The 279,916-nt window shown below is 42.8% G+C and overlaps 6 protein-coding genes and 2 pseudogenes across 11 annotated transcripts; 3 read left to right on the forward strand and 5 right to left on the reverse strand.

Moving 5' to 3' along the window:
- Positions 1–6,839: 6,839 nt before the first annotated feature.
- ETV7 (ETS variant transcription factor 7) lies at positions 6,840–33,901 on the reverse strand (the record flags this gene model as incomplete). Its single annotated transcript, XM_082847429.1, is given in 10 exon segments — positions 6,840–7,218; positions 26,091–26,157; positions 26,160–26,203; positions 26,316–26,416; positions 29,020–29,064; positions 29,068–29,162; positions 30,939–31,144; positions 32,575–32,674; positions 32,913–33,069; positions 33,704–33,901. Coding segments are annotated over 10 exon segments (1,392 nt in total).
- Positions 33,902–38,733: 4,832 nt separating this feature from the next.
- Positions 38,734–133,623, forward strand: KCTD20 (potassium channel tetramerization domain containing 20). Of its 3 annotated transcripts, none has more exons than XM_082848719.1 (9): positions 38,734–38,749; positions 118,832–118,945; positions 119,760–119,965; positions 122,573–122,846; positions 125,226–125,328; positions 125,689–125,809; positions 126,878–127,075; positions 128,459–128,569; positions 129,907–133,623. In XM_082848719.1, the coding sequence occupies exons 3-9, from the start codon at positions 119,806–119,808 to the stop codon at positions 130,197–130,199; spliced, it is 1,260 nt and encodes a 419-aa protein (XP_082704845.1). In that variant the 5' UTR covers positions 38,734–38,749; positions 118,832–118,945; positions 119,760–119,805; the 3' UTR covers positions 130,200–133,623. The 3 variants fall into 3 exon arrangements, with proteins under 3 accessions (XP_082704845.1, XP_082704844.1, XP_082704846.1); XM_082848718.1 differs by lacking the exon at positions 38,734–38,749 and adding an exon at positions 104,159–104,301; XM_082848720.1 differs by lacking the exons at positions 38,734–38,749; positions 118,832–118,945 and adding an exon at positions 104,174–104,301.
- PXT1 (peroxisomal testis enriched protein 1) lies at positions 66,748–87,427 on the reverse strand (the record flags this gene model as incomplete). The annotated part of the gene is made up of 3 exons (XM_082847926.1): positions 66,748–66,852; positions 73,250–73,380; positions 87,256–87,427. The coding sequence occupies 3 exons, from the start codon at positions 87,425–87,427 to the stop codon at positions 66,748–66,750; spliced, it is 408 nt and encodes a 135-aa protein (XP_082704052.1).
- A 3,202-nt stretch (positions 133,624–136,825) lies between the features above and the next one.
- On the reverse strand, positions 136,826–178,923 carry STK38 (serine/threonine kinase 38). 2 transcript variants are annotated; one of them, XM_082848292.1, is made up of 14 exons: positions 178,695–178,923; positions 174,140–174,275; positions 161,598–161,649; positions 160,535–160,657; positions 158,531–158,614; positions 154,531–154,654; positions 152,153–152,307; positions 147,713–147,815; positions 146,801–146,862; positions 141,880–141,997; positions 140,725–140,848; positions 140,460–140,555; positions 139,392–139,486; positions 136,826–138,902 (listed from the first exon to the last, which is right to left on the reverse strand). In XM_082848292.1, exons 2-14 carry the CDS (start codon positions 174,268–174,270, stop codon positions 138,772–138,774), a joined length of 1,398 nt encoding a protein of 465 aa, XP_082704418.1. In that variant the 5' UTR covers positions 174,271–174,275; positions 178,695–178,923; the 3' UTR covers positions 136,826–138,771. The 2 variants fall into 2 exon arrangements, with proteins under 2 accessions (XP_082704418.1, XP_082704417.1); XM_082848291.1 differs by having other exon boundaries at positions 174,140–174,272; positions 178,695–178,820.
- Positions 178,924–192,613: 13,690 nt separating this feature from the next.
- On the reverse strand, positions 192,614–192,769 carry LOC309967432 (large ribosomal subunit protein eL39-like; the record flags this gene model as incomplete). Its single annotated transcript, XM_082848080.1, has 1 exon — positions 192,614–192,769. One exon carries the CDS (start codon positions 192,767–192,769, stop codon positions 192,614–192,616), a length of 156 nt encoding a protein of 51 aa, XP_082704206.1.
- Positions 192,770–215,590: 22,821 nt separating this feature from the next.
- Positions 215,591–222,528, forward strand: SRSF3 (serine and arginine rich splicing factor 3). The gene is made up of 6 exons (XM_082848772.1): positions 215,591–215,700; positions 217,423–217,630; positions 218,929–219,063; positions 221,225–221,263; positions 221,476–221,562; positions 221,746–222,528. The coding sequence occupies exons 2-6, from the start codon at positions 217,425–217,427 to the stop codon at positions 221,771–221,773; spliced, it is 495 nt and encodes a 164-aa protein (XP_082704898.1). The 5' UTR covers positions 215,591–215,700; positions 217,423–217,424; the 3' UTR covers positions 221,774–222,528.
- Positions 222,529–231,032: 8,504 nt separating this feature from the next.
- On the forward strand, positions 231,033–231,732 carry LOC309966796 (large ribosomal subunit protein uL22-like; annotated as a pseudogene). Its single transcript has one exon. The product of its transcript is annotated as a large ribosomal subunit protein uL22-like (transcript).
- Positions 231,733–252,608: 20,876 nt separating this feature from the next.
- LOC309966834 (small ribosomal subunit protein eS4-like) lies at positions 252,609–253,665 on the reverse strand (annotated as a pseudogene). The gene has a single exon. The product of its transcript is annotated as a small ribosomal subunit protein eS4-like (transcript).
- Between the last annotated feature and the right edge of the window lie 26,251 nt (positions 253,666–279,916).

The following is a 279,916-nucleotide window of genomic DNA, read 5'->3' on the forward strand; positions in this document are numbered from 1 at the left end:
CACAAGGTGGCTGCCACAGAACCCACTGTGCCATCATCACAATTCTATTCAAAGGCAGAGTGGTGGTATCTTTTGTGGCTTCACCTTTAATCTGAAGAGTTTTCCCAGACACTTCTCAGCAGATCTCTCTTACGTTTTATTGGCCCAAACCGGTTATATGCCCACCCCTAGCTGCACAGGAGGCTGGGAAAATGACTAGGTGGCCAGAGAGAAGGGGGGTTGGAAATGTGGTGGGCTCTCCATGATACGGCAGTATGGGCAGTCCTCGCACCTGCGGAAATTGTTTTTTTGTCTGCTTTCCTCAATAAACTGTGAGCACCTTTAGGACGGAGCCCTCCTCAGGTTTTCCTCTGCGTCCTCAGGACTTAGCCCAGTGCTCAGCACTACAAAGGTGCTCAATCAATTCTTATTGAAAGAATGAATGAATGAATGAATGAGTGGATGAGTGAATCAATCAATCAGTGATAACACTTCCTTCCTTCCTTGCTTCCATCACTAAGAGGCCTATATATCAGTTATTTATTCATATGCAAACTAAACTTGGTTTAACTAGAAATAAGCCTATCATGCAAATGATAATGCAAACATCTCCCTGTTCCTCCAGCAACAAGGTCTGATCCCTCTGGCCATTGGACTTGCTGTTCTCTTACCCAGAACATTCTTCCTGCCACCTCCCCTCATCCATCTTCACATGGCCAGCTCCCTCTCACTCTGTAGGTCTCTGCTTGGACAGAAACACCTGTGAGAAGCTTTCCCTGAACTCCCCAGTTTGGCTTAGAGGCCTCTACTCTATCCCCCTGGACCTCCTCTTGCGTCCCATCCTAGCACTTGTCACCCTGGGTTGTGGCTGTCTCTCTAGCAGGACAGTAAACACCCATGGGGACCAGGACAGCACGTCCTTCACTAGTAGGTTTGCCATAAACTTTTGTTGATTGAATCATTTATACCAGGGGCTAGCAAAAGTCTTATGTAAAGGAACAGATGGTAAATAATTTCAGCTTTGTGGGCCATATTATCTCTGTTGCCACTATTCAACTCTATGGCTGGAGCAAGAAAGTAGCCATAGGTAACATGAAAACAAATAAGCCTAGCTGTGTTCCAATAAAATTTTATTTATGGGCATTGAATTTGAATTTCATATTAGTTTCACGTCATGAAATATTATTTTTAAAATTTTATTTTATTTAGTTATTTATTTTTATGTAGCACATTCTTATTAGTTATCTATTTTATGCATATTAGTGTATACATGTCAATCCCAGTCTCCCAATTTATCACACCACCACCACCACCCCCACTTTCCCGGCTTGGTATCCACACGTTTGTTCTCTACATCTGCGTCTCTATTTCTGCCTTGCAAACTGGTTCATCTGTACCATTTTTCTAGATTTCACATATATGCATTAATATACGATATTTGTTTTTCTCTTTCTGACTTACTTCACTCTGTATGACAGTCTTTAGGTCCATCCACATCTCTACAAATGACCCAATGAAATACTATTCTTAAAAAAGGTTTTTTCAACCATCTGAAAAATGTAACAACCATTCTCAAAGACTCTCAGGCCATACAAAAACAGGTGACAAAACATAGTTTACTGACCCTGATTAATACTGAGGGTCACATGCTTTGGGTTTTCCAAATCATTCTAGGGATGCAGCAGGATCACTTAGAGCAATAAATATAACAGTATTTCTTAATATCAAGAAGTAAATTAAACTTGAAAGTACACTAAATGACTTAGCCATCCCATACTTAGACTGTATTTAAGAAATCCAAGATGATTTAAGATTAAGGAATTGTTACTATCAAGGCACCATGTCAATAGGTTTAAACAACTGCTTGACAATTTCTATATGCAATCCTAATGGGAATTTTTAAAACTAGGCATGGAAAGGTATTTCTTTTTTTGTGATAAAAATTAATTATCTTAAAAAATATCCAAAATATTATTTAGATAAATGAAAGTAACCACTGGAAAAAACTGAAAACAAACATTGAGACCAGTTGCTCCAGGGATTGGAAGTGAGGGTAGTTTTCCTGCAACGCTAGACTTCTTCAACTGGGTTTCATGTATTACTATGATGTGTTGAATGTTAGTGAGGCTGTAGGGATACAGGAATTCCATGCTCTGCTGGGGGTGGGGGAGCATGTGGACTGGTGCAGCCATTCTGGACAACAATCAGGCAGTATTAGTGAAAACTGGTGTCCACATTCCCCAGGGACTAGCAATTGCACTCCTAGCCATTCTCACACAGCTATTTAAGGGCACCTGAATAAGGGTGTCCATGGCAGCACTATTTGTGTTAGCAGGGAGCTGAAAGATCCTGGGAGAAGGACAGATAAAATGTAGTAGATGTACACCCTGGGGAATTATTTACATATTAGAGGCAACTGATTGGATGAACACATAGCAATGCAGAAGTATCCTAGAGATGTAGTGTTTACTGCAAAAAAGTAAGAAACAGAATGAGACGTACCAAATAACATTATGTAAATTAAAAATACAAACAGGCAAAACAACAATGCCAGGTTTGTAAGGACACGTGCAAAAAGATACACATTCAACAATAAACAGGGTTCTTTAGGAAGAGAAAGACATACATGGGATAAACACATATAGGCGTCCCAAAGAGAGTGCAAAAGGGATTGCCTTCCCAGGATCCAGAGCCATTCCCAAAGATAACCAAATAAAAAAAGACTTAGACAGTTGCCCTGAGGGCTGGCCATAGACCCTAACTGCAAATGCAGTGGAATCCACATTTCTGTCTAGCTACATCTAGTCATAAATGGGGTGCAACTGACATTTCTATCTGGCCATAGTTTGGGATCCCCAACCTGATGATTGTCAAGCCAAGTTCTAAGGACACAAAATGAGACAAACAGAAGATAAAAGCTATCCCAGGAGAGAAAGGACCAATAACCAATGGATCTGGGTTTGGAAAGGCAGGGACAATATGAAATTTTATTTTTCTCCCTCGACTGGGTACTATAGACAGAGATTCAGGAGAGCTGACGCTGGTAAGAATTCTCACCCTTCATTTGGCTTCTGCCAGTTTTTCTAGGATCCAATCTGCAGGCTCCAAAGTGAGTGGGGTTTAAAATACAGTGTAGCTCTGGTATTTACTAAAATTTGGCAAGGTTTTCCATTACTTCTAAATTTAGTTTCTCGTTGGCTATTTAAGGGAATAACTGGTAGTGAAACAGGAGGGAAGGGGGCAGGGCACAACCTCTAAAATAATGACATAGCCATAGTACATGACAAAAACTAGTGAGAACCAACTAGGTCCAAGATGGCGGAAGATCCGACTTCCAGTAGACCTTGAGCCTCATTATACGCTCATTGTACTATATTAGCATGCTAAATGGCACACCCACCAGCACCATGACAGACCTGAGTCTAACCATAAAAGGCCAAAAGTGGGTGGTGGCCCAACTCCTGGAAATCCCCACCACTTCCCCCAAATAATTGGAATAATCTTCCCATTAGCCTATGAAATTACCAGCCCATAAAAAGTAACCATGCCATATTTTGAGGCTCTCTCTCACCTTCTGAGATGGCCCACACTCTGTCTGTGGAGTGTGTTACTCTCTTCAAAACATCCACTTTTTATGTATCACTTGTCTGAATTCTCTCGCGATGAAAAAAGAACCTCAAATTCACTGGGAACAGTAGCAGTTTACCAGAATATCCCTCAGAGTCCTGTCAGCTATGGGACAGACCAATATGGGGGCCATTCCTTTGAGGGTAGATATGAGGATAACTAACTTGGTGAATTTGTGTTTGCAGTCATGCAGTCTCTTCAGAGTAGAAAGGCAATTCAGACAGAGGATTAGTATCAATAGAATGAGTACCAAGTAAAGGAGGATAGAGGGGAGCAGTAGGTGCTACATCAGCCTCATAGTCTTTTGTTATATGTACCTTTTATATTTTTAATTTTTCATTAGCCTTTTGCAATGAATCTTTCAATGAAGTCTTCAAATTTTTGGAATTTTGAAGCTTCTTGAGGGTTTCTGCATGCCAATTAAAATAGCTATCCCATTCTGTTTGTTTGATTTGGGAACCCTTGTCTTCAAGTGCACCTCTTAAATGAACGATCTTGTCTAATTGGAACATTCCTCATAATGGCCATTGTAATTCTAGGTTGTCTTCAGTAAGATTGGTCCATGGACATGTGGAGAAACCATAATTTTTTAAACATAAAACTGGCTGGGGTCCCTAAAGAGGGGGCCACCCTTAAAGCACTTAAATGACTGGGATCCCATTTTTGGAGTTTTCCCGAGAGTGAAGCAAAACAGTCCTAGAGAGCCAAAGGGATGTGCTCAGGGTTGGAACTTGTGTTTTGTTCCACAGTGTGCCTTTCATGGGATACCTCTTTTTTCTGGCAGATGGCCTTTGCCCTATTTGCCCAACCTATGACCAGGTGTCCCTTGTTGCATGGAATTTTCTTGTGAGTGGTAAGAGGAAAACTGGAAAACTTGCTCACCTGTGACCATTTTATCCTTACACAGGAATCTTGTGCTTGGAGGATGGTTGTCTCTCATATACAGGTGGCGAGCACTCTGGCAGCATTTAGGTGCTCAATCTGTGTTCACCAATTTTTGTTTTTGGTTTGCTCTCAGGAAAATCCACTAGTTTAAATCTAAACCAAGTATATTCTAATTTAGAAACAAAAAGAGCACTCACCAGAAGGACAATCTGTCCTTATCCAAATCCCGAATAAAGTTGGAGAGTTTGACCAAAAGGAGGGAGGTTGAAAGCCAAGAGGAGACTCACCAAGCCAGAAGAAGAAGGTGACTCTAAGGTGCATTGAGCTTAAGGGGCTCAGTGCAGGTACCTCGCTCAGTTCTGAGAGTCACTGTTCCTTCAGGGGTCATCTCCTTTGGAACCCACTTCTGACACCATTGAATGTCAACCTAAATAAGGAGGTAAACCGAGGCAAGCTCAAATTACCAGAAACTTGAGTTTATTTGGGAGTAGCAGAAGAATTGCAATTTGGGAAATGCATGTTGTAGCAAGCTACAGTCAATTGAGGGTTTGGGAAGGACTCTATTTATGGGCAAGGAGTACAAAGAGTGGGGAAGTCCAGCTAGAGTCCAAGCAGTAAGTTCATTGGCTTAAGGATGGGGAGAGATTCTTGGCAAATGTTCTTTGGTAAGGAGATAAGCCTCAGTCTTCTGTAAATCAGACATTTAATGGAAATCAGTCTCGCTGTTCTTAAGTACTGTTCTTCTGAGGGCGCACGTGTGAGATTCTCCATTTCATATTTTCATTCATATTAGATTGAAATCCTTTATAGATATGGATATGGATTATACAGATATAGAAAGGCAATATTGTTATCACTTGTAAAAATATAATTATACAGCCAGAAAATTGGAACCTACTGAAAACTTTAAGAATAACACAAAAGAGCCTCTGTGCAAAATAAATACACAAAAAAGTCAAATCTTTCTATTTACTGTTATTTACTGTATTTTCTATTTACTATCTACTGTATTTCTATATAACCACTTAGAAGGTATGATGGCAGAAAATATTCCAGCCACAATAAGCAATTTTAAAATGTTCTAATTACCTCTAAGAAGAAATGCATGAGATCCATAAACGATATGAAAGATGTGAGAAAACACAGAAACATCCATATTCTTGAATGGAAAGCAGATGAAAAAAATGTCAACTCTCTGTTAATTCCTAGTTCATCACATTTCCAATTAAAATTCAAAAGAATTTGACACAGTTAGAATTTAGAAATTGAGGACTTCCCTGGTGGCGCAGTGGTTAAGAATCTGCCTGCCAATGCAGGGCACACGGGCTCGATCCCTGGTCCAGGAAGATTCCACAGGCGGTGGAGCAACTAAGCCTATGCGCCATAACTACTGAGCCTGCGCTGTAGAGCCTGCGAGCCACAACTACTGAGCCTGCGAGCCACATCTACTGAGCCCACGTGCCACAACTACTGAAGGCCACTCGCCTAGAGCCTGTGCTCTGCCAACAACAGAAGCCACCACAGTGAGAAGCCTGCACACACACACCTCCTCCCCCACCAACTTAGAGAAAGCCCCCATGCAGCTACGAAGACTCATCGCAGCCAAAAATAAATTTATTTTAAAAATAAATAGAAATTGACAAAATTTCCCTGGCTATATATTTCACTGGAGAATTAACAGATGAGTTTACTATAAAAATTTTGGAAAACAAAAATAATTGAAACGAGGAAGGGACATTTTCTCTGCTGGATAGTAAATGTATTATAAACAAAGAAGTAAAACAAGGCTGCATCCACAAGAGTTAATGGGCAAATCAATCAGGAAAAAAAAAAACAAAGCTCTGAAGCCATTCAAAATACCATACGAATTTATTGAGAAAGAAAGCTCACAAAGCAAAAAGAAGAGGGAATTTATTATGCAGCAAATGATGTTGGAGAAAGTGGCTGAAAATCAGAGGATCAGTTTAGATCTACACTTTATGCTGTAGTATAAAACACTACTTTCCAGACGAATTAAAGCATTACATATAACAATAACGTCACCTTAAAAAAAACTTAAAAAAAAAGGTAGATAACTAAATTTGGATGAAGGGCTTTGTAAGAATAAAAACAATAATGAGAGGCTCGCCCCGCGCCCCGCACTCAGCGGGCTGGGCTGTGGCGGCGGCAGCGCTGAAGCTGCGCGCGGGAAGAGGGTCCGGACGCGTCCGCGCTCGGGCCCCGCCGCCCTCACCCGAGTCTCCGGGCGCTGAGAAGGGAGCGGTTCGAGCCCCCGGATGCCCAAGCACACCCATGGCTGCTTCCGACACCGCCCTGCTTCGCTTCTCAGGCGCGGGCCTCGCTCGGCGCTAGACTACTCCGAGGGCTGCTGCTCTGTATAGAGAATCCCTGCCGTCAGCCTCGCTCGCCGCCGGGCCCTGCAGGAGCCGCAGGAGCTCGGCGCTCGCCCTTCCTCGAAAATCTCTTGTCAGCGGGTGGGAGCTGCGTCGGCGCGAGAGGCCCCTGGGCTGAGGCGGCAGTAGCTCCTCCGGCTCCCTCACGTCCGCGGGCGGAGACCTCTGGACCCCGCTGAGGAAATTCCGGTCCGCGTTCTTGGGGTCGCAGAGCAGTGAGTGCGCGGCTCCCCAGCGTCGCCCCCACTGCGGCCCTGCAGTCCGTGCCCAGCTCCACCCTCCAGCCCTTGCCCGCGATCGCCGACCCCTCTTGGCCAGCGGTTCCTCTTCGCCGCTGTCGAGGGTCAGGTTTTCACCTCCCGTCCCCTACTCCGCCGGCTCCTTTCCCGCAGCCCGGCCCTCTCCCGTCCACCTGCCTCCCCGGCCCTCACCCCGCCCAGCCCCAGACTCCAGTGCATCCCTTTCTTCCCGCCGTCGCGTGGTCTCACCAACCCCAGCTCACTTCTTGAGCCCCATCCTGTTCCCTGCTCTCGTCCCAGTAGGTCAGCTCCGTGAGCCTGGCCCCCGACCCCGGGAAGCCCCACTCGAGGGACCGGGCCTCTTCCACCTTGAAAGGAGGGTGGGATCTGGCCGCTGTTTTCCCCAGAGGCCTGGCCCCCAGAAGTGCAGATGTTATGGAAAGTGGGAAGTGGAGGTTCTAGAAGATTCTTGGATTGTTGTCACCTGGATGGGGAATTGGTGTGGGTTGTAGAGCATGTCTGGCTCAGAGGCAGCTTGAGGATGGAGTGGTTGGGGAGTGAGGGAGTGGCGGGGGCAGGGGCGATTTTTGTCCCTTGGGTTGGGCTGTGGTTTATTGGAAAACCTCGTTTTCTTCTCTTGACTTCCACCGCTGACAGTTCTTGTGGCAATGTTGATACTTTTCCAATCTGCCAGATGCAACGTCACTGATCGATTTACTTGGAAGTTTTCACACTTCACCTCTCCTTTTTCTCGTTTCAGCAGGAAGCAGTGTGTGATTCTCCTCACAGTGGGGCAAACAGGAGTTGCTGGGGAAATGCTAATTATTGCATTTCTTCTTGAATATTTTCCAATTATATATTTTAGATTCCTGTGAGAGAAGGCTTTAGAATAACAAACATCTCTGTTTTGTAGGATTTCCTTTGGGGTTGGGGAGTAATAGAGAAGGAATAGACTTCATCATCTAATTATCTCAATTAGATTTAAGTATATAATACCATCTTGGCTAAATGATTCTTCTGTGGTTAATATTCCATAGTATCTGATGAGTGAAATTGTTATCTCATTTACCTGATCAGGCTTCTGCTGTGGCTGTACTTTGTATTAGATATAAGGTTCTAATTTTGCGATGGCTGTCTCTAAAATTACTTCTTGTGGTAACTCCAATTTTATGCTGTTATGCAAACTTCACACTCTACAATTTAGAGATTATCATCCTCCGTTGTTTTCCTCACACTTTTTCTGACTATCTTTCAAACTGAGACATTGAGAGATTAGTTCCTCCCAAGTCATCAGACATTGAGTTACCTGCTAGGTGTTTTAAGTTAGGCTGTAGAAAACACTTATTTCTTTTGATTGGAAAGAAGATAACTGATATAAATTCAGAGCTTTTATTACTACCTTGAACTATTTATACTAATTTGTATGGCATTAAAGTAGGTTAATAATAGTGGCAAAATTGCTTCCAGTTAGACCAGGAAATCATTTTTCTCCTTTCATACATAATCCTTTCTCCCTGTCCCCCTTACCAAGTCTCCTCTTTGCTTATTTTTCTTGAAGTAAGTATAAACTTGTTTCTTGAAGTAAGCAAAATTTAGTAAGACCTATGAGGTTGATCCTTGTCCAGGCATTTTATGACAATTTCAGGACAGTGCCATACATAAAGCATAGCCTATTGGTCATTATTGTGAAATAGGATCTAAAGTGCTTATTGTGCACTCCAGGGATGTTACTGCCTGCTTATGTTGTGATGCAGAGTTATTTAGTTTGCATGAAAAACCCATTGATCTCTGTCCTAGGAAGATTGTAGTATGAATAGAGATCATAACTTAAGTATCTGCAGGTTTTCTTTGAATTTCTTGAGTTATATTTTAATTTCACATTGCAGAGTTTTATGGCTTCTCATTTCTTAATTTCTTTAAGTCTTTACTAACTCCCCTCCCTTCCACTGTAATTCCTGAAGCCATCTTATATATGTTTTTTTAAGTATACTTGATGTTTTTAGAACAGTTTAAGATTTACAGAAAAATTAAGATTATGCAGATAGCCCCACCCAGTTTCCCATTATTAACATCTTACATTAGTATGGTACATTTGTTATAATTAGTGAACCAATATTGATACTTTATTAACTGAAATCTGTAGTTTATTCAGACTTCCTTAGTTTTTGTTTTTTTCTGCTTCAGCATTCCCTTCAGGATACCACATTACATTTGGTTGTCCTGTCTCCTTAAGCGCCTCTTAAATTTTTTTTTTTTTTTAGTATCATGTTTACATGCTTTTTAACTCTGTGGAACTGTGAGGTTAATTATCTTCTGAGGATACTATATTGCCAAGTAATGCCATCCAATAGCTTTGACAATGAAAGATTGATCTCTGTTTTCACTGGCAGTGTCTGTAGTTTTCTTATACATTAGCAAAGCTCTGTAGAATCTAGGTCATCTTTTTCTTCCTTCCTTTCTTCCTTCCTTCCTTCCTCCCTCCCTCCCTCCCTCCCTCCCTTCCTTCCTTCCCTTTGGCTGCGTTGGGTCTTTGTTGATGCATGCCGGCTTTCTCTAATTGCTGTGAGCGGGGCTACTCTTCGTTGTGGTGCTTGGCTTCTCATCGCGGTGGCTTCTCTTGTTGCGGATCATGGGCTCTAGGCACGCAGGCTTCAGTAATTGTGGCACGTGGGCTCAGTAGTTGTGGCATATGGCCTTGGTTGCTCAACGGCATGTGAGATCTTACCGGACCAGGGCTCGAACCCATGTCCCCTGCATTGGCAGGCGAATTCTTAACCACTGCATCACCAGGGAAGTCCCAGAATCTATGTCATCCTGATGTAACTCTTCATGAATTTTTTATTTTTAGGTTTTAGGATTCCACAATTCAGCTTTCAAAGACTATAGCAAAGCCTTGTTTGTCTCCTTAATAGCATTTACCACACTTACAATTCTTATTTTTTTGTGTTTGTTTTTCTCTATTTCCCACAGCAGAATGCAAGTCCCATGATGATTAAAAACTATTATTGTTTTTGTTCATTGTATCCCCAGTGCCTAGAATAGTGCCAGGCTTGTAGTGGGTACTCAGAAAATTTGGTGAATGAATGATGGTTGAATCTAATAGTAACCAAAGCTAGTAGTCATCTTTGCTATAGTGAAGTCTATGTTTTTTCCTTATGCAATTAATAGTTTAACAATAACATTTTATACTTACATTGTTTGATTGCATACAGGGATACTCCAGATCCTCAGGGGGCAGGGAACTCAATAATTTATAGCCTTTACCACATCACTAAAAAAAAATACGACTGACCAGAATTTTATACTGTTTTTTTTTTGGCTAAAATTGTTTTGTTAAAGTTATTGTTAAATTATTTGCTGTTAGTATAGCACCTAAAATTATGTCAGATGATTATGCAAGACGTGTTCATGGAACAGATTTGAAGTTAGGGAGACTGCTTTATTTAGCTTTTCAAAAATTTAAGGTTCTATGCTCTATAATGAAGATGAATTGTTTTCAGTATATGAAGCCTCATGTTGAATTAATGACATCAGTCTTGGTAATCTTCCTGTAAACTCTTATGGTTTCTTTATATTACACTAGTATACATGGTTCAATAAAAGAATGTTGAAATAAAAACAAAAACAAACAATAATGAGAGTAATCACATAAGAACAGAATGGTAGAATTTACAAGTCAAAGTTATAAACTTTTGCCCATCAAAAACACCATAAAAGGTTAAAAGACAAATAACCAAACTAGAAAAAATTATTTGCAATGAATAATACAGGCAATACTCTCCTTATTTTATAAAGGATGCAAAAATAAATACAAATTTAAAAGTAATCAACAAGCACATAATAAACATTTAACTTCATTGTCAGTGTTTAACACCACCTCATAAACACAGTTTACTTTCATTTATATATGTTATGACACAACATTAAGTAAAAAAATCAGGATATAAAACTGCATATGCAGAGTAATACAAATGATGTTAAAACATACACATGAGTTTTTTAGTTTTTGTTTGTTTGTTTGTTTTTAAGCCCCATGACAAGGGGCCTCTTAATTTCTTTTTTTTTTTTTTTTTGACTTGTGGGATCTTAATTCCCTGACCAGGGAGGGATTGAACCCAGGGCCATGGCAGTGAAAGCGCCGAGTCCTAACCACTGGACCATCAGGGAACACCCTACACGTGTGTTTTTTTGGGTTTTTTTTGCGGTACGCGGGCCTCTCACTGTTGTGGCCTCTCCCGTTGTGGAGCACAGGCTCCAGACGTGCAGGCTCAGTGGCCATGGCTCGCGGGCCTAGCCGCTCCGCGGCATGTGGGATCTTCCCGGACCGGGGCACGAACCCGTGTCCCCTGCATCGGCAGGCGGGCTCTCAACCGCTGCGCCACCAGGGAAGCCCGTGTGTGTGTGTGTGTGTGTGTGTGTGTGTGTGTGTGTGTGAGAGTGTGTGTGTGTGTGTGTGTGTGTGTGTGTGTGTTTTAATGGAAATACAACCACCTAAATATTTTAGATACCTTTCCTTTGGAATTATAGATTTTTTTTTTTATTCTTTGCCACTTTTCTATAGTAAATGTGTATTATTTATGTATCCTGTTATTGACATTTTTTATATTAATTTATTTTTGGCTGCGTTGGATCTTCATCACTGTGCACGCGCTTTCTCTAGTTGCGGTGAGCGGGGGCTACTCTTTGTTACAGTGTGTGGGTTTCTCATTGCTGTGGCTTGTCTTGTTGCGGAGCACAGGCTCTAGGTGCGCAGGCTTCAGTAGTTGTGGCACACGGGCTCAGTAGTTGTGGCTCACAGGTTCTAGAGCGCAGGCTCAGTAGTTGTGGTGCACGGGCTTAGGTGCTCCGCGACACGTGGGATCTTCCAGGACCAGGGATCGAACGAGTGTCCCCTGCATTGGCAGGCGGATTCCTAACCACTGCACCACCAGGGAAATCCCCTGTTACTGAAAATTAGTTAACAGTATTTCCCTGGCCGGTCCCCACCGGGCAAATTATAGAAATGGCTTGCCCCTTTAGCAAAGAGGGTTTGAAGGGAGGATTCCTGGAGTATCTCCCCCAGTGACAGCTTCCAGTTTGCTATGTCTCACAGGAAGCTTCCTTCCTATCCACATGGGGTCTCAAACATGTCACCCTGAGAAACTCTGGCTGTGAGCTGGGCCCTGTCTGTCACAACCTCCCTCCCAAAGAGAATGCCAAGCAGTGGCTCTGGCTTTCTGGCCACTGAACAAACCCAAATCAAATCTTCCCATCTGGGAGGGTTCATGGGGAGGACAAGGCCTGGGAGTGACAATAAGCAGAGGGGAAGAGAGGAGTTTCAAGATGGCCCTGTTCCTCAGGAGCTGGCCGCTTGACCCCAGATGCCTGTCTATTTCTCCTTCCATTCAGCATCCCAGTTTCCTTTGCAAATGGGCTTCATTACACCCATCTTCCTGCCAGGTCTAGACTGAAATGATGCAGTTTAGTCCCCAGGAGCTGGGACCTCTTTTACAGATAGGAGGTTATGCAAATTATTAGGCAAAGAGAGATTTGCAACATGCCAGGAATAATTGCAGCAGCTCGAAGGGCAATGAGAGCAGCAACTGTCCTCAGTCCCAGTGGATCCCTCTCTTTAGTGGGTTGAGCAATGACCCCCAAAAGGATATGTCCAAGTCCTAACCCCTGGAATCTGTGAATGTGACCCTATGGGAAAAAGTGTTTGTGGATGTCATTAAGTTAAGGACCTCAAGATGAGAGATCCTGGATTGAGAGTGGGCCCTAAATCCAATGACAGGTGTTCTTACAAGAGAAAAGCAGAAGGCTATTTTAGATACACAGAGGGAAGAGGGCCACGTAAAGATGGAGGCAGAAATTGGCATGAAGCATCTACAAACCAACGGATGCCAAGGATTACCATTAGAAGCTAGGAGAAAGGCACGGAATGGAGTTTCTCTCAGAGCCTCCAGAGGGAACCAACCCTGTTGAAACCTTGATTTTGGACCTCTGGTCTCCTGTGAAAGAATAAATTGGTTATTTTAAGCCCCCACATTTGTGGCAATTTGTTACGGTAGCTACAGGGAACTAATATACAGTCTTTCGCAGACGGCTGTTCAGCAGTCTCCAGGGTCTCCAGGTGCCGGCACCCCTACCCAGCTAACTCTGATCCAGGTTCACGATTCAGCTGCCCATCTCCTTTGAGTCAGGAACCCACTGGGACAGTCCTCTTCCTGCTGGAGGAAGCACTTAGGGGCACTCACTTTAATTGCCTGTCCAGCAGAAGGGGTGCGTGACAGACGGATGACAGTGCCATCCTGCTACTTTCAAAGTGTTCCCTTTATGGGCTCTAAAAAATAAGCAAATAAAATGAAATAAAAGAGAAAATAATTCATCTTGAAATAAAAAATGTGAAACCAGTACTGAGGAAACTAAAGCCAAATTTGATCCCTAGAGTGTTACTGACAGCTTTTTTCTGCCCTTAGTGACTTTCATTCTTAGTCAGCGCTGACCTTCCACTTAAGTATGGTGTAGGACCAGGTTTCCACCTGCAGAGGTTGCCCACAAGGTGAGACTTGAGGGCCAGTCTCTTCTGACTGTCCTGAAATTCCCTGGGGAAACTTATCAGATGGTGGGATTTCAGGCACTAGGATCCAACCCAGAAGGAGCTGTGTTTCAAGGAATAGGTGGACCTTCGCATTAGCAGGTGACTGTGCTCTCAATTGATAAGATCACTCTACTTCCACCAGGGAACCAGAAAATGAGCTATCCAGGACAGACTTTGAAAGCAGAGCTGTTGCACTGCTATAATAATGCATATCTGTGTATGAGACTTAAAACACCAGGGACCCCATAACACCCCGACACGTGGGAGAGAGTCGCTGTTTTGAATATGCTCTTCTGGGATACTTTTAATAGAAAATAGCATAGTCTCATTTATTATTATTATCATCATCATCTTCACAGATGGGCGCATTCAATATATACTGTTCCACAACTTGCTTTTTTTCCCCCTAGATGTTCTTGTGGTGGTGGTTCCACAATAAACATTGTCTTAAGGGAGTTTTTGGCCAAAGAGCAGGGAAGACCCCCTTCTCCCTTCCAAGCCCCAGTTAGTTTCTTTTTTTAACTCAGTGTGTGAAAGGGTTCAGAACTCCAAGAAACAGTCAATACTCGGGAGGGGTGTTCAGCAATGTCCCTGTATTTCCCACGCAAGGTGACATGAAGAAAATTTCATTTTACACACACTGGCTCCTCAGCCTTCTGCAGATTAACTTTTCTCCTTGAAATTTTCAAAAGCTGGAGTGGAACTCCCAGCCCCCACTCCCAACTCAACTTAGGCAAGCACGGGGGAGGGGGGGGGACAAGGGGGTGGGCCCGAATCGGCTTGTCCACAGCTAGGTCACCCCTTCCTCTTTTAAACCCAAGGTGGTTGACAATTCGGACATCCAAGTTCAACTTTTCCTTTTTCACTTGAGGCACTGAGAGGTAAGTAAAATTCTCATGACTTAGTGGAAGACATGAAGACTAGCGAATATCCCATGCTTTTAGTTTAATTCCTTGATACAGTTTATAAAAATTATATAACCAAACCTAAGCCTCGCTGTGCCATGTTCTCTGAATCACGGTTTTACCAATTTCAAACATTCGTAGACAAGGATAGCATCAACATTTGGCAAATGACCAAGAGACCCCCAGCCCTGCACCTGGGGTCCACATGTCCATTCCACGTCACTACTTACAGATCTGCTTTTCTTTACATTAGCTGCATAGTATTTCATTGTATTTATTTATCCAAATCCCATTGCTAGTCATTTGGATTTTTCCAAGCTTTTGTGATTGTAACCCAGTGCTTCGGAGAATCTCTCTTTAGATATATTTTTGTGTTATGTGAGAACATTTCTGAAAGGTATATTCTTAGAAATAGAATGGCTGGGTTAAAAGGGAGACACGTTTAAATCTTTAGTAGACTCTACCGAATTCCCTTCCAAAACTTTGCACCTCTTCACACCTCCAGCTGTGGTTTGTGAATGTGGCTGCTTCTTCCCACTTACGACACCACTGAGCCTGTTCATTGCTGTCAATCCATCAGTCACTCACTCTTGTTTGAATTATTCGATTATTAGTGAAGCTAGGCATCTTCTCAGATGCTTCTTGGACTCTGAGTTTATGCTTGAGTAGCTGGTTCTTTAATTGAAAAAAAATATGCAACTTATCAAGTTATATTGTTTCCTCCAGGAAGTGCTCATTATTCTCAAGAGAATGCAAGGAAGCTCTTGCTTCCCATAACGCACAAGAGTTTCTCACTTCCTGTAGAGAAAGCAATTATTCACTTCAGTGTCAGCCAAATGCAAAGCACTTAGAGTTAGATATGAGCACTTCTCAAAGGAAACCACTTCTCCACATTTCAAGGGCTTGTGTCACAGATAGGGCTTCAGGGGTAAATTTATAGACTTCACAGATGGGAAAAAGTCATTTCACGCTGCAGATACAAATTTTACACAGATACACAAAAAAAGGACCATCAGTTGTTTACCTCAAGTAAGTACTGAGCAAAGTTAAATGTACTTTAATGTATTAAATGTTAAATTTATTTAAATTTTATTAAATATTAAAATCTTGTTTGTCCTGATGATTGACCCCATTCACATTCATCCCAACCTCCTCCAAGGGTCTCTTCCTCTACTGCATAGGCTGGAAAACTGAAAAGTACATTTCCCAGATCTTTCTGTGGATTTAGCTGCTGCTGGAACAAGCAAGATTAAGAGAAGCTGTGTACTTTTTAGCAGCAGGATTCCAGCATGTTGCTTTCTGGTGGTGGTGTTCTGGAACATTGCTGGAGGTTCTACCCGGAACCCACCCCTCCAGCCCTTCCAATGACATTGTAAACCTCTGATTCATTTTCTGCTAAAATTAGCTGACATAGTTTCTGTTTTCCTCCAATTGAACCCTGACTGATACTGCTCACAAATACTTGTCTTGATAGAGCCACGTGAGATATGAGAAAGAAAAGTCTAGACAAATGGCAGTGCAGGCATGAATCACGCTTATTATGATTTTCCTAATAGCACTTTAATCAGATACCTCGTCCCTGTAGGAAATTTGAAAAGTACCTAAAGCGTGCAAAGAATGAGATAACCATCTGTTATTCCACACGAATCAAATATTGATGAGAAGAAAACATTCAGCCCCTCTGAAATGCTGGTCCTAATCATCAGCTGCTGCTGTTTATCTGAATGTGGAATGACCAGCTCAGCCAAGGGGAACCTGGGCTGATTTTGGTGTTCACGTCTAATTTGAGAATGCAGAGCAGCTCCCAGCCACTTCCCAATAATAAGGGAGAAAAGTTGTGGCAACAGAATGTGATAATAACTTATCCAATTTGTCTCCTAGTTCTAACCCAGAGACCTGGCAGTAGTAGTGGGAGGCTGAGTATCTGTACTCTTTCTCTCTTCAATCATCCTCCTGGACCCACACTGACCACTCACCATGCCTGGAGAGGGCCCTTCATATGCCTTTAGCCCAAGCTAACCTGAAGTCTGTTTGTCTATTTATTGAAACTGGGCCTCTTCTTCCCATTTTTCATCCAAGGCCAGAGTTTCCTTCCAGAGACCTCCTTCCTCTGTGTCCAAGAGAAAATAATAATAAAAATAACTATCATTTATTGAATACTATAAGCTACCATGAAGTTAATCCTTATAAGAACCCTACAAAGTAGAGATTATTTTCATTTTACAGATGAGAGACTCACAGTCAATTTCCTAACATTTCACAGTTCACAAGAGGTGGAAGCAGGATTCAAACTCACAACAATCAGGATTCAAAGTCTGGGTTTTAACCTTTATGCTGTGTCCCACTCCTGTATCCCTAGGAAAGTGCCCCTGACCTGCTGCTCTCTTAGAGGAAACTGACACTCTACACAGGGGCTCTATTTGCTCATAAACTCTTTTTCTCTTTAGTAACACCTTTATTGAGCTCTAATTCAGATGCCATAAAGTTCACCATTTTAAAGTGTACAATTCAGCAGTTTTTAGTATATTCATACAGTTGTGTGTCAATTGCCACTGTCAAATTCCAGAATGTTTTCATCACTCTGAAAAGAAATTCCATACCCATTAGCTGTCACTTGCCATTTCCTCCTCCCTCCTGCCCCTGGCAGGTACCAATCTACTGTCTATTTCTATGAATTTGCCTCTTCTGGACATTTCATATAAATGGAATCATACAATAGGTAGCCTTTTGTATTTGCCTTCTTTCACTTAGCATAATGTTTTCAAGGTCATCCATGTTATAGCATGTATCAGAACTTTGTTCCTTTTCGTGGCCAAATAATATTCCATTGTGTGGATATGCCATGTTTGTTTATCCATTATTCAGTTGTTTGTTTCTTTGGGTTGGGGTTTTTTTGGGGGGAGGGGCTTTATGAATAATGCTGCTATGAACATTTGTGTGTGTGTATATATATATATTCATAAATGTTCAATTCTCTTGGTTATATGCTTAGGAATGAGATTCCTGGACCATATGGTAAATCTACTTTAGCTTTTTGAGAAAATGTTAAACTGTTTTTTCATAGTAGCTGCATATCTGCAATATATGAGGGTTCCAACTTCTCCACATCCTCTCCAACACTTGTTATTGTCTGTCTTTTTTTTTTTTTTTTTTTTTTGCGGTACGCGGGCCTCCCACTGCTGTGGCCTCTCTTGTTGCGGAGCACAGGATCCAGACACGCAGGCTCAGTAGTTGTGGCACACAGGCCTAGTTGCTCCACAGCATGTGGGATCTCCCCAGACCAGGACTCGAACCCATGTACCCTGCATTGGCAGGCAGATTCTCAACTGCTGCACCACCAGGGAAGCTCCTCATTGTGGTTTGATTACATTTTCCTTATGATTAATGATGTTGAGCATCTTTTCATGTGCTTATTGGCCATTTTTATATCTTCTTTGGAGAAACATCTATTTAAGTCTTTTGCCCAATTTTTAATTGGGCTATTTGCCTTTTTTTTTATTAGGTTGTAAGAATTCTTCCTTTATCCTGGATACAAGTCCCTTGTCAGATTCATGATTTGGAGATGTTTTCTCCAATTTTTGTGTTGCCTTTTTAGTTTCTTGGTGGTATCCTTTGAAGCACAAAAGTTTTAAATTTTAATGAAGTCTAATGTGTCAATTTTTTTTCTTGTGTTGCTTGTGCTTTTACTGTCATATTTAAGGAACTCTTACTTAATCCAAGGTAATGAAGATTTACTCCTAATTTTTTTCTGAGTATTATGGTTTTAGCTCTTATATTTATGTCTTTGATACATTCTGAGTTAATTTTTGTATATGGTGTGAAGTAAGGGTACAACTTCATTCTTTTGCATGTGGATATCCATTTCTCTCAACACCATTTGTTGAAGAGACTATTCTTTCCCCACTGAATACTTTTGGCATGCTTATTGAAAATCAGTTGCCATAGATGTATGGGTTTATTTCAGGACTCTCAATTCTTTTATTTATTTATTTTTTCAGGACTCTCAATTCTATTCCATTGATCTTCATGTCTATCAGTATGCCAGTACCACACTGTTTTGATTACTGTAGCTTTGCAGTAAGTTTTGAAATCAGGAAATGTGGGTCCTCCAACTTTGTTTTTCTTTTCAAGATTGTTTTGGCTATTGGGGGGTCACTTGCAATTCCATATGACTATTAGTATCAGCATCTCCATTTCTCTAAAAAATGGTTGGAATTTTGATAGGGATTGTACTGGATCTATAGGTCAATTTGAGGAGTTCTGCCACCTTAACAATATTAAATCTTCCCATCCATGAAAATGGGATGTTTGCCCATTTTAAAAAATTCATTTTATTTATTTATTTATTTTGGCTGCAACAGATCTTAGTTGTGGCATGTAGGATCTTTTTTAGTTGTGGCATGTGGACTTCTTAGTTGCAGTATGCAGACTTCTTAGTTGCGGCATGCATGCAGGATCTAGTTCCCCGACCTGGAATCCAACCCTGGCCCCTTGCATTGGGAGTGCAGAGTCTTAACTATTGGACACCAGGGAAGTCCCTGCCCATTTATTTTGGTCTTCCTTAATTTCTTTCAACAATGCTTTGTAGTTTTCAGAGTATATCTCTAGCACTTTGTTTAAGTTTATTCCTAAATATTTTATTCTTCTTGATACTACTGTAAATAGAATTGCTTTTAAATTTCATTTTCAGATGTTCATTATTAGTTTATAAAAATACAGTTAACTTTTGTAGATTGATCTTGTATCCTGCAACCTTGCTGAGAACCTGATATGCACCCCACCCCCATCCCATGCCACAGGTTGAGAACCTAAGCATGTCACTGGCTGGAGTGGGCAATCATCTGACTGAGGGGAAATCCCTTCCTGATCAGAATTACTGGGATTTCAAGGGCCATATTTAGAACCCTAGGGCTTTCCAGCCAGAGCACTGTGAACAATACACAGGGCTTCCTTGAGTTGGGGTGTTTAGAGTAACCTGGAACGTTAAGGTCTGTTCAGGAGACTTTATGATCTCATTGGTCTTATCTTGTGGCTCCCCCATGGGCAAAGGAGGGGGATAGAGAGGGATAGTCCTGGGCCATGTTGGTCTTCTCCTCCCGGCCTTCCCGTCTGCATGATTCATACCTATTAGGATTGAGTTTTGTTGCACATAACAGAAACTAACAACATTGACTATATCAGGCGTGACTTTTATGGTGGGAACCATAGGCCAAATACAAGGGATCAGGCAGGGATTTCCCGGGTGGTGCAGTGGTTAAGAATCCGCCTGCCACTGCAGGGGACACGGGTTCGAGCCCTGGTCCGGGAGGATCCCACATGCCACAGAGCAACTAAGCCCGTGCGCCACAACTACTTAGCATGTGCACCTAGAGCCCGTGCTCTGCAACAAGAGAAGCCACCACAATGAGAAGCCCGCGCACCACAACGAAGAGTAGCCCCCGCTCACCACAACTAGAAAAAGCCCATGCACAGCAATGAAGACCCAACACAGCCAAAAATAAATAAATAGCAGACTGCAGGGGGAAAGTTGATGTACTACGTGACGATGACTTGCTTCTACTTTCACAAGCGTTTCACATCTCTGGCAGCTCAATTTAAAACTGGCCCCTTCACTTAACTCTGTCTTACTTTCTTTCATGGTGCTTATCACCACCTGACACCATATGCTGTGTTTATCACTTACTCATCTGTCTTGGTTACCACTGTATTCCCCAGTTTCTAGAACAGTGCCTAGTGTATCGTAGGTGCTTAATAAATATTTGTGAAGTAAATGAATACATTATTTCATTTGAAGTTTCTCAAGAATATGTGGCAAGTAGGGCAGAAGATGCTGTTACTCATTTTACAGATGTAGAAACAGGCCCAGGAGGCTGACTTCACTAAAAGCCACCAGGGAACTGAGGGAGCCTCAGGCCTTTTGATTCCAAATCAGTGGCTGAGTGTGTGGGTGAGGGTAGATAGACTTTTGACACACCTCTGGCCTCTGCTCAGAAAGTTGGTAAACTACTCAGAGAAAAGGTGATAAGAAAAGCAGATAAGTTACTCCCAACAAAGAGACTGGGAATCTAGGAATTTCAGAAACCATTGCCCTGCTGGTTGGGAAAGGGTGGGTGACATCACTGAACAAGTAGCTTTTTGGTACCTTCAATTCCACCCTCACTCCTGCTACTAACTCTGCCCAGAGAGGTGGTGAGCTCCCCGTCCCTGTATTCAAGCAGGGGCTGGATGTCTCCTTACCGAGCATGCCTGAGCTGGAGAGTTGTACTCACATCTTAGTAGGAGAGGGCGGGCATGCTCTGTCACAGAACAGACACTCAGCAGAAAGTGGCCCGAACACCAACACAAGAGGCTTTGCGCCACCTGGTGAACATGGTTTTAAACTGCAGGCTCTTCCACGGAGAGAAGCCTGCAGCCTGAGTGTCCCTAGAATCCTAACCAGTGAAACCAGACTAGACCACAGGGTTTGTGAGAAATCAGGGGGGCGCTCTGCACTGGGCCAGGCACCAGCAGGCGTCAGAGAGGTCACTAGTACAGGGAGGACTTATTAACAGGACTCAGGAGTTGCTGAGGCATATCCCTGGATTTGGAGGGAACGCGTCCTTCCCACACTTTATTCCGGATTCCTGGGATGACAAACTGGGAAGCTACCTGAGGGCGGGGGAAGGGTGCAGGAGGAGGCTCATTTGTTCATTCCACTCATCTTTGTATTTGGGAGTGACCTTGAATTGTCTTTGCCTAGAAGTAAAAAAACAAAACAAAAAAACCTCCATGTTTTTGCTACATGGGTTTCAGATTCTGATTTTGTCTGCCAAAGTGCATATTTTCATTATGTTTGTCACACTATTATTTGTTTATTATCTTACTGTATCATTTATTATCATCAAAGGCCTCTGTAACTGCCGGTAGAAGCCATGATGAGCTCCATGCATTAGCCTTACCACACGAAGTTCATTTAATGTGAACAGACGTGAAAACATCTGAGCGTCAGTGGGCCAGTGCAGCTCCATCTGAGGTGAGTGCTGGATTCTGCTCATCCCTCCTAAAACCCTGAAATGGGCCCCAGCTCCCACCTCAGACTCTGCTCTGGGCAGTGAACCACAGGGCTCAGCTGCCCCTACGGAGAACGTGCCGCCATCCCCGGCCAGCTGCTCCTGTCACCATTTCTCCTTCCAGTTTCACTTCATTCCTGAGAAAAGAGCACAGTTTTAATAAACTGTCCATCCCAAGCCTAGATCTGGGTGTCAGAGGCCAGTCGGGCTCCTGTGACATGGTGCACAGGGCCAGCACAGGGCCTGGGACCGCGCTTCCCAGTAAAGTCTGTTGGGTGAACAACTGAATTCTCCCTGTGGACGGGCTTCAAGCAATGTATTATATCCTCATAGCATCAGCTGCCGCATGAAATAAGTTATGCGCAGGTGGTGCTGTTGGGAGTTTCCCCCTGCATGCCTCATGGGTCAGACACAGGATGGCCCCCTCCCTCTTCCTAAAGGCTCTCTCCTCACCCTCTCAGGGTCTCAGCCCCCATCCTGGTCTGCTTCCCTGTCTGAGTGAGCCAGGCTGACCCCAGCATGAACTTCAGGGACCCCCCCTGCCCTCCCGCAGGGATGGGCCTCTGCAGTCTGCCCTGCTCCCATTTGCCCTGCACTCCACATTCTCCCTGACCCCTCATGATCAGAAGGCCCTCCTCCACACTGCACCTCCAGATTTCACCCCTCCAAAAGGGAAGGAGAAAAACAGAGCAGAAGCCTGTGTGATCTCCTTAGGACACTCTCCCTGCCCCTGCCCCCCAAGCAGAATTCACCAGAGCCACTGCTTTCTCCACATTCACCTCTCAGTGACCTCCCCCTGGGGACTGCAACAAAGTCCGCTCATCAGCTACTTCTGCTTCCCCCACTGATGTGTGAACTTCCCAAGGGCAGGGCCCAACTCTCCTTTGTATACCACCCCCAGCCCTCCCCATAGGAGCAGTTAATTTACAAGCATTAGGGACTTTAAAAAATTAAGATCACGATTCACATATTTTGAGGACTTCTCCAGCAGTCAGGTGATTAGGCTCCAAGCTGCCACTGCAGGGGGCAGAGGTTCGATCCCTGGTCAGGGAACTAAGATCCCGCATGCTGAGTGGTGCAGCCTAAATAAATAAATAAAATTTTAAAAACTAAAAATATTTTTTAAACATGCACATTCTGATTTCAGGCCAACCCACTTCAAAACTCCCCACCCAAATCTTGGGGCTGTCCCAGGAGTGGCTTAGTTCAGAGGTCATCAAACTGAGTGGTCAAACCAGTGTGGAGGAGGGGACCAAGGGGACCTGACACCAGCATTGCGCAGGGCTCCTCCTGAGCCTGGGCCACCTTCACGTTCACCACCAGACCCCGGACGGCTTGGAGGCATCAGGACCTTGCTCTGTAAGTGTGTGTGTTTTCTGTGTGTCTCTATAAAACTTAAGAGAGCACTTGACTAGAAAATGTAGATTAACACTATAGGGAGGAACCAGAGGAAGAAGCCAAGAAAGGCTGTCACAACTAGGATCCTGCATGAGAAAGACGTTGGGTCACCAGCATCAGCCCAGGCTTCCTGCAGTAAGAGCCTTGAGACGTGGCAGGGCCACTAGGATGGGAGAAAGTGCTGGACATTGTACACCTTAAACTTGCACAACATTATACGTCAATCATGTCTCAGTAAAGCTGTGGGGTGGGGGGAAGTGCTAGATCTGGAGCTTTCTTTCAAGAGAAAAAGACTTTGTTGGCAAGAATCCACATAAGGAGGGACTTCCCTGGTGGTCCAGTGGTTAAGACTTTGCCTTCCAATGCAGGGGGTGCGGGTTTGATCCCTGGTTGGGGAGCTAAGATCCCACGTTCCCTGTGGCCAAAAAACCAAAACATAAAACAGAAGCAGTATTGTAACAAATTCAATAAAGACTTTAAAAATGGTCCACATCAAAAAAAATCTTAAAAAAAAAAAAAGAATCCACATAAGGAGAAGGTGGACATGATGGAGCCCATGCTCCTGGGTTAGTGCTGTAAATGGCTTGACTGGATGGAGACAGGGACTTGTATCATGACCTTCTTAATACACTCACTTTTTTTTCATAAACTCTTTATTTCCTGTTGACATTAATGTAATCTGGCAAAAAAGGACGTGGCTGGCTACTTTTTCAAACCATGGGACTCTACTTCCTGCTTGTTAAGATGATTTGTGAGGAAGTCCATCTTGATATATGTTGTTTTCAGTGACACCCCCCCCCCCCCACTTTTCAGGAATTTAATTGTGTAAAAAATGGATAGAAACCCAGAGCTTCCTTTCGTGCCAGGTACACAGGAGGTGCTCAATTAATGTTCATGGAAGGAAAGGCTGAATGAATCCCTTTATTCCTGGCACCCAGGCATCCATCCCAGACCAGGGCCTAAAGTTCCTGGAGAAACGGGGTGCAGCTCAGTCCAGAGCTGAGTGGAGAGTCCAGGGATCTGGGGTCTGGGGTGGTGGACTCTGCTCAAGCCCACTTCTCACTCCTGGCCCCAACGGTCCCAGCGTTGGGGGAGATTTAACACTCCCCCTCCCCCCACCGCCGTAAAGACATAGTCTTTGGGATATGCAGCTGTTGACAACCATTAACACAACAGCAGGCAGATGCCAACATCATAACTGGAAGAAGTGACTTATGACTCCATCCTCTCATTTAAACCTCTACGTCTTGGACCCATGAGATGCGAGACAATTAGAAATGAGGCACCGTGAGGAGGCAGCATGCTGAGCTGGGCTGTATGTCCTTGGGCATGTCACTCCCCCTCTCTGGCCTCAGCTGCCTTGTCTGTAAGAGGAGAGGCTGGACAAGTTGATTTCGATGGTCCCTCCCAGTCCACTTATGTAGTTCTGGGCTGGGGATGATGAGAAAAGCTATGGGGCATGGGTTCATCCTGGAGCAAAGTCAAGGAGATGGAACAGTCTCAGGAAGACTAAAGGGGCCTAGGATTTTCCTGCTAAACCTTTTGGCCAAGGCCCCTGCCTGGCCTCTTCTAGTGTGGAATTGTCCAGGGCCCAAGACGGGACTAAGCCAGGATTTTCCCTGCTTATGAGCAGTCACAGCTTTGAATCCCAAATCAGCTTCTCGGCTACAGTGACCCAAGGCCAGATCAGGTCCAGCCAGATGGGGGTGGCCGGTGGGGGTGTTTTCCTGACCTGCTGGAGGCAAGAGGCAAAGGTGGTTTCCTCCTTCCAGAAAAGAAGATGCGAATCCAGGAAGTTCTGTTTTCAATGAACTGAAAACACTCCCTTCCCTTTCTCCGCCAGCTTCCCCGGGGTTGCAAGGGCAGAGGCTCTGACCCCATCAGGAGGTACCTGGGGGGCTGGGGAGCATCGAGGAGAAGCTGAACCAATAGCAGAGGCATTTTCATGCTTTAGAGCAGCTTTGCGTTTGCAGAGTTTTCTTAACTCCTTATACGGACGGCAGTCACGTACTTCACAACTACGGTCTTATTCAAGTTTTCTGGGAATCCTGTGATGTCAGGTTAGGAATAGCATCCCCATTTTGCAGATGAGAAACATGAGGCTCCAAAGAGATAGAATAACTTGCCCAAGGTCAATTGGCAGATACGGGTATAGGAGCATAGGAAGCCAGGATGTGGGCGGCGTGGGCGATCTTTACTGGGTCATGATCAGAGTCGCCAAGGACTGAAAACTGAGGACAAGGGAGTTGGGCCAGGTGAAATAAACTGTTTATGAAGATGCTGAGGGCAGAGAGGTAGGGCTATGGCCTCTGCTTGAGAAGTGCCCATCACATTTAGAGGCACTAAAAGAAAACAGGTCACAGCACTGGGTTCGAGAGAAGCATCCCAGCTCTGCAAGCCTTTGCCTCCATTTCCCCATCTTTAAACCTCCGGTGGTTGGTATGTGAATTGAATGAGATAAAATATAGGTAGAACCCTTGGCACAAGGCCTGGCACATGGTAAGCACTTAACTGTCAGGCATCATCATTGTTATCATTACTAAGGTTGACAAAGCAGTAATTCTTTTTTCCATTTCATGCACCAGCCCCCTGAGGGTGGTTTTCATGAGCATGCCCATTTTGCAGATGAGGAAAACTGAGGCTCAGTGAGGGACTTCTGCTTCCTTCTTCCGTAAATTGAAGGAATTGGGCTGGATGTTCGCTCAGCGACTGGCTTCCTCTCCTGAGCTGGGCAGGTACTAAGGGGCAGGGTAGGGAGAAAGTTCACTCCCTGTGCTCCCACTTAGCAACCAGGGCTGCCCTATCCAAAGAATGCCCCCACAGTGTCCTGGAGGTGAGGCCTGCCGGTTCTCAGCTGTTCCAGGTCCCCAGGCGGCAGCTTTGAGGTCTGAGACACCAGCTCTGATCCGAGAGTGCAAAACCCAGCTGGGGTTCCCTGCTGCCCTGGGAGGAGGGAGGAACAGCTAGCTGCCTTCGTGGGAGACTCAGTCTCTGACCTGTTGGTGCCCGGTGTCTGGAGTCCACATGTCCTTCACAGAGAGACTTCCAGCATCTCCTCCTTAAAGTCCACTCTGTCCTGCTCCTGGCTCTCCAGAAGCTCCTGCTGTTGCCCTTGTCCTGATTGATCTTCCTGGGTGTCTTCAGAAATCTGGAATTCAGGCCCCAGCTGCAAATCAGCCCGTGCCCCAGCTGCAGAGGTCTTCCAGGCCACCCCACCCCAGCTCCACTCCACCTGGCATCTTGGCCCCTAGGCCACTCACCTGAACAGGAGTTTCTGCCTGGGTTCCTTCTTAATGATGTTCAGATTATGGTAGGGGCACAAGGCATGTGACATCTTCTCATAGGTCACATTCACCTGCTTCTGGAAGGAAAAGCAGCCCCACATCACCCCCTACTCCCCACCCTGCTCCTTCCAGGCCTGGGAGGGAGCAGGTTGGACTGGATGGTTTCTTAAGCCCCTCAGCCCAGGGGTCTGTTAGGGAATAGGAAAGTTCTCATGCATTGGGAAGGAGAAAGGCAGGGGAAGGCCGGGGTGGGGGGGGTGTGTGGGAAGAAACAATGGGATGGTTCTGTCACCTACTTGACTGAGACCCATGGGCCAGGAGTGAATCGCATGTTGCTTTTAAATGGCAAATGGCACGAGTAGTAACAAATAAATATATAGTTAGTAGGAGAGACAGCATGGTGGGGTAGCATGAGGGCCTTGCCACCTAGCTGTGTGACTTTGACCAAGTCAGGTTTTCCTCTCCCTGGGGAGTGGACTGTGCAGAGTAGGGACAAAGAGGCTGGGCTTTGGTGTCAATTTAAGCTCCAGCTCCACCATTTGGCAGCTGTGTGACCTTGGATAAGTTTGTTTACCTCTCTGCATCTGTTGCCCCAGCTATAAAATGAAAATAAAAACATCAATCTCACAGATTTGTTGTGAGCATTAAATTAGTTAATCCATGAGAGCACTTAGCACAGTGCTTAACACGTGGTCTGTGCTCACTAAATGGGATTGCTGCCCCCGGGGCCTCAGTTGCCCTCCCTCCAGATAAGCACACCCAAACTTTAGTCATTTGCATCCTTCCAGCCACCAGCACTACCCAGAGGCCACAAAACAGGGTGGCGCCCAGAGCTACATGGTCTGGATTCAGGTCTCTGCTCTGCCACCTACTGGCTGCAAACACTGGGACAAGTTGATACGCCTCTCTCTGCCTCAGTTTCCCCATCTGATAATATCCACCCCATGAGGTTGTTGTGAGGATTAAATGAGTTAATACAGGCAAAGCCCTCTGAGCAATGCTTGGCAATCAAATGCTGTGCCATTTTAGGAGATGCTATATATTGCAGATGATCATTATTGGTTTTTTGTTTGTTTGTTTTAATTTATTTAACTTATTTATTTATTTTTGGCCGTGTTGGGTCTTTGTTGCTGTGCATGGGCTTTCTCTAATGGTGGTGAGCGGGGGCTACTCTTCGCTGTGGTGCGCGGGGCTTCTCATTGTGGTGGCTTCTCTTGTTGCAGAGCACGGGCTCTAGGCACAAGGGCTTCAGTAGTTGCAGCATGCGGACTTAGTAGTTGTGGCTTGCGGGCTCTAGAGCACAGGCTCAGTAGTTGTGGCGCATTGGCTTAGTTGCTCCACAGCAGGTGGGATCTTTCCGGACCAGGGCTCGAACCCATGTCCCCCGCATTGGCAGGCAGATTCTCAACCACTGCGCCACCAGGGAAGCCTGATCATTATTGTTAATAGTTTTCTTTAAAGACTCTTTTTAACCTAAATGAATTTATTTATAGACTAGCACACTGGTTTTATATCACCACTGTCAATCATGAGATTGACAAAGTAGTTAAATTTTGTAATCCTAATGCTTACTAAAATAAATAATTATTAGAATTTGGAGTAAACCACCTAAAGTCCCCTGGCAGACACCCATTTAGGTATGGGCACTCCTCACGTTAGGAATGCTGGCCTCGGTCATCCCCAGGCCTTTCCAGCCCTGACAGCTGATGATTCTGCAGGGCCTGAGACCTGGGTTTCTGTCCCAGCTTCCTCCAGGGTACCAGCTTCCTCACCTGGCTTAACAGCAAATGATGCACAATTCATGTAAGCGTGCTTTGAAAGCCTCAAATGCTAAGGAAAGGTGGAATTAAGCAATTAGAAGGCAAGATTCCTGAGTTCCAGGGACAGTCCCCATCCTCAAGAAGTAACTACCTGTCCCTCGGAATCTCCCAAAATAAAATGATCCCAACAACAGCCACTATGGAGAATATATGGAGGTTCCTTAAAAAACTAAAAATAGAACTACCATATGACCCAGCAATCCCACTACTGGGCATATACCCAGAGAAAACCATAATTCAAAAAGACACATGCACCCCAATGTTCATTGCAGCACTATTTACAATAGCCACGTCGCGGAAGCAACCTAAATGCCCATCAACAGACGAATGGCTAAAGAAGATGTGGTACATATATACAATGGAATATTACTCAGCCATAAAAGGGAACGAAACTGGGTCATTTATAGAGACGTGGATGAACCGAGAGACTGTTATACAGAGTGAAGTAAGTCAGAAAAGGAAAAACAAATATCGTATATTAACGCATATATGTGGAACCTAGAAAAATGGTACAGATGAACCAGTTTGCAAGGCTTCTGAGACATAGATGTAGAGAACAAACGTATGGACACCAAGGGGGGAAAATGAGGGTGGGGAGTGAGGGGATGAATTGGGAGATTGGGATTGACATATATACACTAATATGTATAAAATAGATAACTAATAAGAACCTGCTGTATAAAAACTAAATAAATAAAATTCAAAAAAAAAAATTTAAGAAAAAAAATGATCCCAACACTTCTGGGGCTGCTGGTGAAGCTCCCATCAGTTGAGGCCTGTCCCCTAGTGCTGAGGGGTCCACTGTGACCCCTGCCCTGTCATGTGTGTTGAGACCATCCTGCCCGCTGGCTGAGGTTCACCTTGTGGTTTCCCCAGAATCTGGCAAGCCCATTTGGATCCACAACTCAGAAGATCTTGGCATTATTGTCTTCCCACTTGATGTAGGGCTCGTACCAGGTGTCAGAGAGCAGCTGATACTTGTAATCCCACAGCAGCTGGCAGTCTGCAGTTGAGCACAGAGGGTGCAGACGGGGCGCCTTCATGGAGCTGTGAGGACGAGCATGAGAAAGGTGCTCTGGGGCTCTCGAAGCCGGGGCCCAGGCGTGCAGCGGGATGGTGAAGATGACGGTACTAACAGAAACAGCCACACGTGGGGCCTCATTACTCATCTCATTCAATCATCCTGACTCTAACAGGTGGAGACCTTTACCCCCAGGAAGGGATGAGGAAATGGGCTCAGAGAGGTATGGACATAACCCAGTCACCAGGCTCCTAAGGAGCAGGCGGAATGGGGAGCCTACCCCAGCTCTTCAGACACCAAAGCCAACACCCTTCGCCCGGGGGCAGGTGGCAGGGGCACTGGCCAGTGGCTGGCGGCTGGAACCCTGTCTCCAGGTCCCTCTCTGCCCCTGGCCCAGTCACTCAACCTCCCAGATCTCTATTAAATCAGGATTGTAACATCCATCCTATCCAGCCAGCACCCTAGCAGGAGGTTCTGGAAAATCGAATGTGCTATCATGAAGGGCAAGTGGCAGAGGGAGCCTGGGCGCAAGCTCTTAAGTCCCACCTGGGCCACCTGGCTCGGGCGTGGGGGGCAGGTTACCGGACTTCTTCTGAGCCATAGTTTCCTCGTGTTGGGTGATGTGAGGATTAAGTAACATAATCGACCAAAAGACCCTTAGCACAGTGCCTTTTACAGAGTAAGTGCTCTAAGAATGTTAAGCATTATATTAAAATCAAATAACTGTGTTTCAGTGACTCCCAGTCACTTTCAACCCAGGAGCTAAGTTTCTGCCCCCTCTGTGGTGTCTTAGGATAAATGTAGTGGCCCCGCCATGACTAGAAAACACACTTTGGGAAGGCAGTCAGCTTACCTGTCAGTCCATCTGGTTACCTGTCTGTTAGTCAGCCCTTTAACAATGAATGTGGAGAAGTATATCACCTGATTAGAGCTCAGGCCCTAGAGTCAGACTGCCTGGATTCACACTTCAATTCTGCCACTTACTGCTGTGTGCCCATGGGAAGATCACTTAACCTCTCTGTGCCTCATGTTCCTTATCTGTAAAATGGGGCTAATAATAATACCAACCTCAGAGGGCTGTTGTGGGGTTAAATAAAAGCCTTAGAACCATGCCTGGCACATAGTAAACACTCAACTATTTAAAAATAAATAAAGTTTTGGGGCTTCCCTGGTGATGCAGTGGTTAAGAATCCGCCTGCCAATGCAGGGGACACTGGTTCGATCCCTGGTCTGGGAAGATCCCACATGCCGCAGAGCAACTAAGCCCGCGAGTCACAACTACTGAAGCCCACATGCCTAGAGCCCGTGCTCCATAATAAGAGAAGCCACCGCAAAGAGAAGCCCACGCACTGCAACAAAGAGTAGCTCCTGCTCACCACAACTAGAGAAAGCCCACACGCAGCAACAAAGACCCAAAGCAGCCAAAAGAAATTAATTTTTAAAAATTAATTATAAAAATAAAGGTTTAAAGGGAGAGGGGGCATACTCTAGGCCAGTCTGACTGTCTGAACTATGACTGGTAAATCGTCCCTGGCCTGGACATAGGGTGGGCTTGGCGATCCCGGGCAGCACTTTCTGCCTGCTGTGACCAGACTGTGACCAGCACACAGGAGAATTACTCCACACACCACTGCCAAGCACAGACCCTCTCATTCCCCAGATCAAAATAACCCTCCTCCTTGTCACCCACCCCCCTCTGGGACTTAGCCTCAGCACACCTCCCTCCTGTGTGCCAGGGGAGCACAGCCTCCTACTCACCAGTGATCCTGCCATCAATGGGGGCCTGTGGCATCGTGGGGAAGGAGGAGACTCCCTCAGCCCTGCAGCTGAGCTCCACACAGTGAGATAAACTGAGGGACTCCGGCCTGCTGAGGGGCCAGCTGGCCAGGCCATGGGCATCCACATGGCTCAAGGAGCTGGCAAGCCCCAGGGCTGGTGGCTGCTGCAGGAGGCCCCAATCCCCTCTGCAAGCAGAGGAGCACCATCGATTCTTTGGGCCCAGAGCCTCCCCCAACCCAGACCCCCTCAGTGACATGCGCGGGAACCCGTGGGGCTGCACTCCTAGTGCTCTCCCCACACCCAGCCCCTGGTTAGAAGGTCAGGGAAGCACTGGAGGGTGTGGGTGAGGGCCAGACAGCCCAGGTGCTAACCCTAGCTCCCAGACAAGTAACTTAGTTTCTCAAACCTGCTCCCTCATCTGTAAAATTGTTCACAATGCCAAGAGGTGACAGAGCCAGGTCCAGAACCCAGGTGCCCTCTTCATCTACCCAATAACTATTGATGGAGGACCTTCAATGAGACAGGCATTGTTCTAAGAATGTTGGGGACACATCACTAAACTGAAAAGAGCTTCTGCCCTTATGGAGCTTTATATTCTAGTGGGGTAGGGAGGGGGAGGAAGACAGATGATTAAAATAAAAAAGGAAATAGAAGTAGTATACAATATGGGGGGAAGGGATAAAGTACTACTGTACAAGGCAAATAGGGAATTCTTGGAAATGCCTCACAGATATGATAACATTTGAACAGACACCTAAGGAGGTAGATGAGTGAGCTATGTGGGCATGTAAAGAAGAGATTGCAAGGCAGAGGGAACAGTAAGTGCAAAGGCCCTGAGGCAGGGGTGTCTCTGGCTTGTTCAATGAGCAGGGAGGCTGGTGTGGCTGGAGAAGCATGAGCAAGAGGGAGAGGAGTGGGAGAGGACAGCAGAGGGCAGGGAGGTCGTTGTATGGACTGGGGCTTTGACGAGTGAGATGAGAGCCACTGCAAGATTTTGAGCAAAGAAGTAACATGACCTGACTTATGAATCTCTGGCTACTCTGTTGAGAATAGATCATAGGAGATCAAGGGCAGAAGCCAGGAGACCAGTGAGGAGGTTCTCCAGAGGAGGCAGGGGCTGGACCCTGGGCAGCACTACAGGTGTGTGAAATGGTTGGATTCTGGGTAGATCTTGAAGGTAGAGCCAGCAGGAGTTGTTGACAGTTGGGATGAGGATGAGAGAGAAAGAAAGTAATCAAAAATGATATCCAGCGTTTTGGCCCGAGCAACTGGAAGGTTGTAGCAGTGAGTAAGGACTGGGAGTGACATGAACAGCCCTGTGTGCAGGTCCCTGGAGACCCTGAGGAGAGCAATTTCCATGGAGAGATCAGGAGAAGAGAGGGATGCCACATAAACAACCCTCTGCTGGAGAGGAGAGCAGAGAAAGGGGGAGATGAGAGGCAAGGCCCCTCGACTAGAGGACAGTCACAGAGGGCAGGGGTGAGAGTTGGGGAGGCAGGGCAGGGGGAGATGGGGAGCCTGGCCCACAATGCTGCCTCTTTCATCATTTTGCCTGGAAGAAGCTCTGCCCTCTGATGAGGCCAATCTGGGGGAGGGTCTCAGAGAGCCTCCTCACCTTCCAGGCAGCAGGGGAAGGGCTGAGTGGGCACCCTCTGCCTGAAAGCTCTTCCGAAAAAGGGCCCACATGCCACAGCTTGCCGCTGGGTCTTGATGTACTGGAGCAACTCATACAGAACGTCAGCTGAAGCGGGGGGGGGGGGGGGGGGCGCGGGAGGGCAGGCTGCTGACCAGGTGTCAGCTGGCATGTCCGTCACAAGATTCGTGCTGATGGAGATGCTACGCAGAGGCCTTAGGATGGATATGGGGAAGGGAGAGGGAGGGAGCAAGACAGCTCCCCACCCCCACCCCCGCTTCCCCCGGTTTGCATCAGAGAAGCCAGTGAGTGACCCTGACCTGAACCCGGGGAGCGGAGTGGGAAGTCGTCCTTGGTGAGGATGCAAAGGGCTCGGCCGTTCATCTTAAAGTCCTGCTCCCTGGTGTGCTGCAGAGAATACTCCTGCCCAGCCACGCGCAGCCAGTGCAGCTCGTCCTTGTTGCTGGAGAGCATGGGCTGGATGGGGTTGACGGAACCCCAAGGAGGTGCCCAGAGAGGAGGGCTTGGCTACGGGGTGCCTGACTCTCTGGCTCAAATCGCCTCACCTCACAGATGCGACAGAGTTCAGCCTTCAGCCTCCGACAAGGCACTTCCAGCCTGGTCGGGTGGCCCAGTGGCCACACAGCCTCACAGGCTGTCTGCAGTCTGACTGCCCTTTGTTTCTCCAGAGGCAGAACTACCTGGCTTGACTCTTGGGCTTGCAGTTTGCAAGCCGCAGGCCTGCGTGGGTGTTGGCATCTGGAAAACGGGGCTGGTGGTCGAGAACAGTGGAGCGTGTAAAAGCGGCAGTATTTGGGTGAGCGCGCTGTGTTCATCCCTGCCCTTTCTCTTGAGTTCTCTCCAAACTGCCTTCTTCCATTTCCATCTGAGCCTCTTCCTCCTGTCCCCACACCCCTCCTCCAAGAGAAGGGTCTCACTTATCCGAGCGTTGAACAATCACTGATCTCAGCCTTTCTGCCAGAAGCTATGTTAGGCGCTGGGGTCAACGGGGAAGTTACAACTTTTAAAGTTGCAGGCTGGTGGGGCAAACAGTGACCTGGAGCCCTTTCAGAGACGAAGAGCCGGTTTACATGATTTGAAGGCTGGGCACCTGCCCTAAAGCCAGGGCGCCTGAAATAGGGCCGGGCACGTGACAGCGGGCCAAGCGGCCCCGACCCCGCCGTCCAGAATGGAGCCCGGGTCTCGGGTCTCGCGGAGCTTGAATTCCCGGCTCGGTGTCTCTTCCCTCCACCCTGGCAGAGTGCCCAGCGCCCGAGGGGAGGGCGGCACGAAGCCCGGCCGCGCCCATGGCCGAACTGCCGCCGCGGGCTGGACTGGCCCCGCCAGCTAAGCCCCGTCCGCCCTCCGGGCCGCGCGCCAGGTAAGTTGGGCCCGGGCCCGGCGCCGCGTCCCCGGGCCTCCCCTCCCGGCGAGACCAACTTTTGAGGCACAGGGGTTCGCTTCGAGCCGCCCCTGCTCTTTAGGAAGAGCTGCGCGCAGCATCTTCGTCCAGGGGAACTTCGGCCCCTCATCTCGCCCCTGCCCACCGCCCGGCTTGCTCGGGCCGGCTGGGGTGCGCAAGGGGCCCGACTTGTGCGTCCTGAGGGGACTCGGGGAGGGGGAGGCGCAGAGTCCGGGCTGGAGTCGCAGGGCTCCTACTCCTGGCTGCTGGGAATCGAGGGGGCGGGGTGGGGGTGGTTCGTCTGCGCTGGGTCCCGGGGCTGGACCCGCTGCGTTGGGACTCAGCCTCTCAGCCTCCTAACCTCCCCTCCCCGCCCCCCTTACAGTAGGTTCCAATAATATTTAATTGCGTCTCGGGCTTAAAACTCATCCATAGTCTCGCAGGTCCCTTGATTCAGCCAAGTCCCTCCGTGCTCCTTCCTCTATTAGATAAAGTACCAGGGAGGAGGGGGCGGGGGAGGGGACTGGAGGGACCCCTGAAGCTCTGGCCTCGGCCGAAAAGGTGCTTCTGATGTTTTCATTTCCCTTGCTGAGCTGCTGCTTCTGGGTTAAATTCATTTTATTGCCTGTTCATTTTTAAAGAAAGACTGACAGAGTTACTCTAATAGATCAAGGGTCTGAGCTCAGAGTAGGTCAAAGGCACTCACAGGTAGGTAGGTGAATAAAAATAGAAGGAGGGTTGGCAAGTACAGCCAGGACACCTGTGTTCATAGCATACTAATAAAGGCCAGAATCTCCTCATTTATCTCTGGTGGGAAATGCTGATGGTGTCACAGGATCAAACTCAAACCGCATCCAAACCAGGTGATTTCCCCTGAGCATTCAGTGAAAGGAAGTATCTGTCCATGGTAGGAGTGGCTGGGCAGTTTTGAATGGTCGGATGAGAGGAGCTTGCCTAGAATGGAACTAAAGATCTGCTCACGTGTTCCCGTGTGAAGACGCACATGGACATCAAACCTATACCGTTCCTATGAACGCTCAGTCTCATGTTTATTCTTCCAGACACACTCCCGGCATCATTTATTGGGAGCAGGAGCCGTTGGGGTCCAGCGAGCTTGCCAGCATGAGACAGGCACTTTCCTAGAGCTTCCAAACAGTTCTTTAAAAATCGTTACTCTGAGGTTTGTGAGTTGTATTTTCATTGCACTTCAGAGACTTCCTGTTTATCTCCCGGTCTCTGGTAACAACGTAGCATTTTGTTTGAACCCTTGGTTTGTCTTAAGGAGACCCTGGTTTTGGAGGTTTTGATTAAAAAGTGCCTTGTACTGGACTTCCCTGGTGGTGCAGTGGTTAAGAATCTGCCTGCTAATGTAGGGGACACGGGTTCGAGCCCTGGTCTGGGAAGATCCCACAGGCCGCGGAGCAACTAAGCCCTTGAGGCACAACTACTGAGCCTGCGCGTCTAGAGCCTGTGCTCTGCAACAAGAGAAGCCACGACAATAAGAAGCCCGCGCACCGCGTTGAAGAGTAGCCCGCACCACGTTAAAGAGTAGCCCCCGCTCGCCGCAACTAGAGAAAGCCCACACACAGAAACGAAAACCCAACACAGCCAAAATTAAATAAATTTATTTTTTAAAAAAAAGTGCCTTGTACTACAGGGTTTCTTGATCTGCAGTTGGACTTCTGATTTTAAAATACCACATTCCAGTTAGTAGGAAGCAAAGATGTTATCTGTTTCTACAGAAGTTTTATGTAGTATTCCAGGAAATAGAGGCTTTGATTCTTCCCATCATCAGATGATTTGAACCCATCTTCGTGACCAAACACTTTTACATTATACTGACTAGAAGGAATAATCACAGAGAAAAAAAAATGGGTTGGTGGTGGGATCTTTATTCTCATCTGCATTTGAATCTTTTGGAACCCAACTGAATGTATTTGTATGGTTTGCACCATGCGTTTCTCTGTCTTCTCTTCATGAGTTCCCTCAAAGAGAACACTCTGGACCTCGATGGCCACCTTTATTCACATAAAGGATTTTTCCATTTGGAGGTAAACATGTTGGGAGGTGAGGAGTTAATATTGTGTAGAATCAATGTCCCATATTTTCAGAGGGGTCTCAATCCAGAACAAAGAATGAGAAGAGGACTCTGATGGTACCAGCTCTACCGACTGGGAGAAAGTCTCTCTGCCAGTTGGGAAAATCACTTCATGAGTCTTTGTATTTTTTAATCAGAGATATAACCAGAGGATCTGTATTTTATGCATTTTGAAGAGAAAAGAGGCTGAATTTGGCTTCTATATTTACTTTTTCCATTTTTCTCATGTTAATATTTTTTTAAAAAACCAACAAAAACCCCTTTGGATCCCTGCAATAGCCCAAAGTCATACTGCCTTGGCAACAGTAGCTAGTCCACTGGAGTCTCCAAATATCAAGACAGAAAATTTTAAATGCACTTCCAGGGACTTCCCTGGCTGTCCAGTGGTTAAGACTTTGTGCTTCCACCACAGGGGGCACGGGTTCCATTCCATCTTAGGAAACTAAGATCCCACATGCTGCATGGCTCGGCCAAAAAAACAAAAACATAAAATGCACTTCCAATAAAATGTCACATTTTTAAAGACATTAGAACTGACCTTCCAGGCTTCCCTGCTGGCACAGTGGTTAAGAATCCACCTGCCAAGGCAGGGGACACGGGTTCGAGCCCTGGCCTGGGAAGATCCCACATGCCGCAGAGCAACTAAGCCCGTGTGCCACAACTACTGAAGCCCGTGCACCTAGAGCCTATGCTCCACAACAAGAGAAGCCACAGCAGTGAGAAGCCCATGCACCGCAACAAAGAGTAGCCCCCACTCACCACAACTAGAGAAAGCCTGCACACAGGCACGAAGACCCAATGCAGCCAAAAATAAATTTAATTAATTATTTTAAAAAAAGATCCTTTGGCTTACAGGATCTTAGTTCTCCGACCAGGGATTGAACCCAGGCCCTCGGCGGTGAAAGTGCCTAGTCCTAACCCCTGGACCACCAGGGAATTCCCTAGTAACTAGTTTTTAAAGCTAATGAATTTGTTCTTTAACCCTACTTATCACTTATCAGCAGTGTGTATAACGTGCTGCTTTCCCTCCACCCCCTCAGGCCATGTCTCTCTCAGGGCTGATTGCAATTCCTACAAGATGCGTTCACTTTATTTTTTTAACTTTTAATTTTATATTGGGGTATAGCCACTTAACACTGTTGTGATAATTTCAGGTGCACAGCAAAGCAACTCAGCCATACATATACATGTGTCCATTCTCCCCCAAACTCCCCTCCCATCCAGGTTGCCACATAACATTGAGCAGAGTTCTGTGTGCTATACATTAGGTCCTTGTTGGTTATCCATCTTAAATATAGCAGTGTGTACATGTCGATCCCAAACTCCCTGACTATCCCTTCCCCCCTGGTAACCATAAATTCGTTCTCTAAGTTTATGAGGCTGTTTCTGTTTTGTAAATGAGTTCCTTTGTATTATTTCTTTTTAGATTCCGCGTAGAAGGGATATTGTGATATTTCTCTTTCTCTGTCTGACTTACTTCACTCAGTATGACAGTCTCTAGGTCCATCCATGTTGCTGCAAATGGCATTATTTCATTCTTTTTAATGGCTGAGTAATATTCCATTATGTACATGTACCACATCTTCCTTTAACCATTCCTCTGTTGCATGGACGTTTAGGTTGCTTCCATGTCTTGGCTATTGTAAACAGTGCTGCAGTGAACATTGGGGTGCATGTATCCTTTCAGACCATGTTTTTCTCTGGATATATGCCCAGGAGCGGGATTGCAGGGTCATATGGTAGCTCTATTTTTAGTTTTTTAAGGCACCTCCATACTGTTCTCCATAGTGGCTGTACTACTTTACATTCCCACCAACAGTGCAAGAGGGTTCCCTTTTCTCCACACCCTCTCCAGCATTTATTATTTGTGGATTTTTTGATGATGGCCATTCTGACTGGTGTGAGGTGATATCTCATTGTGGTTTTGATTTGCATTTCTCTAATAATTAGCGATGTTGAACATCTTCTCATCTGTCTTCTTTGGAGAAATGTCTATTTAGGTTTTCTGCCCATTTTTTGATTGGGTTGTTTGTTTTGATGTTATTAAGCCTCATGAGCTGTTTGTAAATTTTGGAGACTAATCCCTTATTGGTCACATCATTTACAAATATTTTCTCCCAATCTGTGTGTTGTCTTTTCATTTTGTTTATGGTTTCCTTTGCTGTGCAAAAGCTTTTGAGTTTAATTAGGTCCCATTTGTTTATTTTTGTTTTTATTTCCATTATTCTCGGAGATGGACCGAAAAAGATATTCCTGTGATTTATGTCAGAGAGTATTCTGCCTGTGTTTTTCTCTAGGAGTTTTATAGTGTCCAGTCTCACATTTAGGTCTTTAATCCATTTTGAGCGTATTTTTGTGTATGGTGTTAAAGAATGATCTAATTTCATTTTTTTACATGTAGCTGACCAGTTTCCCCAGCTCCGTTTGTTGAAAAGACTGTCTTTCCACCATTGTAGTCTTGCCTCCTTTGTCGTACAGATGCGTTCACTTTAAATCCACCCATTCGCCTGTCTTCTCTTCCAGGTAGCTATAGAGTCCACTGCCTCAAATGGGGACCCCAGGAACAGCTGTTCCCTGCACTACATCTACGCCTAGCAGCCCAGCGAGTACCTGAAGGCTGTGGTGGCCGTGGGGGAGATTTGCCAGGACTATGACAGGTATGAGACTCCCCATCTCTGTGGGTTCGCATGGCCCCTGACTGACCCTGGGCAGAAGAATGGAAATTAAGTCATTGCTGAGGCTCATGAGGGGATAGAATAAAGCCTGGCCCCAGACGTGTCATCTTCTCCACACCTAGAGAAACTGAGTTTACACCAAGCTCACACTGGGCACCAAAAAAATCCTCTTAGCCTTCTTCTCTTACTTGGCTGGCAGGACCACTGGATAGCAATTTTGGTTTCCCTTTTGTAAGGTTTCAGTATGTGCTTTGCTATGCCAAGTTTGGTGCATGGACCAGCAGTGTAAGGTCACCTAGGAACTTAGAGCATCAAGCCCCACTTGAGAATCGGAATCAGCATCTCCAATGTAACATGATTCCCAGATGATTCATGTGCACCGTGGAGTTGGAGAAGCACCAGTTTAGTGGGCACTGTTCTGTCTGATCCTTATATTAACCCTTCTGTCATGGGTGTTGTTTACCAGCAGAGGAAAACCATGTAGGGAGGTAAAGTGCCCTGTTGCACAGCCAGAAGCAGGATTTAAACCCAGATCCAGCTCATTCCACAGCGTAAGCTCGTAATCATGGATTTCACTGACCTTAAAAGCTATTGGTAACTTTAGCAGAGGGTGTGTGTCTGCCCATGTGCATATGTGTGTGCCCATACCAGTGTGTGTGTGTTTGTATGTGTGCCTATAGAAAACATGATTTTGAGATCAGATGAGATCAGATCAGTATTATATTTATTTTTACTTGGTGGAAAACATTGACCTTTCCCACTAAGAGAATTCCCTGTAAGAAATGATTTACATAAGTCACATTAAACTGGATTTATTCTGCCTTTCCAGTATTTCCAGACTGAGGTGATGTTGTGCACACTTTTGATCCAGAAGGCTCTTTGAGGGAGAACTAGTGTAAATATAAATATGAGTAAATCTCAGTTGACTGCCTGGCATGATGGTAAAAGAGGGCTAGTTAGTAATGAGCAACAACTAACTGACCTGTTAAACCAGGAAAATAAAGTGACTCTGTCCTCTAGTTTCAGAGAGATTTCATGGGATAGCCTGAATTTCTGTTCTTTCTAGTCTCATGATTGGTGATAATCGTATTAAAAACTTGATACCCCAGCACCATAGGGAGTGACACAACCTAGTGACCAGAAGGTGCAGAGAAACCAACAGGATAGGTAATAGGAAAGTTTCCATCAGTGTCCTTCCCGCTGGTGAGTCTCTGGATTCGGCTTGGTCATTGCCAGTAATTCAGATGGGTCTGAAGCCAGTTGGGGATGAATGAACAGGTCCAATCAAATCAGACAGCTCTAAACACTAGGCTCGTAGTGTTTAGAATGGAATGTGCATGGAACCACACTTCCCCTCTTACACATTTGGAATAAAGGGCAATAATAACATTTTGTGTGTGTGTGTGTGTGTGTGTGTGTGTGTGTGTGTGGCCATGCCATGTGGCTTGTGGGATCTTAGTTCTCTGACCAGGGATTGAACCCACGCCTGCAGCAGTGAAAGCGTGGAGTCCTAACCACTGGACTGCCAGGGAATTCCCAATAATAGCATTTTTAATTATCTTGTTGAAGTAATAGTTATACTTGCGATATTGTCTGTAAAGACAATTGGAATCTCAGCTCTGATTTCTTCAGGCCCCAATTCGGGGAGGATTCTTAGAGAGGCCCATGTCATGGAGATTTCTGCCAAGGAGGGAAAAGATGGACAGATTGCGTCCTCACTGTCAGAAACTCCTCCAAATGTCCCCAAGACACCAACACAGTAATTCTCTCCTTCTGTCTATCACGCACACAGTTCATTGAGGGGACAGTCCTTTCCCTGATGTATATCCCTGGCAGCTTTGTCATAAATTAACTGACCTCATATGTGTGTTTTTTTCCTGGGCTCTCTATTCTATTCCTCTGGCCCGTGTGGTTCTTTTTGTGCCATTTCTACACTGTTTGGTTACTGTACCTTTGTAATATGGTTTCAAGTCAGTGAGTGAGTTTCCTCCAGCTGCTGTTCTTCTTTCTCTGGATCCCCTTGGCTGTTCGGGGTCCTTTGTGGTTCCATGCAAATGTCAGGATTGTTTGTTCAGCCTCTGTGAAAAATTCCATTGGAATTTTGATAGGAATTGCATTGAATGTGCACACTGTTTTGGGTAGAATGGACATTTTAGCACTACTAATTCTTTCCATTCATGAGCACAGGATATCTTTCCATTTATTTGTGTCTTCAGTTTCTTCATCAAATGTCTTAAGGTTTTCAGTGTGCAGCTCTTTCATGTCCTGGGTTAAATTTATTCCTAGGTAGTTGGTTCTTTTGATGTTATTGTAAATGGGATTGTTTTCTTGATTTCTCTCTCTCTGATGGTTCATTATGAGTGTAGAAAAACACAACTGATTTTTGTGTATTGATTTTGTATCCTGCAACTTTACTGAATTCATTTATTGGTTCTAACAGTTTTTTGGTGATTTAATACAGAAAACTGGAATTAGAAATCCCACTGTTTCTACCACATCCAGGTCATACACAACACCCAAGACATAGTGGCTACTAATATAATCTTCCCACAGTGTCCCTTAAAAACGTGTGAAGTCCTACAAGGGTGAATTGCATCATCATTTTGGGTGAGCAGGATCTGGGTAGGGCTTGGTCTCTATAGCAAAGGTTGTTGTCTTCTCTACATTTCTTTCCTTTTATTGACATGACTGTTTTGAAAAGTAATTTATTTACCAGTAATTTCAAACGTATAGAAAATTTAAAATAGCAGTACAAAGTACTCACATTTGCCACTGTACACAAAACACTTCAGTGTCCCAAAATAGGGACACTTTTCCAGGGAACCAGCACGAAACCTCCACATGAGGAAATATCATGGTTTCCACATTATGATGCAATTCACAGGCCCACTTCAACTTTCACCAGCTGCCCCAACTCTAGGGAAATGTCTCTTTTCATTCTGATCCTGTTTTGTTCTTCTGAAATGATGAGTGATACTTTCCCTCATTATCACAACCTTGATGGATTGAAAATGCATAGAATGAGTAAGATCTGGGTGACCTTTTCTGTATTGGAACATGTATCAGTACTTCATTCTTTTTTTTTTTTTTTTTTTTTGCGGTATGTGGGGCTCTCACTGTTGTGGCCTCTCCCGTTGCGGAGCACAGGCTCTGGATGCGCAGGCTCAGCAGCCATGGCTCACGGGCCCAACCGCTCCGCAGCATGTGGGATCCTCCCGGATCGGGACACGAACCCATGTCCCCTGCATCGGCAGGCGGACTCTCAACCACTGCGCCCTTCATTCATTTTTTATTGTGATTAAATGTACATAACATTTACCATTTAAACCATTTTAAGTACACAGTTCTATGGCATTAACCACACTCATATTGTTGTACAAATATCCTCACCATCCACATTCAGATCTTTTCCATTTTCACCAATGAAACTCTGTAGCCATTAAACACTAATTCCCCTCAGCAACTGCATTCTATTTTCTGCCTTTGAACTTGACTTCTCTGGATACCTCATATAAGTGGAATCATATCATTTTTGTTCTTTTGTGACAGGGCTATTTCACTTATCATAATGGATCAAGGTTAATATATGTTGTAGCACGTGTCAGAATTTCCTTAGTTTTTAAGGATGAATTTTCAATGCTTTTTGTGTATACCACATTTAGTTTATCCATTCATCCATTGACACTTGGGTTGCTTCCACCTTTTGCCACTGTGATTAATATTGCTATGAAGATGAGCGTACCCGTATCTGTTCCAGTCCCTGCTTTCAATCTTTTGGGTATACCCTGATGTGGAATTGATGGATCATATGTTAATTCTATGTTGAAGTTTTTGAGGAACCGCCATACTGTTTTCAACAGAGACCATATCATTTCACTTGATTCCTTTTAAGACAGAATAATATGGATCAGCCTCCATGTCACTTATCCATTTACCCATCGGTAGACATTAGCATTGTTTCTACCTTTTGGCTGTTGTGAACAGTGCTGCTGTCAATAGATGTGTACACCTGTTTTCAATTCTTTGGGTTCTATATCTAGGGGTGGAGTTGTTGAACCATAGATAATTGTATATTCATAGAGTAAACAGAGGTTGCACCATTTTCCATTTCCACAATAAGGTTTAAAAGTTTCAGTGTCTCTGCATTGTTGCCAACATTTGTTATTTTAAATGTTTTTGATTATACCCATTTTAGCATGTGTGAAGGCATTATTATTGCATTGTGGTTTTAAGTTGCATTTCCATCATATCTTTTCAGCTGCTTGTTGACCATCTGCATGACTTGTTTGGGGAAGGGTCTATTTAAGTCCTTTGTCCACATTTAAAATTGGGTTATTTGTCTTTGTTGATGAGTTGTAAAAGTTCTTGATACACCTGGATAAACACTTATCAGATATAAATATAATGTGAAATTCTTCCATTCTGTGGGCTGTCATTTCACTTTCTAAATTGCATTTTTTTGATGCACAAAGCTTTTTAATTTAAGGAAATCTAATTTTTTTCTTCTGGTTGCTGGTTATGAAGGTTTATCCCTATGTTTTATTGGAGATTTTACAGAGTCGTCCCTCAGTATCCATGAGGGACTGGTTCCAGGACACCCCACAGATACCCAAATCCATGGATGCTCAAATCTCTTATATAAAATGATATAGTATTTGCAAATAACCTAGGTACATCTTCCTGTATACTTCAGATCATTCCTAGATTGTGTATAAGAACTAATGCAATATAAATGCTATATAAATGTTGTAAAAACAATGTGAATGTTATGTAAATAGTTGCTGGAATGTGGTAAATTCAAGTTTTTCCTTTTGAAACTTTTTGGCATTTTTTTTCTAATAGTTTTTGATCTGGCATTGGTTGAATCCATTGATGTGGAACCCGTGGATTCAAGGAGCTGAGTAAAATTTTACTTTTTACATTTAAGCCTTTTATGTATTTTGAGATGCTTTTTGTACGTGGTATGAGGTAAGGGTCCAGTTTCATTCCTCTGCATGTGGTTAGCCAGTCACCTAGCACCATTTGTTGAAAACACCATTTCCCCCCATTTTAATGCTGTTGACTGTAGTCTGAAATCCGTTCATCATAGATGAATGGGTTTATTTCTGGGATCTCCATTCAGTTGCATTCATCTGTATGTATATCTTCATGCCAGTATCACAGCATTTTATTTAATGTTGCTGTGTGCTGTGTTGATTTTCTTTCTAAAAATTGTTTTAGCTCTTTAGGTTCTCTTGAAATTCCACATTTCAGGGTGTCATATTCTGCTCCCTTTCACATGGATGTACCCCAGTTTGCTTATGCATCATTTACTGAACACATCTTAATTCCTGTAAGGTTTAGACATTATGAGTAGAGGTTCTGTGCATAATAGCATCCTTGTTTTTGTGTGGATACAGTTTTCCAAAGCAGTTGTGTGAATACTGGAGGCATGATGGATGGATCTCAAGATGTGAGACCTCTTTGGCTTTGGAAAATACTGCCAACCTGTATCTCAAGAGGCCGTCTGTGCGTTCCATCAGCAATGAAGAAGAGTTGCTGTTGTTCCCCTTCCTCCAGTAATCGGTATTGTCATTTTGGGAGGAGGTTAGCAGCTCTAATAGGTGTGTGGTGCTGTCTTGTTGTTTTTGTTGTTTTTTTTTTTTTTTTTTTTTTTTTTTTTTTTTTTTTTTTGCGGTACGCGGGCCTTTCACTGTTGTGGCCTCTCCCGTTGCGGAGCACAGGCTCCGGACGGGCAGGCTCAGCGGCCATGGCTCACGGGCCCAGCCGCTCCGCGGCATGTGGGATCCTCCCGGACCGGGTGCACGAACCCGTGTCCCCTGCATCGGCAGGCGGACTCTCAACCACTACACCACCAGGGAAGCCCTGTCTTGTTGTTTTGTTTATTTATTTTTTAAATTTATTTTTTTATTTTTGGCTGTGTTGGGTCTTTGTTGCTGCGTGGGCTTTCTCTCTAGTTGCGGCGAGCGGGGACTACTCTTCGTTGCGGTGCGCGGGCTTCTCATTGCAGTGGCTTCTCTTGTTGAAGAGCACGGGCTCTAGGCACACGGGCTTCAGTAGTTGTGGCATGCGGGCTCAGTAGTTGTGGCTTGTGGGCTCTAGAGCACAGGCTCAGTAGTTGTGGCTTACCGGCTTAGTTGCTCCACAGCATGTGGGATCTTCCCGGACCAGGGCTCAAACCCATGTCCCCTGCATTGGCAGGTCGATTCTTAACCACTGCACCACCAGGGAAGTCCCTGTCCTGTTGTTTTAATTTGTAATTCCCTAATGATATATGACATTGATCATATTTTTGTCCACTTATTTATTATCTGTATATCTTCTTTGGTCAGGTGTCTGTTCAGATCTTTACCCATCTGTAATGAAGGTGTTTGCTTTATAGTTGTACAAATTCTTATCAGATATGCATATTGCAAATATTTTTTCTCCCAATTTGTGGCTTGTCTTTTGGTTTTCTGAGAATTTAAAGTTTAAAATTTTTAAAGTCCATGTTCAAAATTTTATTTCTTTTGTGGATAAGCTTTTGAGGTTTTGTGTTAAAATTTACCAAGTCCAAGGTTATGTAGATTTCCTTCTATGTTTTCATCTACAATTTTTATAGTTTTGTATTTTAAATTTGTCTATGGACAATTTTGAGTGAATATTGGTGTAAGTTGTAAAGTTTGTGCCTACAGCCTTTTGATTGAATATGGTTTCCAATTAACTATTCTATAACTATTTTTGGAGAAGTCATGGGATATGTGGCTCCATTTCAGTTTGAATTTCCAAATTTAGTGGTTTCTGCAGGCTTGCCAGCTGGGAGCATGGGCTTCACAGAACTGAGAGGTTGCGGCCTGCACTTCCCAGCTGGCCAGCAGGTGGCGCCAAGCCTGCCTCTCTGACCCTTGAGGTGCATACACATTCCCTCCCTCCTGTCACAGCCCAGGGTCTGAGTGTCCCCTCCCTCCTGTCACAGCCCATTGCCTTTTGACAATGTTGAAGGTGACCTGAAGGTCCAGAAATCCCCTTACCCTCTGTGTCTGGGAAACCTTCCCTCAAACACCCTTCCCCACAAAGACTCTCCTGAGACTCAGTATCCCCCCTTTCCTGACCAGGCCACACAGACCCAGTCCCTCCCCCGACTCATCAGCCAGGAAATGACACGCTCCTTCCCAGGATCAGTCAGAACAATAGCTGGTGACCCACGCATTCCCCTCCTCCCCGGCCCAAACCGTAGCCACTGCCCTCCACCTTGTGCAGAAGCCCCGCTCAGGGCATCTCCCCAGTCAGGGCCTCTGATCCATGTGCTGTTGGGCCACCTTTCATGCCAGCCCCACACCCAGACCTTTATACTTGTGTTTACACCTCTCCATGGAGAAACCTCCTTTACCCCAACTATCCAGATGTTTACAGACCTTGTCTCTTTTCCTCCAGCTTTTCAATCTCAGAATTACCTGACTGTCACCACTCACAGTCCCTGCAGAGCCCAGCGATTTCTCCTTGAAGGAAAGGTTCTGGAGAAATCAGAGGGATAAATAAAGATGCCCAAGAGGGTGAAGAGTGAGTGTTTTCTGGTTAGAATTTTAAAGTGCTCCAACTAATAGATCATTTGCATTCTAATAACATGTTGTTCCTGAATTTTAATGGGGGAAATTATTTATCTCATAAATATGCCAAGTGGGAAGTCCATTTAAAAAAATGTTATCGAGGTAACTCTGAGGGTTTACAAAGAATGAGGACACAACGTCCTCTGTTCAGACACTGGCTGAGAGCTTCCCGCCAGGAGCCTCAGCCCCTTGGAGGGCGGGGCGGCCACGACCCTCCTCCCACAGGTGGGCCTCCTCAAGTGCATCCTGCACACAGGCCCAGCACCATCACAGAATCCTGAATTGGCCAATGGCAGGCAGCTGGCTAGAGATGCGGACAAGAGAAAACTGCCCAACAGCCTGGGACCACCCTGTGGCATGGCCTCAGGACCCTGGTCCAGCCCAACAGCACCTCTGCGTAGCCACACACCAGGCCAAGAGCTCTTCTGGTCTGGGATAAGGCAGGAAACTGTGAGTTGAAAGGAGGAGGAGATAGCCTCATCCACCAGAGGGCAGAGAGCAGAAACAAGAAGAACTTCAGTTCTGCAGCCTGGGGAAGGAAAACCACATTCACAGAAAGATAGACAAAATGAAAAGGCAGAGGACTTTGTACCAGATGAAGGAACAAGATAAAACCCCAGAAAAATAACTAAATGAAGTGGAGCTAGGCAACCTTCCAGAAAAAGAATTCAGAATAATAATAGTGAAGATGATCCATGACCTTGGAAAAAGAATGGAGGCAAAGATCGAGAAGATGCAAGAAATGTTTAGCAAAGTCCTAGAAGAATTAAAGAACAAACACCTAGAAGAATTAAAGAACAAACAAACAGAGATGAACAATACAATAACTGAAATGAAAAATACACTAGAAGGAGTCAATAGCAGAATAACTGAGGCAGAAGAACTGATAAGTGACCTGGAAGACAGAATGGTGGAATTCACTGCCATGGAACAGAAAGAAAAAAGAATAAAAAGAAATGAGGGACAGCCTAAGAAACCTCTGGGACAACATTAAACACACCAACATTCACATTATAGTGGTCCCAGAAGGAGAAGAGAGAGAGAAAGGACCAGAGAAAATATTTGAAGAGATTATGGTCGAAAAATTCCCTAACATGGGAAAGGAAATAGCCACCCAAATCCAGGAAGCTCAGAGAGTCCCAAGCAGGATAAACCCAAGGAGAAACACACCGAGACACATAGTAATCAAATTGACAAAAATTAAAGACAAAGAAAAATTATTGAAAGCAACAAGGGAAAAACGACAAATAACATACAAGGGAACTCCCATAACGTTAATAGCTGATTTCTCAGCAGAAACACTGCAAGCCAGAAGGGAGTGGCACAATATATTTAAAGTGATGAAAGGGAAGAACCTACAACCAAGATTACTCTACCCAGCAAGGATCTCATTCAGGTTCAATGGAGAAATCAAAAGTTTTACAGACAAGCAAAAGCTAACAGAATTCAGCACCACCAAAGCAGCTCTACACCAAATGCTAAAAGAACTTTTGTAAGTGGGAAACACAAGAGAAGAAAAGGACCTACAAAAACAAACCCATAACAATTAAGAAAATGGTAATAGGAACATACATATTAATAATTACCTTAAACATGAATGGATTAAATGCTCCAACCAGAAGACACAGGCTCACTGAATGGATACAAAAACAAGACCCATATATATGCTGTCTACAAGACACCCACTTCAGACCTAGGGACACATACAGACTGAAAGTGAGGGGATGGAAAAAGATATTCCATGCAAATGGAAATAAAAGAAAGCTGGAGTAGCAATACTCAGATAAAATAGACTTTAAAATAAAGAATGTTACAAAAGAGAATGAAGGACACTACATAATGATCAAGGGATTGATCCAAGAAGAAGATATAACAATTATAACTATATATGCACCCAACATAGGAACACCTCAGTACATAAGGCAACTGCTAACAGCTATAAAAGAGGAAACCGACAGTAACACAATAATAGTGGGAGACTTTAACACCTCACTTACACCAATGGACAGATCATCCAGACAGAAAATTAATAAGGAAACACAAGCTTTAAATGACACATTAGACCAGATAGATTTCATTGATATTTATAGGACATTCCATCCAAAAACAGCAGATTACACTTTCTTCTCAAGTGCGCACGGAACGTTCTCCAGGATAGATCACATCTTGGGTCACAAATCAAGCCTTAGTAAATTTAAGAAAATTGAAATCATATCAAGCATCTTTTCTGACCACAATGCTATGAGATTAGAAATCAATTACAGGGGGAAGAAACGTAAAAAACACAAACACATGGAGGCTAAACAATATGTTAGTAAATAAGCAAGAGATCACTGAAGAAATCAAAGAGGAAATAAAAAAATACCTAGAGACAAATTACAATGAAAACACGACGATCCAAAACCAGATGCAGCAAAAGCAGTTCTAAGAGGGAAGTTTATGGCAATACAAGCCTACCTCAAGAAACAAGAAAAATCTCAAATAAACAATCTAACTTTCCACCTAAAGGAGCTAGAGAAAGAACAAACAAAACCCAAAGTTAACAGAAGGAAAGAAATCATAAAGATCAGAGCAGAAATAAATGAAATAGAAACAAAGAAAACAATAGCAAAGATCAATAAAACTGAAAGCTGGTTCTTTGAGAAGATAAACAAAATTGATAAACCTTTAGCCAGACTCATCAAGAAAAAGAGGGAGAGGACTCAAATCAATAAAATTAGAAATGAAAAAGGAGAGGTTACAACAGTCACCACAGAATTACAAAGCATCATAAGAGACTACTACAGGCAACTCTATGGCAATAAAATGGACAACCTGGTAGAAATGGACAAATTCTTAGAAAGGTATAACCTTCCAAGACTGAACCAGGAAGAAAGAAAATATGAACAGACCAATCACAAGTAATGAATTTGAAACTGTGATTAACAATCTTCCAACAAACAAAAGTCCAGGACCAGATGGCTTCACAGGTGAATTCTATTAAACATTTAGAGAGGAGTTAACACCCATCCTTCTCAAGCTCTTCCAAAAAATTGCAGAGGAAGGAACACTCCCAAACTCATTCTATGAGGCCACCATCACCCTGATACCAAAACCAGACAAAGATACTACAAAAAAAGAAAATTACAGACCAATATCACTGATGAATATAGATGCAAAAATCCTCAACAGAATACTAGCAAACAGAATCCAACAACACATTAAAAGGATCATACACCATGATCAAGTGGGATTTATCCCAGGGATGCAAGGATTCTTCAATATATGCAAATCAATCAATGTGATACACCATATTAACAAATTGAAGAAGAAAAACCATATGATCATCTCAATAGATGCAGAAAAAGCTTTTGACAAAATTCAACACCCATTTATGATAAAACTCTCCAGAAAGTGGGCATAGAGGGAACGTACCTCAACATAATAAAGGCCATATGCAACAAACCCACAGCAAACATCATTCTCAATGATGAAAAACTGAAAGCATTTCCTCTAAGATCAGGAACAAGACAAGGATGTCCACTCTCGCCACTATTATTCAACATAGTTTTGGAAGTCCTAGACACAGCAATCAGAGAAGCAAAAGAAATAAAAGGAATACAAATTGGAAAAGAAGAAGTAAAACTGTCACTGTTTGCAGATGACATGATACTATACATAGAGAATCCTAAAGATGCCACCAGAAAACTTCTAGAGCTAATCAATGAATTTGGTAAAGTTGCAGGATACAAAATTAATGCACAGAAATCTCTTGCATTCCTGTATACTAACAACAAAAGATCAGAAAGAGAAATTAAGGAAACAATCCCATTCACCATTGCAACAAAAAGAATAAAATACCTAGGAATAAACCTATCTAGGGAGACAAAAGACCTGTATGCAGAAAACTGTAAGACACTGATGAAAGAAATTAAAGATGATACCAACAGATGGAGAGATATACCATTTTCTTGGATTGGAAGAATCAATATTGTGAAAATGACTGTACTGCCCAAAGCAATCTACAGATTCAATGCAATCCCTATCAAATTACCAGTGGCATTTTTTAACATATTATTATTTTTATTGATATTAGTATAGTATTTTTTATAAATTTATTTTTATTTATTATTTTTGGCTGTGTTGGGTCTTTGTTGCTGCACACAGGCTTTCTCTAGTTGCAGCGAGCAGGGGCTACTCTTCGTTGCGGTGTGTGAGCTTCTCTTGTTGCTGAGCACAGGCTCTAGAGCGCGTGGGCTTCAGTAGATGTGGCACGTCGGCTAAGTAGTTGTGACTCGTGGGCTCTAGAGCGCAGGCTCAGTAGTTGTGGTGCACAGGCTTAGTTGCTCCACGGCATGTGGGATCTTCCCAGAGCAGGGCTCGAACCCATGTCTCCTGCATTGGCCAGCAGATTCTTAACCACTGTGCCACCAGAGAGGCCCACCAGTGGCATTTTTTACAGAACTAGAACAAAAAATCTTAAAATTTGTATGGAGACACAAAAGACCCTGAATAGCCAAAGCAGTCTTGAGGGAAAAAAACGGAGCTGGAGGAATCAGACTCCCTGACTTCAGACTATACTACAAAACTACAGAAATCAAGACAATATGGTACTGGCACAAAAACAGGAATATAGATCAATGGAACAGGATAGAAATCCCAGAGATTAAACCCATGCACCTATGGTCAACTAATCTATGACAAAGAAGGCAAGGATATACAATGGAGAAAAGATAGTGTCTTCAATAAGTGGTGCTGGGAAAACTTGACAGCTACATGTAAAAGAATGAAATTAGAACACTCCCTAACACCATACACAAAAATAAACTCAAAATGGATTAGAGGGCTTCCCTGGTGGTGCGGTGGTTGAGAGTCTGCCTGCCGATGCAGGGGACACGGGTTCGTGCCCCGGTCCGGGAGGATCCCAAATGCCGCGGAGCGGCTGGGCCCGTGAGCCATGGCCGCTGAGCCTGCGCGTCCAGAGCCTGTGCTCTGCAACGGGAGAGGCCACAGCAGTGAGAGGCCAGCATATCACAAAAAAAAAAAAAAAAAGGATTAGAGACCTAAACGTAAGACCGGACACTATAAAACTCTTAGAGGAAAACATAGGAAGAACTCTTTGACATATATCACAGCAAGATCTTTTTTGATCTACCTCCTAGAGTAATGGAAATAAAACCAAAAATAAACAAATGGGACCTAATGAAATTTAAAAGCTTTTGCAAAGCAAAGGAAACTACAAACAAGACGAAAAGACAACCCTCAGAATGGGAGGAAATATTTGCAAACAAATCAACGGACAAAGGATTAATCTCCAAAATATATAAACAGCTCATATAGCTCAATATTAAAAAAACAAACAACCCAATCAAAAAATGGGCAGAAGACCTAAATAGACATTTCTCCAAAGAAGACATACAGATGGCCAAGAAACACATGAAAAGCTGCTCAACATCACTAATTATTAGAGAAATGCAAATCAAAACTGTAATGAGGTGTCACCTCACACCAGTTAGAATGGGCATCGTCAGAAAATCTACAAACAGCAAATGCTGGAGAGGGTGTGGAGAAAAGGGTACCCTCTTGCACTGTTGGTGGGAATGTAAATTGGTACAGCCACTATGGAGAACAGTATGGAGGGTCCTTAAAAAACTAAAAATAGAATTACCATATGACCCAGCACCACTACTGGGCATATACCCAGAGAAAACCATAATTCAAAAAGACACATGCACCCCAATGTTCATTGCAGCACTATTTACAATAGCCAGGTCATGGAAGCAACCTAAATGCCCATCGACAGAGGAATGGATAAAGAAGATGTGGTACATATATACAATGGAATATTACTCAGCCATAAAAAGGAATGAAATTGGGTCATTTGTAGAGTGAATGGATCTAGAGACTGTCATACAGAGTGAAATAAGTCAGAAAGAGAAAAATATCATATATTAATGCATATATGTGGAATCTAGAAAAATGGTACTGATGAACTGGTTTGCAGGGCAGAAATAGAGACACAGATGTAGAGAACAGACGTATGGACACCAAGGGGGGAAATCGGCGGGGGTGGAGGGTGATGGTGTGATGAATTGGGAGATTGGGATTGACATGTATACACTAATATGCATAAAATAGATAACTAATAAGAACCTGCTGTATAAAAAAAATAAATAAAATTCAAAAATAAATAAAATAAAGAAAGGAGAGGTGTTTGTGGGGGTGGGGGGAGCTTTCAGCTGAAAATCGTTTCTGTTCCCACCCCTGCCACTGGCTTGGTGTTTGGCCTCCAACAAGCCTCTTGCCTGCTTGGCCTCGTTTTTCTCCCCTGTGGAGAAAGGAGTTGGATGACAGCTTACTGAGTTTCCTCTGAGTTTGTGGTGCCTCTGCGAGACCCCAGCCCCACAGGCACCTCCCTCCCACTCAGGCACCTAGTGATTTGGGGTCCTCAGCTGATACAATTTTAATAGGTTTCCATCATTTCTTGAGGGAAAAGTGGGAAGGAGGGTAGTTTGTTGCCGAGACGGATCTCTCAGCACCTGGGAAGGCAGGACGCTCATTTCCCCTTTAGCTCCGCTGATAACCCTCCACTTTCATCAGCAGGTGAGTGAGTGTGGCTTCTTCTTTCCAAGTATGGTGCAAAATGTAGAATTTCTCCCGAAGAAATTTGACTTTAATGAGAGACTAGATCATAGGAGAGAGTAATTATTTGGATGGTGTGCACCTGCCAGGTTAATTTTAAATCAGCTTTTAGGTCAGTCTGTCTTAATTATTCCATTAACTGTTTTCAACTAGCAATTTCAATAATTGTATTAGCACAATGCCTGTGTAGTATAATTGCTTTTTGGATCCTGTTCATTGTGATCTCAGAGTCAATGCCTGGGCTGTCTCCCTGGGCCGGTGTTAGTGTGAGTGTGTGTGTGAGTATGAGTGTGTGCACACGCACGCGGGTGGGGAGGAGAGCTTTCTCCTTATTTTATTTCTACTGTAGGACCTTGTGTGTTTATCTATTTTATATATAGTAGTTTGTACCTGCTAATTCCAAACTCCTAATTTATCCCTCTCCACCTTTCCCCTTTGGTAACTGTAAGTTTGTTCTTTATGTCTCTGAGTCTGTTTCTTTTTATGTAGGTAAGTTCATTGTATCATATTTTAGATTCCACGTATAAGTTATATCATATGGTATTTGTCTTTCTCTTTCTGACTGCCCTTAGTATGATAATCTCTAGGTTCACCCATGTTGCTGCAAATGGCATTATTTCATTCTTTTTTATGGCTGAGTAATATTCCTTAGTAGGTATGTACCACATCTTCTTTCTCCATTCATCTGTCGCTGGACGTTTAGGTTGCTTCCATGTCTTGGCTATTGTTACTAGTGCTGCTGTGAACATTGGAGTACATGTGTCTTTTCGAATTAGAGTTTTCTCTGGATATATGCCCAGGAGTGGGATTGCTGGATCCTACGGCAACTCTATTTTTAGTTTTTTGAGGAACCTCCATATTGTTCTCCATAGTCACTGATTGATTTAAAGCCAGCTCACCTGACTTAAAGGGCAGGGCTGACTGATTTATTTAAAGTAGTGGGATAGTCTAGGGAGGGGTGATTGCCCTGGGAGACTTTGAGAGAGAAATGCCCCCTCTGTAGGGCACTTCATTGCACTTAGCGGGAGAGGAGGTACGAAATCAGGCTGCAGGTGCCCAAGTCGAGTGCAGCCCCCATGGCTGGGGAGGGAGGTAGGAGGAAGGGCTGAAAGTTGTCATTAGAGCAGATGGCCACTAGAGGGCGCCAGAGCACCGTCAGAGCCACCCGCAGCTCCCCGACTGGACCTCCAGGCTGGGCAATAAGGTTGGAGATGGGGTTGGCGGAACCCCAAGGACGTGCCCAGAGAGGAGGGGTTGGTTACCGGGAGCTTCTGACTCTCCGGCCCAAATTGCCTCACCTCGCAGAGGGAAGAGAGGTCTGCCTTCAGCATCCGATGGGGGCACTTCCAGCCTGGTCAGGTGGCCCAGTGGTTGGACAGCCTGAAAGGCTGTCTGCGGTCTGACTGCCCTTTGTTTCTCCAGAGGCGGAACTCTGGACCCAGAAATACCTGGCTTGACTCTTAGGCTTGCAGTTTTCAAGCTGCAGGCCTGTGTGGGTGTTGGCATCTGAAAAGCAGGGCTGGTGGTTGTGAACATGGAGCATGTAAGAGCGGCATTTGGGTGGGTGGGCTGTGCTCATCCCTATGCCCTTTCTCTCAAGAGTTCTCCCCAAACTTCCTTCTTCCCTTTCCACCTGAGCCTCTTCCTCCTGTCCCCACACCCCTGCTGGGGAGACCTGACCTAAAGCTGGGTCACGTGACTTAAAGGTGTCTGATTGAGTTAAAGCCAAATCATGTGACTTAAAGGGTGTGACTTTGTTTTCTTCTGATTTGAAAAGAAACTGGACCATTTTCATGGGCCCCTAAAAGTATCAGGGGCCCTGACACTGTGCCTGCTGCGATGAGTCAACCTGGCGTTTCAGTTTGTGTGGTGCCTCTCCTCCCCAGAGCTCTTTATCCCTCACAGGCCCCCAGCTGTGTAAGGGTGGAAGGAGCTCAGGGCTCATCAGGTCCAGCCTGACAGGTACGAAAACTGAAGCAGAGGAGGGAAGCAACTGTCCGAGGCCACACCTTGACAGTGACAAGGACTAAGCCAACCTCTGACTGCCAGGTCCCAAAACAACACAAGAAAGAAAACTAGTTTTCATGTTAAAAAAAAAAAAACATGCATTATCACTCCCTCACTCATTCCACCACTGTCTGTTGCGCATCAGCCCTGTGCCAGGCACCATGCCACTGCTGGGGACACGGCACAGAGTGAAGCTGGCAGGAGGGAGGGACCCCAGTAACCAATGACTATCTAATGACCATCCTGATCAGCGGCACAGAGGGAAAGTGCACGGTGTTACAAACACAGAAAGCAGAGCAACGTAACCCGGCGTAGGAGGAAGGAGAGGCTTCCGCTGTTTATTTGGGGACCTAGGAAAGAATAATAAAAAAAAAGATCTCTGAATTGACCCAAAAATTATTAAAGGGGGAAAAAAAGGAATAGAAGTGACAGTTGGCCTTTGTGATGCTACAAAGCCGCATAATCAAGATCTGACGATATTAACAAGTATCACTGGAAAAGAGAAGGGACCCCATGTGTGTGTATTTGACATTAATTCAGTGGGAAAGGATAGCTAATTTAAGATATGATAAAACCACAACTGGCTCTCTACCTGGGAAAATCTATATTTGGACCCTCACCTCCCACCAGTCACAGAAATCACTTCCAGATGTATTAAGGCCTAATGAATTGAACAATAGAAACCCAAATAGAAGTGGAAGTAAGAAACCATATGATTGAACAAGGGTAACAGAGACTCAACCATGACAGGAAATGCAGAGACTGTAATAAAAGTGAAGCACACATTTGACTACATTAATTTTTGCATATGTGTCAAAAGATACCATAAACAAAACTAAAAGAGGATGGATTTTGGGGAGATACTTGCGATGCAGGTGATAGATAAAATGTCTGTGATCGGTCAAGAGCATCTCTAAATTGATTTTTTTTAAGACAGAAACACCTTACCAGCAATTCACAGTGCAGCAGAATTTCTCAGCCTCAGCACTATAGACACTTTGGACCTGACAGTCCCTTGCTGTGGGCGCTTTGTAAGATGTTTAACAGCATCCCTGGCGTCTACCCCCTAGACGCCAGCAGCACCCCTCCCCCATTCACGAGTTGTGACGACCAAAAATGTCTGCAGACATTGCCACATGTCCCTGGGGAAGGAGAGAAAAACCGCTCAGTTGAGAAGCTCTGCAGTAGAGCAAATCCACTAATAAACATGTGGCAGGATGCCTCAATAGTCAGGGACAGGCACAGAGAAGAATGAGATGTCATTTTAATGATAATATCTACACCTGGCACTAATGCAAGGAAAAGGATGCATGGAGGATGGAAATAGAAATTTAGAGCCTCCAAGGGAGATCAGTCTGGTGATACACAAAGCTGTATGGTGTGAAACTCGGAGACTGCTTGATGGCGTCATGCAGGTGTCAGGGGCAAGCCTGCACGGCCAGCCAGGATTTCCAGGGAGTCTGGAGACCAACTGCCAATTTCATTTTGTACATGGTTCCCTAATCCATGGTATTTGAGACTATCAGCCTGAAAATTCAAAACTACGATTCCTGAGTCAGAGGGGTCTGTTTTCCTGTGTTTGGCCAGAGGATGACGATGGATTCCACATCCCTCTGGCTGTTCTACCTCCATGAAAACACAAAAACTATACTGAGAGGGAAAAACCTTGAATTTTGAAGACATGATCAACCACAGATGAGGTCCTGCTCCCAGGTCCAGAGAGATGGGCAGGGGACTTCCCAAGCTGTCTCTGAAGGACCCTGAGGTCACACAACCCACAGTAGCACCTGAAACTTTGAAGCCTGTCATCTTTCTGGAGTGTAATTTGGTTTTTCTTTCATTTCTTCGTGCTCACTCCTGCCCTCACCTTTCATCCCCTTGCAGTCAGCTCCTCCAGTCCAGTGGTAAATAAAAGGGACTTCTTTAGTCTGCAAATAATAAATGCTGGAGAGCATGTGGAGAAAAGGGAACCCTCTTACACTGTTGGTGGGAATGTAAATTGGTGCAGCCACTATGGAGAACAGTATGGAGGTTCCTCAAAAAACTAAAAATAGAGTTGCCATATGATTCAGCAATCCCACTCCTGGGCGTATACGCAGACAAAACTATAATTCAAAAAGATATATGCACCCCAATGTTCATAGCAGCACTAGTTACAATAGCAAAGACATGGAAGCAAACTAAATGTCCATTGACAGATGAGTGGATAAAGAAGATGTGATACACAGGCGCGCGCACACACACACACACACACACACACACACACACAATGGAATATTACCCAGAATGAAATTTGCCGAGAGATTATCATACTAAGTGAAGAAGTAAGTCAGAAAGAGAAAGACGAATACTATATGATATCACTTATATGTGGAATCTAAAATATGACACAGATGAACATATCTATGAAACAGAAACAGAGTCACAGACATAGAGAACAGATTTGTGGTTACAAGGGTTGGGGCTGGGGGAGAAATGGATTGGGAGTGTGGGATGAGCAGATATAAACTATTATATATAGGATGGATAAACAACACTGCCCTACCTTATAGCACAGAGAACTACATTCAATATCCTGTGATAAACCATAATGGAAAAGAATATGAAAAAGAATAGATACATGTATATGTATAACTGAATCACTCTGCTGTACACCTGAAACTAATACAACATTGGTAATCAACTATACTTCAATATAAAATAAAAAGTTTAAAAAAATATGAAAAAGAATATATACATGTACAACTGAGTCACTTTGCTGTACAGCAGAAATTAAACACAACATTGTAAATCAACTATACTTCAATAAAATTTTTTTTTTTAAAAAAGAGACTTTTTTTGTTCCTTGCATCTTCAAAGAATATTAAGGTGAAAAGGCTTTTCCCATAGGACTTGAACCCCAGGATGGGCCAGGTTCCAAGCACTGGGTCAGCCACCAAAGTCTCCACCAAACCCAGAAGTGGGTCGAAGCCCATCACACCAAATTGCTGTTCACTGGATCAGCCACCTAGCTCGGGGCCAAATCCCCAAGCTGGGGGTCTGGGTTCCAGCTCATCCCCTTACCAGCCAAGTCACCTCATTTAAGCCACTCATTCTCTCTGAGCCTCAATTTCCCACTCTGTGAAATGGGATAATAACTCTCCCCCACTGGGCTGTTTGGAGGGCAGTGTGCTGCAGAGGTTAGGCACCCAGGCCACATACTGTACAACCCAGCATTCCCATCCCCAAGTAAAGACCTAAGAGACATGGTGAGTGAGTGCATCCACTGAAAGACATGCATGTGAATGTCCACAGTGACTCTGTTCACAATAGAAAAGAACTGGAAACATCCCAACTCTCCATCAGCCAGAGAATGGACAGTCGAATCGTGATGTTTTCATGCAATGGAATGCTGCCTGGCAATGAACCAGAATGCACAAATGACTTCAACTCATGACACATGAATGAAGCTCAAAGATACTGCATTGGAGAAAGAAGGCAGACATAGAAATACCATCAAGGGCTTCCCTGGTGGCGCAGTGGTTGAGAGTCCGCCTGCCGAGAAAGGGGACACGGGTTCGTGCCCCTGTCCGGGAAGATCCCACATGCCGTGGAGCGGCTGGGCCCGTGAGCCATGGCCGCTAAGCCTGCGCGTCCAGAGACTGTGCTCCGCAACGGGAGAGGCCCCAACAGGGAGAGGCCCGCGTACCGCAAAAAAAAAAAAAAAAAAAAAGGTGGTCTGTCTTCTCAGCCTGCTTCATGTTAGAATACATTTTTTTAAAAAAAGAAATACCATCAAGAATAGACAGTGCTGGTACTTCCCTGGTGGTCCAGTGGTTAAGACTCCACGCTTCCACTGCAGTGGGGACACGAGTTCAATCCCTGGTCAGGGAACTAAGATCCCGTTAAGCCACGTGGCGCAGCTAAAGGAAAAAAAATCAGAATAGTGGTGGCCCTTGCAAGCAGAATTGACTGGAAAGAAGCACAAGGGAACTTTCTGGGGTGTTGGAAATGGTCTAAATCTTGATCTACATCATGGCTACCTGGGTGTATACATACATAAAAATTAGTGGAGCTGTACACTTAAAATCTGTCCACTTGACTGTATATAAGTTACACGTCAAAAAAAAAAAAAGTAAAAGTGTAAACATACAACAACAACAAAAACTACCAATGATGGTGCCAGGCCAGCTGTAAACATTGAGACCTAAATGACTCTGTCTCAATTTCCACATCTCCAAAACGAGGACAATGACAAAAATAGTACCAGCCACACAGGACCATCATGAGGACCCTACGAGTTAGTCAGTTTAAAGACCAGCGTCTGGCATGCGGTGTGTACTTTCTGAGGCAGACGGAGCTCTTGTTGGTTGAGGGGAATGCATATAAAATGCTTGGCACTGCCCAGCACACCAAGGAGCTCAACCAATGCTGGCAAGTGTTATCTAAGACTCCCCCAAGAAGTCTCCCTGACCTAGTGATGGATGGGCCTAACCAGGTCTCCCCTTCCCAATCTAACCAAACCTCTGGGACCAGCAGAACAGCCCGTGGCTGCTTCTCTTGGCAACAATCCACTGTATTTTCAGTTCCTTCACATCAACCGTCTTTGTCTCTCAAGACTCCAGGCAGATATCACCTTACTCTCCCTGCCCCGGGGGCCTGCTCACTGGGGATTTCCAGCTTGGCTGGCTCCCAGCTTCTGGACAGATATAAACAGAGGTCCTGGCTGCTTGCCCAGGACCCAGTGCGGGGGCTCGAGTGTCTCCCTGAAGAGTCAGCACTCCATCCCCCTGGCTTCCAAAGCAGGGCTGGCTCGGGGGGGCTCCCCCTGCCCGCCCCTGCCCCCCCCCACCCCACCACCACCAGGTGGCTCATTGCTGGGCTTCGCGCTTCCTTCTGTACTCACTGCATCCACCACTAGGAGGGCAGCTAGCTCCACAAGGCACACACTTCGCCAGTCTCGGTCACTGCTGTTTCTCCAGCACCTGGAGCAATGCCTGCCACGTAGTGTAACAGATGCTCAGTAAATATAAATTGTCCAAATGAGTGAGATGAGCAGATCAGTGTGGGGCTGGAAAGGCCTCTAGGCATCCTGACCAACCCCCTCTGTGGACCCCCAGATGGCCCTGACCAGGTCTCTCTTCCCACAGCATCCCTTTACTCTCTTGCTCAAGAAACTAACATAACTTCTAACTATCAACTCCATCAAGTCACAACCCCTCTGTCTTGGTTTCAAGACTCCCTCAAGCTGCCCCTCACCCAATCAAAACTACTACTCACTACTCTTCACCACATCTCTGCAGTTTACTAGGTCGAGTGACCTCCAGGAGCAAAAAGAGCTGGACTCATCTTTAGCAACCAAATCAGAACGAACAGCTGGCTCGTACCTACCTATCAGGGTCCCCAGGAGGAATGCGGATGACAATGTAAAGTGCTCGGCTGGCCCCCTAAAAATGGGAGCGGTCATCATCTGATGCTGGAGGCTCTTGGTCCGATTGAGTGACAACTGTAGGGTCTGTGGAACATAGGTTCAAATCCCAGCTCCACCGTTTTTACTGGTGGGTGACTATGGACGAGATAATTCACCTCACAGGCCAGTTTTCACATCTGTAAGGTGGGGATAATAAAAGAGCCTACATCCCAGACCTATGGAGGAATTTAATTAGCATATACAATATGCCCGGCACGATACCTGGTCAAGAGTAAAAACTCAACCAACAGCCTTTGTGATGATTATCAGCATCGCCTTTGGGGAGCCTACCTGGAAACAGACTAGCTTGTTTCTCTGCCACGATGACTGTTGTAGCACTACCGTTGTCCTCAGTTTCTTGCAGGTCACTGCCTATTCAGAGTCCCCTCCAGTCCGTCACCTCATTGCTTACCCTGGTTGTCTAGGCAGATACTGCTTTTCTTGGTCATCACACTCAGTTTTATGGTCGTCACCAGCAGGGCCAGCACACACAGTTGTGTAGTGACCTGCACAAGGGCACCATCTGTGGGGAGGCCGGGGACAGTGGGGAGGCTTGCCTTGGCTTCTTCCCAAAGGAGAGGTCATTTCCATTTGCACAGAAATGCACACGGTCTAGCCCAGCCCCTGAGTTTAGGGAGGAGGAAGCTCTTTGTCCTCAAATGGTTAGTTTGGGGAATCTTCCTTCTGTTTGTTGCTTGATATGTTCCTTTCATTTTCAGGTGATGACAGCACTGTCAATACTCACAGCGTCCAGAACATTCACTCCTCGTCCCCATTCCTCCCCACTCCACCCCGCCTCTCTCACCTCGCCTGCATCCATCTAACGTACTATTTCTAACATGCCATGATCTAGGACAGTGATTCTCAAACCATTCTGACCTCAACCCGCAGTAAAAATTACATTTTGTGTCATGAACCACACAGCTATATATACATAAAGAGCCAAAACAAAGTATTCATGAAATCACTGCTACCTTGACTCTTTATGATGTGCTCTGATATATTCTATTTCTTTTCTTTTCTTTCTTTTTTTTTTTTTGGCTGTGCCACATGGCTTGTGGGATCTTAGTTCCCCCACCAGGGATTGAACCCAGGCCCTTGGCAGTGAGAGTACGGATTCCTAACCACTGAACCCTCATTTTTTGTTATTATTATTTTTTAAATGGTATTTTAAAAATTATTTATTTATTCATTTATTTATTTATTTGGCTACATCAGGTCTTAGCTATGGCATGCGAGATCTTCATTGTGGCATGAAGGATTTTTCATTGCGGCACACGGGCTCTTCATTGCAGCACGCGGGCTTCTCTCTAGTTCTGGCGTGCGTGGGCTCTAGAGGGCCCATGGGCTCAGTAGTTACGGCACGCAGGCTCTCTAGTTGTGGTGCACGGGCTCCGGAGCATGTGGGCTCAGGAGTTGCGGTGCGCGGGGCTCTCTAGTTATGGAGCTTAGGCTCTAGGCGCGCAGGCTTAGTTGCCCTGCAGCATGTGGGATCTTACTTCCCTGACCAGGGATCGAACCTGTGTCCCCTGCATCCTACTGGACCACCAGGGAAGTCCCTCCCTCATTTTTAAAAAATACATATCTTGACCCACCAAACTGATTTCACCTCCACAGAGAGACTGAAAATCGCTGTTGGGACAACTGCATAAAGTGAGATCCTCGGATGCATTTCCAGCAGCCACAGCATCACCCAGGAGTTTATTAGAGATGCAGAATCTCAGGCCCCACCCAGACCTACTGAACCAGAATCTGCATTTCCACATAGCTCCCAGGGGATTCATGTGCACGTGAAAATTTGAGATGCCCTGGTCTAAGATAAAGGGAAGCCACGCTTGCCAGAATGGTATCTATTAAAATAAGTACCTGGGGATTCTGTTATCTGTGAAGGATGTGAACTTGAGCAGGGGCACAAAAAATCTGCTGGAGCTCCCCAAGGGCCCTTTCCCCTATTGTACACCACCAGGGAGTTGCCGAGAGGTGCCTTTCCCCTGCCTGTGACATCTGAAAGTCAGAGGTGGCTCTGTATGTCTTTTCCTGTGGTTTAGTCACGACTAGGAGCTTCAAAAGCCAAATTCAAGACACAAAGATGTCTCAGTCCCTCTACATCCAACAGTGGGAAGTTCACAGATTTTTCCAGGAATAAGCTCCTGGAAAATGAAGAGACTCAGGACCAAGAATTAAGAGTCCTCTAAGGTTCTCCTCAGCAGCAACACTCAGGGTCTTCAGGTCTGACCCGAAGTCCTGTTTTCCTCATCACCACAGCTTGAGCCAGGAATGGAGCCCAAACCGTACCCTCTGTGTAAGTGTTGCCAGACATCTCCTTAGAGCGTTCCTGAGCCCCAAGCTACTGGTCAGTCTTGGCATTTGGACGAAATGAAGCCACAGAGTTTCCTTACGGAGCTCCCTGCCCCTCTCCCCAAATCACACTGCCGCTTCCCTCTGCTGCTCTGAGGTACCAGGGCATCCTCCACGCTCTGGGGTTCTCTCATGTCTGTGAGTCCCCACTTCCCTCTAACCCTGAAAAGATAGGCTCTGTTCCCCATTAAAAGAATGTCAGTCATTTGGGGGCAACAGTGTCATCCCAAGGCCTGTGAAGTCATACACCACATTCTGCTCAATCCTGTCAGCAGCTCAAAAAGCAGGTTGTGTCCAGGAAATCAGAAGGGTGTGAAAATATAAAACAGTGTTCCAGCCCCTGGGGCAACCAAGCAGAAAGTGACTTGGGTGCTTCACAACCCAGGTCAGACGTGCCTGCTCCTAGACCCCCACCCAGATTAAAGACCCAACTGGTGGTCAGCTAGCTGCCTGTCCTATGATTTCCACAGCTTAGGAAGTGCATGTGAAAATCTCTTAGAAGAAAGATTATCCGCAGAACCAAGGTTTGACCTTAGCGTGGAAACCTGTGTGATCTTGAGCTTGTCATTTAGCTTTTCCGCCTCTCAGCTCTACCACATAAATACATTAATCTACAGCCTGCTCCATAGTTATGAGTTTCCTTGGGCAAGAGCATTACTTAGGAAAATGAAATGAAAGGTTATAGCCAATATGTTTCCTGTGGTTGTCTTTGAGTGTATTTGATTGTTCTATGTATTCTTATGCTTCTCTGTCATTTCCCTATTCTTGACAATAAGCTGAGCCATGGCCGTGAGCCATGGCCGCTGAGCCTGTGCGTCCGGAGCCTGTGCTCCACAGCGGGAGAGGCCACAACAGTGAGAGGCCCGCGTGCCGCAAAAAAAACCAAAAAACAAGAAGGTTCCACACGAAGGCAAGGAAAACGTCTGATTTAAAAAAAAAAAGTGGATGTGGATATGGATCTTGGAGAGAGAGAAGTGGAGAAGGGCCTTGGAGGTGGGAAGGGGGCCCAGCTCTGGGGGCTTCTGAGGCTCCTAGGGAAATATGTCCAATGGAGAGGGACTGCTAAGGAGAGGAGCCCCTGCGTAGTTGCCTCTGCCAGCTGTGAGGGTGTGGCTTGTGCAGGAACTGCATCTGATTGGTGTAGAGGTGAGAAGGAGGGAGGAGGAGCAGTATATGACACGTAGGGGTTTCGAAGGGATCGAATGAGAGGCTGGAGGTGAGTGAGGTGGAGGAGAGTGAGAGGCGGTGAGGGATGGGTGAGGTTTGGGAATGTGCTGGAAAGTGAGATTTCAGCCAGGCAGAAGGTCTGATAAAATGCGTGTGGAAAGTGAGGTGGTAGAGAAGAGGCAGAGGGCAGGTGGCTCTGTGTGCACGCTGCGTGGTTCAGCTGCCAGGCTCTTACCTGCATTACAGGTGGAGGTGAGGGAGCCACCCGGCTGTCCATCGTGAGTGCACCGGTGGCTGCAGCTGCTGGACCCTAGGCCAGCGCTCTCAGGCCCTCCTTCCCCAAACTCCTAACTTGGCCCCCAAAACTGGAAGGTCTCATGGGATGGAATCTCAAATAGCACTGGGTGCTGTGTGCTCAGGTTCCCCGGGCGAGCAGGTGTGCAGGGTGCTCTGGTAGTTGCTGTCCTTCCAAGAAATGAAAACGAAAGAGCGGGATCCAGCTTCCACTCGCATCCTGGTCGGCTCGGGGGAGCACAGGGGCTGGCCCCTGCAGGAGGGGAGACCAGGGTGCCGTGGGCTCGCCCACTGGGAGGCATCGGTCCTGCTCGCATCCTTTCGCAGATGGACAGCCCCTCGGGCATCCTGGCACTGGCTCCCAGGGGAACAGAGGTGGGATTCTGGGGGATCTAGAGAGCTGAGGGAATCCCTGGTCCTGGGCTCATGACAGCAACAGACCAACTTCATGGCACCAACTTCCTGTTCATCTCTGCAGATGGATAGGAGGGGGCCTCCCATGCTGTCCGCCTGGACCAGGTGTCTCTCTCCTTACGGGTGAGTGACATTCCCAGCTCCGACCCGGCCACGGCCTGCCCTTTGGCCAGGTGGAGGCCCCACCACCCCATGCCCGAATGCCAGCGTCAGTGAGGCTATGATGCTCTTCTGACCTAGACCCAAGTACTCAGTGGATCCCAGCTGCCACCTCTTCCCAGGCCTCTGGCTGCTCCAAGTGTAATACCCACCCACCCATCACCCGTGTGTACCTGCCTTAGCTCCCTCTGCCTTGAGGGGAAGCCCAGAAAGGTTGTAAGCACTAAAGCAAACCCATACACGCGGAAGAAAAGGAGGCAAAAAGCCTTAATAACCTGCCAAAAATCTGAAGGTGTAGATGCTGTTGGCTTAGCATTGATAAATCATGAGCTCCTAGAAACCAGTAAGAACAAGACCAGAAACCCAATAGAAAAATGAGCAATAGGAATATGTATGTATTTGTACATATCTAAAAGGTACATGGTTATTTATTGCAGCATTGCTTATTATACCGAATGATTAGAAACAACCCAGGCATCCGTTAAGAAGGCGCTGATGAAATAAATGATGCTACATCCATTTAACAGAATTCTGTGCATCCTGTCTGACAGAGTTCTCTATGGACCGTGGCAAACTCTCCAAGAGGTAGTACAGCACGTGGTTAAGAGCCCAGACTCTGAGAACAGCCTGCCTGGCTTGGTAACCCAGCTATGTCACTTACTGGCTGTGTGCGCTTGAGCAACTTAGTTACCTTCTGTACTGCCTCTCTCTACTTACTTCTGCCTCAGTTTCCTTAACAGTAAAATAGAGCTAATAATATTGATGATACCTGTATCATGATGTTCTTATGAAGAGTAAATGAGTTAACATTTGTAAGACAAGTAGAATAGCGCGTGACCACCATGCTAAGCAAAAAAATCAAGGCACATAACAGTGTATATTACATGCTACCTTTTGTGTGTATATATATATTTACTGGTATTTGTACAAAGAAACTCTGGAAGGATATGTAACAAATTTACAAACATAATTGGGATTCAGTATAGAAAATAAGAGCAAGGGTTTTCATTGTAAACCTTTTTATATGGTTTTGACTTTTTTAACCATATGAATAAATAAATGCCTACTCAAAAGAGTTAAAAAAAATAATTAAGAAAGACATTTTAGGATCTGTTCCCTGCCAGGAAGCCAAAACCTAGGTGATGATAGGCATTGCCTGAGACAGACCTAAAAAATGAGGACATTTCCCGATGCTATATATGATCAAACTACAAAATTATGACCCCATATGAGCAGGAACAAGCGGAATCCCTCCTTCACAAAAGAAATATGCACAGGTGTTTCATGCTCAATAAAATAACCATATTTATTAAAATTATATTAATTTTTTAAATAACACTTTTCCTACAAAGAACTCAAAACGCATATACAGAACTTATAATTTATAACAACAAATTTTCTTAACACTTGCCATACTTCTCAAAGGGAGGGAGGAATATGAGGTAGACAGAAAGGTAAAAAGAGGACGGGGCACTGCAGGTCTGGACGTGGGCAACGAGAGTGGGGTCAACAGGCTGCTGGAGGGCCTGGTACCCAGGGGAGGGGGCCAGGAGAAAGCCCCCATTCCTGCGACCTCTGGTTTGGGGATGAGGTTCAATTTCCCTCATAAGAGGAAATGTTCAAGGTTTCCTTACAAGGAGCACTGGGACTATCCACAGCGCTGGTATTTCCTAAGCAGCAAGGCCTCCTGGGTTTCTAAGTTCCTTGGGCTCTACCATGGGGCAGTCATAGACATCTCATCTCTGGTTGACCAGTGAACAGACAAATGGCCAGTGAGTCCGCAGTTCTCCAACAATCAGGCACAAAGCAACAATGGTGGGTGAAAACAGAGGAGGTAGAGACGGGTCTTCTTCCCATCTGCCCCAGTGGGATGCATATTTTCTCAGAGGGTAGAAGGAAAGCAGAACCTGACATTTACATTCCTTTTACATCACATGGTTATTCCAGAGAAAGCGCAACAACATGTGAACTCCTCCAAAGAAAACTAAGACAATATGAGCCAGGATAGCTCTGTCTTCTTGTTGAAAATCCTGTTTAAAAAGAGAGAGAGCAAGAAAGAGGTTAAATTTGTTTTTTAAGTGATAAAATAATCCAAAGTTAGAAATTCGGTATTGATATTAATTCAATCAATGCCACGGACAAGCATCTAGGGCTGCTTCATGAAGTGTATGAGTGGAAGAATATCTTAGTCTGTTCCATAATGTCCATACCCTCCACAGCACCTTGGGAAGTTTTCCTCTGGACGTTTTCCCATCTTCACCATCAGCAAATAGGGGCACTCTTTTCAGGGTTGATTAACCTCTTTCTCTGGCTTCCCAGAGCACTTTCTTAGTCCTTTCAAAGAAGTAAGGGAGTCTGCTTTGGGGTTGGAAGAACAGACTTAGATGGTGAAGAGGGGTGAATATGAGCAAAGTTGGAAGTGACGACCACAGCAGATTTCTGGAGCTGTAAGTAAATGCCACTGTTTTTATGGGAGTATCAGGAGAAGAAGGCTGGGGGCCAGACAGAAAGGGCTCTCCCTGGCCCTGCCCTCCTCCTGCAGTCTGTTCTCAACCCAGCAGCCTCGGGGACTGTTGCAATGCGGCCCCTCTGCTCAGTGCTCTCCAGTGGTTCGGCCGCACTCAAAAGAGCCCTTACAGTGACCTCAAGGCCCTGCCACCCACCTCTCTGACCGTATCTTTACAGCTTTCTGCATTACTCAGCTTCAGCCACTTGCTATTCTTCAAATATGCCAGACATGCCCCTGCCTCAGTCTTTGCTATTCACCTGCCTCCACTGCTCTCTCCCCAGGTCCACGGACCCTCCCCTACCTCTGTCAAGGTTTTGCTCAGAAGGCACCTTCAGTGAGGCCTTCCCTTAAAACTGCAAATCCCCCAACACTCCTCATGACTATCTGATAAACTATATTCTTTGTTTGTTTGTTTATTGTTTGTCTCCACGAGATTAGGGAAGTTTTCTCTTTTGATCACTGCCATATCTCCAGCACTTAGATGGAGCCTGACACATAGTAGGTGCTCAATAAATATTACTTGACTGAATGAATGAATGCATGATAAACCATTAACATCAGGCTAAGGAATTTAGACTTTGTCCTATCAATAACTGGAAATCATGAAAGAACTTTTTTTCTCCCTTTTATAGTTGATATCAGTTACAAGAATTGAATGAATTTCCTTCCAGCAAGGCAGACAAGAAAATGTGTAGAGCACTGAGTCAGATGCTCGTATATTTAAATTCCAGTTTTGCCACTTAGTTGCTGAGTAACCTTGGATAGGATATCTAATCTCTCTGAACCTCAAATACCTCTCCTGAAATACCTATTCCACTAATTCATAGAGTTATTTGGAAAATTAAATGAAACACATAAGAGTATCTCAGAGTACGTGGAAGAAAATGTTTAATAAATGTTCGTTTCCCTCTTGTCTTTCTAACAAACTAAGAAATTCCTCATACGTTACTGTCAGGGTCCCAGAGAAAACAGATGGCATACTCAAATTAGGAATAATTCAGGGAAGATCAGATAAAGACACTGTCTACAAAAGTTGGGGGAGGAGGCATAAGGGTAGGCTGGCAACAGCAGAGTTGTTGCCACTCCTAGGCCTGTAGGGACAGGGAGGGGGAAGTTTCTAGAACCCAGGAGCGAGTCCTGTGGAGAAAAATTTCAAAGACACATTTAAGATCGTAAAAGCAACAGGAAGACTATATTTTTTATATTATTTATTTGGTTGCACCAGGTCTTAGTTGCGGCTCGCAGGCTCCTTAGTTGCGGCTCGTGGGCTCCTTAGTTGCAACACGTGGGCTCCTTACTCGTGGCATGCGAACTCTTAGTTGAGGCATGCGTGTGGGATCTAGTTCCCTGGCCAGGGATCGAACCGAGCCCCCTGCATTGGGAGCACGGAGTCTTAACCACTGCACCACCAGGGAAGTCCCAAGACTATTTTTAAACACACTTTGGGCTTCCCTGGTGGCGCAGTGGTTGAGAGTCCACCTGCCGATGCAGGGGACACGGGTTCGTGCCCCGGTCCGGGAAGATCCCACATGCCGCGGAGCGTCTGGGCCCGTGAGCCACGGCCGCTGAGCCTGCGCGTCCAGAGCCTGTGCTCCGCAACAAGAGAGGCCACAACAGTGAGAGGCCCGCGTACCAAAAAAAAAAAAACAAAAAAAAACCCCAAGAAAGACCAGGTCCTCGAACCAGAACCCCTCAAAACTAGATGGTAAAATAGAAGATGTTATTTTGAGAATCAAGGCCTATTTGAAAACACAGAACACTTGCTTAAGTGAAAAGAATAAGAAGTCAAGCTATGTGATAGCTCAAGGACAATCAATTTGGTAGACAAAAATACACCTTGGTGAGCTCCTTGTCGGGGAGTTCCAAGAGCAAGAATAAAAGTTTCTTTAAATACATCAAAAGCAGGAAGATATCTGGAGAATCAATGTGACCACTTGATTAAACAAAGTACAAAAGGTGAATAAATGACTATATGAAAGAAATATACCATGCCGGATTTGAAATTCTGTTATAGTTGCTTGAGGTAAGCCTTAAAGTAGCAGAGTAAATCATGCATTTGACTGTTTAGCATTTTAGAGGCAAACTTAGGAGGAATTTTAAAAATTATTTTAAAAATATTCTGTGGTCTATTTAAAGTGTTCTAAAATGCAATTTTGCAGTACAAGACAAGATTACTTTAAAAGTCTAGGTCAAAGCTAGCTTTGTAAAATGTTGCAAGAAAAGCTAGGGCAGGTATACAGATAGACATATAGATCAATGGAATAGAATTGAGAGTCCAGAAATAAACCCCAAAATTTACAGTTAGTTGATTTTCAACAAGGGTGCCAAGGCAATTCAGTAGGAAAAAAGTAGTCTTTTCAACAGAGGGTGCTGTGACAACTGAATACCCATGTGCTTTCGAATGAAGGTGAACTTTTAATTCATACCATATACAAAAAATTAACTCTAAATGGGTCAAAGACCTAAATTTAAGAGCTAAAAGTCAATCTTTTGAAAGAAAACATAGGTATAAATCTTCATGACTTTGGATTAGGCAATGGTTTCTTAGATATGACCCCAAAAGCACTAGCAACAAAAGAAAAATAGATAAATTGAAATTCATCAAAATTTAAAACTTTTGCACTTCCATGAACATCAAGAAGGTGAAAGACATAAAACGAGGTGAAAGACGAACTTCAGAATGGGAGAAAATATTTGCAAATAATATATCTGATAAGGAACTTACATCTAGAATATATAAAGAACTCCAACAACCCAATTTAAAAATGGGCCAAGGATCTGAATAGACATTTCTCCAAAGAGTTACACAGATGACCAATAAGCACATGAAAAGATGCACAACATTAACCATCAGGGAAGTGCAAATCAAACCCACAACGAGATTCTACTTCACACCCACTAGGCTGACTATAATCAAAAAGACAGTTAACAATAAATTTTGACAAGAATGTGGAGAAACGGGAACCCTTGTATCCTGCTGGTGGGCCACAATGTAAATAGTGCAGCCACTTCGGAAAATGGTCTGGAAGTTCCTCAAAAAGTTAAATATAAAGTTGTCATATGACCCAGCAATTCCACTCCTAGGTATGTACTCAAAAGAACTGAAAACATGCCTACACAAAAACTGAAAACATGCCTACACATTCTTGTTTTGTCTCTACACACATGTTCACAGCATCATTATTTATAATAGTCAAAAAGTGGAAACAACCCAAACGTTCATCAAGTGATGAATGGATAAACAAAATGTGATATATAAATATAAAGTTGTCATATGACCCAGCAATTCCACTCCTAGGTATGTACTCAAAAGAACTGAAAACATGCCTACACAAAAACTGAAAACATGCCTACACATTCTTGTTTTGTCTCTACACACATGTTCACAGCATCATTATTTATAATAGTCAAAAAGTGGAAACAACCCAAACGTTCATCAAGTGATGAATGGATAAACAAAATGTGATATATACATACAGAAGAATATTATTCAGCAATAAAAAGAGATGAAGTACTGATTCATGCTACAACATGGATGAACCTTGAAAAAAATATTGTGTTAAGTGAAAGAAGCCAAACGTAAAGACAACATATTATATTAGTCCCCTTTTATGAAATTCCAGAATAGGCAAATCCAGAGAGACAGAACATAGATTGGTGGGGCCAGGGGGGAAAATGGGAGGAAACGAGAAGGGACTACTATTGGATTTGAGGTGTCTTTCTGGAGTGATGAAAATGTTCTAAAATTGATTGTGATGACTGGCTGTACAACTCTATGAATATACTACAAACCATTTATTATACTGTTGAAATGGGTGAATTGTATGTTATGTGAATTTTATTTCTCAAAGTTATTATTTTTTTAAAAAAGAAAAGTGTCAGTTTATTAAGTTGCAGAGGTAAATTTAAAACATAAGTAAATTACAACTTAAAAGGTAAGGGAAATAAATCATTACCAAAAAAAAGGTAAGGGAGAGAAAGAAAAGAAAAATGGAAGAATGGAAGAGGTGGTTACATGGAGAAGTGACTTCCTGATTGGGTTGAGGTAAACTTAGAAAATAGGTGGTTGTGATTTGTCCTACTCTGTTCTCCTCTTCAGAGGAAAAATTAGAAGGAACCAGGAGTATTCAGAATGTTAGCTAACAAAGAAGCAGAAAAGTTGAACTACGGACTTGCCCAGAATTCATAAAGCACGGTCATCAGTGAAAACTATAGAAGAAGCTGGAGCATGGAAGGGAGGTGGAGAGTATCATGAATGACCTGTAATAAATGATACACAGCAAAGCAGTGTTCAACTCCAAATAGTGCAAGGGCAAAGGCCAGAAACAAATTAATATTTTGGCTTCAATAACATCTATTGATCATTTTCTGTGGGTCAGTCTCTATTCCAAGTGATTTACATAGATTCTCTCTCTTAATGTTCACAACAGCCTATTCTCTGCACCGTGCAGCCAGGCTTCATTCTAAACGTAAATCAGCACATGGCACTCTCCTGCTCTCCCTCCCCAGAAGCTTCCTTTATACTTGGTGCAAAACCCAAACACCTTACCCCTGTCTCTAGGATGGAGGCCAACTCCTGGACTTCAACACCCCCGACTCCAGCCAATCTGGCCTCCTTGTTGTTCCTATCCCAAGGACTTTGCCCTCCCAGTTTCCTCTGTCTGGAACACTTCCCTCCCAGGTATTCCCATGGCTCACTCCCTCACTTCCAGTCTCTGCTCAAATATCGCCTCCCCAGAGAGGGCCTTCCCTGATGGCCCATCCAAAGTCACTCTCCATCACTCGGTATCCCCTAGAGTCTAGTCATCTGCTTTACTGTTTGTCTCTCCTACATTATGAGTCCTATGACAGCAGGCTCATCTTCCATTCCTGCTCTCTGCCTGGAACTGAGTCTGGCACATAGTAGGCACTCAATAAATATTTGTTGGAGTGAAATTGGTCTATCAGTATTTTATTTGTGTTTGTTTCCTTCTTACTTTCAGTAACATTATTGCTGGGACCTTCCATTCTTGTTTTGTCTCAGGGAATGTTTTATTTGAGGGCATGGCTGAGTACTGCCACATTTGGACCAGAGCATAGAAGAGGGCCTGGCACTCCCTGAAGTCAGCATGATGGTAGCAGCAGTGATAAACAAGAAGTCACCACAGGTACCTGTCCTGTGATGCATTTAAGGGGAGGAAGTTGGGCTCTGAGGGGCAGCCACCCCTCTACCACAGAGCCCCACGTGATCATTCTCTAGCTGCTGCCAACTGCAGGTTGTTCTGGAGGAAAACTAAGTGGGCTGTGGATTTCATCACCCCTAAGATTTGAAACAGTAATGATTATTCTTTCCTGTTCCCCTTATATCTCTTACAATAATCAGGAGAAACAAAGAAATCAGGGGGAGTTGGGCTTAGATCATAACCTGGTTTGGTTCAAGGAGGATGACCACCATCTAAGGCAAAGGTTCTCCTCCCTGATGGAGTGTTAGATTCACCTGGACTAACCTCTCAAGGTGGGGCCCAGCATCTGTAATTCTTAAAACTTCACAGGTGAATCTAACATGCATCCTAGTTTGAGGGTGTGGAGCAAAGTTTCTCACACTTTAATGTGCACTCAAATCTCCTAGGGTGTGTGTAAAACGGTAAATTCTGATTCCAGAGTTGTGGGCTGGGGCCCGAGATTGTGCACATCTGACCAGCTGCCAAATGATGCTGATGCTGCTGGTCCCTGGACCACACAGTTTGAGTAGCAAGTGTGAGATCTAATACTGGCTTTGACCCAGGTTCACAATTTTCAGATCTAATGTTTGGTAATCCAGTCATCATTAATCTGTGTCTTCTGCTAATTCCTGGGCATCCCAGCCACTTGACAGCCATTGTTCTGTTTGTTCTTTCCTCCTCCCTGACAGGCCCTTACTGGTGAAACTGAATTCTCACCTCTTGAACCATTCTATGATCGATGTTGTCCCCGATGTTTCTCAGCTGCCTGGCCAACTTGTGGATTATTTCCTCCTGGTGATGGTTCTGGCCAATGCTATTCTCCTTGGGCTGAGAAGGTGGGTGGTGATCTGCATAAGAACTCAAAGAGAAAACTCCATCAACTCTGTAAATCACTCACCACTAGTCACTTAAAACTGTCTTAGACAAGGAGAGGGATGAAATCCCAGCATCATAATGACTATCGAAAAGCAAAGCCTTGCACTGGAATAGGTCAACTCTGTCCAGTAGAAATATAATTCAAGCTATGTATGAATTTTAAATGTTCTACTGGTAAAATCAGGTAAAAATAATTTTAGTAATATATTTTACTTAGGACAATATATCCAAAGTATTATCACTGTAACACAAAATCAATATAAAATTATTAATGATATGTTTTACACTCTTTATTATATTTAAGTTTTCAAAATCCAGTGTTTATTTTATACTTAGAGCACATCTCAATCCAGATATCAACTGATTTCATTGGAAAACCTTGTATTTTGATTTCATGACGTTTACAGTTAAAAAGTAAATTCGTATATCCAAGTTGTTCCAAACGTACCTAAAACTTCTCCAACAATTAAGTATCAGTTTTTTAAACTTAAATTAACTAAAATTAAATAAAACTTAAAATTCAGTTCCTCAATTGCACTGGCCACATTTCAAGTGCTCTATTATTTTCCAAGTATTGAATTTTTAATATCCAGAAGGAAAAAGTATTTCACTTTATGCTGAAAAGTTGTGTGGATATATACATATCTGCACAGAGTTCTGAAAATAAAATTGTAGTCTAAATGACCTAGTGGGGAATTTGGAAAAATCTCATGGTTAATCTTTTTGAAAGAATAATTCCTTCATAAAGCAAATAATAAGCCTCAATGTATTGGAACTCTTAAAAATATTGTTGTATGTTGAGAATCCTTCAGTTGCATTTAGGAAAACTTTTAAGCAAATATGCCTCTAAGGTTTTATAAGTGCTTTTCCACTGCCAGCTATAATGTGAATATTTTCTTTTCTCAAATGATGGTCATCCTTTTATAATCTTGATTTTGTTCACTAAAACTAGAGGTCTAGGGCCTTCTGGTTCAAGACTGAGCACAAGCACTGACCTCTCCCATTTCTACTAGTCCTAGTCTTCTCCCAAGACCCCACCAAAATGAAAGTATAAAAAAGAGTAAAACCACAACAGTGAAGAGAGTGGGAAGCAGGATCAAGAGCAGATGAGAGATCTGTGTACGTTTCTAGAAGGCAGAAAGCAGAGAAGACAAATATGGACAAGTGAGCCAGACAGAGAAAGTGCCAAGAACCCACGACAGGAAACCCATTTACTCCACCAAGACCCTGAAGCTGGGAAAGGGAGACATGCCATTGACTGTAATTCTGATGAGGATCAACTGTACCACTTGGTACCCTTGACAGCCCCAGCCCACTAGACCCATCAGATTTCAGGTAAAAAATCCAGATCACTCTTCTCTAATAGAGGAGAACAAATCTTGTGGAGAAAACTAAAACGTCTTTATGAATGTTGGTGCCTTGGGTTAAAGGTCTCCTTGTTCTGGCATTTGAGGGACCTGGGGCCAGAAAGCCAGCTGCCCTAACTCATCACCCTAAAGCTCCCCCAACTCAGAGCCCCCATTTGAGTCCCCACTCAGTGAGGAGCCCTGGAGAAGCAGTTAGGCATAGTGGTAAGATTCTGAAGCCAGATCATTTGGGTTCAAATGTAAAATCCACTACAGATAAAACTATGTAACCTGGGAAAGTTATTTAATCTCTCGATGCCTCAGTTTCTTCAACTGTAAAATGGGAATGATAATGTATTATTTTATCAATTCTAAGATTTTTTAATGCCTCCAAAACAGAATTGTTTTATAGTCTATGGCATGTCATAGTCCAACAGCATTGTTTACCTTCTTAGCAGGAAACAAAATTATAGTACATTTTACAATTGATGGAATATTAAACTTAATGAGATACCACAGTAACTACCTTGTAGAGGTGTTATTGAGATGATTAAATGAATTAATATATTTGACTTGTGCAGGACAGCACCTGGAACATGGTGGCTACTGCTACCACCTGGGGAAACAGTCCTACTCACATAACAACAGAAAAAACCCACACCAGCTAACCGGTCAGTATTTCTTTAATATAACAAAAGATCACCAGGCAACTGAGAAGAACCACAGAATGAAAGAGAAATGCCAGATAAACAACCAAAACGGTAACACTGAAGAAAACAGATATAATTCAAGGAACAGAAGGGAATGTTTGCAAATTCTAATGTATATGTTTAGAGAGAGTTAAGAAAATATTACATTTAGGAAACAAAAGAGAATACTATCAAAAAAGAATAAACCTACAACAAAATCTTTCAGATTTAATAATATGATTGCTAAAATTAAAAATACAACTGATGGTCTGAAAAAACAAAGTCGAGGAAATCACTCAGAAAAAAATCAGAAATTTTAAAATATGAGAGAAAAGATAGGTGATACAGAGAACCAATATGGAAAGACCAGCATCTGATTAATGGGTCACAGAGGGACTTCCCTGGTGGTCCAGTGGTTAAGAATCCGCCTTCCAATGCAGGGGACACAGGTTCGATCCCTGGTTGGGGAACTAAGATCCCACATGCCATGGGGCAACTAAGCCCACGTGCCACAACTACTGAGCCCGTGCACTCTAGAGCCCACACGCCACAAGTACTGAGCCCGTGCTCTCTGGAGCCTGCGCACCACAACTAAAGAGAAGCCCGCATGCCACAAAAGAGCCCTCACGCCACAACTAAAGATCCCATATGCCGCAATGAAGATCCTGTGTGCTGCAACTAAGACCCGACGCAGCCACATAAATAAATATTAAAAAAAAAAAATGAGAGTCACAGAAAGAGAGAAATAGAGGGGGGAAATTGTCATAAGACAACTTCCCAGAGCTAAAGGACACCAAACTTCAGATTAGAAAGTCCCACCAAAAAACAGAAAACCCCACCAAGTTCTCAGGACAACAAATGGGGAAATAAAATCCTCACCTCTGGAGCATATCGATATTTCAAAATACCAAGCATAAGGAGATGCTAAAATTCTCCAAAGAGAAACATGGATTAGTTTGATGACTGATTTCCCATCAATATTGGGTACTAGAATATAGTAGAACAATTAATGCCCTCAAGGATTTTATAAAAAATTATTTTCAACCTAGAAGTCTCTGCCTATCTAATTCTCAATAATTTGTGAGAGGTGAAGAAAGACATTTGCAGACATGCAAGGACTCAAGAAGTTGTTCTCCCATGCACAATTTCTTAGGAAGCCTCTTGAGAAAGTTTTCCAGTAAAGCAGAGTATGACTAAACCAAGAAAAAGAAGATTTAGCAAAAGGTGGATCCAACGGTGTACCATACCTAGAGAGTGATGAGATTAGAGCAAAAGAACGGCTCTAAAAGGGAAGTCCCTGAGGAAAGGGAGATTTGGTAGAAGAGATAGCATGGTTGAAAATTTGGGGAAACTTGAAGATATCATAACTACAAATCATGTGAGGAGGGGCAGAGAGGCAATGAGAAAGTCCAGAAAACAATAAAAGGTCATACAGGAAGTTTATGGTCCAAAGTGAAGTCAATTAAAATGTGGCTTAGTTTAAACTGAAGGAATTGTTTTATAGTTTCTTCCAAAAGGGATTCCTCTGTGTTAAACTTTACAGTACTTTACCTGCATCACTAGTGATGAAATAAAATTCATATTTTATGGCAGACAAGAAAAATTTAAACATAAAACTTTTCTTTGCCTCTTTCCGCCTCCTCCTTCCCTTTTAGTGTGTATTGTGAATCTGCAGTAATCAGACCTCCCTAGGAGATAACCTTCCTTGTTACTCTTATAAGGGGCCACCATAACCCATGACCCACTACTTGTAGATCTGGGTTATGTAAATTGTCAACAATATGTCATTTAATGTACAGCCTCCTGTCTCAAAAACTTATATAACTGTGCTTTGACCTTTAACAGGCAGAACAGTTCTCAGAGCTTTCTGAGAGGCTGTTCCCGGGTTATAATCCTCAATTTGGCTCAAATAAAATTTTCCATTTCTTTCTTAGATCGACCAATTAATTTTTTTTTCAACACTAGGCATAATTTTAAGCAATCACAGCTTTAATCCCCTATTTCATTACTGGGAGGTGATTATTCTCAGGGAAAGTCATTTAAGTACATATGGACTCTATTGCTGGTAGTGACCACTCCTGAATCCCAGAGCGTTAAGAGAGTATGAAGAGTATTTGCACAACCTTTTTTTGTTTTTCTTGTTTCTTGAGGTAGGCTTGTATTGCTATAAACTTCCCTCTTAGAACTGCTTTTGCTGCATCCCCATAGTTTTTGGATCGTCATGTTTTCATTTTCATTTATCTCTAGGTATTTTTTAATTTCCTCTTTGATTTCTTCAGTGATCTCTTGGTTATTTAGTAACATAGTTTAGTCTCCATGTGTTTGTGTTTTTAACGTTTTTTTCCCTGTAATTGATATCTAATTTCATAGCGTTGTGGTCAGAAAAGATGCTTGATATAATTTCAATTTTCTTAAATTTACTGAGGCTTGATTTGTGACCCAAGATGTGATCTTTCCTGGAGAACGTTCCGTGCGCACTTGAGAAGAAAGTGTAATCTGCTGTTTTTGGATGGAATGTCCTATAAATATCAATTAAATCTATCTGGTCTATTGTGTCATTTAAAGCTTGTGTTTCCTTATTAATTTTCTGTTTGGATGATCTGTCCATTGGTGTAAGTGAGGTGTTAAAGTCCCCCACTCTTATTGTGTTACTTTCGATTTCCTCTTTTAGCTGTTAGCAGTTGCCTTATGTACTGAGGTGCTCCTATGTTAGGTGCATATATATTTATAATTGTTATATCTTCTCCTTGGATTGTTCCCTTGATCATTATGTAGTGTTCTTCCTTGTCTCTTGTAACATTCTTTATTTTAAAGTCTATTTTATCTGATATGAGTATTGCTACTCCAGCTTTCTTTTGATTTCCATTTGCATGGAATATCTTTTTCCAACCCCTCACTTTCAGTCTGTATGTGTCCCTAGGTCTGAAGTGGGTGTCTTGTAGACAGCATATATATGGGTCTTGTTTTTGTATCCATTCAGTGAGCCTGTGTCTTCTGGTTGGAGCATTTAATCCATTCATGTTTAAGGTAATTATTAATATGTATGTTCCTATTACCATTTTCTTAATTGTTATGGGTTTGTTTTTGTAGGTCCTTTTCTTCTCTTGTGTTTCCCACTTACAGAAGTTCCTTTAGCATTTGTTGTAGAGCTGGTTTGGTGGTGAATTCTCTTAGCTTTTGCTTGTCTGTAAAGCTTTTGATTTCTCCATCGAATCTGAATGAGATCTTCGCAGGATAGAGTAATCTTGGCTGTAGGTTCTTCCCTTTCATCACTTTAAATATGTCATGCCACTCCCTTCTGGCTTGTAGAGTTTCTGCTGAGAAATCAGCTGTTAACCTTATGGGAGTTCCCTTGTATGTTATTTGTCATTTTTCCCTTGTTGCTTTCAATAATTTTTCTTTGTCTTTCATTTTTGCCAATTTGATTACTATGTCTCTTGGCGTGTTTCTCCTTGGGTTTATCCTGCCTGGAACTCTCTGTGCTTCCTGGACTTGGGTGGCTATTTCCTTTCCCATGTCAGGGAAGTTTTTTTTTTTTTTTAACATCTTTATTGGGGTATAATTGCTTTACAATGGTGTGTTAGTTTCTGCTTTATAAGTCAGGGAGGTTTTTGACTATAATCTCTTCAAATATTTTCTCAGGACCTTTCTCTCTCTCTTCTCCTTCTGGGACCCCTATAATGTGAATGTTTTTGCATTTTATGTTGTCCCAGAGGTCTCTTAGGCTGTCTTCATTTCTTTTCACTCTTTTTTCTTTATTCTGTTCCACGGCAGTGAATTCCACCATTCTGTCTTCCAGGTCACTTATCCGTTCTTCTGCCTCAGTTATTCTGCTATTGATTCCTTCTAGTGTATTTTTCGTTTCAGTTATTGTATTGTTCATCTTTGTTTGTTTGTTCTTTAATTCTCCTAGGTCTTTGTTAAACATTTCTTGCAACTTCTCAATCTTTGCCTCCATTCTTTTTCCGAGGTCCTGGATCATCTTCACTATCATTATTCTGAATTCTTTTTCTGGAAGGGTGCCTATCTCCACTTCATTTAGTTGTTTTTCTGGGTTTTATCTTGTTCCTTCATCTGGTACATAGCCCTCTGCCTCTTCATCTTGTCTATCTTTCTGTGAATGTGGTTTTTGTTCCACAGGCTGCAGGATTGTAGTTCTTCTTTGCACAACCTTTTACCTTTGTGAAATAACAAGTGGACAAGAGGGTATTGGAAGTCTTGGCCTCTCCACATGCTGGACCATCTGCTTCCAGATTGGAAAACACATGCCTCCCTTTTTCAGAAACACACCACCTCCATGGAACTCAAGGCTTTGTCTCAAACTCAATGTGACCTCTTCTTCAAGTAAGGAAAGTGGCTTCTTTTAGGAGAGCGTGAAGCCATTAGCTAGTGCTTAAGAGTCAGTCATTTTGAACATTTTAATCTTTCAAGTATAAAATCAACAGTAATTGCCCCATCTCAAAGGACACATCCTCTCAGAATCAATTAAACATATTATAGTTGAATGTCCGATTGTTAACAGTACCTAATCTGAATAATAATTTCCAAAAAATGTGCTTACATTTAGCAGGACTGCTAGTCAATCTCAGGAAGGCTCAAAGTCTCTTACCAAGGACACGCTGCTCCTTTAAAAAAGGATTACCAAAAAAAAAAAAAAAAAAAAAAAAAGGATTACCAGTATCACCCAGGATTGAAGAACAGCAAAAGGGAATTAGTCACACAATGAGAATGAAAGGAAGTTTGCACAACTGAAGCGTGAATTCGAGCTACCAGACTAGGCTTGGCATCAGTAAGTGTAGACTACTCTTCCAAGAGGTGCCCTGACGAAGGAATGAGAGAGAATGGACAGTAGCGAGAGGAAGAGGTGTATTGAAGGAATTCTCTAAGTTGGGAGTCTTGAGCAGGTTTGTAGGTTGAGGAGAGGAATTAGCACAGGAGTGATGGAAAATGGAAGGTAGAGTAGGGCAAATTGTTGAGGTGGAGTCCCAGAGGTTTCGGAGAAATGAGAATGAAAACGTGAGGAAGGATAAATTTTGAATGGGGTGGGGGGGTTCTTCCCTTCCTTTGAGATAGGATAGAAAGAGAGAAGATGTGATGCTCATGTAAGGAAGACTGCAATAAGGGCTAAGGAGATTAAGGTGTTTACCCCCAATGACGTCAGTTTTGTCCATGAAGCAGAGAACTCAACCATCTGCTGAGGAAGAGGGGAATCCTGAAGTGGCTAAAATTAGTCACCAACAGAAATGGAAAAAAAGAAAACTGACCAGAGCTAAAGACCACCATCACCACCCCCCAAAAAAGAAAGAAAAAATACGTATATATGATCTTGATGTGCATTCTCTTTCCAGCTGGCAAGAGTTCTAAACTTGGATCTAAAGAAAAGAAAATTGTATCCTATCCTCACATAGGAGAAAGTCTTGACTCAGTTCCTTTCTAATTTCCTGTTCTTAGATTCTCTGTGCCTCAGTTTCCTCATTTGTCAAAAGGGACTTTAAGATTATTCTTAATATGAAACAATAATGTTCATGAAGTACCTGGTATGCAATAAGTCATATGTCATATGTCTTAGCTACTACCACTGGACTTGGTGTTAGACTATATTTACATAGATACAATAACGTAAACCAAGATTGTTGGTTTTTAAATTTTAGAATCAACTGATGGAAAAAACATGGAAGAGTTGGTTGTGGCTGGAAGACAGAATGTATATGTTAAAACTCCAGCTAATAAAAATTAAAAAGTACAGTTGTGCCTTGGTATCGAGGGGCATTGTTTCCAGAACACTCTCCTCTCCCCTGGCAGATACCAAAATCCGAGGATGCTCAAGTCCTTTATATGAAGTGATGAACCTGGCTGGGTTCACAAGTAAAGAGCTCTGAGGGCAAGGGTCCCCAGAGCTCCAGGACGCTACACAGAATAGAGTGGGAGGGATGAGATGGGGGCAGGGGGAGCCAGGGTCTCAGTGCATGAATTCGCCTCAGCCAAGGGTAAGCTCCTAAGGAGGTGGCTTAGATAGTAGGTGAAATATATGGCCCTTTGATCAAAATTGCAACCATATTTCCTGTCATTTCAGTTTCTACTTTGTTTCAAGAGTATCTCATCTCAAGCCATTTTGAAATGACACCCTAACAATTAACTGACACCCCAGCAAGGATAATTTGACAATTACCTGAGAAAAGATGAAGGCACCAGTGAGGGCTGAGAGTCCACGCAAGAGGGAAGGTGCCCAGAGAGAAGAAAGGGCAACCGAGTGGGGACACCCTCCAAACGAATATCATCTACTTCAAAATGGCTTTAGGGCCAGCCCTACCTGTGCCAATCAAAAGCATAATGATTTGCAACTATTATTTTACCTGATTAATTGTCACCTGGGGAATACAAAATCTAGTATCTGCAGTAGAAAGATGGAATACAAGTTGGATAAGTTTCAGTGATGGACGTTGGGAGAAATGAAGGAGCTGTAAGGATGCCAACAAGCCTTGGGTATCCCAGTTGGGTAGGCAAAGGGGCAGAGAAGGAAGGACCTAGAGATAGGATGCAGCAAAAGATTGTGCCCAAAGCAAGAGGTGTGTTTTCCATTCTGGAACTCAACATAATAACTATTTGTATTTTGTGTATGTCTGACCAACTAAGTGGCAAAACCCTTGAGCACATGTATCTATTTCATAACTGGAACCTAGCTCAGTGCCCTACACAGATATTGTTGATTATGATTATAAAGTTGCATAAGGGGGTGGAGAGAATGGGACAGAAAAGGGTTGGAGGAAAAATGTTGGCTACTTTGTAAGTTGATCTAAGGACAGCCCTACCTTTTCCTTTGTCGTGAAGGCAGCTCTCCTTTCATTTAAAGTTGCAAAATAGCAATAATAATGCACATTCACATATTTTAAACTCTTGGTATAGAACCTTATCAAAATCCTGGAGACCCTCTCACAATTGGTGGTGGAAGTGTAAATTGGTACAACCTCTGTGGGGGGCAATGTATCTATCAAATTTTACAAATGCAAATGTGCTTGAGGTTATCTATTGCAGCATTGGTTTCAATATTAAGTGTTTGGAAACAACCCAAATGTATATCAGTAGGAAACTACTTAAATAAATGATGGTGTATCCACACTATGGAATATTATGCCACTATAAATAAGAATTAGGAAGCTCTGTAAGTATTAATGCAGAGAGAGCTCCAGATCATAGTGTTAAGTGAGAAAACAAGTAAAAACAGTGTGTTTAATGTGCTACCTTTGTCTAAAAAGGGAGGGGTATATAAATTTATATTCACAATTGTTCATATTTGCAAAAAGAACCTCTGGAAGAATACCCAAGAATCTAAAACAGTGGCTACCTATGATAGGAATTGAGCAGATGGGGGACAAGAATGCAGGAGAGACTTTTCACTATATGCCTTTTCTTATTCTTTAGTTTCCCAACCTTGAAAGTGTATTTTTTTTTAAAGAAAACACTTATATAGCACTTATAATGTGTCAGCCACTGTTGCAAGCCATTTAAAATAAGTAATGCATTACTATTATTATTAACATAAATACTTATTCACATTTTAATTTTAAAACTATCCCAGAATTGTCATCATTGTACTGAGATTATGCAGAAAAATACCTTTGTTCGTAGGAGACAATATGTGGAATTACTTGGAGATCAAGTTAGTTATGTCTGAAACTTTATCTCAGATGGTTTAGCAAAGCAAAACATCTGTGTATGCATTCATGAGTATGTGCCTTTGTGTGTGTGTATGTGTGTGGAGAGACACAGAGACAGAAAGCAAATGTGGCCAAAAAAATGGTAAATCCATGTGAAGAGTATATGCATAACCGTAGACTTATCTGTGCAACTTTTGTGTAGATTTTAAATTTTCCAAGGTCAACATTGGAGGGGAAAAGTATCTTAGAAAAGTCCTTAAAACTTAAATAAAACATTTCCATTTAGCTTCTACAGAGTCTTTGGACTGGTTTTCAGTGCCCTTAGAATAATCTCAATTTACCTGTCCGTCCTCCTCACTATTCTCCTTGAACCTTATGCTCTAACTAAACTGTATCTCCATTCGACCAAATCTTACCTGTGAAGCATATCTCAAAAATTACTTTCTCTAAGTTACCTTTTTTGAGTCTTCCAAAATAATGTAATCTCTCACCACTTCGAATATCTATAGCACTTTCAGTTCTATTGGATACATCGTAGTCTAGATTTTGTTATGATCATTGCATGTTTTCATTACGTAAAATGACAGAGATGATTATGCACATTAGATGTGTATATTAGCATACTTACCTATTGGATACACATTGTCTATAACAATAATTATGGGTTACCATTACTCCCTAAGGACTTGGAATTGAAAGAAAAAATTGTCTTCTGACAACTAAAAGGCAAGATCAATGTGTGTTTAGTGGAAATAGGTGAGATGGACAGTCATTGGAAGGGGAGAGGCTACTAGCTCTCCCTCGAACAAGCCATTCCCTCTGCCTGCAACTTGCACCCTCCTTAACCCCCTCAGGTCTCAGTCTTGGGTTATGTCTCAAGGGAAGCCGCCTCTAACCTCCCTAGTAGGTCAAGCCCCATTACAGCATCTGGACCTCTTCTTAGCACCTATCACATTATATTTAACATTGGTGTGTGTAATTGACTGCTATCTGCCTCCTTTACCAGACTGTCTGCTCCAGGAAGGAAGGGGCTGTTACTGTTTTTGTTCACCATTGTCACCCCAGAACCTAGCACAGTGCCTAGAATATAGTAAGCCCTAGTATTTTTTTTTTATGAATAAAAAAAGTAAATGTGTCCATCTAGAGGAGGAAAGGGAGAGGTGGTGAGCCTTAGAAGCACCAAAAAAAAAAAAAAAAAAAAAGGCAAAATGAGCATCCAGGCACTCTCAAAGGGAGAAAGAAGCTGAATAACTGGACCCTCTACTGACTTCTACAATTAATATATCCCATTTACACTAGCTATACATATGTGTATGCATACGTATACATGTGTGTGTTTATATATATTTATTTTAATTTTTTGGCCATGCCACGCGGCTTGTGGGATCTTAGTTCTCCAACCAGGGATTGAACCCGGGCCCCTTGCAGTGGCAGCACAGAGCCCTAACCACTGGACCACCAGGGAATTCCCCTATGTGTGTGTAAATATTTTTAATTCTGCCCTTTCCTATCAATACTTATTACATTTTTAGAGGTGGGCAGGGTCTCTTTCCACTTTTAATCATTTTTGTTTTCCCAAGAGTGTCTAATTTATCTTAAATGATGTATCAGGATGGTTGCTCTGGACTTCCCAAAATCCTACCCACCACCTCAACTTTTCTAAGAAGTGTCTTTAATTCCCCATACAAATACTATGGGTTGTTTTTTTCCCCAAAGAGTTATGTTCATACGTGTAGTGTAGATGTCCCCAAAGTAACAGATAAATTTGGGCTTCAGTGAGTCAGTTTCCAGCCTCCCCAAAGTAACAGATAAATTTGGGCTTCAGTGAGGACAAAAGCCACTAAGGGGAGAAAGGGACCTTCTCGATCAGCTTCTTCATTAAGAGTTTTACTTTGGGCAGTACTTGCGCTATCTATCTTAAGTAACCTATCTATCTAATCTATCTCTATCATCTATCTATCTCATCCATCGTCCATCCATCCAATCAGGTTCCCAGCAGGAGAACTTCGCAGGGTCGTCTGCGCGACCTCCCACACCTGGGCGGACTCCGCGCCCAGCTGCGCTGCTCAGACCCGTTCTCCGGCTGGCAAAGCGCTTGGGGCAGGGCTGGCGGTAGAAGTCACGTGGGCGGCTGTGACCAATGGGAAGCGCAGACGGCGCACGTTGGCCGTAGGCGGTCTCCCGCGCCAGAGGTGGTGCGTCTGGCTGGTTCCCTGCCTCAGAGTACAGTGAGACGGAGGGAGGCGGGGCACCCGGAATATTCCGCCCGGCACCTCCGATGACCCTGGCGTTAGCGTTCTCGACGCCGGAATAACAATTCTATGTCCCTCTCACACCGCACCTCTTAGTCTGCACATCCCCCATTCCTTTAGTGATACCGTAAAATACAAGGGGAGAAAAGCACTGCTTCCTCCTGAGCCTGTCAGGGAAGGAAATTGGGCGGGGGTGGCGGTGGTGGAGGTGGATTGTGTCTGCTACCACCTCTAATCGGGGCTTCCCTCATTCCTGTTCGGCAGTCGTTGAATGCACACTGATGATGCACCAGTCGAAAATGCCAGGCGCAATTAAGATTTTACATACATAGTAAAACGAGAGCTCTAAGCGAGAAAACAAACAGGTAGATTAGGTTGTTGGCTGTCACTCCCTAACTCGAAGGTAGTAGCATTATTAATTCTTCACCCTGCTTCTGCTTTTGAGGTGAAGCTGTAATTAGGAAAGCTTTTGGGGTAAATGTGGCAACCGCGCACAGTGCACCTCAGTTTCGTGAGGGTCCTGTGAGGCTTAAGTAGTATAGTGGGTGTGAAAACATTGGAAAGGTTTACAATAAAATACAAGCTCTAGAAGAGTGCACAACTTTATGAATATACTAAAAATCACTGAATTGTGTGCTTTAAAAGTTTGAACTTTATGGTGTATGAATTACATCTCAATTTAAAAAAGCAAAATATACGTTCTAGAAGGTATTCATAGATGACACAGTCTCAGGCTTTGAGAAATCATTGTTGACACCTGCCCAGATGAAAATTCGAAATTTTAGTCGATTGAGTTCTTTCTAGAAAATGGATACTATATTTGATATGGTGGCAAGCATCTATCAGGATGCTTGAAATTTCCACTTTCTCAGTGGCATGTAATTCTTTTAAATTGGAGAATAGTTTGAGATTAATCTGAATAATTCCTTTCAGGTGTCTAGCATATTTTTAATCTAAAATCTTTTTTAAAAGTCTAAAACCTCACACATATAACCCTAACACCCTTTAATGCTTTTCAAAACATAACATTTTAATTTTCCGACATTTTGGGGCATTTAGGAATCACACCTTTATTTTATTTTATTTTGTGGTACGCGGGCCTCTCACTGTTGTGGCCTCTCCCGTTGTGGAGCACAGGCTCCGGACACGCAGGCTCAGCAGCCATGGCTCACGGGCCCAGCCGCTCTGCGACATGTGGGATCTTCCCAGACCGGGGCACGAACCCGTGTCCCCTCCATCAGCAGGCGGACTCTCAACCACTGCGCCACCAGGGAAGCCCATCACACCTTTTTGAAAAACAAAATTTCACGTTTATCCTTCCCTCATGTTCTTCCTATACTGACAAAATCAAGAAGGAACCTAAACTGAATTTTCCCTACCTTAACAATGCAGACATTTTCAGGTCAAGTTTAAACATTAACTTTTTTTTTTTTTTTTTGCGGTACGCGGGCCTCTCACTGTTGTGGCCTCTCCCGTTGCGGAGCACAGGCTCCGGACGCGCAGGCTCAGCGGCCATGGCTCACGGGCCCAGCCGCTCCGCGGCATGTGGGATCTTCCCGGACCGGGGCATGAACCCACGTCCCCTGCATCGGCAGGCGGACTCTCAACCACTGCGCCACCAGGGAAGCCCTAAACATTAACTTTTATTAAAAGATAAATTTGATCTATTTCAGTCAATTTGGAATCATCTTACTTATTTGTCACATCAATGATTCAGGGCTTATAGAAACTAAGAGATTTATACCATGAAGCAAAGTCAGTTTTAGATTTTTCTATGTAAGAACTTTGATGAATAGATTTATGACTCACTACTTATAGTTAATGTTTAATTTTATATCCTCAATATCAAGAAAAATACAAGCTAAGTAGAGTATTTAACTTAGTTTAATACAAATAATATCTTACCTGGGTTCCTTGACATGGCTGAAACTGGCTGCGAGCTGACAAGTCCGGTCATGTAAGCCTTCTGAAAATTGTATTTCAACCACAGTGATTTGCAACAATTTGTTACTTTGGGAGAGAGATTCAGAAGTTGTTTACGTTCACAAACAATGGCATCATGTTTTTTCTTCTTCATGTTTTTTCCCTGTTGAAAAAATATATTTTCAGAGGATTTCCCCCATTTCTCAGTATATATTTGGTATGTTAGATGAATAGTGATGTTGTAACACAGGCAGCCTTTATTCCGTATATGAAAGGGTTTTGGATTTGGGTGGAAAATGGAACAGGGTGATCTCTAAGTTCTTTTTCAACTTAAGTAAACATCTTTCCATGTTGTTTGGTCTTTAGATCTGCTACACCACTCTGCAGCCTCATCTCCCAGCAGTTTTTCGTCATCTTTTTTTTTTTTTTTTTTTTTTTTGCGGTACGCGGGCCTCTCACTGTTGTGGCCTCTCCCGTTGCGGAGCACAGGCTCCGGACGCGCAGGCTCAGCGGCCATGGCTCACGGGCCCAGCCGCTCCGCGGCATGTGGGATCTTCCCGGACCGGGGCACAAACCCGTGTCCCCTGCATCGGCAGGCGGACTCTCAACCACTGCGCCACCAGGGAAGCCCCGTCATCTTTTTAATAGCTACATTCCGTCAAGGGAACAGTCTAAATTAGTACACATAGAAGAAAAGAGACAAATTAGAAGCCAAAAGAAAAATAGATTAAAAAAAAATAATAAAAAACCTAGGGACTTCCCTGGTGGTGCAGTGGTTAAGAATCTGCCTGCCAATGCAGGGGACACGGGTTCGAGCCCTGGTCCAGAAAGATCCCACATGCTGCGGAGCAACTGGGCCCGTGCACCACAGCTACTGAGCCTGCTCTCTAGAGTCCGCAAGCCACAACTACTGAGCCTGTGAGCCACAACTACTGAAGCCTGTGTGCCTAGAGCCTATGCTTCGCAACAAGAGAAGCCACCACAATGAGAAGCCTGCGCACCACAACGAAGAGCAGCGCCTGCTCACCGCAACTAGAGAAAAGCCTGGGTACAGCAATGAAGATCCAATGCAGCCAATAAATAAATAAATTTATTAAAAAAAAAAAAACCTAGACAGGTGGGGAAGGTTGGTGATGGAATACATTCTTCGTCCTATTTTGGTGTATCTGTGCGTGCATGAGTTTCCTCCCCAGAATGATTCTTGTATTCCCTCTTTAATCCTCCATAAACACACAGTCCATCTCTACAGACACTAATGAAGGCTATTCTGTGCTCAATCCTCCCCCTTTTTTCTAATATTGAAGCGCCAATCCAATAATTTGAAGAATTGAAGATTTTCATTGTCTATTAGTGCACTTAATTATCTTATTCTAAAGGTTGGCCACAGAGTTTCACTTGCTATTTTACCTTGTAAATCTAAGCAGTTACCAGAAAGTAAAGGAATGGATGAGAGGTCAGACCATAAAAAACAACTAAAGAGGTAGCAGGATAGGTCTTCAGGAGCCTCAGATAAGTACTATCCAATAAAAATTTGTGAACCACATACGTAATGTTAAGTTTTCTAGTGGCTACATTAAAAAAGTGAAAAGTAACAGGTAAAATTAATTTTAATAATATACTTTATTTAACCAAATGTATCCCTAAATAAATCCCAATGTTAGCATTTCAACAGGTAGTCAATATAATTATTAATGAAATATTTTATATTCTCATTAATGTAAGTCTTCAAAATCTGGTATGTATTTTATACTTGCAGCACATCTCAATTCAGACTAGCCACATTTCTGGTGCTCAGTAGCTACATTTGGCCAGTGGCTACTGTACTGGACAGTAAATGCAATAAAGCGGTATTGCAGCTTTAGAGGAAGAAGCAAGAATTGAAAAGAAATGGCTTTTAGAGAAAGACAATAAGCAGCTATCTCAGCTAGAAAAACCAAGGTAGGGGAAATCATCAAGTAAAATTCTGATTCATCATTTTTCAAATGTACCACATTTTCCAGTGTAGAATGCTATTACAAATTTTGATTATTGTAATTTGGGCCAGATTAGGAGAGAGGGAGTTGTGGGATGAAGGGTAGTGTGTGCCTGGGCATTTTTAGTGCCTTAGGCTGCCTGACATTTTAATTATACTCATCAGGCAATCTTCTAACCTTAATTTGATTTCTCAAGTAAACTTTTCAATGGGAAAAGGATATCCTCTACAGCAAATGCATCAGAACCAGATCAGCCCTGGATAAAATTATTAAATTACTAAATGGGCAAAGTTGACAATCAAGATGTAGTTTCGGGGCAAGAGTCTTACTTGAAAGAGCTTGCTGACAGCCTTACCCATCAGCACATTGTGAAACTGTCATTTTGTACTGGGTGTTCACATGACATTGCTAGATAACTGAGAATAAAATATATAACCATGGTCTTTTTTTTATTAATTAATTTATTTTTAAATTTTGGCTGTGTTGGGTCTTCGTTGCTGTGCGCGGGCTTTCTCTAGTTGCAGCAAGTGAAGGCTACTCTTCGTTGCAGTGCGCGGGCTTCTCATTTCAGTGGCTTCTCTTGTTGCAGAGCACGGGCTCTAGGTGTGAAGGCTTCAGTAGTTGTGGCACGCAGGCTCAGTGGTTATGGCTTGAGGGCTGTAGAGTGCAGGCTCAGTTGTTGTGATGCACGGGCTTAGTTGCTCCGCGGCATGTGGGATCTTCCTGGACCAGGGCTCCAACCAGTGTCCCCTGCATTGGCAGGCGGATTCTTCACCACTGCACCACCAGGGAAGTCCCTAACTGTGGTCTTTTTTTTTAGAAATTGACATTTTAAAAAATAAATTTATTTATTTTATTTACTTATTTTTGCGCTGGGTCTTCGTTGTAGCACTCGGGCTTTTCATTGCAGTGGCTTGTTGCGGAGCACGGGCTCTAGGCGGACGGGGTTCAGTAGTTGTGGCACGTGGGCTCAGTAGTTGTGGCTTGTGGACTCTAGAGTGCAGGCTCAGTAGTTGTGGCACACGGGCTTAGTTGCTCCGCAGCATGTGGGATCTTCCCAAATCAGGGCTCGAACCTGTGTCCCCTGAATTGGCAGGTGGACTCCCAGCCACTGTGCCACCAGGGAAGTCCTTAACCATGGTCTTTTAATATAAACAATCGAGAATGTTGGACTTTATTTTCCCCAAATAGGTTTGTATTTTAATACAATTATTACCAAACAGTTCTACAGGATGTTATGAGATATTTATTGAAAAATAATCAATGCTAATTATACAGCCATCTTTCAGTATCCATGGAGGATTGATTCCAGGATCCCCCCTTGGATATCAAATCCACAGATGCTCAAGTACCTTATATAACATGGCACAGTATTTACATATAACCTATGCACATCCTCCCATATACTTTAAATCATCTCTAGACTACTTATAATACCTAATACAATGTAAATGCCATGTAAATAGTTATAAATATAATGTAAATGCTATGTAAATAGTTGACAGTCCACAGCAAATTCAAAGTGTTGCTTGTTGAAACTTTCTGGTATTTTTTTTTCCCGAATATTTTCCATCTACAATTGGTTGAATCCAAGGATGCAGAACCAGTGGATACAGAGAGCCAACTATATTTTTCATCTAAAATTTATTTTTAAATATATCTAAGAAAAACACTATGCTCTTTTATATAGTTGGTAGTATAACTGCCTTTAGAAAATGCTGTGCCTACCTGAAAACTTTAGGAAATCCCAGGATTCTCGAAAGCATAATAATGGGAGACACATGGAAGCCTAAGCAATCATTGAGCTGATATATGTTGTCTATTTAATAATCATTGGTTTATGTTATTAGGTATCTTATTTCAAAATATATTTATGATATTTTTCACTTAATAAAGTTGTTTTATCTACTTTGTTTGGAGGTTGTTCTAATATAACGTTTTAAATATATGTGAGTGAAGTTTTTATCATTTCTTGCAGCAACTAATTCATCTATGGATTCATATTTTGCTGTCTATGTGTGGTAAGCTGAATAATGGTTCCCCCAAAGATGCCCACATCCTAATTCCCAGAACCTGCGAATATTTTCCTTTACGTGGCAAAATGGACTTAGCATATGTGGTTAAATTAAGGCTGTTGAGAAGCAGAGATTATCCTGGGTTATCTGGGCCTGGCCTAGTCATATAGGTCTTTATAAGAGGGAGGCAGGAGAGTCAGAGTCAGAGAATGAGATGGAAGCAGAGGTCAGAGTAATCTGAGAAAGGGTCTATCATCAATTCTCGGCCTTTTGGCTAAGATCAAGTGTAGAAAGGGTCTATGAGCCAAGGAATGCAGGCAGCCTCTAGAAGCTAAAAAAGGCATGGAAACTGATTCTCTCCTAAAGCCTCCAGAAGGAATGCAGCCCTGCCAACTCATTTTAGACTTTCAACCTCCAGAACCATAAGATAATAAATTTGTGTTGTTTTAGGCCACTCAGTCTATGGTAATTTGAAACAGAAGGAATAGAAAACTTATAAAATATGTTATTTGAGCACAATATTGTATTATTGCCAGTACATGATAATTTAAAAAGTGTTCATTATAAAATAAATTTGCGAGATGGACAAGAGCCCATATTATAGTGTTTTCATATCAATAATTAGACAATTATAATAACTAGGATTGTTGAACTCTAAATAACTACTTATTGGTGGCAGCAATACATTAATTATTAAATTATTTAATTTATTTAACATTAATTTATAAATTAAGCTACAAATCTTTATAGCGAGCAATGTATGTTATCAACAATGAAAAACATATATGGACCCCCTACTGAATACCAGGCATTACCCTAGAAGCTAGCAGTTAACAGGACAGAAATGGTGCCTTGCCTTGTGGAGGTGACAGTCTAGCAGAGGAGATAGGCATATATACTAATTAGAGTCATGGCAGGTATTATGAGAATCTACCATGGGTAGTGTACCTAACCTAGTCTGGGTGGTCAGGAAGGATTTATCTATGAATGATGTTTAAACAGGGACCTAAAAGATGACTTGGAATTGGCCAGGAGGGAAGATGAGGGAGGGGAAAAGGTCTCAGAAAGCTGGGATGTAAAAGCCCAGCAGCAGTAAAGAATTCAAGGCATTTGAAGAACTAAAAATAAAAACAGTGAAGGCTTTTCAATTCAGGGTAGTTGAGATCTTCCCCACACCACTTCCCTCAAAAATAAGAAGGAGGGAAAAAAACCCAGAAACACAAATTTCATCTTTATTGAACTGGTAATCATCCCAAACTACAATGCATGAAAATGGAAAATGGATGGAGGGTGATAAAGGACTTAGCAGACCCAAGCAAGTTCACGTCTAAGTGGTGGGGAAGACAAAACCAAGGAGAAGCAAGGCAGGTCACCAGAAGGGACCCTGGAAAGACTCAGGAATTGGAAGCAGGTAAGACACAGGAGGAAATTAGAGGAGCGGAGATGGAAGGAGTGTAGTGTTGAAAAGAGAGATTTGTTTGAAAATGTGTTTAAGAAGTGGTCAGATCCCCAGGTCCCGACTCCACCTGATATAATCAGGCTACTACTTTTACCTGCATGTGAAACAAGAAATGCCACCTCTGGAGAAAGTAAGTCTGAGGAGTTCTAGATGTGGGGACATCGGCATACATCAGAGTGGGAGTGAGATGTCTTACTGAATAGAGAGGAATTAAGTCTGAATCTGAAAATGAGACACCCAGGCCTCTTCTCTTGCTCACATACAGAACTTCACAGCCAAGTTCTACTCTCAAGCAGAAAATAAAGTGTGCTTCTCAGGAAAAATTAACCATGCCAGAGAAAAGAGCCCTGACATTTAGGGGACCCATAGGAAAAGCCTACAGTGAATCCCTTCAATTGACAAAACTCAAACACACACTCGGAGCATCCAATCAGCTTTTAGGACTTTACTCTTAAAATATAAGTGGACAAAAATCATCAGATACTTCAACATAAAAAAATTTAAAACCTTCAACATGTGAGAATCAGGGGGGAGAGGAATCACAGGAAATAGAGACAATGCAAGGAGCATAAAAATACTTCAAAGAAAGCATAGTATCAGAAAAATATATCCATGGAACAAGAACAGGATGCTAAAAGAAGAAATAACCTAAGAGCAAGAAAGAGCAACTGGAAATAAAAATACTGTAATAATTAAAATTCAGTAAAAATTTATATACTGAAAGATAAAGACAAAGAAATCCTCAAAGTAGAATGGTCTTGGAAATTGTTACAGGTCTGAAGGAATCATGAGAACATTTTGCAAGCTAACTGATCTCTGTTTTACAATTGGTATTATAGGGAGATAAAATGGTGGGCAGATGGGGAGCACTACCATAGATTAAAAGAGGCTAAAGAAATAAAACAACCAAATGCGATATGTGAACTTTGGATCCTAGTTTTAAAAAAAAAAAAATGGCTATAAAAAAGTGTTCTAAGGTCCTTGCATTGTCCAAGGAGAGGTAAAAATATAAATTTAAATTTGTTATACTTAGAGAGTTATACTTTTTATATGATATAAAATTAGATATATGTGATTATTGGCCTCATTTCTTTACCCTGCATCCACATCTCTGCCATGGCTTCATGAGACTGGGGCAGGAGTGACAGTGTGCTAGTTTTAAACCTAGGCCCGAAGAAGCCTGATGTGTTTCTGCTTGCCCTTTCGCACCTCTGCCATCTCCATGGGAAGAGTTTTCCCTGGGTAACTGCTGCCCTTCAGACTGAGCATCAGAAAGAGTGCAAAACAAAAGACAGCAAAACATCAACAGGCTAGAATTAGATTCTTTTTTTACCCTGCCCTTCTCCCAGAGAAAGAGAATTAGCACTTCTTTATTCCACTCCCTATTTTCCAAATTTACTAAAGGAGCATAAATTAGTATCATTCTCAGAAAGAAAAAAGTTACTAAAGAAATGAAATCATGAATTCTTTTTGCAGAGTAATGCATATTTGTTTCTCCCAAGAAATGAATTTATCAGAGTGCCTTGCACACAGTGGATGGGCAATAAATATTTGTAGAATGAAAAAAGGAACTCCCTTAACTCACCTCTCCTGGCTTCTGCTGCGATTCTCTTTGTTCATAGCCTTTCTCTCCCTTCTAAGACTAGCTTCCTCCCTCTCCCACTCCCAGTTTCTCTCTCCCTTTCTGATTCTTCCTTCTCCTTCCCTACCTCTTTGTCATTCTCTCTTTTCCTTCTCCCTAACTCTAATTTTCTCCTCCTATACTTCTCTCCTTTCCTTTTTCCTTCCCCCTTTTTCCTTTTTAGTTTGATATTGCCTCCCCCTTTCCTTTTTCTCTCCTTTCCCCTTCTCCTTAATTGGGATTTCTCCTTCTTAGTTAGACATAATAAATAGTTATTTATTATGTTTATTGAAAGTGTATTATTTATAGAAATTTATCCTGTTTTTAGCATTTAAATAATTTTAAAATATAAAAATATATCTGTATGTGTACTTAATTTTTAGGAGCTATTTTAATAACACATTAAAAACTAAATTAAGTTGCTTTTTAATTATGTGTGACTCTCCTTTGACTTTTCAGTGCTTCAGTGGCTCTGGGTAGAAGAGTTTCACCACCCTTATTTTTATTTTTTTTTTAATTCTTTTTTTTTTCCTTTTTTGGCTGCATTGGGTCTTCATTGCTGTGCGCCATATTTCTGTAGTTGCGGCGAGCAGGGGCTACTCTTCATTGCGGCGTGCGGGCTTCTCACTGCGATGGCTTCTCTTGTTGCAGAGCACAGGCTCTAGGCAGCAGGCTTCAGTAGTTGCGGCTCGTGGGCTCTAGAGTGCAGGCTCAGTAGTTGTGGCGCACGGGCTTAGTTGCTTTGTGGCGCGTGGGATCTTCCCAGACCAGGGCTTGAACCCGTGTCCCCTGCATTGGCAGGTGGATTCTTAACTACTGTGCCACCAGGGAAGCCCCAACCACCCTTATTTTATACCTTTTCAAAAAAGGAAATGTTCGGGATTTCCCTGGCAGTCCAGTGGTTAGGACTCTGCACTCTCACTGCCGAGGGTCTGGGAACAAAAATCCTGCAAGCCACGCAGAGCGGCCCCCCAAAATAAACCTTAAAAAAAAAAAAGAAATGTCCTCCAGTGACCTTCAAATCTTCAAAAGTCTCCTTACTTGGAGAGACAATATTTTCACATGTAACCAAGGTCATCTTTCGGAACTTTTGGAGCCTAGGCCAAATTCCACTTCCTGATCCACCTTCCCATATATATTTCTCTCCAAGTAGAATCAGTTTACAATGAGCATTTTGGACAAACTTGAAAGAAAATAAGTCACAATCATGCGTTGGTCACTGATCCTCTTAAGACCTTAGATTCCTTCTCATCAAGTGAAAACCTTGGCACTGATGATTTCTAAGGCCCCTTTCACATTTGGCATTTCATGACTGAATCCTAAAGAATGGAATTTCTAAAAGGGAAACATGAGGCCCGAAGGGTGGGTTTTCTAAGGAATCCTAGAATTTCAAAGCTTGAAATTGCTCTCTTCAACCTTGTTTATATATTACCATCATGTGATTAAAAATCAAAGAGCAGCTAAGGAAGGACTCAGTAATTCCTAATAATTCCTTCCAGATCCAGCCTAGGAGTGTGTGTGTGTGTGTGTGTGTGTGTGTGTGTGTGTGTGTGTGTGTGTGTGTGTGTGTGTGTGTGTGTGTGTGTGTGTGTGTGTGTGTGTGTGTGTGTTTGCAACCTCTTAAGAATTAGAATCTATGAGGGTACTTACTGTACCGTTAAAAAAAAAAGCGCTAAGAGGGGCTTCCCTGGTGGCGCAGTGGTTGAGAGTCCGCCTGCCGATGCAGGGCACACGGGTTCGTGCCCCGTTCCGGGAGGATCCCACATGCCGTGGAGCGGCTGGGCCCGTGAGCCATGGCCGCTGAGCATGCGCGTCAGCCTGTGCTCCGCAACTGGAGAGGCCACAACAGTGAGAGGCCCGCGTACCGCAAAAAAAAAAAAAAAAAAAGCGCTAAGAAAAGGACATATTTGACAGAGAACCAAATGTCCCCTTAAGAAAAGATGTTAAATTCTCTTTAAAATAATAACTATTGTTGTCAATTATTATGAATAAAAGGAGGAAATGTTGAAAATATCTTGTCACTATAAAATATTTTTATTTTCATTCAAACTGCATCATAAATGCTAAGGAGGGCTTCCCTGGTGACGCAGTGGTTGAGAGTCCGCCTGCTGATGCGGGGGACGCGGGCTCGTGCCCTGGTCCGGGAAGATCCCACATGCTGTGGAGCGGCTGGGCCCGTGAGACATGGCCGCTGAGCTTGTGCGTCCGGAGCCTGTGCTCCACAACAGGAGAGGCCACAACAGTGACAGGCCCGCATACCGCAAAAAAAAAAAAAAAAGTCATAAATGCTAAGGAAACCTATATAGGAGCTATATATATATATATATATATATATATATATATATATGGGAGTATATATATATATATATATATATATATATATATAGGAGTATATATTGGAGTATAATTTTGGAGTATAATTGGAGTATAATTGCTCTACAATGTTGTGTTAGTTTCTGCTGTACAGTGAATTGAATCAGCTATATGTATACCTATACCTCCTCCCTCTTGGACCTCCCTCCCACCCCCGCCATCCCACCCATCTAGGTCATCACAGAGCACCAAGCTGAGCTTCCTGTGCTTTATAGCATGTTCCTGCTAGCTATCTATTTTACGCATGGTAGTGTATAAACCAGTATATTTTGATATACAAACAATTTACAATTGACATTAAGGAGGTCAATTTTATCTCACAAAAAAGTCTTTCGGTGTTCCTTTTAAAGATAATGTTGGTTTGGATGGAGTGTGTATATAACAATACTAATAGAGCCTTAAAATTTTCTAGTGCTTTGAGGTTATAAAATACTTTCGTATACACTTTGATTATGTTTTCTTCCTTCCACAACCTCATGGCAGAGGTAGGTCAGTTATCTTACAGACTGGGAAACCCAAGCTTATGGGTGACTTGCTCAGTTAGTAACTGGTGGAATGACCTCAAACTGAGGTCATCTGGCTCTTTTCCAATGTTTTGTTCTTTGTTTTTTCACCACGTCATACTGCCTTATGAATCTGATGCCACTTCATGTTTCTGTACTTCCTTTTCATGTACCTTGTACATTCACAAACATTGACTTATTTCCAGGTAGGCGTCACAACTCCAAATAAGCAAGGAGAACAGTTTGGGCTCCTTGTCGACAAGCAGAAGAAACCTTTCCGAATTTGCCTAGTTCCTATTATTTATCTTATTGTTTATCTGTTTGTTTTTCATTACAAAGTTTCTCAGAGAGCAAAGGTAAGGGGCCAGCACACATGCTTTGGTAAACAGATTTTGTCTTTTTTTCAGTTATTGAAAGTTTGGCGAAAGGAGGAAGTGTGATTTGAGCAAAGTAAAAGAACCTGGAGGTTTTATGTGTTGGCTCAGTGGGTGACTGGAATCTGTTTTGTGAGCCTAAATGTCACTGGTTCAAATCCTAGTTTGAAGAATGTATATTTTGGGGCTTGTCTTTTTGTTTGCTTTTTCAAATGCAGTTGTTGGGTTTTTTAAATATTTATTTATTTATTTATTTGGTTGTGCTGGGTCTTTTAGTTGTGGCAGGTGGGCTCCTTAGTTGTGGAATGCAAAAACTCTTAGTTGCAGCATGCATGTGGGATCTAGTTCCCCTACCAGGGATCCAACTCAGGCCCCCTGCATTAGGATTGCAGAGTCTTAACCACTGCACCACCAGGAAAGTCCCTCAAATGCAGTTTATTTAAAACACATGTAAGGGTAACAAAAAAAAAGAAAACTTCCCAGCATTCTCAGTATTGGGTTCAAGAATGAGACTTGTGGGGACTTCCCTGGTGGTCCAGTGGTTAAGAATCCACCTTCCAATGAAGGGGACGTGGGTTTGACCCCTGGTAGGGGAACTAAAATCCCACATGCTGCCGGGCAACTAAGCCCGCGGGCCTCAAATACTGAACCCTCTGAAGCCCACACACTGCAACAAAGAGGCTACGTGCCACAACGAAAGACCCCGCATGTCACAACTAAGACCTGACACAGCCAAATAAATAAATTTAAAAAGAAAAAGAATGAGACTTGTGTGTTCGTAAACAGGGGCACTGTGAGTGGTCAGAGCTGGTGCACCAGATTGGAAGGTCAGAGTCTGTTTGTAAACTGATAACAAGAGTAATGAGAGATGAACGTATCATCAGTTTACACACGGCCTCTGCCAAAGCCCGGGCTAACATGTACATTTTCTGACTCCCCATTCTGAACCCCACAGGACTTCTATTTACAGAGGTTTATTTGATTCTTGAATCTCAAGTTGAGCATTCTATTCTATGTACTTTTAAAAAGTCATAGAGGGACTTCCCTGGTGGCACAGTGGTTAAGAATCTGCCTGCCAATGCAGGGGACATGGGTTCGAGCCCTAGTCCGGGAAGATCCCACATGCCGTGGAGCAACTAAGCCCATGAGCCACAACTACTGAGCCTGTGCTCTAGAGCCCATGTGCCGCAACTACTGAAGCCCACGCGCCTAGAGCCCGTGCTCCGCAACAACTGAAGCCCACGCGCCTAGAGCCTGTGCTCCGCAACAAGAGAAGCCACTGCAATGAGAAGCCCGTGCACCGCAACCAAGAGTAGTCCCCACTCTCTGCAACTAGAGAAAGCCCACGCAGCAACGAAGACCCAATGCAGCCAAAAATAAATAAATAAATAATAAAATTAAAAAAAAAATTCATAGAATTCTGAGATGAATTGTCTTGGCGTGTGGGTGGGAAAGGAGGGAGTTCATGCCCCCAACAAAATCTCAATGGGAAATGTTAATAGATTACTCTCCTGACAGTTATTGGAATTTAACAATTAAGCTTCAAGAAATTGTTTTAGTATCCTTACCTTTCATCATTCCATTTTACCCCTTTTCTCTAACACTCAAAATACACTCTACTACCGACATGTCCATTACCTTCTAAAAAAAGGACAATATCTAAATAAAATTCCCCAATTATATTACAATGTGGAATATCTTTCAAAAGTTTTTTAAAGCATTTATTTTTCTTTTTAAAGTAATTTAACCTTAATATTGATATTTTCCCAGGAAACCAAATGGATACATTTGCAAATAGCTCAGTGTGAAGAAAATATATTTCAGCTCTTGGGTAGGACTGGCCTCTAGCTCCAAACTTTTTCTTTAAAAAAATTTTTTAGCACAAAAAAACCCACAGACACAGGAGACAACACAAAGAAAATGTTTGCCTTAATCACTTATTCTAAGGCAAACACCCTTGTAACTACCACCAGGTCAGAAACAACTTCCCTACCTACCCTTGGAAGCCCCTTCTGTAGTCACTTCCCAGTCACAACTGTTTCACCACCAACAACGGCAGCGAATAAGTAACCATTATCCTAACCTTTACAGTAAACATTTCACTTCCTTTCTCTTACATGGTTTTACCACCCAAATGTTCTCCCATAGACAGAATAGTTTCCTCCCTACACACATATATACACTTTTTAAAAACTTGAGATATCTTTTGTCTTTTTTTTTAACTTTACAATTTTTCTCCTGAAGAAAAGAGGCCTTTTGACCTGTAGAGTCTCCCGCAGTCAGGACTTTGCAGATTGCGTGATCACGGTGCAGTTCAACATGTCCCTCTGTTCGCTGTTTCCTACGAATTGGCAGCTGGATCTCAAGCCTAGACCCGATTTAGGTTCGATCCCTGTAGCAGCATTTTAGGTGGTAGTGTGGTCTTCCCTCAGGAGGCACATAATGTCTAGTTATCTCTCTTTTTATGATCTTAGGAGCTGTTGATGCATAATGCCTATATCTATTAATTCACAGGGGTTTGCAAAAGTGCGATATTCTATCATTTCTTTTTTACTTAATAGTGGAATATTTTGATGTAGATTCTCTTCCCCTTATCTCCTATTTGGTTACCCAAATAACCAAACTTAACATTTTTAAGTTCCCTTAGAGGAGAGATCCTGCAATCATCATCTATGTAACTCTCTTGGGGTCCTACACCTTTGGACTGTGGCTATATGTTTGTTGAATTTGCAGATGAAACAATCCCCATAAATGAGACTAAAAGGCATAGTGAAGTTTTATGTAAAGCAGATGTACATTAATAAAGATTTAGTAGAAAATTCCAGCCACTAGAAACTTAAAATTCTTGCTTCTCTGGTTGATTATGCACTCAAGGTCCAGTCTGTTTCCTGCTGGTCATAAAGCTTTGTGACTTTCATGAAGAGATTGTTGATGAAGGTGAACTGATGAAAGTGAAGTGAAAAAGATTCTTGTGAATCTACTTTGGGTCAATATACGGAGTTCTGGCCCCCCTCTAAAAAGTCAAAAATTAAATAATTTACATCTGTATTTATATTTCATCTATATTTGAGCACAATTTTGGACTTCCAAACAAAAGTGATTATTCTTTCAAAAAGTCTCATTTGGTATGTCTGCAGTGATCTAGAGATTATACAACCTAAAGCATTTAAAAAATTGTTTTTGCAAATGTAATTATTTTGAGAGAGTTCAAAAATCTTGGGATTTTGGGGTTGTTTTTATATTTACTACATATGAAGTAGTACGCAGAAAGGATAATTCATTTTTTATATGATAATGATAATAGCTATTACTTTTAAAATATTTTCATTCTAAGTCAACCTTAAATTAGTTGGTTTGTGTTAACAGTTGATGACATTTAAGGTGCCACCTGGAAGTGCTCAGTTCACCTGGAAGCAATTAGGTGGAGCTGGCGGGCAAGAACTTTGGGGTCAGTTGGTCTGAGTTCTCAGCCCACCAGAACCACTTAGTAGTTTAATGACCTTAGTTACTTTACTTGTTTATGTCTTGTTTTCCTCATTTGTGAATCTGAGTAGTAAAATCTATCTCCCAGGTGTCAACCAAAAAATAATGCAGGAGGCTGCAGATAAGAAAAGTTTATTTGGGGTCTTAAGAATTGCAGCTGGGGAGACACAGATTTGGGTAACCCTAAAGGAGTGTTCCTGGGAAGAAAAAGAATCAGGGGCTTACAAAGACAAAAAGCCACGAGGTTGTTAAAAGTTGCCTTGCGAGAATTGTGATTGACTCCGACTCAAGTCATACAATATTTGTCCTTAAGGAATCATGAGGTTTTTTTTTGTTTTTGGCGGTACGCGGACCCCTCACTGTTTTGGCCTTTCCCGTTGCAGAGCACAGGCTCCAGACGCGCAGGCTCAACGGCCATGGCTCACGGGCCCAGCGGGATCCTCCCGGACCAGGGCACGAACCCGTGTCCCCTGCATTGGCAGGCAGACTCTCAACCACTGCGCCACCAGGGCAAGCCCCCAACTTCATTTTGATTTTCCTTTCACACAGGGCTGTTGAGAAATTTAAGTCACGTGAAATATTGGGAAAAGTGCTTTGTAATATTTACTGGTAGTAGATGTTATATTTAAGGAACTTAAATAACACAGTTAATCAAATAAACTGAATTGGCCATTATGACAATTGAAAATTTCAGGCCTCCCAATTTGACATTAGAGAGGTTTCAGCTCCAGGGACTTCCCTGGTGGTTTGGTGGGTAAGACTCCACACTCCCAATGCAGGGGGCCCAAGTTTGATCCCTGGTTAGGGAATTAGATCCTACATGCATGCTGCAACTAAGAGTTTGCATGCTACAACACGTATGATCATCATCCCACATGCCACAGCTAAGACCTGGCACAGACAAAATAAATAAATATTTTAAAAAATAATAATAAAGAAAGGTTTCAGCTCCAGATACATCTGAGAGATTCAGATTTTGGAGATGCATTAAATTAGAAATAAAATGGTAAAAATCAGCATACACCTCTGCTTTCTGTGACTCTACATTTTTCATACTCCATCTGCTTGATGTCTACCCAAAAAAAGTACCAGGACTGATATGCTATTCATTATATGAGATTAGAGACAAGAATAGAACCATTTAGTCTTAACGACTGATTAAAAGACACAGTAGTTAGCCTAATTCTCCAACGTTGGGGCCAGATTTTTATATATTACAAATCTGCAGAGAGAAACCCTTCCAGAAAGGAAGAATTTGTTTCAAGAACTGTCTTGCATGAACATCAGAAAAGTTTTTTCTTCCTTTTGACTCAGAGGACGTAACGTTGTACTTTATAGAAATGGAAATAAAGGCATTAGTTTGAATAATTATATTACTTTGGTTGTAAAGTTTGGATCCTATAACACATTCAAATTGGTTTATATTTAGTTTTACTATTGAACACTGTGACAGAGACGATGCTGTGTTCATCAAATCTTTTTTCTTGTTCATTTTCCCTCAGCACACAGGAAGTTATACCTCCTAGCCTTCTTAGAGTCAAGTCAGGTTTGGCCGGGTGACTAGTTCAGGCCAATGAAACATCAGCAGAAATGAAAGGTCCACATCCGGAAGAGGCAAAGAAAAGCCCTTGCAGGATTCTCCAGTCTAGCTCTTCTGGCATCCCTGATGTGAAACCTCGTGTTGGGTTGGCAGAGCCAGAAATGGAAGCAGCTGGGAATGCTGTGTCACCACGTGAAGGTGAGCTGCCCTGTAGAGTCACCTGACCTATTAGTGACCTACAGGTGACTAGTGCAGCACCTAGCCCATCCTGATTCAAACACAGTACTGGATGTTTTAGTCATTGTAAGTGAAGTGAAAGAATAGAAATGGGGACTGATCCTCTACACCTCTAAGATAAAATTACAATGAACAAATTTATAGCTTCAGTTTTTTAAAGTTGTTGCCCTTAATGAGGCAATTTTACTATACAAGTATCTGGCAACCATTTGCAACCTTACTGGAATGAGATATTTTCTTATATTCCTTCCATTTCAAACCTAATCATAATCATTAGCCCCAAATTAGTTTTTAGACTCTTAATGAAAAAGAAGTTGACTCAAAATTTAAGAAATCGTGCTATTATTAACTTAATTGGTTTTCAACAATTTTAAAACCAAATAGTTTGCATAACCAGTATAACTTTTTATTTAACTAGTATAACTTTTAAAAGTACAAAAACCAGTAGAAATCATGACAGAAAAGACTGATGCTATTTTTACGCTTTATAGGTCATGGACTATACATAGATACTTTTTTTTTTTTTTTTTTTTTTTTTGCGGTACGCGGGCCTCTCACTGCTGTGGCCTCTCCCGTTGCGGTGCACAGGCTTTGGACGCGCAGGCTCAGCGGCCATGGCTCACGGGCCTAGCCGCTCCGCGGCATGTGGGATCCTCCCGGGCCGGGGCACGAGCCCGCGTCCCCTGCATCGGCAGGCGGACTCTCAACCACTGTGCCACCAGGGAAGCCCCATAGATACTTTTTTGAGTGTTGAAGTATTTTACTAGTAACACAACCAATTTTCCAATAATTTGCTTCAGTGATTAAAAATGTGTAATTCAGCTTTGTTTGCTATACTATGTAGTTTCCTTAAACTCAAGGTTTGAGAAAAACGTGGAGTTTCCCTCCCTCCTCTAGGTCAGAATGCATATCCGGGAGAGGGATTTCCAAGCAAAAGGTGTTTAAGGAACTCCATTATTCTCACTACCTCCTCCCCCCAAACGTATGTAAAGATCCGGGCTCCACAATTTTCTAAAAGCATTGGCTGTCCCGGGGTTGCGCGAGCTTGTTTCACAATTCAGATAACTACTATCTTTTCCGTTTCAGACTTTTAATAATTGAAAGAGGGTATCCGCAGCTCAGAAATCGATCTACCGTGGCTGTGCAGCGGTGAGAGCGTCCTGCGTGGGACGCGGGGGCGTGTCGGGAAGGAAAAGGGACACCCTGCGGCGCGCTGCCCAGGGGGTTGGCCGGAGCCCGGCCTTCCCGGCGTGCCCCGCGCGCCGAAGGGGGACTCTTAACGTGAAGCGCCGGGTGACTCAGCCGTGTGGCCGCTCGGGCCGGGGCGGGGGCTGGGGGGCGCGCACCGCTGCGGCCCGGGCGGTCCGAGGGGCGGCTGCTTGCGGCGCCGTGTGCGCGCGCCTCCCGGGCGGATTCGGCCCCCGAGCGCGAGCGCGGCGGGGAGCTTCAGGTAAGTGGCGGCACGAGACCGTTCGCCTCGAAGACCCGGCGGGCCGAGTGCGGCAGCGGGCCTGGTCCCGGAAGGTACCTTTGTGTCGTGGGTAGGGGGCCGACTCCTCAGGACGCCGCTCGGGCGGCAGCCCGCCGGGTCGGACCCCCAGTTTGAAAGCCCGCGGGGCTACAGTCATCTCGAGGCACAACGTTGGCAAATGGGTTCCAGGCGCCAGTTTCCGTGCTGAGGGTAAAGCTTGGTAATCCGGGGAAGAAGGGGGGTCGCCTTGTGTGGAAATCGTCAACACAGTCGTGGGGACAACTAAAGTATAACTTGACTTTCCTGCAGGCCTTTGGTGTTTTGAATCCCAACAGAAGAGGAATGATGAGAGCCCCGGAGTGTTTATTGATAAAACATTTGCAGACGTGTTTTTTCTGGCAGTTAATTGAATCATTAAAAATTAGGTAGTTGGTCGGACTTCTCGCTCTTTGCACCCCTGCTTCAGTCTTCCTTCTCTGCCACCCACAAATTACTAGCTTTCATCAGTGCCTCTGAGTGTAGAAGAGCTGGGGGAGCCTCAACTGGTAATTTTCTTTTAAATAAAACCTTACTTTTTATAGCGTTCAGTGTTTTCGGGTTTAAAAGCCTAGTTCTGCACTATCAAAAAAAAAACAACCTTCTATTTTGGAGTTTGTGATTCTTTCTGAAAATTCCTGGATTGATCCGATTTATTTTTAAAGGAGAAAGCAGTGAACAAACTAACAGGATAAACAGACTGAGGAACTGTTTAACCAGTTTATGAAAATGAATTTTCCAGGCCCTTTGATTGTGCCCCTTGTTAGCTGTTAAACAACTAGCTGCAGCTGTTACCTGAGAAATTAAGGTTCTTTTTTTAATGGTCCTCCAAACAGTGTTGTAGTTATAGCAGTTGAATTTGAAGAATCCGGTTGAAGAACTCCACCCTTAACTCCTCTTCCCCACCCCGCGACCCAAATTCTGGGACAGTAGTTCTCAAACATAAGTTTGCTCCTTAAAAGTACCAATGCCCCTCCCAGAATTTTTTTTTATAATTTTTAAAATTGTTTATACAATTTTTAAAGGTTACTTTCCATTTACAGTTATTACCAAATATTGGCTCTACTCCCCGTGTTGTACAGTACATCCTTGAGCCTTACACCCAATAGTTTGTACCTCCCACTGCCCCAGCCCTATATTATTCCACCCCCACCTGCTAACCACTTGTTTTTTCTCTGTATCTGTGAGTCTGCTTCTTTTTTGTTATATTCACTGGTGTGTTGTATTTTTTTTAGATAACACATGTAAGTGATATCATACAGTATTCGTCTTTCTCTGACTTTTCACTTAGCATAATGCCCTCCAGGTCCATCCATGTTGCTGCAAATGGCAAAATTTCATTCTTTTTTTATGATTGAGTAGTAGTCCATTGTGTGTGTGTATTCTACATCTTCTTTATCCATTCATCTGTTGATGGACACTTAGGTTGCTTCCATATCTTGGTAATTGTAAATAATGCTGCTGTGAACATTAGGGTACATATATCTTTTCCAATTAGTGATTTTGTTTTTTTCAGATATATAGCCAGTAGTGGAATTGCTGGGTCATATGGTAGTTCTGTTTTAGTTTTTTGAGAAACCTCCGTACTGTTTTCCACAGTGGCTGCACCAATTTACATTCCCACCAACAGTGTACAAGGGTTCCTTTTTCTCCACATCCTTGCCAACATGTTTTATTTGTATTCTTTTTGATGATAGGTGTTCTGACAGGTGTGAGGTGATATCTCATGTGGTTTTGATTTGTACCTCTCCCAGAAATTTGATTCTGGAGATCAGTGATGGGTTTCCGAGTCTGCATTTTAAGCAAGCACCCCCTCCCTTGGTCTGTTATTGGTGATCCAGGGACCACACTTTGAGAAACACCAAAATAGGTTTGCCCTGAGAATTTTTGGAACTGCCCAACTTCCTTATCCCTTTATTGATTTACTCTCCCCTGCCCCCTAACCAATCATAAGCCAAGAAGATCTGACTCTTTGGAAGGAAACTTTAGAAAAGATAGTGCTTTCTTGGACTCTGACACCAGGGTAGGAAGTACTTTCATACATATTATAATATTGCCTTAGAGATGGTCTGTGCCTGGTAATCTGTCCTTTTACCTTCTGGGAGCTGCTTCCAGTAGCATCAGCTCATAAGTTATGCCATTAGGCCAAATCTTCCCCCCTCCCAACTAATTTAGTCTCCTTCCCCTTAGAACCAGGACAGCCAGTGCCTTGTATTTCCCATTGCCTTGAGCTCTCAGATATCCTGGTATGTAGCAGTACCAGTAGCATTTATGAGGGCTTTCAGGTCATCTGAACATTAATTCAGTCATCAGATACCCCAGTAACGCCTGTTTTGTGCAAAGCACTGTAGTAGGCCATTTTAGCAACAACGTTGCAAAGATGTCATAGAGTTGCCTTGCTCCCTTGAGGTAGATATGAGGGCTGGATAACCTCTGCTCCCAAAGCTTTTTGTTTCTTAGTTCTTCTTCAAATAGATGTGTAGGGATGAGATTAGAGTTAGACTGTGTGTTTCTGACTTTTTTCCTGTCTTTGGTTTCTTCTTGGCATCTCATTTTTCTTACTAATCTTTTTCTGTTGATTCACAAAATACCATGTCTTTCCTTCTATAGCCCTGGGCTTTCCGATTATTGTGTCTTACTCTGCCCCTGAATCTGAACATGCCTACTCCTCCTTGGCTAACTGGAGTAAAGTTTAGGGAAATTGTTGGCATACTGAATGATTTCTAGTTGGAAGACCCAGAGTCATGGAAATATGAGGCTTAGAGCTATAAGGGAACCTATTACAAATTTATCTATTGCAATCCTCTTGCCTTTTAAGATGAGGAATCTGAGAGATGAGACGGCAGAGTGAGGACTCCTGGCTCCTAGCCCAGTGTTCTTTCCACTAAATCATCTCAAGAAAAATGCTTCAAAAATGGAAAAGGCGGGCTTCCCTGGTGGCGCAGTGGTTGAGAGTCCGCCTGCCAATGCAGGGGACACGGGTTCGTGGCCCGGTTTGGGAAGATCCCACATGCCGCGGAGCGGCTGGGCCCGTGAGCCATAGCCGCTGAGCCTGCGCGTCTGGAGCCTGTGCTCCGCAACGGGAGAGGCCATAACAGTGAGAGGCCTGCGTACCGCAAAAAAAAAAAAAAAGGAAAAGGCTTAGAGAAGTTCAGTTATAAGTAGATAAAGAAAACTGAGAGACTTTCACATGAGTACAGAAGCAGTATTTGGAAAAATGGAGATTGAAGGAGAGTATTTTCTACCACATAAATCAGGAAGATTGGGAACACTAAAATAAGGAACTCTGAAGCTTGGAATAAGTAGTAATAGAACAAATAAGAGCAATTAGTTATCTTGTAATCCCAAGAAATGTTATGAACTCGGTATTTTTTTTTAAATTTGGTAAAGGTTAAAGTAAGTACCTTGGTGAATTTTTTTTTTTTTTTTTTGCGGTACGCAAGCATGTGGGATCTTCCTGGACCGGGGCACGAACCCGTGTCCCTGCATCGGCAGGCGGACGCTCAATCACTGCGCCACCAGGGAAGCCCCGGTGAATTTTTATTAAATGTTAGATGTTTGAGCAATGTCCAGAATCTTTTGAAGTTGTCGCATAACTGTACTGTTGTCCTTACCCAAGTTATTAGGTATCTCTGTGGGAGACAGAATATAAGACTGATCTAACTGCTAATCTGATTCAATATACTTCTTATGAGAAATGAGATTATTGGAATAGTATACGCATTTCTGGAATCATAGGAAGGAAAGAAGTATGGATGAAAGAAGAGAACCCTTTGCTGTTTTTGCTTAGAGTCCCCAAAGTAGACATTGTTTTTTGTTTTTTGAAATACATTTATTTTTGGTGGCATTTGGGTCTTTGTTGTTGCGCCCGGGCGTTCTCTAGTTGCGGCGAGCAGGGGCTACTCTTCGTTGCTGTGCGTGGGCTTCTCTTTGTTGCGGAGCACAGGCTCTAGGCGTGTGGGCTTCAGTAGTTGTGTGGCACGCAGCTCTAGACCGCAGACTCAGTAGTTGTGGCTCATGGGCTTAGTTGCTGCGCAGCATGTGGGATCTTCCCAGACCAGGGCTCGAACCCGTGTCGCCTGCATTGGCAGGTGGATTCTTTTTTTTTTTTTAATTTAAAATTTTTATTTTATTTATGTTTTTGGCTGTGTTGGGTCTTTGTTGCTATGAGCGGGCTTTCTCTAGTTGCGGTGAGTGGGGGCTATTCTTTGTTGAGGGGTGCAGGCTTCTCATTGTGGTGGCTTCTCTTGTTGTGGAGCACAGGCTCTAGGCGCGCGGGCTCAGTAGGTGTGGCTAGGGGGCTCAGTCGTTGTGGCTCATGGGCTCTAGAACGCAGGCTCAGTAGTTGTGGCGCACGGGCTTAGTTGCTCCATGGCACTGGGATCTTCCTGGGCCAGGGTTCGAACCCGTGTCCCCTGCATTGGCAGGCAGATTCTTAACCACTGCACCACCAGGGAAGTCCATCCCAAAATAGACATTGTTGGATTGTTCTTGTATATTCATGAAAGTAGAATTAGAAATAGTAAGGACTTAGTAATTAGTAGACATCGTTATGTTCCAGACACTGTGCTAAATGTTTTTACATCCATTGCCTCATTTAATTATCTCCATTTTATAGCCAAGGAATCTAAGACACAAAGAGCTTAAGTTTGCCCAAAGTCATACACTGTGTAAGTGGCAGAGCCAGCATTCAAATTTAAACTGACTCCAAAGCCATTACAATTTATGCTCAATAGTGCCCTCATTATACTTCATTGGGCAGTGGTTAAGAATGTGGGCTTTGGAGCCAATTTTAACTGGGTTTAAGTCTTAGTACCTTCATTTACTAGCTTGGATATTCATCAGTTTCTATGTCTCCGAAAAAGAGGTTGTAATAGTACCTACCTCAGAGGGTTATTAGGATTGGGTTAATTCATGTAAAATGCTTTGATTTGCACCTGACTATTGTGAGTTCCCAGGAGATGCTGGCTGTTAACTGGTTTTTTTTAAATATTTTAATTTAAGAAGATATTTTCTTTAGATTCAGATTGTCCTTTCCAGCATTGAAATATTAAGGCTTTTATGATAAGTATAGATAATTAAACTATCTCTGTTCTTATTATAACATGGAGGCGGGGCTTACTAACATTTTGGAAAGCACTGGGGTGTAGTAGAAAGATCTGTGACATGATTTGGTTAAGAAGATTATTAAAGAAAGTTCACCTTCCTTAGAATAAAACAGCTAATGATCTACACTTCTATATGAAGATCACAGTCCATACCTTAAAACCATGTAAGATGCCTTCAGTGTGTTTGCCCTAAATCTCTTTTTTTGTGGGAGAGGGTAAAATTTAATTTTTGCAGTTGTATCTGTGTATTAGTTTGCTAGGACTGCCCTAACAAAGTACCACAAACTGTGTGACTTAAACAACAGAAATTTATTTTCCCACAATCCTGGAGGCTGGAAGCCCAAGGTCAAGGTGTTGGCGGGGTTGGTTTCTTCTGAGGCCTCTCTCCTTGGCTTGGAGGTGGCTGCCTTCTCCTCCCTGTGTCTTCACATGGTCAGTCTTCCCTCTGTGCCTGTATGTGTCCTCATCTCCTCTACTTAAAAGGACACCGTTTGTATTGGATTAGGGCCCACCCTAATGACTTCATTTAATCTTAATCACCTCTTTAAGGCCCTATTTCCAGTCACATTCTGAGGATTTAGGGTAATGGACTTCAACATATGAATTTTGAGGGAAACACAATTTAATTTAGCTCATAACAATCTGTTTAGGGAATTAAATGTCAGGTAATCTGAATGTTCCATTGCTCTAATTGTTGAGCACCCTCTGACTTGGGATTCTAGCATCATCCTTTATCCTGTGCCTACCCACCTGTCCTACCTTCTGCCTGTTCCTTAGAACCATGCTTGCTGTTGAGTACCCTAGGAAGCACACCATGCCTCCACATTAAGCCCTTGTGTTGGATTTAAAGCTACCAAGATTATTCTGTCATCCTATTGAATAATCTGCTTGAGAAACTATTTCATGTTTTTAACCTGAATTCCTAATTTGTCTTATATTCCTAATATTTCTTCTTTAATCTAGATGGAAAAATGTCCAAATCTCTTTAGTAATATATCATTTTCTTCTGAAACTTTAAAAAATTTCTTTTAAACTGTTCTAAGCTTTAAAAATACTCCAAAAAAAAATACTCCAAGATTTTCTTGAAGAGTTCCCTGTTTTTACAGATACATTTTCCTTTCTCATTTTAAAAGTAATAACACATTCATTTTAGAGACTTTGGCATACTCAATAAAACAATTTTTAAAAATCACATATGATAAGCCTACAATTAAGGGAGAATAGTTGTTTATATTTTTAATCTTTTTTTCTGTGACTATACTTATTGTTTCAACCTGCCCTTTTTAAGTCTAGTTTATCAGTACTGTTTCATGCTATTTTAGTTATTATTCTAAAACTTTTTTAGCCTTTCAGCATATGAATTATATTGATTTTAGAATGTTAAGTCAACCTTTGCCATATGTATTATCCTTTTTGATGTATCTGGGTTTGATTTTTTAATAATTTGTATAGGATTTTGTGCTTATGAGAAAAAGTCATCTGTAATGCTTTTTGGTAATGTTCTTGTCAGGTTTTGGGTCAGTATTATGCTGGCCTCAGAAAATGAATTGGGATATAGGTTCTCTTTTTCTGTTCTCTGGAAGCGTTTGTATAAGATTGATGTAATTTCTTCCTTAAAGGCGTGGAAGAATTTGCTAGTCAGGACACTTGGTCCTGAAGTTTTCTTTGAAGGACGGTTTTAATTATGGAATATGGTTCTGTGTAGTATTTATATATCATCAAAATAATCTATGTCATCTATCTATTTGTATATAAATATACACACGTATATATTAAGCTGCTTATTGAAGGGAGTTGGTGTATACATTGTGGAGACTGGACTAGGCCATCAGGAACGCAGGCTGGGACTCTAGGGCAGGAGTTGAAGCTGCATTCCAGTCAAATTTCTTCTTCCTCAGAGAAACCTCAGTTCTGCCCTTAAAGCCTTTCAATTGTTGGATCAGGCCCACCCACATTATCTAGGATAATCTTCCTTACTTAAACTAAAATGATTAAAGACTTTAATCACATCTACCAAATACCTTCACAGTAACATGTAGATTAGTGTTTGATTGAATAACTAGGACTGTAGCCTCAAGGGTTGCCGTATAAAACTGACCATCACAGCTTCTCTGCAGTCTTCTCTGCACTAGTTGTCTAATGCCTTCAAACAAATGGGGTTTATTTTGGTTTTTGTTTTCTGTTTTACCCATCCCATTCTGATAATTGCATTATTCCAGGGCATAGGACTTGCCAATGCGTGGAAGTCACGGTGGGTGTGGGGAGGAAGGCAGACTTCAACTTGGCACAAGGAAAAAAAAATTTTTTTTCCCTTGAGGATTGCTGGCCACCAATAGGGTGAGCTAAGCAAGAGATTCCTTATTTTGGGATTTTTTAGGTAGGATGGACTGAACTAATAGAAGTGTTTTTGTAGTCCTAGATGGAAGGTGATTTGGGACCCAGATTTTTTTTGAGATTTATGATTGGTAAAATTGTGGGGGGAAATTGGGAGCCCATCATCAGGTTGCCAGCCTTTTAGGACATTAAAAAAAAAATCTGACTATCATTTTCTGTCACCATTATGTTCTAAAAGAAAAGACATTTAATATCAGAAAAGAAGTAAAGATTTAATTTAGGTACCAAGAAAGCATTACACTAATATATACCATAATTTTCAATTCACATTTTAATATTTTTGAAATCAGGCTGTATCTTAAAGTCATGTATATATTTAATATAATAGTGCTTTCCTGAAACGCTGTTATTATATTGATGTCTTAGGCAATGTCACGTGTCTTAGAACTGGGATAATAATTGTGTGTGTGTGTGCCAGCCCCCATGTGTTACATCATCTCCACTGTCCTCATTTTTGCTAAGAGTCGGTGAAAACTTTTGATGCTAATACTTAATACTTTTGATGCTGATACTGGTCCTTGAACCATCTTCTGACACAGTGATTTTGGATTGTCTCCAGAATTTTCAATGTTTGTTCTATTGCTACAGTACTGATCCATGGATCTGTCCCCTAAGACCTTCCGATCTTTTCTTACTGTACAAAAACTTAGCTCTTTCTTATAAAATGGCCTACTGTATTGAGTAATACATTTAAAAAATTTTAATTGCACTCCCTTGTACTGTTTAAAGACATTATTGCTAATAGTATATCTCTTGGATATTTCCTGGAAGTTTGCCATTAAGTAATCTTTAACAGCTTGTGTATCTCTTCCTATAGAGAGTTTTAGATAATAGCAGCAGAAGAGCGCCCTGGACATTAGGGACCTCATATGTTGACTGGCTTTTTCTTAGGAGTCATGAGCTTTGCCTGGTCTGTTACGTACCTTGGATTGTTCCTAGCTTAAAGGTGTCATTAGAATGACCATAACTAGTTGAATCCATCAAAAGATAGAAGCACCTGTGTAGAAATTACAGAATTTGATCTACCCTGTTTTTAGGTAATAAAGTTGAAAGTTACAGCAGAATTAGGTAAGGTCTTAATTTGAACTTGGGGAACTCAGATTGTAAAATCAACCCCTATCTGGAGTTAATTGATTTAGAGGTCATCTCAAAGCAACTATTTAAACAGAAAAGGTGCTAGGTGTGCCTGTTACTGGCACAGAAAGGTCATATGTCCTGGCTCCAGACCTTGGGCTTGAAATCATATCTCCAAACCTGTGAAACTTACATAGAATTCATGAAGTAAATCAGACCTATAACGAGAGGTAACACAGCTTAAGGGTAACATGCATTTGACTCGAGCCAGAAGCCTGGATTTTGAAGCCTGGCTCTACTATTTATTAGCTATGTGACTGTGGGAACTTAACCTCTTTCTTCCTCAGTTTCCTCATCTGTAAATAGGGGTAACAATAGTACCTACTTCATAAAAGTTTTTTTTTTGAGTATTAAGTTAAATTATATAAAGTACTTAGAATAATATGTAGCACATGATATATGTTAAATCAGTGAAGTTTAAGTCCATCTGGACTTAAGATGGAATGTTTGTGGTTATTCGGCATATTGAAGAATCTCAACTGATTGATTTGGTTCCAGTGTAAAATGTGTTCTTGAGTAACTGGGTTTAGATTTGATTATTAGTTTAAGGATATAAGAAAACTGCATTTTGAAAGGGTGTTGCAATATTTAAGAACTTCTTGAGATATACTAGATTCAAAAGTTTACTTTTTTAGGATTTACTAAAGGTTTTTTGAGTACTTAAAGATTTGCTTGGGAGGCAATTAAAGTGCTAAAACAAGAAAAGAACATATTAAGATGATAAGTATAGTTTAAAATGTTTGGCAATATCAAACTTAGGATTGTGGTTTTAGGGGATTAAACTATATTTGTCTTATTTTATCTTTTAAACTGAGTAGTGAGTAAAAATGTTATTGTTATTTAAGTCTTTTTTTAATAGGTAATTTGATAAAGTTGTAAAGGAAACTGTTTAAAGGCAGTTATAAATTGAATGTAAGGTCTTAAGTCTTAATTTAAATCCAAGTAACTGTAATATAGTCTCTTCTGGCACAAAAGCTGTTCTTGGGCATAAGTTATATTGACAAAAAGGTACTAAGGGCGGTAAGTTAGGGATGTCAAGTAGAGAAGAGGAAAATATATCCAAGCGGTTATAATCTTGTCACTGCTGTCCTTGTGCCTTTTTTTTTTTTTGCGGTACGCGGGTCTCTCACTGATGTGGCCTCTCCCGTTGCGGAGCACAGGCTCAGTGGCCATGGCTCACGGGCCTAGCCGCTCCGCGTCATGCGGGATCCTCCCAGACCGGGGCACGAACCCGTGTCCCCCGCATCAGCAGGTGGACTCTCAACCACTGCACCACCAGGGAAGCCCTGTCCTTGTGCTTTTATCTGCCAGCTTGCTAGCCTGGCCTCAGCAATTCATAGAGGAAAATGAAGGAGAAGGGATGTGGAATCAGAGGCGTTCCTGCCTTTCTGTGGAATTGGAATGCCCTCTTCTCTCCTTTATCTCTTCTCTTGTTACGGCTTTCTTCCAAGGTAGAAATGAGGAAGAGAAATGGTTCTGGCAACAGATATCTTCAAATGTTATGCCTTGCCCAACTTGTCTAGTTTTTTTGCCTTAAATTCTATTTCCTAGCCTATTAATGTAGTTTCACCAAGTTCTTGGGTATTTCCCTTTTCTCCCCATCCTTTGCACATTTTCCTGTTGGGTTAGTTTCATGCATTTTCGTAAGCCCTTGAATATTGTGATAATAACTCTTTGTAAAAGTCTGTTTCAAATACAGTTTTTCAAGTATTTTTTTTCCTTTATAGGATTCCTTGCCATACAAAAGTTTAAAAAAAATTTTGTAGTTAGATTTGTCTTTCTCTTCTTTTTTAGCTTTTGGGTTTTTTGGTCTTGATTAAAAAGGCCTCCCTACTCTAAGTTTGTAATCTCCTAGAATATTCTTTAAAAAGAATATTGTTGTGATTCAGTCTCATTCATGAGATGAAAGGGTATACCAGATGAGTTGTTCCCAAGCATAGCTAGCCCACAGGATCAGCTGAGGAGTTTGTTAAAAATTCACATTCTTGGGACTTCCCCGGCAGTCCACTGGTTAAGACTCCGTGCTTCCACTGCAGGGGCATGGGTTCGATCCCTGGTCGGGAAACTAAGATCCCACATGAAGAAAAAAAATTCACATTCTCAGATCCACCCTAGACCTACTAAATCAGAATCTCTGGGGAATAGGGCCAAAGAATGTTTTTAACAAGTTCTGCTAGGTGATTCTGATTATCAGCTAGACTTGAGAACCACTGGACAAAATAATCACTAAGGTCTCTTCTGATCCTGAAATATCACTTTTCTGTATTTTGTAACTCTTGTGTTTCACATTCTCAACAACTAGGATTGTAAGCTCTTTGAAAGTAGGCAGGACTGTGTCTTAGGTACTACCCTTCTTGCTGTCCACCCACAGAGATCCTTTCATGCCTAGACAATTCCAATAACCTCTTACTCTTCTAGTCCATCTGTGGTTGTATTTATCTTAAAGCAACATGTTGAACATGACACTTCTCTGTGTAAAAACTTTGGCTACAAGACAAAGTCCTAACTCTATTTTACTTTATAACTCAAGGCCTCCGTAAGCTAGCTCCAGCTTGGTTTTCAACCTTATCTTCTAGGGCTGTTGTATACAGCCATCTAAGTCGTGCGTTGTACAGCTCCTTAAATGATGGTGTGCATGGGGTTCCCTGAAGTCGTATGGTATGGTGATTCTGATTTCTCCCACCCTTCACTCTAACCTGGTTGTTCTCCCCACAGCCTGCACTCCTTCATATAGTATAAAGCCTGTTCACACTTACTCTCCTGCTTATTATACACCATTCACCCTGTCTAAAATGCTCTTTCCTTTTTTCTCTATCAAAGTTCTACCTATTAACATCTAAGAGTGGAGTATTAAACAGCCATTAAAAAGAATGAGGAAGACTTCTAATCACTCCTATGGAGTGAATTTGAGATACATTGTTAAGTACAAATAGCAAAGTACAGAACTGGATACGGTATTCCATCTTTATAAGAAAAAGAAGAATTAAGAATTTATATGTATATACACACATTATGCTTATTTCTATAAATAGAAACATGAAAGATAAACAAATTAATAAAACTAGTTATCTGTAGGGAATAGATAGGAAAATATTGGAGGGAAAGGGGAAGGGAGAGACACTTCTCTGAGCATTCCTTTTTTGTAACGCTTTAACTTTTGAAGAATGTAAATGTTTTACATATTCAAAAATTAAATTTAAAAATAATGAAAAATAAGCTATAATTGAGTGTTTAAAAATGAACCTAAATTACAGGACATACAGAGAAAAAATAAAAATAAAATAACTTGACGTAGCACACTGACTACATCCCTAGTGGGGTATACTTTAAGGACAAAAAGAATTGACCCCCAAAAGACTTAAACTCAGTAGGTTTATTGTTAGTAATATTAATGTTATAATTTAAAAACTAGTTTATGAACCAAGATTTTCATTGTGAGAGAAAAGATATAGTACTAATATAAAGTAAGTAAAAAAACCATAATGTTGAATTTGAGTTGAAAATATCAATATAAACTCTTTTTTTTTTCTTTTTTTTAATCCCCAACTTTGCTTCTAGACCATTTCAGGAGACAATGACATCTCAATAGCTATGAAGACACCTAGTGCTCAGATCCTGATTTATAAATGCTTTCGTCCACTAAAAGGAACAAAGGCTCCAGGGAGGAATAGCTGATTCTAGGTCTGGGTCAGAGATGGTAAAAGGTGAGCTTAGACAAATCTTGTACAAAATAAAGTAGAATAGAATAAAATAAAATAAAATTCCTCTCATGCAAATAAAAAATAAAGCTGCTATGAACTTTCATTAAAAAAAGAAAAATCTTGTACAGGAAGTAGCCTTATCAGCCAGTAGAATTGGGGTTAAATGACACAGATGAAGGCTTGAAGGGAACCATATTAGCCATAACTGGGACTATTTATTTTATTTGGTTGTGCTGGGTCTATTTGGTTGTGGCAGGCGGGCTCCTTAGTTGTGGCATGTGGGCTCCTTAGTTTTGGCTCGCAGGCTCCTTAGTTGTGTCATGTGAGTTAGTTGCGGCATGCATGTGGGATCTAGTTCTCTGACCAGGGATCGAACCCAGGCCCCCTGCATTGGGAGCAAAGAGTCTTAACCACTGTGCCACCAGGGAAGTCCCACCTGGGACAATTTGAACCAAAAATTGGACAATTTGAAAAAAAATGATGGTAATGGATTGTTATAATACATTAGATTAAAACAGATCTTTGAGTTCATAATAATACTTAAAAGGAAGATAAAGGGAGAGTGAAGAAATAGTTCTACTTAACAGAAGAATGCTAGACAATAAATGTAGGAGGAATGATAAAATTAGAAAGTCATCATTTTGTAGTCCCAAATGTAATAATTGATTCAGGCAAGAATCATCAATAGATGCTAAAACCACTGGGTGAAAAGTTATTGGGAGATAGGGTATTAGATCTCTCTTTACAATGGATAGACCTATAGTCACCACTTTAACCACATGATCAAACTTATCCCCTGTAGTGGGATAGCCTGGCATTATGTGCCTCTGATGTGATGGCATTTGGAAGACTCACCTGTCACCTATACATGTACATATTCTTGTTTAAGAAAATTAAATTTGTATCTAATCACGTGGAAACAATCAGATGGATGTTAGAACTGACCTAGACTTTAAATTTTTTAAAAAATTTATTTTTATTTTATTTTTTTATTGAAGTATAGTCTATTTACAATATTGTGTTAGTTTCAGGTGTATAGCAAAGTGATTCAATTATGTTTTTTCAGATTATTTTCCATTACAGTTATTATAAGATACTGAATATAGTTCTGTGTTATATAGTGAATCCTTGTTGCTTATCTGTTTTATGTATAGTAGTTTGTATCTGTTAATCCCATACTCCTAATTTATCCTCCCCCCTTTCCCCTTTGATAGCCTTAAGTTTGTTTTCCATGTCTGTGAGTCTGTCTCTGTTTTGTATATAGGTTCATTTGTATTATTTTTCAAATTCCACATATAAGTGGTATTATAATATTTGTCTTTGGCTTACTTAGCATGATACTCTCTAGGTCTAACCATGTTGCTGCAAATGGCAATATTTCATTCTTTTTTATGGCTGAATAATATTCCATTGTGTGTGTGTAGATATCTACCAGTCATCTGTTGATGGGCCCTTGGGTAGTTTCCATGTCTTGGGTATTGTAAATAGTGCTGCTGTAAACATTTGGGTGCATGTATCTTTTTGAATTAGAGTTTTTGTCTTTTCTGAATATATGCCCAGGAGTGGATCATATGGTAGCTCTATTTTTAGCGTGGAACCTCCATACTGCTTTCCATAGTAGCTGCACTAATTTACATTCCTACCAACAGTGTAGGAGGGTTCCCTTTTTGGACCTAGGCTTTTTTAAAAAGTCAATTTCATGTAAAACAAAACAATCCCCCCCAAATTGCGGGGGGTGGTGGTGGTATAGAATATGCAAGATTAAAAAACTGAGAAAAACCAAATGTAAGGAATGAGCCTTGATTGAATTATGGATCCAAAAAAAAAGGTTCTGAAAGAAAATATGAGGCCAGTTGTGTAAATTTGATTATGGGTTATATATTAGTATTATGGAATTGTTCATTTTCTTAGATGTGAAAACAGTACTGTTGTGTTTTTTAAGAGAATGTTCTCAGAATATGCTTGCTAAAGTAACTGGGTGAAGTGTTGTGATGTCTGTAACTTTAAAGTGATTCAGAAAAATGTGTGTGGTGGGAGAGCACAGGCTCACACACAAATGAGGCAGATAATCATTGGTAAGTCTGGCGGATATATAAGATTTTACTGATTGTAATGATTTTTTCCATTTTCCTGTAGATTTGAAAAGTTTCAAAATAAAAAGTTGAGGAGAAAATCTTATCTTTACTTCAGAGCCCAGCTCAGATTTTGTCTCATATGAAGACTTCCTTTTCCCAACCATACAATCTAGAGGTGATTTTCTCTAACTTTTATGTTTATCTTAAAACCTGAATGCCACATGAGAGCTACCTGAGAAGTTGACTTTTTTAAAAATTATAAATTCCGAGACCCCACTGTAAAGACAGGCCCGAGAATCTGGAACCACTGGTTTGAATCACTTATTCTGTATTTATTACATAAATTTGCTTATCTTTTTCATATATCCCCACCTAACCAGTCGGAGCTTAGGGCTAACCCTTGAAAATGTTGCTCATTGTGTCCCGCAGTGCTGGCACAAAGTGCCATGTGCCTTCCACACAGTAGGTGTTTGGAAAATATATGCTGGCTGTATATGTTGACTGTTGATAATCTGAAGAGACTACCAGAAACTTCTCTATAATTTTGAGAGATTTTAAAAAAAGAAACCTAGCTGATAAAAGTGCTTTTAGTCAGTACAAAAGGTCCATTAGAAAACTGTACAGTTTTTAGTTCTAAAACTACAGGTTTGGTTTACAGAAATAACATGTTTGTTATCAGCAAATGTTTGGAATTAAGACTTAACAGTGGTGGGCTTCCTGGTGGCGCAGTGGTTGAGAGTCCACCTGCCGATGCAGGGGACACGGGTTCGTGCCCCGGTCTGGGAAGATCCCACATACCGCGGAGCAGCTGGGCCCGTGAGCCATGGCCAGTGAGGCTGCGTGTCCGGAGCCTGTGCTCCACAACGGGAGAGGCCACAACAGTGAGAGGCCCGCGTACTGCAAAAAAAAAAAAAAAAAAAAAAAGAGAGCTGTCTGTCAGTCCTCTAGTTAGGAGAGAGTTCTAAATCATGCATATTCCTGTCTTCCAGGATTTCTCCCTGATCAAGCAGACAGTTCAGGATACACAGTCCAAGGATGAATGTTCACCGTGGCACTGAGAGCGACAGGTTACTGTGGCAGGAGGCCAGCTGCCTGATGGATGAAGCCTCAGCTGCAGCCCAAGAAAGAGAAGCAAATAGCCCGGCTTCTTCTGGTCTTCAAAATCTTACTTATCCTCTAGGTCCCAGGAATGATGGTACGATGATTAGATCTTGACTTAATGTGGAGGGCTTTCTGACACCTCAGCACCTATTCTGCCCAGAAGGCATAAATGTTCTTAATAAATAAAATATCCAGTTAATTAGCTTCGCTTATATACCACAGTTATATAAATCTATCACAAAAAACCTCCACTTATTTAATCAGTTTAGTACATCTAACTTGGTAATGGTATAAGAAAAATAGTCTCAGGCTTGGAGTCAGAAGACAGATTCACATTCTAGCTCTGCTGCTTATCAGCTGTAACCATGGATGAGATCCTTAATCTTTCTGAGCCCTGCTTTCTTAATCTAGAAAACAAGGTTGTTAATAATTCTTCTTACCTCACAAGGCTAGAAGACTGTTGAGTTAATGGATGTGAAGGCTCTTGGTAAATTGTCAGGTTCTTTTTAACTTTTATGGAAAACAATAGCAACAATAATAATAGCAATTACCATTTATTGAGCACTCACTGTGCTAGAAACTTTACTGTTTTTAGATCAAGGGAGGCAAACTGTGGTCAAATCTGAACCACTGCCTGTTTTTGTAAATAAAATTTTGAAACACAGCCATCATGCCCATTTGTTTACATACTGTCTGTATGGCTGCTTTCCTTCTATAGTGGCAGAGACTGTGACCCACAAAGCTCAAAATATTTACTTTTTAGCCCTTCACAGAAAGTTTGCTGATCCCTGCTTAGATTAATCCTGTTACAGATGAGGAAACTGAAGCTTCAAAAGCTTAGGCATAACTTGCTCAGGTTCACACTGCCAGGAGGTAGGGGACTGGGTGGGATTTAAACCTGTCTTTCCGGCCAGCGTTCGCTGTTATTTTATATATATCAACGGACAAAAAAGCAGTGTGACTGCCACCCTAGAGTGCCCCATTACGGAGAATTTATGCAATGAGTCTCTTTTCCTACTGACCCATTTAAGCAGGGTGGAATCTGAGGCATCCTTCAGGAATCAACCCAATTTTATTGCGTCATAGCTGGGGGGAAATCAAGTACTCTAAAGAGCTGAATAAGTTAGGTGCCTACTTTCATTTTTAAGAATAGCACTTCGAGTGTTGAAAGCCTGTCTTGGTGATTAAAGCGTTTCTTGCTACAAGCTTGCCCATGGATTGTGTGGAAACTTAGCTCTTTGTAAGTTGAAAATTTATCAGAAGCTCTAGGATATGATCCCTAAACAGGATTTTGGTCTAGATTTTGGTTTCCTTTTCTCTAGAAGCAAATGGGGAAAAAATTGAGTGTACTCTAGCTAACAATGAATTATTGTATACAAACTTAAAATACATGAAGGGCGGGAGTGAGACATTAAGTTGTATCTATAACATTTTATTTCTTTCCAATGTAGGAAAATGTTAGCTAGCCAAATCTAGGTGATGTATACATATTGTATTAACTCTGCTTTGGTATATTTGAAATTTTTCATTAAATAAAAAAAATTTTAATATTTCAGGAGAACTCCCTATTTAAAAGAATCTTCTAAAAAAAAGTACAGCTATATAATAAAAGCAGCAAACATCAATTAAAAAAAAGAATCTTCTGGTAATCCTTTTGAAAATACTTTCCCCTGATTCTCTTCTATATACATCCAGATTTCATATATTTAGTTTTGAGCCTGTTTACATGATGTGGTAATAATACATTTTTAAGTGCTCTCACATACTTTATTTCAGTTGATAGTCAAACCAATCCTGTGAGGTAGGTGGAGTGAACATTATTTTCATTTTACAGATGATTAATCAGGTTTAGAAAAATCAAATAAATTACTTAAAGAAAATGGCTCTTTGGTGATACTAGGACAAAAACTCAGGTTCCATGAATGAATTCTAATCCAAGACCATCTGCACTGGAACTTTTCTGTTGAGAGCAAGACCTGCCTGTTCAAAAAACGGTGTTGGTAATGTTAGGATTCTCCTACGTGTAGTGAAAATGCATTTTTCAGTGAATTTCTAGGAAAAGTGACAATTAGAGACTATCACTATCCTTTCTGGAAAATAACATTTAGAAACATTTTTTAAGAATGTGGAAAACAAATAGTTTTGGCTAACAGAGTTATCAAGTTCCTTAAATAAAACACAGGAAATATGAGTGTTATTTAGAGATAGAAGTGAAAGCGGAAATAAAAAAGCGATGCCTCTGTGAAACAAGACTAGGGAAGGTTAAGCAGTATGGCAGAGGATTGCTTGTTTTCCACAGAAATGGTTCTCTAGTGTTTAATTATTTTTAACCATGTGTGTAGTTTACTTTAAAATTGTTTAATCGTTCTATTTTAAAGTGTAGGCATTACTGCCTTGATTCTCTCCTCCCCGGCACACACGCGCGCGGGCGCGCGCGCACACACACACACACACACACACACACACACACACACACACACACACAGAAGAAAAAGTTCAGGGGGATCCAGTATGAGTCTCTAGTTTGTGTTTTTTCTTTACGTGTTTTAGGCAAGAGTTTTTGCGTAAGGATACTTAAAGTTTGGGTTTTTTTGTTTGTGTAATGGTTTTTGTTCTTGTTTTCTTTAAAGAGGACAAGGTTTATTTTTCCCCAGGGCTTTTTGCTGTCAAGTTATTTTGGTTTGTTTGTATGATCTTTTAGACCTTCCACTTGACTCTGCCTCTCAGCCAGCAAATCTTCAGTTCCCTCACATGATGCCACTTCCTGAAGACATCAAAGGCTCTTGCTTCCAAAGTGGGAATAAACGGAACCATGAACCCTTCATCGCTCCAGAACGATTTGGAAACAGCACTGTGGGCTTTGGCAGTAACGTTCATTCTCAGGCACCAGAGAAAGTGACACTTCTCGTAGATGGCACACGTTTTGTTGTCAATCCACAAATTTTCACTGCTCATCCGGATACCATGTTGGGAAGGTAATTGATAATAATTTCCTTCCACATTCACTCTGTCCTCTGTGAATAGAAATACTTGCTATTTGCCTTGCATTAGATTTGAGCATAAAAATATTTCATTGCTTATTTTTCTACCTTCATACTTTTGCGAGACAGAGGACATAAAAACCTTATATGTGTTGGTGATTTTGGGGGGTGGGTACATTCATTTACAAAGCCAGTATAGTGAAATAAGCCCCCCTACAAAAGGGAGTGCAAAAGGTCCAAATGGTGTCAATTTCTAATGCCTCCACTACTATTCAAGTTTTCTGAAACTGGATCCTTGTATCTGGCTGTTTTGTTTGACGATTGCTCTCTTTATTCTTCGTGTTCCTTCGTCTGTGTTGCTTCATTCAGACTATAGTCTTACCCTCCCCTCACCATCTCCTACCTCCAGCTTTTTAGGGTTAGAGTTTAGGAATGGAAGGAGTCTACTGACGAGGGGCGCTGTCCAGGAAGTACTTTTAGAGCCTGGGCTGGGAGTTAGGAGATCTCTTTCTGGCCAACTGTAGACCTTAACATGAAGAGCAGACTGGGGTAAGAGTAAAATAATTTGAGTGTATACACACACAAACATTTGGCTTTTGAGGATTTCATCTAGTACTTGAAAGTGGATCTAACCTCACTCTGACTTTGAACTAATTTGAACTGAATTAGAAATCAGAATGGACCACACTAACTTGCTGAATTTTAGGCTAAGTGGAATCTAGCTGTTCAAATATGTGTGTACTTAAACATATACATACAAATTCATGATGAACCATTTTTAACCAGAGCCAAACGTATATATTTCTTAAACATCTGAATTAAGATAGAACATTAAAACATTTTCTAAATTGGCCCTATATCAGACTTGACTTCATGTCCTCAGTCTTGGTATCGCCACCATTTCCCCCCAGGCCCTTCCAGAAGGCATTCCTCAGGGTAGGCTGTCTGTCTGAAGTAGGTTGCCTCCAAAAGTAGCGCTCAAGAAAAGAAAAGCAAGCATTTTCTGGGTAATAGACCCCTTTATCTACATGGTTCATCAGCTGAGTCAGCCGAGGTCATGAATTCTGAGTTTCTTAGGTTCTGTCCTGTGGCTACGTAAAGTATTCATAAGCCTAGCCAGTGAGCTTGCAGATGTGGGCCACTGGTCACAAGGGGGACAAACTAAGAAGCTGAGAATGGATTAATGCAGATCCGTGCCACTACTGGATGAATGACTCTAAGGGGGGATTATATTTATGGCATGTTCACTATTTTGATTCATAGCTGTCTCAGCTACACTTCAACTGGAACATTCCAGAAAAATGTCAGCATCCTTTGAAGACTACTTTTATCTAAATGGATTTCTTATGTATGGTGATTTGGAAAGCATGTGAGTCTTTTTCAGACCTTGGAAAACAGCCAGTTCAGGGTGGAGGATAACAGTTTCGAACAGTTGGACAGCAGGGCTTCCCAACAGGTTAAGGAAGGAAAAGGCAGTGAGTCCCCAGTGGGCCAGCTGAAGGTACCAGCACCTGCCTGTCCTGGCTTCTCCTTCCACAGCTCCTACACAGATGTGCAGCAGGAGTAGTAGAAGTCATGGGGCCAGTTTTACTGGAGGGGATCTGAGAGAGAGAGGAAGGATGGGAAAAGATGAATATAAAAGCAAGACTTCCTCCCTGTGCCCTCATGAGCTCTGAATTCATGCCCAGAGCAGGCCTGCCTCTCTGAAATATGTCGAATTGCTGATGATCCTAATACCTACCCTCCTTTTCTACTTGACCTGAAATTCCCGTCATTAGTTACTCCTTGGATTGAAGAACGGCATTTTCCCCAGAGTTACGCCATTAAAATCTACCAGGAAAGGGAAAGCAGTAACATCTGCACCTACTAATACAGATTCATCTATCAGATTAGATATTGAAAAGCAAAACTCAGAAATATCAAGGATGGTGTGCTGGATAGGTACATGCTGATGGGTGAGGAGGAGGAGACGCTGTCTTCCTGAGCTGCCGGTGCGTGGGCAGGTTCCTGGGTGCTGCGGAGGGCGTGAGAGGCGACTGTCACACCCTCCAGACACTTTCCAAGGGCCACCTCTGCAGGTGCTGTTCTACTTTCTTTGCTGTCGCAGAAGCTCACTACAGTGGACTATGAGGGATTGCTGCTTTGTTCCTCTTGCACTCAAACACTGAAAGCAATTGCTGCCCTCTTTTCCTATCTGAAGAGAGTTTCGTAAGACTTGAGTGTGTCGTATAGGGGTTGAGTCCTAGTGCTGTGTTTTTAACTTACACTGAAAGAGTGGAACGGAGTCTTCCAGAATGAGGTGAAGAAGGGAGAAGTCTCATCTGTGAAGAATCCTGCTGCAGCGGGTAACATTGTTGCCTGGGTATTTTTCAGGATGTTTGGACCAGGAAGAGAGTACAACTTCACACGGCCCAATGAGAAGGGCGAGTATGAGATTGCCGAAGGAATCAGTGCAACTGTATTTCGAACGGTGCTGGTGTGTAGTGGCCTTGTTACATCATCTTCCCTGGGGGCGTGCATGGTCAGAAGCCTTGAGAGTTCCATCAGACTGTGTTCTGACTTTAGGGTTTCTCATTTCTAGTTATTGCCTTTCCCACTTTATTTTCTGTTTCTATAATTCTTAAGTCCTTCTTGCTTGTGTGAGCTCAGTCAGGTATCAAGTTGTGATTAAACATGTCAAGATGGCCAGGAGCCACTTTGCTATCTAATGAATCACCAACTTGGTGATAGTTCTAGTAACCCACCACTTTAATAGAACCAGGAATGAGTAGGGGGTTGAAGAGGGAATTTTTCATGTTGTTCTTTGCCTAATTTCTTCTTCCTAATTTATTTATAGGATTATTACAAAACTGGTATCATCAATTGTCCTGATGGCATCTCTATCCCAGACCTTAGAGATACGTGCGATTATCTCTGCATTAACTTTGACTTCAACACTATCCGATGTCAAGATCTGAGTAAGTGCAGGAGAAGCTGCCAGCTGCGTTTGAGCAGCTGAACTTTGAGTGTGCTTGGAATTGACATTTTTTATTACTAAACGGAAAGCGTTTCAAGTGTGGGTTGAAAATCATCTGTAGAGGCAGAGACGTGGTACTAACCATTCCCTGTCTTGTTTCAAAGCTCTGTGAGAAGTGGAGTAAACAAGAGAACATGTAGTGGGTTCTAAGTCTAGCTTGACCCCGTGAGTCACCAAGCTAATTGCTTCCCCTCTTGGGACCTTGGTGTCCCAACTCTTTAACAAATAAGGATACTGATCCTCAGATATGAGGGAAGGTTCACTAATAAAGTCACACAACATAAATCGGCTGGGTTCTTCTTACAGTTTATCATTAACTTAGTGTTTAAGTGCTTTATATATGTAAACTTGCATAAGTTTCACAATTAACCCGTGAAAGATAGGTGATAATCTCACTTACCAAATGAGAAGATGGAGAAATTAGCTTGTTCAAAGCTCTAAACATTAAAGCTGGGATTAGAACTGATTGTCTGAATATAAACTCCATGCACTTATCATTACCTAGGCTTCCTGAAATGATTTTAAAATTCTTTGAAGTTCATGGTACATTTCCCTGCATATTCCATGAAGTTCTCTAGATGTGTGGTGTCTCTACTGAGTCTAGTACACACTTAGAGCAAGTCCCTTGGTGTTGCCAAACTTGATATCATTCCTCTTCTGTGGTACTCTATGAAGTTGCAGTCCAGAGCATCTTCAGAAGAGGTACTATAAAGAGTCATCCCCAAATGATGGTTCTGTCTCTTGTAGAATTAATGTTTATGTTCTGACATTGCATGTCAAGAAAACCACAGTTGATCAGAATGCTCAGGGTTTATTAAACAGGAGGAGATTGGTAGAATGTGAAAAGTATCTAACATAATAGCCTTGGAGTAGGAGACATACCCTGCCTTTAAATGGGCCACTTCTCTGGGCCTTATCAATGATAACAGCTGTTACCTCATAGTCTTTTCACTCCAGTAATTACCTGCATTTGAGCAGAGAGGATGTTCACTTGCCTTTTGTCTCCCAGGTGCTTTACTGCATGAACTGTCTAACGACGGCGCTCACAAGCAGTTTGATCACTACCTCGAAGAGCTGATCCTGCCCATCATGGTGGGCTGTGCCAAGAAAGGGGAGCGAGAATGCCACATCGTCGTGCTGACGGACGAGGATTCTGTGGACTGGGACGAAGACCACCCCCCACCCATGGGGGAGGAGTATTCCCAAAGTAGGAGCCCCTTGCATGATGTACCTGTTTCCAGCAAGAAATGTGCTGCCCAGAGTGGCAGCTAAATCCTAGAACCAGTGTGACTGTCGCTGTTGAGCTGGTGATGAGCACACTCACCTGGATGAGGGTCTTTCCTGCTGGGGAGCACAGGGAACATCGTTATACTTCCCATGCCTACCGCTGGTGTCTGGTACTGTGTCAGTACTGCGGCAGCACATTAAGTGGTGGTGTCATTCTTCTCTCCATTTGTTTCACTTTAAATCCTTTTGAATTGGTAGTAATTCAAAATTCAGAAAATACAAAAGGAAAAGTCTTATTCCCACCCCGCCTCATCTACCCAGTTTTCCTCCTCAGTTTCTTTTATATTCTTCAGATTTATTCAGTGCACATACATAAGCAATTGCATGTTCTTTTCCTAAATGATACCATATTATAGAGACTGTTCTATATCATGTCTTACATTAAAAGCTTCCACAATCTTTTTTATGGCTGAATAGTATTCCATTGCATGACTGTGCTATAATTGATTTAACCAGCCCTTTTGATGACCATTTAAGCTATAAATTATAAATAATGCTGCAGTGAATATCTTTTTAAACAAAGTCTTTCACACATGTATATCTCTACAGAATAATATTCCTAGAAATGAAATTTCTGTCTCAAAAGCTTTGTGCTTTTATGATTTTGATAAAATTTGCCAAATTCTCTTTCATAAAGGTTGAGCCAGTTTATACTCACAAGACAATATATGATGGGTTTGTTTCCCATATGCTCACCAAGACAGAGTTTCACTGAACTTTTATCCTTGCCACTCTGATAGGTGAAAAACAGCATCTCACTTGAGTTTTAATTTGCATTTCTCACTTCATGAATGAGATTGAACATCTTTTTAAGAGTCATTTTCATTTCCTTTTCTGTTAACTGTAATCATGCCTTTTGCCCATTACAAAATTGGATTGTTAGTCTTTTCCTTAATGATTTGTAAAATCTCTCTATTTGTGACCACTGTCTTTATAGACAAGGAAATTAGCCCTTTGTAATATGAGTTGCAAATATTTTTCCCAGTTGGTTGTCTTCTTAGTTTTGTTTGGTGTTTTTGGATAAGCAGAGATTTTTTTTTATGTAATCAAGTGTATCAGTTTTTCTTTTATGACTTCTCGGTTTTATGTCATATCCAGAAAGGTCTTTCCTACCCTGAGACTATAAAAATTTCTTGTATGGTTTCTTTCTTAAGGTTGATTTATTATTTAACATTTAATCTGTGATCCATATGGATTTTTTGGCATCAGGGCTCAGGTCATTAGTCTGAATATGTTAGCTCATCTCCTTCCTCTTACAGAGGTATTCACTCCGTGACTAACCCCAGATTTTTTTTTCCCCCAGTTCTTTATAGCTCTAAGCTCTATAGATTTTTCAAATATATTGAGAATCGGGATGTCGCTAAAACAGTGTTAAAGGAACGGGGCCTGAAAAACATTCGCATTGGAATTGAAGGTAAGAACATCCCAGTCAATATTCAGCTTGCATGGCTCATGGAGTAGGTTGGATCTGTGGCCACAGCTTTTGTCCTTAAAACCTGGCTTCCAAGGGCCTAGAGAATAGACACACATGGAAACTACATTCCTACCCAAGTTTGAAGATTCCTATTTTTGTTTTAGTTTGCCCTTACATTTCCTTGTCATTTTATTTCCAGTTGAAAATGCTTTAAAGCAGCTGTAGGAATAAGTTCCAGTTTACTGCCTCAAGATAAAGAGCAGTGAGGACTAGGCACTGGGCGGGTAAATGTAGCAGAGCTCGTGGGCTCACCAAGTGGGAGGGCCAGCCGTTTAGCCAACAATCTTGGTGAGGATCTTTCTGCGATCTGGAAGGGTCCTTCTGAAAACTATAACTGGGAGACTCATTTTATTCCACTACTACCTTTGGGGAGTGTCTGGATATATTGACAAAACTGCTTTAAATGATTTGAGCAATGGCTCCCAACCTGTGGTCTCCGTGGAAGGGTATTGGAGACTGATTCCCGGAGAGTGCTGAAGCCATTCTGGTCTCCCCTCCATGGGTCTTTGACTCTTGTGTTTTGCTACTCTAGCTGTCTTAATATTGCTCACAGAACCCGTCGTTGTATCCAGCTTAAGTTGGAACTTAACATTGGAAGAGATTTTTGAGATCATGTATTAAACCTCTTTCTACTGTGTCCTCCTTTGTCTCTTTGGAAACCACAGGGACAGAGTGACAGGGATCACTCCATTTCCCACAGCAGCCCATCAAACTGTCCTATCACGAGAATATTCTTCCACATATATAATAGATAACCTCCTCCCTCTTCTGTCGTCCTTCCAGTTCTAGCCTGTGAAGATATATACTCTGCATAAGATTTCTCCCATATCCCTGTAACTGACTTTCAGATATTTTAGGCAGCATCCCAGTTTTTTCTTTAGGCTTAAACATTTTGCATTTCCTTAACTACTTCTCATACAGGTTGCCCTCTAAGCAATAGAATTAGAGGACTAGAGTAACCATGCCCCAGTAGGATTTTTGTTCTATAGTATTGAAGCCAGTAAAATAAAGACTTCTGAAATTAGTAGGAGGCTTCTCCCCCTTCCATTAGAAGGGATAAAATTTTTGTTACTTCCCTTCTAAGGACAAGACCTACTAACCTGAGCAGGAGAGAAGCAAGCATGTAGGTGGCTGGGCCTCAGAGAACGTGGTCACTTCCCTGTAGTTTTCACATAGTCTTGGGATTTGGGAGGAAATTCATGTGGTTAGGAAGAAGGAAGTATGGAAACCAGAGTGAGCAATTTGCTGGGGTCATGATGGCTTTTTTCCCATTTCAGGTTATCCTACCTGTAAAGAAAAAATTAAGAGGAGACCTGGTGGCCGGTCTGAAGTGATCTATAATTACGTGCAGCGCCCCTTTATCCAGATGTCATGGGAAAAAGAAGAAGGAAAGAGTCGCCATGTGGATTTCCAGTGTGTTCGAAGCAAATCCCTCACTAACCTGGTAGCTGCTGGAGAAGATGTCTTGGAGGACCAAGAGATATTAATGCACCACCCACCTCAGGTGGATGAACTTGACCGGCTAAATGCCCCACTTTCTCAGATGGCTTCTAATGACTTTCAGGATTAGGGGCAGCTGTGGGCCCCTCTGCCGGCCTTTTCTCTGACTGGGATGCCCATAGCCAATCCTCCCCATGGTTTGTCTCACACTAAGTAGGAGACATGCTTCTCCCCCCTCCTCTCCTTTTCTACCATAATTAATGTGTGTCCTTTTCAGTAAGTCTGTGCCTCCGGCAGGAGATTAAAAAGGACTCACTGGTAATTAAGCTACCAGCTTTGCAGCAGCCCTGGTAACTTGAAAATTTTGGGTCTGGTGCTGTTCACCGAGTCTTTGCATAACTGCAAAAGCAGGAAAGGAGGTCAAGACTCCTGTTGCCTCATATTCAGCGAAGCAGTTCTCATCCTTTACACTCTGTTCTTGGCTTTTGTTTGTTTTATTTGGTTTTATACTAGGCAAATTACTTAGCAGCAAAGGGACCAAACTTAGGAGACAATCTCTATGTTCTACAAGCAGGCACTAATTGGATGCCCATTAGAGGTTAGTGGAGATACCATCCTGGTAGCCTCTGTGCCCAGGTTGCATCTGGGAAGAAATAGGCTCTCATTCAAAATGTCCAAAGGAAATTCTTAGGAGCTTCAGTTCAGTTTTTTTTTTTTTATTATTGCAATGAACAATCCAAAACTTCACAGATTCTTTGACAGGAAGGATAATGTATGACAATGTTTATGAAACCTTTTTAGCTTCAAGGTTTTTGACCCTAAACAAATTGATTATTCATTTGGAGTGAAATTCACACTTTGATTATCCTGGCTTGGAATCTGGTGTGAAGCCATAGGTCTTCACCCTAGGCCAGCATGCTGTAGGTGTGGCTAGGAGACCTTAGATATGGCTTAAAAGGCTTTCAAGATGAAGGCAATGATTTCTCAGAAGTGCTCAGTTTCTCAGTAGAAAGACTAGTAAGAGCTCGGTGGGTAGGACTGGGGGTGAATCTGGGTGGGAAAACGTCACCTGCCTAGACTTTGTCTCAGTGCAGGGATTTTCGTTGTATATTCTTTTCATACTATGGAATGTTTTTAGGTATCAGGATATTTTAATTTTTGAAATAGCCTATCAGCTGCTCACACTGGGTAAAAAAACCATACTAATGTCATCTCCAAAGGAAGAATGAGTTGAAGGGAAATCAGGCCTAGTCATTTTGATTGATCTGTCAGCTCTGGGTTAACAGTACATGGTGTGTGACGACCCAGATCACTCCTCTGGGTACTGTAACCACCTCCTCTGATGTATCCATGGCTGTTAACAGTAGAGCTAAATTTAGATTCTAGAGTCAGATGTGTCTTGAGATCTTTCCCATTTTATGGTAGAGGTTGGCCTTCCAATCACCTACCCTGAGCATGTACAAAGAGACACATAGTTTCCTTCAAGTTCTCTAAGAACAGGACTGGTTTTCTTAAATTCCATTTCCACAAGATACTATAGGGCAAGCTACTTGATGCCATTTTATGACCTCCCTAGTCAGAATTCTCCAAAGGTGAAGTCAGATTGGGTGTTGACAGCTACTCTTTCCAGGCTTGAAGAACAAGAATGTGTGACCAGGGCCAGTGTCACAGGGGACATCAATGCTGTGTTCCTTATTCAGAAAAATCAGTAGTAAGGGGTTAAACCGAGCCATCCCCCAGCTACAGAGTTATTCTGATTATCATTGGCATCCATTTGTAAGGCTGATGGCCAGGGTTAATGTTTAGGGTTAACGTTATTTTGTAGCCAGGGGTAGTTTTATTCCTGTGAAAAGAATTGGCTGTTTGAGGTCAGGTTTGGCTTTGACCTTACTGGTACTACATTCATACCCACGACCAGCCAGGATAATTGTTTAATGGTGCTTCCTTTACGCTTTGTGGTTGACTTCCATGCTATCACAAAGGAAATTTAACTTTTGTGTAGACTATAGTAAGTATGTATAATTTCTGTTTTATAGCTTAATATAACATTTAAGGGTAGACATGTCTCAGCTAACACTCTAAAACTTATTAGTCATTGCTTAGGTAAAAAGCTAGGTATGAAAGTGTGGCATGTACTTAACACTTTGTTCTACGTAAATGATTAATTTCCTCCGGCTTTCAAAAACCAGGTCTTTTTTTCCCCCAAAATTGGGTTAACGTGCTTTCAGCCCCAACCCTTAGGGTTCGAGTGAGCTGGAGATCTGTGGAGGTAAATCTGCCAGTGTTGCCAGGTGGTGGTGACGGAGGGAAAAGCTGGGCCCACAGGTTCCCTCTGGTGGAGAGGACATTTCTTCTGTACCCCACGCCCTTCCAGCCTGGAGCGCAGCATCACTGTAATTTGGTGGCTCCTTTCAGCCACAGCAGCTCTGTTCCCAGGGCCAGGACATCCCGTGGCGACAGGACCTCGCAGTTCTCGCAGGAACAAGAGCTGGGTTGCAGTCATTCCCTTCAGAGTCAGTTACTGGCCAGCTGGGCAACAGGTTATTTCTAATTAAAAAGGTGAAACTCAGGTTTGGTGGTTTTTTCCTAAGTGCCTAAATAAGTAAGCCAGGCTGTTTATACAGAAACATTTTCATAAGAAAATGTTTTTACCCAGACTGTCTTATTCAGAGGTATCTATCTCAGCAGGCCAAGATAAACCTGAATTTGAGGTTTAGGATCTGAGTTTGTGTCTGCATCAAATCATGTATTGTTGATTAGGAAACATTTGCCATTAAGGAATTGGGAGCAGGCAAGGAGACAGTGTTAAAATGTGTCTGATGAGATTACTTAATGGTTTCTCCAAAGTGGAGAAAAGGTATTAAAAGAATGACAGTAAAAAAAAAAGGTAAGGAAGCTAGAAAGTAGCTGGATTTATTGCATGATATGCAGTAGCCAGTATTAATAACTAAATTCCGTGTGATACCTAAGGTATACAGGTCTATGAAAATACTGTGGCATAAGCCCAGAAAGGATGGATAGTGTTCCAGCAGGTCCTTCTGTTAAGTAAAAACAATCAGAGCAGAGGCTTTAAATTGTCAAAGAGTGATGGGAGCCTTTATCGAGTAACAGTCAATAGAAAGTTAAGAATCAGTGATTTATTCAATGCCACTTCTTGCCATCATTTTGAAATGGTTAAACTGGGCATAGTTCAGAAAGCAAACCTGATACCTTTATGGGAGATGGAGCCACATCCGTGCTCTGGGTGGGATCACCTCTGCAAGAGAACATTACATTTTCTCTTAAAGGCAAAATGCTTGTAGGTTTTGCCTCTTTACTTTGTATTTAAAGTTGCACTTGTTCACCTACCAGTGTTTACGAAATCCTATATTTGGGATGCTTTTTCTATAATAAAATGTTATCATTTGTGTCCATGTTGTTGTTTTTTAGCAGAAAATAATATTGGAACTCAAGATGTTAAAGGGGACGGAGAGTAGCAGCACGTGGACTGCCCAGGAGAGGCTCTTTCCTACAGCAGCCGGCGGGGGCACGGCTGGCCTGGAGCCTGTATGTGCTTTTCCCACCCTGCTATTTCTTATAATTCACAGGTTCCAGAGCCATAATGGTCTGCTCTCTTTTGAGTTTCTGGTTAACTTGCATACAAGACCCCTTGAACCCTCAAATCCAACCAAGTAGTACCCCACAAAACCAAATGTAAATTTGAAAGGTAAGATGACTCACAAACTTCTGTGTTGTACTTTTGGTTTCAAGCAAGTGAAGAAGCATGGCAGGCATGAAAGGCAGCTTCAGAAGGTAGGGCAGGGTCCAGGCAGGTCCCTGGGAAACACTGCTTTGGGGCATCTTGCTCATCCGCTGCTAATTCGGCCCTCTTCTAGTCAGGTGCCTCCTGAGCTCCCCTCAGCACACTTGGCCTGAGCAGCTTACTGGTGACACTGACAACTTGAAGGGGTGCTGAAGCAAGCCAGGGCCTCCCTGGCAGGCCTGCCTTTGTCAGCACAGAGGTTAAGAACATGCTCTGAAGGCATGGCCCATTGAGTATGTTCAGTGCCAAGTGCTGCTTGGTCACAGGGACATGCTGACTAGGACACAGTTCCTCCCTTCAGAGGGCTCTTATAATTGCACAAAGACAGATCCATAAATAGTCCAGGTCACTCAGGAAGCGCATAAGGATGGAGTAGCCAGTTTTTACTATGAAAATTAGAGGAGAGTTCACAGGAGGGTTCTATACATGACACATGAACCAAACTGTGAAAGACAAATACTAGTCGTTTTGGATTCATGAATCCAAAAGGAAGTATTCCAGGCCAACGCAACTGTATAAGCAAAGATGCGAAGGTGAACTAGTTGCTTACTGTCATCAGGGAAGAGGATGGTGGGGGCAGGGGGAGGATAGTAATGCAGAGATAGGCCAGAGTAAGGAAGGGCCCTTGTACCTCAGACAAAGGTGTTTGGTCTCATTATATAAGCTCTCAGGAACCTGAAGGATTTTATGCAGGAGAATAACATGATCAGACTTGAAATTTAAGAGTTTCTTTGGCAGCAGAGAGGACGACAGACTTGGAAGGGGAAGGACCAGGGACAAAGGTCAGCTAAGAGACCACAACAATGGACTCAGCAAGGAATGATGAAGACACTAGTAGGATGGACAATCATGCCCCAGAATTACATACGTTTACTGATGGGAATCATGTAAGAAATTTCTGGCTTGGACAGCAGGTAGAATGAGCTAGAAAAAAGGCTGTGGAGGCAAGAGGAGCTCCATAAGGACAGTTGGCACCTGTAAGAGGCCTTCCAGGTGGCAATTTCTAATAGGCACTCAGCTACATGGGATCTAGAGTTCTGGGGAGAGATCCAGGCAGGATGGTCATTTTGCAGATCTCACCACAAAAACGGCAGCTGAAGCCACAGTATGGGGGAGATCACACGAGTGAAAAAAAGGCAAAGGCATTGCTCTGAGGAGCACCAGCATTTGGGTAGTGGCAGAGGAACTACCAAGAAGGAAGTCAGAGAGGTGGGAGCAGAGTTTTTTGTTTTAACTCAACAGTGTGAGTGCAGCAGGGTGGTCAGGTAGATGAGGGCTGAAGACAAGCCAGTGGATGTGGCAGTTAGGACGCCAGTGAACAGAGGAGTGATTATTAAAATTAGTTAGTACTAGCACGTTTTGCACATGGGATAATTAATACTAATGTGTTTCACACAAGGGGAAGAAACCAGACTGAAGTGAGAGGGAAATGAAGTAATGAAAGTGACTGGAGAGTGTTTTTCAGGAAGCAATACTTACTCATAGCTCCACGCCTCTGTCACAGCATGGGACCATACCTACCAGCCTCCCAAATCCTGCACTACTCACCTTCCCCTCTGCCAAATCACTGCTACTTACTAACACCTCTGGGAAGCTTCCTCAACCTTCCCAACAACTCAGGGTTGGCTTAACAGTACTGTTACAGCAACACTAACATACTAACAACTTTATAGTTGATGCTGCAATTCTGTTAAGCCAACTCTGTGGCTGGGAATTCTCCCCTCAAACTGATCTGTGGTTCAGAACCACAGTGGGCTTCCCTATTGCATCCCCAGTGTACCTGGGATTGAGCGCTGTATTTTATGAATGCTTAAGTATTATGTGGGCAAGATGTTTTTCTCTGAAAATATGCCTAAAGAGCAGCGTGGAGGCTTGTTTTTAAGTCAGTGTTGGTTTTGACAGATCATTCCAGGGAAATGGTTGCTAACTAGGAAAGGAAAATACCATTCACTGAATCCTTTTGCATTCAATTCAAAACACCGTTTGGGTTACACACAGAGGCCCAGGAGAGAGTAACAGGAGAAGGTGATCCAGGAAATATGCTTTCCAAGGAAATGATTCAGAGAAACAGTAGTAGCAATCAGCGGCAGAGGATTCCTACACTACACAGATGAGCATTAAAATTAGCAATCTGCTATTTCACAGCCTGACCATTAATCCCAAAGGATTCCCCTCACTTTTGAAATTCTTAAATAGGTACTGAAGAAAATTCTGATGTACTCCTGAATCAAGGAGTCTGAATGACATCAGCATTCAGTTTCATTTTAGTATGCAGTACAGTTCAAGTTCTATTATTTTCTAACTTCTCCTAAGAGACAGGACACAGAATTAGCTGTGAATAGGACCAACACTGAGCCAGTGGTTCCCGACATGTTTCTTGAAACTCACGAGCCTTGGAACGACAATACATTGTTAGGCTGCATTTAACTAACCTCTGCCTGCAGTTCCCACCCTGGTTGGTCTTTGCCCCTTCCTCTTTGCCTGAGGGTCCTTTTCCTGACCCAGAGAAGGAGGTAAGAAGTGGGACCCATAAGACTCCTTAAATCTACATCCAGAGACAAAGCCCTGCTCTGGTGGACACAGGGAGCTGAGAAGTCCATCCTGGGAGCTTGTGAGATTCCTGGTCAACCCCAGGATGAAAAAAAATGGGGCTGAGCTACAAACAAACAGTTGTATAAAGGGTCCACCAGTTTACAGAACTTTCGTCGGCAGGTCTCCCCTTGGCCTAACTGCACTTACTGCAAGAGTGCCCACTGCCCAGTAACACTGAGCCAGGTGAAAAGAGCATAGACGTGAGGCCAACAGAAGACAGTCTCTTTACATGAACTCCAGTTCAGAAGACTTGTTCTCAGGGAACAAAAAAGCAGGTCCCATCTTCCTTGAGATGGTAAAGCATTTTGCCTAAAGGTGGTCTTCAGCGTTTAACGGTTTGCAGACAAAAGGGTCAGAGGAAGCCATCAGCACTCTGGCTCTTTGAATTATGAGCCAGACTTACACTGTTGTTTTCACACAGTTTATTCAGACATTTAAAAGTTAAAATGTGGGCATTCCCCCCCAAAAACAAATTATCCCCTGCCACTCCCCAACACACAGACTACCTACCACCCTCCCATTACCTCTCATTGTCCATGCTTACCACATACTCTTGCAAAACACATAGGGGTCAAGACCCCAACTATTTGGTAATCCAAAGAAGCTACAAAGTTACACAAAAGAATCTCACTTCCTTTTCACTAGCAAACCATGAATGAAAGAATAAGGGGAAACACATTACCTTCATCCAGAGTTAATATTTCCCTAATATTCTTTTTTCTTCCTCTAAGACATTAAAACCCAAAGCAGTTTCACTTACTACTGTAACTCTGATAGTCCATTTTTCTTTTTCTTTTCTGAATGGCTAAGCTAGGACATACTTTCCTTTCATAGCTGATGTTAACAACCTCAAGACTGGCAGAAAGCAGTCTCCCAGCTGTGGCTTGGCTATGACACTCTGCAACAGGCAAAGTTACCACATAGGTGCAAATGATGCTTTAAGAGTTATCAAAATTTTTAAAAGTAATAATGCATTAATATGGAGCCTCCACATTTTTCTGATGCAGCAAAAGTCCTCTAAAGGCGGTGGCAGCTGTGAAAGAAAAGGCACTTTGTGCTAAAATTCAGAGGGTCTCTCTAGAGAACACCACAGCAGAGAGGCCTGGTCAGCCCAGGCCTGCACGTGACCCTTTAGGGTGAAGAGGACCATCCCCCAGGAAGGCATCTGCAAAGGAAAAATTTGTAATCATGATTCCAAGGCAAAATGGTTACTTAAAGTTGGGAGAGGAGAAATACTAAGAGGATACAAATACAGTTGCACCAAAGATTGAGGCGTGAACTTCGCACGGATTTGCAGGCTGGCTCTGCGCTTTGTATTGGGCTCGTTCCTTCACCACTTGCAGGGAGGTCTGGACACGGAGCAGGAGCAGCACCTTAGCCAAGAGGGTTCGAGGCCTCCTGCTTCTGCCTGGGCTCTCCTTGCTGTGTTCCCAGGAATAAACCGAGGTTCTTTTGGCAGCACTTGTGGGTATTGCTAGTCCACGGCAACATCCAAAGGGATTTTCTAATACAGCCGTGAAGAGAAAGTGAGGATTTTCCACGTGATCCAGGACTCCTTGGCAATCAATGCCCAGTGGCTTTTTGGGCCTTCTAAGAGCAACAAAGGATCAAGCTGGTATCTTCCCATCAACACTCAGAAAAGCAGCGTGAGTATTTCAAATGGGTAGAAGGAAATCAAAATGGACTGAGGGTCTTTATCCTAGTACCATAAATAAAGTGCACCATGAATGGAGGCTATAAAAAGCTACTTGCCCGAGGCTGAGGTTTGGGGAGAAACTACCACCATCACCCACTCAGAATGGTGGATCATTTCCTTCAGCCAGAATGCTGGCTACTGAAGCTTTCTTTATTGCTTTATTTCCTTAGTACTATGGAACTTTTAGCTGTAAAGAAAAGAAATACTTGGTGGGCTTGGTAGCAAGCATATGTCACAAAATCACAGGAATTGGCTGATACTCAGTAAGTATATGTTACAATCTCAATGTTGGATGATGGCTGTTTTTCCCCCTACATTCTGATGAACTTAGGAAAACTCAAGTTTTTTTAAAACATCAAATTGGCTCATGATGCTTCTAAAGAAGCAGGACAGCCGTTAATGGCTGATGTAGTAAAAATGGTTGTCTTTGTTCTACAGGTCATCAGATGCATCATGGAAGAGAATCCACTTACTATCACATTTCAGGAGTTTACCATGACACGTTGGTAGGTTCCATAAACTTCTTCGAAGCTCTTTCAGAACAGTTATGTGAGAAGAAAACCATGATGTTGTACAAAGAACTGCTCGATTTAGGATCCCATTTCAAGGAAACTACTTTGCTGCTTTCATGTAGGAAGGTATTGCCCCCCGCGCAGTCAGACCCTCAAAGCGCTTGTATGTGTAATTGATGAAGACCCAGTCTTTGTTCTTGTAGTCAGTGTCAGGGTGATTACTTGTTGCCACTGGGAAAGAAACAGATGTGAGAGTTGATTCACTGCCTTACCTTGATGGACTACTCAGTACTGACACTCAGTACATGACATTCTGAAGAACATATCACAGCTTCTATCTGGGAAAAGTTATTTTTCACTCTGCGAAATTTCTACATTTGCCTGCCTATGTTCTCTGAACCTCATGTTTTTCACAATATTTTAAAAGTTTTATTTTCTCATTTCTGTCATTTCAGATTACCTAACCTTTAATTTAATAAATAACAAGAGAACAAATCTTTGTGGTTCACCCATCCAGCTGAGCAGGCTAAATATCGGTGTTTGTATTCACTACTTTCCATTCAACAAGGTCTCACTGTTGCCCTGCATTAACACTGGAAAAATACTTACAAAGAGCCTGCAGTTCCTCTCCATGTTCTCTACCCTGATTTGTAAACATCACCCCAAAATTTGGGGGAAATAATGCACTTATAAGGCAGCCTGAGGCAGTGGTAGAATTACCTGTTGGCTTAAGAATATCAGATTCTGGAAACTCATCGAAGTTTGAGGTATCATCAATGCTTTTGATTTCAATAGATATTGCAGCAGGCCTCTCTCTGCCAAGGACAGACATGCCAAAAATTACTACGGTTAGTAAACATATGGATCACAAGTAATCAAGTCTTTCTCCAAAAAAGACCCCTGGTCTGACAAGGGAAGACTGTCCACTGGCAGGCAGCATTAATTTCCTTTGAAAAGCTTATGACCACTGACCAACCACACCAGCTGACTACAACCAAACAAAACTATGATGAAAAAAATGTAACAATTATTCATAGCTAGGAAGAAAGACAAGAAAAATAAGGAGAAATTAAAATCCAAAGTTAGCACACTCTCCCTGACAGCCTGCCCTGTCTGCTGAAAAGGGAAACTGAACCTCTAAATGCCCCTTCGTGCAGGGCTCTGCCCCTCTTCTACCAGAAGTGCCAACGAAGTAGAGTGGCTAAAAGGCAAAGGTAGAAATCACAAGCATGCGAATTAGAACACTACTATGAAATGGATGACAACTTCATCTTCTGCTCAACCAATGAATGCTGAGGAGGGAGGTCTGTGCAGCGCTGGCAGCTCTCTGCGCGCCCTGTCCGCAAGTTTCACGCTTCCCCTCCACTCCCCCTCTGCGCCCTTCCCCACTCCATCCTTCTTCCACTCCTCTCTTCCTTCTCTGTCTCCCAGTGATAGCCTCCACCCTAGGGGCAGGGACAGTCCTGCTGGTGGCTCCTAACACTAGAGAAGTTGGTGTGTTCTTGGTAAAAGCAAGTGCAACACAATGCTTAGGTGGTCCTTTCACCGTGGAATCCAAAGTTCACTTCACTTTGGAAATGACTGCTGGCTTCAACGTGTCCCATGGCACATGGGTGACAGGAAACCCCAACTCCCAATCCTCACCTTGAATGAAAATCAGGAAAAGACCCTGAATTTCTAAGAAGCTCTCTTCCCATACTTGGCTTGCCAGTAGTGGTGCTTCTAAATTAGTATTAAGCAAACTACAGACTTTCTGAAATTATCCTGAAACTTTGTATATGGATATACCTGATATGTTCCCAGTCAACACCTTCAAAAAAAGAGTTACTTTTGATTTCCTCAACTCCAGGGGCTCCAATTCTATGTTCCCATTCACAGCAGAATCTGGAAAAGACAGAGGCCTTTCAGCATACCTCAAGTAGTCTCTTCAGAAAAAGAAAAGGAGAAATGGGAGGAAGGGGGGACCAACCCAGGAAATGATGAAAATTTTTAAAAATAGATTCACTCATGTCAAAAAGCCTGGCTGGGGGACAGGGGGAATGTTCTCTGATACCTCAAAATTAGATCCTTGGCTTTCTCAGAAATAGGAACTTCTGGAGGAAAAGTCAAAGTTTCTTTCCAGTTCATCACCTTCTTATATGTCTCTTGAGGGGTCTCAGAACAGAAAGGTGGGTAGCCTGTAATAAAAAGGGAACTTCGGAGCTCTCACATCCCAGAACTTTGAATCTGAGATTATTCCCCTTAATCTGATTTTAATATATCTTTAATGATCCTATATGTCCTTCCCTACATGACATGAACAGGATTTCCACTCACCCCAGGAAACATCTAAACCAATTGTTCATTTTCCCCCAAACTCCTAAACCCAAAGTGAAGTTGTGCTTCTGGTACCACTAGGGAGCCAGCTACTAGCTGGAGCTGGAAAAAGGAAGGAGGACAGAAGCAGAGTTGCAGAGGCGGGGCTCACTGTGCCCAAAGAGGAAAACGAAAGGATGAAACAACATCATTAAGAAATGACTCCATTCTAGGAATATCCTTATTTGGGAAAAGTGACCACCATGCCTCTCTTTGAGAACTACAGGTGAGAAGGATAGTCACCGTAATACTCCACCTGCCCTCTACACAGACCACATCCGCCTCCACAGGCATGCGTCCAGTGTTCCCAAAGACAACACAGCTAGACGATGCCACACCAGTCATTTACACAGATTCACTCAGGGCCACCACGGACAGATGGGCTCTCCTAGTGCTCAGGCATATGGCCAGCCCCACAGATGTGTCCCCTAAATACACAGACATACCAATCAACAGGGAGAGAGGTATGAGGGGTCCATGCTCTGAAGGCTTTGAGAGAGAAGGGGGGACAGCAACTAAGAAGTAGAGTGCTCGAGACACAGCCCAGTGAAGGCTCTCTGTATACAATGGGTGTTTAATAAATGCCAGTGAATGAAAGAGTTGCTAGATGGAGAGGATGGAAAAGTCGAAGAAAACCATGATAAATGATCAACAAAGCCACGAGAGGGTGCCAGGGAGCCATAATATAGTGGGATACATTTGATGGCCCAGCGTTTTCTACCTAGGAAACTTCACTTTAAAAGACGCGGGGGGAAAAGTGCTCTTAGATGACCCCCACCTGAAACAGTCTATTATCAACATAGGACTCTTTCCTGACTGCACAGAAAAAGTCCTCTGAAAGCACGCAACTTACCAATGAGCATTTCATACATGATCACCCCCAGCGACCACCAATCACAGAGCTTGTTGTACCCGGTCTGCATGAACACCTCAGGAGCAATGTAGTCAGGAGTGCCTACTGTAGAGAAGGCCTGAAACATGTACACACATCAGGAAGCCCAGCAGGAAGATGGGTGTCCAGAGTTCTGTTCTAGAGACCAAAGGCTACAAGTATCACCTAGAGCTACCCACAAACTAAATAAGCAGGATGGCCCAGCAGCTTAATGGCAAGTCTGGCTTGCCAGAGAACTTCCAAAATGAAAATAAAGCTTTGTCAGTGAGGTGAGAGACCATTCACTAGGTCAAAGGTATCTGTCGTAGCAACTAGTACCATAACTGAGCACCCAGTAAGTGCCAGGCCCTGTATTCCTTTTATGCTTATGAGCCTATGACAAAACTCAGCAAAGAGGACCTTATTCGCCCAACTTTGCAGATAAAACTCTGACGCCCAAAACGGCTTTGCCCAAGGCCTCAGAACTAGTTAACTGGCAGAGCCTGGTTTGGAAATTAAATATCTTGCTCAAAACCATCCCTCTTTCCACCTCTTTAATTTGGAAAATCATAAAGGGAAACTTTATTATCAAAAGCTAAAGTTATAACCTATTGGTCAAAGGTTTATAAATATCTGCTTATCAAACTGAAACATTTATGTAACTAGTTCTTAGAAGAGTATTTTCTAAATTCAAGTAATCTACTCTCATATACCAGGACTACAATACTAGGGGAATTACAGTCAAAAAGCCTTCCTGTGCTCAGCATTTGAGGGCTTACCACATGGAAGGCCCTAATCTAAGTGCTTTCCATATTATACAACTTCTAAAGTTAAAAGCTACAGCTGTATGGACTTTTAAAAATACTTATTATGAAATACTGCAAATATACAGAAAAAAAAGCAGACAATACAACATCCATGTATACATTACCCATGTTAAAGAGAGGTTAATAATCTGTGATATTTGTCTCAGATCATTCCTTTTTAAAAGAAACAAAACTACAGAAATGATTAAAGTCAGAATCCTTCTCTCCCCACTGAAGTCATAACTATCCTGAAATCATAACTACCCCTGTGCTATGCTTGTATGGATATTTGTATAAATGACATATAATTTCTTGTATATTTCAACTTTTAATAAAGGGTTTCATACCGTACTGCATTATTCTATAGTGCTAAAACTTGTTTTTACTCCATATTATGATTTTGAGATTTATTCATGTAGCTCTAGTTCACCAATTTCACTGCTGTACACTATTCCATTATACAAATGTCACAATGTTTTTTATACATTCTTCTCTAAATAAACACTTACATTGCTTCCAATGTTTCACTATAACAAGTAACACCTGAATAAACATTCTTGTAACACGTCCTGGGCACTGGGTAGTATTGCTGGGTCTTGCATCATGAGCATCTTCAACTTAATCAGACATCATCCAGTTGTCCTCCAAGGTGGTTACATCTATTTAACATGCCCAGTGGGATGAGCTCCTAGTGCTCCACTTTCACCAACACTTGTCTTTGTCAGACTCTTAAATTTTTACCAATCTGATGAACATGAAATAGGATCTTGCTGTTTTAATTTGCATTTCCCTTATTTCTAGTAAGGTTGAGTGCATATTCATATGTTAATTAGCCATTTAGTTCTTTTTTCTGTGAATTACTACTGTTCGGATCCTTTGACCATTAGTTGTTTTTTTCAGTTGCATCATCTTTTTTCTTACTGATTCCTTGGAATTCTTTCTTTTTTAGCTTTTCTTTTTGGCCTCACGGCTTGTGGGATCTTAGTTCCCCGACCAGGGATCGAACCCTGGCCCTGGCAGTGAAAATGTGGAGTCCTAACCACTGGACCACCAGGGAATTCCCTCGTAGTAATTCTTTATGAATCCAAGGCATTAATCCTGATTCATCAGAACATTAATGCTTTATAGTTTTATATATTGCAAATATCTTCTCCCAGACTGAGGCTTATCATTTTTATTATGATTTTTTAAATTTGTTACATACCAAAAAATTACCAAATTATGAAGCACAATAAAATGAATACCCATGAGTCCAAATGAAGAACCAAAATATGTATCACTGATATTATTCAAGCTAACAGTGTACCCACCAGCCCATCCTCCTGCCTCTCCTCCTAACCCCCATGCTCAATTTTATGTTTATCATTCCTCTGCCTTTATCTTTTTTATTTTTATTTTTTGGCCACACCACACGGCATGCAGGATCTTAGTTCCCCGACCAGGGAATTGAACCCATGCTCCCTGCAGTGGAAGTATGGAATCCTAACCACTGGACAGACAGGGAATTCCACTCCTCTGCTTTTAAAAAGTAATTTTGGGGCTTCCCTGGTGCCGCAGTGGTTGAGAGTCCACCTGCCGACGCAGAGGACACGGGTTCGTGCCCCGATCCGGGAAGATCCCACATGCCGCAGAGCGGCTGGGCCTGTGAGCCATGGCCGCTGAGCCTGCATGTCCGGAGCCTGTGCTCCGCAACAGGAGAGGCCACAACAGTGAGAGGCCCGCGTACCGCAAAAAAAAAAAAAAAAAAAAATAGCAGGCAGGGTGAACAATTATATACGTTAGGCTTAACCTAGAGCAATAAATTTATATTAAGCATTAACTAATATTAACCTTCAACTTGGTACTAGCTGAATGGGATCACTTACGACAGGTCAAAAGCACAGGGCTAACTGACCTTTTTTTGTGTGTGTGTGTGTGGTTCGCGGGCCTCTCACTGTTGTGGCCTCTCCCATTGCGGAGCACAGGCTCCAGACGCGCAGGCTCCGCAGCATGTGGGATCTTCCCGGACTGGGGCACGAACCCGTGTCCCCTGCATCAGCAGGCAGACTCTCAACCACTGCACCACCAGGGAAGCCCTAACTGACCTTTTGAAGACTGAAAGTTAGCTTTATTTTCTTCAAGTTATCAGAGGAGGTCATATGAGGATGACCACTTCTACTATAGACAGAGTAAAAAGGCAAGAACCTTAACCACAGCATGAGAACCTAAGTTTATTCAGATTAAAAAACATTAACTATTAAAGAACACTTAACTCCAAATATGGAACTTGGGACATTTCCTTCCTTATAGACCTATAAGGGGTTCCTAGTAAGTCTGACATGACCCTTTGGCATATGTCAAAGGGCATAAAGCTTCTCAGAGTACAAGAATAATTTAAGGTATTTAAGCTTAATTACCCCCAAAATTACAGTCGCCAAAGGTTAAATCTTAGTTTGCTTTAAAAAAAAATTTTTTTAATCACAGAAGATTCCTTACCTTTTGTTACCCTCCAAAACATAATTATCAGTCTCCCAATAATGCAGGAGCTACTGTTTAAGAAACAGTCTCTTAGACAGAGGGTCTCAACTTTCACTGCACAGTAGAATCACCCAGAGCCCTTTTAAAAATCAGATAAGATACCGAGACTGTATACCCCAAACCAACTGCACCAGAATCTCTTGGGGTGGGACCCAGCATCAGTAAGTTCTGAAGTTCCCTAGGTGATTCTGGTATGTAGCCAAGGCTAAGATCTACTGCTCTATGAGAGACATAATAGAAGCGCCTGACCAAATCTGCTCCTGACATTCCCTAATCCTTAACAAACTATGAAAAGAAGGCTATGATGTGACTAGCTATACCAAACTTAAGTATCCCCAAGTTAATGTTAGAAAAGATATCACAGATTAATTTCATTTTCTACATTTCCAAAACCCAGGTTTAACATAAAAATCATAATATTCAAAGCATGGTCTTGAGACCCACTGATGGGCCTTAAATGAATCCAAAAAATGCAAGCCTGCCTTTTGATTCTTTCTTAATCCTAAGGCTTCCACTTTCACATATGACTAACAGGTACTTAGTAGCAACCTACTAAATGAGTTATTAAAGATACTATAGTGAACTCTAATTCACTATTTTAGTAAGAAGTCTGGCCAAAACACTGTATTTGGCAAACCTGCCAAGTTACAACTATATACACCAACAAGCAGAAGTGCCACTATTTCTAGCGAATACACATGCATGATCATCATTCCAAGTTAGTCATAGTTTTCCATCCCTGCTATTCTTGCTTTCTAATGACCAACTGCTATAGTTTAGCTTTACTATTTTCAATTTGCTATTGGGTTTCTAGGAAAGCCTAAGTATGTAGTGATACACATTTCTATTATATCTGGTCAATAATTCTCCAATAACTAGACACTGGGATATGTGCATTGCATTTTATGAACCAATGAGTCAGAATAAAAGTTTGCCTAGACAGCAGTATTTCACTGGTGAATTTGTACTATTTAAATAAATTCCAACATGCTATTGATATCAAGGTAAATGCAATAATGTTACTTATTTTTAAGCTTGTGGGGCATAATTTTATGTGTATATACTCAAATACTAGTAAAGTAAGCATTTCCCTTAAATTTCTCTCCAGTTTTTATCACCAAGTTCCTTTTTCCACCATAAAGTAGGAAAGGGTGGGGCAGGTGAACTGATTTGACTCAGTGAATCAAACTTTTTAAAGTTTGAGAACCACAGCCTTAAAGCTCTGGGTAGGTATTTGTACTTAGTTTCATTTTGCGAGAACTCCATCTTAAATATAACCCCTTTACCACCATAAACATAGGGAAAAGGTAAAACAGGAAGGAAAGGGGTTGTCACCAATGTAAAAGGTCAGAATGAGGTCATCCACTGAAAATGTCACAACCAGAACAACCTCATATTATCTGCCCTCCTTCAAAAGATTACTTTTGGCGCTACCAACATAATGACAGTGCTCTATTAAGGTAATTTAAAACAAGGAATAGGTAAGCTGCAAACATTTATCAAATGCAAATTTATGTGCATACTTTTAAACTGATTCATACTTGGTTTGTAGCATTTAAGAAGCCACAAATATTACTTACTAGCTGACGTCTGTTTCTTTTCCAGGTTTCTGCTTTCCTTTTGGAATTCATGTTCTGAAAAGCTAAAAGCAGAGAAAACAAGTTCTAATCAAAGTTCAGGAATAAAGTTTACTACTTTTTTAGGCTCTGGTTCAAGCCACATGAGACCCTCGGGTCTTGCTTTTCTGCCCATACATCAATAACTCTGGATGACACATTTCCCAGCAAATTCATAAGCCCAAATCAGAGGCTCTAAAGCATTAACTCAAAGAATCACACAATAAGAGTTGTAAGCCACACTTCTATGTGGATCAGGTGGCCAGAGAGGACACGGACAGACCTTAAACAAAATTACAGGGAATTTAATCAGAATCACAGGGAATTCAGTCTCATCAGAAGCAAAGGTCCCAAAGTGGACCTAAAACATTCACAACTTCTCAAAATTACTATCAAATTTCCAACAGTAGTAACTTACATAATCAGAGACTTCTGAATATATAATACACTATGGACATAAGCTTCTCAAGGATGAACTGCAATTTTACTACAGAGTTTCAATGGTTTGATAGAGTGAAAGTAACTCATAAACTTCTTTCTGCCATGACAGAAAGAAGCACCAAGGATAAATATAATCTGGACTTGTTCCCAGGACTCTTTCCTCTACTACTTTTGCTTGCCTGCTCCTTATTCATCCCTTGTAACCTTCTCAAGAGCTCCAAAGAATGCTCTTTTGGACATCTGCCTTTAACACATTTGGTAGCCTTCATCTTGCCTCACCATATAGTACAAATCACAGGCAAACCTGGGAAGGTATTTTTACTCTCTAAAGACTCAAACTGTGAGAATCTCCTAATCCATCCCGCATATTTTGGTTACCAGGGGAACAGCTCCCAGTTAAGGGATAAAAAGGCTAACATCACTGTTAACACTTACTGAAATCACTGGGGAGGCTGTGGTTCAGATTCCTATAAAATTCTGTCCTATGTGCTTTTTTCAGTCCTGTGCAAAGGCCAAAGTCAGAAAGTTTCACGTGGCCCTATGGGGAGGAAACAAGGTAATGAATGGATGAACATTCATGGATGTGGAACAGAACATTATCTTCTCCAGCTCTGTGCAGTATCCATTGCAGCTCCACAGCCAAAGGATGCTGCTTTTTCTTTTACTACAGGGAGAAATATATAATAGCAAACAAATTCTTTAAAGATCACCCCAAATCCTATTATACAAATAAAAGTATTTTCATTTTTGCACATTACCTTTGTTTTTGTCCAAATATAAACTTTAAAACTAGTTGAAGCCTCCATCGCATCTAACTTTTTTTCCACTTTTTTAAAATATTGACATATAGTTGGCATACAATATTATATTAGTTTCAGGTGTATCCACAGCATCTAATTTTACTTCTTAAACTAACTCAATCAAATATTCTTCTGTTTCTTCAAAATCATCTTTAATGTCTACATAATATTCAAATGACTTAGTACATCACTGTCTACCTATCCCCCGATACTGGATGTTTAATCCACTCTCAAAGCACCCCTGTGCCAGAGAGGGCCTGTGTTCCCAACCCTAATCACGCATGGTACAGAAGATGGTCTTAATAAATGGCTGTTAAATGATGAGTAAATAAACAAATCTTTGTTCATATAGCTTTTTCCCCACATGAATTATTTCATCAGAATAAATGCCAAGGAGTAAACTATTCCAAAGACAAAGGGAATAAACTTTATTGCACAGTTATTGACAAATATTGCCACACTGTATTCCAATCATAAGTCTCTGACTTTATCATTCTCTTCAAAGAAAACTCACACCTCCTGTGAGCCAGGCACCATGCCTTTAAGTGTGCTGTCTCATTCTTAAGCCACACTTCAGACTCAAGAGTCATTAAATGACTTTGGGGTGAAATGGCAGAACCAAAGCCAGAAATCAATGCTCTCTCTCTCCAGACCAGGATTACTTAACCTCTCCAACCCCCTGATCTCATCTGGAAAATGGGAATAATGATATCTTCCTGGCAAGAATGATGGGAATTAATGCATGTAAGGCTCCTAACCTGGTACCTGGCACATGCCTAGCCCTAAGGAAGAGGAAGGTGTTCTTGGGGTGGTGAGATTTTCCTTGTAGGACATTTGGTCCACGCCAAAAGGTCCTTGATACTTGGCTCTGTCCAAAACCATTTGGCATGGACACTTTGGATTGGACCAAATTGCAAGGAACTTTTTGCATGGACCAAACGTCTTATGAACATTTTAGACAGGACCAAGTGTCCACTAACCAAAATTTTAAGTAGATAAGGAGGTAAAACCAAAAACAGGGGAGGGACTCCTGATGCTCAGGGATCTATACTGCTTGCTCAAGGTCACACAATTAAAAGTGATGTGGCCAAGGTCTGAGCTCCAATGACTCATCTGATACCACCTTCCTTCAGTCCGTAGGGTCAGGTTTTTTAATCCCATTAGGGTGTGTGTGTGTGTGTGTGTGTGTGTGTGTGTGTGTGTGTGTGTGTGTGTGTGTGTGTGTGTGTGTGTGTGTGTGTGTGTGTGTGTGTGTGTGTGTCTTTTATCCCATTAGGGTGTGTGTGTGTGTGTGTGTGTGTGTGTGTGTGTGTGTCTTTTATCCCATTAGGGTGTGTGTGTGTGTGTGTGTGTGTGTGTGTGTGTGTGTGTCTTTTATCCCATTAGGGTGTGTGTGTGTGTGTGTGTGTGTGTGTGTGTCTTTTATCCCATTAGGGTGTGTGTGTGTGTGTGTGTGTGTGTGTGTCTTTTATCCCATTAGGGTGTGTGTGTGTGTGTATGTGTGTGTGTGTGTCTTTTATCCCATTAGGGTGTGTGTGTGTGTGTGTGTGGGTGTGTGTCTTTATAGTTCTCATAATTACATGATTTACCTTGACACCTCCAAGAAAAAGTGTCTTAAAAAGAAGTGCCAGGGCTTCCCTGGTGGCGCAGAGGTTATGAATCTGCCTGCCAATGCCGGGGACATGGGTTCGAGCCCTGGTCCGGGAAGATCCCACATGCTGCGGAGCAACTAAGCCCGTGCGCCACAGCTACTGAGCCTGTGCTCTAGAGCCCGCAAGCCACAACTACTGAGCCCATGCACCACATCTACTGAAGCCCATGCTCCACAATAAGAGAAGCCACCACAATGAGAAACCCACGCACCGCAACAGAGTAGCCCCTGCTTGCCACAACTAGAGAAAGCCTGCGCACAGCAACGAAGACCCAACGCAGTCAAAAATAAATAAATAAATTTATTTTAAAAAAAAGGCAGTGCCTGGAGCAAGTGCTATTCAAACCTAAATTTTCAGGGAACTCTGTAGCTCTTCTGAGTATACAGGAGGAACTCAAAATGTCTACATTTTCCCTTCTATAATCTATATGGCTAAACACATATATGAGCTCTCCTCTACAAGTCTGGGCTAGCATATGGTAGAGAGCATGTCTGCACCAAACAGGGTTCCCAAATCCACCTCAGCTAGACTGAGTCCCCAGGCTCTTGGCCTTCAGTATGTTTGCTGACCTTGAACACAGACTACAGCCTACAACTAAGCGAGAACTAAGGCACCTGGGGTACAGGACCAAGGCATCTGAACCCAAGACCACACAAAGTAGGGCTACGGCTTTATTAAAAATATATCTGGGACTTCCCTGATGGTGCAGTGGTTAAGAATCCGCCTACCAATGCAGGGGAAACGGGTTTGAGCCGTTCGGTCCGGGAAGATCCCACATGCGGTGGAGCAACTAAGTCCGAGAGCCACAACTACTGAGCCCACACGCCGCAACTACTGAAGCCCGCGCGCCTAGAGCCCATGCTCCACAACAAGAGAAGCCACCGCAATGAGAAGCCCACGCACCGCAACGAAGAATAGCCCCCACTCACTGCAACTAGAAGAAAGCTCACGTGCAGCAATGAAGACTCCAGGGAGCCAAAAATAAATTAATTAAAAAAAAATAAAACCCTTCTATCAGGCACAGTTTAAAATATATATATATATATATATATGTATCTGAACTTAAGGACGGAAAAATAATTTCATATACATTAACATTTTAAAAGCAGAATACCAAGCTATTTACTTTTACGATGCTAACTGTACATAAACTGACACAAACAGAAAAGGTATTGAAGCTATTTTACTAGAACAGTGGTGATCTTCGAACGATAACATTGTAGGTATTTTTCTTCTTTATAGCTCTCTGTATTGTTCAAACTTTCCACTACGTATATACATTATTCTTAAAATAAAGAAAAAAACTATTAACTAGAAGAAATTATTTGACAAACCTCCTACCCTCTTTAAACAGAAAGATTAAGGTTTTCAAAGAAAGTAGACCAAAACTTCAGATTTTTCAAAGACTGTTATCAAAAGACAGTAAGAGAGGGCTTCCCTGGTGGCGCAGTGGTTGAGAGTCCGCCTGCCGATGCAGGGGACACGGGTTTGTGTCCCGGTCCGGGAAGATCCCACATGCCGGAGAGCAGCTGGGCCCACGAGCCATGGCCGCTGAGCCTGCGCGTCCGGAGCTGTGCTCCGCAACGGGCGAGGCCACAACAGTGAGAGGCCCGCGTAACGCAAAAAAAAAGGAAAAAAAGACAGTAAGAAAGAAAAATACCCTAGGAGTTAAATTTACTTTCCTACTTTAAAGAAAAATTCAGTCTAGACAACAATTCTATGTACCAGAACACAACAACCTAGAATTTTAGAGCTGGAAGAGACTTTGGAGCTTCTCTGGATCAATATATTCACTTTATAGATAAGTGAGATCCAGACAGTGGAAGAACTTGCCAAGGAGCATCCAACAATTTAGCAGCACAGGGATTCTCTTCTGATTTGCTGTGAGTTTAAGAATCAGGCAACTAACCTCATTTGCATGTCTAAAGATGACTAAAAAGATGCCATCACAGAGACTGAGTAGGACTCTGCCTTAAGCAAAGGGCACAGGATTTGGAACCTGAACTTTGTAGCAGATTATTGTTGCTGTCGCCTCACTTCCTGGTTCTTGGCTGGGATCCTCAACAGATGAGGTTGCCCAACAAAAGGGTTCTCAATAGGTGATGTATTAGTATAGTTAATTATATGCTAAGAGAAGATGACTATCTTTGGCTTAATTACAAAATAACTTAAATCAATTTTATTCTTCATCATTTTCCAAAATGTTCTTTATCTTTACGAGGAACTGTTCAGTCAAATTATGGAATTCATAAGCCTTTCAGAGAAAGTAAGTAACAGCAAACTTACCTGTAAGAAAAAGAAAAAAATGTACCGGGTAGCTCACAGCTCCCCTACTGTGATTACTGCAAGCCACGCAGGTGTTAAAGCAGAGGCTGCTCAGACAGGTAAAGACACGCTGATCAGGCTGCTACTCCCCACAGTACCTTGCTGTCCAGGAGAAGGTTGTCTGGTTTGATGTCTCTGTGGATGAATCCGAGTTGGTGGATGGAGTCTATGGCTAATACTGTCTCTGCTGCATAAAACTGAGTCTCCTCTTCTGTCAGTGTGTCTTTCTTCATCAGCAGGGTCATCATGTCCCCTGGAAACAAGATACAAAGTACACACACACACACAAAACAACACACGAATAAATGCCAGTTTTCAATGTGTCTCCCCTATCTGCCAATGTAAGGCGGTGCTAAACAGGCCTCTGCTCTGTCCCAGAGATTACCCACTACGGGCGGAAATGCCCAATATGAGCAGAAATGGTAAGCAGTTTCTAACACTTACATGGTAAAATTCACAGCCAGGGATTGCACAACACTTTCACCTAAGCTAACTGATGCTGACCCCTGAGTTGTGATTTCCCTTTTACTTTGGAGAAAGAAAGGAAATTCCTTTCACACTAAAATAAATAAATAAGTAGACAGATAAATAAATTTGCTTAAGATAATTTTTTGGACTGGGGAAAAAGCTACTTTACTTTATACTTTGCACAAATATCTGCAAACTTCTCTCTACCTAGAACCAAATGGCATTTCCACATAGGCTGCACTGCCAATATCAGAGAGAGGCTGAAATGCCAAACAACAAAAACGTAAAAATTCTGGGAGGCTGAGAACAAGCTCTCCAATGTTTATTCACAAAACACTAGAACATAAATAAAAAGGTGGGATTTAGGTAGCAAAGTGTTACTCAACAAAAGCTAAATATGAACTGAAAATGCTACAGACTAGGATATGTAATAGCTGCCTCCCAAAAGTACACAGTGAACACATCCCTAGATCAGTTGGGTTTTTTCTCCAGTGTTTTATTGTAGGTACTTAAATATATACCAAAATGCTTTATGTAACTTTTACAACACAACATCAGTATTTTAGCAGTTAAAAGGTAACCTTAGTTTTCTGCAAAGTCAAAATTTAATTATTTCTGCTTAATACCATCAACATAAAATGGTGAAAAAAAGATTCTGATCCTAACTCAACAGTCAGACAAAAGGAAAGCAAAGGAAATATGAATAAGCAGTTTAAAGCTAAAAGAAACAGGAAATATTCAGTTTAGATCACATAGGAAGACATTTATATTAGAAAACAGGGAAAAGAGATAGAAACCTCTGATTTTAATAGAGCGCCGTGCTGCTTTTTAAATTTAATTTATAACTTTGAGGGAAGTTTTGTATTCTTGGAGAAAAGTGGATATTTTACCCTTGGGCAAAAATTAAGCCATTTATTAAAATGCTCCTTTTTGCCCCAAAACTTGAAAAACATGAATGCCTTATTACTCCTGGCAGCCAGGCATTCAATCTGGAGGCACATCAGAGACTCAGGCTAGCTCTAAGTTATCTGTGAGGCCTTAGTGCTGTGGCCCCACCTGTGTGGGCCTTGCCCAGATGATCAGAGCGCTCAGGCCAGGCAGTCTATGGCTCTGCAGGCCAGCTCCACCAGGTGCAAAGGGCAGGGTCCAGGAGACAAGAGAGTCTATGGAAGATGGTGCAGGTAAGGTTTGAGGAGACACATGTCAAGGGGCTGGCTGGTTGCTGAACTGGTTCTTACTCCCGTTTAACGACTGGCATCTAATGTTAAAAAGTTTCTCCTCATTCTATCAGATAGATTCTTTTCTAGCCTTCATCAGTTGTTAATAAAAAGTTACTGATGACCCTAAATCTAAACTAAAGGTTGTCACGAGATCAAATATTACACCACAATTATATTAGTTTTGCTACAGAAGCAAAAAAGAAAAAGTTTTCTTTCTTTCCTACCAGTGTGCTCACAGTTTGTCTGCTCACTGGGAAACAGACTGTGTTCCCCAGAACAGATGCATGCTCTGTTCTGGGTGTACTTTGGAGCTGTCTCAGAAGATGCACATGCCGAGTTACATAAAACTTGAAATCTCAGAAATGAGAAACTGATTGTGGCTACTAATATAGGTAATGAGAAATTCACTTCTTATAAGTTATAGAAAAAAAGTTGAAGCAAAGAATGTAATAGCTTCAATTCTGTCACTGGGGTAACTAATTATACATGATTCCACTGACAGGAGGGCAGGCAAAGCCCCTAGTTTATTCCTATATATTTAGAAAGAAAAAGAAAAGAAAGAAATATCCATCTGAAATTATGAGAATGAAGGAGAAGGTTACTTTTACGGCCCTAAAGCTGTAGAAAGGCACCCCAGCACAGACAGGTTACTGACCTCCTTACAGACCTAAAAAGATACAGAAAGCAACTTTGTGAGCACGATTAAAAGTAGAAAGGAGGGTTAATTGATGTGATAGAGAAACCACAAAACAAAAAGGAAAAATGACCTTTCATCGTCAAGTAATTACCTCCAGGCAGGAACTCCATGATTAGGTAGAGGTTTAGCTTATCCTGAAAACTATAGAACATTTTCACAACCCACAAACTGTCTGCCTCCACTAGAATGTCACGCTCCGCACGAATGTGGCCAACCTGGAGGTACACGCATTTGATTAATGACAAGCCTTGCTCTGCTTTATTAGACTGTATATTTGTTTAAACAATTTAAATACTGTTTTGAGTATTAAACTGTGAAGATACAAAAGATCTAATTTATGCTTAGGCAAACCTACTAACTCAAAATTGACAACATTTGACTTGAAGGTATTCAGTGATGAAAACTTGAATGATGAAAGGCTTAAAAAATGGCAAAATCAATGGCTTGAATGCAAAGGGAACCTTTAACAGTGCTATAAATGGAACCTTTGATTAGTTAAAATTACCATCCTTTTGCATATCTTTTTGTCCTAATAATCCTTTTTGATAGAAACAAGTCCCCAAGATGAGACTCTCTAAACACATCCTCCCTCAGGTCTTCAATGACATCTGCAAAGACAATGCCCTGGTTGACAATCCCAGAATACTCTGATGCCATAGCATTCAGTTCACTGCTGTGCGCACAGGATGTGCTCGATCAGTTCTTACTGAACTTAAATAAAAGAACACCTAAGAAAAGTTGTAGATTCAAATTTATGACCTTGCCGTTTTCTATTTTTACTGAAATATCTAGCTAGGAAGACCAAGTTGCCAAACGTTCGGGAGAATTAATTTATTATTATCAAGTTTACCTTATCTACTTTAAGCATATAATAGTAATCAAAACACTGCTGCATATTATCAAGTCCCACCCCCTCTCCTCTTATATAAAGCGTCACAAGATGCAAAACTGGGTTGAATCAGGTCTAAATTTATTAAGACCCAGTCCAATCCTTGAATAGAGGTTTTGACCTTAACATATGTTCCAGGGCTGGACCTCCTAGAATATGTTCAGAGGTAAAGATATACCAAGTTCACAAGCCGGCACTTCTATTGGCAAACTCAGCCCATGGTTTTTGTTTTGAGACAATGTGCTGTATGCTTGTTTGTTTTACTGGGATGTCTTTACCAAAGACACAGATCCCAGCCCTCTCTCCTGTCTTACACCTAACCTGCCTCATTCTTCCATGCTAACTCCCACAGGCCTAAAAGTATTTGAGTTTTCAGTTTCTACCAAAATTGTTCTTTAGGAAATTTTTAAATAAATTCAATGTCTTAAGACAGGGGTCCCCAGTACCCATCTGCAGCCTGTTAGGAACCGGGCCGCACAGCAGTAGGCGAGCAAGCGAAGCTTCATCTGCTGCTCCCCATCACTCCCCATCGCTTGCATTACCACCTGAAACATCCCACCTCCCCCCGCCAGTCCGTGGAAAGACTGTCTGCCATGAAACCGGTCCCTGGTGCCAAAAAGGGTGGGGACCACTGTCTTAGAAAATTTACATTTTTACATCTCTACTTATGGTATGAGGGTGGGAAAAATGGAAGAGGATAAGGGTGATAAGGAACAGTGCTATAAAATCATGAAGAAGCCAAGTAATGCTTTGAGGAAATGCTCATGCCAAAAATGCATTGCTAAAATGCAGACCTGGCTATGACCCAGTCAATTACTACACGAAGACCATACACAGCAGCATTCACCCACCTCTGCTTCCCTTGTCTCCTGTTAAGGCCTCTACCTACTGTAGGGATGTACAGAAAAGAACAGACGCTACCACTGCCACTTGCCACTCGCCTTAGAGGGCAGGATGGTGACTGCAACATTCTCAGTTTGTCACAGGGAAAGCTACAGGTACTGTGACCACACCTTGCCCTTCTCTTCTGGAGCTGAGACAGCAGCTAAGAACCTCAAGATCTAGGGGTGGAGTCAGGTGATTTTAGGGTAGGGGTGGGAAGAGCCAGAGGTGCAACTCACACCAGAGGTTCCCTTTCCCCTGTTCCATAAATATTGAATGGGGTGGGGGAATCACATGCTAGCTGCTACCCTGGGCACTAGGGAAGCAGAGATGAAAGTCAGTCTTTGGTTCCATCCTGACACTATACTGGCATCACAACTGGAGGTTTTCCTTTTGCACTGGAAGAGAAACATGAAGAGACTAGCTACATGCTGGTCTCTTATCCTTTAAAATTTATTTTCCAGGTAGCAGAAATTTCCATCTTGTGGGACAGAATAACAACCTGAACTCTCAGTGGGTAGCTGTAATTCCTGCCCAGTTTTGTAAGAGCAAGCAAAAACTTTTCCTCTGGATAAGCCACCTATACCTACAAAAAGTTAGGCTCTGAATCTATACTTTGTCAGCCCCACCCAGAAGTGATGGATTTGCCCCACAAAGCTGCTGCATGCTTCCTCAAGACGGCTGACCCAGGTAGAGTCTGTGGCCAGAAACTTTAATTGGACCACACTGAGATCAAACTTAAAGAGCTGAGTCCATCAGCAAGGTGAGCTACTAATTTAAGTTAATGCATCATTTAAAATCTTACTTTTAAACATTAAAATTTTTAACAGAACAGACATGTCCTTTATTTTCATGTAGAAAATTTTTAGAAACTGATTTTGAAGAAGGTACAGTACTTGAGCAAATGTTTTTACACAGTATGTTTGGATCATCCTGTTACCACTTCTGTTACCTCTGGCACATGCTATGAAGGATTAATAAGTCAAACTCATGATGTGTACTTCTCTTTACAATTTTATTCTGAACGATAATCATTTGATAAAGGAAGATTTTGAGTCTTGCTTAAAACTATAGGAAATATATCTTGTAAAAATAGAATTTACTTGTGAAATACAAAATATACTGACTAATCAATACAGCCTTACATTTTCCTTTTCAAGATTAACTGAAACTCTTTCAGTGCCTACACCCATATCACACACTAATTTTTAGATATAAATTAATAGGGCTAGTGTGCATTTTGAATAAGGTTGGTGTTAGCATAAACTATACTGTCTGAAGATATACTGCCAGGGTATTTGATACTCTCGACCAAAATTCCTGGGAGTCTGAAGCTTCTGGGTAATATCGGAAAATTAAAGAGAAAATTAAAATCCCAAATTTTGAGCTGGCGCCTAAATGAAGGGCAGAGAAGTCTTGGTGATTACACCTCCTCTCGAGCAGCAGGAAGGACTGGGTGTAGGGCTGGTCTCCATCCCGGCTCTTAGGCTCTGTATCCAGAGGTCTCATTTCCATGGGGTCTCTCTGCCCTCCTGTAGCAACTGGTATTCTACAGGATATTTGCAGGTGTCACCCATTACAATCTGTTCTTAAGCAACCTGCTAAATTAAATTAGATTTACAGAAAGTCTGCATTTTCATTTTTAATGTATTGTCCAATATTTAAAAATCTTAGTTATTCTACATGAAGTACTTAATGCATCTTATAAATCTATTTGCAAAGTAGGTTTGAGGTTTTAGAAAGTATCCTTAATCATTAAAGGAGAATCTGCATTGCTCTGCCTTTTGCATTATATTTTTTCAAATGCATTCCAAAAGAAGACTGGTCTTAGGTAGTGATGAGCCACTGAGAAGACCCAACTTTGGTTTGCATGTACAGAATGAAGCAAAGTAAGACACATTTTAGATCGCAAATTCTAAATTCTAATTGCTAAGCCTCAGTTCCAAGGTGTATATACAACTTCTATCTCTCAGCATTCAGTAAGGAACATGCTACCACAGTAAGAAACACCTCAAAAAAAGCCTCCTGATGACAAGGACAGCTCGTGATCAACTGGGAGACACAAATATCAGATATTTCTCTAGTAGGTTTTCAACTTTAAAAAGTCTGCACATGATGTAGAGGCATTATTTGTACTTTTAAAATACATGTAACTCCTTCTTTTGGGGAGAAAGAAAAGTAATATTACATGTATATTCATACATGACAGGGCTAAAGAAAACTATAATAGGAATATACACTTCAATTAAGCAAAAAGAACAGTTCTAGGAGACAGAAATTCACAAGCTGACTAAAATCGCTCCTTCAATTGTGCTCTTACCTGTTCTTTTTCAAGCATATCTGCTTTACGGAGTATTTTCATTGCATACACATGCCCTGTATCTTTCTTCTGAACAAGCCGCACCTAAAAGTTATAAAGAAATGCCAAAAGTTCACAATGCCAAGCTAATGCTTTCATGTGTTATAGGAAGTAATATTTAAACTGGAAAAGTACTGTAATTTTTATATAAGCAACTAGCAATAACAAAGCAGAAGAAAATGCTTTTCAATGTTCCAAAATGGATATATTACACACAGTGAAGTCAGTGCTGGAAACATACTCAAATATCTCCACATCTGAACAGCTCTGGCTCCCTAGCTGAACAAATCAATCTAATTTTAAACCCTCACTGTGGGAATTCCCTGGCAATCCAGTGGTTAAGACTCGGGGCTTTCATTGCAAAGGGCTTTCACTTGCAAAGGGCCCGGGTTCAAACCCTGGTCGGGGAACTAAGATCCCGAAAGCCACGTGGCATGGCCAAAAAGAAAAAAAACAAACCCTCACTCTGGAACTTAAGGACTCATTAAACCCATGGCACATGTCAAGCAGTCAGCTCAGAAAACCTAAGGAAATGATTACAACAATGTTTAAAACAATAGCAAAAGCTCAGGTATAGAAAAAAAATGCCTGGAAGCATTATTAATAGGATAATAGCATAATTAGGGAAATAATAGCATTAACAGCATAATCAGGGAAGTAGGGTTTTCTGCAGTTCTCCTTTCTCTTTTCTATTTTCAGTTTTTTTTTTAGAGAGAACAGATAATTCATGATGAAAAGAAAATAAATGGTCTGCAAACCTAAACAAAACTTCTTGGAAATTTCCTGCACATCCTCCCCCTCTTCCCCCAAGATATGTATGTTTTCTTCTCCCTGCACCATTCTTTATGTTCTCCTCGAGTCCCACGTCCCCTCCTCACTGAACAGAAAGCTCTTTTAGAGGTGGTCCTGTACCTTTCCCTCTCTCAAGGGGCCAACAGGGATTCTGAACAATGAGGGATCAATTTATCTTTCACCTGTGCCTTTGAATATGTACTCACATTTCCCCTAGGTACTGGTTTTTTTTGTTTTTTTTTTTAAGGCAAATTTTTTTTTTAACATCTTTATTGGGGTATAATTGCTTTACAATGGTGTGTTAGTTTCTGCTTTATAACAAAGTGAATCAGTTATACATATACATATGTTCCCATATCTCTTCCCTCTTGCGTCTCCCTCACTCCCACCCTCCCTATCCCTAGGTACTGGTTTTTAATACTATGCTGCTCCTTTTATACAATGATAATGAAACTAACACATCAGTAGGTCATCCACTTTGGGCATTTTCCATGAATGGAGATGATCTTGCATGGGCTCATTCAAACCCTCCCCAACAGACTGCTCTTGTGACCAAGCAGGATGCACATGCAAGACCAGCTGGGACGAAGTTGCAAATGCTTTCACTCTATACCACCACTTACATAACTTATTTCTATAAATTCTGTCACCTAGGGCCATCTTTTTAGAGCTGTACCAATCTGGCGGGAAGAAATAAAGGGTGGAGATATGCTGTGAGTTTGCTCCTGGAGAGGCAGTGTAATGCGAAAAGCAAGACCTTCAAGATCAGGAAGACCTAGGCCCTGCTTCTGGTACCACTGCTCAATGGTTATGTGATGCTGGAACATTACATATCCCCTCGGAGTCTTAATCTCATCGTGTATAAAATGAGTTACTGTCATGATTACAGGAGAAAAGCACTCAGTAAATAATAAATATTGATTTCTTTCAACTCTCCCTTTAGATCAATACTTAAAGCATCAACATCATCTCTGGAAAAGCAGAGAACAACCAGATCCCTGGGACAGTGGAGAGGGGAAGAAAAAGAAGACAGAACACTTAAGATGTGGGGCTGGCATGCTTGACCCACGCACTCCATACTTCCGTTATATCAAGAATCATGAGCTCATGGTGTTAGAAGCTTTGAAGTTCTGTGGTATTTCTGTATTTGACAAGTCGCTGTGGTTTTTTTACCTCACCAAATGCTCCTCTGCCTATTACTTTTAAGGACTCAAAATCTTCCAATCCAAGTCTTGTTCTCTTCAAACGAAGAAACTCTGTTTCCTTCCGAGCATGTGCTGATCTCCTGAGTCGTTTCTAATGTTTAAATAAAGAGGGAGAGAGGTGGGAAGGGGAGGAGTTGGAACTCTGAAACTCTGCAACAAAGTCGTATTTGTGGTTTAACCACCTGCAAAGCAGGGCCACACCAGACTAAGCATCATCTGTTCATACATGAAAGCACCACAGAATGACCCTTACGAGATCACTCCTCCCTTCCCAGGCCTTCAGATACAATAACCAAGCCATACTGAACAGACGGTGCCTCCTCTGAGGGCTGACTAACCTACATCAACAATCGACTTTTCTAAAGCTTCTAAAGAAGGAAGGATAAACAACCAACATTTTCCTTTAACCCTCCTTATATAAAAGTGTGGTTTTTAAATTTCCCTCTGGATTTTCTTTACAGATTGTGGTTCATTTTATGTATTAACTTTCTACTGTTCCTACAAGTCTTGGGTATTTTTCACCATTTTCCTGGGTTCTATGATTCATTCCTCTTTTTGAAAGCATTTCCACTGTCATTTCAGTTCCTTACATGGTTTCGAGTTAACTATATTTTCTGCCACATCTGTGGGCATTGGAGGGAAGGGCTGATTTGAGAGAGATTTTGCCTTGACAAAGATTTTAGAAATTTGCCCCACTTCTATGGAGCCTTTTCAGTGAATTAAAAATGCTATAATTTGCTTTTTTTTAATTTTATTTCATCTCTTCCTTTTCTTGGAGTTCTAAAGCTAATTAATTTATTACAACAGAGCCTAGAGAAGTCATCCTCTCCTGGTACTTAATAATTAACTTCTCCCTCTGCATGAGTACCTAAATCCAGAAGCACACCAGCCCTCATAATTTCCTGTTATTGAGTCAAAACCACTCCCCTGTGCACCAAGGCTAACAACTTGCTGGATAAGATATGATCTGCCAGGATAAGATATGATCTGCCATGCTGGGTTTCAAGGAAAATTTTTTCAATATTAATTACCTCTTCATCTTTTAGGCCTTCTTCTTCCATCACTTTTTCTAACTTCTTTTGTCTAAAAATAAATAAAGACATATGAAATAACATTTGAATGATAACTTTCCATTATCTATATGCAAACAATTTTTTTACTGATAAAAACAGGTAAATCTCAAAATGCTTCATTAAAACAACAAATTACAATTATTAAGACAAATAAAAAGATTCTCACCCTTTGTCAGTTCTACATTTTGACAAAAATTATATGTTAATGCAACAAAGAATCTTATTTCAAAATGAAAAGTTCTCTTTTTTTGGGTAACATTTCCTCCTTAACAAACCACAAACAGCTGGTGTTTGACAACCTCTTCTATCAGGGTGTTTCTCTCCTTGTCCCTGACTGAAATCTACTTCCTTTACTTTCACATCTTCCTCCTCCTCCCTGCCACAAGCAAAGAGTAATAACAACAAAGGTAAACACAGAATTTGGAGATGGGGGGGGGGGGGGAATGTTCAAAAAAGGTGACTGGCACTACTGTTAAATTTTAAGACTCTAAATCCTTGGAGTACTAAACTTTAGAAACTGCATCCAAGAATGTTTTTGATCTGTATTCTCATACTGATTTGATAAAACTAAAAGAAACAAGTAAAACTTCCTTACAACCAATTCCACACAACTTTTATTTATTCGGCATAATAAATGAAAGCACATGGGCTGGAATCTCCTCTATCACTTATCAGCAATCCAGACAACAGGCAAGCTGAGCAGAGCAGGGAAGAAGTACAAGGTACACGAAGCAACAGCCTGTGGTCTAGCGCAGCTGAGGCACACACAACTTGCAATGCCACACTAAGAAGGTTGGCTCTTAGTCTGTAGACCTCAGAGCTATCAGAGGCTTGTGCACAAAGGAGTGGTATGATGAGGTTTCTATTTCAGAATGGCAGCCCCAAGTAATGAGCTGATGGACTAGCAGGGAAAGCAACTGACAAAGACGGAGGCAAACTGGAAGCTATCGTTAGTCCGACGGACAATAAATACCTGGAACTAGGGCTGGAAACCTAGAATGAAGTGAACAGAGCTACTGCAAAGATAACCAACTGGCAGGAGTCAAGGGAACAGTCTTAGAATTTCTTGCGTGGGAGGATAATGATGCCACTAACCAAGACAGGAAGCACAGAGAGAGGAACATGGGAAGATAATGAGTTTTATTTTAGTCAATGAGTATTTATTGCTATAATAGTATTTAGTTAAAATGAATATTTTTATTTAATTATATTTAATTACTGTTAGAAATCATATTACAGTACAAATCCACAGGCTGAGATGATAAACAAGAATTTGTGTCCAAACTCCCAGGAAGTGAAAAGATCTACTCTGACCTTGACGGGAAGAAGAAAGCATCTGCATGGCTCCCAGTCTGCTCACTTTTCTTCTAGTTCCCAGAATATTTTGGGATATGCATCTTTGTGTGCATATGTATTGGAGGGAGAAGGCTGTACTATTGGAAATTTCAGGAGTGAAAATTATTCCATTTCCATGGTTAAATAGTTGAAGTAGAGAAGAATAAGAAGAGTCAATGCATGGCAAGAACTATAAGAACTCAACCATCGTCAGCTCCTTTTGTGCCTTAAGTATCAAACACCATCATACTTTCTGACTATATATTCTTTGAATGACCACACCAGACTGTGACAGCAGTCCAATGTGCTATCACACAATGTGTGTCACAGAGGCAGCCCAAATTTTAAAACTAAACTGGACAGTATTCTACAGCTCTGTTGCAAGTGTAATTAAACTGGTCTCAGTAGATAACCTGCCTGAGAGTAAAGTTAACAGAATCAACACCTTTAACACAATCAGATTCTTTTCTTCTTTTTGGCCGCGCCACGCGACTTACGAGATGTGAGATCTTAGTCCCCTGACCAGGGATTGAACCCAGGGCCTCAGGCAGTGAGAGCTCGGAGTCCTAACCACTGGACTGCCAGGGAATTCCCCTCAGATTCTTTCATTAGAGAAAGTATCCAGAAAAAGCCTCTATCATGCAAAATTATCCATGGTAATGATTTATTGGGACCAAGCAACAAAGATCTTGAAGACGCAAAAATGGCAAACACGGTGACGTCTTACAAAAGGCTTACAAATGACATCCTCTGTAAGACAATACCAAGGAATTACTAACTTGGTTAGACTCACGTTGGCATTGTGATGACAAGAAAATGGCCATATTTTTGGAGATGCATACTGAAGTACGTAGGATTGAAATGACAGATGTTTGAAATTTGCTTTAAAACACAATAGCAAGAAAGAATAAAATGGAATAAATGAAACAAATTTAGCAAAGTCTTGATAATTACTGAATCTGAGGGATGACTATATGGGGGCTCATTGTATTAGTCTTTCTACGTGTGTGTTTAAAAATGCCCACAATGATTAAGAAAGGCAGGTCCCTCCACCACATGTCTCTCTGGTCGCAGGGCCCCGCAAGCTAACACTCCAGCCTTTGATGAGGCCTCTTCAGCTCAACTCCAGTGTTCCAAAGCAGAACCCTGGGAGGGAGAGGCACTTTCACACACAGAGGCCACACCCAACCCCACCCAGCAAGGCTTCCGGGAATGAGCTCCATTTATTATCATGTGAGACCATTTCCCACGTGAGATGGTAAGTTCTTTTGAAGGCAGGGACCACATCTGAATCCTCCTTCTCCACTAAGAATAATGCTTTGTACACAGCAACTTTTTAAAATGTATGTTGCTAAATTAAAAAAAAAAAAGAAAGAAAAAAGGTCGGAACATGTCACAATGTACACACACACTCATGACTACTTCTTTTAATTAGCCCCCTTCACTACACCTAATTTAGACTCGCCTCCAAGCACAGCTTGATTCAGAGGCAGCAGGGATGGGAGGAAAAGGCTAGTCCACTCTACAAGCAAGTTGAGTAGACAATATTTCTAATTTCTGCTGATGACACACTTAAAATAATCAGGAAAAATGGTATAGAAATAAACAGTGGGCATCTCCATGATCAAAACTGAATTCTCAAGAAATACCCTAATAATGATTACACAAAATTTTAAAAATCTCAACAAATTACTTTTGTTCGACTGATATCTAGTCAGTGAATATCATTAGATAAGTCTAGACTTAACCATTTCTGGGGCCCAAATAAAACTGACACTTGCTCACTAGTAATAATCACACATTGCAACTCAGTATCAGATCAGACTAAAAGCAAACAGTTAGGAAAACCTGGGTAAGAATATGGAAGAGAAGTAGCAGAAAATGCTGGTTCTCAGAGGGTAAAATGCAGGATAGTTCTTATTTGATTTAGAGGGAGAGCATACAATTATTGCCTATTAAAGTAGGCTTTTATGGCTTTAATTAATCCACCAAAATAGTATTCATAAAGAACAGAAACAACACAGAATATTGTAAAAAGAAATGCCAGCTGCCTCAGTTTTGATTTCAAACTGCTCAAACTATCCAAACCATTAATTTTCTATGAACAACTAGGCAATTATCAACACCTATCTCTCTTATGTGTACCTAGGATCACATAAGAGAACAGGAGAATTGCTGTTCCTGGAGAAGCTTACCACAGAGGCCACTATTGAAGGCAAAACACAGATTAAAAAAAGAATATAAACTTGCACTACTGAAGGGATTCAGTTTACCATCTATAAGTAGCTTTAATAAGCATTCTGCAACACTGTACAATGGGCACTAGACTCAAGGAATTTAACTGTGTTGAAACCAATATACAGAACTTACTGTAGTGTTTCTATGAAACAGCCCAATGTTCTCATATTCTACCTTTATACAGAAAACAATTTGCAAATGATTTTTTTCTTCTGCCTTTAGGCTTTGGTCTCATTTCCCCTGCAGTAAATCCTTTGTTCAAATATAACCCAGTGTTCTACTATAAATGGAACAGCACAAAAGTTGCATATAAGTGGGAGAAATACTAGAGATTTTAAAGGCAACAAGACAAGGCATATACAAACAAAATAAAATTTTGTATTACAACATGATCTCTTTTATTAGCCCTCAAATTTATTAGCCTAATACCTATTATTTCAAACTGCTCATCATATATTAGCCATATACCCATAATAAAATGTTTCTTTACCATCAATTGTCTCATATCATTAAAACTCTGCTTATTTATCAAGGTTCTGTGACTTTTCCCCCATAACATCAAAACACTTGAAACTCCATTTCTGACAGTTCTAATTTTAGTTTACTTACTACTGTGGAAGCACCTGACAATCACTGTTTTTCTTTCTTTTTTTGTTAATTTTTAATTTTTGATACAATTTTGAAAGCTTAAAATCCATTTACAGTTATTATAAAATATTGGCTGTATTCCCCATGTTGTACGATATATCCTTGTAGCCTATCTTACACCCAATAGTTCATACCTCCCACTCCCCTCCCCAAACTGCCCCCCCTTACTGGTAACCACTGGTTTGTTCTCTATATGTGAGTCTGTTTTTTTTTTTTTTTTGTAATTTTATTTATTTTGGGCTGCATTGGGTCTTCGTTGCGGCACGCGGGCTTTCTCTAGTTGTGGCGAGTGGGGGCTACTCTTTGTTGTGGTGCGCGGGCTTCTCATTGCGGTGGCTTCTCCTTGTTGTGGAGCATGGGCTCTAGGCACATGGGCTTCAGTAGTTGTGGCACGTGGGCTCAGTAGTTGTGGTGCACAGGCTTAGTTGCTCTGTGGCATGTGGGATCTTCTCGGACCAGGGATCGAACCTGGGTCCCCTGCATTGGCAGGTGGATTCTTAACCACTGCGCCAGGGAAGTCCTCTTTTTTTGTTATATTCACTGGTTTGTGGTAGTTTTTAGATTCCACATATAAATGATATCATATAGTATTTTTCTTTCTCTGACATTTCATTTAGCATAATGCCTTCCAAGTCCATTCATGTTGCTGCAAATGGCAAAATTTCATACCTGTTTATGCCTGAGTAGTATTCCATTCTGTGTGTATGTATATATGTACATAAACAGCATCTTCTTCATCCATTCATCTGTTGATGGACAATTAGGTTGCTTCCCTATCTTGACAATTGTAAATAATGCTGCCATGAACACTGGGGTGCATTTATCTTCTCAAATTAGTGACTTTGGGTTTTTTTGCAGATATATACCCAGGAGTAGAACTGCTGGGTCATATGGTAGCTCTATTTTTAGCTTTTTGAGAAACCTGCATACTGTTTTCCACAGTGGCTGCATCAATTTACATTCCCACAGACAGCGTATGAGGGTTCCCTTTGCTCCACATCTTCACCAACATTTGTTACTTGTATTCTTTTTTTTTTTACTTGTATTCTTTTTGATGATAGCCATTCTGACAGGTGTGAGGTGATATCTCATTGTGTTTTTTTTTTTAACATCTTTATTGGAGTATAATTGCTTTACAACGGTTTGTTAGTTTCTGCTTTATAACAAAGTGAATCAGTTATACATATACATATGTTCCCATATCTCTTCTGTCTTGCATCTCCCTCCCTCCCATCCTCCCTATCCCACCCCTCTAGGTGGTCACAAAGCACCGAGCTGATCTCCCTGTGCTATGCGGCTGCTTCCCACTAGCTATCTATTTTACGTTAGTAGTGTATATATGTCCATGCCACTCTCTCACTTTGTCACAGCTTACCCTTCCCCCTCCCCATATCCTCCAGTCCATTCTCTAGTAGGTCTGTGTCTTTATTCCCATCTTACCCCTAGGTTCTTCATGACCTTTTTTTTTTCTTTTTTTTTCTCTTAGATTCCATATATATGTGTTAGCATACGGTATTTCAGAAAGAGAAAAACAAATACCGTATACCAACACATATATAGGGAACCTCACTGTGGTTTTGATTTCCATTTCTCTGATGATTAGCTATGCTGAGCATCTTTTCATGTGCCTGTTGGCCATCTGCATTTCCTCTTTCAGGTGTCTGTTCAGTTCTTCTGCCCATTTTCTTTTTGTTTTGTTTTTTTTTGCGGTATGCGGGCCTCTCACTGTTGTGGCCTCTCCCGTTGCAGAGCACAGGCTCCGGACGCGCAGGCTCAGTGGCCATGGCTCACGGGCCCAGCCGCTCCGCGGCATGTGGGATCTTCCCAGACCGGGGCACGAACCCGTGTCCCCTGCATCGGCAGGCGGACTCTCAACCACTGTGCCACCAAGGAAACCCTTCTGCCCATTTTTTAATTGTGTTGTTTGATTTTTTGATGTTGAATTATATGAGTTGTTTATATACTGTTTTTCTTTTTTAATTTTCTAGGGGTGATAAAACCTGAAGTAAAATAGTCTTATCAAATTGTATCACCAAACTCAAGAACAAGTATCAACTCATGTCCAAAAAAGAGGGCACTAGAGAAATGCAAAAAATACAATGAGATACCACCTCACAACGGTCAGAATGGCCATCATCAAAAAATCTACAAACAATAAATGCTGGAGAGGTTGTGGAGAAAAGAGAACCCTCCTACACCGCTGGTGGGAATGTAAATTGGTACAAACATTATGGAGAACGGTATGGAGGTTCCTTAAAAAACTAAATATAGAACTACCATATGATCCAGCAATCCCACTCCTAGGCATATATCCAGAGAAAACCATAATTCGAAAAGATACATGCACCCCAATGTTCACTGCAGCACTATTTACAATAGCCAAGACACAGAAGCAACCTAAATGTCCATTGATAGAGGAATGGATAAAGAAGATGTGGTATATAAATATACAATGGAATATTACTCAGCCATAAAAAAAATAATGCCATTTGCAGCAACAAGGATGGACCTAGAGATTATCATGCTAAGTAAAGTCAGTCAGAGAAAGACAAACATCATATGGTTATCACTTACATGTGGTATCTAATTTAAAAAATGATACAAATGAACTTATTTACAAAAACAGAAATGGACTCACAGATCTTGAAATCAAACTTATGGTTACCAAAGGGGATACGTGGGGGGAAGTGAAAAATCAGGAGATTGGGATTAACATATACACACTACTATACATAAAATAGATAACTAACAAGCACCTACTGTATAGCATAGGGAACTCTACTCAATATTCTGTAATAACTTATATGGGAAAAGAATCAGAAAAAGAATGGAGATATATATATATGTATAACTAATTCACTCTGCTGTACACCTGAAACTAACATAGCATTGTAAATCAACTATACTCCAATAAAAATTTTTAAAAATAAAAAACAGAACAGCAACAAAAAAAGAGGGCGCTAGGGCTTCCCTGGTGGCGCAGTTGTTGAGAGTCCGCCTGCTAATGCAGGGTACACGGGTTCGTGCCCCGGTCCGGGAAGATTCCACATGCCGCGGAGCGGCTGGGCCCGTGAGCCTATGGCCGCTGAGCCTGCGCGTCCGGAGCCTGTGCTCCGCAACGGGAGAGGCCACAACAGTGAGAGGCCCACCTACCGCAAAAATAAATAAATAAAAATTTTTAAAAAAGAGGGCGCTAAAAAGATTAACAAGGAAATACTAATTCTGAAAAGTTCAAAGTATCTGTTTTTTTAAATGAAAAATAATAGTGATTTGATAACAAAAATTACAAAATCATTCTAATCCTCTTAAATGTCTAACATTCTCTTTTTACTGTGCTTTGATTAATCTGGTCTTCAAGAAAAGAAAAACCATGAAAGCTTTTGAAAGGTCTTTCCATCTTGAGAATCCAAAACAAAAAAAGCACTGATTTCAACCAATTTTTGGGGTGCAATCTTAGTGTAAATCAAAATATAACACTTACTAACGAAGTAAATAAAACCATGTATCATCTTGTTCCTGGAGAATGTGATACATATCAATGATGCACCACAGGGCAGAGCCAGTAGGATTAAAAACCAACTGACTAGGCTTCCCTGGTGGCACAGTGGTTAGAATCCGCCTGCCAATGCAGGGGACGCGGGTTCAAGCCCTGGTACAGAAGATCCCACACGCCGCAGAGCAACGAAGCCCATGAGCCACAACTACTGAGCCTACGCTCTAGAGCCCATGTGCCACAACTACTGAGCCTGCGAGCCACAACTACTGAAGCCCACGCGCCTAGAGCCTGTGCTCTGCAACAAGAGAACCCACTGCAATAAGAAGCCCGCGCACCACAAAGAAGAGTAGCCCCTGCTCGCCACGACTAGAGAAAGCCCGCACGCAGCAACGAAGACCTAACGCAGCCAAAAATAAATTAATTAATTAATTAAAAAACAAAAAAACCCGGGCTTCCCTGGTGGCACAGTGGTTGGGAATCCGCCTGCCGATGCAGGGGACACGGGTTCGTGCCCTGGTCCGGAAGGATCCCACATGCCGCGGAGCCGCTGGGCCCGTGAGCCATGGCCGCTGAGCCTGCGCGTCCAGAGCCTGTGCTCCGCGGCGGGAGAGGCCACAAGCAGTGAGAGGCCCGCGTACCGCAAAAAAAAAAAAAAAAAAACAACTGACTATTATCAAATAAGACAAGTAACTTAATGAGCACTCATAAGCATTTGCTTTGTAACTACAATTCCAGAAGCTCTGATTTCAAGAGAGTGGCTGTATTTGAAAATAACCATCTCCAACAGGTTTCACATGCCTAGAGATAGAGTGTGCAAATTTATTTTTGAATTCCCCATGATCCTAACAAAGAGCACTGTACAGGCTCTTGTTTGTCCCAGTGAACAACAGCTAGCCACCACCAGGTATAAAGTATCTTGCTATTCCGCATACAGAGCTGCATATTTAAGGTCAAGTCATATATCCCATTTAAATTATGATCTACACCCTCCTGCAGAAAGCTGTTGCAAATAAATCCTTATCCAAACGTTAGCACACTGAATCCAGCAACACAGAAAGAGAATAATGCATTATGACCAAGAGAGTTTACCCCGGGAACGGAAGGTTAGTTTAACATTCAAAAATCAGTCCATGTAATTCACCACAGTGAGAGAATAAAGGAGAAAAAACAGTATGATCATTTCAAAGATGCAGAAAAAGCATTTGACAAAATTCAAAATCCACTCATGATAAAAACTCTCAGTTTCATAGGAACAGAAGGAAACTTCCCCAACCTATGAAGAGCATCTTTGAAAAAGCTACATTAACATCACAACAGTGAAATAGTGCTTTCCCACTTAAATCAGGAACAAAAGATGTCTACTCCCACCACTTACATTCAACATTGTACCTGAAATCCTAGCCAATGTAAAAAGGCAAGAAAAAGAAAGAAAAGTTGTACAGATTGGAAAGGAAGACACAAAACTCCCTATTTGGCTAAGACATGATTGTTCACATAGAAAATCCTAAGGAATCTACAAAAAAGCTACTAGAATAAGTAAATTAGCAAGTCACAGGGTATAAGGTCAAAACACAAAATTCAGTTATAGTTCTATATGCTAGCAGCAAACAAGTGGAACATGTAATTTTAAATATCCACTTACAATAGCATCAAAAAACTCCAAAAATACTAGGAATAGACAAACAAAAGACATGAAAGACCTCCACCCTAAAACTACAAAATACTGCTGAGAAAAATTAAAGACCTAACAAAATGGAGAGATAAGCCTCAGAAGATTCAATATTAAGATGTCAACTCTCCCTCAAACTGATCTACAGATTCAATACAATTATAACCATAATTCCATCAGGCTTTTCTGTAGAAACTGACAAGCTGATTCTAAAATTTATATGGAAATTCAAAGAAACTAGAATATCCAAAGCAATCTCGAAAAAAAACAGGAACAACAAAGTTGAGGACTTACAGTTTCTGACTTCAAAACTTACCACAAAGCTACCGTAATAAAAAAATCTGATACTGGCATAGGGACAGACAAATAAATCAATGAAACAGAATAAAGAGCCCAGACACAGGTACACAATTACACAGTACTTGATTTTCAAAAGTGCCAGAGCAACCTAATGGGGAAAAGAAAATCTTTGCAACAAATAGTGCTTAAATAACTGGATATCCATAAGGAAAATAAATAAATAAATCTCAAACCCCACCTCATACCATACACACTTATTAACTCAAGATGGGTCATATAAATGTAAAAACTAAATCTATAAAACTTCCAGAAGAAAACATAAGAGAATATCTTCATGACTTAGGGGTAGGCAAAGGTTTCTTAGAGGTCACAGAATGCAATAACTACAAAAGAAAAAAATGCCAAATTAGATGAACAGGAAAGCACAGACTGGGAAACCTTGCAAAACACAGCTATGACAAAGGACCAGTATCTAAGATATAAAAGGAACTCCTAAAACTCAATGGTCAAAAAATTTGAACACTTCACAAAGGAAAATACACAAATGGCCAAAAAAAGCACATAAAGAAAAATTGTCAGAGAAATGCAAATTAAAACAATGAGGGACTCCCCTGGTGGCACAGTGGTTAAGAATCCGCCTGCCAATGCAGGGGACCCAAGTCCCACATGCCGCGGAGCAACTAAGCCCCTGCAACACAGCTGCTGAGCCTGCGCTCTGGAGCCCGCACGCCTCAACAAGAGAAGCCACCGCACTAAGAGGCCCATGCACCGCAACGAAGGGTAGCCCCCGCTCGCCGCAACTGGAGAAAGCCAGTGCCCAGCAATGAAGACCCAACACAGCCAAAAGTAAATAAATTTATTGAAAAAAAAAAAAGAGGAAGAGTTTAAAAATAAAACAACAATGAAATGCCACTAAGCATCCACAAGAATAGCTAAAGTTAAAAGACTGACAACACAAATGTTAAAAAATATATATAAAGCAACTAGAACTCTCATACACTGTTGGTAATATTTTAGAAAAAGGTCTAGCAGTTTCTTATAAAACTAAACATATACCTATGTATGTTTACAAACCAGCCATTCCACGCCTAAATATTAACCTAAGAACTGAAAACAAACGTTCACAAAAAGATCTGTACACAAATGTTCAGAGAAACTTATTCAAAACAGCCCAAAACTTTAAAATGCCCAGATTTTTATCAACAAAAGAATATATAAACAAACTATGGTAGTCATAAAAGAGAATGGTACTCAGCAAACTATGCACACAAAAGCAACATGGATGAACCTTGAAAACATTAGGCTGAGTGCAAGATGCCTTATTCAAAAGAATCCATTATACATGTCCCATTTGTATGGAATAGACAATATTAATCTATGGTAGAAACAAAATCACAACAGTGGCCTGGGGTTGAAGGAGAATCTCCAGGGATGAACTTTCTGGGATGATGGTAATATTCTATGTCTTGATAGGGGTTTAAGTTATACAGGTGTATGTATTTGTCAAAACTCCGAAACGTACCCTTAAGGTGGTGCATTTCATTGTATGCAGATTTTCCACTCTCTTAAAATATATATAGAAAACTCCATTTGTTATACAAGCAGAAATATTCAAAAGTAAAACATATAGACATCTGCAGCATACTATGAAGTACAAGCAAAAAGTTAAGATGAATTAATGAATGGATAAAGGAATGGATAGATCGGTATGTGATAAAACAACAGATAATAGTAGAATCTATATGATGTCTAGGCATTCACTGTATAATTCTTTCAACTTTTCTGTACTTTTGAATATTTTCATAATAAAATATTGGGAAAAAAATTTTAATTATGAGTTACTACATGGATAGTGCACACTAGATCAGTAACAATAGTTGCTACTGTAATAGGGAAGAACTTTTTGTATTCTATTACAAGTTAATCACTAAAGGGATGTTGCCTATAAGCTTAAATTATACATAAATGCCCATCTCTGGGAACCCAGGTAATGAGCATTAAGCTAAAATACCTTTGTTTAGTTCACAGGAAACATCCTGACCAGGCCCACCTGTGAATGAATGACTGCAGGGAGGAAGAAATGAACACAACGCCTCTGGAGAATGATTGGAACCAGGAAATGTTTGACTTTACTCCCTTCCCTTTTAATACAAAAGGAGCCTCAGGCAAGATGGTTCTTTAGGGGCAAACCACCTTCTCGGTTTGCTGGCTTTCTGAATAAAGCCGCTATTTCTTGCCCTCAACAACTCATCTCTCAATTTATTGGCCTGTTGTGCAGCGAGCAGTACGAGATTGGACTCGGTAATGCTACAACCCCATTAACTATGTGATTACTGTGTGAAGCACTTTGGTGGGTACTCATATATGTTTTATCTAATCCCCACAGCAATCCTGCAAGGCAAGTAGTAGTACCCCCATTTTCCAGATGGGACAGCTGATACGCAGGAAGACTAAGAACTCGTTCCAACCTCATACAGCTACTAAATGGTAACAGCAGGATTCTAAACCCAGATCTGGCTCCATAAGGTTTGCTCTTTCCATTACATCACACTGCCTTCACAATGAACTCTAAGGTTTTGGCCCAATTAATTTTTTTATACTACCATGAAATTTTATGTTATTGACTAGTATCAGAAATAAGTGGGTTAATAGCAAGGGCTTTGGAAATCAGTGACACTGTCACTCCACTGTACTCGAATAGGCTGTAACACAGCTACTGCTATTCTTGTCTCCTTTCAACCATATTATGAATGTGATTTATGATACTAGATATGGATGCCAAAACCATGACACAATTTTCTCAAAATTCTTTACCTCATTTCTCGTTCTTCATGTTGAGCGATAAGGTTGCTATAAAAATTCTCCAGTGTCACTTTGGTCATTGTCACCCTTTCCTTTGTGTGATTACTCATGGCCGAGCAAGGTGTTGAGCCTGTCATTGCCATGGCTGCTAGAAACAAAAAAAAAAAAAAGAGGTATTAGTTTTGGAGTTAGAATCCACCAATTATGCACTCTCTTACCCTATTGGTAGGAATGTAAATTGACCCAAGTTTTCTGGAGGACAAACAATATATAACAAAAAACAGACAAACATAATACTTGGTGAAAGTAAGTATACATTAATGTTTTTTGACCCGGAAATATCATCCCTAGGTATAAGGCCTACAGAAACTGTCACACAGGCGCTTAAGGGAACATGCACAAGGATGTGCATTACAGAGGATGTTCACTATGCCATCACCTGTGTTATGCGAAGTTGGAGGCAATTCAGTAAGCAAATCATAAATAAAATGTTGTGGATGCATACAAAGAAATACCATACAACAGTCAGAAGCCAATCTACCTGTATCTAAAAGCAACATGAATATATCTTTAAAGCATAGTGTTGCATTTTTTAAAAAGAAGAGAACAAGGTTACCATACCAGATACATATATTAAGAATATATAACATAGACAGTACAATTCTTTGCCATCCAGGAATCTACCTTGAAGAAATCAAAGACCCATAAGGATTCACACATAAGGGGATTCAATGCAGCATTGTAATGACAAAGAAAAACTAGAAGTAACTTGAATAACCAACAACAGAACTGATTAAATTATGGGAAAGTCCTACAATGAAATTAATATGCAGACAATTAAAATATGCTCAGGGATTCCCTGGTGGCGCAGTGGTTGAGAGTCCGCCTGCTGACGCAGGGGACAGGGGTTTGTGCCCCGGTCCAGGAGGATCCCACATGCCGCGGAGCAGCTCGGCCCGTGAGCCATGGCCGCTGAGCCTGCACTCTGCAACAGGAGAGGCCACAACAGTGAGAGGCCCACGTACAGCAAAAAAAAAAAAAAAAAAAAAAAAAAAAAATGCTCAAACGTTTAATGTCAGGGAAAATATTTCCAGTCTAAGTGAAAAAGAATAGGTTAAAAAGCAGAATGTATACCATTTTACGTGTTTACTGTATACGCACAGAATTATTAGAAATATATATCAAAATGTTATTAGTGGCCTAACTCTAGGCAGTGAGAATACAATAGATTTTATTCTTGTTTTCCACATTTTCTACATTTTCTTCAATGAGTGTGTACTATTACCATTAAGTTACCAAGAACTTTTAAATTTACAATTTCTATAGTTTAAAAAAATCTATGACTAAAATCTTCATCCATAGGTATATATGTACTGTGACATGGCTTATGGTTATTTGATAGACGTTTACCGTCTAGTTGAATTGACAAGTTAAAACAAAGACCTATGATGGAAACAATATTACAAAAGAAAAAACCTGAATCATAATTTCAGTGATGGAAGATATCTCAAAAACAAGAGACCCTAACCTCCTAGTTTTACATATTTGAAAACTGATACCAACAAGGTTTAAATAGCTTACAGAACTTTTTTCCCCACCTAAATTTAAATCTCATTTGCCCTAAATATTTTTTGCCAACCTACATTGTCACATCTCGCCAAACTGTTCACCAACCTTGACTTGCTCCAGAATTGGCAATAATGCTCAATATTTTATCCTTATCATGCCTTCCTTCTACAGGACCTGCCTCTAAGTCTATCTTTTCATCCCAATATGAAGCTGAGTAAAAATCAGGAGGGGCCAAGGGCCATTTTCAAGGACTTTTAAATTGTTTTGTAGATTAAACTTAGGCTTTTAAGGAATGTGCAAACACTTATTATTACTAAGAAAATAGACTTAACACTAAGCAATTTTATAAAAAGATACTCAGGGAAAATCACAAAGAATACTGTCATCAAAGAAAAAAGATTCAAAATCAAGGCTCTACTTCAAAGTCAAACATTTTGATTCATGATGAGCCAATATGATCAGTAATCACAAATTCAAGATATTGAACTCATCCCTACCTTACTATAAAATGTTACTTTTTATGGGAAAGTTTCTGCTAACACCAAAGCAAACTCAAATGTTTTTAGGCTATCAGTGGAATTTTTTTTAAAACCTCTGTTTGGTTTATGAAGCTCGGGTGTGGTTCCTTATTTGTCAGCCTGTACCCCCTCCACCCACAATGAAAACCACATGTACTTTAAGTTTGGTGAAGAAATTTTAAAAGCAGATTTAAAAACAAGTCTGAAGCGAGAGAGCCCTTAGTACTCCTCCTTCGTCAGAAAATTTCTGGAGAATGTCTCTGTTTCTTTCTTTCTCTCTCTCTCTCTCTCTATATATATATATTTACATTTTAACAAATGAAATTATTTCCACATAAAAATACAACTAGAGAGTGTTTAAGACAAACAGCGCCTTCCATATAATAGGCAATTAGTAAACGTAAGTTGAGCAAGTTAATGATTTTCAGGTGTCAACAAAGGTAAAGAACAAAATTACATGTACATTGACGGGTATATAAAATCTGGGGCACAAACATTTTGACCCATTTAAGTCACTACCATGACTTCCTAACCTTTGTAAAAGATCAACAGATTAAGTGCACTCAAAGAAACTCATATAGCAGGCCAACAATGTTCTAGCTGAATGGTTTCCAACCTTCATACAGTCTCTGATGTAATGGCAAAGGTTGCACTGTCCTTCCCTTTGATGATTCTTCAAACCTCCTCCCCCTCCTCTTCATCCGCTCATAAAAGGGTTAGCCTAATTCTAATAACCTTTCATCAAAAGTTACAATTTCAGGTTTCCCTGGTAGCGCAGTGCTTGAGAGTCCGCCTGCCGATGCAGGGGACACGGGTTCGTGCCCCGGCCTGGGAAGATCCCACGTGCTGCGGAGCAGCTGGGCCCGTGAGCCATGGCCGCTGAGCCTGCGCGTCCGGAGCCTGTGCTCTGCAACGGGAGAGACCACAACAGTGAGCGGCCCGCGTACCGCAAAAAAAAAAAAAAAAAAAAGTTACAATTACTAGTGCCCTACAGCAATTTATAGGTTTAGTGAGCCAACCAAGTACTTTACAGGGCTTTGCCTAAAGCTTTTGACAATTTAAGCCTTCTTGCCCTGACCTATAGGCCACTGGAGGCCTTTGCCCTATTTGTTTCATTCTCCAACTCAGAATTAAGAAATAACAGGTACATAAAAAATTCTTAGAAGTTAAAAAAAAAATTAACAGAAGAATGTGATCCTCATAAGTCAGGGCAAACGTTAAAAGGAGATCAAATGAAAACTACTGTTATATTCAATCTAGATAGTTACGCATGATTAACTGATTGACTTTAAAATGGTACCCTGTTAACTCCATAAATATCCCCTTTTCTCACCAAAATTCTTTATTTCTTTGTGACTGACAACCCAATATTTGGACAATTCAACACTGGAGCTGAGACTATTCCTTAAGAGTTACATATCTAATTTCTCCTACTGAACTAACTGTAAGCCACTGGAGAGCAAGCACCCTATCTTTTACTACTTTTAATATCCTTCCCCATATCATGCACAGTGCTATGCATAGTTAAGTACCTTATAAAAGATCTGCTAGGAAAACACTGGTCTCTTATGTCCATTACCCGGAGCTGAAAATATGTATGTATGACTGGGGTAGGGTTAGGACATGGAATGGTTTTCTATACAGAGTTGGATAGAGCTCTTCTCCTCGTCTTATGAGGAAGCTGCCATCTAACGCTTGGGTGGACAGTGGAGCCTGTTATTGTGGCGGTGGTTGTTTTGTGCTTAGGGAAACCACATCCACTGCCTGGCTAATTCTAAGTCAGAGCCAAAGGGAGCTGAAAGGGAGAGGAAGCACGGGGCTTCTTCACTCCAGCCTTCCTCTGTACACTTCAAAAAGAACAAGTTTCTCTTTGTGTCGTTTAGTCAACTGGGAGATCTGGTCTCTCTACTTGCCGTTCTGCATGCTTTCTCTAAGTCTTTCTGTACAGACTTTGCTCCAAGTTCTAACTGGCATTCTTTCTCCACTCATCTTGAAAGAAGAGTCTTCATTAAATTTCCCTGTGGTTTAGAGGCAGCTTCTCTGAAGGCCAGTACCCTAAGATTGACCATCAGGAAGGGGGCAGACGCAAAGGTACCAACATCTCTGCCTCACACAACACCTCTCAGGTTCTTAGAAAAAAGACGAGGTGAACATTCATAACGACCGACATCCCGAAGGGCACTGAGCGGTGGCAGGGAGCAGACAAAGCAGGCAACACGAAAAGAAAGCCTGGCTCCCCGCCCCAACTGCACACGAAGACAGAGTGGACGGGGTGGGGAGTCTGGGACTGGGAAAACGTGCAGAGGACCGACAAGGAGCCTCTGGAAGCCAGGAGGAGGGAGACTGTCAGGAGGGGCCGAAAGGGCAGGGCTGGAAACAGGACGCCAGCGGGAAGGGGAAAACCCCGAAAAGAATCGGGGGAAGAGGAGAGAAGGGAAAAGCCAGGGATGGACCGAAGACAACAGCAGCTAGACACTCACCAGAGCCCCAGGGGAGGCAGGGCTGAGGGCAGCCGACAGCCGCAAACGCCGGCCGGGCCAGCGGTCTCGACGTGAGTAGAAGCGAAACCCCAGCACCAGCAGCCAGCCGACCAGACGAGGGGACGGGACGCCCGAGGGGCTCTGAGGTAGGGTCCGAGGGGCGGTTACGGGTGCGAACAACAGGAAGCGCCCCAACTGCCGGAAAAGACGGCAAGCGGAGGGGCCAAGGCGGCCCGGTCCCTCACGGCGGAGACTGTTGCCGCGGCGGCCAGGCGCCCAGACTGCGCAAGCGTTACTTCCCCGCGAAGCGGTGGGGATTTCAGGTCTGCGCGTGCGCGGCCCCGCCCCTCCTCGCCTTATTCCAGCAGGAGAGGCTGGGTTGAGCGCGGAAGTGTGAGGTGTGGAGCCTTCTCGGGGTGGGCGGAGCTGGGCTCGGGGAAGGTATTTTTTATTTTTATTTTGAAATAATTATAAGCTCACAAAAAGTTGCAAAATTAGTACAAAGAGGTCCCTTTTACCCATCACCCACCCAGCTTCCCTCAACATCTTACATAACTATACTACATTATCAAAACCAGGAAATTAACATTGGCGGGATACAATTGACTAGACCAATGCAATTAACTAGATTACAAGTCTGACTCAGATTTAACCAGTTTGGCATGCACTCATTTGTGCGTGTGCGTGTGGGTGCGTGCTCGCGTTCATGTGTAGCTCCATGAAGTTTTATCACCTGTGTAATCTTGGTCCCCCACCTTCTCTTGATTTTCATCATAAATAGGTCCGCTGGAGGCCTTGGCATCCCCGTGTGTACAGAAGAACCTGCTTTTCAAGGCTACCTAGCCGCTTAGTCCATCCCACCCCTTGAGTCAAAGAGGTCCCAAGCCTTTGGTCACTCACTGGTTCCTTGAGAGTGGAGTGCAGTGCTCTCAACCGGAAAGTGTCAGGCTCCTGGAAACAAAGATGAATAAGACATGGTCCCTGCCTGCCTTCAATAGAGGCCATGTAGGCAGAGAAAGAAGCGTGTGTGCAAGTCATTCATTAGTGTGTTTTGTGATATTAGGGTACCCCCACGCTCTTGTGTAACTGTGTAAGACCATAGGGCTTAGTTTTATCCTTCAAGCTTGGAGTCCCAGGCTTTGTTTCCTTAATGGTCTTAAAAACATAGGCTTTCCTTGAGTACTTTCATCTTTCTAGACTTCAAAGCCTAGTTTCCTTTTGTCTTAGCACACAAAAACCACTCCGCCGGGGCTTCCCTGGTGGCTCAGTGGTTAAGAATCCCCCTGCCAAAGCAGGGGACTCGGGTTCAAGCCCTGGTCTCGGAAGATCCCACATGCCGCGGAGCAACTACGCCTGAGCGCCACAACTACTGAGCCTGTGTTCTAGAGCCCGTGAGCCACAACTACTGAGCCCACGTGCTGTAACTACTGAAGCCCGCGTGCCTAGAGCCTGTGCTCCACAACAAGAGAAGCCACCACAATGAGAAGCCCGCAAACCACAAGAGTAGCCCCCGCTCGACAAAACGAAAGAAAGCCCGCGGGCAACGAAGACCTAATGCAGCCACAAATAAATAAATTTATTTTTAAAAAAATACCACTTCACCTTTCATTCTCCTTGCCCAGAGGCCCTTCTCCCTCAGTGCCTTTTGTCAAAGTTCTCCCCATCCTTAACTACTTAGTCACAATGCCAGACGTTTGCATAGCGCTTTTCAGTCTAAAAACCACGTGCAAACACTTAATCTCCGGTGATCCTCACAGCTCTTCTTCCATTTTAATTGAGGCATAATTGACATACAGCACTGCATAAATTTGTGTACAACATAATGCTTTGACTTACATACCTCATGAAATGATTATCACAATAAGTTTAGTAAACACCCATCATCTCATATAAATACAAAATTAAAAAAACAAAACTTTCGTATATAACGTACAGCAGTGTAAATTATATTTATCATGGTGTGCATTACATCCCTAGTACTTGTGTTATCCTATAACTGGAAGTTTGTACCTTTTGACCACCTCATCCACCTCCCCCTCCCCACCTCACAAATCTGATCCTTTTTTCTATGAGTTTGTTCGTTTATTTGTTTCTGAAGTATAATTGATCTATATTATATTAGTTCCTGTTATACAACATACTGTTTCAATATTTCTGTACATTTCAAAATGATGTAAGTCTAATTACAAGTGTCACCATACAAAGATATTACATAGTTATTGACTATATTCTCCACACTGTACATTTCAGACCCATGACTCATTTATTTTGCAACTAAAAGTTTGTACCTCTTAATCTCCCTCACCTTTTTCCCCCACCTGCCTCCCCTCTAGCAACCACCTATTTGTTCTCTCTATCTATAACTCTGTTTCTGTTTCATGTTTGTTCATTTATATTTATTTTAGATTCCACATATAAGTGAAATCATACAGTATTTGCCTTTGTCTTTAGATTCCACATATAAGTGAAATCATACAGTATTTGTCTTTGTCGGACTTATTTCACTTAGCATAATACCCTCTAGGTCCATCCATGTTGTTGCAAATGGCAAAGTTTTATTCTTTGTCATGGCTGAGTAATATTCATATGTATATGAATATTATACACACACACAAACATACCATCTTCTTTATCCATTCATCTATTGATGGGCACTTAGGTTGCTTCCATATCTTGGCTATTGTAAATAATGCTGCAATGAACATAGGAATGCATATATCTTTTCTAATTAGTGTTCTTGTTTTCTTTGGATAAATACCCAGGAGTGGAAGATGCATCAAATGCTAGTTCTATTTTTTGAGAAATCTCCATACTGTTTTCCATAGTGGCTGCACCAATTTACATTCCCACCAATGCATGAGGATTCCCTTCTCTCCACGTCCTGTTGTCTTTTTTTTTTTTTTTTTTTTTTTTTTTTTTGGCTGCATTGAGTCTTTGTTGCGGTCTGTGCGCTTCTCATTGCAGTGGCTTCTCTTGTTGCAGAGCACGGGCTATAGGCGCAGGGGCTTCAGTAGTTGCAGCATGCTGGTTCAGCAGTTGTGGCATGCAGGCCCTAGAGCATGTGGGCTTCAGTAGTTGTGGTTCCCGGGCTCTAGAGCGCAGGCTCAGTAGTTGTGGCGCACGGACTTAGTTGCTCCGCAGCATATGGGATCTTCCAGGACCAGGGTTCGAACCTGTGTCCCCTGCATTGGCAGGTGGATTCTTAACCATTGCACCACCAGGGAAATCCCCTGTTGTCTTTTTGAGAGCAGCTATTCGATCTTCACAGCTCTTTGGCAGGTCTCAAAGGATAAGATTTTTGTTGTTTTTTCTTTTAACTTTTCAAGATCAAGGTCTTGCCCTTTACTTTTTTTTTTAAGATTTATTTATTTATTTTTGGCTGCGTTGGGTCTTCGTTGCTGCACTCGGGCTTTTCTCTAGTTGCAGAGAGCAGGGGCTACTCTTTGTTGTGGTGCACGGACTTCTCATTGAGGTGGCTTCTCTCGCTGTGGAGCACAGGCTCTAGGCACGCGGGCTCAGTAGTTCTGGTGCACGGGCTTAGTTGCTCTGCGGCATGTGGGATTTTCCCAGACCAGGGCTCAAACCCGTGTCCCCTGCACTGGTAGGCAGATTCTTTAACCACTGTGCCACCAGAGAAGTCCTTGCCCTTTACTTTTATTTTTGCTTTTTTTTTAACTTATTTATTTTTTTAACTTTTATTTTATATTGGACTATATCTGGTTTACAATGTTGTGTTAGTTTCAGGTGTACAGCAAAGTGATTCAGTTATACATATATATATATATATATTCTTTTTCAAATTATTTTCTCACTTTGTTTATTATAGAATATTGAGCAGAGTTCCCTGTGTTATACAGTAGGTCCTTGTTGGTTACAAGGGATACGTTTTTACTGTTAAAGAGAAAACCACAGGCCCAAAATGGCATCACTTGTGCTAAAGCCCATGATAATAAACTTAGATTTGATACCTGATCTAATTGCAGTTTCCACCTTCCCTCGGTAATGTAATCTCAATCATCCAGTCTGGAATATTCTGGTCAGCACCAGTGAGGTAATCTGTCACCTGGACCCTCTCCATCTCCCCCACAACTCCCACAAAGGAAGAAGATGGAATCTGCATGATTGAACCTCACCCTTTCCCCAAAATATGGTTATCTAGCCGAAAGCAGCTCTTTCTTTTCTTTTGCTAATAGCTTCCTTGCCCCACCCTCCTCCTGACCACAAAAACCTTCCATTTTGTACAACCCATTACAGCACCTTTCTGTTTACTAGCTGGAATGCTGCCTGATTCATGAAGATTGAACAAAGCCAATAGATCTTCAGATTTATTTGTTGGAATTTTTGTTTTTTTAACAACAGATAAAGTAACTAACACTTGGGGAAGCAAAGTGACTTGCCTGAATTCTCACAGCTGGGAAGCCAAGTAGTGAAGCAGGGAACCCCATTTTTTAACTGAAAATTCACTGTTCTTTCTGCTTTCCCCTTTCCTTCCTCGAAAGCCCAGCTCAAACCTTATCTTCTCTTTGGAGCATTCCCAGTTTCAGGAGAGGAATTTTGTTCTCCACCCTCTATAGTCATACATTAATTTATCTGTATCCCAACTCTAATAAATACTAAAGGTTTCCTCAAAATAATCTAGCCAAAATATGCTGATCTAGCCCTTCATGGACCCAAATGGTGACATTTTACCATGACTCCATTAAGTGTAGTGGACATTTGTCATTCTTTTTGATGACCTAGCTCCTGAATCCCTTTCAAGTATTTCCCACTTCTCACTATCAAAACTGAAAATTACAGGTAGTCTCTTTCCTAGACTCCCCTGCAGCTAGAGAGTGGGCATAAAAACCTAAGTGCCACCAATCACTTTTTCCACCCTGACCCCCCACCTGTGGGTTGGAAATTAGGGTGACCTGATCCTACTCTTGCAGGACTCAGCCTCATTTGCCTCACTCTAAAACTCTGGTGTTGTCAGACCCAGCCCTTATTTTATTTTATTTTATTTTATTTATTTATTTTTGGGCCTTGTGGCATGTGGGATCTTAGTTCCCTGACCAGGGATCGAACCCATCCCCCCTGTAGTGGAAGCAAGGAGTCTTAACCACTGGACGAACAGGAACGACCCTGGCCTTTATTATAAATGTTGATATTTCATTCATCATGGATATTTTTGCATTAATTTTTATTTTTTTAATATTGCATTAAAATATTACCTTAATTACTGATTTTTTGCCACCTTCATAAATCTTATACCAAGGTGAGTGTCTGACTCACCACACCCTACTCCAGGCCCTGGAAAGATCACTCTGAATCCATTCTGATGAGAGTGGTGGTGGCCCCATATAATGTCTAGAGACCTCCACAGGGGTCTCATTGGCCAGAATTGCATCACATGGCCACCCTTCCTGGGAGAGCAGACTCAGCTTTTTATGATCTGTTAGGGAGGCAGGCAAGGAAAAAAGAGGTTAAGAATGTATATTGGCTGATACAGTCAATAATGTTTGCCATGGCACTATATATTATTTTGCTGTTCTCTTTTAATCTAATTTACTAATCTAAATGGACAGCAGACATATAGCAGGACGCTTATTAATTGACTTCTGTTTATTAATTAATTGATACTGAAACAGAGTCATTCCCTTTGTATTTTCTATTCTATGTTAACTCTGCCCTCTTATAATTTTTTTAAATAAATTTATTTATTTATTTTTGGCTGCATTGGGTCTTAGATGCTGCACGTGGGCTTTCTCTAGTTGCAGTGAGCAGGGGCTACTCTTTGTTGCGGTGCACGGGCTTTTCATTGCAGTGGCCTCTTGTTGCAGAGCAAGGGCTCTAGGCGCGCAGGCTCAGTAGTTGTGGCGCACGGGCTTAGTTGCTCAGCAGCATGTGGGATCTTCCCAGACCAGGGTTCGAACCTGTGTCCCCTGCGTTGGCAGGCAGGTTCTTAACCACTGAGCCACCAGGGAAGTCTCTGCCTTCTTATAAATACAATATAATTCACCTAATCCAAGCTTCTCAGTTTTATAACAGATTTCTCTAAAAACTCTTGGAATGAACAACCTTATAGGATACTAAGTTATTCTTCATCCCCTTGGGACTTGAATTACTTGGTCTGAATATTAGCACTTCTTTTGTCTTGCTCCTTTCCTCACTTTCAGACCCATTAGACTTTCCCTTCTCTTTAAACTTTGCTCTAAATTGTTCTTTGTCCCAAAGGAATCACCTGCTCCTCCTCCATCAAGCTAACCTGTGATTGCTTCACCAGCTGAAGCTCAGGCTCTTGGCAAAGACCACAGTCCTCTGGAGAACAGACGTCTTACCCCCTGGCAGTGTGTGTCCAACCCACTGGGGGCCATGACAGCAATTGCCTCTGAATATTCCCTCCAATTGAGGGAAGGAACTGTGCTTGGTGCCTGCTAACCCTGGGCTTCTCAAACTTCAACGTGCAAACATATCCCCTGGGATTCAGCTAAAATGCAGATTCTGATTCAGAAGGGCTGGGGCTGAGCTGAGATTCTGCATTTCAAAGAAGCTCCCAGGTTATTCTAATGCTGCTGGTCCACATACCTTGGAGTTACTAGCAATTTAAATGTATATCTAAGTGAAAAATATGAAGGGGAAAGTGCCCACAATCCAGCAGCTCTATGTCCCTACCAGGGCAGAGACTGAGGCAACTGACGCACCTAGGGTACAGTATTCAAGGAGGCCCTCAAGTTAAGCTGCGGCCCCTGCGCTTGCATGATCCTGAGAGTGTGTTTCCTTTCATTGTGAGTCCTAACTCCTCACTTGCCCATCCTAGTCCCAGCCCCAGCCCTGGTCACTACCAAGTAACATTTTGGTGGGTATCCCTTCAGAGTACTTTCTTACTTTTTTTTAAAACATTATTTTATGTTTTGTTTATTTTAGTGAACTCCATTTAGCAACTACATGGCCTCATCTGACTGACAGTATCATTGTGGATAATAATGTTTATTTGGGAGTATGTTGAGTAGTACATTGAGATTCACAAATTTCGGTAGAATAAATTAACTGCCAAGAAGTTAGTAGTTTTCCTTTTTCTTTATATCAGTTTCAGGTGTACAGATTACTTTCTAATACACACATAAACACATATGGGATCATACTGTATATGATTATACTGTATGTAATTATACCTACAATATTTCGCATGCAGTATTATACTCTTATCTGTCCATTTATATCTGTTATGATATTTTAAAATCCTCAAGCTCTGACAGCTTAATCCCAATAAATTCATTTAATAATCCTTTTCCTCAGAAATGTGCATAGTTGGGACTTCCCTGGTAGTCCAGTGGTTAAGAATCTACCTTCCAATGCAGGGGACGGGGGTTCAATCCCTGGTCGGAGAACAAAGATCCCACATGCCGCGGGGCAACTAAGTCCATGTGCCGCAACTACTGAGCCTTTGTGCCACAACTACAGAGCCCACGTGCTCTGGAGCCTGCGCGCTGCAACGAAGAGCCCAAGTGCCACAACTAAGACCCAACACAGCCAAAAATAAATAAATAAAAAAGAAATATTAAAAAAAGAAATGTGTGTAGTTACACAACATTGTAAATTAACTATATTTCAATTTAAAAAATGTGCATAGTTACCTTCTCTGAGTGGAAGAATTATGAGTGGTTATTATTTCTTTCTTATACTTTTCTGTACTTTCCAAATTTTCCATATTGGACCCACATAACTTTTTTTTTTTTTTTTTTTTTTGTGGTACGCGGGCCTCTCACTGTTGTGGCCTCTCCCATTGCGGAGCACAGGCTCCGGACGTGCAGGCTCAGCGGCCATAGGCTCACGGGCCCAGCTGCACCGCGGCATGTGGGATCTTCCCGGACCGGGGCACGAACCCATGTCCCCTGCATCGGCAGGAGGACTCTCAACCACTGTGCCACCAGGGAAGCACCCCACATAACTTTTAATTTAGTTTTTATTTTTATCAAAGTAATACACATATGGACTTAAAAAAGACCAAATGATCTACAAGATTTATAATGATAAACAGCAGCTACTTGCCCACCCACTCCCACTGGAGTCAATCAGCAAGCAGCTGCTTTCAATGCTTTTAGTTGTTTCTTCTGCTATTTATCTCCTTGTTTCTAAATAATATTGCTTTTTCTCAAATTTTCAATTTTATATTTTTTAACTTCCTCAGTGAAGATGAGGATTTGACTTACTTACACCACAACTTCCATATAACTTCTTCCATCACTGTCATTTTCCTTAAACTGATATTCATCATTTATTCTCCAAAGAAGATATACAGAGGGCCAACAGGCACATGAAAAGATGCTCAACATTGCTGATTATTAGAGAAATGCAAATCAAAACTACAATGAGGTATCACCTCACACCAGGCAGAATGGCCATCATCAAAAAGTCTACAAAATAATAAATGCTGGAGAGGATGTGGAGAAAAGGGAACTCTCCTACACTGTTGGTGGGAATGTAAATTGGTGCAGCCATTATGGAGAACAGTATGGAGTTTCCTTAAAAAACTAAAAACAGAGTTACCACATGATCCTGCAATGCCACTCCTGGGCGTATATCTGGAAAAGACAAAAACTATAATTTGAAAAGATGCCTGCACCCCAGTTGATAGCAGCACTGCTTACAATAGCCAAGACATGAAAGAAACCTAAGTGTCCATTGACAGATGAATAAATAAAGAAGATGTGGTAAATATATACAATGGAATATTACTCAGCCATAAAAAGGAAATAGTGCCATTTGAAGCAACATGGATGGACCTAGAGATTATCATACCAAGTGAAGTAAGTCAGACAGAGAAAGACAAATATCATATGATATCACTTATACATGGAATCTTAAAAAATGATACAAATGAACTTATTTACAAAACAGAAATAGACTCACAGATATAGAAAACAAATTTATGGTTACCAAAGAGGAAAGAGAAGGAATAAATTAGGAGCTTGGGATTAACAGATACACACTACTATATATAAAATATATAAACAGCAAGGATCTACTGTGTAGCACAGGGAACTATATTCAATATCTTGTAATAACCTATAATGGAAAAGAATCTGAAAAAGAATATATATGTATTTCTTATATATATATGTAAAACTTTGCTATACACCTGAAACTAACACATTGTTAATCAGCTATACTTCGATAAAAAAAATTTTTTTAATTCAGTGTTTATAACTGAACCAAATGAGGCAGAATAATTACTCTGTCTTCTTTGCCACTTTTTGTTTTCTCTGGAGTTAAAAATTGCTTCAATTTTTTCCCTTGCACAGTTTTATTTTAAAATATCTATCACTGACTTATCTGCAAGCTCTCTGCCAAACTGGAAATCTCGTATCAGATTATGGTCAAACAGCTCCATTTTTTTCTCTAGGGTCATCCTTCCTAGAGCCCTCTGTATTAATCAGGCTTCTCCAGAGAAACAGAAGCAATAGGGTAAAGAGAGAAAGAGACAGTTTGTTTTAAGGATTGTGGGGGCTGGCAAATTCTAAATCTGTAGGGCAGGCTGGAAACTCAGGCAAGAGGTGATGTTGTAATCTTAAGTCTGAAATCCACAGTGTAGCCCAGTAGGCTGGAAACTCAGGCAGGATTTCTATGTCATCATCTTGATGCAAAATTCCTTCTTCCTTTGGAAACCTCAGCCTTTGCCCATAAGGCTTTCAACTGACTGAATGAGACCCACCCACATTATGGAGGGTAATCTGCTTAACTTAACAGTCAAGTAATTTAAAATGTTAATAATATTTAAAATATACATTCACGGCAACATCTAGACTAGTGTTTGACCAAACTGGGCATCATAACCTAGACAAATTGACACATAAAATTAACCATCACACCCTCCATTATCGTAAGTAATCTGTCTCCCATCTTGTTCATTTTTTTCTCTTTGGTGTTTCCTTCCCACTTAATTTCATGGCCTTCTCTTTTTTTTTTTTGTGGTACGCGGGCCTCTCACTGTTGTGGCCTCTCCCGTTGCAGAGCACAGTCTCCAGACACACAGGCTCAGCGGCCATGGCTCACGGTCCCAGCCGCTCTGCGGCATGTGGGATCTTCCCAGACCGGGGCACGAACCGTGTCCCCTGCATCGGCAGGCGGACTCACAACCAGTGCGCCACCAGGGAAGCCCCATGGCCTTCTCTTTTTAAATTTCAACCATAGCAACAGTTAATATTTCCCAGGTAAATTAAGACAACCCATCAAAGAACTGGTGCTAAGGTAGAAGGAGTGGGTGGGAGAGTCAGTGGGTACCTCCTCCACCCCCATCCAGCTGCCTTCTCATCTCCATGTCTTTCTCACTGACCCAGGAGAGCACGAGGGGACAGCATATACTATGGGGTAACTGCCAATAAGGAAGGCTGGTCAGGAGAAAAAGAATTTATTTGCAGCTGCAATTCTTCAGGGAAGCATTAGTATAATCAGCTGGCCCTGCAATAGCCACCTGACTGGTCATTTTTAATGCTTAGGCCACAAACCTGAAAACTCAAAGAAAGTGCTAAATGTAAAAGCAGCTTTTCATATTGTTGCTTGATTTCAGACTTACAGACATGCCAACACATAGTACAATGATAGTTTTGATCATATGATTTTGCCTGCTTAGAGTCTTTCTTTAAACTAAATGCTTAATGATGAGGCCAAAATAATTGAGAAGTCTTAAGAAATACAGATTTTAAATTAATTTTTTCCAAGTGACTCTGTGTGTGTGTGTGTGTGTGTGTGTGTGTGTGTGTGTGTGTGTGTGTCATGATGAGTCAATGTTTCTTTGGGAATTGAGGGTGGAAAATCTCAAAAACAAATGCAGGATGTGAAGTGGGGCAGGTCCAGCACCCAAATAATGCATAAACTTTTCCTACCTGCCTGTTTGGGAGTGAAAACATTAGGAGGGAGGGAATTAAACCAACCTTTTGCAGCAAGGAGAGAAAGAGAACTATAATTTCTGAACAAAAAGAGTGACAGAAACAAATTTCCCAAAGCAAAAATAAATCTGACCTCACTGTGCTTAGACGGGAAATTTCCTGTAAAACAAGGGAGTTTCTGAGGCTCCCACTGTTGAAAGGTTTTTTTTCAATTGGTGGGGTGGAGAGCTGCATGAATCACAAGACTCTCAGCCTCCCTTAGGAATGTGTTCAATCTTCCCATGTTTGCAGAAGCCCCAGAACTGTCCTAATTGCCAAATGATAGCTGATCTCATGTATTCCCTAAAAATAGAGGTATGCGAATCCCACTTGTTCTAAGTAAAGGTAATAGGACACACTAAAGTGTTCCATATGCATAAGTTTGGAAAACGCTAGGTTAAGTAAAATTAAGTGTTTCTTTTTTCACTTTTTTTTTTTTTGGGCTGCGCCACACGGCTTGCAGGATCTCAGTTCCCCAACCAGGGAGTGAACCCAGCCACGGCAGTGAAGAAGGCCAAGACCTAACACGTGGACCGCCAGGGAATTCCCTATTTGAGTTTCTTTACTACAGGATTTCTTAGGTCCATTAATACCATTGTGATTCTCCATTGGGAACATTTATTGTACAGGATACCCCAAATTCATCTGAGATGTTTCATGGAGCACTAATTAACACTTCCATAAACTAGTGCTCTGAGGAACACAGATCTAGTCATCATCAGTGTGTGTGTGTGTGTGTGTGTGTGTGTGTGTGTGGTCGTAGGAGACAAGGGCCAAGAAGATCACTTGATGGTTCTTGTTGTAACTTCAGGTCAAAGGAGCAAAAGGTGACCCAACAGTCCATAGCCATTTCCTGGCCTTGAAAAATGATCTCATAAATTCCCCTTTAGTTCTAAACTGCTAACAACTGTTTCAGACTCCAGTCATATCAGAGAACCTAGAGATCACTTCGTGTAATCCTTCCATTTTACAGATGTGAAAACCGGCCTAAGGAGAGGAATTAAGTGGCCCAGAGTCACAGGTGAATTAAATTGCAAAGTTCGGTTAGAACCAGCTTGCCCGTCTTCCTGTCCATTGATCTTTGTCCTGCTCTGTGGTGCCTCTTCATATGACTGAATCCACAAACTAGCAAGGGGCTGTTACTGCATGATTTTGACAAATCTGTCTATAATCAAAAACAAGATCTAAGGCCAGCTAATGGCCCATGTTATCTCAAACAAATCTCAGTATGACAAAATAACTCCGACTGTCATGGGCATTTGAAGCAGCAGGATTTGACCTGTGGTTTCAACACCAGATTCTTAATTTATTTCTGAGCCCATAGCCTCATAATGTCTTCCTTGAAAACTGAATTGTAAGTCATGTAGATGTCAATGGTCCATCTCTCTTTTAAATAGGTTTTATTGTTCAAAAAAACAGTTCAAGGATTATAAAAGGTTCAAAGTGAAAAATCTCATTCCTACCCCTGTCTCCCACCCTCCCATTTCTCACCTTCCCTCTCCATATAGTTAGCCATTGGTATTAGTGTTTTGTGTATCCTTTCTTCATATCTTCATGCAGATATGGATAGAGAGACTATTTTTTCTCCCTTATTTACACAAAGTGGCATTATCTCTTTGTTAGGCACAACTCTTCCCCTTTAGCCTTAGTCTCCTCATTTAGAAAAAAGAGAATTGGGGCTTCCCTGGTGGCACAGTGGTCAAGAATCCGCCTGCCAATGCAGGGGACATGGGTCGGAACCCTGGTCTGGGAAGATCCTACATGCCTCGGTGCACTAAGCCCGTGTGCCACAACTACTGAGCCTGTGCTCTAGAGCCTGTGAGCCACAAGTACTGAGCCCATGTGCCACAATTACTGAAGCCCATGCACCTAGAGCCCGTGATCTACAACAAGAAAAGCCACCGCAATGAGAAGCCCACACACTTGACAATGTTTGGCCTTTTGGAAGGTTCACACTTGCATGGCTGGTTTTGTTGGTGACCTCAAATTTAGAGCACTCAGGGTGTGGCTTGCAGACTCTGGTATTTCATGCTTTAAGAAAATCCAATACACAAATGTCAACATTTCCAAAGCAAATTAGGGAATGACTTTGTATTACAAACGAACCTGGCATAATGATTCACCAAAGGCATCTTCTATGTATTTACATATATTTATTAAATAAATAATACTTGGTACAACATTCAAAAGAGTGTGCAATGCAAGCTCTCTGCCTTGATCCCAGGACACTGAGCTCTCCTCCCCATGGGCCACCTTTGTCACCAGTTTCTTGTTTTCTTCCGTATTCTTTGTATATGCAGACATATCCGTATAGGTCCTTTTCTGAGAAGAGCACTCCAAATGCACGGCTTTGCACTTTGTACTTTTCACTGAAAAAGATATCTCGGAAATCAGGACAAGTAGAACTGCCTCATTCTTTTTTTAAGGGTTGTATAATTTTCAGTGATGGATATACCAAAATAAATTAATCTAAAATGGGTCGTTAGGGAATTCCCTGGCGGTCCAGTGGTTAGGACTTGGCACTTTCATTGCCAGGGCCCGGGTTCAATCCCTGGTGGAGGAACTAAGATCCTGTAATAATAATATAATAATAATAATGATGATGATGATGAAAGGGGTCATTCTTTTTTAACAGTGAACTCCATTCGTCCATTCATAACCTGATTTAATCCCTAAAGTCCTGTTTTCAGTTGCACTCTGTTATAGGAGTGAGATTCTCTCAGGGTGCTTCCATTTCTGTGCAAACAGAGCAGGCATCAGTGCCTACGGACGAACTTGTGCCAAACAGAAGCTCACAGTTTTCACCTCCTAAATCTTTTTTTTTTTCCAACAAAAGGTCTCACATATTTTTTTCTGAGCCAACCTACTAGTGCAGAAACATAGAAACAAAGAGAAAAATCATTTTCCCAATAAAACACATCCAGCTATCCAGATAGTGATGTTTTCAGAGTGATATGGTAAGAAGCAAGTGACTTGATACAGAATAAATATGCGTGCCATCTCATGTGCGATTCCTTATAGAGCCAGCTTGATTCTTCTCCAGCGTCTCCTCTTGGAGTTGTATCTGATTTTATTACCAGTTTTCATCCGAATCCACTGGGGAATGGGACGGTTCTGCTTTTGTTTCTTCGCCAGGAATTGCTTGATCCTGAAAGTCTTGTAAGAAGACATGGTGAAGAGCAGAGTCCTCACCTCCTAAATCTTAAAGTTGAATTTCAGACTGCTTCAAGATCCTCAAAGCTTAATCTCTCTTTTTTTTTTTTTTTTTTTTGGTCATGCCACGTGGCTTGCAGGATCTTAGTTTCCTGACCAGGAACTGAACCCAGGCCCCACTGCAGTGGAAGCGCAGAGTCCTAACCACTGGACTGCCAGGGAACTCCCCTCAAAGCTTAATCATCCTAATTTTTAGAATAAGTTTTTCCCTCTCCTAATTTTTACAATAAGCTCCTTTCTCTCTCTCTCCACCTGCTCCTCATTACTGCAGCTGAACAAACTAATGTAGCATTTTTATTTAAGCACCGAGCTTTTGACACCTGCCTCATTCTCTGAGGCGCCGGTGACCACTAGCAGCTTTTAGCCCGGGCAGTCCCCAGCTCTGCCCTCATAACAAGAAAACTTCTCTACAGTCATACTCACTCAGTTAATATATGACTGATTGGTTGGTTGAATGACAGAATCAGGCACTATATACTCAATAAATAGTAGTATCATGATTATATCCTCTGTTTTTTTTTTTTTTTGTGCCCCAACTCAAAGAAAGAAGACATGACATCCCTGAATATTTTCTAATCCTAATCCTAGTTGACCTCTTATTTCACTTCAAATACTCACTTCTCTTAGTTCTATGACATGACATTCTCCTGCTTTTCTTCCTACCTTCTGAGTTTCCTTTGCTGATTCTTCTTCCTCTACTGGGCCTTTCCCCCAAGTTGGGCTCTTTGTCCTCTTATTTCGCGCTGAGGCATGTCAATGACTCCTGGGACTCCAGAGACAAACACTGTGTTCTGATGAACCCCAGATGGATGTTATCAGCCCATATCCCTCTCTGAGCTCCAGACCCATGAATCCAACTGCCTGCCTGTCATCTCTTCCTGAACTGACTGAGATGAAGCCTCTGCCACCTAGAGGAATGAGAGCTCAAAACAGAAATAAAGGTACTGGGATGTAAGGTTTTGCTGGCACGTGGGGAATCTGTACCGACTCTACTAGCTGTTTCAGATCTCTTCTATGTTTTTCAATTCTTTGATTTTACTAACCCTTCCCATCCACTGACCCACCCCAATTAGCAGATCCTATCTCCTCCCGCTTCACAGAGGCCATTAGACAGCTCCCTCACCTCTGCCACCAAATCTACGATGTCTCCAGCCTTTTTTCCTCCTATTTAGGCCAGTTTCCTACCTGAGCTTTGGCTCGTGTCACTTCCTAGTTCCCCAGGTGTCTTTTGCTAATGAGAGTCCCCCCTCTCCATCCTCTCTTCTTTACCTGCTCTCTACTTGCTGCTTCCTGTCAATGTTTACACATGTTCAAAGGTTCCCCAACCTTTTAAAAGCCTTTTCCTTTGACTCCCTATCCAGCTCCTACTACTGCCCTTTACCATTCCCTTCACAGCCAAATTTCATGAAAATTTGTCTGTTTATTTCTACCATCTTTATTTCTACACCCCCCACATCTCAGCCTCCTGCAATTTTTTTTTCTCCCCACAATCTGCTGAAACTATTCTTGACAAAGTCTACACAATGTCTTCCGTATTCTTTAATCCAACGGTCCTCATGTTGCTTTGACTTTTCTGCAGCATCTGCTGCTATTGAGCAGTCCCTTCTCCTTTCCTTGCTCTTTGCCTCACGACACTGTTTCATAAGTGGTTCTGGGTAGCTCACTGGGTAATTGCCAGCCCAGGGACTGTATTTTCTTTCTACCTTCACAAACACCTAGTTACCTCTATCTCACCCTTCGGGTCTCAGCTCAGGGTGCCCTTCCCTCTGCACAGACCAGTCCACACGGCTTCCTGTGCTTTGCCTGACTAGCCATTATCATAGATTACAATTAGATGTGTAGGGTCACTCTACACCCCTACATCCTACACTCCTCTGAGTCATATCTAATTTCCAGGGACTCTGGTGGTGACAGGACATGGGGGAGAGTGGCTTTCTGCTCCTGAATATCACCTGTTATGCTGGCCAAGCTGAAATGTACCAAGAGGTCACAGTCCTCATGAATGCTAGTTTAAAGGGATCTGAATGCTTCCCTTCATCCTCCTCACATATTTAAATTTTTTTCCCTATGTTTTTCCAGACTTTGTCCAAAGTGATCATTAGGAATGATTAAAGCAGCAGTCTCTGAGGGTGGCCTGATAGTGGTCACACAGCCTCTTTGTATGAAATTTTCCCTAGCAACCATCGAAGACACAAAAACAGTTATCAGGGCACTCCTATCATCCTGGTTCCTAACTCCACCCCAGAAGGCCTGGTCCAGTTACGGGGGCACAGCACCGGGCCTTGTGTGGAATGTACAAGCTCCCCAGCCACACTCTCCTCAAGTATGGGAACATTGATCTCATCTAGAGGTCCAGTAGACTCTTGCAGACCTTCAGTGTTGTCTCTGTACATGAGTCCTTTCTGCTTCCCAAAGCCAGAAAAAGACTCCTCTTTCAGATGGGTCCACCCTTCCCTGAGTTGAGACAACAAAAATTTAGTTCACCGAATGGGGGTAAAGGCCATGGAGAAAAGAAAATCCTGTGGACAAAAGCCACCAGTTAATATTCCAAAGTAGCCTCCTGACATAGTACTGCGGATCAGAATAGAGGGAAATAGGGGTTTGGAGGCAATAGATGAATCCAGAAGTGCCTGATGCCCTTAGTAGATAAATAGATATGGCAGAAGGAAAGAAATCGTTTTGCCAGTGAGTAGAAAAAGAAGGGCTGTTTCATCTTCAGCTTTACACAGAGGAATTTCTGGGGAAAAATGGGAAGAGTCTGTGATTGCTGAATTACAAAGGGTATGAGTCATTTGTAAATATTAAGAAAAATAAAACATGTGCTTATGCCTAAATGTAGCTAGCAAGAAACTTAATAATCACCCACATGTCTCCCCTTAATTATCGAATTAATCTAATTACTTCCTACCGTCTTTTGACCCTTCTCTTCCCACACATCCCCACTTATTATTTTTTACCTAAATGACACAACAGTCACCCGAAACAAAAAACCCACAGATAACCAAGAGAAGCCACACGTTTGAGAAAAACTCCTGTTATATTTTCATGTCACTCTATATTAACATACCTCCTTTTTTTAGCATCTCAAACTCTGAGAGGAGAGTATAAGATGTAACTGGAAGGCAAAGTGACCTCATGTGTTTCTGCAAATACTGTTGGTTCTCCAAGGGGCAGGAAGCCGACTCCAGAGGCCTCTTGCTTTTTGATAATCCCTCAGGACACAGCAGAACAACAAGCATAAAATGTCTGAATACAGGTGACTAAAACTTGACTCTACCAGGATGGAGTTTGTCCAGCTGCCTCCTCTCTTAATGCCAAAATGCACCTTGAATGCCCCTTTTTGGTTTATTGAGAAAGATCTTAAACAGTTCAATATTTTTTCTTCTTATCGACATCCACACAGTGGAAATCTGGCCTTTGGGGGCCCCTGCAGCTGACTTTCTCCCATGATATGCTCTCTATATCTGCCTTTGTTTTTGAATACTCTGCTTTCTTATTCTCACTTATACTTCTCTTTGGAGAGAGAGCTTTGGAGAAACCAAAATAATTGGACTCCAGGGAGAGCTGAGTTACAGAGCTGAGGTGTAAATGCACTGACAAAATACTTTTTCTCCATATCGTGTTTTTATTTCAAAACCTTGCTTAAAAACTGTTTTCTAATTGAAGTATTCTATTTTTTAATTATTATTATTGCTATTAACAATTACTTATTGAGTACCTAATTAGTGAACATTGTACTAGGCTCTTCAGCTAGGTCCTTTCAGCTGATCGTCTGGCATCCATGAGAAATAGGAACTGCTACACCTATTTCAGAGATTAGAAAACCGAGTGTCAGAAAGAAAGGGCTAGGGACTTTCCTGGTGGCACAGTGATTAAGAATCTGCCTGTCAGTTCAGGGGACACAGGTTCGAGCCCTGGTCCGGGAAGATCCCACATGCCGCAGAGCAACTAAGCCCACGCACCACAACTACTGAACCTGTGCTCTAGAGCCCGCGAGCCACAACTACTGAAGCCCGCGCGCCTAGAGCCCATGCTCCGCTACACGAGAAGCCACCACACCACAATGAAGAGTCGCCCCCGCTTACCGCAACTAGAGAAAGTCCACGCACAGCAATGAAGACCCAATGCAGCCAAAAAATAAATAAATTTTAAAAAATTTTGTAAAAAAGAAAAGAAATAAAGGGCTAATAAAGGGCAGACAGAGGCAAATAAGCAGAAAGCTAAGGAAGCTGAAGCCACAGGGCCCTCTCTTACATGGGCCCCTTTCAAGGCGCGGCACTTAATTCTGAATACATGAGCTCTATTCTCCTTAGGAAGAGATTTCAAAATTGCATAAAGCTTCAGTTCCCACAAAGACTGGATCTGTCCCTGGTGTGGAGCCAGTATGTGAACTCAGAATTATCTGACTTGGAAGTCTATGCTCTTCACAGAGAACTATTGTTGATTATGAAATATGAGTCAGAAAATATAACTTCTGCTCCGTAAATCTGCCATAACCTTGAACACTCCAATAATCTTAATAGAGCACTCTGTTCAAATACCACTTGAATCACTCCTTTGGAGAATCAGAGACATCTATCAGCAGATACTCACTTACCACCATGTGGCAGGTGGGATAAGAGAGGCCTTGTAAGAGAGTAGTTCAAAGGACTGTCTTTGAAGCTGGCTCCCTGGGTTAGAATCCTGGTTCTCCCACTTTATCCCTACCTGTGTGTGCTTAGGCAAGTTATTTAACCTCTCTGTGCCAGAATTTCCTCTTCTGAAAAATGGGTACAATAACAGTTTCTACCTCATAGGAGTTTGTGTGTGTGTCTGTACATATATTAAACAAGTTAAAAGGGTTTTTCAAACTGCAGGTCAAGACTCATCAGTTGGTCATGAAATCAACTTAATGGGTTAACTGCATTTTTTTAAAAAAATGAAATAGAATCAGAATACAATCTAACAGAAGATATCAGAATGCATTGCACACAGTCAGGGTAGGTAATTATTTTCTGAAATCTTTGGCTTCCATTGTGTATGTATGAGTGTGCTGCATTGCTTCGTAAAATGTATTTCTTATGGTGAGTCACCACCCAAAAGGTTTGAAAACCTGAGTGAATACAGGCAAAGCAATTAGAAGTATACGAGGCGGGCTTCCCTAGTGATGCAGTGGTTGAGAATCCGCCTGCCAATGCAGGGGACACTGGTTCAAGCCCTGGTCCGGGAAGATCCCATATGCTGCGGAGCAGCTAAGCCCGTGCGCCACAACTGCTGAGCCTGTGCTCTAGAGCCCGTGAGCCACAACCACTGAACCCGTGTGCTGCAACTACTGAAGTCCACATACCTAGAGCCTGTGCTCCACAACAAGAGAAGCCACCACAATGAGAAGCCCGCACAGCACAACGAAGCGTAGCCCCTGCTCGCTGCAATTAGAGAAAGCCCGCACACAGCAACGAAGACCCAACACAGCCAAAAAAATAAATTAATTAAAAACAAAAAAAGAAGTATACAAGGCTTCAAGGCCTGGGAATAATTCTCTATGCCTCTCAGTTCTGTCATCTGGATCTGAAGCGCCATCCTCTGAGCCATCCTTCCTTTTTCCTGAAAGGTGCACATGTTTACAGCTAAGTAGTTTTATCAGCCTGCTTCCTGTCTGGAGAATTTTGGGGGTACAACTTCTTTCATTTTATCTTCCTTTTGTCCCTTTCAGTTCAAGCTGTCAATGTTTCTGCTAGTATAAAATTCTCAAGAGTCTTGTGGGCCTCCTGTGCATGTCATGGGAATTCACTCCAGTAGACAAGAGGCTCTTCCTCTTACCTTTCCTGGATAATTTCATCTCTATTTTTTTCTTTTGTTGAGATGGCTGATGGGATCTGTGAGTCACACCCTTAATCTCTTCAAAGAGCCTTTTCAGTCTACTACAAAGCTGCTGTGAACATTCATGTATAAGTCTTTGTATGGACGTATGCTTTCACTTCTCTTAGGTAACTATCCTGGAGTGAAATGGCTGAGTCATATGGTGGGTATATGTTTAATTTTTCTTTCTTTAAATTAATTATTTTTTGGCTGCATTGGGTCTTCCTTGCTGTGTGCGGGCTTTCTCTAGGTGAGGCAAGCAGGGGCCACTCTTCCTTGTAGTGTGTGGGCCTCTCATTGCGGTGGCTTCTCTTGTTGCGGAGCATGGGCTATAGAGAGCACGGGCTTCAGTAGTTGCGGTGCGTGGGCTCAGTAGTTGTGGCTTGCAGGCTCGGTAGTTGTGGTGCACGGGCTTAGTTGCTCTGCAGCATGTGGGATCTTCCCCGACCAGGGCTCGAACCCCTGTCCCCTGCATTGGCAGGCCAATTCTTAACCACTGCGCCACCAGGGAAGTCCCTGTTTAACTTTTAAAGAAATCTCTAAACTGTTTTCCAAAGAGGTTGTACATTTTACATTCCCACCAGCATTCCAATTACTTCATATCCTCACCAACATTTAGTATGGACAGGCTTTTTAATTTTAACCATTCTAATGGGGGGATTACCTAATGATTTTAACAGCAGTTCACAATATTTGCTTGAACCAAATTCATTAGAGCTTACAAAATGCTGATTTATTATTTCTGCATTGATTAGCTGGCATTCTTTAGTAAAACAGACCTTTCTCTCATAAACTGAGATTATGTAGTTACCCTAAATATAGTGCCCATTAGAAAGGAGGTTAAATGTTTAATTCCTTCCCTTTAATTGCCAGTTTTCAAAACAAAGAGTTATTTTAATCCTTACATACCTTTTTTTTTACATACCTTTTTGATTCAAGTAGGTCATTCTTGTTTTCCTATTTTGCAATATGAAAGATATGACTATGAGACTCAAAAGAGCTTAAGGAAATTGCTTAAGGTCTCAATCTCAGCCAACAATCAAAAATCCTGATAAGAGTTTGCTTCTAAAATAAAAGTCTTGGTTGCCAAGGTACTTTGAAGACTCGTCACAGTATGCCTGTACTGGGCGCCTGCTTCCTAGTAACGTGCTCAGATTTACTGAGAAACATCTCATCTCCCCGCCATTAACTCCTTCCCTGACAGCAGGGTCATTACCCTGAGTGTCTCACAGGCTGTTGTGCTGCCCTTCCCAGCACCTGCTGGCGTGAGGCAGAGCTGAACACTGTGGCGCAACAGGCCTGGAATACTTTCCTTTGCCAGGAAAGACCCTTCACTGACTTCTGTCTGAGCAGGCTGCTTTTCTTTCAGAAATTAGAATTAATTAGGGCTGACCTCCTGGGCTCTTTTCCGAGCAAGGATGGGGCAGAAAGTAGCAAGTGGCAGAAAAGCCAGGAACCTGAAAGTGGGTTTAGATGGTGGAGTCAGTAAGGGACACAGAAGTTAAGGGGTAGATGGAGTGATTGATGTTCAGCTGGAAGGCTCTGGAACAGAGGTAGCAGTTGCTAAAATGTTCAAATACATCTGTGTTCTTCCATAAATAGCTGCTGCTCTGTGAACTCCCCACCCATACCCCAGTGCCTGTCTTCTTCCCACCTTGGCACCCAGTCTCTTCTCTCATAACCCTCCCATGACTGTTTTGATTAGCTAGGGTCCAGGCTGAACTAAGGTTAAATATTTTGAATAACTGCCCTGGGTGTGGACACAAAATGGATTGGAATTCTCACTGGTGTGACCTGGCACCTATACTCTAACTTGAACACGAACATGGTGTTGTCAACCACTGTTGAGACAGCCTAGATGCTGCCTACCCTTGGGGTCATGCACTCGTGGGTACTGGGTTGTGAGGTCACATGTATTTCTTACTCTTGGGATCAAAAGTTTGAAAAACCCAAACTAGGGCATACCAGGCAAAGGAGGCTGAATGCAGAGGTACACAGCTTGGTTTCTGGAAAGGAAAGACAAGATGACTAGGCGGTAGGCCAGGCCGGAATGAAGGCTGTGCGACTCACGGTCAATCAAGAGTAGCCGTGAAGCATTGAGAGTCAGATGTGGGGCACAGGATGGGAAGATAGTGAATTGGAGGTCTGAAGTACATTAGGGATAAAAGAAGGAAGCATGTGTATTGGATGTATGGTTCAGGCATGAAGGAATAATCACCCCACCAAAGATAAAGCAAAGAACTTAAGTCCTGAAAGTAGAGGAGGTTCCTCATGGACAGACACATACAGGGAGCCAGGAAGAGACCAGGAAGGAATTCTAAGGGCTCCCTGCATTAGTAGGCAGTGGAGAAAGAAGCACTCTGAAGGGCACTGAGAAGGAGGAGCCAGAGAGCTGGGAACTTGCAAAACTGGGAGGAGACAGAAATGCAAGAGTAAGGGCTTAACAGGCTGAAATATAATAGGTCAAGTAAAATAAAGGCCTCCAGATCCCTGGGGTGCCTCAGAAGTAGAATGGGCCTATGGTTAGTATCCTGACTGCAGGGGCAAGCCTTGCTTGGTAATTCTGAACTCTAGGACCTTGGGCAAGTGACTTAAATTCTTGTGACTCAGTTTTTTAATCTATAAAATGGAGATAATAATAGGAATTCCCTGGCAGTCCAGTGGTTAGGACTCGATGCTTTCACTGCCTTGGGCCGGATTCAATCCCTGGTCAGGGAACTGAGAGCCCTCAAGCCATGCGGTGCGGCCAAGAAAAAAAAAAGAAAACATAAAACAGATATAATAAGAACATCTGCCTCAGAGAGTTTCAAAAATTAGATGTGAGAGAGAGAGAGAGAGAGAGAGAGAGAGACTCTCTGAACCGGGTTTAAAATGTTATTCATGCAACATATAAGCATATGCTAAATTATGATAACTATGGTACCAGCTACCTAAAATTTTTTATACTTTCTGGGCTTGAGTTTCCTTGCATTGGTGTATAAACTCTAGAAACACAACAAAGAGGAAAGAAAGAAAGACAGCCATGAAGGAGCTGAATAAAGACAAATCTCTTTCTAATCACAGAATTAAGCACATATTAAATGGGGAATTCCCTGGCGGTCCAGTGGTTAGGACTCGGCGCTTCCACTGCTGTGGCCCAAGTTCAATCCCTGGTCAGGGAACTAAGATCCCACAAGCTGTGCAGTGTGGCAAAAAAAAAAAAAAAAAAAGTACACATTAGAAATTGTGACATTGGCACCTCCACTCTGCCCTCTTCAGTTTCTTTTTGTGGTTGTTTTTGAGACTAAACTTGCTTCCCTGTATTTGTGACTTTCAGAGCACAAGCCAGGGTCACTAAAATAAAGATTTCTCACCCACTAGCTGCACAAGCAATACTTTTATTCTGGCCTGGATCCTTTTCCCGACTTCTTTGTGGGCCCGAGAACCAAACAAGGTAATACACTGAGGCAGGCATGGAAGTTCAGGCGCCACCGAGGGGGGAAGAGGGTGGAGCTGAAATCAGAAAAGGAGGCTCAGGAACTGAGCTGACTCAGGAGGCCGGGCGCAGCGAGGAAGGACCACTGTTCACGTGACACTTTGTTCCTTAGGGTTCCCGGAAGAACATGGGGAGCTGAAAAAAAACACACACACCCAGAGACATCAAAGGTAGTCTTTCCAAATGGCTAAAATTTCTGAGCATTACTGCTTTCCACTCAAGTTATCACCAGGCTTCAGAGCCAGACTTGGGGTTTGAATCCCATCTCCATCCCTTACAAGCTGTGTGACCTCGGGCAACTTACCAAACCTCTCTGTATCTCAGTTTCCACTTACTTTAAATGCTATAATACGGCTTCCCTGGTGGCGCAGTGGTTAAGCATCCACCTGCCAATGCAGGGGACACAGGTTCGGTCCCTGGTCTGGGAAGATCCCACATGCCACGGAGCAACTAAGCCCGTGCGCCACAACTACTGAGCCTGTGCTCTAGAGCCCATGAGCCATAATTACCGAGCCAGCGTGCAGCAACTACCGAAGCCTGCATGCATACAGCCCATGCTCAGCAACAGGAGAAGTCACCGCAATGGTAAAGCCCACCTGCCGCAACAAAGAGTAGCCCCCGCTCGCTGCAACCAGAGAAAGCCCACGTGCAGCAGTGAAGACCCAATGCAGGCAAAAATAAATAAATAAAATTTTAAAATTTCTAATAAATAAATGGTACAATAGGGAAATTCCCTGGTGGTCCAGTGGTTAAGACTCACGCTTCCACTGCAGGGGGTGCGGGTTTGATCCCTGGTCAGGGCACAACCCTCATGCCACACGGTGCGGCCAAAAAAAAAAAAACTAAATGCTACAATTACATTTTATAAATCCGGTAAATTCCAGAGAAAACTACAGAGTGAAAATTATTGTGTGTGCTGTCGTGGGAGCTGCTGCTGCATGTGGAGAAAGGTATTTGGTGGGGGAGCGGGCAGTGCCAGGGAAATAGAATTACATGCTCTCAGCTAACTCACAAACTTCAGTTGTCATGTGACATATCCCCAGACTAGGATAAATTAGATAATCAACTGATGAGTATTGGAAAGTAACTATGGACCAATTTAAAATGAAAGTTTTAAACCCAAGTTATTTTGGCTCTTCAGTAAAACGAACTTTCATTAATTTTCATTAAATGTAATTATAAAATATTAGACCATAAAGAGAAATAAACAGCCAAAAAAAGAGAAATCTTCATCTTACCACTGAGAGGTAAATGCTATTATTCTGGTATATAAGCTTTCCTACTATTTCTCTGAGTCTATATGTGTGTGTGTGTGTGTGTGTGTGTGTGTGTGTGTGTGTGTACGTGTATAGGGCATATGCACACACGTATAATACTTATATATTTGAAAAATAAATCATACCTGCATTGTTCTGTAACCTGCGTGGGTTTCTGTGGGGGTTATTTGGTGGTGGTTGTGCGGGGAGAGTGTTAAGAATAGTTGTGAATCCTCTTAAAGTCCACTATGTGGCCACCAGCCTTCTCAGTTTCCTTACACACATAATTCCTCTTTGCTGATTCAGTGTTTCCCAACCTTTTTGCTTCTGTAACACACTTTAAGAGGACTAAACTTTCCCAGGACACAGCATGGTGAATGAAAGGAAGTATAACCTGTATAGAGCCATAAACTATAACCTGAAATGAACAGGTTATAGTTCATAAATGAACACATTATAACCTCATTTGCTGGCCCTGCCCCTTAAAGTTTAAAACAACAACAAACAATGAAAGCTCATGAAGCAAGCTACAGAATTTTATCTGGAGAATAAAGCTTTATCTGGGTATATTTGTAATTTAAATTCTGAAATATGTGGCAAGCAATCAGCAGCAATCTAGACATCCTAGGGAATGTACATCAACTATACTTCAATAAAAATAATAAAAATAAATTAAAGTAAGGGACTTCCCTGGTGGCACAGTGGTTAAGACTCCGCACTCCCAATGCAGTGGGACCGGGTTCGATCCCTGGTCAGGGAACTAGAGCCACATGCATGCCACAACTAAGAGTTCGCATGCCACAATTAAGGAGCTGGTGAGCCACAACTAAGGAGCCTGCAAGCTGCAACTAAGGAGCCCCCATGCTGCAACTAAGACCCAATGCAACCAAATAATAAATAAATATTTTTTAAAAAATGAAAAACAAAATAAAATAAAGTAAAAGACATGCTAGGGAAGGCTGAAAAGAGACCAGGAGCAGGGGGTGCAATTCTGGGGTTCCCTACCTTCCAACCTCCCTTTGCTCTAAGATCAAGGCTGGAAAGATTGCAGCAGAGCCTCTGGGCAAGTGTGGGGAGGGCTGGGAGTGAGAGCTTTACACTCATTTTTGATGAACATTTACCATCTTTTATGTGTCAGGCTGGCTTCAGGCTTGTGACAGGAAGGAATCTTGTGGCTGAGAAGAGGTTTAGGAAGAAGCTGGGAGCCAGCCTGTCTCTTCCAAGTTACATGAATATAAATGTTCTGTAAATGTTCTATAAAATGCTACACTATTTTGATATCATCAACAGCATAATTATTCTTTTTCTTTCTCGTCTTGCTCTCCTCTTGTGGATTCTCTCCTTTTCTTTTCCTTTTTTTTTTTTTGACCTTTTTTTAAGTTTTTTTGATGTGGACCACTTTTTAAAAAATAAATTTATTTATTATAAATAATACATTGGGTCTTGCTGCGTGCAGGCTTTCTCTAGTCGAGGCGAGCGGGGACTACTCTTCATTGTGGTGCACGGGCTTCTCATTGCGGTGGCTTCTTTTGTTGCGGAGCATGGGCTCTAGGCGTGTGGGCTTCAGTAGTTGCAGCACGTAGGATCAGTAGTTGGGGCTCGCGTGCTCTAGGGCGCAGGCTCAGTAGTTGTGGCGCACAGGGCCTAGTTGCTCCGTGGCATGTGGAATCCTCCGGGACCAGGGCTCGAACCCGTGTCTCCTGCATTGGCAGGCAGACTCTCAACCACTGCACCACCAGGGAAACCCCACCTGCACTTTTGAACACAGAGCTACAAATGTAGGAGTTCCCACAATCCCCGTAGGTTTGATATTCGCCAGAATGACTCACAGAACTCAAGAAACCACTATACCTGCTGTTCCATTTTTATCATAAAGGATACAGATCAGGAACAGCCAAATAGACAAATGCACTGGGCAAGGTATGGGAGGGTCCCCGGCACAGTACTTCTGTGCCTTCTCCTCGTAGAATCAGGGTGCATCACCCCTCCAGCATATCAATGTTTTCACCAACCAGGAAGCTCCACTGAGCTTCAGTCCATGGTGTTTAATGCGAGTGTCATTGCATAGGCTAGATTGATTAAATCAATGGCTCCATGATTGAATTCAATCTCCAGCTCCTCTCCTCTCTCCAGAGATTGGGCTGGCTCAAAGCCCCAACCCTCTAATCATGTGATTGCTCAGGAAATTCCAAGGGTTTTAGAAGCTCAGTGCCAGGAACCTGGGACAAGGACCAGACAAATTATTTTTCACACAACAGTTGCCTTTTCACTTTCTTAAAGAGCACTGTCTTAATGCTCTTTATTGCACAAACATTTTTAATTTTGATAAGGTTCAACTTTATTTTTTCTTTTGTTGCTTGTGCTTTTGGTGCCATATCTAGGAATCCATTGTCAAATCCAAGGTCATGAAGATTTGCCCCTATGTTTCACTGTAAGAGTTTTATGGTTTTAGATCTAATACTTCGGTGGTTGATGCATTTGCAGTTAATTTTTGTATATGGTATGAGGTAGGGGTTCAACTTCACTTTGTTTTTCATGTGGATATCAGTTGTCACAACACCATTTGTTTTGAAGAGACTATTCTTTCCCCATTGAAAAGTCTTGGCCTGTGGCCCTTGTCAAAAATCAATTGATTATAGATGTATGAGTTTATTTCTGGACTCTCAATTCTATTCCAATCGTCTATATGTCTATCCTTATGCTAGTACCACAATGTATTGATTACTATAACTTTGTAGTAAGTTTTGAAATTGGGAAGTGTGAGTCCTCCAAATTTTTTCTTATTTCTCAATATTAATTTTGGCTTTTCCACTTCTGCATAAAGTCTCTTGGAATTTTGGTAGGGATTGCACTGAATCTGTAGATTGCTTTGTGTACTACTGCATATCTTAACGATATTAAGTCTTCTAATACATGAATAGGGGATATTTTCTTGTTACAATTTTAAGTCTGCTATGATACACCTTTGAAATATTTCAGAGAATTAAATGTACTGAATGTACAAATGTTGCTTGATACATTTAAAGGAATGAAATCAGTCAAGTGTGTAAATAAAGTTAATTGTTTAGGGAAATTCTGCTTAACTTCTGATTCTATTAAAGATTTATCTAAGGACAGTGGGAATTATTATTTTTAGAAATTTATTTTTAATTTATTTATTACTTTTGGCTGTGTTGGGTCTTCGTTGCTGTGCTGCGGGCTTTCTCTAGTTGCAGCAAGTGGGGGGCTACTCTTCGTTGTGGTTCCCAGGCTTCTTATTGCGGTGGCTTCTCTTGCAGAGCATGGGTTCTAGGCACGCGGGCTTCAGTAGTTGTGGCGCACGGGCTTAGTTGCTTGCTCCATGGCATGTGGGATCTTCCCGGACCCAGGCTCGAACCCATGTCCCCTGCATTGGCAGGCGGATTCTTAACCACTGCGCCACCAGGGAAGCCCAGAATTATTGATCTTATTTAAAAAATTAGGTTCTTAGAAAATAAAATAACAATGATTGGAAATTTACCTTATCCTTACAGAAAGAATTGGATTTCAGAATTTGAAACTTTGATAAATTTAATGTTAATCAAAACACTAGAATCAATCATTATTCCTTTCCAGGTACAAGAACACTACTCAGAAAATAAAAAGTCCAGGGAGGGAATTCCCTGGTGGTCCAGTGATTAGGACTCCGTGCTTCCAGTGCAGGGTGCACTGGTTTGATCCCTGGTTGGAGAACTAAGATCCCGCAAACTGCTCAGCACAGCTAAAAAAAGAAAAGAAAAGAAAAGAAAAGAAATCACACATAAGTACACCTCTTACTCATAAGTATACCTCCTAAAGATTCCTAACCACCGTTAGATATTCCCCCAATATCCCACCTCTCAGAAGTGATGAATGTTAACTTTTGGAGGGGGGGAAAATCTCCTGAGTGCACATACTTCTAACATACCATTATAGCAGCTCTCTGAGCCTTCCAGAGAGAAATATAATAAGTACTCAATTAATGTTTATTGACTGAATGAAAGTGATTGATTCAGCTTTGCTTCACTGAAAGCACTTAGTAGGCACTTTGTAAACACTTGTTGATATACGAATAAATAGACGTATAACATGGACATTTTACATATTAATGAAATTTCAAAATTATTCCTCACTTTGTGCTTCAACCACACTGGCGTATTTTTTTTTTAATTCCTCTAACTTACTACAGGAACTTTACATATTCTGTACCCTCTTCCAGGAACATTCTCTCACTGCTCTCACAAACTTTGCCAGATATCTCTGGCTTCTGCTAAATCATCACTTCCTCCAGGAAGCCTTCTTTGGTTTACCTAATCAGGCCAATCTTTCCTATGACATGTTCTTAAGACACCATTTCCCTTTTCAGACCATTTTCTACATAAATAATTTCACAACCACTTGTGAGATTCTTTTTTCTAATTCCCCTCTATGTTGGAACTTAGCCCCATGATGGTAGCCTGAGACTCTGTTTTGGCTTACTACTTTTTCCTCCAAATCCATCTCAGTGTTTGGACAATAGAAGGCACCTAACAAATACTTCTTGACTGAATGAATGATTGTTAAATATGTGATATGATCTAAAAAACTGTTTCAGGGAATAATATAAAAATACCTAAAAGGTGGCACCTCAAAGGATCAAGGCAATTAGGCTTAAAAAAAAAAACTTTAAGGGCTTCCCTGGTGGCACAGAGGTTAAGAATCCACTTGCCAATGCAGGGGACACAGGTTCCAGCCCTGGTCTGGGAAGATCCCACATGCTGCAGAGCAACTAAGCCCGTAAGCCACAACTACTGAGCCTGTGCTCTAGAGCCCGCAAGCCACAACTGCTGAAGCCTATGCACCTAGAGCCTGTGCTCCACAACAAGAGAAGCCATTGCAATGAGAAGCCCGCGCACTGCAACGAAGAGTAGCCCCTGCTCGCCGCAACTAGAGAAAGCCCGCATGCAGCAACGAAGACCCAACACAGCCAAAAATAAAATAAATTTTAAAAAATAAATAAATTAAAAACAAAAACAAAAACTTTAAACTATGTGATTTGCAGAAACACTATTTTCACATAGTTGTCCCGGATATAGAATTAAAACGAGTTTTTAAATGATTATTTGTTGGAATTGTGTGAGGTTATTTTCCATTTGTCCCTGTAGATCAACACTGTCCAACAGATATGTGAGCCACACATGTAATTTTAAGTGCTCTAGTAGCCACAGTCAAAAAGTACAAAGAGGGCTTCCCTGGTGGTGCAGTGGTTGAGAGTCCGCCTGCCGATCGATGCAGAGGACACAGGTTCGTGCCCGGGTCCGGGAAGATCCCACATGCCGCGGAGTGGCTAGGCCCGTGAGCCATGGCCGCTGAGCCTGCGCGTCCGGAGCCTGTGCTCCGCACGGGAGAGGACACAACAGTGAGAGGCCCGCCTACCACAAAAAAAAAAAAAAAAAAATTCATCTGTTTCTTTTTTTTTTCATCTGTTTTTTTCATCTGTTTCATCTGTTTTTTCATCTGTTTCATCTGTTTTTTTCATCTGTTTCTTTTTTTTCTTTATATATCTTTTTTTTTTTTCGGCTGCACCGCTTGGCTTGTGGGATTTTATTTCCCCAACCAGGGATTGAACCCAGGCCCTTGGCAGTGACAGCGCAGAGTCCTAACAGATGAATTTAACTGTAATAATATAGTTTATTTAACCCAGTACATAAAAAATAATTTCAACATGTAATCAATATAAACATTACATTCTTTTTTAATACCAAATGTTTGAAATCCAGCATGTATTTTACATTTACAATACATCCCAATTTGGACTCAAATAACCACATGAGCCTAGTGGTGGTTGTATTGGACAATACAACCCTAGATCAATTCCCAGTCTTTGCCTTCCTCTGTGCCCTGGGAGGCTGACTTGGGCTTGCATCACCCAGCTCTCTTGCCCTCAGTTTTCCAGATAGCTTTGGGCAATAGAAGGCACCATCAAAAGATGGGACTATAGGAAGAGAAAGTAGTTCAGTCATTTCATCTCTGGTCACCCCCAACCCCTGCCCAAACTGGGCTGCCACGGTTCCTCTACCTAAGGCCATTATGGCCTCTCTTCATAGCTACAGCATTTGTCTGGTTCTGGTAACCCTGCTCCCTTCCATGACCCACTCAGCCTAAGAGCTGCCTCTGGGAGTTCCTCCCTCCTCTGTGGGTTTCCTTAACCCTGCCCATAATTCTATAAATAATTACCTCTTCAGTTAACTGTTTGTTGAGTATGTCATCTGCTTCCTATGAGGACATTGACTGAACCAAGTAGTTAAGAAACTATAGGTCTACACTTTTATTAGATTTTCCTTCATGGATACTGGAAGTCAATCACAATACTGAATGTTTTAATTCTTATACATAGATGTCAATGCCTGGCCATCAGTAATTCTTTTTTCTTAAAAAAAAAAAGCACTCAGGACTTCCCTGGCAGTCCAGTGGTTAAGACACTACGCTTCCAATGCAGGGGGCCCGGGTTTGATCCCTGGCTGGGGAACTAAGATCCCACATGCTACATGCTATGCAGTGTGTCCAAAAAAAAGAAAAAAGAAAAAAGAAAAACATACAAATCTCGGGGCTTCCCTGGTGGGGCAGTGGTTGAGAGTCCGCCTGCCGAAGCAGGGGACACGGGTTCATGCCCCGGTCTGAGAAGATCCCACATGCCGCGGAGCGGCTAGGCCCGTGAGCCATGGCTGCTAAGCCTGCGCGTCTGGAGCCTGTGCTCCGCGACGGGAGAGGCCACAACAGTGAAAGGCCCACGTATTGCAAAAAAAAAAAAAAACAAATCTGGGAATTCCTTGGCAGTCCAGTGGTTAGGACTTTGCACTTTCACTGCTGAGGTCAGGGGTTCCATCCCTGATCACGTGAACTAGGATCCCGCAAGCTGCACGGCAAAGCCAAAAATTAAAAAATTTAAAAAGCACTTAACCTACTGTATAGCACAGGGAACTATACTCAATATTATGTTTTTTTTTTAAATTTTTATTTATTTATTTATTCATTTATTTATTTTCGGCTGCATTGGGTCTTCCTTGCTGCGCGGGCTGTCTCTAGTTGTGGCGAGCAGGGGCTACTCTTAACTGCGGTGCGTGGGCTTCTCATTGTGGTGGCTTCTCTTGTTGCAGAGCACGGGCTCTAGGCATGTGGGCTTCAGTAGTTGAGGCATGTGGGCTCAGTAGTTATGGCACACGGGCTTAGCTGCTCCATGGCATGTGGGATCTTCCCGGACCAGGGCTGGAACCTGTGTCTCCTGCATGGGCAGGCAGATTCTTAACCACTGCACCACCAGGGAAGTCATAGATTTTTTTGTTTTTGGCCATACCGCACACCATGTGGGATCTTAGTTTCCCAACCAGGGATGGAACCCACACCCCCTGCAGTGGAAGGGAGGAGTTTTTTTTTTTTTTAATTTATTTATTGTTTTGGCTGCATTGGGTCTTCATCGTTGTGCATGAGCTTTCTCTAGTTGCAGTGAGGGGGGCTATTCTTCATTGCAGTGCACGGGATTCTCATTGTGGTGGCTTCTCTTGTTGCAGAGCATGAGCTCTAGGTGCATGGGCTTCAGTAGTTGCGGCATGCAGGCTCAGTAGTTGTGGCTCACGGGCTTAGTTGCTCCGCGGTATGTGGCATCTTCCTGCACCAGGGATCGAACCCATGTCCCCTGCGTTGGCAGGTGGATTCTCAACCACTGCGCCAGCAGGGAAGCCCTGTAAGGGAGGAGTCTTAACCACTGGATTGCCAGGGAAGTCCTAGAATTTTTAATTTTATTTTTTGGCTGTGCCACACAGCTTGCCGGAGATCCCTGACCAGGGATTGAACCCAGGCCATGGCTGTGAAAGTGCCAAGTCCTAACCACTGGACCACCAGGGAATTCCTTATACTCAATATTTTAAAATAAACTATAAAGAAAAAGAATCTGGGGGGACTTCCCTGGTGGTCCAGTAGTTAAGTATCCACCGTCCAATGAAGGGGACTTGGGTTTGAGCCCTGGTCAGGGAAATAAGATCCCATATGCTGCAGGGCAAGTAAGCCCGCGTGACACAGCTACTGAGCTCGCGTGCCTCAACTAGAGAGCCCACGTGCAGCAAACTACAGAGCCCACGCTCTCTGGAGCCCCTGCACCACAATTATAGAGCCCACTCGCCCTGGAGCCCGCGTGCCAGAACTAGAGAGAGAAAACCCGCAAGCCACAACTAAGACCAATGCAGACAAGGAAAAAAAAAGAATCTGGAAAAGAATATATGTATACCTACATACATATATATATATATAAAACCGAATCACTGTACGGTACACCTGAAAGTAACACCACACTGTAAATCAACTATACTTCAATTTTTTTTTAATTAAGAAGAAGCACTTAGGGGCTTCCCCGGTGGCACAGTGGTTAAGAATCCGCCTGCCATTGCAGGGGACACGGGTTCGATCCCTGGTCCGAGAAGATCCCACATGCCGCGGAGCAACTAAGCCCGTGCACCACAACTACTGAGCCTGTGCTCTAGAGCCCGCGAGCCACAACTACTGAGCCCATGCACCACAACTACTGAAGCCCGGATACCTAGAGCCCATACTCCGTAACAAGAGAAGCCACTGCAATGAGAAGCCCACACACCACAATGAAGAGTAGCCCCCGCTCACCACAACTAGGAAAGCCCGCACACAGCAACAAAGACCCAACGCAGCCAAAAATAATTAAATAAAATAAATAAATTTTTTAAAAAAAGAAAAAAAGAAAAAGCACTTAACAAATTGGTAACAGGTGAATTTTAGAAATGGACAATAACTTAGAGCCATGGTTCTTGACTTGAGGTAGTGAGATGTCAGAGTAATTTCTGTATTTGGAATCCTTCTGTTCATAAGTGACAGGAAAAAAAACCAACTCAAAGTGGCTTAGGCAAATCAGAGGAAGAGGTAGGGAACATGTATGTTCAAACAACTGGGAATCTCAAAAGTGGAATTGGGGTCAGGGCTTCTTAAACAAGAGTTTTAGAGCTCGTTATTCCCCATCGGTCAGCTCTCCCTCTCTTTAGGTTGGGTCCACTGCAGGCTGCTTCCTCCCTACTAGAAGGAGGATGGCTGGCAGGTTCAGGACCCCACTAGTCGGAGGAAAGGAACACACCTCTCTCTGGCTGGCCTAGCAGCAGCGCTGGCAAGATAGCTAATAGTTCATGGAATTAATACTGTACATCAATAATTACTGCTGCTCTTATAAATTTATATGGACATTTTTGGCAGTGTACAACTTACAGAGTCTTAAATTGGAAGGGTTTCTGTAAAAAAGATAATAGATTATGGCTATAATGCAGCTAATACACAACCTGATGATAAAAAGTTAGCCCCAGGAAGTTATCCTTAGAGTTCAAATTTGCAGTCACTTTAACTAGAAGCCCTAGCACAATTTTATGGCTTGTAAAAAATATGGAAAATAAAAATTGTTAAAATCTTACATTCTACACTTAGATTGTGGCTATTTAAAATTCTAAAATTACTGTAATTTCTAAAGTTACAATCCCATTAGCTGACAGGTCTGATTGGATTAGTCATCCATTCCTGAACTAATAGGGGTGGGGCGGGCCACTAAGAACCAGGATGATTTAATTAACTAGGGGTGCTCATGTCTCTACCCCTAAAAAAGTGGGATGTAGGACCCAACCACACCTAAATCAATAACGTGGTCTACTGTGAGAATGGTAGTTCCTCAGAGAAAATCAAAGGATGTTTGTTTACTACCACATATGATCCCCATTCTTTGTCTAAGAAATTCTGCTATGTCCCATTGAAGCTTCCTATGGTTCTAGGGTCTAGACAAGAGTGGTTGATGGTCGAATAAATTTAAAGGAACATTAAAGTATTCCATAATTTAAATGGATAATTCACTTGGCTGCAGTTACTAGAAGATAGAAAGTGTGTGTGGATGGCCAGAGGAGGTTCAAAACGTATTTGAGAATACAGTTGGAGGGATTAAGAGTGCTCCATTGAGGACTGCCCTGGTGGCACAGTGGTTAAGAAACCGCCTGCCAATGCAGGGTTCAATCCCTGGTCTGGGAAGATCCCACATGCTGCAGAGCAACTAAGCCCGTGCACCACGACTACTGAGCCTGCGCCCTAGAGCCCAAGAGCCACAACTACTGAGCCCGTGTGCCACAACTACTGAGCCCACACACTGCAACTACTGAAGCCCACGCGCCTAGAGCCCATGCTCTGCAACAAGAGAAGCCACCACAATGCGAAGCCCGCGCACAGCAACAAAGAGTAGCCCCTGCTCGCTGCAACTAGAGAAAGCCCACGTACAGCAACAAAGATGCAACACAGCCAAAAATAAAATATAATTAGTTAAAAAAAAAGAGTGCTCCATTGAAAGATGCATGCTAGACTAGCATTATATGCACAAACAACAACAACAAAAACAGGAAAAATGGTGGGAAAGAATGGGATACTTTGGGATAGTAAAGAATGAGATGTGAAAAGAACACAGAATTTTTTTGAGCAAATATTGTGCCAGCTTATTTACATACATAATTTCTTTTAATTAATTAAATAATTAAACAAGTAAGTTTTGATCACCTGCTGTGTGTCAGGCTTGTTTCCAGGCCCTGGGGATGCAGGTGTGACCGCAACAGACCAAAGTTGAAGTTCCTGTGAGGGTAGACAGCACATAACAACCCTGCATTGATGTAATTATCCCATTTTACAAAGAAGAAAGTAATCTTGAGAGAGGGTAAGGGACTCTTCTCCAGACACTTTAGCAGTAAGTAGCAGCAGTACTGTGGTCCAAATCTAGGACGGTCTGACTTCAAAAAGGCTTCGCTTTGATAGAAGGAAATAAAAAGAGGAGAAAAACTTACAGAGCAGGAGGGGAGCAAATCAAAGCAAATATAAGTGAGCCAGAAGAGAAAAACAATTACAGAAGGAAAGAAAAGTAAGAAGAGAAACAGAAAGGTTTTGCTAGAATCCCTCACCTGGGAAACACCCCAGGGTAAGGCCAGCTCAGACCCTGGCTCAACAACTGCAGTTCCCATTCCCCCTCTTTCCTTGGGAGTATGAAAACCCCATTTTACAGGTGTGAAAACTAAGGCTCAGAGGCATTAAATCTTGGTATTTTTCCCCCACTATGGATAAATCTTTTACAGGCACAATAAGAGAATATCTGGGAGAAACAAGTAAATAATTGGTATATCTTTCAGCTAATGGTGGAAAAATACAAGTTATCATTTCTCTTGAGAGCAGATTTAAATAAGTTTTAGCAATAAGTCAGACTTCACAGAAAGAGGGTAGGGAACACCAGCAAAACTGAACTCACTGTTCCGGCGAAGGAGATTTTGGTGATTTTTCTGACACCATCGCGGTATTTCTCTCCCAACAGTTAATCTTGTGGCTCGGTTTTTTTTTAGGTGAAGTGGGAAACAGAGGAAGGTGTGAGTGACCCATGGACCCCACCCCTGCCCCCGGTGCGGGGTTGGGGGGCTGAATTTAAATTCAATCTTCTTCAGGAACTTCCTTGTACTTCTACTTGCTAAAGGTGACAGTTTCCGCATGGCCTGACCGGTCTCATTTGCGTTTGCGTTTCTATTAAACATTTCAGGAGTCCAGGATGATGCCCCATCGTCTCCGCCAAATCCTGCAGTTTGGGTGAGGGGTGGGAAACCAGCCAGAGCTCGGCGGACTTTCCAGGTTTGGGCTTTTCCCTAAGTGTGGGACCCCGGTGGGCACAATCTGGTGACAGCTCGCTCACAAACAGCTCCTTGACCTTGGGAGCAATTTCGAAGCACGTTTGTAAACGTGACGATCTTAGTTCCAGCCTCACCGCTCACGAGGATGAAGTAATCAGTGAATTCATCTAATACTTTAAACTTATTAGGAGCAAAACGCTCTATCAGTGTTTGGGAGTGACGGCGGAGGTGTTATTAAACTCCAGTCTATTTGGATGTGAGGGACAGGGGACTGAGAATAACTCAGAGGTCAGCAGCTGGGGAATTACACCCGAGGGAGCTCCGGGCCTGAGACAACCTGAGCCCGACGCTGCTACCCTCCACAGACAAGGCGGTACAACCAGAGCGCGCTCCCAGCAACGCTGTTCTCGCTGAGTTTGTAGCCATTACGTCACAGCCTCCTCCGCCCCTCATTGGGCGAGCCCGTCCAGTCATGTGACTACAGCATGGCCTATAAATAAGGGCGAGGAGACGGCGGTGGTCCGCCATTTCGTGGACGACGGGTGTGGGAGAGCGTCTGTTGGTGCCAGGCGCGAGGGGACCAGGAAGACCCAGCTGGGGGTGTGTGGATTTGAGCCTACGCGTTTCTAACCCGAGGTCTCGGTAAGTGACCAGCGACTAAAGGAATGAGGTGGGAAATGGGCCTTAACGGGACCGAAGTGGGACCAGGCCCAATGGCGGCGCCAGATTGAGACAAAGAGACGCTGCCGCCATTTTGTGACGTTCAGCACGGGGCGGTGGCGGGGGCCCCCGGCCCCTCGGAGGATATATCCAGGTCTCAAAGTGGAGGTGTTTTTAACTCTTCACTGGGGGCGTGAACCGGAAAGTGAGATTGCCCGAGAGTTGAGGCGAAGGAGGACTCGGTAGTCCGTCGTACTCCGGGCCGCGGCTTTTCAATTTATGGCGCCTTTTTTTTTTTTTTAGGCCCCGCGTTTTCTTAGGTAGCTGCTCATGATTTTTTTCCTCAAGTCAGTAATCAAGATTGGGCCTTTCGATCCATCCCTAGTAAATGATTTCTGTACTCATCTTCATTTTTATGTTCTTTTAACTTGTTATAGTCTGAACCCAATCACTTTTATGTTTTTAAACCGCTCTTCCTTGTTTTGTTCTTGTAGCTCTTTGCATTAATACGTAGGCCTGTAACTGGTCACGGTAAAGTTTTTGGAAAAAGGAAAAGAACCCATTTCCCGGCAATGGTTTGGTCTCATAACTCTCCTGGGTGCAGGGTGGGGTCACACAAATAGGATGTGTCTGGACTGGCTTGTTTAATTGGATAAGCCCAGAGAGAGAAGAAAGTGGCTCTTGAGCTGAGTTCTTGGACTGGCTGCTCTTTTATGCAGTTGATACTGGCCTATAAGTTGATTAGATTCATTGCTGAGACGACTTCTTAAGTACTTAAGATTTATCAAAGCCCCCTAAGTGCCTAAATTCTTGTATAACAACTTTTTCCCCCTGAGGTGAATTAACGTAAGATTCATTTTAAAGTGCACGATTCAGAGGTTATTAAGTACATTCGCAATGTTATGCAGCTACCACCTCTCTAGTTCTAACGCGTTTTATACCCCCTAAGGTGACCCGTACACATAAGCAGCCACTTCCCTTTTGCCCTGTCCCCTTTTCCTCCACCAGCCCCTGGTAGCTACTGATCTACTTCTGGATTTACTCATTTTGGATATTACACATGTACAGAATCGTAATATGTGCACTTGTGTGTCTGGTATCTGTAACTTAGCATGCTTTCAAGTTTCATCCACGTTTGTAGCATTTATGGGTACTTCATTCCTGAATAGTACTCCATTGTATGGATAATATATTTTGCTTATCCACTTACCTGTTGCTGGACATTTGGGTTAACACTTTTTGGGTGTTGAGAATAGAATGAGGTACATCTTTTAATAACAAGTTTGTCTTGCTGCTTGAGGAATGAAGCTGGTTAACTTCTGGCCTGTGAAGGCACATTAGTATCACGTTTCTAGTGGTTTGTCTTCAGCGAGTTGTATTTGCTTTTGAGTAGGCTGTCCTACTTTTCTAGGTGTTTTCTGTTTAGTTTTTTAAGATTAATTTGAAATAGGTAAAGTCCTTAACTCAGTTTCCACTTTGTGGTAAATGCTCCTCCAGTGTGTTGTTTCCCCTCACTCTTCAAGGAGGCTTCTTTTTTTTTTTCTTAGGCAATCTGTGCTGGCTTCCATGCAGTTATCGGTAACTGTTTAAAGGGTAGTGCTTTTAGTGTTGGGGGGTTTTAGTATTTTTGAATTCTTTCTTAAGGATCTGTTTTTCACTGTGTGGATTATGATATTTTGGGGGTTTTTTTTGTTTTTTTTACAGAAATGCATCGTGATTCCTGTCCGTTGGACTGTAAAGTTTATGTAGGTAATCTTGGAAACAATGGTAACAAGACTGAATTGGAACGAGCTTTTGGCTATTATGGACCACTCCGAAGTGTGTGGGTTGCTAGAAACCCTCCTGGCTTCGCTTTTGTTGAATTTGAAGATCCTCGAGATGCAGCCGATGCTGTCCGAGAGCTAGATGGGAGGTAATTTATTGATTAATTTATACTAATGATAAATAATGTTGATTGTGTTTTAATATTTAAAATCTCTAGGATACGTGGCTTGTAGATGGCTTCTTGGCTATCTGAAATTGATGTTACTGGAGATTTACATAAACCTTTTCTGACAATCAAAGGAGTGAACAGTTTTAGTGTAGATACCTAGGGAAAGTTTCTTTTTATTCAGTTGGCCATTGAAGAAAATAATTTTAACGGTCAGTTCTTGGTGGGTGGATAGCTGCATATGGTTGAAACATTTTAATCTAAATGCACCACAAAGCATCAACTGTGTTGTCACCTTTGAATTGTTTCTAAAATAATTGTGGAATCAGACATTTCTCTTATGGCCACAAACTGATTGTAGGTGGATGATGGTTACGTGGGTTTATTGTACTATTATCTTTTACATGTGGGAAATAATTTTGTTTAGGAACTGTGGCTCATACAGCTATTTCCCTTTGCATTTACAATGGTCTGTTAGCTGGCTGATAAGCAACACCTGAGTCTTAACAGTGAACAGGTGTTGCCCTTCTGCTTCCTGGCATTTGAAAACCGTTGGATTTCATGAAAACAAGGAAAATAATCCTTAAGATCCAAAAATTAAAGGGTCTGAGAGTTGGCTGTAAAGCTGTAAAAAAGGTCATTATTCTAAGCAGGTTACAGAAACATTTTTCCAGGGCCCCACCTCTTGCCAGTCACTGTCCACATATGGTGAATTATCTAAACATAATGGTTGTGGACCAGTGAAAAGGTGGGAAATAACTGCCCTTTTTTTTTTCCTCCTGTTCTCAGTAGTCTTATGTGTCAAGTATTGTGTGTGATGATTGAGGGGAGAGGGAGATGTAAAATGGCCAGAATGCTTCTGTCTTAACTTACTGCTACTTACCTGGCGGGGGGCGGGGGGGTTGGGGAGGAGAGGAGACCAACGGATACACAGTAAGATTGGTAAACAGTTGTTGCAGCCTCAAAGGAAGAAGTCGAAACAGGATGTACAGATGAACTAGTTCTGGGAGGATGAATCCAGGCGTTTTCACACTTAAATTGCACCTGTTAACATTGAGTCCAGTGATCAGACTAACGGCAATAAAATGTAAGGAAGTTGGTTTCCTTTACTAGAAAAAATAAGGGAACTAAAACTTGCTTTGGTATTAAGGATTCTGCAGACATTAAGATGTATTTTTTGCAAAGAAGCTAGTTATAGGAGTGGGGTTTTTTTTCCCTTGCTTTAATCTCCTAGAAGGACAGTTGGGCTGCTTTAAATTTAACGTTTCTTCTCCTCCTAGAACACTATGTGGCTGCCGAGTAAGAGTGGAACTGTCGAATGGTGAAAAGAGAAGTCGAAATCGTGGCCCACCTCCTTCTTGGGGTCGTCGCCCTCGAGATGATTATCGGAGGAGGAGTCCTCCACCTCGCCGCAGGTACTTAGAGAGAGCGTGTTTAGAGGTATTGGTGTAATGGAGTAGCTAATAGGAGCAGGTATTTCTCTTAAAGTTTGTTGGTGGGTTTTAAATTTTGAGGAATCAGGTTTTTATGAAACATTTGCTGGGTGTAGTTTGGGATATGTGAGTTGTGCTGAGTGTTGGCTTGTCTTTAGGTCATTGTTCATGTTGGTAGTCAGTAACTTCTATCTTGGATCTATCTTCTAGTTCATCTTCTAGTTGCATCTTTCCAAGTCTTCCCTTATACTTCAATTTAGGCCTTTTTCCATTTCTTGACTCCATAATGACAAACATTACATTCAACTCTAGCTCTTCACAAAAATGTGTTTTCTATTAGCACGATTGTAATATTTATCAAGCAGGCAGCTGTTTTAATGTTACAACTGGTAAAGTAGAAATCATTCTGAAACTAACTTAAGTCACTGACCAATAAAGGGGGCTAAAGTAATCCCAGTCATCTGTTCTTCAAACCCAAATAGGAGAGAATGCAGTTTTTTTTATAATTGAAAATGGCATCATTCTTGGACCAGGCAGTATTGTCTGGATGCTAACTCCACATCTCCTCAAACCTCCAAATAGTTTCTGTAGGACTGAATTTACCTCTTACAGGTGAGTGAAGTCCTAGGAGATAGGAGTTCAAAATCTTGCCCCTTTTGCTGTTTTGAAAAACAAAACACACTGTTGCCCATCATAATAAAGAGTATTTGTTAGCTAATAGATGGTTGTACTGATGGCTTGTTTTTCATTTTTTTTTTGTGCTTTTTGGTCCATCTATTAATAAAAATGAACCCCGTTACAGAGTCACCATCATGTCTCTTCTCACCACCCTCTGAGTCTGCATTAGCCAGTCAACTAGCCCTTTCAGCGTCATGTGACCAGCGCGCCCCATTCAGCTTGGCTGGTGTCGTTTCACATGACCCAGGCATGGCCAGTCGTCAGGTTGCACCGCCCTTTGGTTCCCGAGCATGCTGTTTTCTCTCAGCCTTCTCTCCAACCTTAACCAAATCGGCAGCAGCCACCTCGACCGCCCACACATTCCTGGCCAATCAGCTCAGCTGTTTATTTACCAAATGTCTTCACAACAACTACAGCAGCAGCCTTCGGCTAACAAAAAAGCAGGAAAAATCCACAACACCCCCTTCGCCAACCAACTAAATCCAACGCAACATCTGGCAAAACCTTTTCAGCAAATTCTTCCTGGCCGTCAGTCCGGCAGCCTCACCTCACCATTTCTAGCTTGTTGAAACCCAAAAACTAGTAAGTTTTTCCTGCTTATACAGTTTACTGCTGGTTAAAATAAGGAGTAAGCGGCTTAAAGTAATTCTTTTTTTCTGGATCAAAGGCTGGCTGTGCATAATTGAATGGTAACGTACATATATATATTGCTTGAATAAAACTTTTAAGGGTGATAGGGAACTCATAATGTAACTAGACCTTCAAGTGAAACTTATTTGCATGTGTGAGATGCCAAACTAAAAATTTTAATAACTCTAACAGATTTAGCTTTCCTTTCTAGCAAAAATTTGTTGAATCCTATCACCTTTAAATGGTTTTACTAACAGTTTTCAAAATTTTTAAATTATGGGGGTGAAGTGGGCCAAGCTAAGGTAATTTTGATAAGCCTAAACACACTCTTAAATGTGATGATCACAAATGCAGTTCTAATGTAGCACTTAATGGCATCAGTATTTACACCTAGCGCGTTTTCACAAAATTACACTATCCACCTGGTACCTAAGTCTTGTCATGGACTTGCAGGTTTGCATGGGTTCCAAATACTGGTTTATGGTACTGTTTTTGGAACTACTTGTGGGACTACATTTTGGTGTGGTGTTTGGGTAGTGAAGTTAGTTTGACATGAAGTTTTGCATTGGACAGATCTGCTGTGAAGCATTCTTTGTTAAAGTGAATCCATGGTTGGAATACCTGCTTTTCACTTGAGCTTTTGGTTCCTTAATCCTTCTGTGCCTTTTTTTTCTTTTCTTTTTTAAAAAAAAAATTTTTTTTATTTTTTGGACGATGGGTGCCAGTTCTTCGGCACATTCACTGGGCCCAACAGTGAGATTGAAAAGTTGGGAAATGCCTCACGCCATAAATGCTAATTGACAATTGGCCTAATTTCCCTGTTTTCTGCTTTTAGATCTCCAAGACGGAGAAGCTTCTCCCGCAGCCGGAGCAGGTGAATAACCTTTTTTGGGGGCCACATTCTCAGAAGTGGGAGTGTCTGTGCTATTCCTAAGCTGTTTCCCAAATGACTTGGTTAATGGTGATAGACCTTGACTTCAGTAATGAATCAACTGGCATAGCTTTTAGCTTTCAGAAACTTCTCTTATAAGTATTTGTTGTGTATAATCCTGAATGGCACTGTTTTTCTTTTCCCTCTGACTTCAGGTCCCTTTCTAGAGATAGGAGAAGAGAGAGATCACTGTCCCGGGAGAGAAATCACAAGCCGTCCCGATCTTTCTCTAGGTCTCGTAGGTAAGATCTTTAATGACCTGAGCCATTTAAGACCTTGCATACATAACGTATTAAAAGTAGAAATAGGTCTTCTTTTAAGCCACTTGGATAAAAATTTTACAACTTTTTCCCATAAAAATCTTTTGATGTTTTGTCAGAGTGTAACGGAGTTACAGGTGTAACTTCTGTTTTTCTGTTTATCAGCCGATCTAGGTCAAATGAAAGGAAATAGAAGACCAGTTTGCAAGAGGAGTGGTGTACAGGAAATAACTTCATTTGACAGGAGTATGTACAGAAAATTCAAGTTTTGTTTGAGACTTCATAAGCTTGGTGCATTTTTAAAATGTTTTAGCTGTTCACATTTGTTTGTCTCTTGGAACAGTGACACATAAAGATGTAATTCTCTATGGTTTGAAATGGATCATATGAGGCATGTAATATCAAGAATTGTTACTTTACAATGTTCCCTTAAGCAAAATCGAATTTGCTTTGAATTTTTAGTCTTGCACAGACTGATAATAAACCTCTAACTCCTGCCCAGCTAAAGTGTGATGTTTAATATTACGGAAACAAAACTGGCAAAAATTGAAAAGACTCTGTAGCTGGGATATGGTATGCAGCTGTAGTTAAGCGGTCTTTAAAAGCTGCTGTGAACACAAGCCAGCAGGTAAAAATTAAAGCTGCACCCTTAAACTAGATAAAATTCCACTAGTCTTCACACCGGACAAGAGGTTGTCCAGTGGGTTTAGAATCTAAGAAGTTTCAAGAAAGTTAGTTTACCTTCTGTGATTGCTGTATATGGATACCTAGCTCTTTGTAATATTATTTGGAAATTTGAGACTATTCAAGATACCTATGTCCTGCCAGTTTAAGGGTACATTGTAGAGCTGAACTTTGAGTTACTGTGCAAGATTTTTTTTTTCATGCTGTCATTTGTAATATGTTTTGTGAGAATCCTTGGGATTAAAGTTTTGGTTACAAATTGTTGTTTAACCTGAAAGCCTGTTTTTCCTTGCAAAACTAAAATCTGAGCTTGGTACCAATCAAGTCCAGGTATAACATTCCTATTGGAAGCCATACTTACATTTTCTTGTAAAGTGCTTTTGAAAATAAAATATTAACATAATTGTGTAATAGTTGAACCCACTATTACCATATTTCTTGTCCCATAGAAGGCAATTGGTTACACAAATCTTATTCTGTAAGAAACACAATTTGAGGCTTTTGACGTGAAGGAAATTTATGGTTGTCCATCTAAGCGATGATACATTTTTAGGAGTAGAAGCCAGTTCAAAGTCCTTGATATTCAGTGACCAACATTTTAAAATATATCCCCCTGATACATTATAATCCAAAGTTGCTGGTTTAAAAAAAAAAAAATTATCATGAATACGTTCCACAAAGCTTTTAAAAATTGCTTCCATTTTATATAATTTGAGGTGTTGCATGGGGATTCTAAATTGATCCATCATGATGTGAAATTCACTATATGGTTCAAATGTAACAGTGCAGAATTGAATATGGAGGCATGCATAACCTTCCTCTTAGAAATCTAGAGGAGTTGTAATTTCAAATTTTTGTGCAATTAGATTAAATCATAATGCAACAGTCTTTTGGCTTAGTTTCCTTAAATGTGCTGTTTAAAGATAGTTTTGGATTATGCTGTACTGACATTAATATGAAAGATAAGTCATTATATTAATCTATAAGGATGTTTTATAAGATGCAGATCCTAAACAAATTATTTCCAGTGGTCCTTCTTCACCCTTCATGCACATATCAAGGGAGGGAGAGTCCTGGGTGTCAGAGGGGGAGAATTGGTGTCAGTGGAGTTAAGTATGAGCCTCGTTACAGAAGATACTTTTAAGACTGGCTGTTGATTTACTGGGAGCTCGGGCTTTGGGCCTTTTGTCTTCTGGCATTTCATAGCTTAAAACCTTTGTTGGGGTCAAGCAAGGCAAGATAGCTAAGAATTCATGGAAGTAATTCGGTACATCAATATTACACTGCTCTTATAAATCTACATGGGCATTTTTGGCAGTATACAACTTGCAGAGTCTTAAATTGGAAGGGTTTCTGTAAAAAGGATAGTGGATTATAGCTATAAAGTGGCTAATACAGACCTGATATTAAAATTAACCTCTAGGATTTATCCTTAGGGTCCAAATTTGCAATCACTTTAACCAGAAACCCTAGCACAATTTAATGGCTTGTTTAAAAATATGGAAGATAGAAATCGTTAAAACCTTACATTCTGGCTATTAAAACGTTCTCTACTGTAATTTCTGAAATTAACAAGTCCCGTTGGCCAGTTTTGTCTTGCATTCTCAGTTGAATATGATACTGAAAGTAGTCACAGAAAGTTTGACTTGTGGTGTAATGATTACAGGTGTTCACTAGAGGTCACTATTAATACTTGGTGATAATTTAAGGAACATATCTAAGGATTATAGTTGGTTTTTATGCTTTCAAGAATAGTTAATATTCTGTGGTTCTCAGTTCATTGTGGGTTATTTCTGACCTCCATGTCTTAAGCAGAAAGGTAAAGACAAAGATAAATTAGCCAGAGAAATTTTATTTTTATGAGATGTAGATACCTTTTATCTACTGTTTCTATGGCTTTTTACAGTTCCTTAAAAGATCATGTGATCAGTAGATGGCATCACCACCTTTTAAGACTCACCCATGTCTGGATGGAAAGTCCTGGTTGCTTTTATTGTAGAGTTATAGTTTATATTCTTACAGTGCTTCTTTATCAGGAATGGACTTTTCCAGGCCTACTGACTCATTTTTCCATCCCTGGTTATATAGGAACCACTGGTTTAGTACTTTGTATTAGTGTGCTTTTATTTTCAGAATCCCCAACATGATTTAGTTGTCAGACCTGGTTGGTGGTAATGTCTTCCAGTTGTATATTTTTGTACTAGACTGTTGCCTTCTGGTTTTCCTTTTTTTTTTTTTTGAGAATATGGAAGATTTTTATAATTAAAGTAGCTGAAGAAAAACTGGGTTGGAGTATATTTTTATCAAAACATTCTGATAGTGTTGAATTCAATTTTATATGTCCACACAAGTTCTCTTCATCCTACTTTATTAAATTCGTTGGATACTTCAAACAAATTCAGCTGTATACAGCACACTTCAGAGAAGATAGAAAATTTGAAAGAGATATTGAAAATTTGTCTTGATAAACCTGGTATAACTGCTTAATTTTGTACAAATTTTTGCTTATTGGAATTGCAGAAATTCATAATATGGTATTCTCATCATTTTGTATCCCAGTTCTTCCTCTAACTACCTGGATGGAAGATGTGACAACAGCCAAAATGTTTCCCAGACTAATACATGAAATACATGTGTAGAACATTACTTCTCATCCTTAGTTTTTCCTTGGTTCTTCTCTGACATACATAAAACATTGTATTATATGATTATTTTACTAAAGTCTTAGAATCTGGCCACTTAGTGCCTTAGCTGTTAGTACATGTATGTACTTGGTCTTGAAGTGAAAATCTCTGGAAACATTGATACTTAGCTTCCTTGATAGTCTCATTTGGAGAGGTCCTGAGATGGAGAATATTTCCTTTATTTCCAGAGCAAAATTACACCTTCCAGAAAAGTAGTCTGTAGGTGACTTTTCCCCTCTTTTTGAAGTCCTATTCACTTGTGAATTGGCATTTTTGCTTCAGTACATAACTCATTCAGATTTCATTTGGGGGCAACTTAGCATTCTTTAGAGGTCATTTTTTTTTTTTGTGGTACGCAGGCCTCTCACTGTTGTGGCCTCTCCCGTTGCGGAGCACAGGCTCCGGACGCGCAGGCTCAGCGGCCATGGCTCACGGGCCCAGCCGCTACGCAGCATGTGGGATCTTGCCGTACCGGGGCACGAACCCGTGTCCCCTGCATCGGCAGGCGGACTCAACCACTGCGCCACCAGGGAAGCCCTAGAGGTCATTTTTTTTGTTAAGTCCCAAAACCTCAAATCAGAGCCAAGAGGGAAAGTTGCTGAAAAACTGCTTAATGAATGCTGCCTTGGAGGGGGGTGGAGGTGGCTGTTTGTATTGAACATTTGGAAAGAGGAATGGAAATGCTCAGTATATCATCATCAGTATATCAAGTTTTGAGAGCTGAAAGTTATTTTTGAGAGAATAACTCCCGCAGGAAACAATTTCTAAATCCTTTTAAACTTAGGCAGCTAGTACTTTTAACCCAATCCAGCTGGCTCTCTGCCACCAGAATTTTTTATAATGAGAATTTATTTTTAGTTTAGATAAAATCCATGTTAAGCTTCAATAAGAGTGCTTTGCAAATAAATACAAATTGGAATGTTGATTTGTTATTTAATCCTTTTCGTGTCACACCTTCCCCACATGGTAGTCTATGACGCAGGCATTTAATGGGGAATGGGGTACAGTGATAGGGCATAATACCAGCTCAGTATCTCAAAACCGGTAATATTTGACTTGTGTTCAATATTAGGATGTTGAGACCTTGAACTAAATGTAAGTTCCCCCCTGTTTCAGATTAGGATAAGTTAAGAGGTGTTGGTTGTAGGGCTTTTAAATACCCTAAGAGAAAGGCTCTTGGATCTTGAGGTGGCAAATAATCTTGAGAGTGCTTTGTAAAGCCCCTTACCTAGAAGTGGAAAACGAGTGAATTGAGTCAGATGGTAAGGGCTGTGTACTAAAGGCAGAGCTCGCAGTTAAAGGCTATGTGAAGAATGAAGTGAAGAAGTGAGTGTGAGTATCTTAATCATAAAGTAGAAGAGGGCAGGAGTACATAACTGCTTGGCGGTAAAAGTGAAAGGATTCTAAAACCATGAATTTACACCAATTCCAGTTTAATGATTTTTTGACTTTCCTTCAGCCCTATTGCCATTACAAGCAGTGTGGGATAATTTGTCCAGCTTTAGTACTGGCAGGAAGGCCAAGAAGTTGGGAGTGTTACTGCCCTAATGAAAAGGCTGGCTCATGTGTCCCAGCTGTCTGGGGTTTAATGGGGACAGGAAATTCACTGAACTGGCAATCCTGGTTGGTTTTCAGTTGGCCAATGTATAGCAGTCCGTTTGAAATGAAAGTGGCTTCCAGAAGTGAGGTTGGAAGTAGAAGTTGCCCACTTTGTAAACAGAGTAGGTGAACACTGATAGTTTGGAGAGGGCTAAGAAAGTAACTTCCTTTTCAGGTGCTGGAAGCTCGGGTGAAAACTGGTGGAGTAGTCAGGAAGTTTAAAAACAATTTTTTTTGCCCCATCACTGCCCCACCATGCCTACTCACTCTGGCCAGCTAGATCCTCCAGGAAAGGAAGTTTTGTTTTTGAGTACAGCTCTGCCAAACACTATCCTTTTTCTTACGTAATGCTTCATCACTTGGGAGGCGAGTATCCCTGTTAAACAGAGGGCAGAAAAGCTCCTCATACATAATTCCTCATCCTACCAAGCAAGTACGAACACTCTTGGACTTATTGACGGTTCGAGGTGATTTTTTTTGACTACGGTGGTGAAAAAGCAATAGGCTTAAACTATGAATTTTGATCTCCTTGGCTAGTGATGTTTGGCAGTATACTTTTTTTTTTTTTTTGCGGTACGGACGCGCAGGCACAGCGGCCGAGGCTCAAGGGCCCAGCCGCTCCGCGGCATGTGGGATCCTCCCCGACCGGGGCACGAACCCGCGTCCCCTGCATCGGCAGGCGGACTCAGCCACTGCGCCACCAGGGAAGCCCCGGCAGTATGTATACTCTTGGTGCAGGGGCAGCAAGCCAAGCAGTGGCTCCCAGTCAGCTACGTGATCACGAGAATAAACGACAAATACACTTAAAAAGCATTCTGGACTCATACACCCAATTTTGTTTTTCGCTTTCTGTATTCAGTGAGTTACATGAGAGGTTCAGTACTTTATGTTAGATGATTTTGCCCAACTGTAGGCTAATGTGAGTGTTCTGAACACGTTTAAGGTAGGCTAGATTAAACTGTGATGTTGGTAGGTTAGATGTATTAATTAAATGTGGTTTTGACTTGTATTTTCAATTTATGACTGGTTTATCAAGATGTAACCCCATCATAAGTTGAGGAAGATCTGTAGTGTATTCAGCACTGAGGCCATACTTGGCTCCACAGCCCTTGTTTTCTGCTCACTGCATTTTTATTTTACAACCCAATCATAAGATGCCACTTAGTGACTGTCATGTTTATGGTAAAAGTAAATTGTACAGACACTGGAGAAGACTTACCTCCTTTCTAGAGGTAACTTGTTAAATTTGTTTTCTAGAAAGTTAGGCATACTGTAATGAGCAAGTATTTATACAGCTAAAATGCTAATCTTAGCTTTATCCTTATTACACATTTGAAGCATGCACATCTGAGGTTTATGTACATGTCATCTGGGCAAGTACCACAACTGTTAGGCAGTCAAGGTATTTCTTGCCAAAGGCCTACCTGGCTTAATTTAATGACTAATGCTTAATTTAATGACTAAAATGTCACTGTCAAGGATGACAAAGCTGTGCTAATGTGGATGGGTTGACATTGATTCCGTCTGTCCATGTTCACTATTAACCTTGTGTCATGGGCATGCTTCAAAGCTATGACTAGTTGCTATGGCAACTCCGGTCTCCTGGTCTTGACATCACCCTTATAGGAATGTGGGAACATTGGTGAGTATTGCATTTTATATGAGGACCGGTAAACATCAAACTTACATTTGGGGCCTTTTAATTTTTTCAACTTTATAGAGAAAAGTGCACACCTTTTTTTTCCTTTTTTTTTTTTTTTTAATGGAGTCTTAGAACACCCCAGAATTCCATGGCCAGACAAGGCTGTTGCAGAGATGAACACACCTTCTCTGGTTTCAAAAGTGGGTGGTTGAAGTTAATGCAGCATTTCTTAGTTGCTGGAGGAAGAAAATACTGGTTAAGCAGGTACATGCAAGTGATCAATTAGATTTTGACAGTGGACCTGGTGATTAAAGCTATTGAATTGCCTTCAGCAGCTGCAGCCTATTGACCTGGAAGAACACTCCATTCCTTTCCTCAAATGATTTGGATTCTCATAGAGGTGAATGGAAAGAAGGGTTTTTTTAAGTGCATCATCCAAGATTGGTTCCTGAACCAGGGCCAACTTTTTGGACTTTACAGCAGGTGACAAGAATAAGGCGAATGTACTCATCCTAGTAGAGAAGGCTGGACAAGTTGTCCAAGGTCACAGCCCAGGAGTGATTGAGCTGTAATGGTGTAACCCAAGTTGCAAGACCACTTAACTGGAAGTGGCCTTAGAGTCCATAGTCCCAGTTCTATGTTTAGAGATGAGAAGGTGGATTTGCCCAAGGTCACGCAGGGGCACCATGGCAGAGCTGGAACAAGGATTGCCCCAACAGCTAATGAAGTGCTAGTTCAGGGAGGAGTATAATGTTAAGGCCTTCAGGCTTTGAAGCCAGTAGCCAGGGTTTGAATCCTGGCTTCCTCACTTATAGCTCAATGACCAGCTGCATAATTTTTGACACTTTCATTTTTCTCATCCATAAAATGGGTAATAATAGAAAATAATTACCTCCTGAAAATATCTTGAGAACACAGTGATGTGATGCATATATGGCACTCAACACAGAGTGACACTGCTCAGTAAGCATTAGCTGTTATGTGGCAGGCTAACACTGGTATGCAGTAAGCACTCAAGGAACGGCTTTTAAGCAAAACTGACCCATTTTGGTGCTGGGCAAGCAAGAGCGCCCCCAGTGCATTCTTGCATTCCCCAGTGCATACGAAGAGTGTTTCCACTGACCCTGGTCCTTACCCACTTTTGAGTCCACTGTCCAGTTTGAGTTGAAGGGGCATGGATTTGAGGGGTCCAAGGTCAAGAGGGACATTTGTGGTAAAAGGGGTCTGGGCAGATTTCAAGAAAGGGGTTTCTGAAGTCACAGGGATAGGCAGGTGGGAAGGATAAGATGAAGGATTAAAACCGCTAGATGGCTCTTTAAAAATGGGTTTTCACATTAGCCCAGCCTGTATTCAAATTTCCATCTTCTGGCTGTGTGTCTGGGACAAGTCACATCTTAATTTCTTATTTGTAAAGTTGGGGATAACAAAAACACCTCAGAGGGCATTAAACTGGTCACTCTTTGTTTATGTCTGGTATTTTCCACTCTTTGCTGGAATCACATGGGGGAACTTTTGAAAACTAATACCTGGGCCCAGCCCCCAGAGGTTATGATTTGTCTGGGCTGGGAGCTTGGTATCGGAATGCTTTAAAAGTTCCCCAGGTGATTCTAAGGAGCAGTCAGGATTAAGACCTGTTTCTGATCCCACAGTAGTCCTGTGGGTCTGTCTCCTCCCTATGCCAGTTCTCCCAGGCCTCCCCGTATATGGAGCAAGGCACATCCCTGTTCTTGCCTCTTAACCTTGCTGGGAAAGGCAGCTCTGGTTCTGTTCTGTATAGAGGCTGTGAAGCCGGACTGAAAACTCCTAGCATTCCCTGGGTGCTTGCCTTCGTGTCACCTAGCCGCTGGATGAGATTGCTTTCACCAGAAAATGCTTTGTTCCTTCATTCATCAAGCTGGTTGCTGGTGCTGGGGTTATCCCTTGAGCAAGGTGTGGGAGAGAAAATGTAGACCAGAAAGGGAGCTGAAATTGAATTACCGTGCGCTGAGCACACGTATGGTGCTTTTTCTCATCAACTCTGTGATGTTGGGGTTCTCTCTCATTTACTCAAGAAGCTCAGACAGGGAGAGTGGTCTCAACCATATCAGACTGGGGCCCCCTTTCTGTAAAAAAAAAATTTTGAAATGATCCTTCACTATTCTGAAGTGAAACCCATTTTCTACACTACTTAAGAACAAACAAGATGAAGCCTTTAATATAAAAAAGGAAAGCAGTTTGTAAAATATTATGTATTTCTGTGTGTTAGGCATGACTGCTAGAAGACATAAGAAGTCAGATGCTTGAACCCACTTGAAGCTATTCCATACTTGCCCTATAAGAAAATTAAGAGTGAAGGCACATATAGACATCAGAATAAAAACTACAGTCAGGGGGGCTTCCCTGGTGGCGCAGTGGTTGAGTCCGCCTGCCGATGCAGGGGACACGGGTTCGTGCCCCGGTCCGGGAGGATCCTGCATGCCGCGGAGCGGCTGGGCCCATGAGCCATGGACGCTGAGCCTGCGCGTCCGGAGCCTGTGCTCCGCAGTGGGAGAGGCCACAACAGTGAGAGACCTGCGTACCGCAAAAAAACACAAAAAACAAACTACAGTCAGGAAGTAATGATAGATCAGACTTATTTGAATGATAGGAGAGAGGGAGAAATAAGCTTAACTGAAGTAGGGATAACAGGCCAAGACAAATAGACTGCTGAATTGGAGAAATGAGAAAGTACAGTATTCTCACAAATGAGCTGGGCCTTAAAACTATAATGTCAAAAAATAAACTCACAACAGGACTTTCCTGGTGGTCCAGTGGTTAAGAAAGACTCCACACTTCTTTTCCGGTCAGCAGCCTGAGGTGACCTCTAAAAATGGTTCGCTATTCACTTGACCCAGAAAACCCCACAAAATCATGCAAGTCGAGAGGTTCAAATCTTCGTGTTCACTTTAAGAACACTCGTGAAACAGCCCAGGCCATTGAGGGTATGCATATCCGAAAAGCCACCAAGTATCTGAAGGATGTCACCTTAAAGAAGCTATGTGTGCCATTCCGTTGTTACAATGTTGGAGCTGGTAGGTGTGCCCAGGCCAAACAGTGGGGCTGGACGCAGGGTCGGTGGCCCAAAAAGAGTGCTTAATTTTTACTGCACATGCTCAAAAATGCAGAGAGTAATGCTGAACTGTAGGGCTTAGATGTAGATTCTCTGGTCATTGAGCATATCCAGGTGAACAAAGCCCCCAAGATGCGGCGCAGGACTTACAGAGCTCATGGTCGGATCAACCCATACATGAGCTCTCCCTGCCACATTGACATGATCCTTACTGAAAAATAACAGATTGTTCCTAAATCAGAAGAGGAGGCTGCCCAGAAGAAAAAGATATCCCAGAAGAAATTGAAGAAACAAAAACTTATGGCCTGGGAATAAATGCTGCAAAAAATAAATGCAAATAAAAGTAAAAAAAAAAAAAAAAAAGACTCCACACTTCCACTGAAGGGTGCACGGTTGGATCCCTGATCGGGGGAACTAAGATCCCTCATGCTGCAAGGCCAAAAAACCAAAACAAACAAACAGAAAAACCAAACCTCACAACATGGGGCAGGGGCAGGGGAGTAAATTAAAAAGTACCTATCCCATGGGGTTGTTATGAAGGTTTAAGTGAATTAATACATGAAATGTGCTTAAAACAGTTCCTGGCACTTAAACACTGTTTAAGTATTAAATAGTATATATCCTTTGATAGAAGGGGAATGACAATTAGAAAAAATTTAGTGCAAATGCACAGGGTAAAGTACTCAATTACTTCTAGACAGTGGCTTTATTCCATTTAATCATTCTTTCTTTAATGGCTTTATGCAGGTGCTTTTAATATTTTCTACCTGTAGTTGGTTCAGACCCGTGGGCATGGGTAATTCTTTGTGTACCAGACATCGAGTACCTCTGTCCCCTTCCCCTAAAGTCAGTTAGCTCCCTGGCCAGTGTGACCACCATAAAAAAAAAAAAAAAAATCAGTTCCCCAGGCACCCACTAGGAGGCAGTACTGCCCTGTTGAGAATACTAAGCCAAATTCTTTGCCTGAGGTCACATACCTGTTTAGTAGAATTGCATCTCCACTGACTCCAAAGTCTTTTTTTCCACTATGATAGTAACAATAAAGATAGTAATAAAGACAATAGTGATAATAATTAGCATTCCTTGAACTCATGCCAGCATTTTACTAAATGTTTTACATATATATACCACCAGCTCACTTAAACCTCACCATTTGAGGGCAGTTTCTCATTTTGCAGATGAAGAAACCAAGGCTTAGGTCCAAGACCCATGTTAAGTGTTCTGCGTAGAAGAGGTTGCACTTGAGCTAAGTGTTGAAGAATGGGATTGGCATAGAAAGCTGGTTATATAAAGAAAAAAACCACATGCATAAAAGCAAAGGCATGAAACTTCAAGATTTTATATGGACTGACAACTTTAAGACCCCATGAATTTATTCAGGGTTTAGAATTGGAGATTGGTAGAAAGTCAGAGCTAGAGGGGAACTTAGAGTTCATCAGGGATTGGTGATTTTCAAACTTGAAAACTAGCCAAATCTTTTTTTGGAATGAAATCTTATATATAATAACTATAAAATATATAAAACAATTTAAATGATACTGTTATAAAAAGTATAAGTTCTAGTAGATAATATTCACTTATAAAGATAGGAAAAATAATGTTGTTTTGATGAATGCGGTATTAGATTGACCTCAGAACCCAGTTTTTCCTGTTTTGGTTGTACAGAGAAGTGAATATAATAGGTAACATTTTAAAACACCTCATTTTGCAATCCCATAAGTGACAGGATAGGAAGGTCTACCCCAAAACCACCTAGAAACACAGATTCACTTCAGTATATTAATAGCCATATGGTTGAACGGGTTTAATGTTTAAAAAAATACTTTGAAAAATCATTAGATACACATGTATATATTTTAAACAAACAAATGTCTGTGAGACTCCTGTAGCACCATGTGAGAATTCCTTATGCTGCCCTCGTCTTTACTCTGCAGACAAAGAGCCTGAGGTGAAGGGACAGGGGAGTGAGTTGCTCAGACTCATGGGGCCCAGCTAGGGCCATCTCTGGGCACTCAGCCTCCTGAGTCCCAGCCCAGTGCTCCTTCTGAGAGACCAGTCGACATCTGGTGTGGCAGCATGCCACAGCCTGGTTGTACAACCCCTCACCTGAGAGGGCCCTTGGCTGCTTGCCCATCTCCCTGGCAGATAAAGCCTCAGACGGAGGGCAAACAGTACCTGGCTCCAGGAGTCAGTGCAGGTCTGATTCATGCAGTGGTTTGTGCCTGTGCCAGCCGTGAAGGCTGTCTCCTGATCCTCTGCTCATTTTCATCACTTCCCTCACTGTGGCCAGACTGGGACTCTTGAGCAACAGGCAGACACCTGTGAACTTGGGAATGGTGTTGGCTCTTTTAAGGAGGGTTTTCCAGGCCACAACGGGACTTGTCTATCCCATCCCCCTGGGCAGCTCAGAGCATTGCCCCATCAACGTCAGTTTCAGTATCAGGGTGGGGCGGCATCATGGGGTGGGGTGCTGTGTTACCAGGGCGCAGACACATTGGCAGCAGATGGTGGCTCTGGAGCATGGGAGAACAGGTGGGCTACCTACCACCAGGATTTCAAAAATACCATTTATCAGCATTTGCCTTTTGAAAGAAGCAATTTGCTTACAAATGGCAAGACATTTAAAAATTTAACTTGCTCTTTTTTTCAGAAAAGCATATTAAGTCATTATTAGGAGATTTTTTCTTTTTTTTTGTGGTACGCGGGCCTCTCACTGTTGTGGCCTCTCCCATTGCGGACCACAGGCTCCGCTCGCGCAGGCTCAGCGGCCATGGCTCACGGGCCCAGCCGCTCCGCGGCATGTGGGATCTTCCCAGACCGGGGCATGAACCCACGTCCCCTGCATCGGCAGGTGGACTCTCAACCACTGCGTCACCAGGGAAGCCCTAGGAGGTATTTTTAATCACAGTATATTAGCATTTTTGTTTACAGAATGCATTCTGTTGCTACTGAAGAGAATACCATGAGCAAGCAATGTTTTTATACAGAAACAAATGTTTTAAAAGTAGGTTCAGACACCGAAACCTTTGGCTAGACACAGGCTGTTATTTAATAATAAATTAACCTGACCTTGACTCAGAACAGGTGCCCCAGAAGCAGGTTCGTAGAGTATCGCTCTGCTGGGAAAGGCTCTTCTTCGAGGCTCTATGGTCACGTTGCAGGAGAGGGAGAAGGTTCTGCTTTCTTCCAGAGTTGAAGGGATGACCTTGATCAAATCGTTGTGCATTTGTATACCTGCTCCTGGCACGTCACCGTGGCCTCTCGTGACAGTGAAGCCTTTGACTTCTCTGGGAACTCAGTACCCACAGCTAAGAAGTGGGAGCTACACTGCTTCCCTTCCAGGCTTGTTGGGACAAAACCTGAGGTAACGCGTGTGAAGCTTCAACAACTCTGCCTGGCACAGAGGAAGTCCCAAAAGTTGCCAAGCTCAGCGTTTTTCACATGAGCTCTACTTCATCCCCTTTAATTACTCATTTTTAATTCAAAGGTAATCCATGATGTGGTAGAAAAAAGAGAGAATACATAAACAAAAAAGGAAGAAAGGGACCCAATAGTTTCTGGTTTTCCTAAGTTTTTTTCTATCCTGTTTTCTTTATTCTGTGTGCTTGGAATGGGAAGTGTCCTCATTTGTGTTTAGGGAGTGTTAGAGAGGTGATATCATGGCCCCACTTTGCAAATGAGGAAACTGAATCCAGAAAGAAGAAGTGCCTTTCCCAGGGTCACGAAGACAGTAGGAAGGTTAAGTCAGGTTTGAAACCCACAGCCTGTGAGTCCGAGCCCAGCACTCGTTTCAGGACCAGGAGGGGCCTCAGAGGTGCCGTGCACTGAGGTGTCCACAGGCGAGTCTCAGACACCTGCCCCTGAACCCCCATGTGTGCAGGGAGCCTGTGCCCATGATATCGTATTTCCCTCATGATGACTTGAGGTACTCAAAACCATTCCCCACTGAAGATAAATTCCTATTTTGCAGCCTGCCCAGTCCTGGGAGTGGGCAGGCTGTGAGTAAACAACTCACCTAAGTAGGTTTTTTTTTATTATTATTAATTTATTTATTTATTTTGGCTGCGTTGGGTCTTTGTTGCTGCGCATGGGCTTTCACTGGTTGTGGTGAGCGGGGGCTACTCTTCGTTGTGGTGCTCCAGCTTCTTGTTGCGGTGGCTTCTCTTGTTGTGGAGCATGGGCTCTAGGCACACGGGCCTCAGTAGTTGCAGCACGTGGGCTCAGTAGTTGTGGCTCGTGGGCTCTAGAGTGCAGGCTCAGTAGTTGTGGCGCACGGGATTAGTTGCTCTGCGGCATGTGGGATCTTCCCGGACCAGGGCTTGAACCCGTGTCCCCTGTGTTGGCAGTCTTAACCACTGCGCCACCAGGGAAGCCCTAAGTAGGGTTTTTAGGTGCCTCAGTTTTGCTTTCCCAGGGATACTGGGTTGGCACTGTGCTTAGTCTTGCAAGCACGTAAGTACTGTCCTTCTGGGCTTTTCCCTCACTTTATTTTTAAGATTTATTTTTGGGACTTCCTGGTCTGGGAAGATCCCACATGCCGCGGAACAACTAAGCCCGTGTGCCACAACTACTGAGCCTGCACTCTAGAGCCCACGAGCCACAACTACCGAAGCCCGTGTGCCTAGAGCCCGTGCTCTGCAACAAGAGAAGCCACCGCAATGAGAAGCCTGTGCACCACAACGAAGAGTAACCCCTGCTCGATGCAACCTAAGAAAGCCCGCGTGCAGCAATGGAGACCCAATGCAGCAAAAAATAAATATATATATATTTTAAATTTTTTATTTATTTTTGGCTGCATCAGGTCTTAGTTGCGGCATGAGGAATCTTCGTTGCAGCCTGCGAGCTTCTCTCCAGTTGTGGCCCACAGGCTTCTCTCTAGTTGTGGTGTGTGGGTTTTTTCTTAGTTGTGGTGTGCAGGTTCCAGGGCACGTGGGCTCTGTAGTTGTGGCGCTCGGGTTCCAGAGCACGTGGGCTCTGTAATTTGCAGCCCGTAGGCTCCCTAGTTGAGGTGTGCAAGCTCAGTAGTTGTGGCGTGCAGGCATAGTTGCCTGTGGCACATGGGATCTTAGTTCCCTGAAAATGGCCCACAGTGTCCTTCCAGCTGAATTCTGACTCAGCCTCATCCACTGCTTCAGGCAGAGGCACCCCTTGATCAGATACAAGTTTGCTACACTGGGACCAAATGGCCTGCAAGGTCTTTTCCAGCACTCACTAGGACTTGCCAAGACCAGAAAAAGAATAAGGTTTTCTATAAGGATGGCAGGTCCAGACAGTCTATTTCCTGGAGGGGAAAGGAAAAATGTTAAATGCATACAGCGGCTGACAATTCATCCAAGGCGGCATCAGACTTTTTAACAGCCTTTTTGTTCTACAGCGGTCAGGCAAGTGTTAATATTTGACTAAGATTTGAAGAGTCTCTGAAAACTTAGTCCTCAAACAACTCTGTTAATAGTTACTATTCCCATTGCACAGATGTGGAAACTGAAGCTTAGAGAAGGAAAATAACTTACCTCAGAGTGAGGAAATGCCACAGCCAGGACTAGAACCCAAGGCCTGACTCCTTAGGCCCAAGCTCTTCCAGCACATCTCAGCTGTGTGTATGTGCTATTAGCAGGGCTGGCATTGGGATTCACATTGTTTCAGAGGCTGCATGGATACCCACGAAACCCCTGGAGGAAGCAAGTTCTTTCTCAGAGAAGGCCAGTGGGTGTAAAGGAGAAGGATGCCAATGAGAAATGAACACTGCCAGGTCCAGAAGTTTTCTGTGCAATGGCCACTGGGTCACCTTTCGTCATTCAGAGCAGCATCAAGAAGGTTTTGCATAACATTTCCAGGTTGCACAATGGGGCTCGAAGTCCTATGGCTGTCTCTGGTGGGAAGAGCACAGCATTCAGAGTCTGGAGACCTGGATTTGGCTTCTGTTGGCTTCCAGCAACACTGTATTACAAGCCTGTGCACATTACTTGGCTCCTTGGGCCTTGGTCTTGTCATCTGTAAAACAGGAACATGGGGCTATTATAGGATTTAAATGGAAAAAAACCCAACAATCTTTAATGAAAGCTTCGTAGGTGCCCAGCACTGTTCACCGGCATTAACTTATTTAGTCTTCACAGCAACCCTCAGAGACTAGGTGTTATTACTGTCTTCAGGTTAAAAAAGAGGCACAGTTAAGTAACTTGCCCAGTATTACACAGCAGCAAGTGGGGAAGCTGGAATTGGAACCTAGACAGTCCATTAGATGAATAAATGAATTCTAGGGCTGGTGAATCCTAGACAACACCTTTCTGAGTGTCAAAGACTATTCAAGGTAGATGGGCCCTTAGAAGGGCCTTAGTTTAAGGACTGTTTAGCAGATAAGGAATCCATGGGTCAGAGGGTGAAAAACCTGCAGGATGTCTTGGTAAGTCTGTGGCAGAACTGAGGTGAGGATCCAGGCCTCTGGGCAGCCTTGCCCAGTCGGGGCACCCATGGTCCACAATCCTGAGGTTATGTTCTAGGAAACACAACTCAGTGAAAAAGTGCAGTCACTTCCATAATCACTAATGCAGAGAGACTCAGTGAACACTTAAGGCACTTCCACTCTCGGACACATTGTATCCATTAACCCTTTCCCAAACACTTTAAATAACACTGTTAGGAAAATGGTAATGAAAGAATAAGGCACTAGGCAATGCTGTGTGATAACACATACCTACAAAACCCTGCACTTAGAATACATACAAATAAAAGGATATACTAGAATGGCTGCCTACGCAGCAGGGGATTGGGAGTGACCTACACGGTAAAGGGGAATACATAAAACAAGAGGGGACTAGCCAGGACTAGTGATGACTGTGAGCCATCATCTGGGGAGTAGGATTGACTCATCCCACTGCACTGGAGGGCCAAAAATAAAACTGAGTAAAATAAGACACGAGATGAAATCACTTTGCCTGAAACATATTGGCTCTGGGCTCAAGGAGGAAAAGTGGGCACACATCCTGGGCTGCCTCACCAAAGGCAGAGGCCTGGAAGTGTCCCTGAGTGGAGTGAGTCAGGTCAAGGGGAGAGCCAGTTACACGTATGTCTGTGAGCTCAAGCCTACCACACACTGGTCCAAGTGGCACACCCACCCATCTCCCATGCCAACGGACTGTGCCTGGGAAGATCAGGTGAAGGAAGAGGGCATCTTCATTTACTCAGCTTGCCCACTGTAGATGGGACAGTTGGATGCAGACCTCCCCTAACAGCCCACCTGGCGACTGGAACCTCCCAGGGAAGCGGGTATCCCCTGAGCACAGAGCCCATAGTTCTGGGCTCGGGTCACAAGGTGGCAGCATGGTGAAGAAAGCTGGTTCTCAACTCCATACAGAGGATATCCAGGTTTGCCTGTGAGCACAAGAAGAGGGGGGACCATGGTCCTTAAAGAGCGAGAGTGGCTCATTTATTAAACATGAAATGAGGCAGAAGCCTGTAACTCCAGTGGCTGGGAAAGGGCATTAAGGAGAGGCAGGCATGATTTTCTAGAAAGTAGTCCTCACCCATGAACCACCACAGTCGTGAGTGACTCTGTCTGTATGTGTGTCTATAGGTGAACGTGTATGATTGAGTATGTCTGGTGTGTGTGTGTGACTAGTGTAATGCTGAGTGTGTGACTGTACATTGAGTGTGAGTGTGTGACTATGAGTCTGGGGGTGGGGGAAGAGGGAAGCAGCAGGCTCAGGTGTTGCCAGAGAGGCTAGGAGGAAACTATAAAACTGGTGATGCCCTCTTTATCAGGAAGCACTTCTGGGTCAATAAGGGCAGAGCACAAAGTTCACACAGATAGTAGTGACTGGAAGGCATGAAGCATGGCAATGGTATTGGAGAGGCAGTGGTGGTGCTCTCTCGGGATGGGAAGGGCACATACTAAACTTCGCTTAGTTCTAGACTCAGACAATGGACTCTGGGCCCAGGTTCCAACCAGCCTGGCCATTTTCAAATGGTGCAGGTGGAACAGTTAACCTTCCTGGGCTTCAGGTTCACCACCTGTAAAATGGCAGAAATAATTGGGCCTGCCTTCCTGGCTGTGTGTGAGGATTAAAAGAGAGCTATGTATGTAATGTATGAGAAGAAGGCCTAATGTGTGATGAGTGTGTGCCTGCTGGTTGTGGAGAAAACATGAATTTATGCTATTCAAGGAGGCCCATGGACAGCCTGGTCCATAAATGCCACTAGTAAGGTCAATCTCCTGTTCTCCGCCCACCCTCGGCCTTCTGAAAAGGATCTTCCTGATGGTGCTGTGGTCCTTCAGGAAGTGGCAGTGCCCTGTCTCTGGGGAAGGGGGGGAGTTTGCAGGGGACAAGCTTGCCTGGAAGAGGCTGTTAGGCCTACAACCTTCTAGATCCAACTCCAGCTCTGACACCGCACACTCCAGGCAGTTTAGAATATTGACTCACGCAAACTCGCGCTCAAGTTTTGCCCTTGTTTTTCCTTCTTATTAAGGACTGGGTGGAGAGCATTTGGTGTCACCAGGGATTACTTTGAAACTACCGCCTCACATTGGGAGCTGGCTTGAGTCAACTGGTCACCATGGAATTTCTTTTTTTAGTGCACAGTCAGCCAAGTTACAGGCAGCTGTTGCCCCGTGCAGGGCGGAAAGTGGCCTACTGACGTAGAGCTGCCTGGCTCGTATTTCTTGGGCAAACAGATGCCGTGTCTCTCAACTCACCAATTAGGAAGCCCAGAAACTGGTTTAGAGACCACGTGTCTAGTTATGTCTAGTTATTCAGGTGGCTTCACTTGGGAAGCACTCTGAATGACAAAGCCACAAGATAAAGGACATATATAGTAGCTGGGGGTCTCCACTTCTTAGGGGCCACCCCAGGAGGTGGTGAACATTAAGTGCCAAGTCAGCAAGGAAACTCTGTTTTGGAGCCAAAGTGTTAAAAAACACCAGCCACAAACCACTGAGGCTTTACTGAGTGCTTGTTTTGTGCAGGTTCTGAGTCCGGGGAAGGCCTCTGAGGGGAGGGGAAGCTGGAGCTGGAAATTCAAAGTAGTAGGAGGAATTACACTGGATGGGGTAAGGCCCTTCAAGAAGCAGGAATGGCATGAGCAAAGGCATTGAGGTACAAATGTATAAAGTGTGTTACAGGGAAGAGTTAGAACAGAGAATTTACAACACTAAATTAACACACATTCATTAAGCGTCTACTATGTGCTAGACACTGTTCGAGTCACCCGGATGAAGTTGGTGACAAAACAAAAATCCCTCCTCTATGGACAGCGTAGTGAATAGCAACAATATAAATAATAATAGCTCACATTTATTGAGAGCTTACTACATACCTAGCACTGTCTTAAGTACTTTATTTACTCATTTAATCCTTAAAACATCCACATAACGTAGGTATGGTTATTATCTCTAGTCCACAGATGAGGAAGTGTTGGCACTGAGTGGTGGAGGCAGAATTCAAACTCAGAGCCCATGTTCTCACTGAGACATTCCACTACTCCACTAACCTCAGTGAGAAAGGGTGAGAGGTCAGGTTGCCAGGTAACATGGTCTGGTCTGGATGGTGTGAATGGTGGGCAGGGAGAGTGGGGATCTGGGGGCATGTGTGCAGTCAACTGGAGAGGCATGTGGCTGGAAGGACTTGGGGGTTCAGGGGGCAGTGAAACCCTCTGGCCTCACTGAGTAGGGGGAAAGGAGTGAAGACAGAGAAGAATCAGTAGATAAGGTTTGGGACATTCCTTAGGTCATAGTTTGTCTGGAATTAATGAACTTGGTAGAAATTATTCTGTCCTCAGCAAAGAGGACTGACTACCAGTTTACTGTGGATTATTCTTTGTATTATCATTAACTGCAAATCATGAGGGGTGAGGGGGCCTTTCTGGTGGGTCGAGTCCTGAGCCCAAAACAAAGGGGCTCTAAGGGTCTCCCAGACTTGGCCAGAAGATGTGATGATGTACGCAATGTCCAGTCTTGGTCCTTCTCTCCAAACTCCATCAGCTAATCCTCAAACCCAGTGTTCAGGTTAAGTCACAGACCCACTCCCATTCTCCCCCATCCCCTGTCCCCTCATCTCCACCCCTGCCCTGCAGGTCCCTTCACATTTCATCAGAAATCCCAATGCCAGCCCCTCTTGGTGGCCAGCCTGCAGGTCTCTGTGCATGGCTGGAGCCCTGCTTTTGTGTGGGTGATACCACTGCTTTTGCCTCCCTGCCTGCCAACCACTGCCATGCCTGCTCCAGACTTGCCAGAAGCACAAGCCAGATCCCTGTTTCAACCTTTTCCAGTTTTCAGCCATGTTTCCTGAACGGATATAAAATTTCACTCCGGTTTAGGTAAGAGCAGCCAACTTTATTTTGGCTGCCACCACTCAGCTGCTGCCAGTGCAGCCTCCTAGAGTCCCCCTCCCTGCACCTGCACACACGCCCTCTTGGCTACACGGTTTTGCCAAGCCTTCTCCTTGCTGGGTTCTGTCTCAGGGAAAGTCCTGTCCCCTGGACTCCCAGAAGAGCCTGGATCCTCAGGCACAATGCCCCCACTGTGTGTCCCTAAGCCCTCCCCTCCCCCTCCCTCCCTCACTCTGCTCTGACCCTCCATACACAACTCCAACTTCATGCATATATCCCCTCTGGGGCAGGGTGGGGTCCAGGGGTCAGGTACTCTTGTGAGTTGGCAACAATGTTAACAACATATTTCAAGATTGCCCTTTAAGAATATCCTCAGCCAGGCATAGACCTTGACAGCTGGGGATTCCCGCCTGGGAATTTTTCCAGTATTCTGCCAGCTGTTTCTTCTCTTTCTGTGGTTTTATTATTTTTTATTTCTGTTCCAACTCCTCCTTTCGCTTTCAGTATGGTAGCTCAGGCCAAATGGCGGTAGAGGGTGGGGACCTGGCAATGGCTGAGGTAGGAGCTGCGGCCATGGTCAGCTGTGCCAAAGGAGGGGAAGGGATGGGATGAAGGAGGAAACCGGAGTGGAACACAGGAAGTGAGACCAGCAGCAGGGTGGCCTCTTGTTTTTCTGGTGATCTTCATGTCATTCAGCTCTGGGCATAGGGCCTTGTCTCCTCCTGGCCCCTGTCAAAAATGCACATTTGCTACTTGGGACAGTGACACATTAACCCAGTAACACCAATTCACTTGTCAGATGTGCTAGCTGTTGCCTAACAGAGCAGAGACCAAGGAGAAGGGCACATGGAAGAGATAAGTTGTGAAGAAGAGTGTAGGAAGGGTTGGGTGCATGGAGCACATGTTTGGGGAGGTACCATGGCACCTCTGAGCAGGCAGGAGGTGCCAGACACCCCAGGAATTTGGGTAAAAGTGATGAACTCCTACCTAGGAGAACTTTTTTCACTACATAATTAGGCTCCAAGAGGGTGGGTAGGGTGAGTAGAGACCCTTGGTGAGATCATTTCCCTAATGTGATGTTAGTATCACAGCATTTGCTTGTGTTATGGGGCCTCCACAGTGGGTCCCCTGGAAAACTTCCTGATGGGACAGCCACAGGCCTCCAGCTTCAGATAAGGATTAAACTCAGCTGTGTGTAACAGAAAAGCAAAATTAGTGGCTTAAACCAGAGAATGCTTTATTTTTCCCTCATGTACAAGAATTGTGGAAACAGTCCTGAGCATTTTAAAAGCAAGACTTAAAGGACTAGAGACATCCAGATATCCCTCACCTTCCTGACTCTACTTCAGAGATATTCCCAAGCAGACAGCTCATTCTGTTTAGAGCTTGATAAATGTGTCCTGCATGGGCTTCCTTCTCTCCCTGTCTCATGGCCCTATGTGTTTCCTGGGCTCACCTCCCAAATTCTTATCTGGGGGTCTACATCTGAGGGACCCCCAACCAAGGTACTAATATTAGTGAGCACTTACTGCATTTGAGGTATTGTCTCATTTTTTTCTCAACCCTGTCTGGTGGCTTGCCTCCATTAAGTCCCATTCTAGGAATGAAGCTATAACTTGCTCAAGGTCACCCACCATTAGAGCCAAGACTCAAAAAACTCTGTTAATTTTGTGATATCTCCTTGGGATGGACTCCTAGACCTGAATTCCCAAGTCAGATAATGCACATTTTCAGGCTTTTGATCTGTTCTGCCAAACGGCCCCTGAGTAAAGTCAAGCCTACTGCCCCGCCCTACCAGCAGTGTGGGGGATGACTTGCTTCTCATGTCCTCACTGTCAAGGGCTCCTAGCTCTTTTCAACTCAGCCCCTTGAGGCCATTCCTCCAAAATATGTATTTTTTTAAATGCAGAAAGCATTAATATTAACTAACCTGTTAGCCTTGTACTAGCAGGCATACAATATGTATCTGCGAGTTGAACTGAAGAGATGGAACCAAGTGGACAAACTCCTACCCTGAGCAGAACAGTTTTCCTGGGAGGGCAGCTTTTGCCCATCTCCCCTCCATGGAGCCAGGTGGGCGGAGGTGCCTAGGTGGGCAGATGGGAAAGGGAGAGACAGGATCAAGAAGGAAGGGCACCTCATGGCCACTGTGTGGTAAGGCCTGGGGAGGGAATCTTTGCACAACTTTGCTCTCTTCCACCACATTCCTTTTCTTTGCAGAAATACTGCTGAGCTGGGGGGTGGTAGCAAACAGCCCCCTAACTCTTCCCCTTAGATGTTTGAATAAACTGAGGGTAGCAGGAAAGCATGTAGAGACTCACTGGAATTCCTCTCTCACCAGCATGTGAAGCTGCTGTTTCAGATGTCCTTGGTGAGCAGGGAACCCTACCAATGGCTCCAGGATGGGGCTGTGCCTGCCTGACCCCTTTCTAATAAAACTCTACTAGGCTTTATAGTATCCAAAACACTTTCACATCAGGGAACTCCTCTGATCCTTCTTCAACTTGTAAAGCGGGCTGAGCCAGAGTATCATTATCCCCATTTTACAGATGGGTAAAGTTGAGGCTCTGATTAAAATGATGGTTCAATGTCACATGCTATATTATAAATCAAGATTTCTGTAGCCTTGCTGGGAGTTCTCTGGAGGTTCAGTGGTTAGGACTTAGCACTTTCACTGCTGTGGGCCCAGGTTCAATCCCTGCTTGGGGAAGCAAGAACCTGCAAGCCACATGATGCAGCACCCCCCGCCCCCCCCCAAAAAAAAAGATTTCTGTAGCCTTGCCTACTAATTATCATAAGCACGTACTGTGTGGGGCTCTTTGTCCAAGTTATGTCTTTTAGTCCTCACAAAACCGTCTTAGGTGGATAGTCAACTGCATCTGGCAGAGCTGATATTTGAACCTGGGGCTTCAGACTTCATAAGTAAGGGGTTCTGAAAATGTGGTCCCCAGACCAGGAGCATCAGCCAGGAACTTAGAAGAAATGCACATTCTTGGGTCCTGCCCCAGAACTACTGAATTGGAAAACTGGGATGAGGCTTGGCAGTCTATGGTTTAACATGCCCTCCAAGTAATTCTGATGCATGCTCAAATTTGAGAATTGCTGTCCTAATACATTCTTTTAACTCAGTGGATTTTAGTCCTGACTGCACCATGGAATCACTTGAGCGCTTTAATAAATACCAATGCTGGGCCAGACCAGAATCTCTGACCAGCCCTGAGGTGGGGCTCAGGCATCAGTATTTTTAGAAACTCGTCATGTGTATTTCACTGCCTTTGACATGCACCAGGGAGGTAAGCCCTGGAATGCTCCACAGTTTACCAGAAGGTTCTAAAGTAGAAGAACAGGGCAGCCTATACCAGGGAATCCTGGAAGGACTGAAGGAAGACTTGGTGTCCAGGAATGAGAGACTCTGGGGGCTTAGCCTCTCCTTGAGATGCATCCATGCGGGCCCAGGAAGCCTGCAGCCCTGGTAGGGCCCAGAGCACCCTGTTTGTCTTGGCATTTTCCCAAGCAGGCAGTTCTGTGTGGAGCTGCAGCTCTTTTGTTTGTGTGGTTTAGCTGTTGGCCCAGTTTTTCCAGGGCTGATTAGATATCCCTGCAAGCAGCACATCCCTCTCTAGTCCACAGGACTGCTGAAAAGGGGCTGAAGCAGCTGTTTCCCATTAGAGTTCAGGCAAAGAAAGGGTGTGGGGTGCTGGCTCTTGCTTCTACCTGTATCACTTTGGGCCTCAGGTTCGAGTATCTGATAAGTAGCAGCCAGGAACCAGAAACCACACCAGTCACTTCAACAGAGAGAATCTAATATAAAGAATTATTAAGTACTTGAAGAATTGAAAAGACAAAGAGAGAATATCAAAGTATCAGTGGGTCACAACCACAGGAAGCAGTAGGGCTTCCCTAGGGCTGGAGAAACAAAGGGAAAAGGCTGCAGTTGTTAAAACTTAGAAGCTTGGAGGACGGCTGGCCTTGCAGCTGAAATCCAGAGCTTCAGAGAAGGGGTGCCAGCTGGTGGTGCTGGTGTCCCTGAGGGGAAACCATTAGGTTGGTTCTGTGAATATTGGGAAAAAAATGCAAACTGGAATCAGCTGAAATGAACTGCGGCCATCTGGGGGGAAAAAGCATTGCTAGGTAGGGGAATGTTGGGGCAGCTGGATTTCCAATTGTCTAACTTCTCTCCACCCTTGGAGACCCTCCATACTCATCTCAGGCTCACTCCCTCCCATCTCTCAGTTTTCTTCTTTTTAGGACCAATCCCAAACGTTGCTGGTTCAATCAATAAGCCTTTACTGAACACCTGTTATGCCCCAGGCCCCAGGGTCTGGGTGGCAGATACAGTAACAGCACCCACATTCATTGGAGTACACTTACCTGCCTGACCCTGCTCTAAGCATCTCACACGCATTAACTCATGTACTATTACCCTCATTTTACAGATGGGGAAACCAAGGCACAGAGACATTTAGTAACTTGCCTGAGGTTATTTAGCTAGTAAGCGGCAGAGCCTGAATATGAACCCAATCAGTGTGGCTCCACAACACACATTCTTCACCAAGTCACCTCATTACCTCAAGTCCTAGAGAGACAGACATATAAACAGTTAATTGCAGCACAAGGTAGAGAATGTCATGTGGTGAGGGCCTCACAGAGGTGGTAAACTCATTTCATCCGTCCATTCAATAAATCTTTAGACAGGGGTGCAATGGAGCAGGAACAGACATTCTACCTACTCTTGGGAAGCCTAAAATGGAGACATGGAGGTTAATCAAATTTTAACACCCAAAAAAGTTAGGTCCAATAAACAGGATCCCTTTGCTATGAAAGCTGTAATCACAGAGATTTGTCATAAACGTAGAAAATGAGAGAAAGCTGATTCCTGGAGGAAGTAATGGTTGGGCTGGGGCAGATGAGTGGGAGTTAATCAAATGAAGAAAACAAAAGAGTTCCAGGCAGAGGGAATAGTATGTGCAAAGGCTCTGGGGTTGGTAGGAAGTGGTAAGCATGAGAACTGGAAGTCCTGCCCCTGATCTTTGGCCAGCTGACCTTGGCCAGCCCTCTCAGGCATGTAGCCCACCTGTTTGGAGCCCTATGGCTAACTCTTCCTGGATCATACTGCAGGCTGGCCATCCTCTGCTATTGTAGATCCCAGCCTCCCTCAGCTCCAAGTGATACGGCTGGCCTCAGGGGCCTCCTAAGGGAGGACTAAAAAAGCCCCAAAGCTGGAAGCTGGTATAGTGACTGATAGGAACAGTCTTGTCAGATAGGGGGTGGGGCAAGTCCCCAGTGAGTCTTTGGAGAACTAGTGGAGGAGTACACCATATAAATGACCTTTGAAAAAGGAAGGCTCAGAGCAGCCGGAGGCACAAAAGGGCGATGATCACCAGGGCCTCGACTGGGAGTCTTAGAGCACTCAACTCATACCAATTAACTCCTACTCCTTGACCCAGTGAGAAGGCAATGATTAAGCCTATTTTACACGGCAGGGAAAGGCAAAGCTGTAAAGGAAAGTTGCTGTTTGGGGTGGCTTCTAGGCTTGACCCTTTTGGAAGGCAGCTGGGCCTTTAGAGAATGAGATTCTAAGGAACTATGTGGAGATTTTGTGACGATTCAGAGAGCCTCTGGGATAAGTGGGTAAGACCCTAGCTTCCTAATGGGTCAGGAAAGGGGGAGAGACAGACTAGAGGGAAGAAAGGGAACTTCCTCTTCCCAGGTTTCTCAGTGTCTCCTCTCTGCCTTGTTTACAGAAAACAAAGTGCCTTTGGCTGTCTCTGGACGGGTTCCCTCGAAGCAATTAGAGCAACCATAGTCAATGCTTCAAGGAGGGCACCCTCCGTCCCCATTCTGCCACTGACACAGCAAGGGTGAAGGACCAACCGTGGGCCTCATGCTGGAATCTGTTGGGATCTGCATGCCTGAGGTCCCCAGCTCTCCAACCCCACCCTAGGCAGCTCTGAAAGCTACCCAAAGCCTTCCAAGTTTCCAGGGGCCCAACCTTAATCAAGCACTGAGGGCTGTGTCATCCTCATCACTAGGAACATCTGATGAGGAGGATCACTGAATGGGCCTCTCTGATTCCCAATGGGAAAACAAGCCCCTCCCTTCCTGACCCCCCCGCCCCCCTCCCCACGCCTGCCTGAGGTATGCCTTTTATCAGAACCACCCAACCAGAGGCACTAAACGAAGTGTGAATTCTCTGAAGCTCCCTTCAGGGGCAAGGGTGAGGGTGTGTGCACAAATCCCTGTTGTATCCTGTTGGGTTGGGGGGCCCTGCAGGATGCCACCACCCATCTGCCATGTTGCCTAGGCCCTGGGACTACTGGAAGACAGGGGAACCATCTGATGGGATGACATGGGCCAAGACCCAAGGTCGTGGGTAGAGATTCAGTGGCTGATAGAGGGGCAGCCCCCACTGATTTATGGGGGTCCAAAGACTCTTTATCTTAATACCCCTTGCATGCCACCTTTCCTACCAGCCTGCTGCACTGCTTGGGTGGCAGAGGGGGGTTCTTTTTCCCTCCTCTACTTTGTTCCCACCAGCCTCACACCAGGTCTGGGGGGTGTACTGGAACCAGCTCATACAGGCTTGCAAGAGCCAATTGCTAAATATTCAGGAATTTTGTGAGCTGGTTGTTAAACAGAGCCATCATTAAAAATTAAACTATATGAATCAGTGTCTCTCAGCCTTTTGTTCATTACTGCCTCCTAAGGAAAATTTTTAGACATTTTCCCCCTAATCTCCTACCACCCTCCCTGTGAAATTTTAATATCACAGATATATTGTATGTCTGTTTATGCACTGGATGTATATTTGTGCTTTATATTTACATAAGAAGAGTAAGACTTTTTCATCCCCTGCCAAGAACCAATTTTCACCTCTGTTGTAAATGCATGATATAAACACATAATTAAATAAATTATATTAAAAACAAAAGTAATATATATTCAAAATTCATCCCTTCCTAGTAAGGTGTTATGGAAAAACCCGAATGAACTTTCTGGCCAACCCAATACTACAATTGACTTTTTTGAAATTATTGATGTATCTCTTTTTCCCCTGGAGAGCTGGTTGTTCAACATTTACCAGTCCAACACTGGGCAAATATTTTAGAAAAATAACAGACACTTTGAGATGTGGTCAAAGAAAGAGAGGCTTGTCTATAGCAAAAACCTCACTTGAAGATGTATGAGAGAACATGGAGAATTCTAGTGGATGCAGGGAGAAGAGGAAAGAGGAGTATGGAGAGAGAAAAGACCCTCTGGTGCTGACTCCAAATTGGCTGAAGGGTGTTTCTCATGAAAAGTTTAAAAAGGCGGGGCGCTTCCCTGGTGGCACAGTGGTTGAGAGTCCGCCTGCCGATGCAGGGGACACGGGTTCGTGCCCCAGTCTGGCAAGATCCCACATGCCGCGGAGCGGCTGGGCCCGTGAGCCATGGCCGCTGAGCCTACGCTCCGCAACGGGAGAGGCCACAACAGTGAGAGGCCCGCGTACCGCAAAAAAAAAAAGGGGGGGAAAAAGTGTGTATGTTGTGGGGAGCAGGTATGTATGTGTGTGTGTATATATAATCTACATCCTCATGCTCTAAGAGTGTTTGTGATTAGCAATTGCTTGCTTTTTCCTGAGGTGTAGTGTACACCTTTACACACCACCATTGGGGTCAAGAGGCATAAAACTGAGACGCCCCCATACCCACTGTCCCTTTCCTTCCCAGGGTCTCATGTCTAGAGTAAACATCTGAATCTCTATTCTGAACGGCATACTGGGCCCTACGCAGAGCACAGAGAAGCTGACAATGTTGTTTGGCCTTGAGTAGAGGGAGGAGACAAGACTTTCACACACAGATACACAATGTGGAAGCACTGAATCACTCTTTCCTTTCCCGGCCCCAGTTTCCTCACCAATGAAATGGGAAGGGTGGACTGAGTTCTCAGGAGGACCTTCCAGTTCTCACTGTCCTTGTCTGTAAAGCTATCTTCTCTTCCATCCACCTGGACAAAGCTATGAGGTCCTGCCTAAGCACTGCTTCCTCCCTCTCCTCTGCCCTCACTCATCTCCCATCTGCCTGCAGGATGGCCTTTTAAAACTCAGCCCAGCTCCATCGTCTCCCATGAAATCCGAAAGTCTACAATATGTGAGAGGGTAGAACATGAACTCAAATGCTGTGCCATTACTTGTCAACTGGAGGACTACAAGCCATTACCAAACTCTCCCAACACCAGCTTCCTTGTGTTCAAAACAGGAATAAGGCCCACAGGGCCCAGTCTGGGGTAAAGATGCATGCACATAGGTTCTTGTTATGGACTCAACTGTTCCCTCCCAAATTCATATGTTGAAGCCCTATCCTCCAGTACCTTAGAATCCAATCTATCTGGTGTCCTCATAGGAAGAGATTAGGATACATAGACACCAGGCGTGTGTGTGTACAGAGGGAGGACCATGTGAAGAGGCAGCAAGAAGACAGCCATCTGCAAGCCAAGGACAGAGGTCTCAGGAGAAATCAAGCCTTCTGTCACCTTAATCTTAGAATTCCAGCCCCCAGAAGTGTGATGAAGTAAATTTGTTCAGGCCACCCTGTCTGTGGTATTTTGTTACAGCAGCCCTAATATAGTCCTTAAGAGGCACCGATTCTTTCTGCCTTTAATTTGTGTCAGCTTTGTCTTATGTGTGGGAAGTCTTGTTCCTCTGCTTATAAATGACTGAAGGGTGAGATCCAGGTGCGTGTACCTTTTCCTGTGTCCCCAAAGGGCACAGTTCAATGCCAGGCACAAAGTGTACACAGTCGGACCTCCTTCCTCACTGTCTGCTTCCCACCTGCGGACAAGGGTGGGGGGACCCAGCTGCCATCCATAAAGGTGCTTTTCAAACTGCAGGTCATGGAGTCAATTTAGTGAGTCACATGAGCACTTTTCAAAAATAATGACACAGAATAGCAGAGAACAGAAAATGCCAGAGTGCATCTCAGGCAGAAAGGGGAAGCATTATTTTATGAAACTTCCATTTGTTTTTACATATTTGTAAATAAACAAAAAATAATTACCAACTATTCTAAGTGCTGTGAATTATGTCTGGTTACTGCATTGTGGTATTAAATGCATTTCTTTTTTTTTTTTTTTTTGCTGTACGCGGGCTGCTCACTGCTGTGGCCTCTCCCGCTGTGGAGCACAGGCTCCGGACGCGCAGGCTCAGCGGCCATGGCTCACGGGCCCAGCCGCTCCGCGGCATGTGGGATCCTCCTGGACCGGGGCACGAACCCATGTCCCCTGCATTGGCAGGCAGACTCTCAACCACTGCGCCACCAGGGAAGCCCTGCATTTCTTAATATGAGTTACAATCCCCCAAATCTGAAAAAACACCACCCGCTACCAGTATTGTTCAGTTTCTCTTTGAGTGAGTTTATCATTGAAAAGCCAATGAGCTGTTCAGGGGAGGCCTGGGGTGGTGTAGGGGCAAGGACCTGAATGGGAGGAGTCACTTTGTCTAGGCCAGTAGCCATGGAGCCCTGCCCTTGGGGACTTTCCTCTCTGTGTCCTAGAAAAAGTAACATAACTTCACTGGGCCTCAGTTTCCCCATCTGTAAAAGGGGACTTATAAAACCTCTCATAGGGATGCTGTGAGGATTACCAGGAGCCAAAGAACCTGAAGATACTCACTCACTGATGTAAGAGATAGTTTTTTTTTTTTTTATTTCATCATTTTGTTATTTCATCATTTCATTCAGCTCTGTCTACTCTAATAGGTAAATTGTTTCTTTCCTCTTCCACAGCAGGAGAAGGGAATGCACTTGCCCCTCACCCCTCAGGAATCCCTGGTTGGGGGTGGGCCAGGGTTGAAAGGGTATCCAGAAAGGTATTTCAGAGGCTAAATCCCAAAGTGAGACCCCCCTAAGGATTTTATGCAGAGAAAATCAAGTTCTGGTATATTCTCAAATCAGCTTCCCAAGAGCAGTCAATGTCCCAAGAGTCCAGGAGAAGGAGTAGCCTCTCACCCTTTATCCAGGAATCAGAGAGAATCTGGGCCTGTTACCACCCCTCTGCTCTGGCTGGGTTCCCAGGAATATTGCCTGCAAGCCCTGAGTCACTGCTAGAAGCCATCCTGGGCCCCTGGGAATGCAGGGTTGGGACAGCTTTTCCCAAGATGGTCCCCTGAACCTGGTGGTCCAGCACGCCCTCCCTTATCCAGATTGCTTCTCTCCATGACATATCTATCTTATCTGGGCCGAGGCCTTTCTGAAACCCATGTTGGCAAACCTGCTTCCAAGGAGGGAACTTAGACATGAGTGGAATATCTGGAATTCCTAGAGGGTTTATAACCCAGCAACTGGAACAGGTGTAGGTAGCTGACCCCTACCCCTACCCTGGCTCTTACCCTGCCTCCAGCTCCTGCATTTGTCTCCCCTCTCTGGCCCCAGAGCCACATCTAGGTCACCATCCTGACCTCCATCCCCTGGTTCAGAGCAGAGAGCACTGGATACAGAGTTGAAGCTCTGTTTCTAGACCTAGCGCTGCTTCTGAGTGGCCTCAGGTAGTCCACCTCACCTCTCTGGGTCTCAGCTCCCTCACCTGTAAAACAAATGGGCTGGTGGGGGATAGGCTGGTATTTAACTTTCTGTAAGAGTCAAATCTTTACCTGTTCTTTCTAAAATTCTAGGAAATGAACTAGAGGAGCTAAAACCATGCTTGTTTGCTCCCCAAAGAGAGAATCGGGCACTTGTGTTCCTGGGGATGTAGTCGGAGTTTCCAAGCCATCAGACCAGTTTCTGGGGTTTGGAATCTGGTTGATGGGGCAGGGGTGGGCATCCTTTCTGCAGCCTGCACCAGCAGGGTGCAGAACCTGGACTGTCCAGGGTGTACCAAAGTCTGGGACAGGGCTGGGGGAGTGGCCTTTCCCCCACAACAGCTGCACTCTGCACCTAACTTCTCCTTGTCAGTCTTCACTAGCCATTCTCCGTTTTCTTCCTTTGTCTCAACTCAGAGACCCTCTGCCTTATTATTTTTAATGTGGTATTATCTTTTTTATTTTTTTTGCGGTACGTGGGCATCTCACTGTTGCGGCCTCTGCCATTGCAGAGCACAGGCTCCGGACGCGCAGGCTCAGCGGCCATGGCTCACGGGCCCAGCCGCTCCGCAGCGTGTGGGATCTTGCCGGACCGGGGCACGAACCCGTGTCCCCTGCATTGGCAGGCGGGCTCTCAACCACTGCGCCACCAGGGAAGCCCTAATGTGCTATTATCTTTAATTAAGTACAAAGACTTTTCCAATCATGTCACCTAGAGATCATTTTATCCATTGCTCTGTTGGCCACCAGTCTCTTGTCTCTCTCCTCAGCAATGGTAAGGAGGATACCTTTTCCATGGGGAAGGCAGATCCATGATTTGTTGCCTTTGCCAGTAATGAAAATGTTGGAGAGCCGGGTGGCAAAGCTGTTGCCATTATCATCTTTCACGTGAACTACATCAAAAGAACGAGGAATGTCCCTTCTAGTTGGTGACCAATTCTTCCCACTTTAGCACCTCCAGTCACCATGAACAGGTTACCAGTGTCAAAGTTGATGAAATCATTAATCTTGCCAGTATCCAAATCAATTTGAATTGTGTCATTCATCTTGATGAGGGAATCAGGGTAGCAGATGGTGCGAACATCATGGGTCACCAGATAAGTGATTCCTTTTGTCCCCACAAAGATCTTTCTCATTTTGCACAACTTATACTTGGCCTCCTCAGGTATAATATGATGAACAGCAAAGCGACCCTTGGTGTCATAGATGAGACAAAAATTCTCTCCAGTCTTGTCAATGCTCACGACTTCTATAAAACCAGCAGGGTAGGTTATAATCAGTGTGCACCTGGCCATCAATCTTAATGAAACGCTGCATGCAGATCTTCTTTACTTCATCTCCTGTTAGGGCATACTTAAGTCTGTTCCTTAGGAAAATGATTAGGGGGAGATATTCCCTCAGCTTGTGGGGACCAATAGATGGACAAGGAGCAAACACACCAACCAGTCAGTTTATCCAGCATCCAATGTTTTGGAGCTGCTACGCGCTTCAGGTGCTTCTTGGGACCATAAGCCATGACTGCACTAGGCATGAAAAGAGCCCCTTTGCCTTATTTTGAAGATACCCATTGTCCAGGGCTTATCAGAGGGACCCCCAAACTTCACCCACTCAAATCTGCCCCCAGATCATTCCTAAGTGTCACCCCCGACCTTGCCCAACTGTTCTTTATGAGTCAGGAAGCCAACAAACAGCCTCTCTGGACTAGAGTTTCACTTTGGTGAAATTAATCCTCAAAAAAGAGGCCCTCAAATGCTGTTCTCCTCTGTGAAGCCTGCCCTGACAAACAGCCTCACTCCAGAACCTTTTCCCCTTTCCTCCACACCAGACATTCAATTATTTAATCATTTATCTACTCAGTGTATACTGAATGCCAGCTACCTACCCTGTGCTCTGCTGGGTGCTAGGATAAGGAAAGCAAAAACAGATCCAGCTCCTCCTCCTCGGGAGTTTAGGGCCTGGTGGGCAGAGCCCTGGTGGGCTCTTCTTACATATCCCTTCCTCCTTGCTCCCCTCCCAGCCCCCACTAGCTCCCAAGACCAGCTTCCAAGGACAGCACCTTGTCTTATGCATATTTGTTTCTCAACACACAGCACATGTCTGTTATCCAGTAGGCCTTCAATATATTACAGATTACATATGAGTGGCCAAAAACGGAAATTGGTTTATGGCTGAGGCTGGTTCTAACTCTGTTATAGGGTTAACAAAAGATGGAGAAAGTAATTAAGGCTAGACACTGGGTTAAATCATATGCTGCTGCTGCTAGCCAACAGAATGCAATTCGGCCGTATCTATCAATTATAAATGCATTCACTTTTTGACCCAGCAATTCCACTTCTAGAAGTTTATTCCACAGATGGATGCTCACACATGAAAAATGATATACGTACAATGTTAGTCACTGTAGTATTGTTTGCAACAGATTGGAAATAACTTGAATATTCATCGATGGGGTCTAATATTATTTTTTAAAAATTAATTAATTTATTTATGGCTGCATTGGGTCTTCGTTGCTGCTTGTGGGCTTTCTCTAGTTGCGGTGCGCGGGCTTCTCATTGCAGTGGCTTCTCTTGTTGCGGAGCATAGTCTCTAGAGCACAGGCTCAGTAGCTGTGGCGCACGGGCTTAGCTGTTCTGAGGCATGTGGGATCTTCCCAGACCAGGGCTCAAACCCATGTCCCCTGCACAGGCGGATTCTTAACCACTGCGCCACCAGGGAAGTCCCCTAATTTTTTTTTTTTTAAATTGAGGTATAGTTGATGTATAATATTATATAAGTTTCCAGTGATAAGTTTCCAGTGTACAACACAGTGGCTCACAATTTTTAAAGGTTATATTCCACCTATAGTTATTATAAAATATTGGCTATATTCCCTGTGTTTTACTATATATCCTTGTACAATAGCTTATTTATATTATAGATAGTAGTTTGTACCCATACCCATACCCCTACCTTGCCTCTCCACCATGGGGCCTAGTTTAATACATTATGCTACACTACGTAAAGCAGAATCCTGTGTGGTGTTAAAAAAAACAAAAAAAAAAGGGAGGGAGATGCAAGAGGGAAGAGATATGGGGATATATGTATACGTGTGACTGATTCACTTTGTTATGGGGCAGAAGCTAATACACCATTGTAGAGCATATACTCCAATGAAAATGTTAAAAAAAAAAAAGGGGGCTTCCCTGGTGGCACAGTGGTTGAGAATCTGCCTGCTAATGCAGGGGACACGGGTTCGAGCCCTGGTCCGGGAGGATCCCATATGCCGCGGAGCAACTGGGCCCGTGAGCTACAACTACTGAGCCTGCGCGTCTGGAGCCTGTGCTCCGCAACAAGAGAGGCCACGACAGTGAGAGGCCCATGCACCGCGATGAAGAGTGGCCCCCGCTCGCCACAACTAGAGAAAGCCCTCGCACAGAAACAAAGACCCAACACAGCCAAAAATAAATAAAATAAAAAAATAAGTAAGAAGACCCCAAGATCACTATTAAAAAAAAAAAAACCTTTAAAAAAAAAAAAAAGAATGAGGAAGCTCTGTTTGAATATAAATAGGAAGTCCTCTGAGATATACTCTTGAGTTTAAAAAGGTGAGAATAGTTCATTATTCTTTGTGTAAAAAATGAAAAGATAGGGAAGAATATAATTAAGTATAATGTATTTGTTTAGATATGCATAGAAGGGTGCTTCAGGAGGAGGGTCCACAAGGAACAGGTAACAGTGGGTACTGTGGAAGGAAAAATTGGCAAATGAGAAACAGGTGGGAAAAAACCTTTCCATAGTATCCTTCCAATTTTTTGAATATTGTACTATGTAAATGTGTTACCTATTAAAAGTTAAAATAGGGCTTCCCTGGTGGCGCAGTGGTTGAGAGTCCGCCTGCTGATGCAGGGTATACGGGTTCGTGCCCCGGTCCGGGAAGATCCCACATGCCGCGGAGCGGCTGGGCCCGTGGGCCATGGCCACTGAGCCTGCACGTCCGGAGCCTGTGCTCCGCAACGGGAGAGGCCACAGCAGTGAGAGGCCCGCGTACCACAAAAAATAAATAAATAAAAATTAAAATAAAAATAAGGGACTTCCCTGGCGGTCCAGCTGTTAAGACTCCGCGCTTCCAATGCAGGGGGTGGGGGTTTGATCCCTGGAGCTAAGATCCCATATGCCAAGGGGTGTAGCCAAAAATAAAATAAATAAATAAAAAGTAATCATTAACAAATAAATAGATAAAATAAAAATAGAGTTAATGATAAAGACTATGAGGCAACATGGGGAAATGCTAATAAGGTAGGTGGGAAAAAAGAAAAAAAAACTGTATTCAGTAGGATTACAGCTATGTAAAAAAATGCATGTTAAAATTTCCATCTGTGGAAGGAACATTCTAAGTAATTTTTATTTCCTTCTGTTTTTGAAATTTTTTTCCATAAATTTCTGTAATAAACATATATTGCTTTTATTAGAAAAAACTTGTAACAGAAAATACATATATACTAACAGAATGGAACATTCTGTATAACCGCAATTATGAAAAAAGGTATTGAAAAAGACTGGAAGAAAATATGCAAAATGTTCACAGGGTTGTCTCTGGGTGCGAGATATTAGGTAATGTTTAAAATATTACAATATTTTGTATTACATTTGTGGTGGATTGAAGGAAGGAAGGTAGAAAGGAAGGAAATCTAATGGAAGGTAATTCTTCAAAATAACAGTAAGATTATGGGTCATTTTTGTTGCTTTGTTCAGTTTTTCAAACCTTCTTTTATTTGGTTTTGTTGTTATTTTTACAGGAATAACACCCTCACTGCTGCAGAGTGGGATTCCACTCCCCAAAATCCTGCTCATTTGTACTAAAGAGCTAGAGTTCCTAGTTGCTTGTTATTCATTCCAAGTAATAAGGCCCAAGGGGTTGCTCTGGATAGTGGGAGATTGCTACTGGTGACACAGTAGTTACTGGGGAGAAAGAGCAAAGCATCAGAGAACCCTTAGGCCCTTAAAATGTCTCAGTTGGCAAACATTTATGAAGCCCTGACTGCTAGGTTTGGTGCTGGGAGAGTATAGCTTTCTAGGTGAGTATGTTTCATGCACAGATGTAAGGAGAGTCCTTAAGGAGGTCTGAACAGAAGCCTGGCAAGATCAGGCCTTGTAGGCAGTGACCAACTTTGCCACTGGACAAAATTAGGCCTGTCCAAGGGTTGAACCCTCACTGGTCCTCACCTGCCTTGCCATAGTGAGCACATGTCCACTCATAATCTTCTTGGAGGAAGGACACTGTTAGTGATTACAAGGCAAATTGCCCAAGAAAGGTTTTGGTCATTCAAACTCAGAGACCTGGTTTCTGATTCTGGTTCTGCTATTAACCAGCTATGGGACCTTGGACAAGTAATCCTACCTTTATGAGCCTCATCTCTTCATCTGTAAAATGGGGAGAATCATAATAATTATGAATAGTACCTGCCCTGACTACCTCCCACAGTTTCTGTGAGGATCAGGTGACAGACACAGTGTATATAAAAAGCACTTTAAAAGTATAAAGGATTTCAGCTGATGAATGGATAAACAAAACGTAGTACATCGATACAATGGAATACTATTTAATCTTTAAAAGGAAAGAAGTACTGATACATGACAACATGGATAAACCTTGAAAACATTTTGCTAACTGAAAGAAGCCAGAGGCCACATATTGTACGATTCCACTTCCATGAAATATCCAGAATAGGCAAATCCATAAAGACAGAAAGCAGATTAATGGTTGCCAGTGGCTGGGGGGGAGGGATAAACGGAGAGTGACCAACGGGTACAGGGTTTCCTTTTGAGGTGAGGAAATGTTCAGGAACTAGATAGTGGCAATGGTTGCAAAACATTGTGAGTGTACTAAATGCCAATGAGGTGCATACTTTAAATGGTTAAAATGATAAATTTTATATGTATTTTACCACAATTTTTTAAAACTTAAAAACAGTATAAATGATGATTCAAATCTGAGTTTGTTATGATTATTATTTCCACAATTAATAATCAAAAGCATTAGATGTTTAGAATTTCAGGGTTCTTCATCTATACTACGGCAGTGTGAGAAGTGACTAGAAAAAGGAAAAAAGAAAAAGAAGGAAATCCCTTACAGAAAGTGGGCAGAGTCCCAGGGATATGAACCCTTGGCCCAGGAGAAGTGTGACCATTGGAGAAACCCAGAATGTCAAGGCCAGGGAAGCACGCTCTCAAAACCATCTGGGTGGGCTTATCCTTTAATTTGGTGGCTATGTGGTTCCTTTGGGAAGATTTAATCTCCAGCCTCTTGCCCCCAAACCGTTTCCCAGCCAGCCTAGAAGAGTGTTCTCTGGTTCTTGCCCTGAAGGCAAAGGGCAGCTTCCTGGACCCAAAGGGGCCCTAACCAGGCTTAGCTCCTGAATGACCCTAGACCCATAAAGTTTCAGAGCTGGAGAGACTCCTGGATGAAGAATTCTTGATAACAATGGTGTAACTTTTTTTTTTTTTTTTAAACAGCCAGAAGGAAATCTTGGCAAGATTAGTAGACTTCCCCATGCTGTTGACACCACAGAAAGTGACCACATAAGGTCACTGATGATGCTGGGCATCCATGATATCCTGGAGCATGTCTACAAGGCACTGTGGCTGTAGAATCTGCACCAGGGACTCTTAGAGAGCTTGCTTTACAGTGGAAGTCACCGTGCTGAACGTCCCCATCACCTTGCCTTCCAGCTTGTTGGCCACAGATTCAGAGTTGCACTGCAATGTCTGCTGCCATGTTCTTAGCGATGAGATGGTCATGCATCTTGTCCAGCAGAGATTCCATGTCTTCACGACTCAAGCTCTTCTAACCCTCAAGGCCCTTCAGCATCCCAAACATGCCACCCAGAGTTCCCTTGGTAGCACTAGGTTTGGTGGAGTTTTGAGCAGCCCCTTTGTCATCTGAGCTGCTGCAGTCTAGATCCTGAAGCTGCCTCCCAGACCCAGTCCCTCGAATCAAGCTGATGTCCTCGGGCGGGGCCACCTCAGGGGCTCCATTGGTGGTGAGAGTGCAATAGTCCAAGACTTCCCTGTTAGCAGTGCCACCCAGTGCCCACATCCGGGGCACTTTTTTGCCCTTCTCCTTGGGAGCATCTGACTTACTGGACTTTCCAGACTTCTCCATACCCCTCCCATGCTTCTGAATGAACTCTTCTCACTTCCTGCGGATCAGTTCCTCTTTGGAAAGTTCTATCCCGTTCTCAGGCCCCACTGGGAGACCTGACTGTTCTGCAGGGACTGCTTTGCTGGTAGCCAAAGGGCCATCAGAACCTTCTTTCTTGGCCCCCTTTCTTTTTGTTTTTTGCTGTTGTTTTTTCCCAAGGCTTTTCAGCCTGTGTCTCTTTTTTCTTTTTGTGAATTTTATTTTATTTACTTTTTTATACAGCAGGTTCTTATTAGTTATCCATTTTATACATGTTAGTGTATATATGTCAACCCTAATCTCCTAATTCATCACAACAATGGTGTGACATTTTGATGACAGGACACTCAGATGTACAAAGAAGACATTATTTTTTATCCCCATTTCCTGAGACTGATTTAATCTGTCTCATGAATCCACACCTCAGGGAGTGGGAACTGAGAAGGGAGGGGACAACTTGCCAATTAGGCATCTTGGTCTGCTTCCATTTCAACTGCATCTAACAGATAAATATTCAGTCACCTCATTAAAAGGACCATTTCTCCCTTCCCTCCCCCTATGTACCTTAGGGAAGGGTCAGTTCTCAGTCTCACAACCTACTGCCCCCCCCCATCCCTCTCCTTCTCCTTCTCACAATGCACCAGGGCTTGAGGGGCGGGCATACCCTCTCTGCCAGGATTTCCTAAACTTCCCGGACAAGAGTAGCTGGGCACTGGCTTAAAATGTTCCTTCAGAGGCTCCCATCCTGGACAGTCTCATCAAGTAATTTGGGGTGTGACCCAGGAATCTGAGTTTAGTTCTCTCCCGGGAAGTTAGAGAAATACTGCTCTGTGCCATATACTGAGTTCTCTGTAGCCTGGCTTACAGTAACCTCCTTAATGGTCAAGTCCTCCAAGCTCACTTAAGGGAGTGGGAGCTTAAAACATTTATAAAATCATTTCTTTCTCCCCATAGCCTGTCTTTCAAGATTATTGCCTTACAAGGAGGCCCCCACCACCACCAACAAAGGGAAACTTGTTAACTGAAGGACAGCAATGCCTTTGTTGTACAAATTTGTATCTGCTCCTCTTCTGATGTTCCAGAAACCTGTTGATTCTGGCCTGGGGAGCCCCAGGGGTCAATATGATTAACGGAGCTGTGCTTTCAAAAATATATTTTAAAATCCCCATTCACTAATAACAATATCTAACATTCATCAAAAACTTACTATGTACAAGGCGTTGTGTTGCATGCACTCACGTATTATCTTCTTCAGTCTTCAGAGCAACCTTACACTGTAACTGTACCCACTTTACAGATAAAGAAACTGAGGTGCATAGGGGTTAAACAACTTTCCCAGGGTCACACCACTAATATTGGAAAAGACAGGATTTGAACTGATGTTTGGGTAATTTTAAGGGTTCTTTTAATCACAAAGATACTCCTTCCCTACTTGAGTCTGAAGCCTCTTGGAAACTGTCTGGTCCAGCCTTCCTATTTTATAGGTGTGGAGATCCAGGATGTGAGAGGGAAAGTGACTTGCCCAAGGACACAGAGCTAGTCAGCAGCAAGACTGGGAATGGACCCCAGGCCTGGAACTCCTGATCCAGTGCTCCACCCCTCGGCCTCTGTGCCTCGGTGCTGGCATTCGACATGCAACACACAACATTTAGTAACCGCTGCTGTACAGAGTGCTGAACTGCCTGAGGACAGTGAGAGTCTTCACGGGACCGAGATCTGCCTGATGGTTTCATAATTTCACTAGGTTCTTAAAATGAGAGGGGGCCCATCCAAGAGCTTCAATGCTATTACACTGTAAATTTCTATTCACTGATTTCTAACATGCACATTTCTTGGTATGTCTCCAAACCATCTACAGTCTCTCTGTTCTGCAGATCTTTAGGCATCTGGTGATTTTTAGAAAAAGGTATAGCTGGTGGCCCCATCAGGGCAGACCTGGACCCATAAAGGCTTGTTTCGCCTTTGCAAGGTGCAAAGCCCTGAGGAAGGGAACTCCTTTGAGGCTGTGAGTAACTGGGGTGAGAAACCTTTTGACCTCTAGCCACAGGATCTTTGTCCCAGCACATTTCACAACTTGGAAAGGGAGCTCTGACTCCCAACTGGAGGAAGCAAGGGAGTTCATGTTTAGTGAGTGGCTGCAATGAGGCCTGTGTTAAGTATTTAATTCCCACCTTCACCCTGCAATATTATCCTCATTTTACAGAAGAAGAAATCAAAGTTCAGAGAGGGTAATTTGCCTGAGGTCTCACAGCTTTTAGATCAGTTGACCTAGAATTTGAACTCAGAGTCTGCTGGACTCTGGACTCTGGAGACTCTGTAGGACACCATGGAGCCATCAAGGGTGAAATGCCACCTGCAAGTGTTACCAAGGCCTGTAGGTCTCACCATCTGCTGCCAGACATGGTTCTTGTTCATTCTCCCTCATTCGTGATGCTTCCCTGGGCTGCCAGTTCCTGATTATGTGCTACTCTTATCTGGTCATGCTTGTGCCCATCTCAGCTTTCATTTTCTGTCCAGGAGTTAACAGCCTTAATGAGAAGGTGTTCTAGAGGTCAATCACTACATGCACACCCACACTCTTTCTGGGGTACTCCTTACCTCAAAATTGCACCTGTCTGCCCTGGGATGGACACCTGACCAAGGTCAGTTCAGGTGTAATTAGCCCAGATGCTTGTGCTTTGTGGGGTCTTATTTAGCAAAGAGGAGCTGTTTTAATCAGATGTTTTTTCAAGAAATGGAAACTGGGTACTGAATCAGTAGTAGCACTTGAATTATAAAGATTGAGATTAGAAAGGGGACTAGGAAGTGGGAAAAGATGTGACGACCCACTTCTGAAATGATGAATAACTAAGACTATGTAGTGAGAAAAGAATATAGTATATGTGCAGAGAGTGGTAGAAAAGCTGCAAATACATAGATTATATATATTTATATATATATATTATATATATATATTTGTATATATAGTATATATTTGTATATATAATATATATTATGTAGACATATATTTAACACATCCAAAAATAGCTGCAGTTCCCATGAGGCCATGCTGTGTAGCAGTTCCTGTTCTTGGATTCCCATAATCCTGTGTCCTTTCATTAAACCCCCCTTTCCTGAGGTAAAATGAATGGGTTTCTTCCCTTCCTTGAAACCAAAGAAGTTTTGTCTAGAGCAGGAGGAAACTTGAAATAATTTATAAGGTTTGAACTTCCTTACAATTGACAAAGGACACCTTTGGGTTAAGAGGTCTCAGAGGGCTCCAACCAACAAGTCACACAGAACAACTTTTAAGCAGTGAGTAAAAAGTAGTCACGTAGTTTTCCAGTTATCTATTGTTATGAATGATACCACCCAAACTCAGAGGCTTAAAACAACCATCACTCTTTTGCTCATTAAATCCATAACTTGGGCAGGCTCAACAGGGACAGCTTGGAAAGCTTGTTTCTGCTCCACCTGGCCTCAGCCAGGGTGGGTCAAAGGCTTGAGCCGGACTCACCTGAAGGCTCACTCACTTATGCACTCACTCATCCACAAGGTAGATTAGTGCTGGCTGCTGAATGGGGCCTCAGCTGGGGCTCTGTCAGACACCTACCCAGGGCCTCTCCATGTGGTTTCTCCCCTTCCTTGTGGCATAGTGATTAGGTTCCAAGAATAAGCATTCCCAGAGGTGGAAGCTGTATCATCTTTTATGACCTTGGAAGTCACATAACATCATGGACACACTCAGATTCAAGAGAAGAAAGCATACATGATGCCAACATGACACTGTAAGGAGAACATGCTGGAAGGGGTATATTGTGGTGCCCATTTTCAGAAAATATAATCTGTCACATATAGCTAATGAGCTATAGACATTAGGAGGATGGAGAAAGCCCCTGACCTATGTTCAGACAAATGCACATTAAATCACTAACAGATTAAGAGCTTCAGTAAAATTGCTGCTGCAGTGAGACAGAATTATAAAAAGCAGAGAGAAATATAAAGTACAGCATGTGGGAACATTTAACGCAGGTGCAAACAGCCTAGTAGACCTCAGTAACCCCTGGGAGTCTCACTATCTAAAAGCACACTAATGTTGAACCTGAACTATCTGTTAAGAAGGGAGGGATGGGGTGATACACTTTGGAACAACTTACATCAGAAATCATTAAAATAATGTTTTGGTTTTTAAATGGATAACTTCAAAACAGATTAACTTTCTTTTGTGATGACAGATAAATATCACTATAGTATCCTATAATTATTTTATGTTTTACTTTTCAATAAGAAAGAGCAACCTACCTTATAGTTCTCTTGGAGATTTTCCATTATCTCCTAGCCTCTAATGCTGTGCCAGATAAGTCTGCTGTTACTCTTAGCTCCTTTGTAGGTCATCTGTTTTACTTCCCTGGTTGCATTTAGGATGGGATTGTTTTTCTTTGTCTTTTGTGTACTGTATTTGCTCTTACATATATGTCTACCTGTGGAATTAAAGAAAAATTCTGCTCAGAGTTCAATATTATTCTTCAATCTGATGATACATGTTGCATAATAAAGATTTTGGTCTTTTTCCTAGGTTCTGGGGAGGGAGCTTCTGAACCCTTCCTGATTTTCCTGAGTGATAGGGGTGTCTATGTTAACCATGGTGGTAGGGCCCTCAGACCACACCTGAGTTTATGTTAATGAGTGACTCAGGATTGGGGCTGGTCACAACAGAAAGACCAATAATGTGATTAGAGGGTTGGGGATTTGAGCCATGTGATATCAGCTCAACTTCCTCCTGGAAGAGAAGGTGGGCTGGAGATTGAGTTCAGTCAATCATGCATATATAATGAAATCCCAATAAAAACTCTGGACACTCGAAGCTTGGGTGAGCCTCCTGGTTGGTGAAGGTATTGGTGTCCTGGGAAGATGATACATCTAGATTCCACAGAGAAGGGGCAGGGAAGGTCCATGTTTGGTATCCTCCCAGACCTCATCCTATACATCTCTTTATTTGGCTGACTCTGAGTTGTATCCTTTATAATAAAACCATAATCATAAAGTATAGCACTTTCCTAAGTTCTATAAATAATCCTAGCAAATTATGGAACCTGAGGGGGTCATGGGAACCCTGAATTTGCAGCCGATTGGTCAGAAGTGAGCATGGCCTGGGGACCCTTGAGCTTGCAGCTGGTGTAGGTAGAGTAGGGCAGTCTTACTGGGGACTGTGCCCTTAACCTGTGGAGGCTGCACTAACTCTGGGTTACTGCCAGAACTGCACAGCAGTATTGCACACATCTTTCTTCACTCTGGAAAGATTTCAGTGTTAGACACATGTGCTCAGCAAATACTACACTGGGTTACTGAAAAACCTGTAATGATTCCCCATTACCTGTTGTTCCAAGAGGAGCAAACTGGGGTTCCTCTTCCTGACATCAAAGACATGCCATTAACTATAGGAGAAATAATGTCATACCTTTGATATAGAAATAAAACAGTAAAAAATAGAGACAGTGTGGTAGATGGCATTACTGTTCCTTTAGTGTACACTACTGGTGCTCGGTCCAAATTTTCTCAGATCTCTTTTCAGGTTCTGTTCCCTTTCCTGATTTCTGGGTGATTTTGTTTCCAAGAGCCATGCACCTGTGATTCTTTTTGAAGGGTTGGTCCAGGGCTGCTGGAACTGCTTCACCCACATTCAGAAAGCCAGAAGTATCCTTAGAACAGTCCTTAACCGATGACTGACAGCTGTGGAAATATGAAAGCCCAGCTCCCTTGCCTTGAGTTGGGATGAACTCCGAGGTATAATTTGTACCCAGAACCCCCTCTGGATAAGGCTCAGACCAGGACTTGGCCTGAAATTATACCCTTACTTAGCTTTGTCTCCTTTCCTGTCCTGCTCTTCCATTCCTTTTCCAGATTCTCCCAGAACACTTCCTTAATAGATCACTTAACCCACAAATCCTTGACTCAGGGTCTGCTTCTGGGAACATAACCTAAAACAGTTCCCTGTTATTCACTACCCAGCAGGTTGCCATGTGACTTGCAGTGCCTGGGGAGAGGGGGAATCTATTTCTCAGCCCTCCTTGAGTCAAGCTTGGCCACGTGATGTGCTTTGACCAATGGAATGTGATGAGAAGTATGTCACACATTACTTGAATCTTAAGAATCATCACATGGTACTAGAATTGTTTTTTTCTCTGGGGGAAAGGCCAAGATAGGAGCTGCTCCTTCAGCCTGGGTTCCAGAATAAGATGTGTGAAGCAGAACCATATTTGACGCATAGCTAACATGTAATGTGAGCAAGAATAAACCTTTATTATTGTAAGACACTGAAATTTGTGGGTTATTACTGCAGTATAACCTAACGTATGTAATACAGGCAGTGTAGTTAAGAGCATGTGTCCTTGAGTTAAAGCCAAACTGAGGTCAAAGCCAAACTCTACCACTTACTATCTGTATAACCTTGGCCAACTTATTCAGCCTCTCCAAGCCTCAGTTCCTCCATTTGCAAAATGGAGATAGCAATGACATCTACCTCATAAGGTTGTTGTGGGGATTAAATGAGTTAACACATATAAAGTACTTCAAACAGTACTGATAAATGCTTAACTAATATTAACTAAAGTGAACTACAACTATGAACCATGATAGCACATCCCCCAGTTTTCAGTGTTTTCTCCCACAACCACTGAGCTTGTTGGTTGCCTCCCCAGCGTCCATTCCACTCTTCCCTCAGTCTCAATTTCTGTTTGGGGATCTGTGTGGCTCTGAACTGATTTCACTGTGACTTCACTTGGCCTAAGATAAATCAAACAACTAATAGTATCCTGGTAAACTGGATCCCAGGAGGGCAAGGAGGGAAGCCAATTTTCATGGTGTAAATTCTCCCTCCATGGCCAATTTCAAGCTACCAATGGTTTAACAACTGACTTGCAAAAATTTTGGAATATTTAAGTCACGTGGAGAGCCAGTACAAGCCGGCTCCAGCACACCATATGCCACCCCTCTAGCCATAATACATAAGCGCAAGCTCCTCCAATCAGTGAGAATCTCAGGACATCTGCAACTCTAATCAAACATAATTCCCCTGAATTTTGCAAAATATATAAAAGAGCTTTCCAAAGTGTATTAGGTTGAACATATGAAATCGCCAACATTAGTTTTGATCTACATAGAAGGCGATTTCATATGATTCAGCCTAAGGGATCAAATACACAGGAAAATATGGCAGAAGAAAGAAAGAGGAAGGAATGAAGCAAGATGGAAGAAGGAAGGAGAGGAGGAGGAGTTAGATGCCACCAGAAGCAAATCTGAAGAACGACCATGTGGAGCTTAAAAAGAGATGGTAATCCTTCACTCCACGACGGGTATTAAATATAATTTTGGACAACCAGCTTCTTCATTATTCGATTACACACCCTCTGGGAAGTATCATTACACCCTACAAGCTTATCTAACATCTTCATTCTTTCAACCTTGTTTTCATAGCACTGAACCGTGATTCCCTCCCTTTCCATCAAGGGCGAGAAACTCAGAAAGGTCTGAGGAGAGATTTTTGGCAAGCACCTTTCGACAGGTTTTGGGGGAAACTCGGTCACGCTATTTGGGGAATTCCATTTCCCGTGGCCTTTTCCCTCGTCATAAATTTACTGCAGCAAGCTGGGGAGTTAGGGGCCCCAGCCGGGCGGCTCCTACACCTCTCGGAGCCTGAGGTAACTCACCTGTGCGGGGGGATAAGAAGGCCCCTCAGGGGCTGGCCGTGAGAATTAAACGATAAAATACACTTGCGAGGCACGGCACTCGACAGGAGCCATTAAGTAGGACAATTTAAACACCGAGCGGCTCTTACAGACCGCAGCAAGGGAGGAAAAAGACACCGCCACGCCTCTGCCTCAGCCGCTTCCCGGCGGCCTCCGCGGTGGGCGTGGCCCCGCTTCCCAGAATGGCCCGGAGGCGGGTCACGGGACAAGAGATCCGGCGCCAGCGCATTGAGGCGGCGGCGCCCTAGGCCCTGCCCCATAGCGGAGGAGTCCACAGTGCCTGTGCTCTTCAGCCACCTCCTACAGCCCATCCCATACGAGCAGCATCTACACGTGGACACCGCACAGCCGGCATGCATACGCTAGCCCACACCTCCGCACACGACCACACCCTCTGCTTTGGGCCCACACAGGGCACACACCTCCCCAGCGGAGCAGAGCCCACGCGGCACGGCGCTGGGACCATATGCAGAACACAATGCAGTGCATCTGCACACAGACGGCACGTCTCAACCTCCACACGGAGTGCAGAACTCCCAACATACACCCAGCCTTCGCTCTGCTTACCAAAGACATGCGTACATCCCATGACACACCAAAAACATAGGACACACAACACACAGCGTACCACTTCACATGCGCAGACCACAAACACCATGTATTTTGAGTTGTACACACCCCCACATGGAGGTCGACTTCACACACACACACCACAACGCACTGGCCCCCCTCACCCACATGACATGCATACATTACACACTACACCAGACACAAAATATACACTTAAACCCCTGCTGTAAAGAACACGCATTCATCGCCCACATGCTTATATTACCCATACCACACTAAATACGGCATGCTGAAGAAGCCCTGCGCATCCTACAGACACATGCATATATCACATCATTACACACTCAGCAACATATTCCCAACACAAAAAACCCCAATGTATCAACAGACCCATGCTACACCCACTGTGCACAAACATGAATAATCACACGTACCCACACCTCAGCACGCTGGACATGTGTATATGCCACACCAGACAAAAATCACACCCACACCTGACCCACTGAACCCCCAGGGACACCTGTGGTGCCCAGCCATCTCTGTGTACTTGAGACTTGTCTGATTTTAACACTGAAAGTCCTAAGTCCCAGGAAACGCTTCCATTTGGGGGAATCCAGAATGGTAGTCACCCCACACACTGTTCAAATGAATCAGGCCAGGACCCTCAGTTAATACCAGTAACAAAAGCAAGCTGCTCTGGGGGCAAAGAGATAGGGGGCCGGAGTGGCCCAGAGCTAAGGAGACCCTCAGGAGTGGCTCCCATCCACATCCACCACCACCCTTTGTCTATAGAAAGAGTGCAGCTAGGGAGGAAATGCCCTAAAAAACAAAGTTACTATCAGCACCTTCCAAAAATGGAAAGAGGCAGAGTCCTAGCCACACCTAACTTTGGGGTTTTACCCTTGGCAAAGCACTTTTACTGAACTTACCTCATTAGATCCTTACAAAAACCTGTGAGGTAGGTAGTGTAGGTGCTATTATGACAATGATGCTGGAAAGCACAGGCACCTGCTTGAGGTCACACAGTATAGGTCAGGCAGAGCAAGTTTGGAAGAAGTCCCATCTCCCTGTTCACCCCACCCAGGCTTCCCCCGTCCTCCCTCCCCCCATCCTGGCTGATGCACAGCGGCTAGAATCAAGAAGCCACCTGTCTTGAGCCACTGCCTTCAAAAGTCTTTCATTCCCTCCCATTAGGGCAAGGTGCCCTGGCTGCCCCACCCTCAGGGTGGATTAGGCCTCTGCTTCCCTGCTGGGGTTTAAAGTACGTCAAAAGAGATCCTTGCATCAAAATAGCTCTCATAGGCCCTGTCTGGTAGCTTGAAATCACACCAGGAGAGACCCCTTTTAGGTAAAGGCATTGTACCTTGATGGCCCTTGTTCAAAATGCATCTGTATCCCTGGGAGAGACTTCCACGCTACAGCCTCAGCACCTTAGCTGGCGTTGTCTCCTCTGTCACAAAGTGCGTTGCAACAGACATTGCCTAATGCCGGCTTGCGGATGGAACTGGATTGTCTCTAGCAAGTCCTGTGGGAATGGGGCGCAGGATGACAAAAGTTTGATCATGGCTGAGGGAGGGTGTGAGAAGGGTGCAGAGTGACCTGGAGAGGGGAAAACAGGACAACAGACGTACAGGATGTTGAAAAGGATGGGGACACACCCTTGGCAGGAGTGCAGGAGGGGACCCTGAGTCTAAGAAGGAAGGCAAAGGGAATGCCATGAGCTTTCTAGAGATGACAGGAAGTAGAAGAGGGCCGAGTGTATAGGGTGGGCATATATGGGGGTGGAGAGATTGGTGGGAGAGGGCTGTTTATGAGGAGGCCCCTGGGGAGGGGGCTGTTTGTGGGGGACATTCTGGTTCATTGCTGGTGGCACCCTGAGCAGGTCACTTGAGCATTCACAAATTATTCCTCTGTGGAAGTTGCAGAAGAAAATGTAAAGATGTGGGAAAATGTTTGTGATGTATTGATAAGTGAGAAAAAAGGAGGTTACAAGACAGGACATACAGTGGGATCCCTATTTTGTAACACTGGCTGGAAAGACACCAAAATGTTAGCTCTACTTATCTCTGCTGTAGTGAGAATGACTTGCATTTCTTCTTGGAGCCTTTCTGTATTTTCCAGATTTTCTACAATAAACTTGAAATGTGATTTTTGTGCGTTATCAGGAAGGGTTCTTTTAGAGAAACGTTCATTGACTATTTATTGAGTTCTTATTAAATTCTGCAGTGCTGGCACCACACATGATGAAGAGAAAAGTAAGCCACGGCCATTGCTTTCAGATTACCCTTAAATCCAGTCATGGCACAGGGGTACAGTTCAGTGCACAAGAATGTGGCCACTGGAACCAGGCTGCCTGGGTTCAAGTCCCTCTTTTGCAGCCTCCTAGCTGTGTGACCTAGGCAAGTGGCTTGACCTTTCTGTGTTTTGGTTGTCTCATCTGTAAAATGGGGATAATAATAGCACCTGTAAGGATCAGTTGAGCTGATACATGTGACCACTTAGAGGAGCAGCTGGCACAGGGTAATCACGACCTAAGTGTTAGCTGTTATTGTTATTAGTGGTTAAAAGATTTACCTCTGGAGCCAGCTTGCCTGGGTTCAAATCCTTGTTCTGTCCCTGTCTGGCTTGGGCAAATGATTTAATCTCTATCTCTACTTCAGTTTCCTAATTTTTTTTTTTTTTTTTTTTTTTTTTTTTGCGGTACGTGGGCCTCCCACTGCCGTGGCCTCTCCCGTTGCGGAGCACAGGCTCCGGATGCGCAGGCTCAGTGGTCATGGCTCACCGGCCCAGCCGCTCCGCGGCATGTGGGATCCTCCCAGACCGGGGCACGAACCCACGTCTCCTGCATCGGCAGGCGGACTCCCAACCACTGCGCCACCAGGGAAGCCCTTGGAAGGCCTTTTGAATCTATGTGGAACAAGAAGCCTCTGAATCTCAGGGTGGTTGGCAGCTTAGGAACATGATTACAAGTCTAGTTGGGAAAATGTTTTAAATCTGGAGACCTAACCAGAAGCTGAAATTGATGAATGGTAACAGATCAGGGAGAAAGGAGCCCTATCGTACCTGTGTTCTTTATTGAGAGCTTGTGTTCTTACATTTAGGATTTACTAATACTGCTCTGCTGGCCCACTTTATTAAAGATTTTTGTTTGTATTAAAAAATGAGTGAAATTGACAAGAGAGGAAGCCTGCTTGTCTCAATGTTGGGCATGAACTCCCAGTATCTTTCTGGCCTTCTGGACTATATTTGAGGGGACTTTTCCAGGCTGTACTCAGAACCTCCCAAGTTATCCCATACAAGACATTTCTTTTTTTTTTTTTTTTTTGGTATGCAGGTCCCTCACTGTTGTGGCCTCTCCCGTTGCGGAGCACAGGCTCCGGACGCGCAGGCTCATTGGCCATGGCTCACGGGCCCAGCCACTCCGCAGCATGTGGGATCTTCCCGGACCGGGGCACGAACCCGCATCCCCTGCATCGGCAGGTGGACTCTCAACCACTGCGCCACCAGGGAAGCCCAAGACATTTCTTCATACTCTTCGTGATGGTTTTGTGTACCCCTGCTTTACCTCTGTGACTGTTAGCTCTGGGAAGGTGGGGACTTCCATGTCGCATCCCTGACAAACACTCACAGCTGAAGAGTTGGGATGTTAAACAGGTGTGAAGGGTTTGTGTCAACTTGGTGCCCAGTTGTTTGGTCAAACACCAGTCTAGATGCTGCTGTGAAGGTATTTTTTAGATGTGATTAACATTTACATCAATAGACACTGAGTAAAGCTGATTAACATAATTTGGTTCGATTAGCATAATGTGATTGAGCCTCATCCAATCAGTTGAAGGCCTAAGAGAAAAGACTGAGGTCCATCTTCTCACTCCTGCCACCACCAGGAAGAAGGATTCTGCCACTAGACTGCCTTCAGACTCAAGACTGCAACATCAGTTCCTGTTGAAATTGCCATTCAGCCAGTCTGCCTTACAGATTATGGACTTGCCAGCCTGCACAACCAAGTGAGCCAATTCCTTACAATAAATTTCTGTCTCTCTGTCTCTCTCTCTCTACATATATACATATGTATATTAGAGAGAGAGGAAGAGAGAGAGAGAGAGAGAGATGTGTTATATTTCTCTGGAGAACCCTAATACAGTAGGTCTGAATGTAAGTTGTTTTCTTCCTTGGTAAACCATGCTTAATGTGAATGACTGCATGATCTAAGTGGTTGGACAGGTGCAGGAGGTCTGGGAGACCTCATCAGGTCTTCTTGTCTCTCCCTCAACTTCTGAGCAGGCTTGGACTTAAACTTGCAGTCACAAATAAGCATTAGGAATGAAGATCTGACTCCTCCTCTGCTAACCCCCCCACCCCCGATAGTGTGAATACCTTACACTCCAGACTTAGGGTGACCCATCATCCTGTTTGCCTGCAGTTGAGAGGTTACTTGGATGTGGAACTTAAAATATTAACACTCAGGGCTTCCCTGGTGGCGCAGTGGTTGAGAGTCCGCCTGCCGATGCAGGGGACACAGGTTCGTGACCCGGTCCGGGAGGATCTCACATGCTGCGGAGTGGCTGGGCCCGTGAGCCATGGCCGCTGAACCTACGCGTCCGGAGCCTGTGCTCCGCAATGGGAGAGGCCACAACAGTGAGAGGCCCGTGTACGGCAAAAAAAAAAAAAAAAGTTAAAACTCAGACCAAGGGTCATCCTATACAGAGCCTTGATGGAGGGAAGATGTTGCAAAATACATGGTACATGCACCTCATTACTTGTCTAAAATTTGAAAAGTTCTGCATTCTGAAACCCATTTGTCCCCACATGTTTTAGATGAAGGACTGTGGATCTGGCTGATCATAGACCATCTCTGGAAGGAGGCACAAGCAACCAGCCACAGCCTCTGGGAAGGAAATGGAAGGCGGGAGGGCAGGGATAGGAGGGAGTTTTCACTGCATATCATTTTGTATCTTTTGACTGTGTTATCTCCTCCAAAAATAAATACAGGAAATTATGGGAAAACAAAACTCTCTCTACTTTTGACTAAACTACAAATAGAATTTTTTAAAATTTTGAAAAAATAAATTACCTTGCTGCTGTTATTGATGCTATCAAAGCAATATTTGTATTCCTGATTCTGCTGATTCCAGTGTATCCTGTTCTCAGAGCTGCTTGTCTGTTGAGCCCTGATTTGGGAGTCAAGAGACTTGTTTTTCATTTTCTGAGCTGAGTGCTGGGTAGGTCTTTCCTGGAGCAGCAGGTGGACCCTTGCTCTTGCTTCAGCAGCATGCCCCACAGCCCCAGGCCAGTTTTTCCCTGGTTGGTAGTTGTTATTATTATTTTGAAACACCAAGAACAATCATGCAAAGCAAGTAGAAACAGGCTGGGTCAGCTGAAAATGCCCACATGCTCCCGCCTTGGGTCTCCCGTGATATAATTAGCTGGTTTTATCCAGCGGTGAGTGGGAGGCTTGCACCGGGCAAGGCCAGAGGATGATGCAACAAAAGGCAAGCCCGGGCAAGGCCGAGCCTGAGCTGTGCTGGCCAAAGATGCTGATGTGTTACACTGGGGCGGGTGGGGTGGGGGGGTGGAGGTGGGGGGGCGTTGGAATAGGAGGGGTGGTTCAGAGCTGCAGGGGTGCGGGTGACCCAACTGCCCAGAAGGTAAAGCTGGCCTGCGCACTAAGCCTGGAGCTCCCACCCCACCTGCCCCTTCTCCCTTCCCCCATTCCCATTTAGTGACAGAATCTATTCTTGGTTCTCTCATTCCCAACCAGAAGGAACGGTCTGCTGAGAACTTCTAGAGGTAAGAAAGGGGGCCCTGTGCATGGACAGACTAAATAAATCAGGGTTCCCAAAGCCGTGAGGCTGGAGGGTGGGGAGGTTTCAGTTATTGGGGAGATTTTTCAAAATACCTGTATACTTGTGTAGCTGGTTGACTCTCACACAATTTTAATTCAGTAGGTCCAGATGGGGCCAGAAATTGGAATAGGTTTTTAATTGTGTTAATTATTATTTTAAATGGAGTTAACTATTAAAATATATTACAAGGAATAAGCCTACCTTGCACCCAGAGTTGTACATAGCACAACTCCAGGGGGCGCTGTCCACACAGACTCAGATGGTGCTAATGGTGCCCACGGAGGTAGGTGACACAGGGGACCTGCTTCCCTTCCCAGAGGCAACCACTGTCATTGTTTCTTGTGTCTTCTTCTAGAAAGAGTCTGTGTATTTGTAGGACCTGAACATTCTTCAAAAGGGGGTTCCCTTTCTCCCATTCCCTGTGTTGAGAATTCCTGAGCTGGAGGGAAAATGGTCTAAAGGATGGAGTTCAGGCATCTGCAAAGTGATAAGGGAGGATTGGGCCTTCCCTGAAGTCTCACCACAGCAGGCTCCCTCCCCCCCCACCAGGTTCAGGCTGGGTCCCACACAGCCCACCAAGAACCTGTTAGGGTCTCTATACCTGCATTTCAGACAATAAAAGGCTTTTTCTTAGTAATCCTCCTAGGCCCCCAGGAGGTTTTCAGATGGATTTGCTGAGTAGGGGATTTTCCTGCATTTCAGTCCAGTGACTTCTCAGCAGACTTTGATGTTGACTAGTCAAAACAAAACAAACCTATGTACCAGAAGGGGGAAATTGGGTCCTGCTGTGTGACTTTAGACAAGTCACACTGTCTCTTTGTGTCCTGGTTTCCTCCTCTGGGAACTGGGGAGCATCATGTCTACCTCGTTTTTTTTCCAACCTCTCAGCAAAGGTTGTAAGATCATGGATATGAAAGTACCCGTTTTATAGATGAAGATATTGAGGTCCAAGGTCATGCAGCTCAGAGGTCATGCACTGTTCTTCTCGTGGCCAGGTCCGGAAACTCGGCAGGAAAAAACTCTCTTGTGGGAAGAGGGGGAAGAGGAAAGGGTTCTCATCTGCCTCGCTCCTCTGCTGTGGCAGAGATGGCTAGCAGCTTATCACACATTTGTGCCCCCATCGGGGACTACACAGACCCTTGATCTAAGTGGGACCGCATGACAAGTTCTTACCAATGGAATGTGGAATGTGGGTGGGAAATGATGCGTGTTACTTCTGAACCAGGTGTGAAGAAATGCATATACCTTCTTGATGTTCTTTCTCTTTCCTCCAGCTGGAAGCAGAGATCCTGATGCCTTAGGGCATGGTGGAGCCACAGGATGGAAAGGGCCTGAGTCCCTGAATTATCACATGGAGATCAGCTACTTGCCAACCAGAACGCCTCAATTGTATTCATATGTGAGTGAGAAAGAAACTTCTATTGGGCTGTCACTGTAATTTGAGAGTTTATTTATTACAATGGCTAGTGTCATTCTAACACACACTCCCACTTTTCTTCCTAAGTCCAGCACTGAGCTGCTCGCATGTACCCAAAAGGAGACGGTAATCATTCCTCACAGCAGGTGCAGGGTTGTTAAAAACCACTGAGGGTGGGGAGAGGGAGGCATAATCTCCCTTTAGCTCTGAACTTCGGGCCACCAGCATTTGGGGATTGGGTTTGCAGCTGTTGCATTCCACAGTGGCTCTGGTGGCATCTTGACTATGTGTGACACTCAGTGCCATCCTAGGGGAGCAAAGATAAGGACAAGCAGCTGATAGGAGGGGGAACAGAGAGGGTGGGGCCACAGCCAGAGCCCTGGCTCTGCCCTGACTCTCTCTGCCTGTGTCATCTCAGCCAAAGCCAGCACCTCTTGGGGCCTCCATTCCACCATCTGTAACATGAGTCTAAAACACCCATCCAGGATGGAGAGGAGTCAGATAATGGATCTGAAATCCTGAAATGACTTTCTAAGACTCCACACTGCTATGCAATCAGAGGATCCAAACCCAAGACCCTCAGAACTTTGATGGGCCTTTTTCTTGGGAGGGGCTTAAAAATAATTTGTTAGGAAAGAAAGAAGTGAAAGAATGCATAATTCCTACTTTTTGGGAATCATTCAGAAGGCTGTTCTGAGCTAAAGATCCTGGGAGAGGGATGCCTTGGGCGCTTTGAAGGCTGGCTCAGAGGACTGAACTCAGTGTCTGTGGGCAGTTCCTCTTGTCACCAAATGTCTACCCACAGGTGTCCAGTATATCTGAAATTCCACCATTAGTGCTTCATTCCTTTGGATTCCTTTTTATTCTTCCACAAAAATGCAAGCAATGATAATCCCAAACATGTGTGCAGTGCTTTAGACTTTTCCCAGTAATCCTGAAAGACACAGACAGGTCCAAACGCCAAGTGCAGGTGCTTCACCAATCATTTTTCTTCTGACAGGAAGATTGTGGGGCAATTCTACTACTAGGTGTATGTCCAAGAGAAACTCTTGCATGTGTGACCCAAAGACATGGATAAGAATAATTAGGACTTCCCTGGCAGTCCAGTGGTTAAGACTTCCCCTTCCAATGCAGGGGGTGTGGGTTCGATCCCTGGTTGGGGAGCTGGGATCCCATATGCCTTGTGGCCAAAAACCCAAAACATAAAACAGAAGCAGTGTAGTAACAAATTCAATAAATACTTTTTAAAAAATGGTCCAAAAGCAGAAACTAACACACCATTGTAAAGCAATTATACTCCAATAAAGATGTTAAAAAAAAATGGTCCACATCAAAAAAATCTTTAAAAAAAATAATTATAGCAGCCCTATGCATAATAATAGAAAACTGGAAATAACCAAAGTGCCCATTTACAGGAGAAGGGAATCACTGGATGTTAAATAACAGTGAAAATGATTGAGCCCTGTTTTAATTATCTATTGCTGCATAACAGGCCATGTTAAAACATAGTGGTGGGACTTCCCTGGCGGTCCAGTGGTTAAGACTTCGCCTTCCAGTGCAGGGGGTGCGGTTCAATGCCTGGTCAGGGAGCTGGGATCCCACATGTCTTGCGGCCAAAAGACCAAAAAACGTAAAACAGAAGCAATATTGTAACAAAATTCAATAAAGACTTAAAAAATCATAGTGGCAACCACGATCATTTATTTGCTCACAATTCTACAATTTAGGCAGGGGCTCATTGGGGATGGCTTGTCTCTACTCCATGTGGCTTCAACTGGGGAGGATTAACTGAGGGTGAAATATCAACTTTTAAAATGGTCCTCTCATGTGGTTGGCATGTTGATGCTGGCGGTCAGCTAGGAGATCACTTGGAGCTATTGTGCATGGGGGAGTAGCCTTGGTTATCTTGCATGTGGCCTCCACATGACTTCTCTCAGCATGGTGGTCTCAGAGTAATCAAAATTCTCACGTGGTGTCTCAAGTTCCTCAAGAATGCAAAAGCAGAAGTTGCTAGACCTTATTAAGGGTTAGACCTAGAACAGGCACAGAATTACCCATTCTATTGGCTAAAAGAGTCATAAGCCAGACAGATTCAAGGGGAGGCAACGTCAAGAGAGTGCAAATGCCCAGAGCTGTACTTCATTGGGTGCCACAGACTTGTACAAACCACAATCACCGATAGCCATATGGATAAATCTTAGGTAGGTTATGCTGCAGCAACAAAGAAGCTTCACATTTCACTGACTTCATATAACAAAAGATTATTTCTTTCTCACATACAAGTTGGTGGGGTGCTTGGCTCCACACAGCCACTCGGGAAATTAGGCTGAGGGAGGATCTGCCATAGTGAGGTGGCACCATCTGGGACATGAGACCTCACTTTTGCCACAGCCAGGGAGGACAGAAAGGCTGGAGAATTTCACTTGACCTCAGTTCCAAGGAGGAAAATGTCACTTATGTTCACATTTCATTGGCTAGAACCAGTCACGTTACCCAGTCTAAACTACAGGGAGGGGCTGGGAAATGTAGGCGAGCACGTAGAAAAATGGAAGAGCATTACTGTCTTGGTCACATGTGATAAAACTACTGAAAACAAAAGAAAGTTCAACATAAAATAGTGTACACTGCAAGATAGTGTTTATTTTGGGGTAGGGGAGGAAGGGTCAGCATAGGAGAGGAAATCACAGGAAGGTATCAATGATTTGTAATGTTCTAATTCTTGGGTTGAGCAGTGAGTGTTAATTATATTATTTTTTAATGAATACATAAGTAAACAGATGAATGAATAAATAAAAGAGAGGGCTGAGAAGCAGAGGCACTGAAGCCTAACCTCAGAGTGCAGGCCAAAAATGGCTCTTCCATAAATATTCACTGAGATTAGGCTGAGGCTGCTAGGCCTTGAAGGTACAAAGATGAATAAAATATGGGCTCATCCTCTCTAGGTTCCCATCTCAGAGGATGCAGTAGGCACATGAACCAGGCAAGCCAGTAAAGCACAGTGGAGTGTATTGCTTACCAGGGGCTCTGGGAGCCAGAGGAAGCCCTGAGAAAGCCTTGCCCCAAGGGGTCATATAGGTCGGGTCATGAAGGATCAGTAGGAGTTCAATGGGTGGAGAAAGGAGTGGAGGTGGGGCATATTGGTCAGGAACACTCATTCCAAGAAGAAGGAACAATATGTGCAAAGGCACAGAGAGCCCTTCACTCCTCAGATGGCCTGTGTTCACAACATTCCCTCACCACCTTCTAGTCCCTAAATGATATGATCAACACATTCACCCTGTGCTGTGCCACCCAGAACCCTCTGCAGGATTCAGGCACTCATTTGCCGTGCTGATTTCTATGTGCCAGGCACTATGCTAAGCATTTCGCCTATATGATCTTATTTAATGAAGAACAGAACTTAATACTATAGAAATGAATTTCTAATGGTGAAATTTCAGGCTTAGACAAGGTGAAATTGCTAGCTCAGGGAAGCTGGAAGTATTTGGCACAAATTCTGTCACAAATTCCTCTACCTCACTGTATGGTCAATTCTGATCTTTGTACTGGCTGGGTAAAACCCCCAGAAGGTCGGGGGGCGGAGTTGGGGGAGCTCCCAATCTCATTCTTCCTTTAAAAAAAAGCAAGCGGGACTTCTGCTCAATAATATAATAATGTCTCTGTTCTGCCACTTCTCTGGGGGTCTCACTTCTTGGGAGCCTGTGTGGAAGTGAATTCCACTGAAAGCTGACAGCCCCTGTTAGGGACTCCGCAGGCCTTTTCTGAGAAAACAGTGACATTGTTCCCAGCACTTCCCCCTGCTTCCTGGGCAGCTCCTGTGGCCACCATTGAGCCTTCCTCACATCCTCCTTCTTCAGGCTAGGGCTTCTACCTTTCCTTTCCGTCATCACGTCCCTCCTGGATGGGGGCTGACCTGGATCCTCCGGCCTCTCAGGCTGAGTCTCCCTACATCCCTAAGCTGCCTGCTTCCTTGGGAGCAGGCCCGGGCAGCAGGCTGTGGTCCTGACAAGCATTCAGGCCCTCAGGAACATGTCCTAACATGTTGAGCCCTGGCATAGAAGAAGCTGGTGGCTGTTTTGTCCTTGGGGCTTCCTGCTTTCAGAGAAGAGGGGGGTGGTAGGAGACAGGAGACCCCCAGAGACCCTAGGGAGACCGTGGTCTGAGTTCCTCTGAACAGAATATGTGATTTGCAGCAGATCCCTTGGGACTGGCCTGGGATCTAGTGTGTGTGTGTGTGTGTGTGTGTGTGTTTTGGGAGTTAGATCTTGCATGTGGCTTCTAACAACCTGCTTCTTTGCTTCTTCAGGGCAGAAGTCCTCCTTTAAGAGCATACCTGGCTACACATTCAAGTGTATGGTTGGAAACTTTTTTTTTAAGTGCTGAACAGTACTAGACACTCAGTAGGTGCTTAATAAATATTTGTTGAATTCTGTTGTGGTGGTGGTGGTGAGCTAGAAGTTATAAAAAAAAATTCACTTCCCAACAAAAACAACAAAAAGAATTATTTCATTGTGAAGCTCAGGACCACAAAACTTTAAATAATTCAATACAAGCCTTCATTAAATTTTTTTCCCAAAGTAAACAGACAGACAATGTCAAGTCTATCTGAAATGTCTGAAAGCCAAGGGGATTCAAGGCAGTTGGAGGATATGCCCGTCTTCTGCTGGACATTTGACAACCCAGCCTTTGGGTGGTGTGGGTACGGGTGTGTTGGAGGTGGGGAGGGTGGAACTGGGGGAGAAGGGGGCTGGTCCTGGGATCTTGGCCTTTTTGAGGTCCTTCTGAAGTCCTGGCCTGATTCCAAAATTAGGTAGGCAAGGGAGTCTGGTAATGTGCCCTCCTACCCCTACCCAGGCTCTTGTCCCAGCAGTAGAGGAGAAGGAGGTCTGTCTTTCCTGAGGTCAGCTGCATTAGAGGAAATAGACTGGGCATGTCTGGGCAGAGATTTCCAGACACTGAACAGCCCTAGATGTCAGTAATTGTAGCTGTTCCAAGCCTGGATTCTATTTCTTAGTAGATTTCTGTTCAGATTAACACTCTGTTCTCTGCAATTT

This window comes from Leucopleurus acutus, assembly GCF_964270905.1.
Source record: "Leucopleurus acutus genome assembly, chromosome: 10".
In the NCBI taxonomy this organism is placed as follows: domain Eukaryota; kingdom Metazoa; phylum Chordata; class Mammalia; order Artiodactyla; family Delphinidae; genus Leucopleurus; species Leucopleurus acutus.

Bases quoted from the DNA above. Each gene is read 5' to 3' on its own strand.
- SRSF3 (XM_082848772.1), top strand. From the start codon at position 217,425: ATGCATCGTGATTCCTGTCCGTTGGACTGTAAAGTTTATGTAGGTAAT. The intron at 219,064-221,224 runs GTACTTAGAGAG...TTCTGCTTTTAG, and splicing joins AGTCCTCCACCTCGCCGCAG to ATCTCCAAGACGGAGAAGCT. The intron at 221,563-221,745 runs GTAAGATCTTTA...TCTGTTTATCAG, and splicing joins TCTTTCTCTAGGTCTCGTAG to CCGATCTAGGTCAAATGAAA.
- KCTD20 (XM_082848719.1), top strand. From the start codon at position 119,806: ATGAATGTTCACCGTGGCACTGAGAGCGACAGGTTACTGTGGCAGGAG. The intron at 122,847-125,225 runs GTAATTGATAAT...GGTATTTTTCAG, and splicing joins CCGGATACCATGTTGGGAAG to GATGTTTGGACCAGGAAGAG. The intron at 127,076-128,458 runs GTAGGAGCCCCT...TTTTTCCCCCAG, and splicing joins GGGGGAGGAGTATTCCCAAA to TTCTTTATAGCTCTAAGCTC.
- STK38 (XM_082848292.1), bottom strand. From the start codon at position 174,270: ATGGCAATGACAGGCTCAACACCTTGCTCGGCCATGAGTAATCACACA. The intron at 161,650-174,139 runs GTAAAGAATTTT...ATTTATTTTTAG, and splicing joins CATGAAGAACGAGAAATGAG to ACAAAAGAAGTTAGAAAAAG. The intron at 139,487-140,459 runs GTATATCCATAT...TGTCCTTGGCAG, and splicing joins GTTGACTGGGAACATATCAG to AGAGAGGCCTGCTGCAATAT.